Source organism: Phyllopteryx taeniolatus, chromosome 3 (assembly GCF_024500385.1).
Source record: "Phyllopteryx taeniolatus isolate TA_2022b chromosome 3, UOR_Ptae_1.2, whole genome shotgun sequence".
Classification (NCBI taxonomy): Eukaryota; Metazoa; Chordata; class Actinopteri; order Syngnathiformes; family Syngnathidae; genus Phyllopteryx; species Phyllopteryx taeniolatus.
The window spans coordinates 8596094-8859506 of record NC_084504.1 but is presented as its reverse complement, the minus strand read 5'-3'; the positions used below and the strand labels follow the sequence as shown (position 1 = coordinate 8859506).

General features: G+C 41.4%; 1 protein-coding gene across 1 annotated transcript; it reads right to left on the bottom strand.

Annotated features, from left to right (window-relative positions):
- Positions 1–24348: 24348 nt before the first annotated feature.
- Positions 24349–253687, bottom strand: si:dkey-215k6.1 (transmembrane protein 132B). The gene is made up of 16 exons (XM_061766865.1): positions 253125–253687; positions 172809–173224; positions 171044–171612; positions 135031–135174; positions 82555–82741; positions 58902–59045; positions 38573–38799; positions 37430–37493; positions 37222–37353; positions 36326–36403; positions 34678–34740; positions 32840–32968; positions 29912–30040; positions 29216–29512; positions 28338–28606; positions 24349–26483 (listed from the first exon to the last, which is right to left on the bottom strand). Exons 1-16 carry the CDS (start codon positions 253207–253209, stop codon positions 25895–25897), a joined length of 3522 nt encoding a protein of 1173 aa, XP_061622849.1. The 5' UTR covers positions 253210–253687; the 3' UTR covers positions 24349–25894.
- Positions 253688–263413: the final 9726 nt, after the last annotated feature.

The window sequence follows — 263413 nt, the reverse complement described above, 5'->3', positions numbered from 1 at the left end:
GCACTCCGGTTTCCTCCCACATCCCAAAAACATGCATTAATTGAAGACTCTAAATTTCCCGTAGGTGTGACTGTGAGTGCGAATGGTTGTTTGTTTGTTTGTGCCCTGCGATTGCCCAGCACGCCCGCGACCCTTGTGAGGAGAAGCGGCTCAGAAAATGGATGGATGGATGGATAAAAAATATAATTCTCATCAATTTTAGGTGAGATTATAAAAGAGATTAATTAGATCAATTAATTACAGATCATTATTCATGAATGAATAATGAATATCTAATAAGCCATCTTACGAACTAATGAACTAACAAAAATATAAAACCACCAAATAAAAAATGTTTTTACCTAACGAATAAACTAAATGCCTAACATACAAACTGGTTAACTAATGAACAAATTAGCTGATTGACAACCTATGGAGCTAAAGAGCTAAATAAATATATTTCATGTGAACTGAAAATAATTGTCATACTGTCTGTACTTCGCCACAGGTCCAGGGAACTAAAAAAAAAAAGTGTCGCTCATCATTGTTTGTCTTCTTTATACAAACTGCTTTGAGCCTCCATCTTAGTTCAATCAGAGCTCAAATCAAAAGTTTTGGGAGAAAGACAGAAGCAGCCAACTATCTTCCCACTTTTCAGATCCTTCTTTCCACTTGCCTGCCAACTTGTGATCCGTGGACCAGTTCAGAGCCAAGAAAGGATGTGCGGAAATCCAAAAGTACGGTGACACTAAACAAAGACGTTAGGCCATTGTGCCAGAATCAATCGTCATTTGGGGCTGACTTTCCTCCTGACAACAATCTATTTGTTGTCCTCACTTCAACCTCTCGTGTTAATATGGCACACTTCTCATTTATTGAGCAGAACGACATAATGGAAGATGTTCCTCACTACCAGTCAAGCACATAAAGGTCGGACGTACAGTATATACCAGAGGTGGGACCTAGTCATTGTTTTGCAAGGCACATGTAAGTCTCAAGTCTTTGCCCTCAAATCCCGAGTCAAGTCCCAAGTTGCAACGGACAATCAGAAGTGCAAGGAAAATTGTCGGTACCTCCCTACCTACCCTTGAGGACTTGCAGGCTGCCAGAACTAAGACAAGAGCATTCAAAATCCTCTTGGACCCTCCACATCCTGGTCACCACCCCTTCGCCCGCGACCCTAGTGAGGAGAAGCGGCTCAGATAATGGATGGATGGAAGAGAAAATGAGACATTTCATTTAATAATGAACGACCAATTGGTTTCCTCTTTTAGATAAACAATAGTATTTTTCGTAGATGTACTTTGTGCATATAGGAGGAAACTATATTTTCTTGTCTACAAACATTTCTTCGTGAGACAATTTCAAACACAAATATGAGTAGATTTCAATTTAAACTTGGCATTTCTTGTGAGTATCTAAAACACAAGACATTAATCTTTAAAAAAAAGAGGAACACAAGTTTGTCAACCTGTTATAAGGGTACAATTTTATCCAATTGTGGTATCTCTGTCAGAACAATAGGCTCCACAATGTAAAATTATTACATTAAAAAGAAGCAAAGCAACAATTAAAATCCTTATTCTTACATTAAATGTCCTTGTCGTTTCCGTGTCTTTTAACAATGGTTCTTGGAATGTATACTTTATTTAGCTGTCACATTTATTGTTGATTTCAACATCCATCCATCCATTTTCTACCGCTTATCCGAGGTCGAGTTGCGGGGGCAGTAGCTTTAGCACGGATGCCCAGACTTCCCTCTCCCCAGCCACTTCATCCAGCTCTTCCGGGGGGATCCCGAGGCGTTCACAGGCCAGCCGAGAGACGAAGTCTCTCCAGCGTGTCCTGGGTCGTCCCCGGGGTCTCCTCCTGAGCCTTTCGTCTGAGCTCGTTCTTTACCACAACGGACCGATACAAAGTCTGCATCACTGCAGATGCTGCACCGATCCGCCTGTTGATCTCTCGTTCCATTGTTCCCTCACTCGTGAACATGACCCCAAGATTCTTGAACTCATCCACTTGAGTCAGGATCTCATCCCGGACCCGGAGAGAGCACGCCACCCTTTTCCGACTGAGGACCATAGTCTCAGATTTGGAGGTGCTGATTCTTATCCCAGCCGCTTCACACTCGGCTGAAAACCGCTCCAGTAAGAATGGAAGATCACGGCCTGATGAAGCCAACAGAACCACATCATCAGCAAAAAGTAGAGATACAATACTGAGGACACCAAACCGGACCCCCTCTACGCCTCGGCTGCACCTAGAAATTCTGTCCATAAAAGTTAGGAACAGAATTGGTAACAAAGGGAAGCCTTGGCGGAGTCCAACCCTCACCGGAAACGATTCCGACTTACTGCCGGCAATGCGGACCAAACTCTGACACCGGTCGTACAGGGGCCGAAATCAGGGGGTTCGGTACCCCATACTCCTGAAGCACCCCCACAGGAATCCCCGAGGGACACGGTTGAACACCTTCTACAAGTCCACAAAACCCATGTAGACTGGTTGGGCGAACTCCCATGCACCCTCGAGGACCCTGCCGAGGGTATCGAGCTGGTCCACTGTACCACGGCCAGGACGAAAACCACACTACTCCTCCTGAATCTGAGATTCGACTTCCCGACGGACCCTCCTCTCCAGCACCCCTGAATAGACCTTACCAGAGAGGCTGTGGAGTGTGATTCCCCTGGAGTTGGAACACACCCTCCGGTCCCCTTTCTTAAAAAGGGGGACCACCACCCAAGACTGCCAATCAAGATGCACTGTCCCCGATGTCCACGCGATGTTGCAGAGGTGCGTCAACCAGGACAGCCCCACAACATCCAGAGCCTTTAGGAACTCCGGGCGAATCTCATCCACCCCTGGGGCCTTGGCACCGAGGAGCTTTTTAAACACCTCGGTGACCTCAACCCCAGAGATAGGAGAGCCCGCCTCAGAGACCCCAGACTCTGCTTCCTCAAGGGAAGGCGTGTCGGTGGCATTGAGGAGCTCTTCGAAGTATTCTCCCCACCGACGCACAACGTCTCGAGTCGAGGTCAGCAGCACCCCATCCCCACTATACACAGTGTGGATGGTGCACTGCTTCCCCCTCCTGAGATGCCGGATGGTTGACCAGAATTTCCTCGAAGCCATCCGGAAGTCTTTTTCCATGACCTCACCGAACTCCTCCCATGCCCGAGTTTTTACTTCAGTGACCATCAAAGCTGCATTCCACTTGGCCACCCCACCTCCAGGCCTGGCTCCAGAGGGTGGCCCCAGTGACCCGCGTCCAGGCGAGGGAAAATGTCTTCCTGAATTTTTCCTCTTCATAGAGGTTTTTGAAGCTGTGCTTTGTCTGGTCTCTCACCTAGGACCTGTTTGAAATGGGTGACCCTGCCGGGGGCATAAAGCCCCCGACAACTTAGCTCCTAGGATCATTGGGACACACAAACCCCTCCACCATGATAAGGTGACAGCTCAAGGAGGAGTTGTTGATTTATGTTGTACTTTTAAAAAAAAAAATTATTTTGTATTATTTTTAATGAAAATAATTAATTATTAACGAATTAATTACTTTAGGTACTGTGTGATTGACTTCTTGGTCAATTCCATTACCACAGCATACCCAACAGGGTGTTAACTGTTAAAAGATAATAACAACTAACTACACATTAACATTAATGGCATGGGACACTTTGACCTAATAATTAACCATTAAGACCTTCAGTGTTATTCCGTCACTTATCATAAATTCCTGTAGTAAAGCAGTTAAACATGTAGCTATATAAACAGAAAGCTACAAAGTGTTGGTATCTCAATGCTTTGGTCAAAGTTTTTTCAGGTCAATGGGTTCAAGTCCAAGTGAAGTCACGAGTTATTGCTGTTCAATTCCAAGTCGAGCTGCAAGTCATTTAACATATTGTCAAGTCGAGTCGAAAGTCATCAAATGCATGACTCGAGTCTGACTTGAGTCCAAGTCATGTGAATCGAGTCCAAACCTCTGGTATATACAGTATCATGTGATGTTAAAGTCCCCCTCAAGTTATTTTCGTGTTTTGTTTCTAAATACAGTTCATTAAATATGTTTGAAGATAGGTACTGAAAACGTGCAAAGACTGAGAACAATATAGTCATAAATTGTTGAGCTATATCTTAAAACTCTTTTTCACCATCTCAGATGGCCGGATTTTTTGGGTGGAGCACAATAACCACCAAATCACAAACCTAACTCAATAACTGTAACCTATGCCCCATAAACCTAATCCCCTTACTTACACAGTCACTCTATGCCACAACCCTAACCCTATAACCCTAATCTATAAACTTGAACCTAACCCTACAACAGTAACCCCCTAAACCCTTCCCATGAACCTAATCCACAAATTATTTGCCAGGGACATTAACTAGCCTTCCCCAAAGTTATGAGAGCTTCTTCCCAAGTTTTTTGCCCGCTCGCTCACCTTGCATTTGTACATTTTTTCACTCTTCTACGATGCAGATAAAGAACTGATGACATTATCGTTATTCAAGGGGCCGCCTGAATAATTAACATGAACAAAGGAGCCTTTTTTGGGGGGGGCTGTCATCGTCGGAGGCATTATTCACTCTCATTCATCACACCGTCTGCCTCAAACGCTGACGACGCTTCCCTGTCGCTGTCCATGGCCCACCAAAGACAAAGTCGACGTATATTTTATGGAATCGTAGAAACAATTACCATCCATATGTATGATTAGGAGAACTCAGCTATCTAAAAGCTTTCAAGTTTTGCTTCGAAGGAGATTCAACAGAATAGATTGTAGATTTTTTATAGACTTCACAGGCAGCTGATGTGAAAGCACGTTGAAAGTTGAAAAAAAATGCAGCAATCTAACTCATTAAATACAGATATCAAATCTGCATGACGTGTTATGTCATTGTTCTAACTTACTGACAGGTAGACTGAAAATATTCAATGACTTCCCTATTCCCTCATCAGTGGTACCTTGATTTACGCATGCTCCAAATGATAGTTTATCAGGTTACGAGCCATCACTAAGTTTCTTTTTTGCTTTGCGTTCCAAGCCAAAATTTGAGTTATGATCAAGATTCAGATATGCTGCTGCTCGAGTAAGGTCACCAATGCACTTTCAGCCTTTTATTGAACAGGAGAAACAGTTAAACTGTCATGTGTCTGTTTTTAGCCTGTGTTTTGTGTTTCTTTCTTTCTTTTTTGTCCTGTTCAGCTGTTAGGTCAAGCAGAAAGGAGCATCTGTATCCCTTTTATGCCAGAACAGTTTTATTGTGTGACAGTGAACATTTTAAGCTGCCGATGTGGTTTCTTAGTATTTTGATGGATATTTATTGAGAGTCAAAGTTGATCAGTTTTTAGAGGGGAGTGAGAAAAGAAGACAACAAAAGACAGAGCACTAGCTGTAAACAAGATGAGAAAGTAAATCATTATATACCTAGAACAACGACACATTAGATATGATTGTTGTATGGGGCAGTAGTGCTACACCCTGTGAGGGAAGGACAGGACAATAGAACAGGACAAGGTCAGGAGAGGAAGCATGCAGGACAAGGGTCTTGAACCCGGCTGTACAACTGAAGTGTCGTGGGAGTGGCTATGTAAATTATAAACGTATTTAGGACCAGAGTGTGAGTGACCCAAGAAATTCGCATTGTCATAAGTTATTTGTCACAATGAGTGAGTGGCCCAACACCCAGCGAATAAGTCCCAGGGGTGTGTGACTGCTGACACATGCAAGTGAATTGACACCGTTTCGCATGCACAAAAGACCGTCAGAAGTGTCCTGTAATTGCTGTGCCTGCACCGCGGGGACTGATGACCCACCCACCAAATCACACACACCCCCCGCACACACACATCCCCAGGAGCGCAGGAGGCCCCCCACCAACCCGCAGGGCCCACAACGCAGCCAGTCCGTGTTTTGTGTTTCAATGCCTGTGTGAACTTTGGTGGGCGGTAGCTCCTGTGGGGAAGCTGTCATGATTTGACAATCAGCTGCTTCTTAGGAGCAGCTGTGGCAGAGAGGAATGTCGGACTACCAGTTGCTTACATCCTTGCCCTGAGTAGCTGCATGTTTTGTCCCGTTAACTTTCTGTATACTGTATTCTGATCAAGTTAACTTATTTTTGCTCAAACCTTGTTTTACATTAAGGGCATCGCTAGGTCTAGTTTCGAGTAGCTTCAGCCCCCCTAAAATATTCTAAAGCACCCCTCTTTTTGAGGAAAAAACTGGCCCAACAAGTAAAAACATAGCTGAAATAAAATTTAAAAAAAACAATATTGTTATCTTGTCTTGTCGTGTATTCAATTAAATATAGGTGGAACATGATTTGCAAATCATTGTATTCCGTTTTTATTTATGTTTAACACAACGATTCTGATTCTATAATCTGGTGCTATGCCCCTGTGAAAAAACATTCAAAATGCTCTAAAATGGCTGGCAATTGGGAACTCTGCTTTAAGAAGGGCTGGCAGTGAATGATTTAAATGAGCCAACATTTTTTTTATTTTATTTGTTCAACTCACAAAATACAGCATAAAACAATACATGACAGAATATAGTGTAAGGTAAAACCCATTAGTGAGGGTTTCTTTCTTCTATGAATACAATATTTTCTAGGTCAGAGATGGGCATAAAAAATGTATTAAATATTTCTTGCGGTATTGTAGAGCTCGGCAGTGCAGGATGATGTGATTTCAAGGTGACTGCACGGTGATATGGAAACCAACCTTTGTGTGGACCAACCTTCCCTCCTCTGTCCACACGGCTGTGCGTGTGTGTGTGTGTGTGTGTGTGTGTGTGCATGTGTTGGCCTAAAAATAGGTGCCACCATAATCCAATAGAAAAGACACAAACACACCTCTCACTGTGTGTGTGTGAGAAAGAATTAAAGCAACAGCATATTGTATACTGTACGTGGAGGAGGGGGAAAAGTACAAAGACAGTCACAATGCTAACGCTTTACCTTTGTCAAGGTCTCATCCTTGTCTTGACAGAAGAAGAGACGAGGATCGTGCGTTTGCGTGGACAATTGAGTTATTGTGTTTTGATACAACAAACAGCCTTTGTAGGGATTTTCTTTCGGTGTAGGCACGTGCACAGACATTTTTGGCGGCAGCTGTTCAAGCCAAAACAAGGGCATCCATCACTAAAATTATTCATACAATTAAGAAAAACAACGTGTATTTGTTTCTGTTAACACAATGAACAACAGTCAATATTGCAACTCTTATAAAGGAAGTGACTATAACAAACGTCAGGTTTTTGTGATATACAAAATGAGACCAAGATAAATAATTTTAAAACTTTTTTCCACAATTAGTTAACCTATAAGCTGTACAACTCAATTGAATTTGTTTTTAGAGAGGGAAAGAAAAATAAACAACTGAGAGAACATGATTGTACGAGTCCACACACCGTCTGATAAAGGCGGATGTCACTGTGCTCCGAATTAAACAATCACAGCACACACCTGCCATCATATAAAGTGCCTCTGGTTAACCCCAAATAAATTAAGGTGGAAGAATATTTACAGTTCTCCCAAGGACTCAAATAAATGCCCCTCAAGTATCAAAACACCTTGGTTGGAATTGATGACAGAAGGTAATTTTTATCTTTATATATATGGATGAATGAAGGAAAAAAGAGCTGCAGCAGAAAGGCCACTTTTTGTGTACAGAGCAAAAGGGTGAGTTCTGGAGCACCATCTAGTGGCTTTGTGTGCACGTACCTGACAAGCAGAGTAAAGTTATTTAAAGAGGGCATATGATGGTAAAGTCACTTTTCACCTGCGTATATTTGCAGTTCAGCATTTACAAATCCACTTTTTTGGGGGGGGGGAACCTATCCTCCGTTATTCACAAAAAAATGCCTATTTGTGAACTTCAGTAACGTGGCAAAATACTGTTTACAATAATTTAGCATCTCTTTGGTCGAGACAAACGAACACTGGCGGTAACCATGGCAACAACCATCAAACTAGTTCTCCACTCAACCAAACTTTCGCGGCTGAAAACAAAAGGCTGTTGCTTACCCAATCACAAATCTAACACCAGCCATGTTAGATTTGTGATCAACAATCAGCGGAAGAGAATGGCTAGGATAATGGCAATGATTATTTCATCAAACTAGGACTAAACATGGTATCAAAACCAGTGGAATCAGTATCAACATCGCTAAACTTACCTATGAATATCAGTTTGTGTGGTCACTGCGTTGAGCTGACCGATTTGGGCTTGCATGCTCTTGCCTTAGTTCTGACAGTACGCAAGTCCTCAAGGGTGGGTAGGGGGGTACAGACGATTTTTCCACCAGTCCTAATTGTCCGTTGCAGTCGGAGTTTGTCCTTTTTGTGGCAGCACCAAACCAGACTGTGATGGATGAACACAGGACTGATTCAATTACTGCTGTGTAGAACTGCCGCAACAGCTGTTGTGGCAGGCTGTGCTTCTTCCTCAGAAGCCGCAGGAAGGACATCCTCTGCTGGACATCTGTTGACGTTGGTCTCCCACTTCAGGTCCTGAGAGACTGTATTTCCCAGGAACTTGAAGGTCTCAACGGTTGACACATGGCAGTTGGACAGCGTGAGGGGCAGCTGTGGTGAAGGATGTTTCCTTGAAGTCCACGATCATCTCTGAAGTTTTGAGCGTGTTCAGCTCCAGGTTGTGTCGGCCGCATCAAAGCTCCAGCCGTTCCACTTCCTGTCGATATGCCGACCGTCACCGTCTTTGATAAGGCTGATGACTGTGGTGTCGTCTGCAAACCTCGGGAGTTTACGTAAAGTAAACGAACTTGGAAAAAAAGCATCCAGATTCACAACTCATTATTGTTGACGAATTTAATAAAGCTAAACTTAACCACGAACTCCCTAAATAAAAGCAGCATATTGACTCTCCTACCAGGGAAATAACATTCTAGACCACTGCTATACTACGGTAAATGACGCATACCGTGCTAATCAGTCTGTGTTTCGAAGGTCAAGTGGTAGTGAGCTCCAAAGATGGGGGCAGAGCAGATGAAGGCTCCACGGTGGAGAGACAGGCAGAATGGAAGGTGAGGTGGATATAGGACAAAGATCTGAGAGAGCAGGGGGAATGGTAATGTGAAGGAGGTCAGCAAGATATGGGAGGGCGAGGTTCTTGATAGCCTTGAAGGTGCAGTTCAGTATTTTATATTGGATGCGGTATTGCCAGTGGAGCTGTTGCAGGACTGGAGAGATGTGGTGAATGTGTGGGGTGGGGGTCCTTATCATAAAACGGGGTGGCAGAGTTCTGGAGAACGTATAGATTTTGTAGTGACTTGTGTGGGAAACCAAACAGGAGAGAGTTGCTATAATTCAGACGGGAAGTGACGAGGCTAGAACAACGACAACAGCAGTCTGGGGTGTGAGTGATGGACAGAGGCGATGTTTTGTAAGTGAAAGTAGGCAGACCAGGTGATGTAGTTTATGTATGCCTGGAAGGAAAGTGTGCTGTCGAAGATGACATCCAGACACTTAACCTTAGGGTAGGGGGGAAACAGAGGAATTTTCAAGCGTAATGGAAAAACATTTGGTGAGCACGGACTTGGTACCTATGTGTTGGATATGAGTTTTATCACTGTTGAGTTATAGGAAGTTGGATGACAAACAGTGTTTGTGTTCAGAGAAGCAGTCAGAGTAAGGGAGGAAGGAGGGAGAGTGGCGGTGGGTTTGGTGGAGAGGTAGAGCTGGGTGTCATTTGTGTAACTGAAAGTATATGTTGAATTTACAGAAAATATTGCCACGAGGTTGGATGTCGGTGTAAGGAGGAGGGGGCCCAAGACATAGCTGTGAGGGCACCAGAAGAGCTCTGGAGGACACCAGAAGAAACATGGGACGGATGGGATTTGAATGAGTTTATATGAACAAATTGGGTGGCAAAGAACTGAGCCACTGGAGGGTGTTTGTGTGTGTAATGCCAGTGTGATGGAGTCTGTTCACGAGGATGGTGTGGGAAATGGTATCAAAAGCTGCAATCAGATCAAGGAGGTGAAGGATAGTGAGTAGGCCATTTCAGATGATTTCTGAAATGTCCATTGCAGAAGGCAGAGTAAAACTTGAAAATGAGTGGACAAGTTGGACAGAGAGAGGCAGTGAGGATGGACAAAGGCAGAAGGAAGTTGCTGGTGAATTCGTTTGATTTTTGCATCGAAAAATGGCATAAGGGAATTACAGCAAACAGATGAGTACAAGTAAGAGGGAATGCAGTCCATTGGGTGTGAAATATTGCCAAGCAGGGTGAATAGTGCTTTGGTGTTGCCTACGTTTTTAAGGATAGCGTTGTGTCGTAGGTAGATTTGGCCTGAGTTAAACCATCTTTGTAGTGGTTAAGATGATGACTCCACGTCCTTGTTTATAGTGAGTCCGTTTTTCTTATAGAGGCGTTCGATTTGACAACCTTTGGATTTTAATTGTCGCAGTGCAGGGGTGAACCAGGGTGCAGAGGTTGCTACATATCTCTTTTCAAATGGAGCAAGTGTGTTAAGGAGATGATGGAGATTATTATTGTAGTGAATAACCAGTTCTTCGAGTGTGGAGAGAGAATCTGTGCTGGGGAGGCTGTTGTTAAGAATGGAGACAGTGTCTGGGCTAATGTTCTTGATTTGGCCAATAGATGGCACGGGGCAGGTTGATTTTGGAAAAAGTTAGGTTAGTAAAAAAGAAAAGGTAGCATTTGTGTGAAAGGGGGAGTGAGTCGGAATTGAAGTTGCTTGTAATGATACCGGAACAGCATACTAGATGCAGGATATGTCCTTTCTAGTGAGTGGGAAAGTTAATTAATTGCTGAAGACCAAAATTAGTGAGAAAGGATGAGAACTCAGTGGAAAGGGTGTTATTGAAGATGTCCATGTGAATATTAAAATCGGCAAAAAGGATAATGTCAGGAGATATGAAGACAGATGGGACAGATAGGCAGCAAAGTCAGTAAAAAAAATCCATGTTGTGTGTTGTTTAGTTGTCCGGTAAATAACAACAATGATAGTGGGAGTGGGTCCAGAGAGTTGTATGGCTGTTGATTCAAATGAAGAGAAGACGGGAGTCGATAACGGCAAAACTTTCAGAATCAGAATCATCTTTATTTGCCGAGTATGTCAAAAACAGACAAGGAATTTGTCTCCGGGAGCTGGAGCTGCTCTAGTACGACAACAGACAGCCATTTGACAGAAAATACTTTTGAGACATAAAAACACAGTACGGGGAGTCACTGAGCAATGAAAGGTTACCGGTAACGAGGTAATCCACTTCTAATCCACTTCCTGCCATAGATCATCGCAAGACCTCCCCCGCAACGAGAGGCATGAGGTTTGCAAACTTAAACAAACCCTGGCAGGGTTACGTCGTTCAGGTCTGCAAAGTCATTTGTCTGTTGCTACGTTTCTGCTATGGAGACAAACTCCAGCTTACGATCAATGAGGAAATCTAGGATGGGATGTCCCTTGGTTGTGAGTGACCGGAGGTTGAGAAGTCCAACGTTTATGGTGGTGTTGTCCGTTCAGAGTGAATTGTTAGCCGACCTAGATAGACTGGCTAACACGGTGTGGTCGACTCTCATTCAGTTTTAGACCAGAAGGATTTTTTTGTTGTAGCATCGTGAAGGTGGAAGTTTTAAAAGGATACACGGGAGATCTACATTTGTCGGGGCTCATAAGCAATGTCTGGGTGATGGTGGAGCGCCAGTGGCGGCGGCCAGGACAGCTGGAAGTGGAGTCACGGAAACTTAGCAGCAGAGTACTGGAGCAGTATAGTCACTGGAGAGTGGACATGGATGAGGAAGATCAAAAAAAGCAAGCTCCACAATTGCCCTCTGGCAGCCCACATGGTTAAAAAAGAAACAAGGATTCCAAACCTTATTAGAACATTCATTCATTCATCTTCCACACCGCTTATCCTCACTAGGGTCGCTGGCATCCTGGCGCCTACCCCAGCTATCTTCGGGCGAGAGGCGGGGTACACCCTGAACCAGCCAATCGCAGGGCACATATAAACGAACAACCATTTGCAATCACATTCACACGTATGGGCAATTTGAGTCTTCAATTAACCTACCATGCAGCTTTTTTGGATGTGGGAGGAAACCGGAGTGCCCGGAAAAAACCTGCAAACTCCCCACAGGCGAGGCCGAATTTGAACCCACACCCTCAGAACCGCGCCGCTCCCCATTAGAACATTTGTCTTAAAAAAAGTTGTGTTCTTTCTCAAAAAACACATTCTTTTTTTAAATATTATTCTTTTAATAGCTTGTATATAAATAATTGTGTCATCAAATGTGAATTGAAACAACAAAGTATAACTTTTATAACATTTTTTAAGATGTACCACTACACAACTTCATTCTTGTGTGGTACTTGTACAATGTAGTGATGGATAAAAAAGAAAAACACGTGACCCAAACAAGTGCGCTGGTGTGACTGCGTTTCAGGCAAACTAATAGTGGTGTGTCACCGCCATAAATCTCGACGGCGCAGATAAAAAAAAAAAAAAAAAAAAAAAAAATCAAGATAGAGATTACACTGCTATCATTTTCGTGCTGTGTGTGCATGTGTTTCTGTGTGTGCTTGTATGTTTGTGTGAAGCTCACCACAGCAAAGACAAATATTTCTGTGCTGTGTGTGCAAGTGTGACAGAGGAAGAAAATAATGTCCCAAAACACAGGAAGTCTGCCATTTTGCTTTGAAGCTGCCATTTTAGGGTAATTTCCAGAGATTCTACAAAGAACTCCACCAAGAGAGTTTTTATAAATTCAGCCCCTATAACATGTTGCACATAGCAACATGAAATTTGGTAGTCATGTCTATCAAGCGGCACGGTGGCCAACTGGTTCGCACATCCGCCTCACAGTTCAGGGTCGTGGGTTCAAATCTAGGCTCTGGCCTTCCTGAATGGAATTTGTATGTTCTCCCTGGGCAGCACGGTGGTTGATTTAATTTTTTTGAGACACGTTTAGCTTGAGTAGACCCCAAAAAAGTCTCAAAAAGCCACGCCCAGAAAGAGAGTGGAAGTTTATCATTTTGCTATGAAGCAGCCATTTTCATGTTCTATGTTCATATAATCTTGTTTTAGAGGAAGGCTGCCATTTTAGAATCAATTTGGCTATTTCCAGTGACACCTCCTAGAGAGTTTTTGAAACTTCAGCCCCTGAAGCCAGTTTCACTTAGCAACATGAAATTTGGTAGGCGTTTCTATCATGAGTAGACGCACAGAAAAGTATAAGAAACTATGCATTCAAAGTCTGAGAAAGTCTACCATTTTGTCTTGAAGCAGCCATTTTAGCCTCTTTTCAGAGGTTGTACAAAGACGACAAAGACACCTACCAGAGAGTACTTGAAATTTCAGCCCACAACGGCAGTTTCTTTTGGCAACATGAAATTTTGTAGGTATGGCTTTCATGTGTAGATGCACAAAAAAAGTCTCAAGAAGTCATACCCAAAGAGAAACAGGAAGTCTGTCATTTTAGCTCGAAGTGACCATTTTAAGCTATTTTCCAGAGACGAACTACCCTGGGGCGGCACGGTGGCCGACTGGTTAGAGCGTCAGCCTCACAGTTCTGAGGTGCGGGGTTCAATCCCCGTCCCCGCCTGTGTGGAGTTTGCATGTTCTCCCCGTGCCTGCGTGGGTTTTCTCCGGGCACTCCGGTTTCCTCCCACATCCCAAAAAAAACATGCATTAATTGGAGACTCTAAATTGCCCGTAGGCATGACTGTGAGTGCGAATGGTTGTTAGTTTCTATGTGCCCTGCAATTGGCTGGCAACCAGTTCAGGGTGTACCCCGCCTCCTGCCCGATGACAGCTGGGATAGGCTCCAGCACGCCCGCGACCCTAGTGAGGAGAAGCGGCTCAGAAAATGGATGGATGGATGGATGGAACTACCCTGGCAGCATTTGCAAATTCGGCTACCGAAGCGAAGGCCACGAAGCATCATGAAACTTGGCAGGCATGTCTAGCATTAGTAGACACACAAAAAAGTCCCCAGAAGCCATACACGAAAACACACAGGAAGTCTGCCATTTGTGCTCGAAACAGCCATTTTCGGGGGCAATTGGGCCATTTACCAGGGGACCTTCAAAAATAAACTACTAGCTATTTTCCCTTGACTTTTTGTCATTTTCTGTGGGTGTAGTTTAACAATTAACCATAAATCCCAAAACTTTCGTCAGTCACCGCCACAAGGTCAGCTCTTGAGCAAGCCCAACTCCCAACAAATCTGCCAGGTTATAGGTTAGCAACAGGTGACAGCAGACCCAGTTAAAAATTTGCTCCAAAGGCAAGTGAGTGAGGGGAGAGGGTGGGAGGCATTGAAAGGACGATACCAATTGATTACAATAAAAAAGGGGGGACATAAAGGTAACAAATAGAAGAGGACGCACAGAGGATGACTTGCTGTGACAATAAAAACAAGCGACAGGCGCATAAATCAACACACAAAAGCCGTGGCGGCAATCCATCCCATAAACTGCACACACAAGAGTCCAGTTTATTTCCTTACCAGAAAAAAATCTCACCTCCTACTGGAAGACATCTTAAACCAAGACCATGTGTTTTGCATTCTGTTGCGGGAAAAAAAATGAGTTCCTGCCGACTCTCCTTGTTCTTTCTCTGCTGTGTGGTGCAGTGGAGACTTCTACGAGAACGTAATTTATTTGGTCAAGACGCAAAGTCTTAATCTTACAAGAATACAATACAATCTAAAAATATGTTTTGAGAAAAAAGATGCAAATTTACAATCTGACAAGAATGAATACAAATATTTTATAATCTTTTTAAAAAGTCCCAAACATCCTCGAATAACGTCATATTAGACAGAAACCTACAAGAATTAATTAGCATTTTAGCTGTGGCAAAAAGTTGTAACCTTACAATAAATTTTTTTTTTTTAAAGATGCAGTCTTATGACATTAAGTAATTTTTATGTCATGAAGACAATCTTACAATAAAATGTATTTATTTGCTTTTTTAAATCTTCACATTCTTAAGATAACAATAACAGTAGTTAAAAAGTCATAATCTGACAAAAAGGAAGTCATATTTTTTTTATTGTTTTTGCTGTTTTTTTTCTAAGTCACAATCTTACTGGAATTACGTGAAAATCTTACAAGAATTAAAATTAATATTATTTTTAGAAAAAGTCACACTCTACAACAATAAAGTTGTATTTTTTGAGAGTTTTTAAAAGAAAAAAATCACAATCTGAAGAAAATGAAATCATGCTTTTTACATAATTTGTTTACATTTTTTAAAGTAAAAAATTATCTTACAAAATTTAAGTCATATTTTTTTCAAAAATGTTTTTTGTTTAAAAAACACTCAAATTTATGAAAATGAAGTAGATTTTTCACCACGACGAACTCGTTAATTCAAGAATAATATCAATTGTAATAAAATTATTATTTTTGAGAAAAAGTCCCAAACTTCCAATAATAAACTTTTTGAGTCACATTTGTTTTAGATTTCTTGTGCATTTGAAATAAAAAGTGGGCTTTCGAGTTTGTGCATTTTGCAAGCTGAGGTCTGGAGAGTTCATCACGAACGTCAGCGCGTCGCTCGCGTGAGTAATTCGGCTGATGGGTGCGTGTGCGTGCGCAATGTTAGCGCACCCTTGGTGCCGTGGCCCCGATCAATCTGAGAAGGAAGTGTTGGCTTTAGCCCCGCCCACTTGCCAGGGCCAACGGAATTAATATTAATCAAGCATCGATCCCGCACTTAAACACTGACCGCACCTTCTTCACCATCTATTCATCCTTTTACGTGCTCCTCTTCTCCTATTCACCTGTTCTTTTTCTTCCTGTCCTCGTCTTTTCCATCCACCAAGCTCTCGCCTCAATTTTCCCCGTTTTTTTCTTTTAGTGCCATTATCCCATTATCCGTCATCAGCCGCCTCGCTCTTTCTTGTTCTACATTTACCCTCTTTCATTTTGCTCTCACGTTTGTCATCCGTCCCATCGCTCGCTCATCCATTCATCGGCCCTTCTTTACAGCCCACAGAGGGAAAAAAAGATACAGTAGATAGAGAGAATAAAGAGAGGAGGAGGACGAAGAGGAGAAGGGCTCAATGAAACACAATGAGCCATTGTTGTTGTGTCATTCCATTAGTCACCTGGAAGCCAGGATGAAGAGTGCCGGGACTTTGGGGCCCAATGAGAGCAAGAACAAAATAAAAAAAAAGAAAGACAGACACAGACAGACAGAGAGACTAAAGAAAGACACAGAGACAGACAGAAAGAATAAAGTGAGAAATAAAGTGTAAAAAACAGAACGCTAGACAGAGACAGACAGAAAGAAAGAAATAGTGAGAAAAAAAGCAAGAAAAAAGAAAAAGACAGAAAGAAGCAAAGAAAGAAAGAATAAAGAGAGTGTTAAAAGAAAGATAGACAGACAGAAAGAAAGTGAGAAAAGGAAAAAGATGGAAAAGAAGAAGATGACACAGACATGACCGATGTCCGATGACACCACTGTCATCAGACTCATCAGAGATGGTGACGAGTCTGCGTATCGACAGGAAGTGGAGCGGCTGGAGCTGTGGTGCGGCCGACAGAGATGATCGTGGCGTTCGGGAGGCATCCTTCGCCACAGCTGCCCCTCACGCTGTCCAACTGCCCTGTGTCAACCGTCGAGACCTTCAAGTTCCTGGGAATTACAGTCTCTCAGGACCTGAAGTGGGAAATCAACATCAACTCCATCCTCAAAAAGGCCCAGCAGAGGATGTACTTCCTACGGCTTCTGAGGAAGCACGGCCTGCCACAGGAGCTGTTGAGGCAGTTCTACACAGCGGTCATCAAATCAGTTCCTTTGTTCTTCCATCAAAGTCTGGTTTGGTGCTGCTACAAAAAAGGACAAACTCCGACTGCAACGGACAATCAAAACTGCTGAAAAGATTGGCGGTACCCCCCTACCGACCCTTGAGGACTTTCACGCTGCCAGAACTAAGACAAGATCGTGCAAAATTCTCTAGGACCCTCCACATCCCGGTCACCAGCTCTGCCAGCTCCTTCCCTCAGGTAGGCGCTACCGATCAATGCAAACTAGAACTAGCAGACATTCCAACAGCTTCTTCCCTCTTGCCATCAACTTCTTAAACAGCTAACCTACAATTCCATTGCAACATGCTGGCAATTTTTTTGTCTGAGTTTGTTGTCACATTTCTGTTAGGCCAATTATAGATACTCATGCACTCAGTAGTATTCTCGCCACGTTGCACTATTTGCACATCTGTTGTTTACCAATACTGGCCACTCATGCCAGAGTAGCATCTGCCCCACTTGCACACTGACTGAGGAGTATCTGCAACATTTGCACAATCAACATTGTCCCAGATATTCGCGCTACTCGTCACTTTAAACTGCATACACTCCTTGAAGTCACGGCGCCCTTTGCACAATCGTCATTGCACCGGACTATTGCGGGATTAGTCGCTCAAACTGCTCTAAGTGCTCGAGGACTCTGCATCTTTTTGCACAATTGTCAAAAAATAATAATAATTTGAAAAAAATTGTACCAGCATTACCAGATAACTAGCAACCCTTTACTGCTCAGTGACTGTTTTTTTTGTTGTCAATGTCTTTATGTCTCAAAAGTGTTCTCTGTCAATTGACTGTCTGTTGTCGTACGAGAGCGGCTCCAGCTACCGGAGACAAATTCCTTGTGTGTTTTTTGGACATGGCAAATAAAGATGATTCTGATTCTGATTTAAACCTTTTGCTGTACAGGTATTTATTAACTGCCTCATAAAAGTATTGTTTCCATCAAATCAATATTTTTGCATTATGTAATCTTACTTATTTCTAAAATAAAAATATTATAATACTATTTTATCAAAAATAAAATGGTTTTTTTTCTTGAATATTAAATATTAAAATTTTTTCTCAAAAGAATGTAACTTTTTCCATTAAGATTTTAACTATTTTCCCAACAAAACATATTTTTGTTTGACAAAAAAAAACTTTTGGATGAAAAAAATTATTAAAAAAAAAACATTGTCCTAAAAAAAAAGGACTTCATAAACAAACAACAAAGTATTTCTTTTTTGGCATGAAAAAACAACTTTCTTTTCTTAAAAAAATATGACTCTCTTTTGTAAAACTGTGACATTTGTTTTTAAAAAATTCTAATTTTTACTTGAAAACAGTCAAAAACATTTTTGTAAAATAAGAATTTTTTTCCAGAAAACAAATACAACTATTTAACAAATGTCTCCTTTTTAATGTCAAAATTACTGTAAAAGAGTTTTCTCAAAGAAATTGCTTTTTTTCTCGATAATTTGCACATTTATTGTTGTAAGAATAGAATAGAAGAGAAAATGTTTTTTTATCCACAGTGTGAAAGTATTTTTGTGTGTGTTGAAATATGACTTGATGTTCAGATAGATTTTGCTATTCCATGTCAGGTCACTTTGACCCGGGCCGAGCAAGTGCGCGTGTAGAACAACTCCACCTACGCACTTATGCTGCAATTAACTAGAAAAACATTCACAGTTGAAACATGGAGCGTTCAACACAAATGGTGGAGATGGTAGTGGTGGTGTACAAAGTCAAATGATCGTGGCGTGCGGGGGTGGGGGGTCGGTGTGAGGAGAGTTCCATCAGTTCCAGTGCTTGCGTCCGGAAAAGTACTTAGGCTTCTTTGAGACAGACAGTTTTTTTCCGGGGGTCAACAGCGGCACAATGGCAATTACTGGACCATCATTGCGCTGTCAGGCGGGGGTCTAAGGGTCCTCTTAAAGTGCCCCGATGCTACCTTTTTTTTTTTTTTTAACAGGTTCTTTACTGCAATAGGTGTACATTTAACCACTATGTTGCAGAATTTTAAGCATTTTTTTTTTCAATGGGTTTTTATAGTATACAGGACAGGTGTCAAACTCAAGACCACATCCGGCCCGCCACATCAATTTATGTGGCCCGCGAAAGCAAATCAAGTGTGTCGACTTCATGTTTCTTGCTAATATAACAACATTGCAAATCGTCTTCCCTTTTATATAAAGTTGATTGCAAACATTTTTGTTACCAATCCGCATTTCAAAATGAACTGAATTAACAACTTTTTACTGGCTTCTGGTTTCAAATATAGTTATTCATCGATTTTTTTTTGTGCTTATGTAATAACATGAGGCAATTGTACATTTACTGTATATGTGTTCGCGCTCATGATGGCCCTCCGAGGGAAACCATAACTACGATGTGGCCCGCAGCAAAAATGCGTTTGACACCCCTGGTATACAGGGAAGTCCGAATTTAGGGTTGCATGCTTTTAGGGTAGTACCACATTGTGCCACATGCCGGGCAGCAATGAGCTTTACTTGAAGACAAGCAGCGTTATTAAGAGCAAGAAGAAAAGGATGAGCGTGTGTATTGTTGTATGTTTTACTTGTATGTGTTACTGTTCCATTAGTCAAAAACTATTACATGGCACATTGTGGAAATTTATCATTCACATTAATGTTGATGAGCATGTTTAAAAAAAAAAAAAAAGAACATTGGACATTTGTCGTATAAAAAGCTATATTTTTTGCGAAGGTTATATTTATTAATGAAAGAAAGTAATTTTGTTCCACTAAAAAGTTGGATATTTTATTGTTTTATTGTTTTTTATTTTGGGGAAATTGCTACAGTCACTGATGGTGTAGTGGTGTGTTCACCTGGCAGCATGGGATCAGCTCCCACTCAGTGATGGTGTCAATGTGAATGTGAGTCGTTCTCCATGTCTGTATGTGCCCTGCGACTGACTAGTGACCACTTCAGGGTGCCTTTTGCCTGAAGTCAGCTGGGATAGGCTCCAGCACCCCACGACCCTAAACAGGATAAACAGGATTGAGAATGGATGGATGGAAAATTGTTGCTTTTTTTCCATTAAAAGTATACTTTTTTGGGAGGGGGTAGTGTGCGATACTGCATATTTTGGTATTTTGGCTGATGCAACATCAAATTGCTAAATCTAAATAATAAATAAATATAAATAAATAAAAAGTTGTATTTCTTGTTTGGTTGTACGTCTTTCAAAAAAAACAATCAAATATTTTTTGTTTGGAAATTAAGTTGATTTATTTTCTAAAGAAATAAAACTTTTTTTTTTTGTTTGAGGAAAAAAGGTAATACTTCTTGCCAAAACAAATGTTTGAAAGTGAAAAATGTGTTTTTTTGTTAAAAGAATAAAAAAAGAATCCATCCATCCATTTTCTTCCACTTATCCGAGGTTGAGTCGTGGGGGCAGTAGCTTAAGCAGGGAAGCCCAGACTTCCCTCTCCCCTGCCACTTCATCCAGCTCTTCCAAGGGGGACCCGAGGTATTCCCAGGCCAGCCGGGAGACATAGTGTCTCCAGCGTGTCCTGGGTCGTCCCCGGGGTCTCCTCCCGGTCGGTTCCAGAAAAAAAAATCTTTTTGAAAATTCAAAAGTTTGATTTATGTTTAAAAGTGACTTCAAGCATGACCTTTCCATTTCAATTAAGCTTTTACTTCCATTCCCTTGACTTCCTGTGGTGGAAAAAAATAAGTCCAAATGGCAACAAGCGAGATGCTTGTTCCACCATTGATGGTTTAACTCACACTCAAGTGCAATTCTTACTTTTCTCAACCACTCATCCTTCACTCACGCCCACGCTTACAGTACACACTTGTACCCACAGGTAGTACAATTCATCCATCCATCCATCCATCCATGTAAATTGTTTCTACAATGATTCAAAAATATATATACAGTACTAAAATGAAGTCAAACAACACAGAATATTAGGACCATTAGACAGTGATCTAAAGGATCTATGTGCTCTTAATAATGTATTTTTGTAACACGATTAACCTGCCTTTTTGTCACTGATTGTATGTCACTCACCTGTGGCGATTGTGTTTGAATGTTCTGTGTTTTCTGAATGAATCTGAAAGAAAAAAAGTCTCTAGTTTTCTCTTTTTTTTAAATCCTGTCCTTTTTTCCCTCTCGCCCTCCTACATGTTTCTGTATTTTAGATTTAGATTTGGTGTTTACAGCTGTTTTTTTTTTTGTATGGCTAGTCATGTTAGTCTTACAATTATTGAGCCAAATATTTATGTTCACATTGCTATTGTTCACTAAGAAATTTTGTTTAAATATACTGTTCTGTACATTTTTTTTGTTAAACTAAAACAATTATTAAATTATTTTTAAAGTCTCTAGCTTTTGCTGCCGAAAGGATTATATAGAACTATATCTCCTTCCCTTTCGTAAAGTTTGCTCAGGAATAACCTTTGCTAAAGGTGGCTTTAAGGTGGCATCGAAGCACCTCGATTTTTAGAATTCCAACACCCTATCCTCCAAGTACTTCTGGGTCATATCACTCGGATAAGATAGGAAAGTCAAGTTTCAAGGCAAATACAAGAATCGGAAGAGGCCCGAAGTTGAGATAGGCCAGCACGTACCTACGTCGCGGCCATGTTGGGGAGGTCGACATTCCCATAAAAGGCAATGCATGGACATTGAATGAAGGTGTAACTTGCTCACTACTAAAAAAATTAAAAAAAAGCCCATCTAAAAATAAACAAAATTTCGTCAAATATTCTTATTTTGAACAAAACAAAATGAAAAATGTGCCAATGGGGTGAGCAAAATTTCCTTTGCTAGAATTCTTAAGACAAGCTTATAAATCTAGCGCCATTAACACAGTAACAAGTCTTAAAATTAGAAAAATTTGCTTACTACACAAGAATTTAAAGAAATGTTTACTTCAAATAAGTGGTATAGTTTCATTCATTCATTTCAATGCAAAATTACCTATCAAGAAAAACTGAAATATCACAAAGCCATAAGTATTCAGAGCGTTTGCTCAGTATTTAGTAGAAGCACCCTTTTGAGCTAATATTGCCATGAGTCATTTTGGGAATGATGCAACAAGTTTTTCACACCTGGATTTAGGGATCCTCTCCTATTCCTCCTTGTAGATCCTCTCCAGTTCTGTCAGGTTCGATGGTGAACGTTGGTGGGCAGCCATTTTACGGTCTTTCCAGAGATGCTCAATTGGTTTTAAGTCAGGGCTCTGGCTGGGCCATTCAAAAACAGTCACAGAGTTATTCTGAAGCCACTCCTTCGTTATTTTAGCTGTGTGCTTAGGGTCATTGTCTTGTTGGAAGGTGAACCTTCGTCCCAGTCTGAGGTTCTGAGCACTCTGGAGAAGGTTTTCGTCCAGGATATCCCTGTACTTGGCCGCATTCATCTTTTCTTTGATTGCAGCCAGTCTCCCTGTCCCTGCAGCTGAAAAACACCCCCACAGCATAATGCTGCCACCACCATGCTTCACTGTTGGGACTGTATTGGACAGGTGATGAGCAGTGCCTGGTTTTCTCCACACATGCCGCGTAGAATTAAGGCCAAAACGTTCTATCTTGGTCTCATCAGACCAGAGAATCTTATTTCTCACCATCTTGGAGTCCTTGAGTTTTTTTTTTTTTTTTTTAGCAAACTCCATGCTGGCTTTCACGTGTCTTGCACTGAGGTGAGGCTTCCGTCGGGCCACGCTGCCATAAAGCCCCGACCGGTGGAGGGCTGCAGCGATGGTTGACTTTCTAGAACTTTCTCCCAACTCCCGACTAAATCTCTGGAGCTCACTCACAGTGATCTTTGGGTTCTTTTTTTACCTCTCTCACCAAGGCTCTTCTCTCCCGATTGCTCAGTTTGGCGGAGGGCCAGCTCTACGAAGGGTTCTGATCGTCCCAAACGTCTTCAATTTTACCCTACTAGCTTAGCGTCAACATAGGCACGCAGCTCAAAAGGGCCATGTTGTTTTCTACCTATTCATATCTGTGGTGTCAGCCATAAAAGAAAATAACTTAGGAAACCTTATGGGAAATCAAGTGTGTGAGCCCTTTCTGTGTTCCCTTTTAAATAACTATTATTATAGTAATTGTTACTATTATGATGATTATTATCGTAGTGAACACACAAAACACACACATACTCTGTGGGATGGAAGAAAATGGTTTCAGTGGAGCCTTTTTGTCTGATGAAATTTGGACCAATCTTGTTTTTTTTCCACCATCTTATTCTCTTCTTCTTTCTCTCCAGCTTTTCATTGTAAGTCGATAGTCCAATTCAGTCCACAGACTGATACGTGTCAATCAAAAGGTCAGCTGTCGTTGAAATAGTCTATTTCCGTATGAAAAAGATTGTGCTATATGGTGTTTTTTTTTGCAGGTTCTCTCTGTCAAACCAGTTACTGATGGTACAAACTAGGATTTTCCACCATTTTTTCCCCCTGCATAATTGGCCATTTTGTTGTGTCTCTGATTGAAACTGGCTAGTGATTGTTTAAGACAGCATGTTCCATCTTTTCACTGTTCTGTACAAACAGCCATTTTGTGGGATCTCGTTATAAAACTGGCAATTGAATATACAAGCTCACAACCTTTTTTCAGTGTAAAATCTTGCAGGGATCTCTGTGTGAAACAGCCAAATGAATGTGTAAAGTGGTTTTGACACTGTTACAGTAGATACAAACAGTAATTTTGCTTGGTCTCTGTGTTAAAGCAGCTACTGATTTCTTGATTTTTTTCTCCACTGTTCTCTACATTTTGTCAATGCCTCTGTGTGAAAAATACCATTGACTATGAACTGGCATTTGATTTGCACAGCCTCTGTGTGAAACATTTTAGTTTTTCACTGTTTTGTATTTTGGGATATTTTACAGGGTCCCTGCAAGAAACAAGCCTTTCCTTTCATTAACTCACATATTTTGCTGGGTCACTGTGTGAAAAGGGCTACTGATTAATGGAATATATTTCATTTGGTAAATGTTGATCATTTAAGTTGACCCTTTTCACTGTTTTGTATAAAAAGACCTTTTATTGGCATCTCTGCGTGAAAGATGTCTTACTCATATTGTAATTTTGTGTTTTTTTTTAATATGAAACAGGTTGATTAATTGAAATTTTGTGTTTTATGTGGGAATTGTTGATCATTTAAGGTGACCTTTTTCACGGTTGCATATACAACGAGCATTTTGTAGCATCTTTGTGTGGAAGATGCCTGATGTATAAAAGGGTCAACACATTCTATGAAACTTTTGTAGGGTCTCTGTATAAAACAGGCAACCGAATGTAAACATTGTAAATTTTGTTCACTTTTTGTTCCAGTGTTTCATATATAAAAATGCATTTTGCTGTGTCGCTGCGAGAAAACAACCTTAACCAACCCTTGGCAATTTCCTGTCTAGCTGGGTACTGGGTGAAAGGCTCAAATAGAGATATTGCAGTTACGACAGTTTTTGTGGTCTCATTCTGTGAAACAAGCTACTGATCATATAATATACAATACATACACATAAAATACAAATATCTAAGAATATGTATTTTATTGTCACCAACAACTATTTTGCGGCATCTCGGGGTTAAAGAGTCCTGACTCGTGACCTCTTGTTTTGATCATGTTTATTTACTTACAACATTTGATTACATTGCACTCTAACTCACATTTACAAATAATAAATATTGCCGTCCTAACGATGTGGTCGTTGTCTCTGTTTATTGTTATTGTTCTCTGCGTCATCACCTGAGCTTTTAACACAAAACCACAAAGGTGAGGCCCCCCTCATGTGCTACCCCCCAACCCCACCTAGGTGCTTAATTTAAATAAATAATCATAATTCATCTCTAAAATAAAAGTCCAACACATTTGCAAAGAACACAGGGAAAAACTGACTATATTTCAAAATAAAACTAAAAAGAATTCAAATCTACTTTAGATAAGTGGTCCATTGTCTCGCTATAGCTTCACCTACAGGAAGCAGAAAAGTCTTTTCACGTAAAGAGAGGAGGGAGGAGGAGTCGATAGGGAGCAGATTGCGCTGTCAATGGCTGGAAGTTCTTTCATTTGAAACAACAAGAAATGATCTCCCTTCCTGTTGCTAATTGTGCAAGTTTGAGTCCAGGCGCATTCCCCCCCCAACTTCTGATGCCAAAGTCTCATTTTGCAGCCAGGAAATGTATCCATTGATAAATTTTGTAGCCAAGAAATAACACGCACGCACACACACGCCCCCACACAAGCAGAATAGGTTTCCTGGTAATGGTGTCAAAAGTGCCAACTTGATGGTTGCTTTGTACACTAGTCCCGGCCTACAAAGTAAAAGCTCAAAATGACTTTGTCTTATTGTGACTTCCTGTCGCTACTTGTGCAAGTTTGAGTGCCTCTTATATCGCAGTCGCCCACTTTTGGCGCTAAAGTATTTTATTTTGTAGTTAGGAAAGGGCTCCATTGTGCAATTTTGTATAGAGGAAATGGCAAAATAAAACATTTTTTGAGAATATTAAAAATAGATCATAAACCTAAATGGATCATTGCAATGAAAATATATAAAATAAAAAAATAACACTTGTTTTTATGCGAATGGTAACTTATTGTGAAAAGCACAATGGTTTCCTAGTAATGACAACAAAAGCGTCAACTTCATGGTCGCTTTGTACACTCTTCCCGGCACACCCTCCAAATTAAAAGCCTCTAATGTTTTTTTTTTAACGCTCTCATTTTGAATTGTTGTCTTTTATTGCGTTAACTTTATTTGCACTTCCTGTGTGTGTTGCACAACATTCTTGGCCAATCCTTGCCATCCTTCCCTTCACGTCCGTCCTTCCCGTGCTCCCTTGTATCCAAAAGGCCTCACAGGTGAATTGTCATCATGGATTCACCCAGATCCATATGCCCGGTTCCTACTGGGCGCCAGCCCCCTTGAGACCAACCTCCCAACCCCCCTGCTGTTCCATCACATAAAATGTGACAGAATCTCCTGGGTGCCACGCGACTGGTCTCCCTGTTTGCCACTCAGTCCCTCGACAAATTGTATTTTAGCCTTTCCATGTAGCTGCTGATTTCCGACTGGGCCATGTCCACATCGTGGCAGACTCTCCTGGGCGGCCCCCCTCTGTCCCCCGTCCACCACACCGCCCCACCCGCCACATAGTCACAAACTGTCTTGTAGCCTCTCCATGTAGCTCCTCATTTCTGACTGGCTCATGTCCACATCGTGGCAGACCCACTTGATGTCGTCCTCACCGCCCTTCCCGAGCAGGACCGAGGGGTTGGCGTATGGGCTGCTGCCCCGAGCTCCGCCCTGATGGTGGTCGTTGGGCAGCACAGTGGCAAATGACGTGAATTTGACCCGTTTGCGTTTGGCGGACGCCCTGGGGGAGTTGTTGAGATGCTCGGTGTCGTGTCGGGCAGCGGTGATGGTGGAAAGGCACTGGTGGGAGTCCGGGAGGGACCGGGGTAAGGTCTGGCTGTGGGAGACACCGCGGTGCCCCCCGCCGCCCCTGTTGGCAGCCACGGCCAAGGCGGTACCCGCCCCGTTCAGGAGGTACTTGTTCTCCTCGTAGGTGTCCTCGCCACGGTCAATGATGGTGGTGCACTCGTCGGGCAGCGCCCCCGGACACGGGTCCGGATGGTCCGGGTGGTCTGCTAGGAGGTCGGCGTCATTGCCCAGCCACACCCAGTCGTGGGCGTGGTTCATGTTTCCACCTGTCTCCAGGACGGGCACCTGCTTGTGGCGATATCTGAGGGTTACATACCAGAATTGCACATTTAAAAAAACAACTATGGGCCATTTATACATCAACAAAATGTATTTTATTATCTTTGGTACCTTCAACGGGCAAGCTGTTGTTTTTAAGGCAAGACAAATTTAAGACGCATTTCATCCACAAGGTACAGTAACTCAAAGTGCTTTACATGATAAAAAGGATTTAAAGACAAAGTACAAAAAAATAAAAGACAGCTTACTAAAATTAATAAAGAAATGTATAGTGCAAAAATAGTTTTTTAAAAAGATGAAAATGCTCTAAAATGCTCTGTCATAAGCATAAGAAAAAAAAAAGTTTTTACCTGGACTCAAAACATTCATTCTTGGGGCTGACGTCACTTCTGTTGCCAACTTATTCCATTGCTGTGCAGCGTAATAGCTAAATGCTGCTTCACCATGTTTGCTTTGGACTCTGTGCTCCACTATTTGACCTGAGTCTGTAGATCTCAGAGCCATACTGGGTTTAAATTCCATTAGCACTTCTTTAATGTATTCATGACCTAAACCATTTAACGATTTACAGCCCATCAGCAGAAATTGAATGTCTATTGTATAGCTGACTGAGAACCAGTGTAGAGACTTTAGAATTGGAGTAATATGCTTTGATCTCTTTGTTCTGGTCAGAACCTGAGCTGCAGCGTTCTGAATGAGCTGTAGATGTTTAATGCTCTTTTGGAGTAGTATAATCAGAAGACCATTGCAATAGTCAAGTTTACTGGAGATAAAAGCACAGATGAGCTTCTGCCGGTTATGTCGTCCTTGGTACCTAAAAAAATTAGATACGTTTACATTTAACTGTGACTTATGGTGTCTTTGGCATCTTCAACAGCAAGCCTTTGGTACTTTCACAGCTTGTTGTGTAATTTTTGGTACCTTTAACTGTAAATTATGTCGTCTTTGGTACCCTAACACTGAGTTGTGTCATCTTTGGTACCATATTCCTGCGAATGATGCTGTATTTGGTACCTTTAACAGAAAGTTGAGGTGTCTTTGGTACCTTAACAGTGAGTTGTTTTGTTTTTTGTAATTTTAATTGCAAATTCTATTGTCTTTGGTGGCTTCACACTGAATTGTGTCATCTTTGGTACCTTGTAACTGCAATTTATGTTGTCTGTGGTACCTTAAATACAAATTTGCATTGTCTTTGGTACTTTAACAGCTTGTTGCCTCGTCTTTGGTGCCTTTAACCACAACTTAACTCTCTAGTACCTTAACACTGCGTTGTGTCATCTTTGGTACCTTGTTACTGCGAATTCTCCCATCTTTGGTACATGTAACAGCAAGTTGTGGTTTCTTTGGTACCTTACCAGCAAGTCATAGTGTCTTTAATACCTTAATAGTGAATTGTTTTTTTCTTTGGTAACTTTAACTCCAAATGCTGTTCTCTTTAACAGTGAATGTTTTGGTATCTTAACAGCTAATTGTGTAGTCTTTGGTGTAGTCTTTCACTGCAAATTCTGTCATGTTTGCTGTCTTTAAGGGAAAGTTGCGGTGTCTTTAATACCTTAATGGTAAGTTGTTTGGTCTTTGGTAACTTTAATGGTAAATTCTGTCATCTTTGGTACCTAAACAGCGAGTCTTCTTTATCTTTAACAGTTAGTTGTGTCATCTTTGGTAACTTTAACTGCTAATTCTGTCATCTTTGGTTCCTTAACAGTGAGTTGTGTTATCTTTGGTACCTTTAACTGTGAATTTGGTCAATGATGGTAACTTTAATAGCATCGTGTACACTTTGATACTTCAACAGTGAATTGTTTTGTACAAATTAATGTTTAATCAAGTAGTCCAGAAACCTTTGTCCGTAGGGTCTTGTATGAAAATAAGTTACCTGAAGGCAAAGCTGACACAGTTGATGAGGAAGACGAGTATGGCCAGACAGAAGACCCCCAGGAGGGCGTACATGCCGATCTCCAGGTCTGAGAGTCCTCTGGTGGTCTGGGTCAGCTCGCTGTCCAAGGGTCCGGGCACCTCCACTTGTGCCGGGTAACCGGCGTAGTCACCCGTTTGGCTCGTACCCTTGCCGCCAACCCCGCTGCCACTGCCTGCTTTCCCGCTCGACGCCCGATGGGTCACGGTACTCTTGGTCGTTAAGCTGACCTGATGATTGGATGGATAATCGGACACTCAGCATTGATTATTGTTGTTCGCTTTTACTACACTTCCAGCTATCCATCGAATAATTTTCTACAATGCTTATCCCCCCTCGGGTCACGGGCATGCTGGAGCCTATCCTGGCTAACTGCGAGCGAGAGGCGGTGCACACGTGAACTAGTTGCTAGTTTACTTTTTAAGGCCTATATAGCCTACTTAATCCATCCATTTTCTGAGCCGCTTCTCCTCACTAGGGTCGCGGGCGTGCTGGAGCCTATCCCAGCTGTCATCGGGCAGGAGGCAGGGTACACTCTGAACTGGTTGCCAGCCAATCGCAGGGCACATAGAAACAAACAATCATTCACACTCACAATCATGCCTACGGGCAATTTAGAGTCTCCAATTAATGCATGTTTTTGGGATGTGGGAGGAAACCGGAGTGCCCGGAGAAAACCCACGCAGGCACGGGGAGAACATGCAAACTCCACACAGGCGGGGCCGGGGATTGAACCCGGGTCCTCAGAACTGTGAGGCTGACGCTCTAACCAGTCGGCCACCGTGCCGCAGCCTACTTAATGTAACAGTAAAAACAGATTTTTGTTGCTGTTGTCCCACCTTCCTCATAGCGCCTTCCTCAAGGTCCTCGGCCACCACCACACTTCTGGACTTCCACTCTGCTTCCTCTCCAGCTCTCAGCTGCTCAGTGCCGTTGTCCGGCCTGTCTCCTTTTTCAGGAACTCCGCCTCCGTCTCCTCCTCTCCCATCGCCAAACTTGACCGCCACTTTGCCGACGCCCGACGCTAACACACTCTTCCTCTTGGACTTCTGGCATGTCTCCGATATCACCATCTCCACACGCACCAGTGCCCCCTGGCCTTCGCCCTCCGCCACCACCACAGGCCAGTGTTGCTCCTGGTGGAGCAAGGCCACATATAAGAGGGCCAACAGGAAGAAGTGAATTAACTAATTAACTAACTAACTGGCTGGCTGAGTAACAAACTTACTGACTTATTGAATAACACTCACAAACTTACTAACTCACTGGTTGGCTGGTTGAGTGACAAACTTACTAAATGACTGATTAACTGACTGGCGTACTAACTGACTGACCCACTAATTAGCTAACTAAGTGACTAACCTACTGACTGATTAATTAACTAACAGGCTGACTGACTAACTGACAAACTGTCTGAATGAATGGCTAAATAACTAATTGACTAACTAACTAACTCGGCTATCACGATGGGCTCGTGTTGCTCCTGATGAAACAATTTGACCAACAAGATTGTTGGTCCGAATAGAGGCGCCCACCTCATTGGTTATGGAGATGACAGCGTCATCCAATGACACGGCAGACAGCAGGAAGTCTTTGGGGTCATAGATGTCCAGTGGCGTAATGCAGCCATCACTGTAGTGGATCCAGGCACTGATGGCTGCTTCCTGAAGATGGAATCACAACCACTTTAAACACATTCACCTTTTAACCACCGCGCCACCTGCTGGCCATGCCAGTTCACCGCCCCACTTTAACCCAAAGAAAGGAGACCGTAACAGTTCAAAGTGTACCACCATGGCGCCAGTCTGTACAGATGTTGGTCATGTATTTTCACCGTCTGACTAACTACTGGTTGAATTACTAACTTACTAAATGCCCAACTGACTATCTAATGAAGTGGCCCACTGAGTAACCTTTTTCGATTTACCAACTGACTAACTGGCTGGCTGGTAGTGTGATTCGTTCATTCATTCATCCTCAGGCGAGAGGCGGGGTACACCCTGAACTGGTCGCCAGCCAATCGCAGGGCACATATAAACAAACAACCATTCACACTCACATTCACACCAACGGGCAATTTAGAGTCTTCAATTAACCTACCATGCATGTTTTTGAGATGTGGGAGGAAACCGGAGTACCCGGAGAAAACCCACACGGGCACGGGGAGAACATGCAAACTCCACACAGGCGGGACCGGGATTTGAACCCCAGTCCTCAGAACTGTGAGGCAGATGTGCTAACCAGTTGTCCACCGTGCCACCGGTAGTGTGATTAACCTACTTTTTTTTTTTGTCCTGTTCGGCTGTTAAGTCAAGCAGAATGGAAAATCTGTATCCCATTCATGCCAGAAGAGTTTTACTGTGTCACAGGAATTTTTAAGCTTCCGCTGTGGTATTATAATTGAGGTTTATTGAGAATCAGACTTGATCAGTCGAACAGAACAAGGGAGAGGAGAAACAAAGACAAAAGGCAAAGTGCTAAATGTAAACAGGATGAGAGAAGTAAATCATTACATTATCTACAACAATGCGTGTTAAATATGAGTGTTGCATGGGCTGTAGTGCTACAACCTGTGAGGGAAGGACAGGACAAGATAGAACAGGACAATGACAGGAGAAGAAGCATGCAGGACAAGGGTCGTGAACTTGACTGTACAACTGAAGTGTGGTGGCATTAATTATGTGAATTATAAAAGTTTACAGGACGAGAGTATAAGTGAGGGGATACACACGCGATTTGCATATTCATGAATTATTTGTCGCAGTAAGTGCGTGACCCCACACCCATTGGAAGAGTCCTAGGGGTGTGTGCCTGCGGATACATGCAAGTGAATTGATACTGTTTTACATGCACAAAGACACAAAGTGCCCTGTAATTGCTGTGGCCGCACCGCGGCGGCTGAGGACCCCACTCAATCAATCGAGGGGCGGGATCAGGTCCAGGGGTCCACCTGAGAGCAGCCTGGCGGACGGGACACGTCCCCTCACCGAGGAACCCAGGGCGGTGAATTAATCTACTAATTACTTAACATAGTGACTGGCCAAGCCACAAAATAAACACCTGCCTGGCGTGTTTAGCGGCTGGTTGACTGACTGACTGACTGAATGACTGACTGACTAAGTAACTAACTAACATACTAGCTGAGAGACTGATGTATAAATTGACTGTCTGTTCACTGTTAACTATCCGACTGACAGCAGACAAACAGAAAACTGACCGTTTGACTAACAAAGTAACTAACTGCAAAACGGATAACTGACTGACTGACTAAGCAACGGACAACTGACTAACCAACTGACAGAATGACTAACGAAGTGACTGACTAACCAACTGACTTACAAACGGAATAAAAGCTTGATTAACTGACTGACCGACTTACTTGCTAATTAACTGACCAACCAACCAGTCAACTGACTGATTGACAGACAAATTGACAAAGTAACCAAACAACCTACTGACTAATTAACTAACTAATTTACCAACCATGAATAATAATAATGTCAACTTGTTTCATTATCTTTGTTTTGTTATTGTATGAGCTGCTTGCTGTCTCTAATTACGGTAAGCACGTGTAGCCTCAAATCAAAGCACAGGTGGGAACAAGATATGAGCGCAAACTTGGAAGGGCATAATCTCACACAGACACACACACGCACACACACACGTGCATGCACACATACAGAATATACTGTATAAATATATACATACACACACATAGTTAGTGGCTGCAAGTTAGGCATGTGGCTAATTAGAAAGTGATTATCATGTAAGGCTGATAGATAAGGAGCGTGAGATGTTCACAGTGCAGAATTACTCTTTGGATTCGCTGATTACAACCTCGGGGCTTCTCGTTCCACACCAACCTGCTATCTACTGTGTTTGTGTGTGTGTTTGTGTGTGTATGCGTGTATGCGTGCACGCGTGCATGTGTGTGCGTGCATGCGTGTGTGTCTGTTAAGTTTCACTGGGAAGATATGAAGAGCCCTGCAGGAGAGGTCAACTCTCCCATTTCGGGTTTCTCCCCCCGTATGAAATAAGGGAAATGCAAATCATCCAATCATAACAGCTGGTCATTCAAATATTAAACAAAGTTACATTGTTAAAAGCAATATATTACATATCTGCTGGCCACTGGAATTTTATTTTCACATAAATTAATTTGTGATTTTTATTGCATGAAAACAAATACCTTTTTCTCTTATGAATTACAAATTTTTTTTCACAAAAATATCTTTTTTTGGCACAAAAATATTACATTAAAAACATTATCCCTTTTTTTTTTTTTTGCTTTATAGTGTGAGGCACATCGGCAACACAGCTAACCTTCCTGTTTGGCTTTTATCGTTCAAGTACATATTCCTTTTAATGGCGATAAAGTTCTTTTTCCACTTTTATGACAGCTTATTTCTACTGACATTATTTTCTATGGGCTTCCACACATCGTGTAGTTTGTGTGATCCTACCTGTTTGGGGGCATGCATTAGGTCGCTGGCGGTGGCGGTCAGCTGTAGGGCTTGATAATTTCCACCAGCGGCCGCCATGCTGAGCGACAGCGAGGCGACCAACTGGACCCCCATGTCTGCGATGGTGACCTGCGGACAGGAGGACCGACTGCTCATTCAAACCGCCGACATGACGTAGGAAAACACTCTATTTTTATTTTTGTAGGGGCGAAGGTCACGTCGAAAACTCGTCTGACGCCATTTTGACATTTGTGTCCAGTTCACTTCAGGTCCGGATGACAGTTGAGGCTTTTCCACTGTCAACTAATTATAATGGCGGTAGAACGCGAGACAAGAGGTAGCTGAAAGGTGAGGCCGATGTCATACTATAGATTCACCGTACAAATAATAAGACACAATTCACTCCAATTACCTGTATATTACAGTATGATTCATTGCAGTGATTATGATACAATATGCAATACGATTCATCATGATTATGCTACGATTCACTCCATATATGATTTGATTATTGGAGGTTACAATATGTAATGGGATTCATCCCAATAATGATTTACAATGTGCATTATTACATTAGTTATTCCATGTGCAATATGATTCACCCCAATTACAATATGATTGAATCTAGTTATAATATGATTCACTGTAGTTACGATACTATACGCAATATGATTCAACCTCAATACGATACAATTAATTCCAATTAGAATATGACTCATGGTAGTAACGATACAATATGCAATAAAAGTCACACCACAGTTACGATTTACAATATGAATCATGGCAGTTATTTGATGCGCAATAAGATTTTAGTCTGATAATGATACGATTCACTCCAATTATGATGATATGATTTGTGTTTGTTACAATGCAATATACAATTGACATTGTGAATCATGGTAGCTATTCAATGTGCAACGCGATTTACCCTGATTAGAAGATCATTCACTGTAGTTACAATACAATACAATACCCCGATTTACTATATGAGATAAAAGTCACTCCAGTTACATTACGATTCACCATGATTACGATTTTCAATATGTTTCATAGTGGTTCTGATTCGATATGCAATATTATTAACCCCAATTCCAATATAATTCACTCCAGTTACAATATGGTTCATGGTAGTTATTATACACAATAAGATTAACGCTAATTATGATATGATTTAGTCCAATTACAATATGATTCATGGTATTTATGGTTGGATATACAAGATGAGATTTACTCCAATTAAAATGTGAATCATTGTCATTCTGATTTGATATGCATTACCATTAACACCAGTAATGATATGATTCACTCTGGTTACAGTATGATCCATGGTAATTACAATTTTCAATAAGATTAACCCTGATTATGATACTATTAACTCCAATTTCAATGTGATTCAGGGTAGATATGATACAACATGCAATACGATTCAACCCGATTACAACATAATTCATTCCAGTTACAATTAGATTCATGGTAGTAATGATTCTATATTCAATACGATTAATTGTAATTACAATAAAAATTCACTCCAATTCGATAAGATGAGAAATTCCTAATTACAAGATAATTCAGACAATTCACTCTAATTACAATATGATTCATGATAGTTATGGTTATGCTAAATAAAAATTTAAATCCAATTAAAATGTGGTACATTTAAATAACAAATTTGATGCAATACGTAGTTTAAGTGTGTTTAAAATGCATGTGTGTTTGGCGGACTATTGTTTTTTTTTTTAAATTACCATATTGACTCTATATTGCAGATTTTTACCTATCTCGGCTGGGTCGTGAACGTATCTCCTCGTAATTAATTGGGTTCACTGTACTTTTGTTACCTTGTCATCCAACACGGTCACGGTCTTCTCTGCTAGGATGGAGTCGGACAGAGGTGACAACACCTGGGGAACAAAACACAGGACAACCTTTTTTTGTAACAGAAGGGGAGCTTCTCTAATCAGGTAAATTCAATCCCAAACTCGAAAGTTGAAGAATAACAAATATGCTATCTTTATACATCGAGAGAAGAATAACAGAAGAGTGAACATGTGAATGGAAAGATTGTTGGAGCCTACATTGAAATGTCACACTATCAAATATCTACTGGGACAACCACAGAAATGCTGACTAAATTCCTGTGTACAGTAGAAAACAGAAGTTTACTTACACAATATAAAGATATTCTCTTTTTTTCTCTCACTGTCTGACATGAAAGCAGACTAACCATTTCCTTTTTTAGGTCAAGAAAGCCAAAATTACCAGAATAATAAGAGAAGCACGGCACGGTGGACAACTGGTTAGCACATTCGCCTGTTTGCATGTTCTCCCCGTCCGTGCCTGCGTGTATTTTCTCTGAGTACTCCGGTTTCCTCCCACATCCCAAAAACCTGGATGGTAGGTTAATTGAAAACTCTAAACTGTCGGTAGCTGTGAATGTGAGTGCGAATGGTTGTTTGTCTATATGTGCCCTGCGATTGATTCAGGGTGTACCCCGCCTCTTGCCCAGAGTCAGCTGGGATAGGCTATAGCATGCCCACGACCCTAGTGAGGATAAGCAGATAAGCAGAAAGTGGATGGATGGATGTTGAAAATAATAAAATCTTACCGGGGAGGCTGCATTGGATGAATCAAGTCACACGGAGCTAAGAGACTATTAATGTGTCCCACGCATTAGTTCTTGTTTCACTGTGGATAATGATACAGTCTTACTGGCTTCAACCAGCATCTTCACAAGGTCTTTTGCATTTGTTTTGGGGTTAATATGCAGATTTCGGACCAAAGCACATTCATCTCTGGGAAACAGAACCTGTTCTTTTTCCTGAGTGTATGATGGCTGGAGATTCCCACGGTGTTCATACTTGCGTATAATTATTTGAACCGATAGAAATTGCACCCAAGGATGAACCAGACTTATGCAAGCCCAAAATTGTCAACCTTATGTCTTGGCTTTACTTAAGAGTTTCCCATGATGTTACGTAAAGAAGCAGTGTGTTTCAGGTCTGCCTTCAAATGCATCCACAGTTGTCTCTGATTAACTCAATTGTTGTCAATAAACTACTCAGAAGCTTTCAAAGACATGACATCAGCATCTGGGTTTTCCTAAATTGTGTACATACATTGTAATCTAACTGTATGTAAACCTGTGGATTACTTTGGTTGTTCAAAACATCTGGTGAATTTTTCATGTCAATAGCACCTTTGGAAATCCACTACATTGTCAGAAAAATGGTGACGTGTTAAATACTTATTTCAGCCGCTGTATGTGTGTGTGTGTGTCTGTGTGTCAAATAAAACCAAATATAAAATATTTGATTAACTACACACATATCACTTAAAAGTCAAAGTCATTCCAAACAAATTTGATGTTTTAAATTTATATGTATTTGTAAAAATATTTATAAAATTGAATTGATACAATTTGTGTGTGTGTGTGCGTGTGTATGTGCACGAGCGCGCGTGTATGTGCACGCACTGTGTGGCACGTACTTGTATGGTGGTGATGCCCAGGTCTCGTCCAATAAGAACGCGTCTGTCTACCAGCCTGGCGATGCGTTCATCTTCCACCTGTATATAACAACGGCCGATTCATTAGGTACACTTAATACCTAATACCTAATAAAGTGGCTACCGAATAGTTCTACTATTAGCCGATAAATAAATAAAAATTCCGCAGTTTTAAGCTATAATATGAAAATTAAAATTGTAAAATGAAAGCAAATATTACAGGAGTCATTTTTAAATACCAATCAAAAAGAAGGAAATAAAAATAAATCTTTTACCAATTAAAAATAAATATAACAAACCAACTAATACAATGAAACTAAAATGTTTAATATTGTTTCATTAGTGAAAATTTTAAAAATCGTAAATTAAATTAAATTCAAAAATGTATATTTTTTTCTTCTTTTTAATGTGTAGAAGTATGTTGATATAAAAACAATTGCAAAATAAAACTAGATTCACAACTATTTGTATTCAATGAAAAATTAACTTTGTAAAAAATAGAATTGTCAAATAAAAACAAATTTTAAATATTTTATTAATGACACATATCGCTTAAAAATCAAATAGTAATTCAAAACAATTTAGATTTTTTTTATTTTGTAATATTTATTTTAAAAAATATTTATGAACTTTAATTTAGACAATTTGTAAAATTATATACGAATAGAATTGTGAAATAAAACACATTTTAGGTAAGTATAAATAAAACAAAAGCAAAATTGTAAAAAACAAACTTTTTTTCATGTAAATATCTTTTTTTTTAATAAAAAAAAAAATCCAAATGTTCTCAGTTTCAACCCTCAAATTATAAATTAACAATTCTTAAATAATACGAAAATTGTAGTAATGTAGCGTAAACAAATTGGTGCACTACTGACCTTGAGCTGATCCAGGACCAGGTGAGTGATGTCGGCCTGCCAGTCGCCGCCTAGCATGTGGACTACCTCACCTCCCGGGTCGGAGGGCTCTGCCACAAAGTGGGTGAGGACTCTCACCAGGGCGTACTGGTACTGGAGGACAACGGACATGTCTGATCTTAATTTCGTCTTCCACCTAATATCATGAAACACAAAGAAAGTGGACAACCTGCAGGGTGCATCCTTTGCCCTTCCTCTCGTCGTCTTCGTCATCTTCGCTGTCTCGGGTCGGCCTGATGATAGACACGAGAGAAAAAGTCATTACTGATATTGCATCGAATGTTTGGCTTTTTCTTGAGTTTTTTTGTGCGACACTTAAATAGCAAAACAATTTGTTGTTAAAGTTAAGGCTCAGTGGTCAATTGTTTTCACATTTTTTAGTATGATGATTTTTAAAATGCAAAAAAATATGATATTTGTTTTCTAAAATCCATTATTTATTCTCATGATAGATATAAAAGAGATGTATTTTTTTTTACCACAAAAAAAATAATGTATTCATGAAGAACATTTTTTATTATTTTCCATGGAAAGTTATTTTTTTCAAACACTTATGCTAAAATAATTTGTCATTATTTATGGATGAGTGTTTAATTAAACTTTTCTCACAAACATCATTTATTCTCATGAAAAGATCACAATCTTAAATTAAGAATTATGTATAAGGCGGCGACAGGTTAGAGCGTCTGCCTCACAGTTCTGAGGACCGGGGTTCAATCCCTGGCCCCGCCTGTGTGGAGTTTGCATGTTCTCCCCGTGCCTGCGTGGGTTTTCTCCGGGCACTCCGGTTTCCTTCCACATCCCAAAAACATGCATGGTAGGTTGATTGACAACTCTAAATTGCCCGTAGGTGTGAATATGAGTGCGAATGGTTGTTTGTTTGTATGTGCCCTGCGATTGGCTGGCAACCAGTTCAGGGTGTACCCCGCCTCCTGCCTGATGATAGCTGGGATAGGCTCCAGCACTCCCGCGACCCTTGTGAGGATAAGCGGCTCAGAAAATGGACGGATGAAATATGTATCTATATCTATTTTTTGACAAGTCGATTTTTCATGAATTTTGTTTTATGAAAAAGATTTTTATGAAAAAATGTTTCATTCAAGCGTAATTAAACCTGAGATTTATTTTTTTTGCAAAAAAAAATAAATTTTATTTTGTGAACAAATATTAACGAAAGATTATTCCAAAATATATTTTCTTCACGAAAAAGTCATCTTTCTTTCATAAAAAAAGACATTGTCCCAAAAAACAAGAAAACGGTTTCCAAATGGAACTTTTATTGTGTTCAAATATTGAGGATGGAGTACATCACCTCCTGTTGTTGGCATTGGCGGCGGTGTTGGGGGCGATGGGCACGCGCCAGCCCTTGACCTGGCTGAGCTCGGTGTCAGACACATGGATCTGCAGAGGCAGCTTAGGCACCCAAACGGTGAGCGGCAGGCTCGCCGTCAGGTGCATGTAGGCGAAGGCCACCGTCACCCTGTGACGCCCGCGCATCTCCTTGCCATTCACCAGAACCTCATCGCAGTTCGAAGACACCTGAGAGAGGAAAAAAACAAGGCCACTGAAGCGCAGCAGGACTCGAAGGCATCATTCAAGATAAGCCATATGAATATAAAATACTCAATATGAGATAGAGTTTCACAGATTATAAAAAAATATGATTGGATAATTAAGAAAATAAGAGGATTTTTGTGTGTGAGTAATAGAGCTTGAACAATGTTTTACAAATCTGCTAAAAAAAAAAAGAATGATTAACCTAAAACAAATAGTGCAGCAATGATGACACCAGAAAAATATTACCAAAAATGAATTGTAATATAGTAAACAAAATATGCTATAATTAAAATAAACTACCAAGAATACCATATCATAAAATAAAATGAAGACTATTAAATGCAGTAAAACAAAAAAATTATACACAGTATTGTATTAAAAACTATAATGTAATACCAAGCAATGTGTTATGAAATGCTAAAATAAAAATATACTAAAACTAAATATTAATAAACAAAAATCATGACAGTGACAAACACTGTGGAGGATGGAGTACATCACCTCAAACACAAAATATATGTTATAAGAAAATACAGTACAAATGATGATAAACAAAATTACTTTTAGCTGTACTTTTATAGTAAACAGGTTGAGAGTGACTTTTGCTGAGTCAGCACCAAAAATGTGAAAAGAAATAAACTTAAAAACATCCATCCAATAGTATTTTTTTTAAACCACACACATGTGCACACAGACACACACACACATACTGAGTGAACAAGTGTATTGTTTGTCTGTGTGTGTGTTGCTGAGTGTGAGCTTTGAGGACACTGAAGAATGGATTTAATCTGGGTTGCTTTGGCACATCAACCACGACGGGCAAAGCGAGACGAGAGGAATTGAGAGGCAAAAAGCGGCGGCCTCAGCACTTGAACAAGTGTGCAGTGGAAGAAGGGGGGGGGAAAAAACAAGCGCCACAAAAGCAATCGTAGGAAACCTTGCCACAACGTTTTTGAACGCTTCAAAACAACAGTTGTTTGCTTCGTTGTCATTTCTCAAATAAGAGCAACTCACTTTCAGTGAGTTGAAATAGAAATGCCCAATCACGCGTGGGGGTCTATACAATTAGCGGTATATGCTAATTAAGCAGCTAATTATACACATTATAAATTAGGGCTATAGATGCTCACTGGATGGGCGGGCCACTTGATTAGGTACACCTACACTGTATCATATACATGAGCCAAGGACAAGAGATTCTGAATACAAAATGTTTTGAGTACATACAATACATCCTGAGTCCAAAGACTACTGAATACATACATGTGGGTGTAATAAAGGGGTGCACACTAAAATTAAAAAAATTAAGCACACTATAGTGTGTACCTAATGAAATGTCCAGCAACTGCATAATGTCAATAATGAATAATAATAAATATTATATATTTTTTAATTATTTTTTCAAAGATGTGAAATCAACAAATATTAATATCCATCCATCCATTTTCTAAACCGCTTAGATTTAAAAAAAAATGTTTTATATTAATAAAAGAAAACCAATTTGTTGGATTATTTCAATAATAATAATAGGAATAATAATCCATTTTCTGTACTACTTATCCTCACAATGGTCGCGGGTGTGCTGGACCCTATCCCAGCTATCTTGGGCGAGAGGCGGGTTACAGTATCTATCTGTAGAGGGATATATAATAATAATAATAATTATTATTATTATTATTATTGGAGTGGAGTTTGCATGTTCTCCCTGTGCCTGCGTGGGTTTACTCCGGGCACTCCGGTTTCCGCCCACATCCCAAAAACATGCTAGGTAGGTTAATTGAAGATTCTAAATTCCCTGTAGGTGTGAATGTGAGTGTGAATGGTTGTTTGTTTCTATGTGCCCTGCGATTGGCTGGCGACCAGTTCAGGGTGTACCCCGCCTCTCGCCCAAAGATAGCTGGGATAGGTTCCAGCCCGCCCGTGACCCTTGTGAGGATAAACTGTACAGAAAATGGATGGAAGGATAATAATAATAGTATTACAATTAAAAAGATCCAGTAGAAATAAAATCCATCCATCCATCCATTTTCTGAACCGCTTCTCCTCACTAGGGTCGCGGGCGTGCTGGAGCCTATCCCAGCTGTCATCGGGCAGGAGGCGGGGTACACCCTGAACTGGTTGCCAGCCAATCGCAGGGCACGTCGAAACAAACAACCATTCGCACTCACAGTCATGCCTACGGGCAATTTAGAGTCTCCAATGAATGCATGTTTTTGGGATGTGGGAGGAAACCGGAGTGCCCGGAGAAAACCCACGCAGGCACGGGGAGAACATGCAAACTCCACACAGGCGGGGCCGGGGATTGAACCCCGGTCCTCAGAACTGTGAGGCAGATGCTCTAACCAGTCGGGCACCCTGCCAGAAATAAAAATACGATACAAAAAAGAAAAACTCCATCCATCCATTTTCTGTAGCGCTTATACTCACTAGGGTCATATATTTATTTATGGGCGGCATGGTGGGCAATTTAAACTCATGAAAAATAAAATTGCATATATATTTTTATATTTTTGTAGTGAAATAATAATTAATAAGAATAATAAAATAATTTAAATTCTGGATATTTTTAAAAATGTTATAAATTAAAAAAATGTAAAGTAAAACCCAATTTTATCTTATATTAAAGCAATAAAACTTATTGAAAGTACAATTGCAGCAGAAAGCAACATTTAAAACAAATTGTTATTCAATAATAAATAATACAAGTTTACAAATTATATTAATTGATTTTATTTTTTTAAGTTGATTAAAAATAAATAAGAATAAAATTGTCAACTTAATGTCAATATATTTTTTCAAAATTACATAAAAATATATGATTTTGTAAAATTTAATTAATACGTCATTAAAAATAAAATGGTAAAACAAAGTATAAAAATAAACATATATTAAAATAAAAAAACAGTTTAGAATGTAAAATAAAACCAATAATTATTCAGACAACCCGTGTTTCTCAGTTAGTTTTCATGCTAAACTGTTAAGTTTTCAATATACAGTGGTGCCATGACTTATGAATTCGTCCCGTGACCACGCTTGTCAGTCAAAACACTCAAATCTTCTTTCCTGTTGTGAAATGATTGGAAATGTCATTAATATATTCCATCCTGCCCCCCTCCCAAAAAAATGTTTGTAATGTATTTATTTCATTTAAGAAATATAGCACTCCATAATGATGTAATTTATGACAACAGTAGTACTCGTGCTACTAACATAAAAAGAATGTAAAGAATGAAACCATTCTTGGCACATTTTTTGCTTCAAATCAATGGACATTGCGCTGCTCCTTTTGTTGTGCGCGCCTTGGCCACCTGGGGGCACTATAATACATTGAGATTATTAGTCCTTTTTCACAGAGAATAAAGAAAACATGCCTGTGAGTATTGCTATATAATCTGTCTACAAGTGTTGCTTCAATGTTTGTGCTCAAAGGGTTATACGACTGCAACATTGATGCTAGTTTCATTAGCCCATCTATGGCGTTTTGCATTGTGCTCTAGCATTAAGATAGCAGACTTTCCCAAGACAAATCTACTCGATTGTGGTAAATACAGAAAGGGTAATTGTCTTTGTTTTGTTTAGTTTGACAGTAAACTTCGACTGGGAGTTTGATTCAAAACATGTTGACTATAAAAAACTGCGTCCCGTTTCGCCTCAATAAGGGCGGGCTGCGCACTTTGTAAAAAAACTCCACATTTCTTTGACATTCTTCATCCCCCATGAGGCCACACATCCGTCTGCATTTGCACTCATCCATCTCGCTCGCTCGCACGCGCTCGCTCGCTTTACATCTCGCCACATTTGCCGTTGCAGCCCGCTTGCGGGGAAGGCCATCCATCAGACTTTGGGGAGGCTCTCATCCAATCAGGGAGCACCGTTGCTCCGTGGGGGCGGGGCCTGAGGGTGCAGGATAACTAGCCCGCTGATGGGATTACGCCTCCCACCTGTCCGTCACTTGAGAAGGGCCACGCCGATGCCAATCGCCTCTGAGCCACGGTGGCGTATTGAAAAAAGAAGAAGATATGTATCCCACTTCTGACAATAAATAGCTTTACCTTTGAGGCAGACACTATGAAAATGGTTGTGAGTCCCACTTCTCACACCAAATACTTTTCTGATTAATGCTTAAAATAAGATTTTCCCAGAGCAAGACCAAAATGACTTTTCAAAAGGTGTGTGTCCATGCCACTCTTCGCCCCTCTTTTTTTTAAAGGGAAAAATAGGAGTACAGCTTGATTCCTATTTCTGACACCAAAAACCTTTCCCTTTCGGACAATGCATGACTTATCCTCGAACAATGCACATGTCACATTAAAACACCTGTGTGTGGGTTCCAATTCTCACTTCTGACACCAAATACAACCCCAATTCCAATGAAGTTGGGACGTTGTGCTAAACATAAATAAAACAGAATAAAATGATTTGCAAATCATGTTCAACCTATATTTAATTGAATACACTACAAAGACCAGATATTTAATGTTCAAACTGATAAACTTGATTGTTTTTAGCAAATAATCATTAACTTAGAATTTTATGGCTGCAACAGGTTCCAAAAAAGCTGGGACAGGGTCATGTTTACCACTGTGTTACATTTCCTTTTCTTTTAACAACATTCAATAAACGTTTGGGAACTGAGGACACTAATTGTTGAAGCTTAGTAGGTGGAATTATTTCCCATTCTTGCTTGATGTACAGCTTCAGCTGTTCAACAGTCCGGGGTCTCCGTTGTCGTATTTTACGCTTCATAATGCGCCACACATTTTCAATGGGAGACAGGTCTTGACTGCAGGCAGGCCGGTCTAGCACCCGCACTCTTTTACTACGAAGCCATGCTGTTGTAACACGTGCACAATGTGGTTTCGCATTGTCTTGCTGAAATAAGCAGGGGCGTCCATGAAAAAGACGTTGCTGGGATGGCAGCATATGTTTCTCCAAAACCTGTATGTACCTTTCAGCATTAATGGTGCCTTCACAGATGTGTAAGTTACCCATTCCATTTGCACAAACACAGCCCCATACCATCACAGATGCTGGCTTTTGAACGTTGCGTCCATAACAGTCCGGATGGTTATTTTCCTCTTTGGCCCAGAGGACACGACGTCCACAATTTCCAAAAACCATTTGAAATGTGGACTCGTCGGCCCACAGAGCACTTTGCCACTTTGCATCAGTCCATCTTAGATGAGCTCGAGCCCAGAAAAGCCGGCAGAGTTTCTGGGTGTTGTTGCATAGTAGAGTTTCAAGTTGCACTTACGGATGTAGTGCCGAACTGTATTTACTGACTTTGGTTTTCTGAAGTGTTCCTGAGCCCATGTGGTGATATCCTTTACACATTGATGTCGGTTTTTGATGCAGTGCCGCCTGAGGGATCGAAGGTCACGGGCATTCAATGTTGGTTTTCAGCCTTGCCGCTTACATGCAGTGATTTCTCCAGATTCTCTCAACCTTTTGATGATATTATGGACCGTAGATGATGAAATCCCTAAATTCCTTGCAACTGTACATTGAGGAACATTGTCCTTAAACTGTTGGACTATTTTCCCACACACTTGTTCACAAAGAGGTGAACCTCACCACATCTTTATTTGTGAATGACTGAGCAATTCAGGGAAGCTCCTTTTATACCCAATCATAGCACCCCCCTGTTCCCAATCAGCCTGTTCCTAAACTTTCTCAGTCTTTTTTGCCACCTGTCCCAGCTTTTTTGGAACGTGTTGCAGCCATAAAATTCTAAGTTCATGGTTATTTGCTCAAAACAATAAAGTTTATCAGTTTGAACATTAAATATCTTGTCTTTGTAGTGTATTCAATTAAATATAGGTTGAACATGATTTACAAATTATTGTATTCTGTTTTATTTATGTTTAACACAACATCCCAACTTCATTGGAATTGGGGTTGTACATTCATTGTAAATGCTTAAAATCAACCTTTTTAAGGAACAATGAGAAAAAAAGTTATTTGTCCCACGTCTGACAACAAGTATCTTTGCTGTTAATGCCTAAAATTTACTTAATTTCAGAACGAGAAACAAAAAGTTTTCTGTGTCATTTTGTTGTAAAAAGGGTGTAGTGGGTTTGGGTCCCACGTCTGACAACAAATACGTTTGCTATTTATGCTTAAATTCAACTTTTTCTTTACATAAACATGGAATATAGTTTTTCTACGTCTGTCACGTTTAAAAAGAAAAACTGTGTAAGGGTTGTGTCCCACTTCTGGAACCAAATGCATTTACCTCAAATGTTTACATGGACATTTTTTTTTTTTTGTCCAGAATAACGACCAGGGAAAACATGATTTTTCAGTGTGTTTTGCATTAAAAAATAGGTTTCATTCCCCTTTCTGACACCAAATGCCTATCTTTGGGGCTACCACCGTGAATGCTTAAAGGTATCCTTTTTTTTATTTTAAATAAAACAAGTCTTAATTTAATCTGAGTTAAAAAAAACAAATACTCAGATTGAATTCATGAAAAATACAAAATAGATTGAGATATGGAAAATAAATGCGTAAAAAACTAAATAAAAGTTAACAGTTAAAGATTGACAGATTTAAAAAATATTTTTATGTATATGCTGTAACTTCAAACATTGTATTTCTTTGATTCCAGAGGAACAGGAACAAGAAAAATACATTTTAACATGTGAGTGACATTAAAAAATAAAACTGGGCGTGAGGTTTAAATACCATTTATGACACCAGCTAGTTAAGGTGAACATTTTTTAAGTGAAAGTTGTGTCGCCTTGAAGTGGACTTGAATTTCCAAGTGTGGTGTAGTTGGTTGGGGATTCCACTGCTGCACTGTTGCATGCTGGGGAAAAAAATCACTTTCAACTCTCCCTTCCCTTCTCTCCTTTTTCTATTGTGTTGAAGTCTACAAAAATACAATCAACTTCTTCGAATTAACTTCAAACACTTTCTCTTTTTTGGTTCTTTGTCAGGCCGTCTAGTGGACTGAAATAAAAGGTGTGTGTGTGTGTGTGCGTGTGCGAATTAGCATCCTTATTAGCATAGGGATATAAGTCAACGGTGGCCCCAATATGTCTGCTTGCATGGCCTCAGAGTGTGTGTGCGTGTTAAGTTTTAACTTTACACATGTGGCGTGTGTGTGTGTGTTGAATTGTCACGCGGAGTTATTTAAATGAGTCAAAGAGATCAAAGAATACGGAATAGTATTTGGAGTTAAAGCGAGTCAAAGCTGACTTTATAGTCGTGCAAGTTGAAAAAGTTTTAGCGCATTTGCGGGGCCACTGACTTTGTGGAGTAACACTTCCTTCCCTTACAGAAAAAAAAATCATATTTGGGTCTCTAAATAAAATTCTAAAATAAATGATATCCCCTGTGGATAGCAGGGGGTCCATTGGATCTTGAAAGTATGATATACGAATTTATCATGAAATTGTGAATCATCCATTTTCTGAGCCGCTTCTCCTCACTTGGGTTGCTGGCGTCCTGGAGCCTATCCCAGCTATCATCGGGCAGGAGGCGGGGTACACCCTGAACTGGTCGCCAGCCAATCGCAGGGCAGATACCAACAAACAACCATTCGCACTCACAGTCGCAATTTAGTCTCCAATTCATGCATGTTTTTGGGATGTGGGAGGAAACCGGAGTGCCCGGAGAAAATCCACGCAGGCACGGGGAGAACATGCAAACTCCACACAGGCGGGGACGGGGATTGAATGCCGGTCCACAGAACTGTGAGGCAGACGCTCTAACCAGTCGGTCTCCGTGCCGCCTCAAAACAATTTTTGATTGAATTTATTTTTGATTGAATTACAAGCAAATAATATTTCAAAAAACAATGACAAATTCTATTTTAAAATATAAATATACTTAATAATAATAATAATAATACAAATAATAATACAAACAATAATAATAATAATAATAATAATAAAGTCAGACGAATGTGTGGCATGTGCATCTATGAAGGTGTAACTATTTATTATTTGTGTGGCCTTGGCGGAGGTCTGGCTCTGCTCAAAGATATAAGGCTAGTGCGCCCTCCCTTCTTCATCCTCTCGCCATGAGCTGCTATTAATATGTGAAGGTGCGAGCAACCCCGCTTCCCACGGCCCCTTCTCTCCAGGGGGGTTCACCCGGGTGGTCCGTGGCGCCACTTGATGTTGACATCCACTTACCGCTCTCTCCGTGGCCGTTCCGTGTCAAGTGTCAAATGTGAACGAGTTAACATTGTACTACTGGCGCAACCGGCAAATCAAGTCCACTGTCGCAGCTCGTTACGTCCACAACGCTTAAAGTGGGAAACCTTTATCCCCACCTGCCCACCTCTGCCGAAACCCACCCCCACCCCCCCAATATATGATGCCCCCCCCCCCGAGAATTAATATATCAAAACAAATATTCTATTTTGCTCATGACTATAAAGCACTTCTAAGGGGCATCACCATTACGGCTTACTTATTTCATATATAATATACGATGAAGATCAAATAAAATACAAGAAGATATCGGGTGCAGTAAATTCAAATAAAATAAAAAATGATATAAATTAAAATAAAATACAATTCAAAACAGAGTGCAGAAGATACAGTAGATCAAATAACTGGGTGAAGTAAAATAAAAAATGTATTACATCAAAATAATGTAAAAGAAAGTGAAATAAAGTAAAATAAAAATGAAAGAAAATCTAATTAAATGAAAACAAATAAATGCAGTACATCCATTCTCAAGACCACTTATACTGTTCAGGGTCGCGGGGCACTGGAGCCTATCCCAGCTGACTTCGGCGAAAGGCGGACTACAACCTGAACTGGTCACCAGTCAGTCGCAGGGAACACATAGATACGGACAACAATTCGCACTGACATTCACACTGTCATTCAGTGGAAACTGAACCCACGCTGCCTGCGCCAAAGTCCGGTGAGTGTACCATTACACCATCAGTGACAATGCAGGACAAAAAAAAAAAATCTAAAAATAAATAGGATAAATGATTAAAAATGAAAGTAAAAAAAAAAGTACATGTCAAAATGTAAAATAAATAAATAACAGGACTCAATAGATAATATACAGGGTGAAGTAAAAATTAAATAAATACAATTTTAAAATAGATGAAATAAAATACTCTGTGAAGAAGATGTATTATAATTAATTTCAATGTTAAAGTTGATGGAAGAAGTAAAAAATATAAAATGGGGTGCAGTAATAAAATAAAATACTGAGTGAAAAAATAATAAATTAAAGAAAAAATTACCATGGTCTTGCATTGCTTCCACTCTGGTAATATTGTAAGAGGTAATTAGATAAAGTAGCTTGATGGGAAGATAGTTAAGTTTCTAACTTCCATGCCGTATGTGTGGTCTTTAGTGTTTATGACTACTGCTGGCTGTGTATTTTAGTATGCTAATTAGCTGCTAATTAGTTATCGACCCGTGTGGCCATGTTTTATGGAGGCGTGACACGGGTCACACTCTGTGACCACGCCCTACTTCACACACGTGAGCACGCACACGCACGCACGCACGCACACACACACACACACACGTATTTACTTCTTTTGTTTTGTTTTTTTAAAGTCCTACTCAACAGCCAGTGTTGAGAAAACCCACCCCGTATCTGGGTGGGTTTTCTCCGGGCACTCCGGTTTCCTCCCACATCCCCAAAACATGCGTGGTAGCGTGCTTGAAGACTCTAAATTGCCCATAGGTGTGAATATGAGTGTGAATGGTTGTTTGTTTCTATGTGCCCTGCGATTGGCTAGCGACCGGTTCAGGGTGTACCCCGCCTCTCGCCCGAAGATAGCTGGGATAGGCTCCAGCGGGCTGCGGCCCTATTGAGGATACGCGGTGAAGAAAATGGATGGATGTATTTGGTATTTGTTAATCTTAAATTGTTTTTATTTCTTAAATTTTGATTATTATCTGTGGCCAACACTTTGTTTTCAGCTGTGATTGTATTCAAAGTGCTTCATAAACAAAGTTGAGATGAGTTGATTGACTGTTGACAATTGAGTGGGACGTGGTTTCAGCAAATTCAGCGAACATTCCCACAGCATTTGAGAGCGGAGAGAAGGACTTGTTTTTTGTGTGATTTTGAAGCCTCATTTTACATACTTGATTTGTTTTAATGATTTAAATGGGGGGGGGGGGGGGGGGGTTGTTAATTACACTCTTCTCTGTGGTGTGTCAAATTCAGAAGACATGTTCTATGTACCTCTACTGTAACACATTTTCATTCCTCTGTGAAAACTGCGTGCGTGTACACTAAAGTGCGGGACGATTGCGAGTGAAACTTTTGGTTCACGGTGACAGTCGGCGGCCAGTCTGACATTGTGTCCGTCCGCTCGGCGGGCTTAAAAGTGACGTTTGATGTGCATTTTAAAAAGCTGTCAGTGTGCGAGCATGCACAGTGAGGAGTTACGAGTTCATTGCGCTGCTTTGTGCGGCGGGGAGTCAAAACAAAGTCAAAATGTTCAATAGGGTAGCGGACTGGAAAAGTCACACGGGAAGTTTTAGCAGGAGAGGAAGGTGGACCTAAGGGTGTACTCACCTTGCATAATAGATATAATCACAACAACTAGAAATACAGTGAACCTGTGGTATAGTATGGATTTTTAAGAGATCATTTTGAAGGGTTTTTCACAGTATACAGACATGTCCCAATTTAGGATTCAGTGTAGTACCACCTTGTGGCACAGCATGCCAGACAGTACTGAGCTCTCACATGGTCTGTTTTATGTGCTGCTGCTCTGTGTGTCAAAGTGGCAGTTGTTCGAAGGTTTACAATTACCGTGGACAAAAATAAAAGATATATAAATAATAAAATAAATATATGGTTGCTATGTCACAGATTTTTATTTATCACAGAGGGGGGTTTCTGGAAAGTAACCCCCCGTGATAAACAAGGGACGAGAGTATATGTTAACATTAAGCTGTTGTTTAAATATACAGTGGTTAATTTTCTTTTGCTTGATATGTCAGTTTTGGGAGCAACGAATAAACAGCTTGAAACAAGCAAGCGTTGTCTCTCATTTGGAGAACTGTGCGAGCGAAAGTCTTTTCATCGAAGTTATGTACTATGACAGTCTCTTATTTCTTGAAAGCAAGAGAGTGACAACAGAATGCTTTAAAATGTGCCTCTTGATAGGTTTAAGTATCTATTGGTAATTTTAAATGTGCCCCCAGCCTCCCCAAAAATATGATGTTAAATGGTTTTCTCTTGGCATCATGATTTGCCAGTTATTGGCGTTTTTATTGGGCAGTAATTCCCAAATTGCGATACAAGTACCACTTGTCTTCCCATGGGCTCACCACCTGTGGGAGGGGCCATAGGGGTCGGGTGCAGTGCGAGCTGGCAGGGACCTTGGCGATCCGATCCCCGGCTACAAAAGCTGGCTCTAGGGACGTGGAATGTCACCTCTCTGGCAGGGAAGCAGCCCGAGCTGGTGTGTGAGGTCGAGAAGTTCCGACTAGATATAGTCGGACTCGCCTCCACACATAGCTTTGGCTCTAGTACCGGGCCTCTCAAGAGGGGCTAGAGGGCTGGGGACTCCATCGTTCTGCTGGGGGACTTCAATGCTCACGTGGGCAATGACAGTGAGACGTGGAAGGGGGTGAATGGGAGGAACGGCCCCCCCGATCAGAACCCGAGCGGTCTTCTGTTATTGGACTTCTGTGCTTTTTGGCCTGTGGGAGTCCTGAGGCAGCTGATGGGTACCGGCTGGCCAAGCGCAATGCAGCTTTGGTGGTCGCTGAAGCAAAAACTCGGGTATGGGAGGAGTTCGGTGAGGAGGAGACCCCGGGCACGAACCAGGACACGCGAGAGAGTCTACGTCTTTCGGCTGGCCTGGGAACGCCTCGGGATCCCCCCGGAAGAGCTGGATGAAGTGGCTGGGGAGAGGGAAGTCTGGGCGTCGCTGCTAAAGCTACTGCTCCCGCGACCCGACCTCGGATAAGCGGTAGAAAATGGATGGATGGATGCAGTACCACTTGTGGAACGTGGGATCCCTCTAGTGGTAAAACAATCACTGATAATCACTTATATACAAATACAATTCGGAACATTTAAAACGCAAGATACAATCTTGCAGCAATGCAAACAGTCTGTTCAAACTGTTATAAAAAAATCATGCGGAATGATGGGATTGTCATTATTTGTCGTGAACATAGAGAGGAAAAGGTCAAAGCCATACGGTGCAAAATTGCAAAACAAAAAGAAAAGGAGGAGAAACGAGCAAAGGGTTTATTCTGACTGGTTATTTTATGGTGGAAAGGGTGATTCCAACTCGTAAATTGTCAGTTAGCTGGAATGTAATGTTTATTAGCAGTCTTATGACCCCTTGTAACTTTTCTGATAACCTACCACAATAGCAAATTAAATTAAATATATTCAGCAAAAAACAAGAAAAAAGGGGAAGTCATTTGGGATTATGATGAGGCTTCCTTTTCACTTTCACTCCACTTTTTGGGAGGGGCGATATGCATATAAAGTGATTATTACTGTACCAGTCAGCAAAGGTGCACGCACACACACACACACACACACACACAGTGCCCTTGGAAAGTGTGTGTGTCTAGGTGTGTCTGTGTGTGTGTGTGTGTGTGTGTGTGTGTGAGACAGAGGCGTGTCAAAGCGGGCGAGTGCTTTACTAAATGTCGCGCAGATCAATTCTTAATCACCTTTGTGGCCATCCGTGTACAAACAGCTCTCTTAAAACACGCGCACACAAAACTTCATCCAATCGAATTACAGCACGAGTGACGACGTGATAGGAAGTACTAGTGATCAAGTAATTAGCAGAAGGACGCATAAATGTCATGTTTATTGTGTGTCGCTTTTTGTGGTTAAATGCACTATGCCATGTCAGCATACATTTTTACTACTACATAAGCTTGATGTACAAGTGTAAAAAAAGAACAACTTGTTAAGTTCGAAGACAATTTAAAATAATAAACCTAATATCTTTGTAAGCATCAAGGACATTTTTTTGAAAACGTACATATGTGTTTTGTAAACAGCAAAGACATTTTAGAGTCTTCAAAAGACAATTTAAAAAAGGCAATGTTCACACTGCAGGTCAATTCTCATTTTTCACATCCGGACCGTTGATCATGTCAATCCGGCCCGCCAAAGATTGGTACAGAATCCCCCAAATCATATCAAAATCATGACGACATTCATTTGACCTTGTCCTGTAATGCCGAGTGGTTCTACCAGGTTGTACTGTAAGGCCCAGTGGTTCCACCAGGTAACGCATGAGGTACAGTGATACATTGACTTGAATTTGGCTGTTCTGTTTTTACGCTGCTACTGCTCTGAACCCTTCTTCAACCATGAGTGGGTCAAAGAAAAGAAAAGTCGACACTGAGTGCCGAGTGTTTAATATAGAATGGACTACTAAATACTTTTTCACTGAAGTCCGGTCAAAGGCTGTACTGTATGTATACTTTGTTATGAAACCATTGAGGTTTTAGAGGAATATAACATCAGCCGTCACTTTTCTACCAAGCATGCTGATTATGCTAACAGGCAATCAACGCAGGAACTGATGGCTACGGCTCAGCGGTTAAACTCAAGCTTGCAGGCTCAGCAAAACACCTTTATCTGACAAACTGCCATCTGAAGACTCAGTCACACAAGACCCTAAAACAGCGCCACGGGAGCTGCAGATGGAATTGATTGATCTCCAATGTGATACTGTCTTGAAAGAGATGTTCAACTCTCAAACCGGATGAGTTTGATGCTTCATTAAGCGCAGACAAATTTCCAAAAATTCGGAAGATGGCATCGAGGATGCTGGTGGTGTTTTGGCTCTACATGTGTGTGTGAACAGACTTTTAGTGTGATGAACACCAACAAAACATCCTACACATCCCAGCTGAGTGATGAACACCTCAGATGTGTTCTGAGAATTGCCACAACAAAACTAACACCAGACTTTGATGCGCTGGCAAAAAAAAAAAAAAAGGCGATCAACAAAACAACACTGTTCCCATTAAAATTCAATCTAAGTATTAACACTACTACTTATTATTATTTTTGATATGTAAGCATCTGGTCTTGCTTGGTCCGCCTGTCAAAATTTAAAAGTCAATGTGGCCCCTGAGCCAGAAAGTTTGCCCACCCCTGGACTAAACAGATGTGACAATCAGAATCAGAATCATCTTTATTTGCCAAGTATGTTCCATAAACACACAAGGAATTTGTCTCCGGTAATTGGAACCGCTCTAGTACGACAACAGACAGTCAATTGACAGAGAACACTTTTGAGACATAAAGACATTGAGATAAACAGTCACTGAGCAATAAAGGGTTGGTAGTTATCTGGTAATGCTGGTACATTTGATTTTCTTTGACAATTGTGCAAAAAGATGCAGAGTCCTCTAGCACTTAGAGCAGTTCGAGTGACTAATATTACAATAGTCCGGTGCAATGACCATTGTGCAAAGGGCGCCGAGACTTCAAGCGAGTCGTACGATAGTCTGAGGCAATTTTGATTGAGTAAATGTTGCAGATACTCCTCAGTCAGTGTGCAAATGGAGAAGACGCTACTCTGGCATGAGTGGCCAGTATTGGTCAGCAACAGATATGCAAATAGTGCAGCGTGGTGAGAATACTACAGTGAGTGCACGAGTAATATATCATTGGCCCAACAGAAATGTGACAACAAACTCAAAACAAAAAGACGCAAAATTGCCAGGATGTTGCAATGGAATTGTAGGTTAGGTGTTTAAGAAGTTGATTGCAAGAGGGAAGAAGCTGTTGGAATGTCTGCTAGAGCTGGGGACCGGGATGTGGAAGGTCCGAGAGGATTTTGCACGCTCTTGTCTTAGTTCTGGCAGCGTGCAAGTCCTCAAGGGTGGGTAGGGGGGTACGACAATCCTTCCAGCAGTTTTGATTGTCCGTTGCAGTCAGAGTTTGTCCTTTTTTGTAGCAGCACCAAACCAGACTGTGATGAAAGAACACAGGACTGATTTGTTGACCGCTGTGTAGAACTGCCTCAGCAGCTCCCGTGGCAGGCCGTGCTTTCTCAGAAGCCACAGGAAGTACATCCTCTGCTGGGCCTTTTTGAGGACGGAGTTGATGTTGATCACCCACTTCAGGTCCTGAGAGACTGTAATTCCCAGGAACTTGAAGGTCTCGACGGTTGACACAAGGCAGCTGGACAGCGTGAGGGGCAGCTGTGGCCAAGGATGCCTCCTGAAGTCCACTATCATCTCTACAGTCTTGAGCGTGTTCAGCTCCAGGTTGTGTCAACCACACCACAGCTCCAGCCGCTCCACTTACTGTCTATATGCAGACTCATCACCGTCCTTAATGAGGCTGATGGCAGTTGTGTCATCTGCAAACTTCAGGAGTTTGACAGCCGGGTGTGGTGAGGTGCAGTCGTTCGTGTAGAGAGAGAAGAGCAGTGGAGAGAGGACACAACCTTGGGGTGCCCCAGTGCTGATGCTGCGTGTGGATGAGGTGGCCTCCCCCAGCCTCACCTTCTGTGTCCTGCCCGTCAGGAAGCTGTAAATCCACTGGCAGGTGGCAGGTGAGACGCTGAGCTGGAGAAGCTTGGAGGAAAGGAGTTCAGGGATGATGGTGTTGAACGCTGAGCTGAAGTCCATGAACAGGATCCTCGCGTAGGCCCCTGCACTGTCGAGGTGTTCTAGGATGAAGTGCAGTCCCATGTTGACTGCATCATCCGCAGACCTGTTTGCTCGGTAGGCAAACTGCAGGGGGTCCAGCAGGGGGCCTGTGATGCTCTTGATGTGGTCCAGCACGAGATGTTCAAAGGACTTCATGACCGTAGATGTCAAGGCGACAGGCCTGTAGTCATTTAGACCCGAGATTGCAGGTTTCTTGGAGACTGGAATGATGGTGGAGCGTTTGAAACAGGGTGGTACTTCGCACAGTTCCAGAGATCCATTGAAGATCTGAGTGAAGACTGGAGCGAGCTGGTCTGCGCAGATTTTGAGGCAGGATGGGGACACATGGTCTGGGCCTGCTGCTTTGTTAATATTTTGTTGTTTGAAGATGCGTCTCAGGTCTCTGAAGGCCATGACCCCGACGTGATGGCAAAACGGCAATGGCGGACGAAGGAGCAGAAAACAATCAGTGGCGAAAAAAAAGATTTTAGAACTGATAAATATACAAAATTGTTGGCTCCGGTTGCACAAAATTCTTGAAATCTCCACAAATGCGTCATGACGAGACATACGAGAGGGACCATGTTTACTTCCGTAAAAACACAGAGACTCGTGTTTGTGTGCATGCGCAATGTGATGTCTTGTTTTTTTCCGGATGCGTGTGACATTACTGACGTGTTCCGTCCAGAGTAGAACCCGCATTTGTTTTTGTAATGTGAACGACTACATAAAAAGATCGGCTTCAACAAAAAATCTGCATTTGGCATCATGCCCCTCTGTGTGAACGTAGCCTAATAAGCCTAATGTACGTTTTTGTAAATGTCAAAGACATCGTAGAGTCATCTTTTATTTAGTCAGGAAAACCTCATTTAGATTAAAAATCTCTTTTACAAAAGGACAGACAACAAACACATTTTAAAATCAAAATGAAAGATATTTTAGAGTTTTAAGCTAACATACATGTTCTGTAAGTATCAAAGACATTTTCCAGTCTTCAGAAAAACTAGCATACTCACTTTTTATAAATACTGTACGTACCGGTAAGACAATTTAAGGTCAATGAACCTAACATACTGCATGTGGTAATGTTAACATAAAAAAACTGAAAAAAAGAAATGGAAGTCTTTAAAGACTGCAAAGTATGTATTTTTGTCAAGATCAAAGACAATTTAAGTCTTCAATGACCCAAAATTCTGTGTTTTTGTCAGTATCAAAGACTATTTTGAGCAGTTAAAGAACCTAACATTTATTTTGTAAACATCAAAGACATTTTACAGTATTTAAAAAACTGTTTTTGGGAATAATTAAAAGATACGTAACTCTTCAGACCTCAGAATATATGTTTTTTGGAAACATCAAAGACAATCCCCAAGTCTTCAGTGAAACTAAGGTTTGCGTCTTTGTTGCGACCAAAGGCAATTTTGGCCCCACAAACATCCTAATGCATGTGTTATGTAAACACTGAAGTTATTTTTATTTTTTTTCTATTTATTGAAACTAACATAAATGTTTTTTTAAAAACGAAAAAGGGGAAAAAAAAGCAAATTAGATTCTTAAATACACCCAAGACACATTTTGTCAACATTAAATACTATTATAGTCTTGAATGATGAACCAATGAACCAAAAGTGCAGCTTTGAAAAACTCAAATGTGGAGTACATGTATATGTTTGGTAAATATCAATGACAATTTAGTCTTAAACTAACATACATTTTTTAAACATCAAAGACAATTTAAGTCATCATAGATGCTAAATGTTTTTGTCAGGATGAAACATAATTTTCTGAAAAAAACATTTTCATTGTGCATTTATGTAAACATCAAAAACACTATAGCATCTTAAATGCACCTAAGACATGTTTTGTCAACATTAAATCCATCCATCCATTCTTAATACCGCTTATCCTGTTCAGGGTCGCAGGGCACTGGAGCCTATCCCAGCTGACTTTGGACAAAAGGCAGACTACACCCTGAACTGGTCACCAGTCAGTTGCAGGGAACAGAAAACCATTCACACCATCACTGAGTGGGAACTGAACCCATGCTGTCTGCACCAAAGTCAGGCAAATATACTACTACATCAGTGACAACCTTAGCTGCATTTTAGTCTTAAATAAATGTTTTGTAAAAGGCGGCACAGTGGGCGACTGGTTAGCACATTTGCCTCACAGTTCTGAGGACTGGAGTTTAAATGTTCTCCCTGTGCCCGCGTGGGTTTCCTCCCACATCCCCAAAAACAAGCGTGATAGGTTGATTGAAGACTCTAAATTGCCCATAGGTGTGAATGTGAGTGCGAATGGTTGTTTGTTTATATGTGCCCTGGTGTACCGAAGATAGCTGGGATAGGCTCCAGCATGCCCGCGACCCTCGTGAGGATAAGCGGTACGGAAAATGGATGGTTGGAATCGATGTTTTGTAAACAAAGAGTTCTGTATCTTATACTGTATGCATTTATAAACATTAGACATGTTAGTCTTTAAAACCCTTACATACTGTGCACATTTTTGTAAAAATCACATTCTTAAATCGTTAATCAAACTAGTATACGTTTTTGTAAACATCAAAGACAATTTAGTCTTAAATGAACATATCTATCTATCTATCTATCTATCTATCTATCTATCTATCTATCTATCTACATCAGAGGCTATTCGGTCCCTCAAAGAACCTGTTGTACAATATTTTTGTTAACATCAAATGCAATATAGAGTTAGAACGTCACATGAGAAATGTTTTTGTGAGAGTGTTGAAAACGTGCACTAAATCTTGAGCAGCAAACACACCCTCAAAAACACACTCAAAGACCCACACGCTCGCACGCAGCGGGCCACATTGAAATGAGCGCCCTCCATTCCCAGTGTTATTGATCACACTTAAACAGCGTGGCTCCTGTCGGCTCATGAAAAGAAACTGTTTCCATATTGAAAGTGTCACAGTGAGGGTCCGTTTCATTTGTGCTTCCCGAGGACAAAGGCGACGCCACACCAGAGGAATCAATCTATCTTTCACCGCGCGCATTCCTCCGCTTGATTCATTTAGCGTTCCGGCGGCAACGGCGAGTGAGCACGGAGCCTCGCCACCACTTTAAAGTTTTTGCCGCGGGATGTATTTGCCACATTTGTGCTCCATAAACATTACTACTTTATAGCTCGTATAGATTTAACTTTGTTGTGTTTGTCCAAGCTCTAATTCTTCATCAGATTTGTCGTTAAGGGGGGACAACGGGGAGCAACCAATCACAAAAATGAGCTAAAAACAACACAGATAACAATAAAACTGTGGCATAGTTAAATGTGACAACATATCAAAAGAGGCTGCTTCTACTGGTGTCGTAAATAAAATGAGTGAACGTGTTTTTGTAAACGTCAAAGACATTTTAAAGTCTAAGGGCCATCTTTTCTCACGTGTGTAAGGCAGAAAAGGCGTGCAGCTGTGCAGCCTTCTGGCTTCGCGCATTCTTCGAGCAAGTCAAACCTGTCATTTGTGCACCTTCATGCCAGCTACACACTCTGGTTGGAGCAACCCTGAAATGTGGGCGTTGTCTGTCAAATCTGGCCTGGCGCACATTCTTGCGCAGATTTAAGCTTTTCCTCCTCCACCATCTGGAGGCTGTAGTAAGTACAGCGCCCCGTGGAGTTGAAACATCATATGGCACTTCAAGTTTGCAGGCAGTTAACAATATACACCACACTATATAAAATAGACACCTGGAAAGCTATCAAATGTATTAAAAATGCCCCTGTCATGAAGTTTTTTTCTTCTTTTTTTTACCACCAACCTTCACTTGCAGGTTGTTTATTAGAGAAGTCAAATTTGTATGACAACAGGATGACCAAACATGTACCTGTGGGGACGGCAGCACATGTACCCCAAAGGATTGTCGATTGGCATTTCTTAGGGAGGGATGTTCGAAATTTTACATCCTGGAAGGGTGGCGAGTGCTGCGTTAAGGTGAGCAGGAGTGCGCACCACGAGTTGAGCGCATGAGCTCCACCAACCCATTTAGTGACGCACTAAGGCCTGGTACACCCCACACACGCAAATAAAAAAAATTTCATTGTACTGAGTGTGGTGTGCTCCAATAATCTCCACACAGAACACCACACACATCAAGATTCTATTCCACTAATGGTCTTCAAACAACTCTTCCAAGGCAGAAATCTCACATGAGCAACGTGATCTCACAAAAACGAAGACGAGCAGACACTTTCGCATATGCGCCAATGTTTGCAGAGTGTTTCTGAAGGGACCAAAGACAATTTAGTCTTCATTTAAGAAGTCCTCATGTTTTCATAAACATCAAAGACAATTTGGGGTCTTCAAAGAACCTAAGGTACATTTTGCAAACATCAAAGAAAATGTTATCTTGGACGAACCGATTATCTGCATTTTCGTAAACACCAAAGACAATTTTTCCTTTAACAAAACCTAACGTGTATTTTCATAAACATCAAAGACAATTCTGGTATTTGTCCAGCACTTACTTTGAGCACGTCGACGTCGGCTGAGCTGCAGCTGACCGAGTCGTCCACTTCTCTCACTTGGCCGTCCGTCCCCACCGTGACCAGCTTGACGGGCAGAGACACCCGGTGACCAGTCAGGATCGCCGTGTTCAACACCTCTGTGTCCTAATCGACACACACAACACAGTCACGTTACACTTCAGAATAACATATTGCTCCTTGCGAGTGTACTCATTTTCTAAGTGTTTTTGCTCCATTGTTTTTTCACTTCACTTGAGCGGTGAAGTATCTGAAGCTCGCATATTCAAAACTCCAATTTTTCTCACAACACACAATGACTGGCGTGATGATTAGATGGTGTTATGCTTGCAAAAGGGGGGATTTATCCACACGCACACATGCACTAGGGATTATAGTTTATTGTTTGTGGATGGCAGGTTTGTGAGTGTAATTAGGCTAACCAGGCCTATTCAGCCATTATAAATAATCATAAAAATAAGCACTAAATTGACTGTGCTGCTTCCACAAAACATTCCTGCTTACTTTTTTTTTTTACAGGGATAGCGGCATAGCATAGCATAGCATAGCATAGAACTGTTTGTCAAAACACATTTTGGGTCTTCAAAAAAACAGATATCTGTGTTTTGGTAAACATTAAATGCAGTTGTCTTTAAAGACCCTATAGTATGTGTTTTTGTAACATCTAAGACCCTCAAGTATGAGTTTATGTAAACAAAGACAATTTAGTCTGCAAGAATCCTTCAGTAGCTGCATTTATAAACATTCAAAGACCTCATCTGTGTGTTTTTTTTTAAACAAAAACAATGTAAACTCTTCAAGGAACCTAAACTGTGTGTTTTGGTTAACGTCTGAGACAATGTAAGTCTTCTGAGATGCTAAAGTACATGCTTTTTGAAATGTTCAAGAAAATTCAAGCCTTTAAAGGCCCTCATGTTTTTTGTCAACCTTAAATACAATTTAATGCTCAAAGACCATAGAGTATGTTTTTGTGTATGTGAATCACATTTTTATAATCTTCTAAGCACCTGATCAAATATAATTTAGTCTCCATAAAACGTAAACTGTCCTTTTCCGCTTATCTTCAGTAGGGTTGCGGGCATGCTGGCGCCTATCCCGGCTGATTCTGTGTGAGAGACGGGGTACACCCTGAACTGGTCGCCAGCCAATTGCAGGGCACATAGAAACAAACAATCATTTGCACTCACATTCACACCTACGGGCAATTTTGAGTCTTCAATCAATCTACCACGCATATTTTGGGGATGTGAGAGGAAACCGAAGTTCCCGGAGAAAACCAACACAGGCACGGGGAGAACATGCAAACTCCACACAGGCGAGGCCGGATTTGAACTCGGGTCCCCAGAACTGTGAGGGAGATGTGCTAACCAGTCATCTACCGTGCCACTATTATTATTATTATGTATATTGTAAATATCAAAGTCAATGTATGTCTTCAAGGACTAATGTGTTTTTGTGGACATCAAAGATATTAACTGTCATCAATTCTTTGTAAAATGCCTATAATAATTTAAGTATTCAAAGACCCTAAGAACGTCTTTTTGCGAACATTAAAGACAATTTAAGACATCAAAGACCCCCAAAGCATGTGTTCTCGCAAACATCAAAGACATACAAAGCCACCAAAGTAGGAGTCTTCAGCGACCCTAATAATTGTGTTTTTGTACACTTCAAAAACATTTAAAATCTTCAAAGACTAACTGGTGGGTTATTGTAAACATCCGCGACTAATTTAATCATTCAAAGACTCTAAGATTTGTGCTTTTGGGATTAAGAACAATTCAAGTCTTCAAAGACCCAGGAGTATCCATCCATCCATCCATTTTCTTATCTGAGGTCAGCTCAGGGGGGCAGCAGCCCCAGCAGGGAAGCCCAGACTTCCCTCAACCCAGCCATGTCATCCAGCTCTTCCGGGGGGATCCTGAGGCGTTCCTATGCCAGCCGGGAGACATAGTCTCTCCAGCGTGTCCTGGGTTGTCCCCGGGGTCTGCTCCCGGTGGCACATCCCCGGAACACCTCACCAGGGAGGCATCCTAATCAGATACCAGAGCCACCTCATCTGGCTCCTCTCAATGTGGAGGAGCAGCGGCTCTACTCTAAGCTCCTCCCGGATGAGCGAGCTTCTCACCCGATCTCTAAGGGAGAGACCGGACACCCTGCGGAGGAAACTCATTTCGGCCGCTTGTATCCGGGATCTTGTTCTTTCGGTCACGACCCACAGCTCGTGACCATAGGTGAGGGTAGGAACCTAGATCGACCGGTAAATTCAGAGCTTCGCCTTTCTGCTTCGCTCCTTCTTCACCACAACGGATTGATACAAAGTCCGCATCACTGCAGACGCTGCATCGATCCGCCTGTCGATCTCCCGTTCCATTCTTCCCTCACTCGTGAACAAGACCCCAAGATACTTGAACTCCTCAACTTGGGGCAGGATCTCATCCCCGACCTGGAGAGGGCACGCCACCCTTTTCCGACTGAGGACCATGGTCTCAGATTTGGAGGTGCTGATTCTCATCCCAGCCGCTTCACACTCGGCTGCGAACTGCTCCAATGAGAGTTGGAGGTCACGTCTTGATGAAGCCAACAGAACCACATCATCTGCAAAAAGCAGAGATGCAATACTGAGGCCACCAAACCGGACCCCGTCTACGCCTCGGCTGCGCCTAGAAATTCTGTCCATAAAAGTTATGAACAGAATCGGTGACAAAGGGCAGCCTTGGCGGAGTCCAACCCTCACCGGAAACGAGTCCGACTTACTGCCGGATATGCGGACCAAACTCTGACTCCGGTCGTACGGGGACCGAACAGCCCGTATCAGGGGGTTCGGTACCCCATACTCCCGAAGCACCCCCCACAGGACCACCCGAGGGACACGGTCGAACGCCTTCTCCAAGTCCACAAAACACATGTAGACTGGTTGGGCGAACTCCCATACACCCTCGAGGACCCTGCCAAGGGTGTAGAGCTGGTCCACTGTTCCACGGCCAGGACGAAAACCACACTGCTCCTCCTGAATCTGGGATTCAACTTCTGGGATTCGACGGACCCTCCTCTCCAGCACCACTGAATAGACCTTACCAGGGAGGCTGAAGAGTGTGATCCCCCTGTAGTTGTGAAGACCTCAAGATATTTGAACTCCTCCACTTGGACCAGGATCTCATCCCCGACCCGGAGAGGGCACTCCACCCTGTTCTGACTGAGGACTATGGTCTCAGATTTGGAGGTGCTGATCTTCATCCCAGCCGCTTCACACTCGGCTGCGAACCGCTCCAGTGAGAGATGGTGATCACAGCTTGATGAAACCAACACAACCACATCGTCTGCAAAAAGCAGAGATGCAATACTGAGGCCACCAAACAAGACCCCCTCTACGCGTCGGCTGTGCCTAAAGATTTTGTCCATAAAATTCAGTGAATCAGTGACAAAGGGCAGCCTTGGCAACTCTCACTGGAAACAAATCTGACTTACTGCCAGCAATGTGAACCAAACTCTGACCCCGGTCATACAAGGACCGAACAGCCCGTATCAGGGAATTTGATACCCCATACTCCTGAAGCACCCCCACAGGACTCCCCGAGGGACACGGTCGAACACCTTCTCGAAGTCCACAAAACACATGTAGACTGGTTGGACGAACTCCCATACACCCTTGAGGATCCTGCCGAGGGTGTAGAGCTCGTCCACTCTTCCACGGCCAGGACGAAAACCACACTGCTCCTCCTGAATCCGACACAAGAGTATGTGTTTTTGTAAACACCCAAAAACAATTTAAGCTATCAAAGACCATCAAGACAGTGTTTTATAAACCTCAAAGACAATTTATCTCTTCAACAAATCCTATGTGAGTGCTTTGTATGCGTCAAAGACATTTAAAATCTTCAAAGACTGCAATTTGTGTTTTGTAAACAGCAACAACAATTTAAGTCATCAGAGACCCCAAATCATGTTTTGTCAACATCAATTCCAATTTAAGTATTCAAAGACCCTAAATTGTGTTTTCTAAACATCAACGAAAATGTAGGAACTCTAAAACCCCAAACTATGTATTTTTGTAAACATCAAAAACAACTTAAGTAATCAACGACCCCAAAACGTGTTTTGTAAACATCAACAATTTCAATATTCAACATCCCCTAAACTATGGAATTTAATAAACATTAAAAACAATTTTAGTCTTCAAAGACACTAGAGTATGTGTTTTGTGACATTAAGAACAATTCAAAGACCCATAAGTATGTTTTTGTAAACTTCAAAGACAATTTACTATTCAAAGACCCTAAACTACACGTTTCATGACATCAAAGACAGCTGAAGCTCAGAAATGTTTCCTGAATATCCAGTATGTATACGTAAGAAGCAGGCGGAGGGGGAGAAACAGGTAAATCGGAGGAGGAGGCGGCCAGGAAGGAATAAAGAGGATTAAAAGCATGACAAAGACAATAAAAAAAAGCACACAGTGATGAAAGAAGATATCAAGGAAAAGATTCTGCCTGCAGGCCGAGTGGGAAGAGAGATGCTTACTAGCCTTGCGTGTGCGCGGGTGTGTGTTGAAATGCGTAGATAAGATCACATCCACATTGTCGCTATCTTGACTGCAGGCTGCAAGTGGACTGTGATGTCAGGAGTGTCCATTAAAGTCTTGCTGTTGTTTTTGTGTCCACAGCCACACACTGATGCACTAGATTAACAACACACACAAACACACACACACTTGCACCCACACGGAAAACTCCTTGCACAATACTGCACTGTTGCCTGTACAAACAATTGCGACAAAATCCACTTGTCACCAAAGACATCCACATTACACACATACACCGGAAGTTAAAAACTTTTTTTGTCAAAACACCAGTGAGGGGTGATGCATTTAGGACATGGGTCTTCAGTGGGGTCTTCACTTATCTAATCCACCTTTTAATACCACCACTGTCATGTCGCAAAATAATATAGAAAAACGGAAGATAACTATGTGTGGTATTACAGAGAGACAGAGGTACTTTGCATATTTGAGGATGAATACCATTTTACTAAAGAAAGAAACATGATTAAAAGTTAAAATTTTGGACAATAAAGCCATCCTGTAAGAAGCTAAACGGTCTGGTGAACGAGTCAAACAGCAAATGTTACAGTACAATCGAAAAGGTCCAACATGAATGAATAAAGGTCACATAATTAAAGCCATATAAAGAGGCTAGCTACCCTGGCGCTCAAGCTTTAATTGTTCAGACGCAATATTGTGTTAATTTTGGATTAAATGTCTCGGCAAAAAAATTTGTTTACTTTTTATGTCGGACCGACATCGTTGCGACATTTGTGTGGGGTCTGGGTTATCTTCCATTATATCAACTACAAATTTCTACACTGCAGTGTAGCAGGTCACAATCATTATTAATCTAATAACTAGGGGTGGGACTCAATTAAAATCCATCCATTTTATCCTCACTAGGGTCGTGGGTGTGCTGGAGCCTATACCAGCGATCTTCGGGCGAGAGGCGGGGTACACCCTGAACTGGTCGCCAGCCAATTGCAGGGCACATATAAACAAACAACCATTTGCACTCACATTCACGCCGATGGGCAATTTAGAGTCTTCAATTAACCTACCATGAATATTTTTGAGATGTGAGAGGAAACCCGAGTACCCAGAGAAAACCCATACTGGCACGAGGAGAACATGATTATTACAAGATGGCGCCCGTGTGGACGCCTCCGTTACGTGCTCGAAACTTTTTTTCTCATTGTTCCTGAAAAAGGTTGATTTTAAGCATTTACAATTAATGTACAACCCCAATTCCAATGAAGTTGGGACGTTGTGTTAAACATAAATAAAAACAGAACACAATGATTTGCAAATCATGTTCAACCTATATTTAATTGAATACACTACAAAGACAAGATATTTAATGTTCAAACTGATAGACTTTATTGTTTTTAGCAAATAATCATTAACTTGGAATTTTATGGCTGCAACACGTTCCAAAAAAGCTGGGACAGGCGGCAAAAAGACTGAGAAAATTGAGGAATGCTCATCAAACACCTGTTTGGAACATTCCACAGGTGAACAGGCTAATTGGGAACAGGTGGGTGCCATGATTGGGTATAAAAGGAGCTTCCCTGAATTGCTCAGTCATTCACAAGCAAAGATGGGGCGAGGTTCACCTCTTTGTGAACAAGTGTGTGATAAAATAGTCGAACAGTTTAAGGACAATGTTCCTCAACGTACAATTGCAAGGAATTGAGGGATTTCACCATCTACGGTACATATCATCATCAAAAAGTTCAGAGAATCTGGAGAAATCACTGCATGTAAGCGGCAAGGCTGAAAACCAACACTGAATGCCTGTGACCTTCGATCCCTCAGGTGGCACTGCATCAAAAACTGACATTAATGTGTAAAGGATATCACCACATGGGTTCAGGAACACTTCAGAAAACCAATGTCAGTAAATACAGTTCGGCCCTACATCCGTAAGTGCAACTTGAAACTCTACTATGCAAAGCAAAAACCATTTATCAACAACACCCAGAAATGCCACCGGCTTCTCTGGGCCCATCCATCCATCCATTTTCAACACCGCTTATCCTGGTTAGGGTTGCGGGACGCTGGAGCCTATCCCAGCTGACTTCGGGCGAAAGGCGGACTACACCCTGAACTGGTCGCCAGTCAGTCGCAGGGCACATATAGACACGGACAACCATTCGCACTCACATTCACACCGTCACTGAGTGGGAACTGAACCCACGCTGCCTGCACCAAAGTCAGGCGAGTGTACCACTACACCATCAGTAACCTTCTCTGGGCCCAAGCTCATCTAAGATGGACTGATGAAAAGTGGAAAAGTGCTCTGTGGTCCGACGAGTCCACATTTCAAAGTGTTTTTGGAAATTGTGTTCGTCATGTCCTCCGGGCCGTAGGGGAAAAGAACCATTCAGACTGTTATGGACGCAAAGTTCAAAAGCCAGCATGTGTGATGGTATGGGGCTGTGTTAGTGCCAATGGCATGGGTAACTTACACATCTGTGAAGGCACCATTAATGCTGAAAGGTACATACAGGTTTTGGAGAAACATATGCTGCCATCCCAGCAACGTCTTTTTCATGGACGGGTCCCTGCTTATTTCAGCAAGACAATGCCAAAGCACATTCTGCACGTGTTACAACAGCGTGGCTTCGTAGTAAAAGAGTGCGGGTACGAGACTGGCCTGCCTGCAGTCCAGACCTGTCTCCCATTGAAAATGTGTGGTGTATTATGAAGCGTAAAATACCACAAAGGAGACCAACCCCAATTCATTGGAATTGGGGTTGTATTCCGTGTCATACCTCGTGCAGCTCTGGGCTCGTCTGATCACTCCTTAATTCACTTAATACCAACATACAGGCAAGAACTTAAATGCGCGAAGCCTACGGTGAAAACAGTGAAAAAGTGGACCAACTAAAAAAAGATAGAACTTCAAAGCTGTCTGGACTGCACAAACTGGAGTGTCTTTGAAAATTCAGAAGTGCGGATAGGGCCCTGTATAATCGCGCTAGAAACCAGCTGAGGAAAGAAATTAACATTGCAAAGAGAAACTATGCAGTAAATTTAGAAAACCAGTTTACCGCTAACGACTCTAAATCAGTCTGGCATGCATCACAATCGCTAACCAATTACAAGCGACCAACCCCGCAAGCTGAGAACAATAAAAGACTAGCCGACGACTTGAACACCTTGCACTGCAGATTTGAAAAGGACACTTTCACACCCCACACCCACCCAGCTGCACCATCGACCACCATCACACCTCTGACTTCTGCATTGACCATCCACAAACAGGATGTGAGACGCATCTTCAAACAACAAAAGATCAACAAAGCGGCAGGCCCAGACCTTGTCTCCCCATCCTGCCTCAAAGTCTGCGTGGACCAGCTTGCTCCAGTCTTCACACAGATCTTCAATAGATCTCTGGATCTGTGTGCAGTACATCCTGTTTCAAACGCTCCACCATCATCCCAGTCCCCAAGAAACCTACAATCTTGGGTCTGAATGACTACAGGCCTGTCGCCCTGACATCTGTGGTCATGAAGTCCTTTGAACGCCTCGTGCTGGACCACCTCAAGAGCGTCACAGGTCCCCTGCTGGACCCCCTGCAATTTGTCTACCGAGCAAACAGGTCTACGGATGATGCAATTAACATGGGACTGCGCTACGGTGCGGGACCTACGCGAGGATCCTGTTCGTGGACTTCAGCTCCGCGTTCAACACCATAATCCGCGAACACCTCTCCTCCAAGATTCTCCAACTCAGCGTCTCGCCTGCAATCTGCCAGTGGATTTACAGCTTCCTGATGGGCAGGACACAGCAGGTGAGGCTGGGGGACACCACTTCATCTACACGCACCACCAGCACCGGGGCACCCCAAGCTTATGTCCTCTCTCCGCTGCTCTTCTCTCTCTACATGAAAGACTGCACCTCTACGCACTCGGCTGTCAAACTGCTGAAGTTTGCAGTTGACACCAAAGTCATCGGCCTCATCAAAGACGGTGACGAGTCTGCGTATCAACAGGAAGTGGAGCGCCTGGAGCTGTGGTGCTGCTGACACAACCTGGAGCTGAACATGCTCAAGACTGTAGAGATGATCGTGGACTTCAGGAGGCATCCTTCGCCACACCTGCCCCTCACGCTGTCCAACTGCTCTGTGTCAAATTTCGAGACCTTCAAGTTCCTGGGAAATACAGTCTATCAGTGGGAAATCAACATCAACTCCATCCTCCAAAAGGCCCAACAGAGGATGTACTTCCTACGGCTTCTGAGGAAGCACGGCCTGCCACAGGAGCTGTTGAGGCAGTTCTATACAGCGGTCATCGAATCAGTCCTGTGTTCTTCCATCACAGTCTGGTTTGGTGCTGCTACAAAAAAGGACAAACTCCGACTGCAACGGCCAATCAAAACTGCTGAAAATATTGTCGGTACCCCCTACCCACCCTTGAGGACTTGCACGTTGCCAGATCTAAGACAAGAGCATGCAAAATCCTCTTGGACCCTTCACATCCTGGTCACCACCTCTTCCAGCGCCTTCCCTCAGGTAGGCACTACTGATCAATGCAAACTAAAACAAGAAGACATTCCAACAGCTTCTTTCATTGCAACATGCTGCCAATTTTGTCTTGAGTTTGTTGTCACATCTCTGTCAGGCCAATTATACATTACTCGTGCACTCACTGTAATAGTCTCGCCACGCTGCACTATTTGCATATCTGTTGTTGACCAATACTGGCCACTCATGTGCCTGAGTATCATCTGCAACATTTGCAAAATCAACATTGTCCCAGATTACATTGTCACACTACGAGGCACTTTAAATTGCACACATTTCCTGAAGTCTCTCTGCCCTTTGCACAATGGTCATTACACCGGACTTTTGTTCTATAAGTCATTTCAAATTGCTCTAATTGCTAGAGGACTCTGCATCTTTCTGCACATTGTCAAAAAAATATATATATATTTTTTTTTAAAAGGTAACGGCATTACCACATTACTGGTAACCTTTTATTGCTCAGTGACAGTGTTTTTTCTGTCTCAAAAGTATTCTCTGTCAACTGACTGTCTGTTGTCATTCAAGAGCGGTTCCAACTACCGGAGACAAATTCCTTGTTTGTTTTTGACATACTTGGCAACTAAAGATGATTCTGATTCTGATGTAACCCCACACAGGCAGGGCTGGGATTTGAATCCCAGTCCTCAGAACTGTGAGGCAGATGTGCTCACCAGTCGTCCACCATGTCCGCCAACTTAAATAATATAAAATAAAAATAAATAAAATTATACACCATACAATAAATATAAATACAATAATAATAAAAAAAACTCTAACTTGTAGGGACGTGTGCCTAGTGCATAACCTTGGGTATGTGAAGTCAGGTTGTGATGGGATAAAATGTCCTATTGACTGTTTAGTTTACACAAGGACACATTTGTAAAAACAAAAAAAACCTTATTGATTCAACAACCCATCAGCTCAGTGGCCAATTAGGAAGACTGTTTTTGTTTTTAATCAGCAAGTGAACAAAGATCATCCATGAAGACACAAATGTTTTGCTTCAGGGCCTTTTTAAAATATGTACAATGGATATAAAAAGTCCAGACACCCCTTTTCAAATGCCAGGTTTTTGTAGTATAAAAATAGGAGACCAAGATAAATCATTTTTAACCATTAATGTGACCATTACAACCATTAATGTGACCATTACAAGCTGTACAACTCAAATTGGGGGAAAAAATAGGTTTTTTTCTAAAAGGGTAAATAAACAGCAGTGATAATGTGGCTGCAATAAAGCATGTTCAAAATGAATCAATCACATTGAAACACGTTTAATGGATGTCAGTACAACTGCCACCATTTGAAGTGCCTCTGATTTAACACAAATAAAGTTTAGCTGTTGTAGTAGGCTTTTCCAGATTTTTTTCCCCCAATTGCTTTCTAGCAAAAGCCTGAAGGTTTTGTACTAACACTGACTGCTATTTGGAACTGTTCATAATTCCTTCCACCTTGCCTAAGGCCCCAATTCCAGCTCTGAAACTTCTCATAATTAAGTTAGGTTAATTTCTTGACAAAAAATATCTAATAATAAATCTTTTAGAGAGGGAAAGTAAAAATAGACAATGGAAATTTCAAAAATGTGCACACTCTCTTATAACTGGCGATGTGGCTGTGTTTGGAATTAAGACGTTACATTCAAAGTCATGTTAAATGGGAGTCAGCACAGACCTGCAACTATTTAATGTGTCTCTGATTAACCACAAATAAAGTTCAGATATTCTAGGAGACGTTTCCTGACATTTTAATTTTGTGCTCACCCGGACTGCTGTTTGGAACTGTTCAGAATTCACCCACTTCATTTCTCTTTTAATTGAGTTGTACAGATTATAGAGCACATTAATGGTGTAAAATATTTTGAACTGATTCATCTTGCTCGAATGTTTTTTTTCTAATCAATAAAACCCTGGCATTTGAACAGGGGTGAGTGGACTTTTTCTATCCATTAAAATGTATCTGCTTGGGTCACTGATACGCCACATAAAAATCAGCCAATAAATGTTTTATCATATAAGAGTGAGACATTTGCACCCACTGCCCCCCGCCCCGTCTCGCGGCCTTTTATCCTGTTGATTCATTTGCGTGATATACCTTCAATTTGCCGTGCTCACTCGCTCCTCCTCTCTCCTATTCGTCACTCAAACAAATCAAGACGCTCGTAAAAAGACAATAAGAATAAAATCAAAATTGCTTTAATTTGTGTGTGGCCATGCAGAGAGATGTGAAGTCATCTGAACATATGTATGACGACTCACGCCTCCTCTCTCCTTGTGTGTGTGCGCGCGCGTGTGCGTGTGAATGTGTGTGTGTGTGTGTGTGCGTGTGTGAGTGAGCGTGTGCGTGTGTTCATGTGCGCGTGTGTTTACGGTATGACACGGCATTAATAAGCAGTAAAGTCAGTAGAGGTGCACGCATGTGCAAATCTGATGTGCAGCTTGTTAAAGGACCAATTGCTTTTTTTTTTTTTTATGAGCATGGAAATGTCAAGATGGCGGCACGGTGGCCGACTGGTTAGAGCGTCAGCCTCACAGTTCTGAGGACCCGGGTTCAATCCCCGGCCCCGCCTGTGTGGAGTTTGCATGTTCTCCCCGTGCCTGCGTGGGTTTTCTCCGGGCACCCCAGTTTCCTCCCACATCCCAAAAACATGCATTCATTGGAGACTCTAAATTGCCCGTAGGCATGACTGTGAGTGGGAATGGTTGTTTGTTCCTATGTGCCCTGTTCTGGGTGTACCCTGCCTCCTGCCCGATGACAGCTGGGATAGGCTCCAGCACGCCCGCGACCCTAGTGAGGAGAAGCGGCTCAGAAAATGGATGGATGGATGGATGGAAATGTCAAGATGTCAATTGATTCATTGGCACACACACACTCGGGGTACACGAGTACAAGAGCTGTATACGAAATTTTTACAAAGATCCTCATTTTTCATTGGCACTCGTTCGAGAGGTGATCATTAACAATATATTTTATTACAAGTGTACTGTGGCATGTCACTGATGGTGTAGTGGTACACTCGCCTGACTTTGGTGCAGGCAGCGTTGGTTCAGTTCTCAGTCAGTGACGGTGTGAATGTGAGTGCGAATGGTTGTCCGTGTCTGTAGAGACTTTCTCTCTGCAGCCCGTGAGAACATGTGTGTTGTGTGTCAATGGGAATTCTCCTCTTCCCGCTTCGGAGAGAGAAGGCATGAATTTGATGGACAGCTGAAAGTTCCAGGGAGGTGGGATTTTCAGAGCATTTCAGCAACATGCACACAGCATCTGGAAGCTGAAACAGTGTCTCAATTCCATTTTGAAGCCTGATTTCACATACAGTATATTTAAATTTTTTTTATTCATTCAAATGTGTCCAGCTTTTTCGCTGGGCACATATAAAACACACAACCAATCGCACTCACATTCACACCTACGGGTAATTAGAGTATTCACTTAACCTATCCTGCATGTTTTTGGGGATGTGGGAGGAAACCGGAATACCCGGAGAAAACCCACGCAGGCATGGGGAGAACATGCAAACTCCACACAGGCAGAGCCGTGATTTGAACCCCAGTCCTCAGAACTGTGAGGCAGATGTGCTAATCAGTCGCCCACCGTGCCGCCTTGCCCGACAATTTAAAAAAAATATTAATAAATATTACCTTTTGGGAATTTTAGGTATGCTGCAAAAACGAGTCCAGAGTAGTGACTAAACACACCTGGTCACACGGGCGTGAAGTTAAATAACGTTTTATGCGGCGCCGAGTAACCTGGACTCGAGTGTTTATTGCGATGGCGCAGATGCGTTGAGCGTCCACTTCAGCAGTCTATGTTCTTTACCCAAGGAATTACAAAGTATCTGCTCCAGAGTCAACACTCGTGCTGTCATCATCATCATCATTATCATCTGTAGCACAATTGTTTAGCATTCAGTGTGGTTGCCTTGTCACGCTGCACTGCCTCAAACACAGTCATGAGGATCATTAGGGGAGAAAAATCATGACCCACAATTATAACAGTGGTGTCTTATGACCCAACTTCCGAGAGTTTTGAGATAAAGGCCATCGCAGGTAGTGAACAATTCTCCAAAAAGGAGGCTACAAGCTGTTCATTGCCACTTCCAGTTATAGTTTATTGTCAAACTAAACATTAAATAAAGAGACCGCTAGCTGAATGCTAACACATAATGGGAAACATCAAAGACAAGCTAACAGTTAGCATCGGTGTTGCAGTGTTCAAACCTTTTAAGCAACGGGTACATGATGGAGCATCAACAAATGTAGGCCAGATAATATAACAGTACTCACAGGTATATTTCTTTATCTTCTGAGAAAAATGATTAATATTACTGCATCTTATTGAGACGTGACCATCTGCATATATATCTGTATAGCTGTATTATACTGCCCCCAGGCGGCCAATGCATGCCTAACTGTATGAACAATAGTCTTCTATTCTTATATGTGGCTGGGAATAAGTCATTATAAATAGGAATTTTCTCGATCATTTAAGGTGTATAAATATGTTTGGTCCAATGACTTTACCACTGTTATGCTAATACTTCACTGTGCGCATTTGTTTTCAACGAAGTTTCGATTTAATTAATCACTTTGTGGATTGGTGGTGAAATATGCATGTTAAGATGTGTGTGTTTGATCATAGTTTATGGGGCAGGTCTGTGTTACAGTGCCAGAGAAAATAGCTTGTTATATTGTACCGTTGGCTTAGCTTGCACGAAGGAGCTGTGAGCTATCAACAAACTCATTTCTAAACAAAAGATTACTGTCAGCCGTAATCACGCCAAAACAAAAATTAGCTAGTACTCTATTTCCCACGACTGACACCGTGTACGTCTCCCATGTCAACATTTCCTCCCTCTTTCCTTACCTCCACTCTTGAACCAATCACAAATCACATTATGTTACCTTCAGGGCCTCCCAGAAAATTGGAAATGACAGAACTCATGAACCATCTCCTAAACACAACTGCAGGATTGCTACAGTATTTTTTTCTTTTTAATATTTGGGTTGGACTCAGATATTATTAGTTTTGCACTAACAGGACTGCTGATTTTACAGTCTTCTGAATAAAGAAATGTTTGGTCCAAATAACAAGGTAGATCCAAGTCTGTGTGTAAATTGCATTGTTATTACAACTTAACATTCCTTAAAACATTACTAGGTTTTTCAGTTCATCTCGGTCAGTACCACCTAGAAAAATACTTGGCTATCCAAGTACCACCATTATGACCAACATTAAAATACAGAGGTATACTAGTACACTAGCCTAAGTGCTTATCAAAAAAATAGCAGGGGTTGTATTCCTAAAAGTTGTATTTAATACTGGAAAAAACTGTAAGATTATGCCTGGTGTGACCATTAACACTGTGTTTGAATATAGGAAAATAAAATGTACTTAAATGATTTAATTTTGGTATTTTGTATTTCATCAACTAAAACTAGACTAAAACTAAAACAATTTAGATGACAAAATTATGACTAAACCTAAATTATATTTTAGTAAAAATTTGCTGTCAAAATGAACACTGCTAACATGTAATACGAAACGCCACAGACGGACTAATGGAAATTAGCATAGATATCGCGGTAATTCTAAATCTTTAATCAACTGCTACTTTAACACACACGGAGTAGCAACCCATACAAACAGAGCATAAAACACAGAACGTAAAACTTAACTGAAAGTGTGAAACTTTAAATTCGGACTTGCCTGCATACTGTGAACCTTCCCCCCCCCCAAAACTGTCGCTTAAAAAGCCACGAACTTTGGCGCCAACAATAAACCGCTATATAATGAGGATTCACTGTGTCTCATAAACTGCCAAATTCCCATTCCACGCTATTTCTTTCTTGTACCTTTCAAACAGAACAGGGACAAAGAGGGAAAATGCCAGTGTGTGTGTGTGTGTGTGTGTGTGTGTTTGTGATATGTCAGGGATAAATGCATATTATCACGATGACAACGTTCGTTCCAGTCAGATTATTAAGCTTCGGGCTCGTTGAGTTGCCGGCGGTACAGTTCCCAGTGTGTGTGTGTCGGTGTGTGTGTGTGTGTGTGTATGCTGTCATCAAGTGTGTTGTTGGACAGAGTAATTACTTGGAGCAAACAGTGACACGCTGCTTGCTTGTGATCTGTCAGACTACAGATGAATCACTGCCACCAACGCAAACCCTCACTTGGACAAAAGTAATGGGACATGTTGAAGCAGAAACTGGGAAGTGTCCGAGTATATTTGTTCAATTTCAGTGTTACCCGATGGTGTATTGACCAACCTTTTGTTAACAAATGAATTTGATTTCGATCTTCTGCGACTGGTGTGGTGCATTTGAGTCCATTTGTTTGTGAAGTCTGACAAGAAGGAGCACTGAGTGATGACACAGACGGCTACATTAGTTTCCCGAGTCAGTCAGTTGTAAACAAAAGGTAGACTGTTAATGCAAATGTGTGTGTGTGTTTACATTACAGTGTCGTCCTTCCACGCCTAAGTTTTTGCCTCAGCAACCATCAAAGCTGTGTTCCGCTTGGCCAGCTGGTACCCATCAGCTTCCTCCAGAGTCCCCATAGGCTAAAAAGGCACGACAGGACTCCATCAGCTTGACGGCATCCCTTACCGCTGGTGTCCACCTACGGATTTGGGGATTCCCGTCACGACAGGCACAGACCACCTTACGGTCACAGCTCCGGTCGGCCGTCTCAACGACAATGGAGACTCAATGTCCCCCTCCTCCCCCAGGATGAGGCCGAAATTCTGCTGGAGGTGGGAGATGAAACTCCTTCTGACAGGGGAGTCCGCCAGATGTTCCCAAGGAGACCCTCACAATATGTTTGGGTCTGCCAGGTCGGACCGGCATCTTCCCCCAATATGGAAGCCAACACACCACCACCAGGTGATGATCAGTTGACAGCTTCGCCCCTCTCTTCACTCGAGCGTCCAAGACATGAGGCCGCAAGTCAAATGACATGACCACAAAGTCGATCATCGAACTGCGGCAAAGGGTGTCCTGGTGCCAAGTGCAAATGTGGACACCCTTATGTCTGAAAATGGTGTTCATGATGGACAATCCATGACAAGCACAGAAGTCCACTAACAGAAAACCGCTCCGGTTCGATCACGCTCCTCCAGGAACAATTTTTCAAAAGAAAAGTTAAAGAGCAAAGTTAGCTTCTCGCACTCACAGCTGACATTTATTACTTGAAATTGACTAACCTTTTTTGAACAAAGGACCATGATTCAGGTTGTCTACGACCGGAAATGTGCGTTTGAGTCCACCCGGCAGGTCAAACAACAAGTTTTATTTGAAAAATTAATCCAAAGTAGGACAAATGTTTCCTCGATTCATCCTCGGTCATTACTGAACTTCATCTCCCGCGCTAACCCTCCATGCTTCCTCTACTTTAGTATTACACATGAGGACTAATTGGAGGTAGGCATACGATGGCCGTCGCGGGCGTGCTGGAGCCTATCCCAGCTATCATCGGGCAGGAGGCAGGGTACACCCTGAACTGGTTCCCAGCCAATCGCAGGTCAAAAACAATGTAGCATAATGGATTATCATGAACTTTAATGTAATTATAGAATGATGTCAACCACGTATGTAAGGTAAAATGTTTAAACACTCCCTTTTGTTCACAAGTGATTAGCACCTGGCGGCGAGCCAGTCGGCTGCTTGCACAAGAAGTTGATGTACTAGTCTTCATTTTCACTTTGTGCTTCTTTTCAGTCAAACAGGACATCCTAAAATTTCACCCCGAAGCCCAATATCCCGAACATTTTGTGAGTAGAGTATTAAGACAGAAATAGCCTCCAATAGGGCACTTTTGTGTGAACCGTGGCGAAGAAGCGCGAATGAGTAGTAGACGACGTTGAATAAATAATAAAATGGCCAACAAGAACAGCATTTATTCCTCTCAGATGCTGTGGGAGGCTTTTGCTTTTACTTTTAGCAACGGGGAGCAAGCGAGGATGTGTAATGGGAGCTCTTGGAGACATCACAGAACATTATTACTGATCCAATTTATGTGCTGAAACATAAGAACATCCTTTTCTTACCTCCCTTGGCTTTGATGTAGCGCAACTCCCGCTAGCCCCCCACTAACAAGCTAACAAGTGGACTGCTCTTTACCTTGTTTTAGCTGCTTTAGCCTCTGTCACTGAGAGACACATCTTGATCATTCATTATACAGAAGAGATTCACATCTACCATATTTCTATTTGGATATCTATTTTCTATGTGAAAACTGGTTTTAAAATATGAATGAATGACAGCTGACAAGATGAGACTGACTTTCAGACTGTAAGACCAACAGACCAACCAACAGACTGACTGACCAAGTGACAGACTGACCGTGCAACAAACAGAAGAAGACAGACTGACTGACAGGCTGACCGACCGACACACAGCCTAACTGACCGACCGACAGACAACCTGACTTCTAATTTTTTATTTGTATTTATTTGTATTTTTTTTTGGTCCTGTTCGGCTGAACAAGCAGAATGGAAGATCTGTATCCCTTTTATGCCGGAACAGTTTTACTCTGTCACAGTGGAGTTTTTAAGCTTCCGCTGTGGTTTCTTAGTATTATAATTGAAGTTTATTAAGAATCAGAGTCGAACAGAATAAAGTTTCTCGAGGGGAAAGCGAAACGAAGACAAAAGACAGAGCACTAATTGTAAACAGGATGAGAAAAGTAAGTCATTACATTATCTACAACAATGAAACATTAAATATGAGTGTTGGATGGGGCTGTAGTGCTACAACCTGTGAGGGAAGGACAGGACAAGATAGAACAGGACAAGAACAGGAGAAGACGCATGCAGGACAACGATCGTGAACCCGGCTGTACATTGTGTGCCTGCGGACACATGCAAGTGAATTGACACCGTTTTACATCCACAAAAGACTGACAGAAGTGTCCCGTTATTGCTGTGGCCGCACCGCGGCGGCTGAGGACGCCACCCACGCCGGTCCCAACGAGGCGCCCCGACAACTGGCCACCCGGTGGGGGCCGTAGGGACCCAATGCCAAACAGATGACAAACTGACCGACCAACCGACATGCAGATCAATTACCGACCCACTGATTGACCAAACAACCGACTGATAAACCAACCACCAACACACCAATAGATTACAATCAAAGGATGTAGACAGGTGCACAGAAAAAAGGATGAATGTTAAACATTAATTTGTAGAAGGATAGATTGTTTTAACGAAATGATAAAGTAATTAAAAATTATAATGAATGATGAATGGGGATGGTGAAAAGGACAGTTAGACGTCTGGACGGACGTATAGATGGACGGGTGAGTTTCGTGATAAGCATGTATGAACAATACATACTGTCATTTACATTCAAAGTGTTATAACATTTTGTTTTACACAAATAAACACTAACTTTCTAAAAAAAATTAATTAAATTAAAAAACAAAACAAGAAAAAAAAAAAAATATTGCTGATTGTTTTGGAGTGCAGGCTGCAGTCATGTTTTTGTCTGTTTGGTATTTACTGAAGGCAGATGCCCACCACACCAATTTGGCTTTTCTCACCAGGGCTTTACTGTCTGAAGGAGGGGTTATCAGGCCAGATTAGCTTGCCACTAATGGAAGCTGGAGAGCTTTCAAAGGTTTTTGGAGCAGCTGGATGCTCCATTTTTTTTTTTTTTCTAGCTCCCCATTACGATTTTTGCTATGGCCCGATGGGAAAGGCCTGTTTTAATACATGAGAACATAATGATTTATTTATATGATTACAAATGTCACATCTTGCCATTTAGAGAAACAATATTGCCAGATAAGGAGGAAAAATGGGATGAATTAGGTATAGAAGAAAAGGAAGAATGGGTTGGTATAGAATAAATTGAGAACGGTATGGAAGAAGAAGAGGGGGAGCTTGATATGAAAAAGAAACAAACAATCTTGCTAGGAATATAAAAAGAAGAGAATTAACTAGGTATAGAAGACGATGATGAGCTAGGTCTCTAAGAAGAGGAACTAGGTATAGAAGAATATGATAAACTACAAAGTTTGTACATACAGTGGAACCTTGATTTAACGCAGTGGTCCCCAACCACCGGTCCATGGACCGGTACCGGGCCGTGAGGCATTTGTTAACGGGCCGCAGAGAAAGAATGACCAATTTATATAATTTCTGTTGTATTGCAATTCACGTGTCAATGTGTCCTATCATCGCAAAGAGCTCTACATAATGAGAGCACACCATGGCGTGATGCGAGCGGTTTGTTAGATGTCTCTGGAGCCGTACTGGAGTCTGGAACATGCTATTTTTGGTAGAATAATCTTTTGGTACATTCATCTTTGGCAGGGGTCAGCAACCTTTTTGACATGGAGTGACAGTTTAAAATGTTCTTCTCAACGAGTGTAACTTTAACACAAAGTTAAAATATGACACAAAATACAAGAACATTTCCAACATACCTACATACATCAGGCGTCCCTTGGTTTCTAATGCAACGTGCAATGTGATAGCTTGCTTCTCTCCCATGATTTTTAACAGTTATAAAAACTTTGAGGGCGCTAGCTTGTTTAGCATACCGGGACACAGCACGTTCAATTGATTCGGCTTTATCTGCTTGGTCTTTGAAAGTCCTCTCGTGCTTTGTCTAAAAATGCATCTTAAAGGTCCCATATTTTGGCTATTTAGACCGCCATAGAGTGACTCTCTAACATGGACTTAGTATAAAAGTGTCAATTTCATTTAAAAAAAACACCTTGGTTTTGTCATACGAGTGTCCAGAAAAGGCCCCTCTGAGAGCTACTTCTGTTTGACCCAGTTTTTTATCTGCTTTGTCCATATTTGGCTAAGACCGCCCCCTTTCCTCTAATTGGTTGCCCCCATGTAGAAGACCCACTTGTGAGAGAACACGTGTTTATTATGTTGACAGCGCTGGCTCAGGTGCGGAAAGGGAAGGCAGAGATCTTCAGTATTGACGTAGATAATCTCGAGAAATTTGAATGACCTTATTTCAGGCCTCTCAGCTTAAAAACTGGAACTCAGGAATGCGTGGAGGATTTTAATTCATAATTCACGTTTACGGAGGCACCACAGAGAATATTACATCACAAATACTGGAAAAAGTTGGTTTGGTAAAAATATGGCACCTTTAACACTTGACGTTTGGCACACAATATTCTCATATTACAAAATCAAACTCTTGTGTCCATGAAGACTGGAATGCTCTAGTTTTTGCCTTTTTAGCAGCCGGAGCTGCCGTTGTTGACATCTGTAACGCGCGGGTCTTTGGGAATGTGGGCGGGACCACAGCTACAGCACTGCGGGGTTTGTGTCACTCAAGCGCAATAAATAAAGCCACCGATAAAGTGAAGAGTGCCAAAGGTTGCCTACCCCTGATCTATGGCATCTACAGTAATCTTAATGGATTTGGAAATAGGAAGCACATTAATTCCTCACGGCTCATGAAAGCGACCTGCCTCGACTTGCCATGACGACAGTAACTGATTGTCACCACCAAGCACACCAGCGTGGTAAGTTTGGATAAAATGTAAAACTTTTGAAACATTTTCAAGCTTTTTTTTTTTTTTTTTTATAACAACTTTGTACTGTACTGGGTGTTTTAGGCCACACACAAATGTCCAAAACAATAATTTTGTGCTGTACAGTAATATGGGTGCATATTGGACACAAAAAAAGTGTTACAATATAAAGGACAATCGGCTGTAACGTACGACCCCTTGCCCCTATTAGTCTGTTAAATCAAGGTTCCACCATAGAAGTGATTGACTAGGTATAGTCGAGGATGAACTAGGTATAGAAGAAGAGAAGCCAAGTACTGAAGAAGCAGATGAGGTAGGAATAGAAGAAAAGGGTGAGCAAGACATAGAAGAGGTTGAATTAGGTGGTGAAACAAAAGATAAACTAGGTACAAACGAAACAGATGAACTAGGTATAGTACAGTAGATGACCATATGCTAGGTATAGAAGAGGGTGAGCAAAGTATAGAAAAGGATGAACAAAGTATTGAAGAATAACTAGATAAAGAAGAAACAGATGAACTACACATCAGTATAGAAGGGAATGAACTAGGTATGAAGAAGAGCATGAGCTTGGTTTGGTACAAGATGACAATAGAAAAGGAGGATGAACTAAGTATAGAGGAAGACAAGCAGAGTATGAATTATTCCTTCATACATATTCCGTTCCGCTTATCCTCACTAGGGTCGCGGGCGTGCTGGAGCCTATCCCAGTTATCTCCGGGCGAGAGGCGGGGGTACACCCTGAACTGGTGGCCAGGGCACATATAAACACACAACCAATCGCACTCACATTCACACCTACGGGTAATTAGAGTATTCGATTAACCTATCCTGCATGTTTTGGGGATATGGGGGGAAACCAGAGTACTCGGAGAAAACCCACACAGGCACGGGGAGAACATGCAAACTCCACACAGGCAGGGCCGGGAATTGAACCCCGGTCCTCAGAACTGTGAGGCAGATGTGCTAATGAGTTGTCTCACCATGCCGGCAAGTATGAATTAGACAGGGATATAATTTGATGCGTGTCCCACGTCTGAGACGCACAAAAATGATGAGGGACGCATGAAGCAGGGTGAATCTGCATCCACAGATCCACAGCATTGCTTACCTACGTATGTGTGTTGCTGAAGTGCTACAGCGAATCATTATCCACTAAAAGTATGAGTCCTGTCTTTGTGCTAGACAATCAGAGGAAGAGTAGGGCGGGTTATCGTTCCATAAAGACTTATTTTCTGGACTCTATAAATTCATTGTTGTGGTAACCCCACACGCGACGCAGCGAGCCGCTGGCGGAACGGCTTTGGCTCCATAGATGCAAACAACTGGGACATTTTAAAGAAAGTTAACTATTTATTACGATCGCTAGCCCGCAAGCTAACTAGCTAGTGAGCTAAGTAGCTAAATAGCTTTTTGTTTGTACTTCTCAGTGAGGTTCCCACTGAGAGTGCTTATTAAAATTGCGTGTGTTGAAACGCCATTATGAAACAAAACTAAGGCTTTGAAGAAACATAACCTCTAAAATGGTTCAGTAAATATTTGTTAATTTAAAATGTCAAATTTTTTGAGACTTCACTGTTGTGTCAAGATTTAGCATATTGAAGAGAAAAGGGGAAATTCTTTTTTTTTTTCTGAAGTGAAGCGTTTTATTTGAAGATGGATAATTTTGTCTTTATAGCCCTGCGATTGGCTGGCAACCAGTTTCGGGGTGAAATTTTAGGATGTCCTGTTTGACCGAAAAGAAGCACAAAGTGAAAATGTAGACTAGTACATTAACTTCTTGTGTAAGCAGCCGACTGGCTCGCCGCCAGGTGCTAATCGCTTGTGAACAAAAGGGAGTGTTTAAACATTTTACCTTACATCCATGGTTGACATCATTCTATAATTACATTAAAGTTCATGATAATCCATTATGCAACATTGTTTTTGACCTGCGATTGGCTGGGAACCAGTCAGGGTGTACCCCGCCTCCTGCCCGATGATAGCTGGGATAGGCTCCAGCACGCCCGCGACCCGAGTGAGGAGAAGCGGCTCGGAAAATGGATGGATGGATGGATAATTTTCTCTTATAATATTTATTTGCTCTCATTGTGAAATGTAGCCCTTCTTTTATTTAGTAAATGAGAAAACATTACACAGTTGTGCTCATATGATTAAATTACCAGGGCAGAATTTGTGTGTAAAATTCTTTATTATACTCTAATGTCATTATATCAGTGGCACACACACACACACACACACACACAAAAACGTCAATGATACTATCGTTTATCGTGCAAGTTTTTGAGAAAATGTCTCGTGCTAAAAAATTTGCTGTCGTGGCCGGCCTAAAACATATAACATATTGAGAGAGAGCAAGAGGATTGGATAACACAAAAATATTGTACAAACAGAATAAAAGATTGAGTGAAAACTGTAATAAAAATCTGCAATATAACAGGACAGCGAAGCAAGAACAGTGATATAGCGCAGGATTACTGTATCTGTATTGCGCGATGATAAGTTGCAGGGACTCGTTTCTATGACATGTGCATCCCGGGACTCAAATAGTCTCAAGTGGAAAATGATCTATGACTAGGTAGAGAAAAAAAACAGATTAACTACATGTAGGTACAGAAGAAGAAGATGATGATAAACTAGGTATAGAGGAAACAAAGCCAGGTACAAAAGAAGAGGATGAACTAGGTATACTGTAGAACAGGAGGATGAGCTTGGTAGAGAAGGGGTGTTTAAAAACATCCACAGATACACACAAAGTGCTGCACATGATGTCAAAATTAAACATAAAATTACTACATATAAAATACAGTCTACAGTATAACATACAACTACATATAAAAACAATTACGACATACAGTATAACTTATAGAAAAGTAAGTACATATAAAAGAAGATCAACTAGGTATAGAAGAGGATTAACGAGGTACAGGAGAAGAGGTTGAACTAGGTATAGAAGACGGCGATGAACTAGGCATAGATGGAATAGTAATAATAATAAGAGGAGGCTAAGGACTAGGTATAGATGAAGAAGAGCTAGATGGAGAGGAGGAGGTCACCTGTGCGAGAGGTACGATGCCCTGGATGTCCGCGTTGCTCACGTAAAGGTGCGACACTCTTTCAGCGGAAGACGGAGCTCCAGATGCATACTCCACGCTCCAGTGCAAAGTTTGGGTGGGGGCCAAAGTGATCACGTTGTCCACCTCAAAATCCAACTGCATTACCTCGTAAGACGGACTCTCCAACCTAGAGGACGGAAAACGATACAATCTGATTAACAATTACTTGCAACCAGAAGGGAGCCTGCTGCAAATACAAAAAAAGATGCTTAGTGAAATTTATTTTCACTTTTTGTTCTTGACGTAACAATGGACGTGTCCTCCCTGCCGAACAATCAATAATGGTGCGGTCCAATTATGTCATCCCCATGAACCAGGAGGTAGCCTACTAACTAAAATACAAACACAGTTTTTTCGTCAGTACAATTTTGTTGTTGTCGTTTAAATAACAATAGAAGTGTTCCCTGGCCCAGGTATAAAAAAAATGGTACGGTCCAATTACGTCATCCCCATGAACCAGGAAGCAGTGTGCTAACTAAAATATGGACAGGCACAAACACGGCATTCTACGATATTTTTTTTCTACATTTTTTTCCCTTCTTTTTGGTGTTGCAATGGAAGTGTTCCCCTTGCCAGGAACCGAAAATGGTATTTTGCTGTCAGTCTTACGTTATTCTCCTTTAAACAGGATGTAGCCCACTAGCTAATATACAAACATACACGCAGAAATACAGCTCATTTTGTAAGTGGAATTTCTTTTCCCTGTGCAAGAATAAAAAAGGTCCAATGGTATTTGTTGTTTAAGTAAAAATGGAAGCATCGCCTTCCAGAAAAAAAAAGGTACGTTCCATTATTTTCAGTGAACCAGGAAGTAGCCTGCTAGTTTACATACAAACAAACAAATAAAATCACAGCGGCCTGCAACATTTTTGTCTTTTTTGCCATTTCATAAAAAAATAGAAGCGCGTTCCTTGTCGCCCCCCAAAAATAGTACAGTGCCGTTGGTTCCATGAAGCTGGAAGTAGCCTGTTTGGTATAATACAAGCAAACAAAAAAACAAGGCGTTCTACAATTTTACATTCAAACAAACAAAATTACAGTGTTCTACAATATTTTTCCCCCCACTTTTTGTCATTTAAAGCTACAGGATGTAACTTCTGTCGCCCCCCCGAGACTGGATTTCAGTATTAAAACAACGGAGTGCCCTTGTATGTGATGATTCTACAACATTCGGCAACATTTTTATTCTGTTTTGAAGGACAGTCAGTTGGGGGAAAAAGATGCATTCTTTGGAAGAGGCAATTGTTTTATATTCACTATTATTGATGCGTTTTGTGCATGCATTGCTCAGGCGTTACTGAGCTTCGTTTATTTTACGTCAGGCACCTTGTTGGGCCACAAGGGGGTCCTCGGTAAGATGCGTGGATTTTGGTCGTGGCAGACGTACGGCTGTTATTGTTTTCTTTAATCATCAAAGCCTGTCTGCATTTATGATGACGATCCATCCATCCATCCATTTTCTGATCCGCTTCTCCTCACTAGGGTCGCGGGCGTGCTGGAGCCTATCCCAGCTATCATCGGATCGGACATAAATACCTCAGGCAGAACAATGCAGACTGCATGAGTCATTCCTTATTATTGCTCCGTTTGTGCATGCATTGTTCGGCGCATTACGTCAGGCACCTTGTTGGGTAGCTAAAGGGTCCTTGGAACTAGGTTTCGGTGCGCCACCAAGTGGGCCAGCGTGGGAATGTCGGCGGTTAACACGAAATATAAAAGCTGTAAAGAGATTGATAGGCATAATCAACACAGTGTCATCTCCTCTAGTAGTGGCTTGCGAGAAAGTTACTTTTTTTACTTACTTTTTTTTAAACCCAAAAAAGTTACATACTTGAGATTTAAGAGACAATGTCTTTCGAATAATAAAAAATGGCACACTCCTGTTGGTCTTACATCATCCTCCATGAACCAGGAAGTCTCCTGCTAACACATGAAGAGACAAGTGCAATTTTTTCTCCTACTTAACACTTTTGATACATCTTGACTTTCGTGTACTTTTTTTCCCCTTCTTCTTGCATCATTAAATCTAAGGAGAGAAAATACAGAAAATAAACTCTTTCATTGATTTGTTCTTGCAGCTGTGCCTCAGTGCTCAGCCGCCTCAAGTCAAGTCAACTTATTCATAAAGTGACAAGAACATTGATGATAACACAGCTGGATATCCATATAGTGCGTCTGTGTGAGTTTGTGCATGTCTGTGTGTGTGCGTGGCAGGAGTAGGAGTCAAATAACGGCAGATTAAAACAGCGTAATCATGGCCTTTATTGTTACATTGATAGCAAAAAACAAGCGGGACTGAAATGTTCTGCTGTAACTGTCACTTATTATTTGTTAAAATCCATATGTCATGAATAGAAATTACTGCAATATGAGAGACAGTGTTGTCAAGCCAAAATAGTCCATATATATCATTATTACAGGCAGTGATAAAACGTGTTACTCCAAAATGCCACTATTTTGAGTAATGAGCAAAGTAATGCATTAGTTTTCCCAGGAAAGTAATTAGACTGGCAAACTAGCAATAGTTAATTTTGAGTCATCAGTCTCTCACCAAGTACCGTATTTTCACGACCATAAGGTGCACTAAAAGTCTTAAATTTTCTCCAAAATGGGCGGGGCGCCTTAAAATGCGGCGCGCCTTATGTGTGCACCGAGTTCCAAAATCTATAAATGTTGTTGTGTGATTAGCGCTCCGCTTAACTGACTGGGAGCATTTCCTGCCGACACGCTGCTTATATAGAGGAAAAGCTGACGTGGCTATGGACAGCATGCGGCCGTTAAAGGAGGAAGGGTGCGCGTGAAAGAGGACACTAAAGGCACGGCCCCAGTAGGTATATAGCGCCGGTATGTGCATTGTGCAAAACAACATCAGTTTGGCTAAGGACCCCCGAAAATGGCACCTACGAAGAGACACGCTTATGAAGCACAGTTTAAACTGCAAGCTATCAGTTACACGGAGGAACATGGGAATCGAGCAGCCGCGAGAGAATTCAAGATCAACGAATCCATGGTTCGCAAGTGGAGGAAGCAGGAAAACGAGCTTCACCAAGTCAAGAAGACGAAGCTGAGTTTCCCCGGAAACAAGGCGAGGTGGCCCGAGTTGGAAGACCAACTCGAGCAATGGATTAATGAGCAAAGAACAGCCGGGAGAAGCGTCTCTACATTCACCATTCGACTGAGTGCAATAACTCAGAGCTTGCCTTCATTCCGGGAGGCTTGACGAAGAAACTCCAACCGCTGGACATCAGTGTAAACAGGGCGTTCATGTGAAGTTGCGAGGGACGTGGGCGCGATGGATGACAGATGGCGAACACAGCTTTACTAAGACTAGGAGGAAGACTAGGTTGTTCGAGCTTTCATAAAAGCCGGCATCATTTCTGAGGAGCCGCACGGCAACGAGACTGACTCCGACAATGACGAGAGGGAACCTGGCGTGTTTGATGGAGAACTTGCCCAGCCATTTCGGATACAGAACATGAGAACTTTGATGGATTTGTGGATGAGGATTGATCAAAAAATAACGTGAGTACATTGTTAAATACTTCAATAAAGTACAACCGAAGTCAGTTTTGCTCCCGCTGCCTTTTTAAAAACATTGTTTTAGCGTGCATGCATGCTACCGTATGTTTTAAGCTAGCGTATGTTTTACCATGCCTGCGCCCAATAATACGGTGCACCTTATGTATGTGTAAAATACAGAAATAGACCCCGTAACTGATCCTGCGCCTTTTAATACGGTGCGCCTTATGGTCGTGAAAATAAGGTACTGGTTTCTGGCAGGCGATTCAAACAAAACTATGTCCAGCTATTCAATAGCATTTAACCGTTCACACAGACTGCTCATTTCTCAACCATCAGAAGATAGATTAGGAGGTGATTGTTGATTCTACAATGCACCGTGACGGTACAGTACCATCCATAAAAGTGCAAAGAAATGCACGATATCACTATCGCCACACTATTTTTGTTATTTTCCTTAGTAAAAAGTGTATTTGATTGTTGTTTTTTTAAATTTATTTACACAATAAGAATGCAGTTTTACTGGCATGTTAAGCGCGCAATGCATTGTTGGTTAATTATTCATACCGAAGTATCGTATAAATCGTCATACAATAAGGACTGACTCACTGAAGGTCTTACAATACTTATCTTAAATACTATTTACAATGAAAAGTGAGAACTTTCAACTTAGTCTGTAGTCCGGACTGAGAGCTGGTTTAACGCGCTGCACGGCTGACGTCACGTAAGTAAGTGCTTCTCCCCTTGTCAATCACCCACAGCTTTGGATTCAAGCCAGATGAACGCAGCCATCCTGTTAACGCCAACGAGCTGGTTTGTCGAATTTGTGTGACAAAGTGACAAAAGGTATTTTAAACATAATATCCCACCCAATATCTTCAGCTGGGAACAAAAAACATGGTGGGACATTTCCTGTTTCCCGTCATCTTGCAATTATGGAACTCTTTGCCCAACAATCCAAATACAAACGTGACAGCGTATATGCCGCACGTATGCTCACATTGTATACAGTGTACAGTATCACTATTGTAGGAGATGTAGCCATTAAACACGTTGACAGAGCGTTTAAAGAAAGGCTGCAGACTTTTAAAAAATTTGCAGTATATTGCCTGTTAAGGCATTAATGACATGGTAGGTTGATTGAAGACTCTAAATTACCCTTAGGTGTGAATGTGAGTGTGAATGGTTGTTTGTTTCTATGTGCCCCGCGATTGGCTGGCGACCAGTTCAGGGTGTACCCTGCCTCTCACCCGAACCGTGACCCGTGTGAGGAAAAGCGGTACAGAAAATGGATGGATGGATGGATTCTGTGATGAGAAATTTCAGGGACTCGTTGTTCCTGGGTTGGATTCATTGTTTCTATGACATGTGCATCCCGGGACACACATAGTCTCAAGTGTAAAATGATCTATGCATTTATTTAAGAAAAAATAAATATAGTGTAATTTTAAGAAGTATTTTAAATTTTGGCTAGACTGGGAAAAACCTCTACTTAAAGTATATTACACCAATGCATAATTATTATGAATTAAATACATTTTTGAAAAAATATTTAAAATTATCCAAATGCACAAGAAATGTATTAAACAAAAATATTTTTTTGAAAATATCCATCCATCCATCTATCCATTTTCTGAGCCGCTTCTCCTCACTAGGGTCGCGGGCGTGCTGGAGCCTATCCCAGCTATCTTCGGGCAGGAGGCGGGGTACACCCTGAACTGGTTGCCAGCCAATCGCAGGGCACATATTAACAAACAATCATTTGCACTCACATTCACACCTACGGGGAATTTAGATTCTTCAATCAACCAACTACACATGTTTTTGGGATGTGGGAGGAAACCGGAGTGCCTGGAGAAAACCCACGCAGGCACGGGTAGAACATGCAAACTCCACACAGGCGGGGCTGGGGATTGAATCCCGGTCCTCAGAACTGTGACCTGCAACCTGCATCCATTTTGGGTCTACTATAAGGGAAGACACTCTACCGAAAAATAATAAAGAAAATATTACATCAATACAAATTGTTATTAATTCAATTAATGTTACAAAATATATTTTAAAATGATCCAATGAATAATATATTTATTAAATGACAAAAAATATATAAAAAATAACATAGTTATTATAATGTCGCATGCTGTATCCATTTTGGCTCTACCGAAACATAAAGAAAAGTATACTACACCATGATACAATTATTGTGTCTTCAATTAATGACATTTTTTTAAATGATCCAATGAATAACACATTTATTAAACTAAAGAAAATGTAAAAAAAAATAATTTCGTAATATCATTAATAAGTTCCATGCTCCATCCATTTTGGCTCCACTACAAAGGAAAAAGCTCTACTCAAACATTATAAAGAAAATAGGATTACACCAGAACATATTGCTTAATTGCATTCAATTAATCTAGGAAAAAATATTTAAAATAATAAATAAATAGCACACTATTGAAACAAAAATATATATTCAAAATAACAATGATTATCATGTTGCATGCTGCATCCATTTTGGCTCGACTATTAAAGAAAACACTCCACTTAATGTAAACATAATGAAGAAAATTATTTTACCCAGCAACATCATAATTAAATACAATTTAATTTTAATGTTAATAATAAAATAAAACTGTTTAAGTGAATAATTCCTTGATTAAAATAATAGTTAAAAAAGTTTAAATACAATACAAAAAAATGAAAAAGTGTTACTATCTGTCCATGTTATTTCTACGCATAAGCAAACAGAGAACCAGGGTCTTAAATGGCTGTCTGTGGGGGAGGTGTAATCGCTGGAGCTGAAAAAGCAATGTGTCCACACTGACAGCTGAATCCAGGTGTTATCCATGTCAACAAAACATCCATCCGTCCATCCAATTTCTGAACCGCTTATCCTCATTAGAGTCGCTGGTGTGCTGGACCCTAACCCAGCTGACTTCGGGCAAGAGGTGTGGTACACCCTGAACTGGTCGCCAGCTAGTCACAGGGCACATATAGACAAACAACCTTTTGCACTCACATTCACACTTAAGGACAATTTAGAGTATTCAATTAACCTACCATGCATGTTTTTGGGATGTGAGAGGAAACCGGAGTACCCAGAGAAAACCCATGCAGGCACGGGCAAAACATGCAAACGCCACCCAGGGAGGCCGGATTTGAACCTGGGACCTCAGAACTGTGAGGCAGATGTGATAACTAAACGCCCAACGTGGCACGTCTACAAAACAGCACTCGAAAAAAGAAAAAGAAAAAAAAATCCTTCAAGGAACCATTATTAACACACAGTCGTGTACAGTGTTGTTAGCATAGCATTGTTAGCTCTCAGTTGGCCATACAATTATTGGCACAAAGGGGAAGTAATGCTGCATTTCAGAAAAGTGGGAAGTCAGAGTTTTATGACCTACGACGAGGAATAGTACACTGGAACGCCACTCAAACTTTGAGGTCCAAGTCGGGAAGTCAGAGAAAAAATATCTATCCGACTTCACAGAGTTCCTTCCATCTGACGTCACTCGACAATGGCGACCCCCATGGAAACACAGACTGCGAATGGTAAAATATAATTTACTAGATTATAAAAATATATTTATCTATATTTACGGTAGTTATTCAACATAACTTCACGTAACACAACGTAATTTGTACTGACTGCCTGAGGATATGCCGTTCTGCCTGCATGAAGTTATTCAGTGAAATGTATGAAATGCTTATAAGATATTCCTTTAGTTATATATTAAAAGCAAATCAACATTCTATATAAGCATACAGTATATACAAAAACAAATATACATATGTATTTGGCATTTATATTTGGTATTTATAGTTATCGCGATCAGCCGTCTTTGTTGTTTACATTCGCCTGGAACTGTCAGAGTCTGTGTTGATTTGGTTTTGAGTAGATTTAGTGTTTTATGTTTTTGTCAAGTTTTCCTGTGTCACATGTTCATGTCTTGTCTTCTCGTTTTGGTTTACGTCTCCACCTGTTCTCGTCAGGCCTCTAACCTTGTGTCATCCAATTAGCTCCCTCCAGCAGCATGTGCGTCTGTCCAGGTGTGCCTTGTTGTCTCGTCAGCTTGCTTGTATTTCGTTCCTTTCAGTCTTTGTCGGTTGCTGTAAGTCACGTGTCTCGTTTTGTCAGGTTTCCTATTGTGGTGAGTGCTTTGTTTCCAGGTGTTTCTTTATTACTTTGTATCTTGATTTTGGGGACTAGTTATTTTTGTATTTAAATCACCCCCTCCCCCACCATGTGCCTTCTTTGCATTTTATGTTCTGGAAAATATACATATTTTTCATTCATTTTGCCTTGCGTTACTGCTTCCCAACGCTGGGGGTCAACATCACCACAAACCCTGCCAGGAAACGAACACTTTGAGGTCACAACACGTACAATCCGAGCAGGATAAATCCGACTTCCCACTTTTGTGGAATGCAGCACAAATTATCCCTACAAGTCAAGACTGTGTACTATTCTTTGTGTTAACAGTTTACAGTTAACAGCATAATATTGTTTGCTCCTAGTAGAGCATAGCATGCACGCCGAGTACTCAGTGGTTAGCCTAGCATTGTCAGCGACACTACATTTTTCCACGTTTGCTGTTATTCAGGAACAAAAATTATTGGCATTTGTCAGCACGAGTTATGATTATTTGTGATCGACAGCTCAAACGCCGGATGTCAATTTATATTTTAATACTTTTTGATGCCTCCATCTCAAAAAACACAAGCGGCAGAATAGGTTGTTTTTTTAGCACTCAATAACTTCATACTCCAGAGAATAATAACAACAGATTTGCGCCGTTAGTACAAATTCATTTTTTCTTTTTTTTAATGATGATTACAGCTCACATTTATCGAGACAATCTGCCTTGATGATGATTAGGACTTTTCTCCCAGATGATTAGCTGGCAGAAATATTCGTTTTAATGTCAAATATCCTTTTTTTTTTTTTTTTTAATATTATCATCATAATTAGCAAAGGGGCTGATGGCATTTTTTTAAATGTTAATTTTAATAGTTTTTCCAGTGTTTCCATCACTTGTTTAATGACTTGGAAAAGCATGCCGATCATTAAAAACTCACAGATTCCCAGATGATATACATTTGCTACATAGAAAAAACTGAATGCGCTCCCGCCGAACTTATGAGCATGTAATAAGCATAAACATTTAAAGTTACTTTTATAGTTGTGAAAAAAATGAAATCTATACAAAGAAATAAAAATGTAATTAGATTTATGTCATTGTGGAATAAATACTGAAATAAAAAAGGAATACAGAACAAATAAAAAATGTTAATTAAAATATGAATGAATAAAAAAGGAAAAATACACACGTTTGGCATTTGTCAAATAGACGTAAAAACTAATTTGGCAAAAAAATATATGAAAAATAGAAATAAATTGCAAATTAAAATTAAAATAAAAATACACTTACATTTGGCACATTTTCAAAATATAAACGAATATAAAAAATGAAACAAGACATTTACATTTGGCAAATACAGAAAAGTACTAAATTGCCAAATTATCAAATAGATTAAAGTAAATATAAAAAATATGAACAAATTAAAATTTGGCATATGTAATAGATAAAAAATAAAAATTAATTCTTAAACAAAAATAAATATAGAAAGCTAAAACAAAAATGTGGCTAGTAAAAATAGATGAAAAATAAAACAAATGAATTTCAAATATGAACAAATAAAAAAGAAAAATACACATTATACACATACAAAATATAAACAAACAAAAACGAACCAAGAATGTTTCCAGTATTTGGCAAATAGATATGAAGTAAAAAAATAAGTAATTAATAAGTACAAACAAATAGAGACAAAACCGATTCAAAACAAAATAAAACTAGAAATATACTGTATAATTGTCTATGTGAAAAAATACAAAATGAACAAAGAACATAATACAGCTGAAAATAGTTGAAAAAATTTGAACCAGAAAACTCGGAAAAATACAGAAATAAAATAAAGGTAGAGATAGAAATGTGAAACACAGCATCTTTTTTTAATGGCAAATTAAAAGAAAATAGATACTAATAGCTTACAAAATTTACCCAAAAATGAATGGTGGAAAAACAAAAAATTACAACTTGAAATAGAATCTTATTTTAAAAAAACAAAAAACAAAAAAAAACAAAAAAGAAAATCCGATATAGAATATTCGTCATGGAGTGTATGTATCCTTGTGCGTCTCTCTGGTTTTGTGTTTTTTTCCCTTCTTCTTTCTAACATGTACAAGAGGACAGACATGCGGACACGCTCACAAACCCATACCACCTTAGGGGTCTCTAAGTGTCACACACACGTGTGCACCCCACCCCCACCCCCGCCCCAAAGCACACGGGGGCTGTCAGAGGTGTGTAGAAGAAGGTAAAACGACGCCAGAACCACAAGTCGACAACACTGTCACACAACAACACTGTGTGTGTGCGCGCGTGCATATGTAACATACCTGGTCGCAGCCACGCCGGGCCCCCTGTCAGTTTGTGCTAACACAAGCGTGTCAGAGTGAAAGGCCACACGCACACCATGTTGTGTATTTTGTAACACAACAGTGGGGCTGACACCATGTTGTGTTGAGTTACTTGTGTGTGTGTGCGTGCGTATGCATGAGATTGTTACACACACAGTAGGGGTGTCACAGCAGCCGCTTTACATGGAAATGATACTGTACTGTAAAATACAGTACACTGTCTTTGTGTGTTTGTTTCCAAGCTGTCAGTCAGCCTGGCTGAAAGGACAGTGTGGACATTGGGGGAATGATCTTGCAGAAAATGAAGGACACACACACACACACACACACATTAGAGTGTCACTGAGTAGATCACCGACCCCACTGTACAAAAAGTGTCATACTTGTTTCTTAGGCATCAAACTACTTCGTGGTTCATGGCGGATGATATGAACAGGAGAGCAGTACCATTACGATTGTATTAAGTGGGAAACACTTCCATTGATGCCGACTTACCTACCAACAAACTACTAGCCTATGATTGACCTTGTCAAAAACACCCTGATTATCTTTACGCGTGTGTGTGCGTGTATACCAGGCCTAAATGATGCATAGCAAAATAATATACTAAAAAAGGCTGAACCAACTAATCAACCAACAAATCACAATCAAAACAATAAGACAAAAAAAAACCTAGAAAACAGAAAAAAAAACCCTCTCCTTCCACCAAATGGTTTATGTGTAAGTTTTTTGGAGTGTGAGAGGTAAGTGGCATTTTTAATTGATGCCAACAGCCTATATTAATGAACTAACAACAACAAAAAAGACTAACTACTGACATAATTGCACTTTAGAATTGGTAAGGTAAATCCAGTCATGTCTGTGTTGTGTTCAATTATGTCTTTTTGACTATTGGCTCCTCATCTTCTTTTGTTGTTTGTAGGGCATGAGAGGATGAGAGAGTAAATGTAGTAGTGGGAGGTAATGTCCTATTCACTCGGAAAGCACTTATGACTCTTATTGCACATCAGACATTCTATGACACGCGCGCACCCACCCCGCAGAGACCCTGGCACACACATGCGCACACTTAAACACACACCGTTGTCTCCTCGCATCATCAGGCGTCGGTAGAAGCCCCACCCACACCCCCATCGTCGACCTCGCTCATACACGTTAGCAAGTGGGACACACACACTTACACTTATGCACACACAAAGCAGCAGTTTGGTGCCCCCCTGACATGCAACATGTAAATGCTTTTAGGGGGAGGCTACTGCGTGTGTGTGTGTGTCGCGAGTGTGCATGTGCATGCATCAAACATCTCCCATTGCGTTTTCATCCTGTTTTTTTCCCCCCCCCGTTTATTCTTTATTTTCTTCAAATGCAGCCAGAAGAAGCTTTCGGTAACACGACAGGGTGCCAGGATAGGAAAGATGAAAATGTATTTTTTTTTTTTTTTAAAGAAAAAAAACAAAACGGAAGAAAATGGAGAAAGTGTAAAAGTGTGCAGTAATTTACTTATTAGGATTGCAAGCAGAGAAGAAAAGTACGACTTTTTAAGATGATGACGACGCTATTCTGGGAAAAAAAATCTGACTTTTTACAGACTTTATTCTCAACAGAAACTATTTTGATTATTGTGTTTTCATTTTGTGAAATTTGGGACAAACTTTCTAATTGTGATCTCGGAGGCAACATCTTTCAGAAATGTTTTTTTCTTAACACAAATAATTTTTTTTCTTTGGAATATGTTCTTTTTCTGGTCCTTTCTACAAATTATTTTTTTTTTTTCCTGACTTTTTCTCAAAACATTTTCTTCGCACCGTGACAGAATACTCAGGCCATGACGGACCCAGCGACTACGGAAACGTATGGAAGGACTCACCCATCAGGGCGCACACATCGGCAGACAAGACTAAGCCTTCCACGAGATCATGGACTCATTAAATGCCCTTTCACAACAAGTATCCCTCCTATCCTCCCAGAGACTCTTCAGGAATCCTCCCGTGAGTATTCCTCCCGAGCCCGCAGCCTCCGACCAACCCCGCCTCCCGTACAAAGAGCCACGCGTTCATGTGGCCAATTTTTATTAAACTACATTCGACGTCCAACTGCTGAGCTATCCAACCGACAAATCAAAGATCACGTTTGTCATTAACCTCCTGTGCGGAAAAGCTGCCAAATGGGCTACTGCGCTTTGGCATAATTCCTCCCCGGTACTAACATCACTAAGACTGCTTTATGGCAATCACCTCGTTAAGGGTAGCGAAGCCACTCGGTGCCTCCTAGGTCTCACCCAAGGTTCAAGTTCGTGGGGTCTTCCTCAATCGATTTCCGGATACTCGCGAGTGAATGCAGGGTGGGACGACGCAGCGCAAAAGGGAATTTTTTTTCAGGGCTTATCAGAACAACTTAAGGACGAGCTTGCGACCAGGGACGAACCGACCTCCCTCGAGAACCTTATTTCGTTAGCTTCAATGGCAAGCTTGTTTCCCTCTCCCGTATGTATTCACCCCCCTCCAGCCCAACAGAACCAAAACCCATCCTCCCTTGGAAGATTGAACAAGTAGTTAAAGAGGCCCAGAAGACTACCCGGATCCCAAGACCGGACCTCCTAACCGGCTGTTTGTACCCGATTCCGCACGCTCTGACGTCCTTCTGTGGGCCCACAACTCCAACTTCAACTTTCATCCCGGCATCACCCGCACCATCCATTTCACCCAACAGCAATTCTGGTGGCCCAGCCTAGCCAAAGACACCCGGGAGTTTGTCCTAGCCTGCTCCGTCTGTGCCCGAGATAAAGCTTCGCATCAACCCCCAGCTGGTCTGCTTCGCTCCTTACCCATTCCGAGCCGCCCTCGGTCCCACATCACCCTGGACTTCGTCACCGGCCTTCCCCGCTCTGAAGGTAACACCATCATCCTCACCATTATAGACCGGTTCTCCAAGTCCGTTGATTATTTACCTCTTCCCAATTTGCACTCTGCTTTTGAGACTGCTAACCTTCTTGTCCTCCACGTGTTCAGACTTCATGGTATCCCTGTTGACATTGTATCGGACCGGGGTCCTCAGTTCTCTTCCCAGGTCTGGAAATAGTTCTGTAAGGCGGTGGGTGCAGCAGCCAGTTTGTCTTCCGGCTACCACCCCAAAACCAACGGCCAAATCAAAACCTGGAATCCGCTCTTCGCTGCGTCGCTGCTCGCCATCCTGACTCCTGGTGCACCTTCCTCCCGTGGGTGGAATATGCCCACAACTCCCTCACCAGCTCCGCCACAGGTATGACTCCCTTTATGGCATGTTATGGTTTCCAACCTCCTTTGTTTAAGGACCAGTAGCATACAGTGGAAGTTCCCACGGTGAGGGAGCATCTCCGACGGGTCCAGTCTGTGCGGAAGGACGTCAAGATTGCTCTAACTCAGTCTACAGAGAAAAATAAGTGGCTGGCACATCTTCATCGTTCCCCTACTCCGGAATACAAAGTGAGTCAGATGGTTTGGCTCTCCTCCCGTGACCTCCCACTCCAAACGGAATCCTGTAAGCTCGCTCCTCGCTACATTGGTCCATTTCCTATCACCAAACCCATCAATGCCACCTCTGTTCTATTAAAGCCCCCCCCCTCCAATCTCTCAAGATCCATCCAACATTCCACGTGTCTCTGGTTAAACCGGTCTCCACCAATGCCTTTAGCCCTCCGACCGTGCCCCCTTCTACCCCCCTGTGTCATCGATAACTATCCTGCCTTTACGGTGTCGCGCATCCTTGATGTGCGGCCCCGGAGCAGGGGATTTCAGTTCCTAGTAGACTGGGAGGGATATGGCCCTGAGAACGCTCCTGGATTTCACGCAAGCTGATATTGGATGACTCTCTTATGAGGGACTTCTATGCCACTCACGCTGAGCCTGGTAGGACGCCAAGAGGCATCCATTGAAGGGGGGGGGATCACTGTCATGATCTGTGCCCTGCAGTTTCTCCTTTGGAGCTTGGGTGCCAGTTCCGGGAAGCCATCGCCTGAGTATTGACACTTGCTTGTGACTCACCGGCCGACTCTTGAACTTCCAGGCTTTGTGATATGAAAGTAACTGTCCTACAACCTGCATCTGTACTCACCCGATTGTGTTCCTCTCAGTCTCCAGTGTTCCTTCCGTGCACTTCCTCGTCTCGTTGACTACACCAGCCACGCCGCCAAGCTACACCACCTGCTCTCGTTCCCGCTTCCTGCTCGCTACTTCTCCCGACGGGCCACTCCCCCGCCTTGGATATCATTACCCTGTGCCAACCTACAATAAACCATTATAAATCTACTCCCTCTGCCTCAGTCTGCTCTTAGGTCTGATCCAACTCACATGACAGATCTATTTCAAAGAAAATTGGAACTATTAATTAACAGACTATTTTCTCAAATACATTTTGTTCTCACAACCTTCCCCCCCCAAAAAAATATTTTGAAATAAAACAAATCTTGAAAAAGATCAGATTTTCTTGAAAAAAAATGGATTTAAAAAAAATAACTAACCACAGAACTTAAAATAGGTATTATTTTCTGCAAACTGTAAGAAAATTCTCAAAACTTTTTTTGGAAAATAAAACTTCCATCCATCCATTTTCTGAACCGCTTCTCCTCACTAGGGTCGCGGGCGTGCTGGAGCCTATCCCAACTATCATCGGGCAGGAGGCGGGGTACACCCTGAACTGGTTGCCAGCCAATCGCAGGGCACATACAAACAAACAACCATTCGCACTCACAGTCATGCCTACGGGCAATTTAGAGTCTCCAATTAATGAAAATAAAACTTATTTTAGGCGGCACGGTGACCAACTGGTTAGAGCGTCAGCCTCACAGTTCTGAGGACCCGGGTTCAATTCCCGGCCCCGCCTGTGTGGAGTTTGCATGTTTTCCCCGGGCACTCCGGTTTCCTCCCACATCCCAAAAAACATGCATTAATTGGAGACTCTAAATTGCCCGTAGGCATGACTGTGAGTGCGAATGGTGGTTTGTTTCTATGTGCCCTGCGATTGGCTGGCAACCAGTTCAGGGTGTACCCCGCCTCCTGCCCGATGACAGCTGGGATAGGCTCCAGCACGCCTGCAACCCTAGTGAGGAGAAGCGGCTCAGAAAATGGATGGATGGAAAACTTATTTTAAAATTAAAAAAAAAAAAAGATTTTTTTTAAATCTACTTTTCTACTTTTTAAATCAAGAAAATAAAAACTTTTTTCTGTAAATCTAAAAACAATTCCCAGACTTTTTTGTAAAATACAACTTTTTATGAGACTTTTTTTTTTTTTAATAAAAGAAATCCCGACTTCCGGTTCGGGCGAGAGGCGGGATACACCCTGAACTGGTCGTCAGCCAATCGCAGGGCACATAGAAACAAACAACCAATCGCACTCACATTCACACCTACTTAAGAGTCTTCAATTAACCTACCATGCATGTTTTTGGGATGGGGAGAACAAGCAAATTCCAAACAGGCGAGGCCGGATTTGAACCCAGGTCCTCACAAGTGTGAGGCAGATGTGCTAACCAGTCGTCCACCATGCCGCCTGAACCCTTACGAACCCTTATGATTATTAACATAAATGGACATCAGCGTCCCCCGTGCCCCTCTGGAGCCAGGCCTGGAGGTGGGGCTCGAAGGTGGCCAGGCCTGCACGGGGCACACCCCGAAACTGTAATGTGGGTCCCCCTTCCCATGGGCTCACCATCCGTGGAAGGGGCCATAGGGGTCGAGTGCAGTGTTAGCTGGGTGGTGGCCGAAGGCAGGGACCTTGGCGATCCGATCCCCGGCTACAGAAGCTGGCTCGAGGACATTTCTCTGGCAGGGAAAGAGCCCGAGCTGGTGTGTGAGGTCGAGAAGTTCCGACTAGATAGAGTCGCGGTCGCCTCCACACACAGCTTGGGCTCTGGTACCAGTCCTCTTGAGAGGGGTTGGACTCTCTTCCACTCTGCAGTTGCCCACGGTGAGACACGCCGAGCAGGTGTAGGAATACTTATTGCCCCCCGGCTCGGTGCCTGTACATTGGGGTTCACTACAGTAGACCAGAGGGTAGCCTCCCTCAGCCTTCGGGTAGGGGGACGGGATCTGACTGTTGTTTGTGAAAATGCACCAAACTCCAGTTCAGAGTACCCACACTTTTTGGAGTCCTTGGAGGGGGTGCTGGAGAGCGTTCCGGCTGGGGACTCCATCGTTCTACTGGGTAACTTCAATGCTCACGTGGGCAATGACAGTGAGACCTGGAAGGGCGTGATTGGGAGGAATGGCCCCACCGTTCAGAACCCGAGAAGTGTTCTGTTATCGGACTTCTGTGTTCATCCCGGATTGTCCATAATGAACACCATGTTCAAGCATAAGGGTGTCCATACGTGCACTTGGCACCAGGACACCATAGGTAGCAGTTCGATGATCGACTTTTTGGTCGTGTCATCTAACTTGCGGCCACGTCTTGGACACTCGGGTGAAGAAAGGGGCGAAGCTGTCAACTGATCATCACCTGGTGGTGTGTTGCCTCCGATGGTTGGGGAAGATGCAGGTCCGACCTGGCAGGCCCAAACGTATTGTGAAGGTCTGCTGGGAAGGTCTGGCAGGATCCCCTGTCAGAAGGACTTTCAACTCCCACCTCCGGCAGAACTTCACCCACATCCCGGGGGAGGCGGAGAACATTCAGTCAGAGTGGAACATAGCTGAGGCGGCCGACTGGATCTGTGGCCGTAAATTGGCCGGCACCTGTCGTAGCGGCAACCCCCTAACCCATTGGTGGACACCAGCGATAAAGGAATCCGTCAAGCTGAAGAAGGAGTCCTATCGAGCCCTTTTGGCCTGTACGACTACTGAGGCAGCTGATGGGTACCGGCTGGCCATGTGTAATGCAGCTTTGGTGGTCACTTAGGCAAAAACCCGGGCGTGGGAAGAGTTCGGTGAGGTCATGGAGATTGACTTCTGGATGGCTTCAAGGAAATTCTGGTACACCAGGAGGGGGAAGCAGTGCACCATTAGCACAGTGTATAGTGGGGATGGGACGCTGCTTACCTCAACCCGTGATGTTGTGAGTCAGTGGGGAGAATACTTCGAAGACCTCCTCAATTCCACTGACATGCCTTCCCATGAGGAAGCAGAGTCTGGGGTCTCTGAGGCGGGCTCTCCTATCTCTGGGGTTGAGGTCACCAAGGTGGTTATAAAGCTCCTCGGTGGCAAGGCCCCGGGGGTGGCTGAGATTAGCCCGGAGTTCCTAAGGGCTCTGAATATTGTCGGGCTGTCCTGGTTGACACGCCTCTGCAACATCGCATGGACATTGGGGACAGTGCCTCTGGATTGGCAGACTGGGGTGGTGGTCCTCCTTTATAAGAAGGGCAACCGGAGGGTGTGTTCCAACTACAGGGGCATCACACTCCTCAGCCAGAGGAGGGTCCATCGGGAAGTCGAATCTCAGATTCAGGAGGAGCAGTGTGGTTTTCTTCCTGGTTGTGGAACAGTGGAGTAGCTCTACACCCTTGGTAGAGTCCTCGAGAGTGGATGTGAGTTCGCCCAAGCAGTCTACATGTGTTTTGTGGACTTGGAAAAGGCGTTCGACTGTGTCCTTTGGGGAGTCCTGTGGGAGGTGCTTTGGGAGTATGGGGTACTGAACCCCTCGATACGGGTTGTTCGGTCCCCGTATGACCAGTGTCAGAGTTTGGTCCGCATTGCTGCCAGTAAGTCAGATTCGTTTCGAGTGAGGGTTGGACTCCGCCAAGGCTGCCCTTTGTCACCGATTTTTTTTTTTTATGGACAGAATTTCTAGGCACAGCCGAGGTGTAGAGGGGGTCAGGTTCGGTGGCCTGAGTATTGCATCTCCGCTTTCTGCAGATGATGTGGTTCTGTTGGCTTCATCAAGCCGTGATCACCAGCTTCGCAGCAGAGTGTGAAGCAGTTGGTGAAGCATTAGGATGCCTACTGGAGGCCTCCCTGGTAAGGTGTTCTGGCATGTCCCACTGGGAGGAGACCACGGGGATGACCCAGGACATGCTGGAGAGACTACGTTTCCCGGCTGGCCTGGGAACGCCTCGGGATCCCCCCGGAAGAGGTGGAGGAAGTGGCCGGGGAGTGGGAAGACTGGGCTTCCCTGCTAAACCTACTGCCCCTGCGACCCCACCTCTGATAAGCGAAAGAAAATGGATGGATGGATGAAATCCCAACTTGTTTTTGTCTCTAAAAGCAGCAGGGCGCGGACTCGATATGGCACGATAGTGTGGCGGCGCAATGCTCTGCATCCCCATGCACTTCCTCGCTTCGAATAGACAAGCATTTTCTTTCCAAGACAAATGGCCTTTGTTCAAAGAAATTAAAGAACGAAATCCCATTTTTGTCCCAGCCAGAAGCCCATATCACACACTCTGTGTGTGTGCGTGTGTGCGCGCATGTGTGTGTGTGTGTAAGTGCGTGTGTGTAATATCATAAAAGCAGAGAGGCATCAGAGAAGATGGAGGAAAAGCAGAGATGGATGTCACAGCGAGTGGCGCATTAAATCAATATCTGATTACACGCACTGAGACGAGCTGAAAGCATGCATGGCGGCAGTGTGTTGTGTGTGTGTGTGTGCATGTGCGGGTGTGTGCGTCCATGTGTGTGTGTGTGATGCTTATGTGGGTGTTGTGACATATTTGCGCCACCACAGAAGGGTAGCAGTGATGGCAAAGAGGAAAAGTCGAATGAAAGCCAAAGAACCGGAAATGGAGCTTACTGTAGCAGAGGCAAGGTTTTGGCTGGCTTTGTTGTAAAGTACAATGAATCATGTTTGGAGGATGCACCCATATTACTATACAGTACAAAATTATCATTTTGTAGGTTTTTTTTCGTGGCCTAAAACACCCAGTACAGTTCAAAGTTATTGTAAATAGATATTTTTAAAAAGCTTGAAAATATTTGAGAGTTACACATTTAAAATCTGCTTTTATCGAGAATAACTTTTTAAAAATTTATAATTTTTTCGAGAATCTTCTTCTTTTCTTTTCGGCTTGTCCCGTTAGGGGTCGCCACAGCGCGTCATCCTTTTCCATGTATGCCTATCTCCTGCATCCTCCTCTCGAACACCAACTGCCATGTCTTCCCTCACGACATCCATCAACCTTCTCTTTGGTCTTCCTCTAGCTCTCTTGCCTGGCAGCTCCATCCTCATCATCCTTCTACCAATATACTCACTATTTCCCCTCTGGATGTGTCCAAACCATTGAAGTCTGCTCTCTCTAACTTTGTCTCCAAAACATCGAACCTTGGCTGTCCCTCTGATGAGCTCATTTCTAATTTTATCCAACCTGGTCACTCCAAGAGCGAACCTCAACATCTTCATTTCCGCCACCTCCAGCTCTGCTTCCTGTTGTCTCTTCAGTGCCACTGTCTCTAATCCGTACATCATGGCTGGCCTCACCACTGTTTTATAAACTTTGCCCTTCATCCTAGCAGAGACTCTTCTGTCACATAACACACCTGACACCTTCCTCCACCCATTCCAACCTGCTTGGACCTGTTTCTTCACTTCCTGACCATACTCACCATTGCTCTGGACGGTTGACCCCAAGTATTTAAAGTCATCCACCCTTGCTATCTCTTCTCCCTGTAGCCTCATTCTTCCCCCACCACCCCTCTCATTCATGCACATATATTCTGTTTTACTTCGGCTAATCTTCATTCCTCTTCTTTCCAGTGCATGCCTCCATCTTTCTAACTGTTCCTCCAGCTGCTCCCTGCTTTCACTGCAGATCGCAATGTCATCTGCAAACATTATGGTCCACGGGGATTACAGTCTAACCTCATCTGTCAGCCTATCCATCACCACTGCAAAAAGGAAGGGGCTCAGGGCTGATCCCTGATGCAGTCCCACATCCACCTTAAATTCTTCTGTCACACCTACAGCACACCTCACCGCTGTTCTGCTGCCCTCGTACATGTCCTGTATTATTCTAACATACTTCTCTGCCACTCCGGACTTCGGCATGCAGTACCACAGTTCCTCTCTGGGTACTCTGTCATAGACTTTCTCTAGATCTACAAAGACACAATGTAGCTCCTTCTGACCTTCTCTGTACTTTTCCATCAACATCCTCAAGGCAAATAATGCATCTGTGGTACTCTTTCTAGGCATGAAACCATACTGTTGCTCGCAAATACTCACTTCTGTCCTGAGTCTAGCCTCCACTACTCTTTCCCATAACTTCATTGTGTGGCTCATCAACTTTATTCCTCTATAGTTGCCACAGCTCTGCACATCACCTTTGTTCTTAAAAATGGGCACCAGTACACTTTTCCTCCATTCCTCAGGCATCTTCTCACACACTAGAATTCTATTGAACAAGCTGGTCAAAAACTCCACAGCCACCTCTCCTAGATGCTTCCATACCTCCACAGGAATGTCATCAGGACCAACTGCCTTTCCATTTTTCATTCTCTTTAATGCCTTTCTAACTTCCCCTTTACTAATAATTTCCACTTCCTGGTCCACCACACTTGCCTCTTCTACTCTCCCTTCTCTATCATTTTCCTCATTCATCAACTCCTCAAAGTATTCTTTCTATCTAGCTAGCACACTGCTGGCACCAGTCAACATATTTCCATCTCTATCCTTAATCACCCTAACCTGCTGCACATCCTTCCCATCTCTATCCCTCTGTCTGGCCAGCCTGTATAGATCCTTTTCTCCTTCTTTAGTGTCCAACCTGCCATACATGTCATCATATGCCTCTTGTTTTGCCTTTGCCACCTCTACCTTTGCCCTGTGTTGCATCTCAATGTATTCCTTTCGCCTCTCCTCGGTCCTCTCAGTGTCCCACTTCTTCTTAGCTAACCTTTTTCCTTGTATGATTTCCTGTACTGTGAGGTTCGACCACCAAGTCTCCTTCTCTCCTTTCCTGCCAGAAGATACACCAAGTACTCTCCTGCCTGCTTCTCTGATCACCTTGGCTGCAGTGGTCCAGTCTTCTGGAAGCTCCTCCCGTCCACCGAGAGCCTGTATCACCTCTTCCCGAAAAGCTGCACAACACTCGTCCTGTCTCAGCTTCCACCACATGGTTCTCTTCTCTGCCTTTGTCTTCCTAATTTTCCTCCCCACCACCAGAGTCATCTTACACACCACCATCCTATGCTGTCTAGCCACACTCTCCCCTACCACTACCTTACAGTTGGTAACCTCCTTCAGATTACATCGTCTGCACAAGATGTAATCCACCTGTGTGCTTCTACCTCCGCTCTTGTAGGTCACCCTATGTTCGTGCCTCCTCTGGAAAAAAGTGTTCACTACAGCCATTTGCATCCTTGTTGCAAAGTCTACCACCATCTGTCCCTCCAAGTTCCTTTCCTGGATGCCGTACTTACCCATCACTTCTTCATCACCCCTATTACCTTCACCAACATGTCCATTACAATCTGCACCAATTACGACTCTCTTTCTGTCTGGGATGCTCAAAACTACATCATCTAGCTCCTTCCAGAATTTCTCTTTCACCTCAAATTTCTTCGAGAATACTTTCAATATTTCTTTGAAAATGTGTGAGTTTTTTTAAATAATTATTTTCCAAAGAAAAACTCGCATCCCGAATATTGTTTTTATCAAGTCTTATTTACCTGTATATAAAATAAAGTGAGCTTGTGGGGGTATTTTTTAATTCAGTTTTGCAGACAATGAAAATCATATAAACTCACTAAATAATTCCCCAGAGCAGATGCTAACATAAATAGCACATAGCCAAAAGCATAGAGTCATAGTTAGTGGGAAAATTGCCAGAAAAGCTTGCCAAAATAAAACAAAAAACAAAAAAATAACAACAATTGTTATTATGGTTTCCGCCCCAAATACAGTAATTTCGCATTGGAACATTTTTTTCAGAAGAGTTTGCACGACAGGCAACTTCTGTGTTAAAAAGTTGTAAACGTCAAAAAGTTGAGCAGGATGTATTTCCTCTCCATCTCCTTGACTCTCTGTCTTTTCATTTTGTGTTTAAATCTATTTTTGACTGAGCGTCACAGATTTGGAGCTACCGTCTGGGAAACAAACAAAACAACAAGACTTTCCATGGCCTTTTTGACATTTTTTTAAAAACTCATTCTTTCCAAGACCCACAGTCAGCGGCGATGGTGACACCTGCAAGCGGGGAAAAATTACTCATTACTGTGAGATGAGAGCCAGCTTTAACTGCGCTGCTTATTTGCTGAAGATTCTATTTCATTTTTATCATTTTTGTTTGCCTTGCTGCTGGGTTCAAATTTACTCCCCCCTTCCCTATTAATACATATATTTTTATTTTCACCAATGTCCTCCAGCACAAGCACCATCGTGGCTACATTGACTCTTTCTTAGATAGAAGTCGAGTTTGAAGGAAATCAGTGGTAGAGTAAAATCTCTAAGGGGTGTGTCTTTGAGGGACCCCTGGAAATGGACAAACAAATGTCAAAATGTGATTAAAACCAAAATGGCAGGCTTTCTGTGTATTTTCAAGCATGGCTTCTGGAGACTTTTTTTTGCGGGAGTACTCGTCATAGCTATGTCCACCAAATATCACATTGCCAAGTGAAACGGGTTTCAGTGGCTGAAATTTCAAGAACTCTTCGAGAGGAGTTAGTCTTTGTAGGACCTCTGAAAATTACACAAAAATGGCCACTTCAAACCAAAAGGGCAGATTCCCTGCGTCTTTTATGGCCATGGCTTCTTGAGACGCTTGAGGGTATACTCATGATCGACACTACTACTAAATTGCATGTTGGCAAGTGAAATTGGCTTTGGTGGCAGATTTTCAAGAACTGTCTAGGAGGAGTTTGTCTTGGTATGACTGTCTTGAAATGGCCCTAATAATGACAGGCTGCTTCTGTCTAATCACACGGAGATTTGTTAATGTGTCTAGTCATGATAGATATGCCTCCAAATTTTCACATTGGTAAGTGAAACTGGCTTCGGGGGCATAACTTTCAAAAATTCTCTCACGGGAGTTCATCTTTTTAGGACCTCTGGAAACGACCCCAAAAAATCCTGTGTCTTTTCTGGCATGGCTTCTTGAGACTTTTTTGTGGGTCTGCGCATGATAGAAATGTTTACCAAATGTTATGCTTTGAAGTCAAACTGGCTTGCGGGCTGAATTTTCAGACTCTCTCAGAGGAGGTTATCTTTGTGGGACCGCTCTGGAAATGCCCATAAAATGGCTGATTTAAACTAGAATGGCAGGCTTATCTTTTTTGGTATGGTTTCTTAAGATTTTAAGACCAAAATGGCAGACTTCCTGTGTCCTTTCTGGCATAACTTCTCGAGACTCATGTGACAGACATATTGACCAAATATTGTGTTGCGAAGTGAAACCGGCTTCAGGGGCAGAATTTCCAAAACCTTCGAGGAGGAGTTCGACTTTGCACCACCTCTGGAAATGAGCACATAAATGAATGATTTAAACTACAATGGCAGAGTTCCTATGTCTTTTCAGCCATCTCTTCTATTGCTTTTTTTGTGGGTCTCCTCATGATAGACATGCCTATTGAATGTTATGTTGCTAAATCAAACTGGCTTTGGGGGGGTGAATTTTTAAACAATTTGAAGGACCCCTGGAAATGGCCAAAATGATTCTAAAATGGTTGATTTGAACTAAACTGACTGACGTCCTGTAGTTTTCAAGCATGGCTTCTTGAGAATTGTGTGATATGTACCGAATTTCATATTTCCACACAAAATGGGTTTTGGGGGCTGAATTTTCTTTAATTCTGTTGGGAGCTATTGAACCAACAGGCCTACCGAACGTCGATTTTCACCAGGATGAACACCTGGAAAATTATTTATGTCACTATTATACGAAATATGACTTTTCACTTTATTTTTGACACTAGTTTACTATTAGATGCATGGTTTTGAAAAAAAAAAATCATCAATTAAAGTATTTCAGTGATCTTTTTTCTACCCCCCCACCACCACACACACACACAGCGACTCCGAAAGGCGTTTAAAAAAAGTAATAATGAATTATTAATCAGGCAGTCTAATTATGGAGTGTGTGTCTGAGAAAGATATGATCCTGGGGAAATTACATCTAACAGTCATTTATCACAACAAATGGAATGAAAAACAGCAGTTAGCCAAGAAGCAGTTTGCACACAACAGAGTCGATGGCAGCATATTATTAAAATATCATTCAAATATTCCAAAGACGTGAAGATGGCAGTCCACAGGAGACAATTAGGATCTTCTCCAGGGAACTCCTAACCGCTCTTAAGGGACCCTTCAAAGGGTCACTACATAACACTATTATATTATTTTTCTTTATTACAATATATGTATTTTTCCCTTCACGACTTACTTTTTGTGCTTTTGTGAAGGACCTACTTCTTTAAATTTCAATATTTTATTTATCATTTCATTAAGATGTCTTTATTGTATTATGAAAAAAAACATTTGACTGTAAAGTAATTTGCGATATCTATATTTAACTGTTTTATTATATTCAGACTGTTTTGAGAATAACATTTCTTTTTAATAAAAGACAATTTTGTCAAAAAAAGTTGAGGATTTTTTTTTTCAACAATGACCCCATTCCTATTTTTTTTAGAATAATGGTTTGTCTTTAGAAAAAGTACTTTATTTCAGAATAATGTAATATTTCTCAGAGAGAACAATGCCAATATTTAAATTGAGAATAATCTGTCATATTGTGAGAAATCTTTTTTTTTTCATCCATCCATCCATCCATTTTCTGAGCCGCTTCTCCTCATAAGGGTCGCGGGCGTGCTGGAGCCTATCCCAGCTATCATCGGGCAGGAGGCGGGGTACACCCTGAACTGGTTGCCAGCCAATCGCAGGGCACATACAAACAAACAACCATTCGCACTCACATTCACACCTACGGGCAATTTAGAGTTGCCAATCAACCTACCATGCATGTTTTTGGGTTGTGGGAGGAAACCGGAGTGCCCGGAGAAAACCCACGCAGGCACGGGGAGAACATGCAAACTCCACACAGGCGGAGCCGGGGATTGAACCCCGGTCCTCAGAACTGTGAGGTAAGTCAGTAATATTTGATAAATGTTAACGTCTTTGATGTTCACAAAATCATGTGTTAGGTTTGTTGAAGGCACCAAATTGTCTTTGATGTTTACAATAATGTACTTTAAGTTTATTTTAAAGATTAACTAGTTTTTATGTCAACCAGTTCAGGGTGTAACCCGCCTCCTGCCTGAAGATAGCTGGATAGGCTCCGGCACTCCCGCGACCCTTGTGAGGCTAAGCGGCTCGGAAAATGGATGGATAGTTTTTATGTTAACAACAACACGTAGGCCTATGTTAGTTTAACAAGACACAAAAACACATCAGGTGCATTGAAGACTATTACCTCTCTTACAAAAACAAGTACAGTACCTTGACTTACAAGTTAAATTTGTTTTCCTTGACCATGCTTGTAACACAAACAAATCATATCTCAAATGAACTTTCCCTATTGAATTGAAAGGAAATGCAATGAATCAGTTCCAGGCCCTCAGAAATCGCTACATGCAAAACACGCTTACAAAGAGTGGCCACTAGAGGGGGCAATACTTCCAATACGATATCACATTTACAAGAGCGCCACCCATCACTCTTCGACAAATTTAAGCTCACATTAATACATTTCTACAACGCTGTGTTGAAAACCCCGACTGGACCATCCGCCAACATCCCCCGGACTCACGGCTGTGGTGTCCTTGAGCAAGACACTGATACCCCGAAATGCTCCCCGGGCGCTTCAGCTGCCCCCTGCTCCAGTGTGTTCCACTAACATGTGTATGTGTTCACTGTGATGGGTTAAATGCAGAGAACAAATTTCGTGTGCATGCATGCATGTTCATGACAATAAAAGATGATTCTTCTTAAGTTAAGGCACCTTTGTACTTTTACAGAATTGTCATCGTGTATATAACCTTTGAAGCGGTGGGATGTGGCCCGGCGTATATTTAGCCGCTAATAGCGCACAGCGACGCGCTGCACCGGAGTGACTGAATCAGGCCAGGTATCAAGTCCGGCCTGTCAACCGCGCCGACCGCCCGGCCCTTTAAAAGGATAAATAAATCAAGTCAAACTCCCAAAAGGCAGAGAGCACTCGCTGCCTCTCTCGCTTACCAGTTGACAACAGGGAGGGAGGCGGAGTTTGGTACCTATATGCTAATGTGTGGCTAAGGGAGCTTTGGAGGAAACATGGCAAGCTGGGAACATGCCCGCAGATCCCCCATTAACCCCCCCTAGAACCGCTCATGACTGATGGTAAGTGGACCGGTCACAGTGTGACGCACCAGTGACCCCGTCAATCATCGCTATCGGGGGCACGTGGCAAGAGGATTCAGACCAGAAACAAGAAAAAGAAGAAGTATAAGTAAAAAATAAGGGGGTCTGAGGTGGAAACTTGAAAGTCTGGTTTGAGTGCTGCAAGAGATGTCATAGAAGCAGAAAAGAAAAGAAAAAAAAACTAAAATCTATTTTCAGTGTTTACTAATATATGCTGTACGTTAAGTTTGTGAAAAACTCCAAATTGTCTTTGAAGTTTACCGAAACATGTACAGTACCTTAGTTTCACTGAAACACGCTAAATTATATTTCAACATTTCAAATAAAAAACACGCTCACGAAGACTAAATTGTTTTTGATGTTTGTTAAATACCTAATTGTCTACCTTAGGTTCAATGAAAGACTAAATTGCCTTCAACGTTGAGAATAAAAACAGACGATAGCTAAGAGTAAATTGTCTTTGATGTTCATAAAAACGTACGTTGTGTGTGTTGAAAACAAACGGTAAATGGATGGATAAAATAAATTGGTAGCCAGTGTAAAGAAGCCAGCAAATTACAGCATTATTGCCTTAATGATGATAGGAAAAAAACAGTTGTGTACCAAAACACATACGCTACATTTGTTGAAGACAAAAAAAATACTTTAGGTTTGTTGAAAGATTCTAAATGGTCTTTAACAACAAACTCCAATTTGATATTTATGAGACAAATTTTTTTTACGCTGGGGCCATTAAAGACTCTGCAGTAAATTGTCTTTAACGTTTAAAATAAAAACAAATGTCTAACAGTTTTTGGTGAAACCAACTCATGTTCTATTGCTTATTACTAAAGAACAGAAAAAGGTGCAAGAAGAGAGTGTACTCTTTCTTTTGGTAGGTTAGGTGCCCATATTGTCACAGAATGCAATATTCTGCTGGTCTTGAAAGATGAGTCAAACATTTCTATATTGAGTGGCAATATGTGGAACTCTGCTTTGAAAATGGCTGGCAGTGAATAAGTTGAAGACTAAATCGTCATTGATCTTTACAAAAACATGTATATTAGGTTTGTTGAAGACCTGAAAATGTCTACAATCTTTACAAAAATGCAAGGTAGTTTGTTAAAGACTAAATTGTCATTTGTTTTTTTAAAAAAAACCATTTGGTTTGTTGTAAACTTTAAATGACCAGTTCAAGTACAAAAGCCAACAAGTAGCATTTAGACAAAATTAAGAGCCACAGAAGGCTGATTACAACCTAATTTCAATATGATTTTTTTAAAAATTGTTTCCTATGCAACATCCTAATTTCTTCGAGATGGTAAAATGCGGGTTTTCGTTAGCTGTAAGGTAAAATCATCAAAATGATAAAATAAAATCCTAAAATCGCTGAGTTTTTGAATTGAAATTGAAATCTGCAAATAGGTGAATCTGCGGGTGCCAAACCGCAAATATGTGGGGGTCCATTATACTTACAATTTCAGTGTTATTTGATTAATTTGAGATTCAGCAGTTTTTGAAGAAAATTACTTTCTTGGAGTTTCCTGGTTTTGTGATGAAATATTAACTTAGAATACCCTAAATAAAAATGATTAGCTTTAACCAAGAAACCATAAATAAAGCAATTTTTAAAAAAAATTTTTTTTTTTTTTTTTTTACGAAATTCACCAAAAATGGAAACTTCTGCTTTTCCTTTTGAACTCTTCATATGGTCTTTGATGTTTATGAAAACACATACACGTATCGTAAAGACCGCTGAGCACTGTAAATCGTCTTTGATGCGTAAAGCGTGACATTCATCTCAATCCAACACATTGTCACATATTAATTTGAGTAAAGTTGCTCCTTTTTATCGCTTCGTGTCCACTGGCTTGTCTGCTTCTTCCTTTGCTGAGGTCATAAATGTAACGTTCCCCGGGAGAGTTCTCCCGCTCAGGGTCACCCTGCGCCGTAATATCCTGGTATTTGCGCCATCATTGTGGACCCAACGTGTGAGTGTCAACATGACTTGTGTGTGCTTCTCCGGATGAGGTCTTAAAGGTCTCACGCATACCGATCAAGTCGTCCTTCAACAACATCCCATTCTTTTCCTAGTCTTCTTTAAATGCAAAGAATCACCAGGGCTAATGATTGCGAGCTTGCCGCATGTCCATAAAACTTTACTGTACATCCTTTTACGACAGCCAGCCCAGACCGTAAACGGTCTTTTAATACGGCTCGGTGTGGCCCGGCGGGATGTTTTCTACAACAAGACTGGAATTGTGATCTGTGTTCAGGTCACTTGTGTCAAAGCGGCATTCAAGATTAAAGCGGGAAAAAGTGACTGGAATCCAAGATGAGAAACCGCGGGAGCAGGAAGGTGCTGGAAAACAAAGGGACACTGACATTTTTCTCTCAAGTAAAACAATCATTTTTATGGGTTTTTACAGTATACAGGCAGGCCCAAATTTAGAGATGTGCAGTGTCAGTGTAGTAAGAGCGTGTTGTGTTTAGATACGGTGGTGCCTTGAGGTACGAGTTTATTTCATTCCATAACCACAGTCGTAACTCAAAACACTCCCATCTCAAATCATCTTTCCCCATTGAAATGGATAAAAAAATGGCAAAAATAAAGATTTTTGCCTTTTTTTTTTTTTTGCTTCAGTTTAATGGACATTGTGCTGTTTCTTCTGGTGTGCGTGCTTTGTCCACCTGGGGGCAGTATAACATAGAGGCACACACAAAGAAGAACTCCACAACTGACTCAGTAAGCTGCAGTAATATTAGTCATTCTTTGCAGAGGATAAAGAAAATATGCCCGTTTTATCATATTATGTTTCCATGCTCCACCATTTGTGTTCAAATATTAGTTGCTTAAAGGGTTATAAACACTGCAACATCCATAGTATTTGTTGGGCCATTTGTGGTGTTTCCATTATGTATTAGCATTAAGCCATCAGTCTTCTCCAAAAACTCGTTAGTTGGGTTACTCATATCTCAAGGCACCACTTTATGTCTAAAACGAATAGGAGTCATAAAACTATTTAATTAAAAAAATGCTCTCTCTATATCGCGGATTTTCACCGATCACAAGTAGGTCTAGAACGTAACCCCCCCCCCCCCCCCCACACACACACACACACACACCATAAATGAGGGTTCACTGAATACTCATTTGCATTTGATTAACAATTTTTTTGCATTTATTACAACTGGACCACTTATTTTAATAGCACGTTATTTTGCTGAAAAGCGAGGCACAGTCCACTTATTACATATTGTTTGTACATGCTGGCTAGTCTGAAATGTTGTTGCGAATAATCTTGAACAAAAAGGAACACTGACCCAGTAAACATTTTTGACTAAATGATCATGGCTTTGGTAGATTAGACGACTTTTATTTTATTTTTTTCAACACATATTACCAAGAAAATCAACTTGTGTGACGTCTGACTCATCTGACGTTATTAAAAAATGTTATTAGCTGGGAATGAAGGGAAAAGAAACGTACACGCGCGCACACACCCGCGCACACATACACAGACTTATTAGTCAGTGATGAAAAATGTGTGTTGGCAGGAAGCCAAAGTAGGGTTGACGGCAAGAGAAAATCAGCAGAAAAAGAAAATGAGCTGCATAAATTGCAGGGGGTGCACTTGGTGCCCTATAGTTTGGTGCACACCCTAACTGCAGACGCACCCTTAAAAAAAGAAAACAAACAAAGCCAAAGATGAGTTAATAGCCAAGAACTTTCACAAACTAGCACAACTGTGCACCCAATTCAACATCCCGACAGATTTGGCACACACCTTCAAAAAAGTCAAAACAAGCCAAAGTGCCCTCTAGGGGGTGCAGGATACCAGAGTTTAAGAATCCCTTTTCAAGAACCAGTCTCACCCAAAGTTTTTAACCATGCATACTCCATTTAATAACCTTTCCATTTTATGTAAACATAACATGTTTTAAGCTACGCACCCCCTTCACCTTCCCAACAGAGTTGGTGCACCCCCTTTTGTCCACGTACACCCTAAAAAAATTGACTTTTTTTTTTTTAGGCAGACAAGCCTAACTTGAACTTTTTTTCATTTTTACTAAAATCTCACATTGACGTCAACACCCAAAGTGTTTTACTTTGTGAAAAACTAATCGCATTTTAACATCACAACGATAGTTGGCACACACCCTCCCACCTGCATCCAATTTAAATCATTAATTTATCATTTAACATATTAGCAGGGGAAATTTTTTTTTTGTGCGGGGGGGGCGCGATGTCATTTAAGCCATGCACACCTCTTTTCCTCTCTTTATAGCAAATAAAGGGTTCATATTGAGTCATGAAAAGATGCAAATTAACCTGAAACACAGCAAAAGTTTTAGTCACGCACCAGAGGGTGCATCCACCCTTGGTTCAAAAAAAGCACTGGAAGTTTTTTAATGGGTCAACAGCAATTAAGTTTGCATCAACATCAAAGTTTAAGTAAAGGACAAAGAGTGAAGGCAGTGTGCTCGCGTCACGTCAAATGCGAAGGTCACCCTTGGCGTTGCCGCACCCCACCCGTGACCTGGTCCCACTCACTTCCTGTCCAACCTAGGGGTGCGCGCCTCCCTAAAAGCACATTATCAGCCACTTAGCGCGCTTAGCATCGCATTGATTAACGATGAGGCAGCACAAAATGTTGCCAACTGTCCCCACTCGATGGCCTTTTTCTGTTAGCTAATGCTAATGTCTCCAGCCATTTGTCGGAATATGCTAATTTGCTAATCAGAGCGTAAGCAACGTTGAGCCTCGGGGTCTCGCCTTTTGGCCTCGCTCCAGCTAGCTGCCAGCTCGCAATGGTCATACATTTTAATGGACCCTCACACACAATGTCACCGGGGGGGACATCGCGGTGCCATGAATGTACCCTCCGGGGTGTTCCTAAGAGTCAAAATCATTTGGTTTCGTAACAATACTCACCACCAAAGTTGGCCACTACTGGAGACCTCAAATTCCACCAGGGTACACAATTGGCTGTGGAATTTTGGGAAAACTTTGCTCCTGAAGCCAGTGTCACTTAGCAACATGAAATTTGGTAGACATGTCTGTTATGAGTAGACCCATAAAAAAGCCTCATGAAAACATCCCCTAAAATACACAGGAAGTGTGCCATTTTGGTTTGAAATGGCCAATTTAGGTTAGTTTCCAGTGATCTGACAAGCATAAACTTTGTTTTTGAAAATTCAGCCCCCTGAAACCGTTATAGTTAAAAAGAATTTGGTAGAAATCCTTTACGAGTAGGACTACAGAAAGTCTCAAGAAGACATGCCCGAAAAGTCTGCCATTTTGGTTTGAAGTGGCCAATTTAGGGGCATTTCCAGTATTCCTACAGAGACAAACTAAACTAATTCTAAAATACCCGTGTCGCAAGCATAACTGGAGACACGTCAAGTATGTGTGCCCCTAGCCATCCTCAACCACAGGAGGTGTGCATGCATCCACAGAGCTATTCGGTAGAATGAATGAATGAACGGTGCGTTCCTCCGAGCGATGTGTACCATTGAATGAAATCCTTTCTTGTTCAAGTAGCTGAATGCATTGTGTTATGAGACTTCAATTGAAATGTGGGTGAAATCTCTGGCTCTGACTATATGTTTGGGAGACCCTTGTTTAATTTGTAATGTCAGTATGGCAATTAGATGTAAATTGCGGGCAGGGAAATAAATGCAGATTGGTATGATTCGGCTTTGTGTCGATAGTGAAATGCGCATGTCTCCAATCTCCCGCTAAAATTTCCCGATGGCCAAAAGTCCCGCAGGGACGTCAGGAGCTGTATGTACACTCGGATTGCTTTGGTGACACTCTGCTTTATTTGTAGTTTCACTGTTCTACCACAAGGTTTAGGGTGTACGCAGGGTCAGAGCTGTGTGTAAATTTACGCACGTCCACACTCAAACTTTGGAAATCCCATACGTTGCGTGGAAATGTTGGTACGCACGCTTTACACACACTTCTGGGTGTACGCATGTGTGATTAATGAGGGTCCTGGAAAGTATTTGAAAATTTAGCCCCCTAAGTCAGTTTCACTTTAGCAACAGGAAATTTGGCAGGCATGTCGATCATAAGTAGACCCACAAAAAATTCTCAAGAAGCCATGACTAAAAAAATAAAAAAATTAAAAAATGCATAAATCATGCCACTTTGGCTTGAAATAACCATTTTAGGGTTATTTTCAGGGGTCCTACAAAGACAAACTCCTCTGAGAGAGTTTTTGAAAATTCAGCCACAGAATCCTGTTTCATTTAGCAACGTGAAATTTGGTAGGCATATCTAGCATAAGTATCTATCCATTCATCCATCTGCTTCTGCTTGTCTGGGGTCAGGACGCGGGGGCAGCAACTTTAGCAGGGAAGCCCAGACTTTCCTCTCTCCAGCCACTTCGTTCAGCATTTCTGGGGGGGATCTCGAGCCATTCCTAGACCAACTGAGCCGCACTTGCTGGACACAGAGCAGGCTGGACAAACTCTGTGCTGGCCGAGCTTACATTGCTGGGCTGAAGCCGGGCACAGCAGCGAGCCACGGCGGCAGGCTCAGTGGTGATGTCCGCCGCCGGGAGGTCTGCCGCCGCCACAGGGTCAGTGAAGAGATACGCCACCGTCCCAGGGGCAAGGTCTACCCCTGGCTGACTCGGTACCGCTAAGGAGCGGAGGTCCAAGCCCAAGCGGGCACGTGCGTATTCCTCCGCCCGGCCAGAGAAGACGAACACCGGCGTGAGGCCAGCCGGCAGGGACGCTCTGATGGTCCAATCCAGTCAGTTGCGGGGGACAAAAAATTTAAAACCTTCCCAGGCAGTAGCTCCTCCAGCCTGCGGAATAATGCTGCGTTTGCCATAGTGCAAGACAAGGAAATGAATCCCCGCTTTTTGTGCGTTTGTACGTTCACAAATAAATATTTACAATCTACAGTCTGTTTTTTTATGCAAACACATTTACACATACCAAATACTTCACACAGCTGTATTTAAAAACTGTCTAAGAGCTGTCCATGAGGTCATGTATTTTTTATGGAACCTTATCCAGGTAAGGTATTTGCAATGCCAACCTGGCTGCAGACAGCATAGTAAAACATTTAAATATAAGCAAATACATATACATACTGTACAATGTGATCTAGTAACAAGTTAACTATTACATTCTATCACAGCACATGGTAAATAAAAGGCCCATACAAGGCATGTGACCGGATGAGCTCTAAAGCTGGAGAACTGCACAAAGAAAAATGTAATCGCCTGCCTGCCAAGACATTAGAAAAACTTCCACTCATCCAGTCCCAATACCATTTATCCTGTTCAGGGTCGCAGGGTGCTGGAGCCTATCCCAGCTGACTTCAGGCAAAAGGCAGACTACACCCTGAACTGTATATAATAAAACGCCCTACCTCAAAAACTCTCTGCAGCCAGGTTGCCCCTGGATAAAGGGTTAGGTTTTATCCATCCATCCATTTTCCGTACCACTTTATCCTCACAAGGGTCGCGGCGTGCTGGAGCCTATCCCAGCCATCTTCGGGTGAGCGGCAGGGTACACCCCGAACTGGTCGCCAGACAATCGCAGGGCACATAGAAACAAACAACCATTCGCGCACACATTTACACCTAAGGGCAATTTAGGGTCTTCAATCAATCTACCATGGATGTTTTTGGGATGTGGGAGGAAACCGGAGTGCCCGGAGAAAACCCACGCAGGCACGGGGAGAACATGCAAACTCAACACAGGGGGTTCCTCCGAACTGTGAGGCAGATGTTCTAACCAGTCATCCACTGTGCCGCGGTTAGGTTTTAAAGGTATCAAGAATATTTGAAATTTAGATTAAGATATAAAATAAGACAACTTGAAAGTTTGAAATACAAGCATTTTTTTTAGATCCAGTAGGTGTCAATATTGAGCAACATCAGCCTCATTTGCTTAAGCTACCCTGAACTAATAGATGCGATAGAAAGACAAACCACATGGGCCACAGGAACCTTTTGCTACCAGGAACTCAGCTGTTCCTTAGCTGGTTGGTGGAAAAGTCTATAGTCTCTCCAGTGTGTCCTGGGTCATCCCCAGGGCCTCCTCCCAGTGGGACGTGCCTGGAATTAGGGTTGTCCCTATCAGACCTTTGAGATCGGAAATCGGTCCGATGTCAGCAAAAGAAATAAAACAAAAAATCCGGATGAGATCAGACTGGATCTAAAATCGAAGATTTTACCACCCTTGTACAAGCAGTCCATTCCAAGTTCCGCTCCAGCACTTTTTATCCAGCAGCGCCCGGATGGCATGCAGATCCCACGTGATCACATGACTAAGAGTGAATGTTGCTTCCTTAAGTTGTTTATTGACACTAGTTTAAGTTCGCTGTAAAACTAAACTCGCATAACAAAAGTATTACATCTATTGAATGTTGAAATACATCACAGCCTTTGTTTCTTACTTCATTTTTGTTCACAAAAATTGCTAGCTCCAAACTATCACACAATGAATCAAAAATACCAGTGACGAGCTCACGAAAACTAGCATTGAACTCGTGGTATTGATATCTGAATATTGGTACACAATACCACCACGTGTACCACCACATACAAACAGGCAATATAACAGTACTCCCTGCCATATATTCTTCAAACTCTGTGGGAAAAAAACTGTTATAATAACAATATTCGATCATGACTTCTTATTTCTTTGTTACTGCAAGTGTGTATCTCATTGCGTGTGTATCTCAACACACACCGCCCCTCAGACGCCAAGACGTGGACAGCAGGAACAGCGATTGTCAATCAAAGTAAACCCCGGTTGCATCAAGAAATTCAAAAGTGTATTGCTGCACATGTGGCGAAAGCAAATCATGTTTCCACCATTTACTCACAGTAGAAAAAAAAAAACTGAATTTAACTTTGTTTTGCACTTTTAAAGTATAATTTGTATTTATTACTGATTGAGGTTATTTTTCATGATTTTCTAATTGAATTTTTATTTAAGCTAATCAAGTGTAAAATATGCGGCACGGTGACCGACTGGTTAGAGCGTCAGCCTCACAGTTCTGAGGTGCGGGGTTCAATACCCGGCCCCGCCTGTGTGGAGTTTGCATGTTCTCCCCTTGCCTGCGTGGGTTTTCTCCGGGCACTCCGGTTTCCTCCCACATCCCAAAAACATGCATGCATTGGAGACTCTAAATTGCCCGTAGGTGTGAATGTGAGTGCGAATGGTTGTTTGTTTGTATGTGCCCTGCGATTGGCTGGCAACCGGTTCAGGGTGTACCCCGCCTCCTGCCCGATGACAGCTGGGATAGGCTCCAGCACGCCCGCGACCCTAGTGAGGAGAAGCGGCTTAGAAAATGGATGGATGGATGAAGTGTAAAATATTCTTATTTTTAAGTTAAGCGGTGGTTATGTTGCAATTTAAATATATATTTGTGTTATTGGCTTTACTGAATTTATTTTTCAGGATTTCCTAATATAATTTTTTATTTATTTTATTCAATTGCACTACATTCTTATTTTTAAAGTTACTTTATGTAACGTATTGGTTAATAATAAATGGGTCCGTTTTTTTCATACCTGCTGTTGCTGATTATTGTTCTCTGTTTGAGTAATACCACTTCATCAAGCCTTTTAAAACATTCCATACTATAAAATAAGTAAAGTATGTTTGATGATTGCTGATATCGGATCAGACCGACCGATATCAGTATCGGCCAAAATTCAAGGCTCCAATATCGGTATCGGATCGGAAGTGAAAAAGTTGGATCGGGACATCCTCACCATGGAGGCATTCTAAGCAGAATCCTTAGCCACTTCATCTAGGCTCCTCTCGATGCGGAGGAGCAGCGTCTTGAATCTGAGCCCCTCCCGATTGACCGAACTTATCACACTATCTCTAAGGGAGAGCCCGGACACCCTGCGAGGAAAGTAATTTATCTGCCATGAACATGTATGTATGCACACGAAATTTGTTCTCTGCATTTTACCCATCATTTTACCACCTGAAGCGCACGGGAAGCAGTTCGGGGTATCAGTGTCTTGCTCAAGGACACCACAGCCCTGAGTCGGGGGGGGGGTGTTGGCGTATGGTCAGGGTCTTGAACCTACATCCCCCACAGTGGCAGGCGAGGATCTTAACCATTGGGCTACGGCCGCCCGTAGGTATGGGTAGGAACATAATTTGACCGGTAAATCGAGAGCTTTACCTTTCAGCTCAGCCATGAAACATTAAAATCTTAATAATTCAACTCAATAAGGTCAGATCTTGGCCAGACGTCTCGTGTGTGTTGTGACCGTTCGTCTTTGCAAAAGTATTCACGCATATGAACGCATAGACATCTGTGCTCCAGCACACCTCGTTTGTTATGTGCTTCCCCACGCAACAGACACGCACACACGGGATTGTGTTGTGACACGGAAGCGATGTCGACTCCGGAGGGTTAACAATAATTGACCTCGTTAAGATACTTGTGTTGCACATCTGGCAGTTCTCACGTGAACATTTTACATGCAAGCAAAATTAATTGACTGTATGAAGTTTGATGGTTACGTGATCCAAAGAAAGAAGTGGTATCAGGAAATACTTTGTGTTCCCAGTGCACAACGCAAGGGCCATAAAGGCATGCCTGAATGGGTTTGGTGTGGAACAAAACCTTTTAGAGCTACAACTGAATGAAACGGTCTGATGATTTCACATCACGTCGAGAGTGGCAAAAAGTCGGAACAGGAGGTAGCGAGCTCAAAAGAAATAATTTAAAATGTGACCAAAAAAAAATATATATATATATATATATATATAATATATTAGATGGTAAATACCAAAATGTTAGGAAAAAGTACAAAATTATTGTGAAAAATAGAAAAATGGTAGAAATATTACACACAAATAGAAAAATATTTGACATAAATAAAAGATATTAGAAAATAATACAAAGTCTTCGACAAAAAAAATACAGAAATATTAAAGAATATCAGAAAAAATATAATAAACGAGAAGAAAAATACAAAGTTGATATATTTGGTCAAAATAAAAAAATATTAACGTTTAAATAAATAAATAATAATAACAACAAGTATTACAAATACAAAAATACCTAAGTGAAATACTTACCTTAAACCTAATTGGAATATTTACCTTAAAATATTAAGGTAAAAAATGTAAAACTTATGCTAAAAATGGTATAATAATAATAATAATAATAACAACAATAAAATATTGGACAAAAAATACAAAAATATTTGCCGAAGACCACAAGAGAGAATGGCAGATGAGCAACAAGCATGAATAAATCGACTCCTTTTAAACGTGGTTGACATGGGACTTGTTGCTTATTCATGTTACTCACGCTGCTCTTGGCCTCTTTTGTTTGCTCTGACATGAGCAAAACACAACCTCTGTTCCCTCCTCATCTGAATGCGTTGTGCCACCTCTTTCCTACTCCACCACCCTCACCCAACCACTTTACTCTCTGCCACTTTCTCATCCGACGCCATCGCCACAGAGGAAAGACGGCAGACAGATGGCAAAACATAAGAAAAAAACAGAAGGGCGAAGAAAAAAAAGCAGCGCAAATGCTTGTTAGCGCCCTAGCGGCCCAAATAAACGCAAGATGACACACCTGACTGATAATTAGTCTCAGGAGCATTTGTCCCATCAACACACACGTACACGCGCACACACACACACACACACACACACACACACACACACACAGAGTGCCACCTGTGTGTGTGTGTGGAAGCTAATGGGCATCCTGGCACACATAATCACGCCGTTAATCACAGACAGTTTGCACCGCGCACGCTTTCAAAAAGTCAATAGCGGTCCAAAAGGCTAAAATGGAACGCATCAGTCAGCGTGTTTAATGGGCGACCCACATGGGTGGCTAGCCCCCTGACTAGCCTCCAAGCCGCATCCTAGCAAAGACTGAAAAAGCTGGATTTTACGCGTTGTCAGTGAACGTCACATGAAAGCCAGGGCAAGATACTTTTGCCAATTTTTACAAGCGCGTTCCAGATCAATTCGTAAGCTTTTATGAGACCTTAAAACTGCTCAAAGAAAAGATGGTAAAAGGTCCAATTAGCTTTTTTTAAGAGCAAGGAAAATCAAATAAAAAATAAAGCACAAAGTTCACTTCAGGTATTACTTTTTCATAGTTTTTTTTTAAAGGTATTTTTCTTTTAACAGAAAGCATACAGGTGATGGCAAAGAGGAAAATGTGATGACAAAAGATAATAGATAAATAAAGAAATATATAATAATAACAAAGATTTTTAAAAATTACAAATATTGCATGGAAAAAAATAAAGAAATATTAGAATAGATACAAAAATATTAGAGAAACAAAAATATGTCAGGTAATTGGAAATATTCCATTAAAAATATTGAAATAGCCTATAAGCTACGTTTTCTTTTTTTTGGCGGTGGGGGGGGGGGGGGGGGCTGATGTTACCACAGAAGGGTTACCAATTACAAGTATTCGAACAAATAAGAATTTTTTTTTTTTTGTAAATAATGAAAATATTGGGAAAATGTGAAAATATTGCAGTAACAATTCACGTTAGATTAAAAAAAACCTGATAACTGTTTTCTTTTTTTTGGGGGGGGGGGGGGGGGGGCGATGTCACCACAGAAGGGTTATGAGTTAGATATATTGGAAGTAATAGAGAAATATTAAAAAAGTACCCAAATATTAGGAACACACAAAATATTAAAACAAAAACTGAAAATTAAAAAAGAAAAATTAAATATAGGCTATTAGCTAGGTGTTTTGTCACCACAGAAGAGTTACCAGTTACAGGTATTAGAACAAATAACTAAATAGAAAAATACCAAAATAGCTGGAAAACATGCAATGATATTACAATTCCAATTAGCTTGTTAGATTTAAAAAAATGAGAAAGGTAGGTTTACCAGTTACAAATATTAAAAACAAAATAGAACACCACAAAATATTAGGAAAATATACACCAATCTTTAAATAAAATGAACATACAGTGGCGCCTTGAGATACGAGTGGTCCAATTTACAAATTTTCCAAGACAAGAGCTGTTTTTCGGCAGATTTTTTGCTTTGACTCATAAGCAAAAATTTGAGCTGATTGCTCCATGGTGGCCGTGAACTCAACTTAAATCACTTCACAATTTGGCATATAATAAACAACTGATCAAAAAAGAGGTTTCAAGCTGTTTATTGCCACTCCCAGATGAAGTTTACTGGAAAATTGAACATAAAACAAAAAGAGAATTACATATTGTGTATTTAAAACAACCACACAGCTTAGCCTTAAAGTCTGCTAGATGAATATTAACACACGATGGGAAGAAATCATAGCCAAGTTAATGAACACCATCTGTGTCATGGTATTATAACCCTTTAAGCAACGGATATTTGAACACAATCATTAAGACAACAGATGCAGAGAGATATAGCAATACGAACAGGCATACATTCTTTATCCTCTACGAAGAACAACTCGTATTACTACAGCTTACCCAGGAGCTATGGCATCTCCATGTGCTGTATATTAACGACCAGTTCAGTGTGTACCCTGCCTCTCACTAAAGTCAGTTGAGATAGGCGCCAGCACAGCCACAACCGTAGTGAAGATAAGGAGTCAAGAGAATAGATGGATGGATGCATTATACTGCCTCCAGGTGGCCAAGCTGCGCACACCAGAAGGAGCAGCACAATGTTTATTGAATTGAAGTAAAAAAAATTGTCAAAAACTGTTTGTCTTGACATTCTATTAAATTATGTAAGTATTCTACGTTTTACTTGAGTACAATATTATAGAGTCCCATTTCTCATTAAAAAACATAGCAAAGGAATTTTTTTAATTTTTGGGGGGGGAAGGCTGGAACAGATTAATGGCATATCCATTCATTTCGATGGGGAAAGATGATTTAAGATACAAGGGTTTTGACTTACGGGCATGTGTATGGAATGAATTCAACTCATATCAAGGCACCACTGTATGTCCCCTTATTACATTGTCTTGAGACTTCAGCATTTTTCACTTTGTTTTGCATTTTTATGGGTTTTCTTTTTCTTTTTTCATTTGCATAACAATAGATATTAAAACAAACGCAAATCATACAAGGCTACTGATTGCAAACAGTAGATATGTAATGTAGCCTCATCCATCTTTTTTCATGTGTGTTTGTGTGTGTGTGTTTGTGAGGCAATTAGGTAATCAACAGATGCGCCAGACAGACAGGAAGCGGCTTGTTAGGAGAGCGAAGCAGAGATGGAAATGGATAATGAGAGAGACCGCGTATAAACAGCAAAAAATGAATGAGAAATGAAATAGAAATGGAGGGAGGGATGAAGGGGTGAGGTAGAGAGGCGGTGATGAGGAGACAGGACAAGAATGTTACAGGAGCACAGGTGTTTGGGACAGCCCCGAACGCCACATTTTACTGACACCAGCCACCAATAAGTGACAGCTACACGGGGCTGGCTTATGAAATCAAAGATATAAACTGCTTTTGTCAAGAAAGTGCATGAAATGCTGCCACTTAACTCAGGAAAACAACAACAGTAGACCCAAAATGTTGACGAATCTGCTGGAAAATAATGGCAAAATGCCTGTGATTGTGCATGATATGCTGCTGAGTTTACGTTATGTTGCTATGCCTCTAATACTACTGGCACTAGTAGCGCAACAGATTTGATCCAACTGTCACTAAAAATATCAAAAGGAGACCCGAAGGGATGAGCTTTTTAAATCAAGACAGTGTATGACATGCTGCAGTGACAATGTCCTGGCATTAGGTGATAGTGCATGATATACAACCCAATCCTGCTTTAATAGAGCAAATTGTAGTTTGATGCTGCAGATACGATTTTCCATTTAAGAGGACAAAACAACACTAAACCCAAAATATTGACAAATCTACTGATAAATAGATGTAATATGCTGGCATTATGCATGAAATGCTGCTATGCCTCCAATACTACTTTAAGAGACTGGTAGCCAAAGAAAAAAGATCGATCAACAGGGTGTGGGCAGTTGTGCTTTTGTTTTGAAATTATCAAAAATAAGCTACTTCAGACAAGACAGTATATGATATGCTGCTTGCTGCTATGCCTTGCTCAACACAGGAAATAAAAGGGTAAGGAATAAATGAAATAAAGGCACCACAATTTTCAGAATCTGGACTAATTTTTAATCCAAAATCTGTGGTCTATCAGGAGTAAAACACTGGCATCAGCTGATTGTGCATGATACGCTGTGCCCCAAAATCATTTTAAATGAATGACAAGAACAAAAAGACAAAACTGGTTTGACAAAACCGGTGAATGGTGAGGATGAAAGGCATGGTAACTGGCTTTACGTGGCATACTATTATGTTAGTGAAGACTGTGCATGATATACTGCTTGCCACTATGTTTCAATCAACATTAATTAAAGAATACTAATTCTGGGTTAGTTACACACACATTGCCTTTTAGTTCAAAGGTTTGATATCGATACTGGTTGTAAAGAACCCTGAGTCAAATGTTCGTTTTAGTCTATGCTATGCGTTGCTATGAAAATGGATGTTCATAATTTGGACACCCCTTATTTAAACTTTTTTTGACCCAGCCCCCTAAAAAAAAAAAAATCGGAATCGAGAATCGTCTCAATTTACCGGTCGATCTACGTTCCTACCCTCACCTATCGTCTCACGAGCTGTGGGTCGTGACCGAAAGAAGAAGATCCCGGATACAAGCGGCCGAAATGAGTTTCCTCTGCAGGGTGTCCGGGCAATGGATGGATGGATGGAGAATTGTTTGGAACCGGAATCGAAAGAGGAACTGGAATCTCTCAAATTCAAGCGATGCCCAACCCTAGCAATAAAGAACATAACCATCGTAACTGTGGATGGTAAAGCTAAAAACAAATGCTGGTCATACTTTGATGTCGCTGAAATGATCAAGCATTAGGTGGAGGTAGTGCATTATATTCTGATATGCCTCGCTGACGCAGGAAGTCAAAAAAAAAAAAAACAACTTTATTCCCAGATTTGGTAGAAATCTGATGATTTGCACATTTGAAAATGCAAATTCTGGTTATGCGATTGTGTATGTTACGCTATTGTTCCTAATTCTATTACTGCTGTTACCACTACTTTTCCCAGCAACTCAGGCAGACAACAAGCGAAATAAGAGCTCAAATTTTGCACTAATATTATTACAAACGGCAGCAATGTAGACAAAAATGGTTAGCACATCTGCCTCACAGTTCTGAGGACCTTGGTTCAAATCTGGCCTCGCCTGTGTGGAGTTTGCATGTTCTCCCCGTGCCTGCATGAATTTTCTCCGGGTGTCTCCCATGCACATCCCAAAAACATGCATGGGAGGTTACTTGAAAACTCTAAATTGCCCGTAGGTGTTAATGTGAGTGTGAATGGTTGTTTGTTTATATGTGCCCTGGGATTGGCTGGCGACCAGTTCAGAGTCAGTAGGGATAGGCTCCAGGATACCCCGTGAGGAGGAGGAGGAGCGGTACGGAAAATAGATGGATTGATGGATGGATGATTACAAACATGGTTATAATGCATGCTGTTGCTTGTCTTCTATTGGAAAAATTGTCGTGACATCCTCTGGCGCCACTGCCCTCTACTTGCCCTCCAGCTCGGAGCTCTAAGTTTGTTTTTCCGCTCTTTTTAACAATGTTTTCCACTTTTTAGCCTTTTAGTTGGGCCACGTCCCGGGGGAGTCGGGATAGCCCAACTTGTTTGCCGGCCAGCGTTCATGCATGTCGTGGCACTCTCCACTCAAGGACGCCAGAGCTCGGCTTTTTGATTAATGTGATGAAAAGAATCAATTAAACAGCAACCGTGGGACCTCTCCAGCGAATAAGCGCGAGAACACAACAAAAAACAAACAAAACCAAAAAAAAAAAACAGCACACAAGAAAGATGAGATAGAAGTGAACAGGGACACAGAACAGGGAATTGATTTGATGGAGGCGTTTATTGTTATAGTACCACTGCACGCAGGGGTAGAGACTATTTGCATATTATTCTATTCTTGGTTCCGATCAATGAGGTCCAGTTAAAGGGAGAACTAATTACCCCTTTAATTCCTCCCTGTCACATATTGATATTTAAGTGAAGCATTTATTTTAATAGTATAAATCCAGATGAGGGTGGAGACTATTTGCATATCATTTTATTCTTGGTTGCGATAAGTAATCCGGCCCGGTTAAAGGTGAGACTCATCATCCGTTTACTTCCTTGCTGTCATGTTCAGATATTTGAGAAAGGCATTTATTTTTCTAGTATGAATGCCAATGTGAGGGTAGAGATTATTTGCATACCATTTTATTTTCGGTTATTATCAATAATGCACCCCAGTTAAAAACAGAAACAGTATAACCCATTTCATTCCTCGCCATCAGATTTTGATCATTGAAGTGAGGCGCTTATTTTTTAAAGTGGATGGTTATTAATCAAGAAAGGGACTATTTGACTGTATGAGGAAATAGGAAAATGTGTACTAAATTATCAGGCTTACCAGGAGGTATTTATTATTAGTGCATATTCGGGTATTTGGAGAGAGGGTTTTTTTTTTTTTTTTTTTTTTTTTTTTTATCAAGTGGACAATACACCCTGCAATTTACTCAATTGCCAGGCATACCAGGTGTCTGTTTGAATGTGGCTGTCTAATTGAGGCAGGTGATTATTATGCATACAAGTGCATGAAATTAGAACAAGACGAGGATTTAATTTAGTAACTATTAGTATTGCAATGGCTGACACGGTGGTCGACTGTTAGCACGTCTGCCTCACAGTTCTGAGGACTGGGGTTCAAATCCCGGCCTCACCTGTGTGGAGTTTGCATGTTCTCCCTGTGCCTGTGTGGGTTTTCTCCGGGTACTCCGGTTTCCTCCCACATCCCCAAAACATGCATGGTAGGTTAATTGAAGACTCTAAATTGCTCGTAGGTGTGAATGCGAGTGCGAATGTTTGTTTGTTTATATGTGCCCTGCAAGTGTTTATTCCAGATTCAGTGTGTAAGCAAGTTTTAAGTTTGTTGTCATATGATAAACTTTAACGCTACCTTTCTGCAGAAATGGGAAATTTGGCCCGCGATGTTGTCCCAATTTTTATTTTTGGCCCACCGTGAATTTCAGTTTGACACCCCTGAAGTAGACGATTGGAACACGGCTGCTCGTCGTGGAAATTCGATATATCAGAATCTTTAGGAATCTCAAGGGTCTATTTGACTGAAGATGTTTACTTGAGAGAGGCATTTATATTGGTCCACATTTGGGGGGGGGGAGGCGTTTATTAGTTTGGGTTGACGATTGAAACAGCTGATATTTGTGGAAATGTGAAAACATTTAGTGAATAGTTAGAAAATCCAATTGTCTATTATTTACTCATTAGTACATATTTTAACATTTGGAGAGAGGTGTTTATTTGTTCATCTAGATCAGGGGTGTCAAACTCCAATTCAAGGTGGGCCAAAATAAAAAATTGGGACAACATCGCGGGCCAAACTCAATATTACTGAAAAATCATTGCGATGTGCATGTTTTCCTTTTCTGCAGAGATTTAGCGTCAAAGTTTATCATTGACAACAAACTTAAATTTTGCTTAAACACTGAATTTGGAATAAACAAACTTGAATATTATAAACACGAGAAATCAAATTTGCGATAAAAGACATCAGTGGTATTTGTTTGTTGTTTTGTATTTAAATAGATAACATGAATTCTCTCGCCATCTTCTATTTATCTATCGCCAACTACCTTACTTTTTGATGTAAATCTTTTTTCAAAGGCCAACAACAAAACAACCCCAAAAAATAAGAATGTCTTCAATAAAAATCCAAACTATTAACAGTCCCTGCCTAGGAGTTGATAAAGGGCATTCAAAAATCAATTCAATTATGTTATATTCTTTGCTACAGCCACGTTGCTCCACACACGACAAACAGGTCTGTCTTTTATTGTAGTGAACAGATAATCTGCCTCCCACCTGTCTTGGAAGTTAACTGTTTTCCATCGTTTGTTTGGCCATTTTTGGGAAGGGGAAGTGTAAATTTGCTCAAGGAGACTGGTAGCATAGTTGCTAACGACTGCAACAGAAAGGGAAGGGGCGCTCGCCGGTCTAGGCTGATGGGCCAACACACTAGCAAAGCATTCTGGGATTTGTAATATTAGTGGCGCATGTGCTATATACTGGCGGGCCAGCTCTAATACACATTTAATATGGTCTTGCGGGCCAAATATAATTACATTGTGGGCCAAATTTGGCCCCCGGGCCTGAGTTTGACATATATGTTCTAGATGATCGAAACATGGCTGCTATTTGTGAAAATGTGGAAATATTTAAATAATTGTCAGGAAATTCCACGTGTCTATTCTACTTGAGGGAGGCGTTTATTATTAGTCCAAATGCATGTGTAACGGTGGAGCTACACTACTGAGTTTATTTTAGTAAATAATGATATTGACAATAATGCGGCGCAGTTGGACGTGGAACAAAATGCTTGTTTCTTCGTCACCACATTTTGATATTAGGGGAGATATACACACAAATGCATATGTACTGGTGAAACACAAAACGATGACAAGTGAGAAGTGGAATCTTCTTTTTACACCTTGAGCCTGCGTCAGGGGGGGCAGCGAGCGTTAGGTAGCACGCGGTGCGAGAAACCTCGCTCATCCTCCAAGGATGACGGTGGGAACACGGCGGGTCCCGCGTAGGTCACCGTAATTAGCTGCCACATGCTGCGACGCCCTGTTCCCGCGGGGGGTGTTTAACAGTGTGAGGGACTTTGGGAGCGAGGCGTTGAGGAATGGGGTATTAGTGCGATGAGACGGGCTGAAGCGAGGGTTATTTAAAGCATGGGCTACAAAAAAAGTGTATGCTGGGTGGATATTTGTGTAATGACTTTTTCCCCACGTGTGTGATGGAGTGTGCCCAGGTGGTCGAGGGCATTGCACTGAGCGACAGAATGATGCTAAGCTAGCAAACGCCTCGCCTACCGGAGAGTGCTAATTAGCCGACGTGGGTCAGAGCTCGGGTCTACCGGGGGACTGGCTCGTATGGAGAAGGGGGTTGTGACTTGTATGCAATGTATTAATTTGCATAAATATGCACATAATTGAATGGAACGTATTTCTTGTCGAGGGAGGTGTTTATTATTAGTACAAATGCATATGTAAAGCTTGAGAAAGACCATTGAGTATATTTTAGTAAATAATAATATTAGCAATAATATTGCTCAGTTTAAGGCGGAACACATTTCCCACATTTTTTCTCACAGTTATATTTTGATATTTGGTCAGAGGCATTTATTTTTTCATGTGGACGATGCACATGGTGACTAATTGAGACTTGGCCACTATATGGCTCTATGAGGAAATACGGAAACACTCAATTGCCAGGCACACCAGGTGTCAATTTCCATGAAGGTGTCTATTTGAGTGAGGCATTTATTATTACTAGCATGAATGTCTGCGTAAAGATAAAACTAAACTATTGGTTTCATTTTATTGACTATTCATATTTTGGCCCAGTTCATTTTGGAACAAATTGCCCACTTGTTTCCTCATTGTCATATTTTGATATTTTGGGAGAGGTGTTTATTTGTTAAAGTAAACAATGTATATATATTGTTACTAATTGAGACATGGCTGTTATTTGAGAAAATGCAAAAATAGTGGATTTTCAGGAATTCTAGGCTTCCATTTAAATAATGGTGTCTTCTTGAGGGAGACGTTTATCATTAGCACACATTTTGATATTTGAGGAGCGGTATTTAATTATTCAGGTGGACAACACACTGGTGCTGGGCGATATGGCCTAAATTTGATATCACGATTTTTTTTCTACGTAATGTCGATGTTTCATATGACTCAATATTTATTGTATTCAAGTTTATAAATGTATAATTTAACCCTTAGGTGGCAGCAATGCAGTTAAACATGCCCAATCTGCCGGAAATCAAGAAAAACGAGAAGGAGAAGACAATGCGGTAATCTGTAAATAAAGGGAATAAAAAAAGAAATACAAGACAGATTTTTGAGAATGCCACACTGTGCAAACAGTTAGCTCAGACAGCGGCGGCCGACCCACTGTCAAACTATTTGTGTGATCGCTCATGCAACGATGCTAGCTAGTATCTGCTAATCCTAATTTAAACAAATCCCGTGAACACTTTCTATGTCGTCCATGATCGACAAACTACTATCTTGTCACCTTCCCGTCCCACAAAAACACAATCGGCTCAACTGTCACCACGATCGCTACGTGCTCTGCGGCGTTGTTTTGTTTACATTACAGGAGCGGCGCAGAGTCACCGATCTCTTTAACGTGATACATGCATCACACTCAATAACGTGCTACGTGCATGTCCTTGATTTTACAAGGCTATGCCCGTCTTTGTCGTTACATCTTTTATACACGTTTTGCAGACTACGGTTGTTTTTGAGACCATTTATGGCTCGCTAGTCTCTAGCATCTTCTCCATGTTGATGGAAGTCTCACGGAGTACAGAAAAGTATAGGAAATAAAATCTATGATCCCCTTTTTCCATGTCGAGCATTAATAAAATATAATTCCAATATTGATCTATGACACACTAATCAACTAATTAAGACACAGACATGATTTGAGTAAATACAGAAATATTTACTGGGTTGCCATGTGTAACACTATGAGGAAGGCTTTTATCATTAGTAGAAAGAATGCATGCATAAAGATAGAACTAAAATATCGGGTTTATTTTATTACGTATCAATAATGTGGTGCAGTTAACGGAGGATCAAATTAGTTGCTTGTTTCCTTGCCATTAGATATAGATATTTGGGAAGAGGTGTTTAGTTGTTCAATTGGATGGTTAAGGTCACTAATTAAGACTCTACAACTATTTTAATTAGGAAACACTGAAATAGTTACTTGATATATAGTCTTAGGCATAATATAATAAATTAGGGCGTTTATTTGAGGGAAGTGCGTATTATTAGTACAAATGTATATGAGAGGGTTGAGACTATTTGTGTATCTGTTTATTCTTACCCTCTTATCAACAATGCAGCCAAAGGCAGAACTAATTACCCATTTGTTTCTTTAGCGACACATTTTTATCCATGGAGAGAGGCGTTTATTTGTTCAAGTGGATGATGACTCATGGAAACAAGATAGGTATTTTGCTCTGTAAGTCATCAGGAGTCTACTTGAATGAAGGTGTCTGTTTAAATGAGACGTGTTACTACTACACATTTTGATACTGGGGGAGAGGGGTTTATTTGTTCAAGGTGACAATGTAGCCTCTGACTACTTCAGCCACTATTTCAGAAAAAAATATTTACTCAGTTGCCTGTTGTAGCAGATCTCTATTTCAATAAAGGCATCTATATGAGGGATCTGTTTATTATTAGCACAGCTGCATGTGTAACAGTAGAGCAAGACTAACATATTTATTTGAGTAATTATCCATAATAATCTGGCAAAGTCAGTCAGATATTGATATTTAGCCGTCGGGTGCATAGCGGTGTGGTGCTATTGTGGCGCTATGCACCTGAGGATTAAGGAAAGGCCTTTCTTTGGTCAAGTTGACAATGCAACCTGTCTAATATAGCCACGGTTGCTATTAGAGAAAAAAACTGAACTATTTACTCAGTTTCCAGTTCTACTGGGAACATATTTGAATAAAAGTGTTTATTTGTGGGAGGCATTTATTATTAGTAAGAATGCATGTGTAACAGTAGAGCAAGAGACTTGGGGTTTCAGTGACTATCAGTGAGGCGGCGCAGTTAGAGGTGGAACTATTTACCCACATTCCTTACTGTTGTATTTTGATATTTGGGGAGAGGCATTTTTTTCCCCTTCAAGTAGGTGAGGAATCGAGATATGGCGGAATGAGGAAATACGGAACAATGTCCTCAATCGCTAACTAATCCACCCTCATTTCTCTGCCGCCACGTTTTTCAGAGAGGCCTCGGGTAATCTATTGTGGCACGAGGCGTTCATTGCATTTCCAAAATAAAGACGGCGACGCAGTCAGTCTGGCGAGCTGAAGTGTGACCGTGAACTCTGAGACAAGGTGCAGGATGTCACGTAAAATGACAGAAGTTGAAGGCAACACGTCCCTGACGGTCCCTTAAGAGGAACGCAGCCAGCATCAGCTGGAAGTGCAAAAAGACACCCAAGAGGCAAACACTGTGGGTTTGGTTTATGTACATGTGCGTATATGGGCATTTTAGAGGTACTATTTATGTATATGTGAATGGAATCAACATTTTTGTGGCAAAAATAGACCAAATTGTCAAATAAGTCAAAGTTCAAACCGCATTACGGCTGGCACCTTTGATTAAATTAGGATTTCAAGCCTTAGTTGGCGATTAAAGCAAGTGTTGGGGTTTCCAATTAGGTTTTCAAGCCAGGAATACAGTTTCAAGCAAATGTCTCAAATTAGGGTTTCATGCCAGGGTGAGGGTTGCAAGCCAGTGTTAGGGTTTCAAACAAGTTTCAAGGTTTCGAATTTGGGTTTCAAGCAAATGTCCAAGTTTCAAATGACTGTTTTACACTTGGTTTAGTGTTTCAAAACAAGCGTTAAGGTTTTAGATTAGGGTTTGAAGCAAATGTCAAGGTTTCAAATTAGGGTTTCAAGCCAGGTTTAAAGTTTCAAACAAGTGTTAAGGTTGCAAATAAGGGGCGTCAATCAATGTCAAGATTTCAATTTAGGTTTTTACATACAGTGTTTCAAAACAAGTGTTAAGATTTCAGATTAGGGTTTCAAGCCAGGGTGATGGATTCAAGGAAATGGTAAGGTTTCAAATTAGGGTTTCAAGCCAGGATGAGCGTTTCAAATTAGGGTTTCAAACCAGGGTTGGGGTTTTCAAAGTAGGATCTGAAGCCAGGATTATGGTATCCAATGTCAGAGTTTCATAGTGTTAGGATTTCAAATGCTTCGAGCACCAGATTCCATTTTGTACTCCCAGATTCCCGTCCAATGGTATTAAGCAATACAACATTAAAAATCTCATTCATGTATGTATGAATATACTTGGATATACTGTATCTATGTGTGTGTGTGTGTGTATATATCAGTAATTAGCGTATGGTGGCTCCATTCTGCCTAAACACAAGTCGCTGTGTAGCAAAGGATTTGTTCTGAGCGGGAGTAGAAGGATGTGATGAATTCCCACGCTCATTCATAAAAAAAAATGTGCTAATATCTCATTAGAGATTAATACCCATCACATCCTTTTAATTAGCCAGCCAGCCCACACGATTGCACTCACTGTGTGTGTGTTTGTGTGTGTGTGTGTGTGTGTGTGTGAGTGCATGTGCTTCACTCCCACCTTCAGTCGTCAAGCTCAGAATAATTAAGAATCTGTAACTGTTCTGTTGCTTTTGTGAGTGCATGCATGTGAATGTTTTCGATTGTCAGGACGGAATCCTGCACGAAAATGGATCGGATCAAGTATCTGGATCCAAGATGTGGATCTAATCTAGATCCGCATTCACACTTTAGATCAACAGCCTAGCTCTACATCCTAGATTCGCATTATTCATCTGTATCTTAGATTCATGTTTTCGATCTACATTTTCAATCCACATTCTAAATCTACATCATCAATTTGCATCCTTGGTCCTCATCTGGGACTCATATCTTTGATCTACATCCTAGATTCCAATCTGAGATCAAAATCCAAGATGGGAAACAAATCGTGAGATTTACATTCTACATTTGTATCCAATATCCCTATTTCTAAGTATCATCTAGAGTGGCTTCCAATAGCCACATCCTAGATCCACATCTTTGATCTAAATCCTAGATTGAAATCCCAGATCCACATCCGAGACACGCATCCTAGAGCTACATTCTAGAGCTACATCCTAGTTCCACATCCATCTCTGCATTCTAGACCTTCAAGATCTGCATTTTAGATCCACTGCCTTGAACTATACTGGGATTCAGATTCCAGATCTGCATCCTAGATAGAGAATAAACATTTCTGATCCACATTCAAGAGCTGCATCCTAGATGCAAATTCTTGAGCCATATTTTCGATCAATATTCTAGATCTTAATCCAAAATCTACATCCTCAATACACATTCTTAATCTGCATCCTAGATCCACATTCTTGATTGACAAATTTTGATCCACATCCTTGATCAAGATCCTAGATCTGCATCCTAAATCCACATTGTTGACCAGCATCCTAGATGCGCTCTTAGACTTGGATTACATCCTAAATTAACATATGAGCTCGGCATCCTAAATACTCAGTCTAGATCCACTTTCTAGATCTACGTCCTCGATTCACGTCCAATATCTACAGTATATGCATGAGCTACAGAAACAAACATCCTTGGTGTAATTTCTAGATATCGATCCTAGATCTGCATTCTACGAAGGGCAGTCAAAATGCAATGAGTCCGATTTTCCTCTAGCTTTGTTTATTGCAATAGAAAGACAATGTATGCATAGAAATGAAGCAGAAAAAGGGGGCATTTCATTGTTATATTCTCCCTTTTTCTCAACACTAATTGTCCATTAATGAACAACATGGCATGTATGCCAGCCTTGTAAAATTCAGTAGGCTGTGCTTTTAATCAGATTTTTCTACATCTTGCCTAACTTGTTCGTCATCAGAAAGGTGCTGACCCCTAACACCTTTTAAAGCACCAAAAGGTGATAATCAGATGGCGCCCAATCAAATGAGTATGGGGGATGGGTTATTGTTTTCCAGCCAAAAGAACTGATGACCTCACAAGTTCTTTTGCTCGTCATGGAGGTCACTAAAAGCAGGCTCTTGTTCTTCACCTTTGATCCAGGACACCTACTTTTTGACTGTGCTGTAGCCTATTGCAGTTTCCCCATACACATTTTAAAACCTTTTAAAAATGTTTAGTGAGTAGCGGTTCCCCTTCCAAAGACAGAAATTCAATAGCAGCTCTCTGCATCTGATGGGCATCCAACAATAATGCCATTTCCAAAATGACTGACGAGAAGAGGACAGGCTGAAACAAAACTTTTTGTTTTGGAGCACTGGTGTCACAGCTGACTTCAGGCGAAAGGCGGACTACACCCTGAACTGGTCGGCAGTCAGTCGCAGGGCACATATGGACACGGACAACCATTCCCACTCTCATTCACACCGTCACTGAGTCAGGCGAATGTACCACTACATCATCAGTGACCCCAAGCAGCACATTTCCGACAATAAACCACACAACGGTAAAAAAATAATCCATCAAGAATCCTACCTGGCGGTGGCGGTAGACAACATCTTCCTCTGGCACATGACGGCCAACGATCCTCCACTAGGCGCCATTTCCTGTTTGATCTCCCAGGGCACCAGGTCGCTGGGCTTCACCGCTACGAAGCTGATTCCCGACTGGAACCACACCCTGCGCATACCCACAAAACACAGGCTAGTCAATGCTAATGCTAATGCAAATTCGACAACAGTGTTTTAAATTAGCATTTCAAGACAGGGTTAGAGTTGAAAATTAAACTTTAAAGACAGGGTTACAATTTCAAATTAGTGTTTCAGGTTAGGATTTCAAATTAAAGTATAAAAACAGGGTAAATGTTTCTAATTTGGGTTTAAAACCAAGATTAAGGTTTTAAACCTGGGTTAGGGTTTTACAGTAAGGTTTCAAGAAGGGATTTGGGTTTCTAATTAGGGTTTCAAACAAAGATTAGCTTTCTAAATTTTGGTTTCAAGGCAGGTTTAGGGTTTCAAGATTGGTTAGTGTTTCAGATTATGAAGTCAGGGTTGGGGTTTCGAGCCAAGCTAAGAGTTTTAAATTAAGTTTTGAAACCAGGGTCAGGGTTTCCAACAAGGGTTAGGGTTTGAAATTAAAGTTTACAGACAGGAGTTTCCAATTTGGGTTTCCAAAGATTATGGTTTCAAACCTCGGGTAGGGTTTCAAAGTAAGGTTTCAAGAAGGGGCTGGGGTGTCAAACTAGGGATTCAAGCAATGATTAGGGTTGCAAATTATGGTTTCAAGACAGGGTTGGGGCTTCAATCCAAGCTAAGGATTTCAATCTTGGTTAGGGTTTCAAGCAACAATTACAGTTTTAAAATTGGGTTTTAAATCCAGGCTATAATTTCAAGACAACGTTAGGTTTTCAAAGTAAGGTTTTAAAACAAGATTTGTGTTTCCGATTAACGTGTCAAGCAAATATTTGGGTTTTCTGCCAAGATTAGGGTTTCTAATTAAGGTTTCAAGACATGATTAGGATTTAAAGCCCATGTTACTGTTTTGAGTAAGTGTTAAGGTTTCAAAGTAAGGTTTAAAGCCAATATTCAGGTTTCCAATTAGGATTCCTAGCCAACATTAGGTTTTCAAGCCTGGGTTCTGCTTTCAAGCAAGGTTTGGGGCATCAAAGTAAGACTCCTAAATAGGTTTTGGGGTTTCTAATTAGAGTTTCAAGTGAAGAGATATTCAAATGAGGCTTTCAAGACAAGATTACGCTTTTAAGGTGAGGTTTTAACATAGGATTAACGTTTCAAATTAAGGGGTGCAGAACAAGATTTGGGTCCATTTTACTACCCATCTGCTTCAAACATTTCTACTTGGCCGTGCATGCGTGTGTGTGTGTGTGTGTGTGTGTGTGTGCAAACACTTAATGCCTCCACAGACTCTTGAGTTTATTTGGACTGAAGACACAAGAAGAAGCAAAATAATGTCATTATTGTTCTAATTCTTGTTGTTATTTTTATACGTGTTGATTCAAGTCTTGCCAAGTACATCATGCGCAAACCACCCTCCTCCTACTTGTACAACCCCAATTCCAATGAAGTTGGGACGTTGTGTTAAACATAAATAAAAAACAAATACAATGATTTGCACATCATGTTCAACCTATATTTAATTGAATACACTAGAAAGACAAGATATTTAATGTTCAAACTGATAAACTTTATTGTTTTTAGCAAATAATCATTAACTTAGAATTTTATGGCTGCAACACATTCCAAAAAAGCTGGGACAGGTGGCATAAAAGACTGCGAAAGTTGAGGAATGCTCATCAAACACCTGTTTGGAACATCCCACAGGTGAACAGGCTAATTGGGAACAGGTGGGTGCCATGATTGGGTATACAAACAGCTTCCCTGAATTGCTCAGTCATTCACAAGCAAAGATGGGGCGAGGTTCACCTCTTTGTGAACAAGTGCGGGAGAAAATAGTCGAACAGTTTAAGGACAATGTTCCTCAACGTACAATTGCAAGGAATTTAGGGATTTCATCATCTACGGTCCATAATATCATCAAAAGGTTCAGAGAATCTGGAGAAATCACTGCACGTAAGCGGCAAGGCCGAAAAACAACATTAATTGCCCGTGACCTTCGATGCTTCAGGCGGCACTGCATCAAAAACAGACATCAATGTGTAAAGGATATCACCACATGGGCTCAGAAACACTTCAGAAAACTAATGTCAGTAAATACAGTTCGGCGCTACATCCGTAAGTGCAACTTGAAACTATGCAAAGCAAAAGCCATTTATCAACAACACCCAGAAACGCTGCCGGCTTCTCTGGGCCTGAACTAATCTAAGATGGACTGATGAAAAGTGGAAAAGTGTTCTATGGTCCGACGACTCCACATCTGAAATTGTTTTTGGAAATTGTGGACGTCGTGTCCTCCGGGCCAAAGAGGAAAAGAACCATCCGGACTGTTATGGACGCAAAGTTCAAAAGCCAACATCTGAGATGGTATGAGAATGTGTTAGTGCCAATGGCATGGGTAACTTACACATCTGTGAAGGCACCATTAATGCTGAAAGGTACATACAGGTTTTGGAGAAACATATGCTGCCATCCAAGCAACGTCATTTTCATGGACGCCCCTGCTTGTTTCAGCAAGACAATACCAAAGCACATTCTGCACTTGTTACAACAGCGTGGCTTCGTAGTAAAGAGTGCGGGTACGAGACTGGCCTGCCTGCAGTCCAGGCCTGTCTCCCATTGAAAATGTGTGGCGCATTATGAAGCGTAAAATACAACAACGGCGACCCCGGACTGTTGAACAGCTGAAGCTGTACATCAAGCAAGAATGGGAAAGAATTCCACCTACAAAGCTTCAACAATTAGTGTCCTCAGTTCCCAAACGTTTATAGAATGTTGTCAAAAGAAAAGGTGACGTAAGACAGTGGTAAGCATGACCCTGTCCCAGCTTTTTTGGAACGTGTTGCAGCCATAAAATTCTAAATTCATGATTATTTTCTAAAAACAATCAAGTTTATCAGTTGGAACATTAAATATCTGGTCTTTGTAGTGTATTCAATTAAATATAGGTTGAACACGATTTGCAAATTATTGTATTCTGTTTTTATTTATGTTTAACACAAGGTCCCAACTTCATTGCAATCAGGGTTGTATTTCCTTTTTTTCCTATAGGGGAAATATAGATAATCCATCCATCCATCCATTTTCTGAGCCGCTTATCCTCACAAGGTTCGCGGGCATGCTGGAGCCTATCCCAGCTATTATCAGGCAGGAGGCGGGGTACACCCTGAACTGGTTGCCAGCCAATCGCAGGGCACATATAAACAAACAACCATTCGCACGCACATTCACACCTATGGGCAATTTCGAGTCAATTAACCTACCACGCATGTTTTTGGGATGTGGGAGGAAACCGGAGTGCCCGGAGAAAACCCACGCAGGCACGGGGAGAACATGCAAACTCCATACAGGCGTGGCCGGGGATTGAACCCTGGTCCTCAGAACTGTGAGGGAGACGCTCTAACCAGTCATCCACCGTGCCGCGAAATATAGATAATACAATTCAAAATTAACTCTGGTTCTTACGGTAACATTGTGAATTAATACTTTTTCAGAAGTGACTCATTAAAGGGAGAAAAAAAAACATTTACTTTGACAGACAATTGAGGGAAAAGTTGTTCTTTAAGCGCTTAATCAACTTCCTGCAGCTTACGGCACACATGCACACACACACCGAACACACACACAGATAGATCCTGTAATATTTCCTATAAAAGGAATATACAGTAACAGGCTGTTTTCCCCACTTTAAAGGCCTTCAGTGTAAAAAAGTAAAGTCCTCGTAAGCATTCTTATCCGAACAAAAGAATTTATGTTTTCTGTCTAGTCGCTGTCGGGCGGAAACATTTTAAATCCAAATATGGTCAGGTTCATATTTTGTCACAAATTGATACTATTGGTCAATCCCCATGTCTTGTTATTTTTCAACATTATTAACTAATTGAAAGTGTTGAAAATAGCTTGACGGGGTCCGACATTAAGCCTTTTTAGATGGTCGCCCGACAGCCAAGTTGTGGTGGCCCTGTCGGAACCTCTACTGGCCCCCGTACATTCATGACACCATACATTAAGTTTTAGTGATTATTTTGTTATTAGAGTCTTTATACTATATTATTTAACCCCCTTTAAGAAATTATTAGTACAATTGTATTGATGGCTATGACTGACTAACCTCCCAAAAATCAAGGCATTGCAATACTGCGGCAAAGAATAAAACAATTACAAAATTATTAAAATATTGTGCTTTGATGTTGTGTGTACAGTATATTATGTATTAATATACCTGTATATGTACATGCATATTATGAAATACTGGCTGGTTGGTGAGAGGCTCAGCTTAGGGGAGCAGTGCATGCTTGTGTGTATGATTAGTACTTGTATTATGATTTTGATTTACCTTTAATAATTATTTTGTATATTAGTGATTCTATGTATTTATGTATTATATGTATTTATTGAAAATTAGATGATGCATCCCAAGGGGCTATCCTTGAATTAAATACTTTCATAGAACAAATGCACAATATGAAATATATAAGTTCAGCGTTTCCCAAACGTTTTAGCACCTTTGACCGTCATGCGAACACCTATGATTTACACACGCCGGCCATATGCCGCATTAAGTGTTAGTAGCCACCAAATAAGGTTGAAATACTAATTGCATAGATTAACTCTGATGTGTGAGGCAATGCAAAAGCTGGGAATGAATTTCTCATTCCACTGGTTTTAAAACCACAAGTAATTCAAGGATGAAATGCACTACTACAGGCGTGGCCTTTCTTCCCGCTCTTTGTCCCTGGTACTGCCTTTTTCTCCTTGGTACAAAAGGCCGGTGGCTTTGTTCTCGGTGCTTTTTGTTCTCCTACTGGCCGAACCAGCCAGAAAGCCGACCTCTCCCCACGAGGTGCGGAGCGCCTCCCCCAATGGGCTAGACCCGAACCATGCCGACGACTCCTTGACCGCAGAGTTACTCTGCCCGCTCCCTAAGACTACACTTTTGTGTGTGGGTGAAGCACCACTGAAGGACAAGCCGGTAGTAAGGGTTTGCGGTGCAAGTTTTCTCTGAGCATGTGACGAACAACGTCACCCAAACGCTTGGGCCACCCTACCCTTGCTTTTTCTCAGTTTTTCCTCCTTTTTCCTCAAATCCACCTGTTCGGCACCCCTTCCCGTCCATCGGGAAGATCGACCAGCCTGCCTAAATTGTGTTCTACGCAACGTGAGTACAACGTGCTGTTTCCTAAGTACAAATTGGTGCAGAAGTGGGTTATACTAACAGTCACAGAAATTCGCAGCTCCCCGCACATTCTCATTTCACGCTTACATCACATGTTCAGCCTGCTTTACGAATGTTTATCTGTACCCTTCGTAGTAAAGCGCCTCTGCATTGTTTTCCCTGTAATTTTCCCTTGTAGATTTAATTACATTTTCAATAAAATTCCACTTCCTGTTTTGTCCTTTGTTTCTTTGAGGGAAATAGTAAACACCGCTGTAATCGAGAACTATTCATTTTTATTAATGTAGCAAGCCTGAGTACTGAGATTGATCGAGGGTTTTATTCACTTCTCCTAAATTTTACGAACATAAAAAGAGACATGGTGCCCTATACGAGATAAAGATAGTTTGAGTGTAACGTTAAACTTTTGTCGAACTAAACCGGAAGTAAACGCAGGCATTCGCTTTCTAGCGTATTCTTTTCCAAAATTAATTACACTTTTATTCCCAAACCAATATACGCTCAACTGTTTGGATGACATAATGCACACCACGTTTGGAGGATAAATAACATTGTACAACCCCAATTCCAATAAACTTGGGATGTTGTGTTAAACATAAATAAAAACAGAATACAATGATTTGCAAATCATGTGCAACCTATATTTAATTGAATACACTACAAAGACAAGATATTTAACGTTCAAACTGATAAACTTTGTTTTTAGCAAATAATCATTAACTTGGAATTTTATGGCTGGAACACGTTCCAAAAAAGCTGGGACAGGGTCATGTTTACCACTGTGTTACATCACCTTTTATTTTAACAACATTCAATAATTGATGTACAGCTTCAGCTGTTCAACAGTCCGGGGTCTCCGTTGTCGTATTTTACGCTTCATAATGCGCCACACATTTTCAATGGGAGACAGGTCTGGATTGCAGGCAAGCCAGTCTAGTACCCGCACTCCTTTACTACAAAGCCACGCTGTTGTAACACGTGCAGAATGTGGTTTGGCATTGTCTTACTGAAATAAGCAGGGGCGTCCCAAAAATGACGTTGCTTGGATGGCAGCATATGTTTCTCCAAAACCTGTATGTACCTTACAGCATTAATGGTGCCTTCACAGATGTGTAAGTTACCAATGTCATTGGCACGAACACAGCCCCATACCATCACAGATGCTGGCTTTTGAACTTTGCGTCCATAACAGTCCGGATGGTTCTCTTCCTCTTTGGCCCAGAGGACACGACGTCCACAATTTCCAAAAACAATTTGAAATGTGGACTTGTCGGACCACAGAACTCTTTTCCACTTTGCATCAGTCCATCTTAGAAGAGCTCGGGTCCAGAGAAGCCGGCAGCGTTTCTGGGTGTTGTTGTTAAATGGCTTTTGCTTTCCATAGTAGAGTTTCAAGTTGCAGTTATGGATGTAGTGCGAACTGTATTTACTGACATTGGTTTTCGGAAGTGTTCCTGAAGTGTCAATTTCCGGGCATCCCTTGAAAGCTTGAAAAACCTCCTACAGATTTTGTGTCCTGCCTACCAAATTTTAACCCTGTGTACTAGACAGATCTACAACACTAAATTGCCAAGATTTAGTATTTTCGCCATTCTGTGTGGGCATTGCAACAAAGTTTACTGAAAATCGCCTGCCTGTCCTCAGTTTTGCTTGATATGATCAGAGAGGTATGTATTTAACAAAATGTTCAGTACTGTGGTTGTAGTTTATTCTCTGGTATCATACCAAGAGCTTTCTCTAATTCTTAAAGAAGGCAAAAGCATGTATCATTCTGAGTTGCTCGGTATGTTAATGCTGTGCCGCTAATCTAAAGCGCAGCTCAAAGGTTAAAACAGTCTCCTGCTGCGAGAAAAGATGCGGCACATTGGGGTTCCATTACTGTCATTTAAAATAAAAAAAAAGCTCAGAACACTCTTATTCGGTGGCTATTCTTCAACAACACTTTAAATTTGTTTATGCGCTCGCACACGTCGCCTGGCAGCTGGCGACAATTGTGCTCTTCACATGCACACAATCACGACACACACACACACACAACACGTGCATAAGTGCTGCACTTTAAAGGCAGGAAGACCTATATATTTAAAATGACATCCACTTTTCCATGCAAAGACAAAGGTGTCAGAACAACTGAAAACATCACCATAACGCCAGTGAAAAGATCATAACATAACATAGCAGTACCCAGATACCATGAAATGCACATGGATGGAATTAGTGATCTGATCAGACACTGATGTCCGTTTTCCACTGCATAACGTGGTCGGATTGTTTAATTAATAAAATAGCACCTCAAAAATTGTGAAAAACGTGTCAAATGTCAAAAGTCAAAACAACAAGAAATAAAAATCGAAGAAAATGAAGGTCTCATGATTTTTATCCAAGTTGAGACTGGGGGCGGTAAGACAAGAAAACACCTCATAAAAAGTGGAGACTGTGGAGTATAATACTGCAGCCAACAGGGTAAGCAAACTTTAGCATGCATCAGTGTAAGATGCACTCTACCAGTAACAAAAGCAAGACCTTTGGCGTACAAGGGTCTCTTAGATTTATCCAAAAAGAGATTAAGGGTATCAAGGAAATGGAGCACTGCAGCAAAGCAGACACTCTGTACAATACTCCAGCTAGAGGTGTAGGCTAATGCAAGCATAGGTCAGAAAGAGACACACCAACAAAAAAAAAACGTCAGTTAGCGAGAAAGAGCTCATCCTTAAAGAGACTGAGGGAAGCAAGACAAGGGAGTGCTGCAGCAATGCAGAGACTGTGGAGTATATTACTGCAACTAATGTGTACACGTGTCAGGGCGAGACATGGAATTGTAAGCAATTACTAAAGGGCAGCAAGTCAACAGAGCTCTGCAGCAAAGTGGAGAATATGAAGTAAAACAGAGCAGCTAATGTGAACATATGTTAGAACAAGATATGCTAACAACATTTAACAATGGAGAAGAATGAGGGTCCCCTGAGATTTATCGGAGAGGTCACGTCGCAGAAAAAAAATTGAGACTCTGAGGCATAATACTGCAGTTAATGTAAGCAAGTGTCGGAACAAATCATGCTAACAAAAAACAACAACGGAGGGGAACAAGACAATGGAGTGCTGCAGCGAAGTGGAGACTGTGGAGTATAACACTGCAGCTAACATTAGCATGCGTTGAAATGAAACACGTCTGGAATAAATGCCATTGGATGTGCCCACATTGTGGTCGCTGAGCATTTTGTGAAGACGTGCGAGTCAAAAAGAAGCCATCTTGAGTGAAGGTGCAAAGAGGGCGGCGAGTGACAGCGAGACGAATGGAGACAGAAGAAAAAAATGACAGCATGATGGCAGCGACCTTTCCCAGACGCACAAGTGGCGGCTAAACAAATAGACTCGCCACTTTCTCTCTGCACACCAGCGATTGTGCTTGACGGAGGTGCCGGTCCCGCCTTCTGCCGTCTATCTATCCATCCGTCTCCCATCCAGGTGTTGTGCCATGATAACAGACTTGCTGTTTCCATGCTAACCATCCCTGATCTGACCAGAAAGACAGAACACTAGATGCCCAAAAATCTACCCAAATAGACATCCTCCGTCTGTTTACATATCACCGATATCGGGCGGAAACATCACATCTCTAAAACCATCACTTTTCAGGAAACCAAAGAAATGGCATATTTCTTGAGTCAATAACATTGCATCGTCAAAGAGAGCTAGCCATTTTCAACACTTTAGACTGGTTAATTATTTGTAAAAAAAATAAAATAACAGACCCATGTGGGGAATGACCAATAGTATCGATTTGTGAAAAAATATGTAATTCACCAAATCTAGAGATCGGGGGTTTCCACCCAACGCCAGCGGTATGTTGTGTATATGGGTGGTAATTTGGTAATACATGTTAAATGGTTAAAGGGTGGTCTTATTAGAGTCATCATTTGTTGTTCAAATAGAGCGCGTAAACCATAACCCAGTGGTCTGCAACGTGCGGCTCCAGAGCCACATGTGGCTCTTTCATCCTCCTGCTGTGGCTCTCTGTGACTTTGGAAAATAATTGGGTATTTAATTTAAATTAGTTTTTTATTTTAGTTCATTTGTTTTTCAAATGTAATTCTAAATTTTAAGATTATGGTGCCCTTGTAACATTCAAACTTTTTTGGGGGGGGGACTTGTCACTCAAAATATCAGTCACAACCACCGATGTGCGACACCTAGCACCAAGATTTGTTGAGCTAATCGACCCCCGGTAAGCAAACCATGGCTAATTCCAAGACAAGGGTTAGGGGTTATGAAGAAAACAATGTTTAATGCTATGGGCTAAATGAACTAATAGAAAGAAAATGCTCACACCTCAGATGACATCTTACAATCGTGTGTGAAAATGAAGGAGACATCTACTGCCCTGATGTACTACATCTTAACCCTTAACCCTAAATCTTAACCCTAAACCCAACCATAACCGTAACACCTAACCCAAATTCTAACCCTAAGGCTTAATTCTAATTAAAACCCAAATCCATAACTTTAACCCTAATCTCACTCTAACCCTCAGCCAAACTCTATCCCTCACCCAAAACCCTAACTCTAAACCGGGGCGCCAACAATTATTTTAATAATCGATTAATCTATTGAGTATTTTTCGATTCATCGATGAACCGGATTTAAAAAAAACAAAAACACTTGATTCAAAAATAGAAAATTTGTTTTCAAATTGACAGTGCTGAAAAATGCAAAAACAAAATTATGATTTAGTCCGTAACATGTCAGAAAATGTGCAAAAATACTGAGCATTTTCCAAAGTAAAAGCAGATGCTTGCAAATGTCTTACTTTGATTAAACAAAACTAATCAGTCTGCCTTCATGGAGGACTACAGAAATCTAAGAATATTTACGAGGGATGTCACAATATTCACAATATCATGGAAATCAAATTGCCTCGATATTGTCATGGTCGTTTCAGTATAACATAATGAGGCATTGTGCTTAAAATTTTGGTTTGGGTCGGCTATACTTACGTAGGCACATTATTTAGCTGTTCTGCTACAGTGCTCCACTTCCTTATTACAGTATACTGTATTCTCATCCGATTGGATGTATAACCCATGTGAAAATGTGAGCATGTCACAAGAAATACACTGATGATTAGCTGCTATGAAAGGCTTAGCTCGTTCTCATTTATGTGAATGTATCCACCGCGTTAAGTACAATGTACAATTTGGCCATAAGTTTCACCATTTCATCCACAGGTACATACGAAATTATAAATATCGCTAAGTATTGTTGTAAAGTACAATATACAGCGACTGAAATAAATATTTAACACGTCACAATTTTTCTCCCTAAATATATTTCAAAAGGTGCTATTGACATGAAATTTTCACCAGATGTTGGGAACAACCCAAGTAATCCATACATAAAAAGTGATGCGGACTTTGTATCGGTCCGTTGTGGTAAAGAAGAACCTAAGCCGAAAGGTGAAGCTCTCAAATTACCCGTTGATCTATGTTCCTACCCTCACCTATGGTCACGAGCTGTGGGTCGTGACCGCAAGAACAAGATCCCGGATACAAGCGGCTGAAATTAGTTTCCTCTGCAGGGTGTCCAGGCTCTCCCTTAGAGAAGTGGCTAGGGAGAGGGAAGTCTGGGCATCCCTGGGCATCCCTGCTAAAGCTACTGCCCCCGTGACCCGACCTCGGATAAGTGGAAGAAAATGGATGGATGGATGGATGGATGGATGACCGTATACTTCAATTTTTTTTTTTAAGTTATGCAGTGTTTATTTTTTCATTGTACAACTCTTGACCCTAACTCCTAAACCTAAATAACTTACTCTAAACCTTAAACGCCATTAGAGTGATTTAGAGCCTTTGATTAATTTGTCTTTGACATTTGTACATGGCTCAAATCTGTTGGAATTAGTTGGACATGTTTCATTATGCGTTATGACCACCATCCTGCTCATTTGTTGCATGTCAAATTCAAGATATCAATGAAAATACTGTGCACTTGAGGCAAACTGTTCCGTCTCTAGGCTTTGGAGCCGTCTCCTCCTGGAAGGTGGACTTGATGTCCTCTCACCGCTCCCCCGGAATCCTTTCAACATACACCTACTCGCTGCTCTCATCCCGCTCACACCTCCTTTCTTCCTTCCTTCCCTCGGAGTCCCTCTCATCTTCATCTTCTCCCCCTGTAACTCTTTGCTTCCTCCCGCTGCGCCGCTCTTACGTAAGCGTCACAAAAATGCTCCCTGATCCTGACGCCGTTCACTCTGACAGGCTGACAATAAAATTACTTTCCTGATGCTGTTTTTCTGGAAGCATCCGGATACCCCATTTCGCACTGAGCTGGTACCAGGTCTTCCCTCTGGACCAGGAAGAAATTTTGACACTCGTCTTAACTTACAAAAAAAAAAAAATAAATAAATAAAAATAAAAAAATCGAGGAAACGGTGCTAATCTTAGCATGTGTCAGAACGAGACATGCCCGGAAAACAGCAACAATCGACGAGCAGGAGGATCTCCTGAGTTTTATAAGAGAGGAGCCTAAGGGCAGCACGGGACACAGCACCAGGGTAAAGATTGTGGAGTATAACACTGCAGCTAACATGGTAAAATTACCATTAGCATGTGCCGGAATAAGAAATTCTAACAAAACTACAATGGAAGAGAATGAGAGTCTTCTGAGTTTCCCCAAAAGGGGACTGAGGGCAGGAAGACGAGAGTACTGCAGCAGAGTGGAGAATGTGTAGTATAATACTACATTGTAAGCTAACATTAGCATGTGTCAGAAGTAGAAGTGCTAACAAAAACAAACTATGAAGGTGAATGAAGGTCTCCTGAGATTTACCCAAAAGTAGACTGAGGGGAGGAAGGAAATGGTACACTGCAACAAAGTGGAGACTGTGGAGTATAATAATATGGCAGCTAACAGGGTAAGCTCAAAAAAAAAAAAAGAGAAATTGAGGGAAACCAGCCTTCTGAGTTTTACCCAAGAAGCGATTGAAGGCAGCAAGACAACAAAGTACTGCAGCAAAGTGGAGATTGTGGAGTAGAACACTAAATCTCTTAGCTAACATTATCATGTGTCAGAACTAAACATGCTAACAAAAAAAACAATGGAGGAGACTTAGGGTCTCCTCAATTTTGTGGAGACTATGGAGCACAATAACTAACATTAGTATATGTATTTCAGAACAAGACATCAACGGCGGAGAGCCTCCCGAGTTTTACCCATGAGGAGACTGAGAGCAGGAAGGAAACAGGGCACTACAGCAAAGTGGAGAGTCTGGAGTATAAAACTGAAACCGTAAAGTAAACTAACAACCACTATTGCCCTCATGCATGTGCATTTAAGACACAATATCCTCTCCTGTGGCTTGTGATCCAATCTTCCCGTTTACCGCATGTGATGTAGTCCAGTTGTGTGGTGTGGTGTTCCGCCAGGCTCGATGGCTCATGAATGCTGCCTGCCTCTTATCACTCTCCACTGGAGGACTCATTACCACCTTCTTCTTCTTCTTCCGCGCTAATCTCTGACTAATAGCACACATACACATTCTCACACACACACAGACACACACACTCTTTAACACACAGTTTTACAGCAAGATCAAACCTCTGCTTTGTCGTCTTAGTGGCCAAAGGTGACTATTTTGTGAACACTGATTAACGGCGACGACAGCATGACAATTCACCTGCTGAGTTGGAAGGAAAAGGAAGACGAGGAGGAGGAGGAAGAGGGGCGGGGAGGAGGAGGAGGAGGAGGGGGGGGGGAGGAGGAGGAGGAAGAGGAGGAGGAGGTGAAGGAGAAGGAGGACAAGGAGGACAAGGAGAAGGAGAGGGAGAGGGAGAAGGAAAAGGAGAAGGAGAAGGAGGAGGAGGAGATGGAGAAGTCGAACAAGGACAAGGACAAGAAGATGGCAGGAAATAACTTTGTCCTGTTTGGAGTGTTGTGAGGCAAAAAAAGTTGCTGGAAGATTGCAAAACAAAAAAAGCAAAAAAACCATCTTGAACAATAGAAATAGACACGAAATAATCCACAGTGTGCGTGTGTGCGTGTATGTGTGTGTATGTATGTGTGCATATATGTTTATTTTGTGTGTGTGTGTATGTTTGTGTGTTTGATAGTGTATGTTGTGTGTTTTTTGTGTGTACATTGTGGGTATGTATGGTGTTGTGCGCATGCGTTTGTGCATGTATGTGTGTTGTGCATGTATGTGTGCGCATATACACGTATGTTGTGTAGAAATGTGTGAATGTGTTTATGTCTGTGAATGTTGTGTGAGTGTGTGTGTTGTGTGCATACGTGCGTGTGTGTATATGTGTTTGTATGTGTGTGTGTGAAAGTGTATATGTGTGCCTGTGTTTCTGTGTGTAAGGGTACGTGAACGTGTATATGTAGGTGTTTGTACTTGTGTTTGTGCGTGTGTATGTGTGCATCCGTTTGTATGTGTGTCTGTAAATAAGCCTGTGTTATGTGTGTTGTGTGTACGTGTGTGTATGGTATCATTCCAGATCATGTTCCGTGGGGATGAGTCCTTCCTACTAATCACAAAATGACTACAGTACAGTACTTCCTTTAATGAATTAGCTGCATCCCTAATAAACACTAATCAGGCTAATTGGAGAGGGGGGAGTTGAGGGGGCGAACCACAGAGGCAAAGAATGCAGGATAACAGGACGAGCAAAATAAAGACGGGATAAATGAGCTTAGTGGCGCATATAGACATGGACAATAGCCACCAGCCATGTTCTTTCAACACAAAGGACGACAAAGACGTCGTGAAAGGACTTGACGCGTGAATCTAAGATTAGCACGGTGGAAGTAGGCGCTAGAGTTTCACGCCTGTAAAAACGTGTTCACCGCAACAAAAGCCGTAGCATCGGAGCATCAAACGCGGAGCTGTCATCATCTCCCGCGAACACGATCGTCACATTCTTTCATGTTGCCTTAATGTTACCATGCCGCCCTTTTATGCGCTACCTTAGGTACACTTACAAAGCCTTCCGATTGCGACGTATGTAGATCTTGCTAAAAATGTACAGTACAATAACGTAATCGTAAAATCGAGGGAAAGATCAGGAGAATCACATTTTAAATATTCGATTTGAGCAAACAGCAAATTAGCCTAGCCTTGCCTACCACAATTATTCTGTAGATTATTATTATTTCTACCCGTTCTGTTGATTTCTGTTGTTTACATTTGGCGGCTGACATCCAATAAAAAAACTGAAAACTAAGGCAGGCGGATGAAACACAAAGTGTAAGAATTATTTTTTTTTCCATCCAGGTCCATTAGTCAGTCATAACAGCTGAGCTAATGTACTTGCCGACCCTAATGGACAGATTAGTACAGCTAATTAGCTTCAACTAACCGGCCAGCGGGATTCGTGGTGATCGGTCAGTAGCTCAGTCACGGAGGCGAGACGACCGGCTGTTTCAAATGAGCTTCCAGTTCAAGATCAATGGTTTTACGCCCCTCTTGGCGAAGGCAATAAAGACCGTAATGAGAATAAATGGAAACACGAGCAGAACTTTGCACACTGCAATATCAGGGAAAAGAAGCAGAAGCCCACGGTGTCCCTCAGGTGTCATTACCGGGTACTCCAAAGGGTTGATTGTAAGGTGACTTTGGGTTTTCCAGCCATAAAAGGTCTACATACAAAATGTTAAAAATAGTGGGACAAGGGGATTCCTCTGGTGTCCCACAGGGTTCCTTACTCACTTAATTTGACTTTTTAGATTTAATTTTCCTAACAAAAAAGTTGGATTTGGTGTTTCAGACTCTGAGGTTTTGTTCAAGTTTGGAAACTTATTTTCACAAAAATGGCGCATATTTCCTCAAAATATGTTTTGACCACAACGATTTGTGTGGCTTTACACCCTTATTTATTTGAAAATGTTTTCCTAATGCAGCAGGTCCAACTCTGAGGTTATGTGAGACTTTAGAGGGATATTATTCCAAAAATCTGGACTGTTTTCCAAAATAAATAAGGGCGGATTGAGCAATTTGAATTCCAAAGTTTTGTAGCTTGACTTTTAGAGATATATTTTCTCAAAAATGTTGGCCTAATTGATTAGCTCGAACACTGAGGTTTCTGAGGCTCCTCCCCAAAACGTGTTTGTGATCATGAGGCAGCTCTGTTTTTAGTAGAAGGTATGTAGTTTTAAATATTCAGTTCAAAGTTCGCATCCCCACTATATTAAAGATTTTAATGCGTTTTTACAGTACACAGCCAAGTCTAAATTTAACAGGTGTAGTACCACATTGTGCCACAACCAGTCAGGCAGCACTGAGCTCTACTGGAAGAGATGCAGCATGAATACAGACACAGAGAGATTTTATGCCTGTGAGTATTGTTGTATCCTCAGTTTGTATGTGTTGCTGCTCCGTGTGTGCTAAAGCAGCCATTGTTTAATTTTCAGGGCATTGAATGGATCGCAACTGGATTGTTCTGGTTGTCAAGAGAGGACATTTCGCCTCTCATCTAACCAGGCTTCATCAGTTTATGCAACAAGGCTTCGTTAGGACAGACTAACCTGAGTTGGTGTTGGGAAACTCAACTATTTATGTTCCAAGTGGAGGCACTCCCCAAACCACGAATGGTTTTGGAATGCAAAACGACAGTCGTTAGGATGCCTGGCAGCGAAGCCACTGTCCACCAACAAGAGTTGTTTGGTGGAAGCTCCCTCATTAATATTCCATTCAGTTGTAAAATGGTTGTAGCGCTGTCTCTGGCCAAAGGAGGCTGTGTTTTTTTGTTGTTTGTTGAAGGCAGAATTACATTCACTTTATGCAATAATACTAATTATTATTATTATAAATCATCCATCCATCCATCCATCCATTTTCTGAGCCGCTTCTCCTGACGAGGGTCGCGGGCGTGCTGGAGCCTATCCCAGCTATCGTCGGGCAGGAGGCAGGGTACACCCTGAACTGGTTGCCAGCCAATCGCAGGGCAGATAGAAACAACCAACCATTCGCACTCACACCTACGGGCAATTAAGAAACAACCAACCATTCGCACTCACATTCACACCTACGGGCAATTTAGAGTCGTCAATTAACGTACCATGCATGTTTTTTGGGATGTGTATATATTTGTGTGTGTGTGTATGTATATATATATATATATATATATATATATGTATATGTATATGTATATATATATGTATATGTATATGTATATATATATATATATATATATATTATTTTTTTGTCGCTAACAAAATTTGTCTTTGTTATTAATAAGCTATTTGATATGTTTAATTCTCTTGTGTCAGTTTACAGTAAAATAATATAAATATATATATATATATATATATATATATATATAATTTTTTTGTCGCTAACAAAATTCGTCTTTGTTATTAATAAGCTATTTGATACATATATATATATATATAAGAAATGTTATCTGTATATCCTAACATTTAGCTAGCAGACTGGTCGGACGAAATTTTGGTGTTTAAATATACAATGTTTAATTCTCTTATGTGTCAGTTTACAGTAAATTTCAACTGGAAGTGACAAATAAACAGCTTGAAGCTTTTCAATGTGACCTCTCATTCTTGAGGGGGATAAAGTGGAAAGACAAGTTGAGGAAATATTGTCTCAACAGTAGTGCAAGAGTTAAAGAAAGCAAGCAAGAACAGCAAAACAATGATAATCAACACCCCTTGACACGCTCTTAAAACACGCTCTCAACAGACACTCTTCACACCCACTCTTCACACCCTGCAGGCACTTCCAACCTTGTCTTCAATCCACTAATTAACATCAGTAAAATTTGACTCTGATCTGCAGAGACGATGTCGCTGACAAGCGGAATTTAATGGATGACGAGCAGCATGCAAGTTCTCGTGACGGAACATCCCAGAGACTTTAAAACAATCACGCAGGACAAAAACACAGAAAAGTAAAGTCCCATTGTCAAATGTGACCAGAGAAAAGGTTTAAAGGGCCAACAGAGTGCGTCTAATCTGGATCGTGTCGGGAATGTTGGATGGCAGATCGAGTTAACTCTTGGAAATCACAGCCTGTGAAATACTTTTGTGTTTCTGTGGAGGAGATATCGATTTTCTTCCACCTTCGTCCCTCGGGAAGGGGAATTAGTTTTCCTTTTATATATTTTAATTATTTTATCATTTTATATATATATATATATATATATATATATATATATATATATATATATATATATACATACATACATACATACACACACACACACAGAGGATATGGAAAGTTTTCAGACCTCTTAAACTTTTCACTCTTTGTTATGTTGCAGCCATTTGTTAAAATCATTTGTGTATATATATATATATATATATATATAAATATATATATATAAATATAAATATATATATATATATATAAATATATATATATTAGTAGTAAGGGGGGAAGTTAGAAAGGCAATAAAGAGGATGAAAAATGTAAAGGCTGTTGGTCCTGATGAAATCCCTGATGAGGTATGGAAGCATCTACGAGAGGTGGGTGTGGAGTTTTTGACCAGCTTGTTCAATACAATTTTAGCGTGTGAAAAGATGCCTGAGGAATGGAGGAAAGGTGTGCTGGTGCCCATTTTTAAGAACAAGGGTGATGTGCAGAGCTGTGGGAACTCTAGAGGAATAAAGTTGATGAGCCACACAATGAAGTTATGGGAAAGAGTAGTGGAAGCTAGACTCAGGACAGAAGTGAGTATTTGCGAGCAACAGTATGGTTTCATGCCTACAAAGAGTACCACAGATGCATTATTTGCCTTGAGGATGTTGATGGAAAAGTACAGAGAAGGTCAGAAGGAGGTACATTGTGTCTTTGTAGATCTAGAGAAAGCCTATGACAGAGTACCCAGAGAGGAACTGTGGTACTACATGCGGAAATCTGGAGTGGCAGAGAAGTATGTTAGAATAATACAGGACATGTAGGAGGGCAGCAGAACAGTGGTGAGGTGTGCTGTAGGTGTGACAGACAAATTTAAGGTGGAGGTAGGACTGCATCAGGGATCAGCCCTGAGCCCCTTCCTGTTTGCAGTGGTAATGGATAGGCTGACAGATGAGGTTACACTGGAATCCCCATGGACCATGATGTTTGCAGATGACATTGTGATCTGCAGTGAAAGCAGGGAGCAGGTGGAGGAACAGTTAGAAAGATGGAGGCATGCACTGGAAAGCGGAGGAATGAAGATTACCTGAAGTAAGACAGAATATATGTGCATGAATGAGAGGGGTGGAGGGGGAAGAGTGAGGCTACAGGGAGAAGAGATAACAAGGGTGGAGGACTTTAAATACTTGGGGTCAACCGTCCAGAGCAATGGTGACTGTGGTCAGGAAGTGCAGAAACGGGTCCAAGCAGGTTGGAACGGGTGGAGGAAGGTGTCAGGTGTGTTATGTGACAGAAGAGTCTCTGATGGGATGAAGGGCAAAGTTTATAAGACAGTGGTGAGGCCAGCCATGATGTACGGATAAGAGACAGTGGCACTGAAGAGGCAACCGGAAGCAGAGCTGGAGGTGGCGGAAGTGAAGATGTTGAGGTTCGCTTTCGGAGTGACTAGGTTGGATAAAATTAGAAATGAGCTCATCAGAGGCACAGCCAAGGTTCGATGTTTTGGAGACAAAGTTAGCGAGAGCAGACTTCGATGGTTTGGACACGTCCAGAGGAGAGAGAGTGAGTATATTGGTAGAAGGATGATGAGGATGGAGCTGCCAGGCAAGAGAGCAAGAGGAAGACCAAAGAGAAGGTTGATGGATGTCGTGAGGGAAGACATGAGGTCAGTTGGTGTTTGAGAGAAGGGTGCAGGAGATAGGTTTACATGGAAAAGGATGACGCGCTGTGGCGACCACTAAAGGGACAAGCCGAAAGGAAAAGAAGAAGACAGTGGTGCCTTGACTTAGGAGTTTTATTCGTTGGAATTTATCCATTCCAGCCCCCATTAAACACCAACAAAATTCTTTGTAACATGTTTTTAATAAGCAAATTAACACTATAGGGTATTTTACTTCATAAAAGCATACAGCAATAACATAAGAATGTAAAGTATTCAGCTGTTGTGCATCAGGATTTCATGCACACATTGTGCAGCTGCATCTGCTGTGCGCCTTGGCCCTAAAGGGGACAGTATAATCCATGCATACATATATATATACACACGAAAAAGATTCACAACTGTTCAGTAGCTGCATTAATATTAGTAATTTCTGGCATAGGATAAAGAATATATGACTATTAGTGTTGTTATATTGTCTGTTTTGCTCAAATATCAGTTAACACATTCACTGCCATTGACGACTTTAGAAGTCAAATATCCATGTTAACTAGGAAGGCTGGCAGTGAATGAGTTAAAGGGTGATAACACTGTCACATCAAAGCTAGTTTGTTAGCCCGTCTATGACATTTTACTTTTTGTGTTAGCATTAAGCTAGCAGACGTTCATCTCACAAAGCTAAGGTACGTACAGCATGTGGTTTGGTTAAATGCACAAGGTGCAATTTTCTTTATTAAGTTTTCCTGTAAACTTGAACTAAGAGTGGCAACAAACAGCTTGCAGTCGATTGGCCATGCCACTGCACAGGGTTGTGCACATTGTCTCCTCACACGCGCATGGTGACTGGTGGCTGCTTTGCTTTTTTGAGAGCGCTTGTGCTTATTTGGGGTGCGCTTGATATGCAAATGCATTGCCGCTTTTGATTGTGTGGGTGCCTGGTTGCTTGTTGCATTTCACAGGAGCGCTCCATTTAGACACAGGCGCTCCTCGTGCTCCCGTCGTCCTTTTTGCGGAAGATACGCTGCGGCTCCTTGATGCCATGCCACACTTTTTACGTGTGTGTGTGTGCTTTTATTGCCCACTTACCTCCTAAGTTACCCCAGGAGCTAAGAAACAGAGTTTGGGGATTTGTATTTTTTTTTAGGTTAACTTTAAATTATCCAACATAATTTAAATTATCCAACATAATTTAAAGTTAGAAGATATTTAGAAAAATCAGTGATGATTTGTATTATTTTAAAAGCATTGTTAATAAATACTTATGTACGATGTTTCAAAATGTTTTAAAATAATTAACATACTTTTTTCACTTAAAAAACACATTTCCAAATAATGTTTTTTACCAGTCTTTCATTTTTTATTATATGTATAGAAAAACTGATAAGAATATTCAGGAATTATTTAATGTATGCTATATGTTAAATAATATTCAAAAATATTTTCTAAAATATTTTTTCAATCATTTTTGGAAGAATTCTTTCAAAAATACATAGAATTATTTCTCAAAACATTATTTGTATTATTTTAAAAACAGGTCACTGATGGTGTAGTGGTACACTCGCCTGAATTTGGTTCAGTTGCCACTCAGTGACGGCGTGAATATGAGTGCTGGCCACTGTACTGGCTTTTTAAATAATATAATTTATAATATTTTTAAATAATTAACCTTTGCTCGTTTGTGTGCGTGCGGGGAAGCATGCGTGTGTGCTTATTCCACACTTAGCTCTCAGGCTTGGTACACACAGAAGGATTTTTAAAATGTTGAAAGACTTTTTATCTGCTACTGACCTCACACAGGAAGACAAAAAAAAAAAGAAAAAAAAGCCCTATGAAGAATACATTAAAATGGATCAAGGTTTCCCTTGCCCGGACGCGGGTCACCGGGGCCCCCCTTTGGAGCCAGGTCTGGTGGTGGGGCTTGAAGGAGAGCGCTTGGTGGCCGGCCTGCGCCCATGGGGCCCGGCTGGGAACAGCCCGAAAGGATATCGTGGGTCCCATGAGTTCACCACCTGTGGTAGGGGCCATAGGGGTCAGGTGCAGTGTGAGCTGGGCGGTGGCCAAAGGCGGGGACCTTGGCGAAACTGGCTCTAGGGACGTGGAATGTCACCTCTCTGGCAGGGAAGGAGCCCAAGCTGGTGTGTGAGGTTGAGAAGTTCAGACTAGATATAGTCGGGCTTGCCTCCACGCACAGCTTGGGCTCTGGTACCAGTCCTCTTGAGAGGGGTTCGACTCTTTTCCACTCTGGAGTTGCCCATGGTGAGAGGCGCCAAGCAGGTGTGGGTATACTTATTGCCCCCCGGCTCCACTCCTGTACTTTGGGGTTTATCCCAGTGGACGAGAGGGTAGCCTCCCTCCACCATCGGGTGGAGGGACGGGTCCTGACTGTTGTTTGTGCCTATGCACAAAACAGCAGTTCAGAGTACCCACCCTTTTTGGAGTCCTTAGAGGGGGCGCTGGAGAGCGCTCCCGCTGGGGACTCCATCGTTCTGCTGGGGGACTTCAATGCTCACGTGGGCAATGACAGTGAGACCTGGAGGGGCGTGATTGGGAGGAACGGCCCCCCCGATCAGAACCCGATTGGTGTTCTGTTTATTAGACTTCTGTGCTAACCATGGTTTGTCCATAACGAACACCATGTTCAAGCATAACAGTGTCCACACGTGCACTTGGCACAAGGACACCCTAGGTCGCCGTTCGATGATCGACTTTGGGGTCGTGTCATCGGACCTGCGGCCGCATGTCTTGGATACTCAGGTGAAGAGAGGAGCGGAGCTGTCAACTGATCACCACCTGGAGGTGAGTTGGCTCCGATGGTGGGGGAAGGCAGGGTCTGCTGGGAACATCTGGCAGAATCCCCTGTCAGAAGGAGTTTCAACTCCCACCTCCAGCTGATGGGTACCGTCGGGCCAAGCGGAATGCGGCTTTGGTGGTCGCTGAGGCAAAAACCCTGGCGTGGGAGGAGTTTGGTGAGGCCATGGAGAACGCCTTCCAAGCGGCTTCGAGGAAATTCTGGTCCAACATCAAGCATCTCAGGAGGGGGAAGAAGTGCACCATCAACACTGTGTATAGTGGGGATGGGGCGCTGCTGACCTCAACTCGGGACGTTGTGAATTGGTAGGGAGAATACTTCGAAGATGTCCTCAATTCCACCGACAAGCCTTCCCATGAGGAAGCAGAGTCTGGGTTCTCTGAGGCGGGCTCTCCTATCTCTGGGGTTGAGGTCACCAAGGTGGTTAAAAAGCTCCTCGGTGGCAAGGATGAGATTCGCCCAGAGTTCCTAATGGCTCTGGATGTTGTGGGGCTGTGGGGGTGCTTCGGGAGTATGGGGTACCGAACCACCTGATACGGGCTGTTCGGTCCTTGTACGACCGCAGTCAGAGTTTGGTCCGCATTGTTGGCAGTAAGTCAGACTCATTTCCAGTGAGGGTTGGACTCCGCTGAGGCTGCCCTTTGTCACCAATTTTGTTCATAACTTTTATGGACAGAATTTCTAGACGCAGCCGAGGCGTAGAGGGGGTCCGGTTTGGTGGCCTCAGTACTGCATCTCTGCTTTTTGCAGATGATGTGGTTCTGTTGGCTTCATCAGGACGTGATCTCCAATTCTCACTGGAGTGTGAACTCGCAGCCGAGTGTGAACCGGCTGGGATGAGAATCAGCACCTCCAAATCTGAGACCATGGTTTTCAGTCAGAAAAGGGTATGAGATCCTGCCCCAAGTGGAGGAGTTCAAGTATCTTGGGGTCTTGTTCACGAGTGAGGGAAGAATGGAACGGGAGATCGACAGGCGGATTGGTGCAGCGTCTGCAGTGATGCAGACTTTGTATCATTCCGTTGTGGTAAAGAAGGAGCTAAGCCGAAAGGCGAAGCCCTCGATTTACCGGTCGGTCTACGTTCCTACCCTTACCTATGGTCACGACCTGTGGTCAAGATCCCGGATACAAGCGGCCGAAATGAGTTTCCTCCACAGGGTGTTTGGGCTCTCCCTTAGAGATAGGGTGAGAAGCTCGGTCATCCGGGAGGAGCCGCTGCTCCTCGCATTGAGAGGAGCCAGATGAGGTGGCTCGGGCATCTGTTTAGGATGCCTCCCTGGTGAGGTGTTCCGGAACGCCTCGGGATCCCCTCAAAAGAGCTAGAGGAAGTGGCTGGGGAGAGGGAAGTCTGGGCTTCCCTGCTGAGTCTGCTGCCCCCACGACCCGACCTCGGATAAGCGGAAGACAATGGATGGATGGATGGTTGTATTGTGTGTGGTGAGCTTTGATAATCTAAACACGCAACAAGATTCTGGTTCAACACCAATCCCGAAATCTCCCGTGATCACGTGAGCTCACATAGATGCCGGAGCCCCTAAAAACGACTTGCTTTGGAAAATATTAATTGCTGTCTGGGGGGAAAAGACTGACATCAGATAAGACGTGTTTGTTTTTATTTACGGTCTTTTCCTTTTGCTGAGTCAGGGTGCATCCTGATTGGCTATATTCTGTTCCATGTCACAATTCTCGGTGTCGTGACTCGGGAGTTGTAGGCTTTCCCCACGCGCATGAAGAATTTTGGTTGTAATTATTGAACACATTCATTATTTAAGATATTCAGCCCCGACATTTATCAGACCCTCAAATCCACTCTTAACAAACATCAGACCTAAGTACAATCTTATAGGATAATCCTATAAAAATAATATTGTCTGGCATTTGACATCCTTGGTGGGGAAGGGGCACAAAAACAGGCCCATTGTCTTTGTGTGTGTACCGGGCCTCAGTTAACCGAGGCGCTCGGAAAAGAGTTTGTGGATCCTATTTTTTTTTAATGCTTTTGACAGGCGGCACAGGTGTAGATGGCTGACGGTGGTCAACAAAAGCTGTTCATCTCCTTCCTTCCTGCAACATTTTTGCACCTTGATTTCCATTGTGTCATGCAAACATATTGTCCTTTTTTTTTTTTTTTTTGGAGTTGGATTCGGCCTAACGAAATATCCCGCCATTGTCCGAATCTCAATTAAATGCTGACTGGCTCTGTTGGTGTCACGTGGGTACCTCGGTTTTGCCCTTTTTTTCTGTGTGTGTAAAAAAGAGAGCCGCGAGTCTAGCGGGGTGATGCAAGCTGTTTGGACCTCGGCTTGCCTTTAATTCCCCCGGCGATTAAAGTCCTCTTTAAAGCACCACAAAGGCCCAAAGCGGCTGAATGGAAGTTTGTTTAAAGCCATGCTGCAATCTCTAAATGTTTATTTTTTATTTCTTTTTATTTTTTTAACGTCAGTGCCTTTGCTCTGGCTCTTTTGCTCCGGCAGCCAGTAATAAGCAAACTGAAATAACCTCACTATGACACATATACAGTACAGCACACCCTGAAGAGGTTGTACAGTTACTCGGAATTTTAAATCACCTTTGATGAGCCACATGCTGCTTCACCATGTCTAGAAGGGATGGAAATTGAGAGAGAATTTAGAATTACCGATTCCATTATCAATACTGCTTAATCGATCAAAGTCCTCATGGATTCTTTTGTCACTTTCCATTGGATGAGGGAGTAAAATAATACAAATGATACTGTGTATGATATCACTGAGGTCATTATCATTATACCAGGGCATCAAACTCCTCTTCATTGTGGGCCACATTTTAGTTACGGTTTACCTCACAGGGCCGTTATCACTGAAACCATATAATTGTTTAATCGCCTCATCATGTTATTACTTATACACAACAAATTGATGGATAATGAGTTTTGAAATCATAAATCAAGGATTATTATTCTTCTTTTCCTTTCGGCTTGTCCCGTTAGGGGTCGCCACAGCACGTCATCCTTTTCCATGTAAGCCTATCTCCTGCATCCTCCTCTCGAACACCAACTGCCATCATGTCTTCCCTCACGACATCCATCAACCTTCTCTTTGGTCTTCCTCTAGCTCTCTTGCCAGGCAGCTCCATCCTCATCATCCTTCTACCAATATACTCACTATTTCTCCTCTGGATGTGTCCAAACCATTGAAGTCTGCTCTCTCTAACTTTGTCTCCAAAACATCGAACCTTGGCTGTCCCTCTGATGAGCTCATTTCTAATTTTATCCAACCTGGTCACTCCAAGAGCGAACCTCAACATCTTCATTTCCGCCACCTCCAGCTCTGCTTCCTGTTGTCTCTTCAGTGCCACTGACTCTAATCCATACATCATGGCTGGCCTCACCACTGTTTTATAAACTTTGCCCTTCATCCTAGCAGAGACTCTTCTGTCACATAACACACCTGACACCTTCCTCCACCCATTCCAACCTGCTTGGACCCGTTTCTTCACTTCCTGACCACACTCACCATTGCTCTGGACGGTTGACCCCAAGTATTTAAAGTCCTCTACCCTTGCTATCTCTTCTCCCTGTAGCCTCATTCTTCCCCCACCACCCCTCTCATTCATGCACATATATTCTGTTTTACTTTGGCTAATCTTCATTCCTCTTCTTTCCAGTGCATGCCTCCATCTTTCTAACTGTTCCTCCAGCTGCTCCCTGCTTTCACTGCAGATCGCAATGTCATCTGCAAACATTATGGTCCACGGGGATTCCAGTCTAACCTCATCTGTCAGCCTATCCATCACCACTGCAAAAAGGAAGGGGCTCAGGGCTGATCCCTGATGCAGTCCCACGTCCACCTTAAATTCTTCTGTCACACCTACAGCACACCTCACCGCTGTTCTGCTGCCCTCGTACATGTCCTGTATTATTCTAACATACTTCTCTGCCACTCCAGACTTCCGCATGCAGTACCACAGTTCCTCTCTGGGTACTCTGTCATAGGCTTTCTCTAGATCTACAAAGACACAATGTAGCTCCTTCTGACCTTCTCTGTACTTTTCCATCAACATCCTCAAGGCAAATAATGCATCTGTGGTACTCTTTCTAGGCATGAAACCATACTGTTGCTCGACATTACTCTCTTCTGTCCTGAGTCTAGCTTCCACTACTCTTTCCCATAACTTCATTGTGTGGCTCATCAACTTTATTCCTCTATAGTTGCCACAGCTCTGCACATCACCTTTGTTCTTAAAAATGGGCACCAGTACACTTTTCCTCCATTCCTCAGGCATCTTCTCACGCACTAGAATTCTATTGAACAAGCTGGTCAAAAACTCCACAGCCACCTCTCCTAGATGCTTCCATACCTCCACAGGAATGTCATCAGGACCAACTGCCTTTCCATTTTTCATTCTCTTTAATGCCTTTCTAACTTCCCCCTTTCTAATCATTGCCACTTCCTGGTCCACCACACTTGCCTCTTCTACTCTCCCTTCTCTATCATTTTCCTCATTCATCAACTCCTCGAAGTATTCTTTCCATCTAGCTAGCACACTGCTGGCACCAGTCAACATATTTCCATCTCTATCCTTAATCACCCTAACCTGCTGCACATCCTTCCCATCTCTATCCCTCTCTCTGGCCAGCCTGTATAGATCCTTTTCTCCTTCTTTAGTGTCCAACCTGCCATACATGTCATCATATGCCTCTTGTTTTGCCTTTGCCACCTCTACCTTTGCCCTGTGTCGCATCTCAATGTATTCCTTTCGCTTCTCCTCGGTCCTCTCAGTGTCCCACTTCTTCTTAGCTAACCTTTTTCCTTGTATGATTTCCTGTACTGTGAGGTTCCACCACCAAGTCTCCTTCTCTCCTTTCCTGCCAGAAGATACACCAAGTACTCTCCTGCCTGCTTCTCTGATCACCTTGGCTGCAATGGTCCAGTCTTCTGGAAGCTCCTCCCGTCCACCGAGAGCCTGTATCACCTCTTCCCGAAAAGCTGCACAACACTCGTCCTGTCTCAGCTTCCACCACATGGTTCTCTTCTCTGCCTTTGTCTTCCTAATTTTCCTCCCCACCACCAGAGTCATCTTACACACCACCATCCTATGCTGTCTAGCCACACTCTCCCCTACCACTACCTTACAGTTGGTAACCTCCTTCAGATTACATCGTCTGCACAAGATGTAATCCACCTGTGTGCTTCTACCTCCGCTCTTGTAGGTCACCCTATGTTCGTGCCTCTTCTGGAAAAAAGTGTTCACTACAGCCATTGGAATCCTTGTTGCAAAGTCTACCACCATCTGTCCCTCCAAGTTCCTTTCCTGGATTCCGTACTTACCCATCACTTCTTCATCACCCCTATTACCTTCACCAACATGTCCATTACAATCTGCACCAATTACGACTCTCTCTCTGTCTGGGATGCTCAGAACTACATCATCTAGCTCCTTCCAGAATTTCTCTTTCACCTCTAGGTCACATCCTACCTGTGGGGCATAGCCACTAATCACATTACACATAACACCCTCAATTTCAAATTTCAGCCTCATCACTCGATCTGATACTGTTTTCACCTCCAAGACATTCTTAGCCAACTCTTCTTTTAAAATCACCCCGACTCCATTTCTCTTCCCATCTACACCATGGTAAAATAATTTAAACCCTGCCCCTAAACTTCTAGCCTTACTGCCTTTCCACGTGGTCTCCTGGACACACAATATATCAACCTTTCTCCTAATCATCATGTCAACCAACTCCCGAGATTTTCCTGTCATAGTCCCAACATTCAAAGTCCCCACATTCAGTTCTAGGCTCTGCGTTTTCCTCTTCTCTTTCTGCCGAAGAACCCGCTTTCCACCTCTTCTTCTTAAGTCAAGGATATTAGTTTATAATAGTAACAGTCACTATTGTTCAAGTTCCTGTAAAAAGTGTTTTGATAACAAAACTGCTTAAAGGTCCCATATTTTGGCTATTTAGACCTCCGTAGAGTGATTCTCTAACATGGACTTCGTATGAAAGTGTCAATCTCATTTCAAAAAACAACAAGTACAACATAAATCAGCAATAAATGTGACAGTTAAGGTATACATTCCAAGTACCACTCTTCACACGACAATTAACGCAACAATAAGGACCTTAATTATTGAAAAAAATAATAATAATAATCCACGTTACATTGTAAGAATCGCCCGGCCTGATGTCACCTATGCTTGTTTTTGTTAGCATAAGCAGCTAGCTTTGTGAACGCTCACGCAAATTGTTCCAAGGCGGGCCAGTCCTGCGCCGTCTTCCTGTTCCTTACGGTCTGGTTTACTCAGTGAAGTGTTCTCACAAATCAGTCTTGTATTTCTTTTTTTATTCACTTTATTTATCGATCGATCAGCACACATCTTGCATCTATTAGACATGAAACTACATTTTTGATTCTTCTTCGTGTCCTTTTCTTCTTCACCTCTTTTGGATGTAATATTTTGTAGTGCCCCTAGTGTTACAACTGAGATACCACAGTTGGATAAAATTGTGCCTTTATAACAAGATGACAAACGTGTATTGCTCTTTTTTTAAATTGCCTTATGTTTTTGATACTCACAACAAATGCATATTTATATTTGTGTTTGAAATATCCTCACAAGAAAATGCAGGTTGCTGCTACTGTATATGCACGATGTGAATTTAAGAGAAATACTGTTGATTATCTAAAAGAGGAAACCAATTGGTCGTTCATTATTAAGTAAATGTCTCATTTTCTCGTGTTTTCATAATTGCTCTTTAACCAAGCAAAAATATATTTTATCCTTATACTTGATTATTCCGATAGAATTTTCAGCACGATACTCAACTACTGATTACAGCGCTACTGGATGCAAATTCTTATTTGTAACAGGTCTGTTTAATGTCACTTCAGAAACGAAGTGATAAAAAGTAAAGGCTTCTTTATACTCGCGCGGGCGGCAACCGCGCTGACGTCACTGCGGCTTTCCCGCGCGTAGTTTGCCTTTATACTTGAGCGCAACCCACGCGCGCAGTTTTGAAAATGTACTGCAGTTCACCTCCAAGTCGGGGATGTCGCTACGGCTGGTATTGGCGAGGACACCACGGGCAATTTAGAGTCGTCAATTAACTTACCATGCATGTTTTTGGGATGTGGGAGGAAACCGGATTACCCGGAGAAAACCCACACAGGCACGGGGGGAACATGCAAACTTTACATTACATTTACTGTATTTGATGGTTGAATTGAGCCCATGCACAAAGCATCTCCTTCAGGATATAAAAAAAAGCGCTTGAGGCTCTTGCTCATCTCCATCAGCCACGTTTCTATAAGTAGAGCCTTTATCTGCTCACAGGCTTCCACATGTTTTTTGCTCCTTTCTTTCCGTTCCATTTCCTCACAATGGCTTTCTTTCCGCTTTAATTCACGGCACAGAGAAAAAAATAAAACGCAATTCGCCAGATCATTTTCTCTTTTTGTGCATCTCGCCGTTCACTCGGCACGACGGGGAGCCCCCCGACACACAATTCAAGACCTCCTTTCACCCTCTGTTTAGGATCCACTTCAGCCATCTTACACTATGTATACATTCACAGCATTTGTAATAAAATGGATGCAATATAAACCTGCTCTGTATCAAAATTAGACAGATTTTTTTTGTCCAATTGGCACCACATTTCAACCACGTTCACCAGAAGGGTGGTGCTAGATCACAAAGAATTGAGTTTTCATCATTGCGTGTGGGCGGAGCATGGTGGCGAAGTTTGACAACTCTCCCTCAAATACCCAACTTTAATAATTCAACAGCAAGAGTTGGAAAATTCAGCCCCTGCAGCCACCTTGGCTTAGAAACACGATATTGAATAGTCATGTCTATCATGATTCGACTCAAGAAAAAAAGTCTTTTGACCCTAGCTTGCAAAAGACACAGGAAGTCAGCCATTTTGATTCAGCATGGCAATTTTAGGCTAATTTCCAGAGGTCCTATCCTAGATAGTTTTGGAAAATTCAGCCCCCTATGTCCGTTTCATGTATAAACATGGAATTTGGCAGACATGTCTATCATGAGTAGTTGCACACAAAAAAGTCTTCAGAAGCCATGGACAAATCAAGTCTGCCATTTTGGATTGAAGCAGCCATTTTAGATTCATTTCAAGGTGTTCTGCAAAGACAAGCTGCTCCATGAGTTTTAAAAATGTCAACCCTTTGAAGCCCGCTTCATGTAGCAACATGAAATTTGGTAGACAATTCTATCACAAGGAGACCCACAAGAAAGTCAAAAAGCAAAGCCTGAAAAGACATGCGAAGTCAGCCAAGTTTTTATTGAAGCTGTTAACACATCCATGGAAATCTGAGTTCTTTTTCAGAGCCGAAGAAAAACAAAATAATCAATATATCAGCCCCACCACAAAATGTTTTCATTTCTCTTCTTGAGAGGTTTTGAAAATTCAGCCCCAGAAGCCTGTTTCATGAAGAATCATGAAATTTGGTAGACATGTCTTTAATGGGCAGTCCCATAAAAAGTCTTAAGAAGCCATGGACGAAAAGACACAGAAGGTCATCCCTTTTGGATTTAAGTAGCCCTTTTAATTGCATTTCCAGAGGTCCTACAAAGACGAGCTCCTCTTCAGAGTTTTGGAAAATTCAGCCCATGAAACCCTTTTCACTTAACAATATGAAATTGGGTCGATGTCTAGCATAGGTTGACCCAGAAAAAGCAATTTCCAAAAAGACACAGGAAGTATTCGATTTTGGTTTGAATCTGCCATTTGAGGGTAATTTCCTTGGCTCCGACAAAAGCAATCCGCCTAGGGAATTTTTTAAAATTCAGCTCCCAAAGCCCTGTTCATGTAGAAACATAATTTGGTAGGCAGGCCAACCATGGGCAGACCCACAAAAAAGTCTCAAAAAGCCATGCCTTAAAAGACACAGGTTGACGGCAATTTGGGTTTGAATTGGCCATTTTAGGGTAATGTTTGCAAATTCCAGGTGTCCTTTAATAGAGAAAACAGCTTAACAAGATTAAGTCCAATTGCTAGCAAATTTGAATCTCGGACACTGGACAGATGGATAATGAGAAATTGCAAAACCTTTTACTTTTTTTTTTTCATTGCGTGTGGGTGGAGCAAAAGAGTGAAATTTGATGACTCACCATGAAGCACAAAACGTCACACGATCAGAGCTTGACTGACAAATGATGTAACATTTTCCAAATAAAATCTTAAATGTACAGTAATTAATAACATTCTGCGGCAGTTTCAGGATTTAGTGTTGTTTTTTAAGAATAATTAATTTCGAAAGACTATTCAGCAGACACCCTGCTTTTGCTTCGATTTAACCCTCTTTTTTGGTCATATTTGTCATATATAGAATAACAATTCCCAGAAGATTGCTGGTTAGCTTTCCCATCATCAATCAAAGTGGACTTATTTGTCCAAACACCGCATTTAAAAATAATTACCTTCAAGAACAACAAGTCACTGCTCTAGCAGGCGTATTAATTACAACTCATATCAGAAGAGACAGTGGGAATGCTCCGTCTTTACAGCCCGCCGGCCACTCTTTTTGCTTTTTTTGCTCCCTTTTCTCCACCTCCGAAGAAAATAGCAGCATCATGAATATTCACCCATTGACAAGTAACGTAACTGAAGAGCAGGATTACGTTGGTGAACAAAGACGGGATTTCAGGCATCTCCTGGGGTCCTTAATAAAGCATATACAGTATGCTTAACAAGCAAGAAGTTACTTTTATTTAGTCTCGTACATCCTGTACTGTATCCTGTGCTCACCAAACCTCCTTCTAAATTGCGTTTTTTTTTTTTTTTCACGGGATTTACAGTATATAGGCATATCTGAATTTAGATTAAGAGAATAGCCTCTTATTTGGAGAACTGCGATTTTCATCGATTGCAGGTGGGTCTGAAACATGTACCCCGTAGTAAATGGGTGTTCACTCACTGAAAATATATATTCTCTCACAGAGAAGTACACAATTAGTACATGCTGTGTACACTGGGTTGAAGAGAAAAGTGAGTATTGATGCGAGGCAAATCAATGGCGGGGGGCTTTGGAGGTATAAACGCCAGGAGCCGACAGTGGCCACCAGAGGACTCCGCCGCTTCCTCCCAAGTTCATCTCGTCTCTGATCCTGAAAAAAAAATCGACTAAGCTCTACATCTCCCAGTGCACGCACACGCACGCATACACACACATGCACACAGGGAATGCAAAGGTAAAGCAAGTGAGGCTGAACTAGACCTGCATCAAAATGTTTGACTTTGTATATTATTTATATGTTCTGTGTTTATTTTTCAGTATTTTCTATCGTTTGTATATTTTTTCCATTTATTTTCTGTCTGTATTTAATTTGTCAGTATGTATTTTTCTATTTTCCCTTTGCCTATCTTTCCTGTATGTTCTTTATTTTCGCCCGCATAGTCGCAGTTCGGCACCCGCGGATTAATTTATGTGCAGATTTTTTGTGTGTGCATTTTTTCAAATTTTTTTGTTTTTTCTTTTTGGGGAGGGAACCAACTGCGGAAATTCTTATTGGTGTTATATCCCCACTTATTCAAGAATGTTTGGGGTTTAATTATTTATTTATCTATTTATTTACTTATTTATTTTTCAATGCAATCATAATGGCTGTCAATTATCAGCGGATTTTCGCTGTTCACGGCCCAGATATTCCAATGTACCTGTAATTAATAGAAATTATTTAAACAAAAATTTGAATATATTAATTACGTTTTTTTTAATTGATTTTTTTTTTCTCTAACATATTAACATCAGGCGGCACGGTGAACGACTGGTTAGAGCGTCTGCCTCACAGTTCTGAGGACCGGGTTCAATCCCCGGCCCCGCCTGTGTGGAGTTTGCATGTTCTCCCCGTGCCTGCATGGGTTTTCTCCGGGCACTCCGGTTTCCTCCTACATCCCAAAAACATGCATGGTAGGTTGATTGAAGACTCTAAATTGGCCGTAGGTGTGAATGTGAGTGCAAATGGTTGTTTGTTTATGTGTGCCCTGCATTTGGCTGGCAACCAGTTCAAGGTGTACCCCGCCTTCTGCCCGATGATAGCTGGGATAGGCTCCAGCACTCCCGTGACCCTTGTGAGGATAAGCGGCTCAGAAAATGGATGGATGGATGGATATTAACATTAAAAAACATTTGGTACCTGGGTTGGATTTTTAACAATATTACAGTACTTTTTGGAGTGCAATTTACAAAATCAAAAGTTTACGTTAGACCTTGAGTGTGTGTCTTAAAAAGCGACAAAAGCAACAATTTGAGGGTGTGTCTTTAATGGCCCTGCATAGCCACCGTCCACACGTGGTGCGTGCTCCTCCATCTCCTCCGCAGTTTAGCATAATCAAATCCACATCGCTGTGATGGAGCACACTTAGGCCTGATTAAGGGGAACACACACACATACTCAGATCCACTTAAGCCTTATTACATGTCTGACTGTGTTTCTAGCATGTCAGATTATCCACTTCTGGACCTGAAGCGAAGCCTAAGCATAATACTGTGGAAAACACGCCACATTGAACGCATCAGTGGGAAAGCCATGAGATAAGCCAGACAACGAGGGTCTCTTGCATTTCCATTATGTTAAGGAGTGTTATTTGTATCCATAAGGAACCTGCGGCATAGAGGAACCTGCAGAGTAGCACAGGCTAAGCTAAGGGTAGCATGTGTGTTTATTTTTGATTCAAACGTCATATCAAGGCGGCAAATGGATTTGAGATGAGAATGAGGGCAAAGTCCAGCTAAATAGAGACTGTGGAGTATCGAGGATAGAAAAGATGCATTTATGTTTCATTTATGTCGTATTTTGTTGGTGTTTTCTGTATTTTTCTTTATATTTGTTCTCTTGCATTTTCTTCTGGATTTGATTCCTCTTTTTTCTGGATTATTTTTCCTGTAATTTTTTTTCAATATTTTATGTTCTGCATTTATTTTTCTACACAGACCTTTCAGTATTTTCTATATTTTATTTGATATTTTCTATATCTTCTGTATTTCTTTTCTGGATTCCATTTCTCTATTTTTCAGATTCACCTTTCCGGATTTTTTTCCCCTAGATCTTTTATATTTATTGTCTTCTGTATTTTTAACTGTATTTCCCGGATTTGTAACTGAATTTTAAGTTTTTTTTTTAACTGTATATTCTGGATTTGTATTTTTCTGTCATCGTCAGTCTTTTTTAAATGTTCTATTCTATTGCTGTATTTATTTATTGGAGCATTTTCTATATTTACTGTGTTTACGTTTCCTGTCTTTTCTATACTTTGTGTATTCATTATTTTGGTATTTTTTATATTACCTATATTGTTTTTTTTCCTGGGTATTATGTATTTTTTCAGTATTTTGTTTTATATTTGCTGTATTAATTATTTCTGTATTTTGGATATTATTTCATTGTATTCATTTTATTATTCATTTTTCTGTATTGTTTCTACATGTCTGTATTTGCCTTCCTATATTTGTTGTATATATTTGTTAACAGTATTTTCGCTGTTCTGTAGGTTAAAATTTTTTCCATTTATTTTTTTTCCTGTAAGTTTTCTTGTATTTTTTATATTTGCTGTATTTTTCCATACTTTCATTACATACTTTCATTTCCTCGACTCAATTTTTTTATATATTTGAAATGAAACTAGTGACGATTGTTTAGTTTTGCAACAACTGAGCAAGCAAATGTCGTTAGACCTCAAACTTCTCTTTAGCCTAACCCGTCAAAAAGTACTAAAAAGAAACCGATTCCACTCAGAAAATTATGTTCACCTCCAGGTCCTGTGACCATATCAAACCTTTTTGATGGGGAAACTAAAATTATGAAAGAAAAAAAGCCTCCAGCATCAGTTGATTGTTATGTAAATGATCTTCAGTTCTTTGTTTGCACACGTATCATTTGACATGCCGAGAGCAGCCGATTCGACGATGAGGCAGACATTAAGAAGCCGTCTAGAGTGGATTATTTTCAACAGGTTAAGCGAGAATATACGTATTTGTTCTCGGGATAATGGCTTCCAAAAAGCATGGAGGCTACCCCTTGAAAGCACACTTAAGAACCACTTTAAGGTACCCTCCATTCTTTCCCCACCAAATTGCAATCTGTCCTATTTGAGATGCGCTTTAAAATGTTTGTATTGTCCATTCTTATCGTAAATGCTCCTCAGTCTCCCTCGCCTACATCTCATTTTCTGTTTTCCCACTCTCCTGGCATGCTCCATGTATATTCATGAGTGTGTTATTTGCATTGCTGGCTCCTGAAAAGAGGCTGAGTACACAAAGGTGACAGCCATCAAGCTCGGGAGGCGGCGGCGGCTTTGAGCGATGACAGAAAAAAGGTGGATGGGGAGTTGAGGAAAGAAGTCAAAACAATGAAAAAATGAAGCCATCGGAGATGAAGGATTTGCATTCCTGCCTCAGGTTTAACTGCATTTTCACTTTAGAAGGACCCTTGGAAATGGTTAAAATGGCCTTAAAGTGAATACGCTGCTTCAAACCAAAATAGTAGGCTTCCTGTATCTTTTCGGGCATAGCTTCCAGTGACTTTTTTGTGGGTCTACTCCTGATAGACATGGCTTCTACATTTCATGTTGCTAAGTGAAATATGCTTTGAGGGCTATTTTTTTAAACAATTTGAAGGAACCCTGAAAACAGCCAAATTGATCCTAACTTCAAACCAAAATGGCAGACTTCCTGTGTTTTTCCCGCATGCCTTCTTGAGACTTTTTTTGTGGGTCTACACATGATAGATATGCTGACAGAATTCAATGTTGCTAATTAAAACAAGATTTGGGGGCTGAATTTTCAAAAGATTTGAAGGACCTGTGAAAATGTCCAAAATGATCTTAAACTGGCTGCTGCGAACTGAAATGGCAGACTGCCTGTATCTCTTCGGGCATAGCTTTTTGAGACTTTTTTGTGGGTCTACTCATGATAGACATGCATACCAAATTTCATGATTCTGCAGGAAACGGGCTGTAGAGGATGAATTTTTAAACAATTTGAAGGACCCTGAGAACAGCCAAAATGATCCTAAAACTGCTGTTTCAAAGCAAAATGCCTGACTTCCAGTTTCCTTTCAGGCATGACCTGAGAGTTTTTTGTGGATTTATTCATGATATAAATGAATACCAAATTCCATGTTGCTAAGGGAAGAAGTCAAAACAACAAACAAAAAACAAATGGAGGTGGAGGATTTGCAATCTTACCTCAGGATGAATTGCTCAGCGTGCGACGTTGTCTTCATGTAGACTGTGAACGCCACCGTCTTGCCCAGCCGGACTGGGCTGGGGGGCACCAGGACATCCAAGTTGTGGTCTAGAGTCAGTACCTCCCCTTTGGGTGCCACCGGGCCCACGCTCATGGCCACCAAGCCGGCTTTCTGCATGTCCTGAAGTCCTCCTTCTATCAGGGGGCTCCACGGGTTTATGCCCAGACCACCAAGAGGGCCACTGTTCACATTCAAACTTTTCCACGGCTCATTCACAATAGAAGGACACTCTAGTCCGGCTCCTTCCACAGGTATAATGGAGTAGTACACATCCAGGGAGGGCAGTGCCCCCTCGGCCGGTCGTCTTTTGGCCTGCAGGGGTACAAACCAGGCGGGGGGAATTTCCAAGCGGACCACGCAGATGCCGGATGGTCCAACCAGTCGGCAGCCAGCCGAAGGAGCCGCCTCGCTGGGGTCTCGTACCGCCAAGGCTCGGACACACGGGAGGAGGTGCGGAGGAGGTGGATCGGACTCGTCCCAACGGCGGCCAATCAGGTAAAAGAGAACCTGAAAGTCAAATGGAGAAACATAATGGAACAAATTGACCTCAACCAAGGCTGTAACATGATCTGAGAGGTGACAAAGATGATTCATAATTTAGCGTTAGCCATGTGTTTTCTTTACATGGTTCAAGTTTGGCAGCAATCAGACAACGTTTGCGTTTGATGGACCCCTGGAAATGGGCAGAATGACACCAAAATGGTAAGACTGCCTGTGTCTTTGCTGACATGGCATCTTGAAATGTAATCGGACAATATCTCTGTGACAATTTTGTCTTCAAAGGACCCATAGAAGTGGCTAAAATGGCCACATAGCGCCAAAATAGCTTACTTCCTGTGTTTTCAGTCATGGGTTCTCGTGACTTTTTTGTGTGTCTACTTGTGCTTTATCTACCTGATAAAATTCATGTTACGAGCTTTGGGAGGCAAATTTTCAAACAGTCTCGATGAGGGTTTCGCCTTTGAAGAACCCCTGGAAATTAATCTGTAATTGTTTATTTAAACCAAGATGTCAGACATCCTGTCTGTTTTCAGACATGGCTTTTCAAGACTTTTCTATGGGTCTACTCGTGTGAGACATGCCTACCAAATTTCACGTTGCCAAGTGGAACAAGCTGAATTTTAGAAACTTCTCTAGGAGGAGTTTGCTATTGAAGGACCCCTGGAAATGACCAAAATGACCCTGAAATGGGCGCTTCAAATAAAAAAAAAATACTTCCTGTCTTTTCAGGCATGGCTTCTTAAGACTTTTTTTGTGGGTCTCCTCATGATAGACATCACTAGCAAATGTCATGATCCCATGTAAAGGGGGTTTAGGAAGCTGAATTTTCCAAAGATCTCTTGGAAGGATTCATCTTTGCAGGACAACAAAAAAATGCTGCTTTAAAAACAAAATGTATGACTTCCTATTTCTTTTCAGGCTTTTACAAGCTTTTTGTGGGTCCACTCATGATAGACATTACTACTAAATTGCTTGTTGCTAAGTGAAATGGGCTTCAGGGCCTGAATCTTCCAAAACTCTCTTGGTAGAATTCATCTTTTTAGGACCCTTGGAAATGATCCTAAAATGGCTGCTTTAAAGCAAAGTGGCAGACTCCTTTTTTAAGACAGCTTCTTAAGACTTTTTTGTGGGACTGCTCATGAGGAGGCTGAATATTTGAGGAAGGAAAAGCCCTCAAAATGTCTGTTCATAAAATGCAATACCTGTATCCAGGGCTGCGTGGCCCCCACTTTGGGCACCACCACATGGCCCTTCACCTTCCACTTGAGGGTGACGTGACTGGCGGTGGGCTGCAGACTGGGCGGCGGCCCCTGCAGCAACTCCACGGGGATCTGCCGCTCAGTGCTCAAATTGCCGTAGCTGCACACCACGGCGGGCAAGGTCTGTGGCGCAGCCACACCTGACTCCAGGTGGTGCAGGACGAAATGCTCGGTGCGTGATGCCAGGCTCCCGTTGCGGATCCCGTCCTGGTTGGTATCGCGCAGGAAGAAGGCAGAGTCAGCGCCACTTAGTTGGCACTGCACCGGAAGGTAGGTGGGCAGGGAGGTGGCGAACCGGGGCTGGGTCAAGTCTGGTGCCACCTGGCCGGGACTGGATGATCCGGCGTGACCGACGCATACTGAAAAATGAAGAAAACAATGTCAGAGATATGGTTGGAAGCAACAGCATATTACAAAACTCTTATACAGTATCTCATCTCCACAATGACAAATCTCGACTCAATATTTCACTTAGTGTAGCTACATCAAATTTGGTAGGCTTGTCTATCATGAGTCTCAAAGTCTCAATAAGCCATGCCTGGGAAGACACAGGAAGTCTTTCATGTTGGTTTGACGCAGCCATTTTAGGATCATTTTGGCCATTTTCAGGGGTTGTTTGAATTGTTTGAAATATCAGCCCCGAAGCTCGTTTCACTTAACGCCATGAAATTTGGTAGCGATGTCTACCATGAGTAGACCCACACAAAGTCTCATGAAGCCATGCCTGAGAATACGCATGAAGGCAGCCATTTTTGGTTCCGGGTGGCCCTTTTTGGATAATTTTCCAAGTGTCCTACAAAAACAAACTTGTCCTAGATATTTTGTAGAATTGCTACCAAATTCTAATTGTGTTCAGCCTACTGGACATATGGACGAGGCCAAGTTGTAAAAAATTTGAGTTTTCGTCTTTTTGTGTGGGCATATTATGTCGGCAAAATTTGAGGAGTCCCCATAAAACACTAGCATCTAATAACTCCACAAGGTCAGATAATGACCCAATGTTTAACAAAGCAACATGCACTTCAGAAACACCAAACATTTGTGCACAGAGGCAGCAAGGAGAGGTGCATTAGGGTTAGCGCATTAGCACTCATCTTGAAATGACACGCGAAATTAAAAAAATCCTCATTGACAGTAAGACGACACATTAAGCCAGTTTAATAAGCTACACGGGCTCAGAATCAGGAGGACATTTAATTTAAGTGTACCGTATTTTCACGATCATAAGGCGTACTTAAAAGTCTTAAAATTTCTCCAAAATGGACGGGGCGCCTTATAATGCGGCGCGCCTTATGTGTGCACTGAGTTCCAAAATCTGTAAATGTTGTTGTGTGACTTCGATGAGCGCTCCGCTTGACTGACTGGGAGCATTTCCTGCCGACACGCTGCTTATATAGAGGAAAGGCGGACGTGACTGAGGACAGCATGTGGACGTAATGTGAAGGAAGCAGGAAAAGGAGCTTCGCCAAGTCAAGAAGACGAAGCTGAGTTTCCCCGGAAACAAGGCGAGGTGGCCCGAGTTGGAAGACCAACTCGAGCAATGGATTAATGAGCAAAGAACAGCCGGGAGAAGCGTCTCTACAGTCACCATTCGACTGAGGGCAATAATGCTTGCAGAAGAAATGAAAATCGTTTTCAAGGAGGTCCGTCGTGGTGCTCTCGTTTTATGAAACTGCGCCATCTATCCATCCAGGCAAGGACTACCGTGGAGCAGCAATTTACGGCGGATTGCAAGGAAAAGCTGGCCATCTTCCGCTCCTACTGCAGTAAAAAGATTGCCGACAAACGCATCCAGCCGAACCAGACATCCCAGTGAACCACACTGTAGAGAAGAAGGGGACCAGCACAACGGGCACGAGAAGTCGGCTTTTACTGTTATGCTTGGTTGCCATGGTAATGGACAGAAACTGCCACCTACGGTGATTTTTAAGAGGAAGACGCCGTCCCAAGAAATGTTTCCAGCCGAAGTCATCGTTGAGGCCAATCAAAAGGGCTGGATGGACGAGGAGAAAATGAGAAAGTGGCTGAATGAGGTGTACGTAAAGAGACCGGATGGTTTTTTCCACGCGTCACCATCCCTGTTGATCTGTGACTCCCTGCGCGCCCATCTCACAGCCGCTGTGAAAAACCGAGTGCAACTAAGACTGGGAGGCAACGCCGGGCGAGTTACGCCACCATGTGTGAATGGATTGTGGATGCTTGGGGTAAGGTATCTGCTTTGATTTTTGCCAGAGCTTTCGTAAAAGCCGGCATCATTTCTGAGGAGCCGCACGGCAACAAGACTGACTCCGACAATGACGAGAGGGAACCCGGCATGTTTGATTGAGAACTTGCCCAGGTGTTCATTTCGGATACAGAAGATGAGGACTTTGATGGATTTGTGGATGAGGATTGACCAAAAAATAACGTGAGTACGTTGTTAAATACTTCAATAAAGTACAAGCGAACTCAGTTTTGCTCCCGCTGCCTTTTTAATAACAGCGTGCATGCATGCTACCGTATGTTTGAAGCTAGCGTATGTTTTACCATGCCAGCGCCCAATAATACTTTATGTATGTGTTAAATACAGAAATAGACTCCCTAACTGAGACTGTGCCTTTTAATACAGTGGGCCCTATGGTCGTGAAAATACAGTATTTAAATGAAAGACATACAAAATCAAATTAAGAACCTAAGGCATGAAATACACAAGTTATCTGCCGTTTTGGTTTGATTTTGTTTTGCGTTTTGCTTTGGGCCATTTCCAGATGACTGGCCTGTAAAACTCTAAATTCAAATTAGCAAAGTCTACAGGGACAGGTGTTGACAAAACATTTCATTCAGCATGAAATATCATAGGAATGTCTATCATGAGTAGACCCACAAAAAAAGTCTCCAAATTCCATGCTTGAAAACACGCAGGAAGCAAGACCACCCATTTTAGAGTAATTTCCAGAGATCCTACCAAGACTAACTCCTACAGATTTGGGAGGAATTCAGCCCCTAAAACCTGTTTCACTGAGCAACATGAAAGTTTAGGTACGTCTATCATAATTGAACACAAAAACGTTTCAAGACACCATCCCAGAAAAGACACAGGAAGTCTGCCATTTTTCTTTGAAGCTGCCATTTTAGGGTTATGTCCAGATGTTCTATGAAGACGAACTCCTACTTGAAGATTTGTTTTAAATCCAGCCCGTGTAGTCCATTCCACTTAGCAACATGAAATTTGGTCTATCATGAATAGACCCATTAAAAAGTCTCAAGAAGCCATGCCCGAAAACACACAGTAGGTCTGCCATTTTTCTTTGAATCTGCCATCTTAGGGTAATGTAAATCCAAACTCCTCCAAGAAGGTTTTTGAAAAGCAAGCCCCTAAAGCCAGTTTAATTAGGTAAAACGAATTTGGTGGACTTGGCTACCATGACTGTACCCACAAAAAAGTGTAAGGGAGCTGTGCATGAAAAGATACAGGAAGTCCGCCATTTTTGTTTAAAACTAAGTGAAACTAAATTCCCCATTTGTCTAAAGGGGTTAATCATACCGGCTAATTTGAGCATTCTGGAATTAGCCACGTTGGGGATGCTATGTCTTTGCCCCTGTTTGGTTGTAAGCAGGATGACGCAAAAAATGTCTTGACCGATTTCGAAGAACTTTACCATTGGTGTTGAGTGGGGAGCAAAGACAAAAACCATAACATTTTAATGCAGATCCAACACTCAGTAAAATTGTCACGTTGCAATTTTTAGTACTATAAATTCTTCTCAGCGAATAATGCATGAATCTACACATATTTTGCGTCCTTTAGCCATGTCACGGCACGTTACGGGGAATTGTTCAAATTTGGACACTAGCGCATCAGCTCTTTGCATCACATGGGGATCTAACTCTGATGCGTGGCTTTTTCCATCCCCAATTCCAAAAGGATTTACAGCGGCGTGCAGCCAAAATGACACACAGTGCTTCCGCACAATATATTCCCATGCACTTTATTATCCAATTCCACCAGTATTTACGATACAATTCAGGGAGGTTGCGAGGGAGGATTACTGCGGCTTTTTCTGGCCTATTTCTTATCAAAAGAAGACAAGGTGACAGCATTCCACCAGGAGAGCAACTTTGAATCTTTTCTCGAGTATTATTCATAAAACAAACATATGCGTTCCATGCTGTTACAAAATTTGCAGAAGCTGCGCTTAATGATGAGTTGATGACATTGGATTATTTTATGAAACACACTTTGTTTCTTTATACTGTATTTGTTGGTTAAGGAAGAGTTGATGGGGTTATTTGAGGTCTCACACATGGATAAATACACTTTGTCTCTTAAAAATATCAAATAAAATATCAAATAAAATAAAGCTCATTTACAAATCGGGCTCCGTTAAATTGACGTTTCACTGTATAGGATTTGTATCCTATTTCTTAATATGCCTTTTCCATTAAACCTACACACTTTTTTTTTTGTTCTATTACAAATGTTCCTTCTTTGTGTTCACTCAAGCTGACTTTACAGTTTAGGCCACTGCGGAGACTGTCATTATGTTGTTGCAAGACACCAGAGTGCCAGGATGAGGCAGTCATTTAGCATTCACACAATAGCAGACAGCAAAATAAATTGTGTTACTTCTGAGATATGAATATGTATGAATTTGTGAACCTGCCAGAACTATTGCATGTCTTTACCATCATTACGACTGTATAAAGACAAGTGTAATGAGTTTAATGGGTAGTTAGGATCAATTATGCATTTGTATCCGCAGTTTGATGAGCAACACGTGTAAATTGTGCGACTCACACGATTTTTATGAAGCTGTTTATGTCTTCACCGCTATGCACTTCTGTCTTTACCATTATAAAAATAAGTGTATTTCAATGGGCAACTACCATTTGCTGTCCATAAGGATCCCCTTTACTGTGAATGCTTGAAATTTTAAATCATCATTAACCTTTTGAAAATTGGACTTTAAGTGTGGCTGTTTCAGCATTGGAGACAATTACCCATATAAAACCAAGGCGGTATAAAAAATTGCTAAATGAGAATTGTATTTAATTTTACGTCTTTACTGTTATTGATCAAATATGAAAATGACCCATATATCCTGTGTAAAAATGTATGACTTCCCAAACTTACTCAGTATAGAGTTGATGTTCTCCGAAAAGTCGGAGAAGAAAAGAAATCAACCGCTAAGGCTATTTTCACGGATCAAAACGAAATGGGGTGGACAAGTCAATCATAAGAGGACACATGAAAAAGTCCCAAAGAACCAGACCTGAAATTGAACAGCAAGTCGGCCATTTTGGCTTGAAGCAGAAGGTGAATTGCAGGGCTCGAACACTTATTTGGGAATTTGTGCAAATGAGCCCAGAATCATTTATTATGTAATTGAGTTAGCGCGTCCATTAATTATCGATGAATAAATCCATTCACATGTATTATTGGTAGTAAACGCTGTATTAGCAGTGGCCCATTCAACTCATACGTTGTACATGCATGTATCAGCGAGTCATTGCTCGAGCTGTTCTGGTGCCAATGACAGCAGTTGATGTCAGCTTTAATGGCGGCCAATCACGGTGCTCGCTTGCCAAGCTGTGACATCAGGTGTAGCGCCACCTACTGAGGTGACACCAATCTGCTCCTCCATGCACTGAAAAGCATGATAATGTACCAAGAAATAAGTTCATATTTATGTATGTCATCAAATGTCAATGCTAGTAAAAATATTCACTTTTCGTTGCTAGTTTGCGTTAATCAAGCAGCGCTAATGCTTCCATCCAAGGATCACAGTGAAGCCAGTGTGTGTGTGTGTGTGTGTGTGTGTGTGTGTGTGTGTGTGCGTGTACGTGTGTATGTGGGTGTGATAATGTGTCGGTATGGTTCGCCCCAGACAGCGCCGCACTGTCCCACCCTCATTATATTTTCACACTCGGCTACACTGGCACATTGTGAGGGATGCACACACGCACACACGCACACACACACATACACTCACACAAATAATAATAATATGGCAGTGATACCTCAGAGCAACTTGAATACGCAAGGCAGGTGCACGGTCTATGAGGTTGAGTAGTATTGGCAGCGAGAAAATGTATGATGAGAAACAAGCCAGAAGTTTCAGATGTTTTTTCATGACATCCAGCATTGCTGAATACAAATGACGCTGAAGGAGTCTGTCAAGTAGGCGTGGTTTAAATTTTGGTAGCAACCAGACAAAATCTCTAAGACAACTTTGGTTTTGAAGGAGCCCTGGAAATGGACAAAATGACCCTACGATGGCCCGTTTAGACCAAAATGGCAGACTTCCCGTTTCTTTTTAAGCATAGCTTCTTGAGACTTTGTTGTGGGTCTACTCATGATAGACATGTCTACCAAATTTGATGATGCTAAATGAAAAAGGTCTCCGGGACGAGAGTATCAAAAACTCTCTCGGTTTGGTTTGTCCTTAACAGAACCCTGTGACCCTAAAATGTCGATTTCAAATAGAAATGGGCAACCTTTTTTGCGGGTCTACTCATGATGGACATGCCTCCCACATTTCATGTTGCTAAGTGAAACGTCCTTCGGCGGCTGAACTTTCAAAAACTTTCAGAGTTTTGAGGGACCCTGGAAATGGCCAAAATGAGCCCAAGATGAATAATTTCAAAACAAAATGGCTGACTTCCTTTGACTTTTCAGGCATGGCTTCATGAGACTTTTTTGTAGGTCTACTCATTGATAGACACGCCTACGAAAATTTAAGTGACACTGGCTTTGGGGGCCGGATTTTCAAAAACTCTCCGGGTGGAGTTTGTCTTTGTAGGATTTCTAGAAAATGACACAAAAATAGTCATTTCAAACCATAATGGCAGACTTCTTATCCATGTACATTTTCGGTCATGGCTTCTTGAGACTTTTTTGTGGGTCTACTCATGGTAGACATAGCTACCAAATTTCATGTTGTTAAGTGAAACTGGCTCCTGGGGCTAAACTTTCAATCCCGGTGGTTTAGTTTTAAGGAGTGTTGTGTTCTGTGGTGAGACCTAACACTTCACCACCATGGTTCACCCACATGCGTAACAAATACTCAAACCTTCCCATCATCCATCTGTCTACAACAGCAAATTTGGTAGCCATCGTAAAAGGAGGAGGCAGTCTTGAAGGGTCCCTGGAAACATCCAAAATGATCCGAAAATGGCTGTTTTAAACCAAAACCTTGGAAGTGTAACTTTGCATGGGTGTGTGTGTGTGTGTGTGTGTGTGTGTGTGAATGCATGCGTCTGTCGGTGGGTATCCCATGAAGCATATGTCATATTCCCATACAGGGAATGAGAGGAGCGCTCACACACACACACGCACACACACACACACACACACACACACACACACAGATGTTGGTGTTTGTGTGTTAGTGGTTTGAATCCACCAGTGTGGAAATTTGTCTTTTTTTTTTTTTTGGTGGCATTTTGAAGCAAGTCGCTGTTCACATTTTCCAAATTGTTCCTTCTTGGTGGGCTCTGTGGGGGGGATGACATTCGACACTTCTACTTTAATTAACACACACTCACCGGACGGAATATTAGCCACATTGAATGCGATAATCTCATATAATCCCTTTTTTTGGGCCGCATAGCTCGCAAGATTTTAGGAAGTCTTAGGAAATTTCAGTTCAGTGGGCATGGGTTGGATTAGCTACAATAATACTTTTAACTTCCCCTTGGATTTTTCTGTTTTTCTTTCATCTTTTTTAGTTTGTTTTTTAAAACCTTTTATTTGTTTGTTTTTTTATCTTGTTTTCCTGATGCTCCAGCAATGGCAGCAAAAGGAAAGCATTGGAAAACCGATGACTTTGGCTCTTTTTTCTTTGACCTGTTTTGATTACATTTTTTCCTTTGATCTTCTTTAATTTCTTTGTTTTAAATCAGTTTACTTTTTTACATGGTAAGTATTCAATCTTTTTTAATCTTACTTTGACCTTTTCTTTTTTATTTTTTGTTGATTTTTTTGTTTTTTAATCTTTTAGTTTTATCTGACCTTATTTAAATGTTCTTTTCTTAGATTTTTTTTAACCTCATTCACTGCCAGTTGTTTTCAAAGAAGAGTTCCCCATGTTGCCAGCCATTTTACAGGGTTTTGACTTGATCTTGCAAGAACCACATATATAGTGTTCCATGACAATATAAGCACCAAACCCATCAAAAGAAAGACTCTCTTTGAAAAAGAATAAGCTTCTTTCACCAGAAAAAAAGTTTGATCCTAGCGTTTTCTGTTGGTTAGTAATCAGCAGTAGAAAGTAGTTGGTGTCCAAAAAAAAAGACGTTTTCTGACCAAAAGCAGAGAGAAAATGATCATTTTGTGAAAACAAACATGTCAAGCAGAACAGTGGCTTTAACGCTTTTTTTATTTTTTGCTTTTGTGACACAATATAAAACATTGAAACAACACTGAGTCTAAATAATTTATTTACAGATATACAACTAAGAAACGCATTCTGAGCGAGGCGGATTCACCGCATGCATTGTTTTTTTTTTTTACGTCATTCACCATTCCATGAACTGCATCATCTTTTCTCACCATTGCGACACACATTTTCTACTACCTACCACGCCACATATTTTGTTTATACCATACATATTCATACAGTGGAACCTCGATATAACTGACTAATAGGGGCGGGGGGTCGTCCGTTATAACTGATTGTCTGTTACATTGAAGGAAGTTTTTTTTTGTGGCCATATGCACCCATATTACTGTACAATACAAAATTATTGTTTTATAGTTATTTCCCGTGGCCTAAAACACCCAGTACAGTACAAAACTGTTGTAAATAACTATAAAAAAGTTTGAAAATGTTAGAAAAGTTTTCAATGTTATCCACACTTAACGCGCCGGTGTGCTTAGTCATGGTGGCATTGTTGATGTACAATACCCATCATTGGTGATTGGCTGTCATGAAATGCAAGGAATTAGTGTGCTTCCTAGTTCCAACGCCGTTGCCAAAGGCCAATGGCTTGACAAAAAATAACTGTTACTTTACCAAAAATAGCATGTTCCAGACTCCTGAGACTTGTGTTTTGTATTCCTCAGAGTAACACCGCCGTCATGCTGCGCTCTCTCTCTCTCTCTCTCTCTCTCTCTCTCTCTCTCTCTCTCTCTCTCTCTCTGCATAGCACTTTATACACAATAGACAAGAATGAATATAACCATCATCACATGGCGGCCACATCAATGTGCCACATTCAAAATGGCCGCCACATAGGAACTGGATCTTGTCATATTGTATAACAGTGAGCCGGAAATAGGTCAGTCGCATTCTCTGCCTGCATTTCGCCGCAGCGCCAGGAAAAAACAGCAGACATTTTTGGAACTAAAAGAACTAACTAATGAACGTCAGTTTAACTGACAAAAGGAAACTATTTTTGGACACATTGTTCGGTACTGACGGGCCGTTTTATTCGATATCCGTTATATCGGGGTCCGTTATATTGTGGTTCCAGTGTACTCTGTTGGAGTGTCAGGTGCCAAAAGGTTTCTCTTCTTCATAATTGATGTGACAAGCCACGTTTCACTGCCTAATCTTTATCTTCCACTGAAAAGCTATGCTGATCTCAAATCCAAAGCGATGCAACACTGCCATCTACAGGGATCTGTTAGTCATTACAGTGGTTAACAAACCTGAATTTTCCAGACAAGCCGGGCGAGACCCTCTTCTACGCTTACCCTTTGAAAAACATACTTGACCTTTCTCAGTGGCGGTAAACAGTCGGACTCCAGTTGACGAATTAGTTCATTGTCCTGCAGGGATAGATCAAGTTTTCTGAATCTGAATCCAAGTATAACAACCGTCCTTAGCGTCCATTCACAATGGCGGATGATTAGTTTGGACGTGCAAGATGGCGTGTGCTGTATCGGGCATAGTTTCCCGACAAAAAAAAAAAAAAAAAAAAAAAAAAAAAAAGTGGGAAAAACGGAGCGCGAGGATGCCAACAGATGGCGGCTGTTGATTGTTGACGTGCGGAGAAAAAATAAATAAATAAAAAAATCAATGAATATAACATTCCTTCTGGTTCTACTGCCACTAGTATATTATTATTAGTGTGTATATGTGTGTGTAAAAATCAGACATACCTCCCTCAAGGCTTCTTTGTGTTTGCATGTAATCTAATGTAAAAGAAGACCGCGTCAATATTTAACCAACACGGCATTGAGTATCACTTTGTGCTTCCTCTCGCTACCAGCTGCCTTTGTGTATGTACTCGTGTGCTTGTGTGTGTGTGTGTGTGTGCGCGTGCATGGGTGTGAGTGTGTGTGTGTGTGTGCGCGTGCATGGGTGTGAGTGTGTGTGCGTATCCTAGAAAAATGGAACAGAATTGGCATTTATGTGTGTCGGAGGGGGTGTGCGTTGAAGAATGGCAGATGGGCCTAGTCGTATCTGTACATCTGGCTGTGTTCCTGTCCAATTTTATGCGCGCGCGCACACACACACACACACACACACACACACACATTAGCCATGCTCGCATTATCTAGCTAATGAGATCCATTTAACAACATGTTTATGAGTCTTTGATCTACATCAACTTCTATTCCGATGTTTGGTTGGGATATGGTGCCGGATTCAGGTAAACTGGGAAGCCTGAGATTTCATGTGTTGTCATGAAAAAGTAGGGATAAACTTAAAAAATGTAAAATGGTATATCAGATAAATGTGTATTTATTTCCATGTTTGGTTGGAATCTCATTTCGATTTCAGGGTAACTGGAACGCCTGAGAATTCATGTGTGAAAGTGTGAGGAAAAAAACACACCATAAAAACCCTAAAATGTTTAACTCAAAATTGTATATTAAATGAATTCATATGTATTTCCACATTTGGTTGGGAAATCGTGCCGGATTCATGACAACTGGTAAGTCTAACATTTCACAAAAATCAAGAAAGACTGTAAAAATATAATTTAGAATTGGGCATAAAGTCCCATGTACTTCCACAGTTGGTTGGGATCTCATGCCGGATTCATGAAAATTTGGAAGTCAAGTTTTGGGTAAAAAAAATAAAATGCATAAACACTAAATTGCATATCACAAATATTTGTTTTATTTCCACGATTGGTTCAGATCTCGCGCCACGGTGACCGACTGGTTAGCGCGTCTGCCTCACAGTTGTGCTGTGCCATGTTTGTTTGTGATCTCGATCAGGAAAATTAGGAAGTCTGAGATTCGTAGGTGTAAAGTTGTACAAATAAAATTGTATATCACATGAATTTTTATTTATTTCCATATTTGGTTGGGAACTTTTGCCGGATTCAGTAAAAGTGTGATGTCTAAGAGTTCTCAAATGCCAAAATTGCTATATTATTTGGGAAAAAAATGGGCCCAGACAGCCCCTTTTGCTGGCTGCACGCGCCTGCGAGATTACGACAACCCGGTTTAACCCGCTCCCTCGCAGAATTACCCCACGCGCCATGGCGGATTGGCGTCAGTCAGGAAAATAGAGTCCTTAAGCCTATCTTACGTTTGTTCGGTCAGGATACTGTGCCAGATTCAGGAAAACCTGAAAGTTAGATATTTCATAGGTGTGTTCGGGGTGGCAAAATGCAAATAAATTATTTCACGTTTACTTCTATTTTGAAGTTTGTTCTGCTTCTGGTGCTGAATATGAGGAAATGAACAATCAAAAATTGAAAGTTGATTATTTTTCTCCAATCGATCAGCTGTATTTTATGTTTACTACTGTTTTCGATGTTTGGTTAGGATCCTGTGCTGGATTCAAGAAAAAGCATAACATTTAACAGGTGTTGTTGTGGGCAAAATCAAGGAAAATCGCATATTAATCCATAATCATATTGGGGGGAAAAACACAATTACGTATTTTTCTCAAATCGCTAAGTTTACTTCTTTTCAAATGTTTGGTCAGGACCTTGTGGCAGATTTAAGAAAACAAACAAGTTGCAATATTAGGTGGACAGAAAAAAGGAAATTTCTCGATCCGCTCAAATTACTTAAATTACGATCCTACTACAAATTAGGATCTCCTGCCAGATTGAGAAAAGCAGCTAAATTGTAGAGGAAATGTAAATAAATGTCTGCCCTTTTTTGGGGTAAAATGTAGCCTAATAGACCGAGAAGACAGACACACACCAGCGAAAACATCACCTCGGCCGAGGAAAGAAAAGTTTGTGCTGCGCTGCGAACGGCGAATGAAAAGATCCATCACAGGCCGGTGTTCCTTGAAAGAATGAACTCCATTGATCACGCAGATGGCGTGCTGTCTGCGAAACATCTAACCACGGAGGAGGCAAAGGCGGCAACGCCGTTCCACGTGAGAGGAAGGGAGAAAAGATAATAGAGCGATGGAGAGAAGGATGGACTTTCTATTTCGGAGCCCGGCATTTATCAGGGGGTTTATTTTGGCCGTCTCCCGTCTCCTTTGTCCTCTTCTTCCTCTCTTTACGCTCTCACTCACGTGAAAGATGACAAAACGTCAAAGAGGAAGCTAAATGTTAGCCTGTGGAAAGGGCTGCCAGGCTTCTGTGGTTTAAAGGGCAGAAATAAGACCTCACATTGATGGAGAAAACATTGAGTAGATGGACGTAGATGAAATTAATTCAGATTTGTTTCTCAATACATTATACATGTACATTACATGTATACATTTCATCTCCACCTGTTCTCGTCAGCCCTGCTCCTTGTGTCAACCAATCAGCTCCCTCCTGCCACTCGTGTCTTGTCCAGGTGTGCCCCGTTGTTTCGTCAGTTTGCTTGTATTTAGTTCCCAGGTCCCCCCTTCATCAAAGAGTGCATAGAACACGTTCTAAATTCATTCATTCATCGGAATTTAGAATGTGTACATACTAAAAAAAAATCCATATTTATCAAACGTGCGTGCACCTGTCACACACACACCAGTAAGTAATGTGTGTTGATCAATCCCATCAGTTCTAAACTGCACCGCTCGCACACGTTGAGCCTCATTTGCATTGAGATTATATTATTATACTGTATATGCAGCCATCCATCCTCAACTACAGCCTCCCATAGAGGCGCGCATGCATCCACGGCGCTATTCTGTACAAGGAATGAATGAATCAGGCGTTCCCTCTGTCCAAGAGATGTGATAATAATTAACTGAATTTTATGGCTGCAACATGTTCCAAAAAAGGGACAGGGTCATGTTTACCACTGTGTTACATCCCCTTTTCTTTTAACAACATTCAATAAACGTTTGGGAACTGAGCACACTAATTGTTGAAGCTTTGTAGGTGGAATTCTTCCCATTCCTGCTTGATGTACAGCTTCAGCTGTTCAACAGTCCGGGGTCTCCGTTGCCGTATTTTACGCTTCATAATGCGCCACACATTTTCAATGGGGGACAGGTCTGGACTGCAAGCAGGCCAGTCTCGTACCCGCACTCTTTCACTACAAAGCCACGCTGTTGTAACACGTGCAGAATGTGGTTTGGCATTGTCTTGCTGAAATAAGCAGGGGCGTCCATGAAAAAGACGTTGCTTGGATGGCAGCATATGTTTCTCCAAAACCTGTATGTACCATTCAGCATTAATGTTGCCTTCACAGATGTCTAAGTTACCAATGCCATTGGCACTAACACAGCTTCATACCATCACAGAGGCTGGCTTTTGAACTTTGCGTCCATAACAGTCCGGATGGCTCTTTTCGTCTTTGGCCCAGAGGACACGAAGTCCACAATTTCCAAAAACAATTTGAAATGTGGACTCGTCGGACCACAGAACACTTTTCCCCTTTGCATCAGTCCATCTTAGATGAGCTCGAGCCCAGAAAAGCCGGCGGCGTTTCTGGGTGTTCTTGATAAATGGCTTTTGCTTTGCATAGTAGAGTTTCAAGTAGCACTTACGGATGTAGCGCCGAACTGTATTTACTGACATTGGTTTTCTGAAGTGTTCCTGAGCCCATGTGGTGATATCCTTTACACATTGATGTCTGTTTTTGATGCAGTGCCGCCTGACGGATCGAAGGTCACGGGCATTCAATGTTGGTTTTCGGCCTTGCCGCTTTCATGCAAGATTTCTCCAGATTCTCTGAACCTTTTGATGATATTATGGACCGTAGATGATGAAATCCCTAAATTCCTTGCAATTGTACGTTGAGGAACATTGTCCTTAAACTGTTCGACTATTTTCTCACACACCTGTTCACAAAGAGGTGAACCTCGCCCCATCGTTGCTTGTGAATGACTGAGCAATTCAGGGAAGCTCCTTTTATACCCAATCATGGTACCCACCTGTTCCCAATTAGCCTGTTCACCTGTGTGATGTTCCAAACAGGTGTTTGATGAGCATTCCTCAACTTTCTGTCTTTTTTTGCCACCTCTCCCAGCTTTTTTGGAACGTGTTGCAGCCATAAAATTCGAAGTTAATGATTATTTTCTAAAAACAATAAAGTTTATCAGTTTGAACATTAAATATCTTGTCTTTGTAGTGTATTCAATTAAATATAGGTTGAACATGAGTTGCATATCATTGTATTCTGTTTCTATTTATTTTTAACACAACGTCCCAACTTTATTTGGAATTGGGGTTGTAAGTAAAGTAAAGTTGCTAGGCTTGGTAAACGGGCTTTCACTTGTTTAGCGGTTTTTGACCTTCAAGTTACTCAAAGCTGTTTTTGTTATTCAGCTACTGATGACGGAGCATCGGGAGCAACTTGGGGTTCAGTATCTTGCTCAAGGACACTTCGGCATGGTGTCAAGGGCTGAGGGTCGAACCAGCAACTTTTGGGTTGGGAGACGACAACTCTACCACCTGAGCCATCTCGGCCTCATGCCTGCGGGGGTGTGCAACATGTCAACATTTAGAATTCAGCGCAAGCGTCCGACCCAAGTCGTTTATGTTTATCTACCTACTGCGGGAGCCGGCCCGTACACACTACATTTGTTGATCGATGCGCCTGTCACTGGGTCAGTGCAGTCACATTTCCCCAGACGCGGTCCGGCTGCCTCCCAACACACACGCACAACACACACACGCACTCCCTGCTTTCCAGTGTGCCCCGGGAGCACCTTTACATGGGTGCGCTTTAATGTGGGTGCGGGCGGGGGCCGAGGTGTCATCACTCATCACGCGAGCCATCGCTTAAGTGTCATGTTGGCGACTCGCTCAACATCCAAGAGCGAGATGGAACTCGGCTGAAGGTCGAGAAAACACGTGTCAACGTCTCGGAAAATTCCCCTGAAATTGGAGTCAAATCACACTGTTTATTAAACTCGTGTTCACTGGATACACAATATCGTCATTACTTTGTTTTAATCACCCAAGTGATTAAACCACCCTTGGATAATATACTGTCAATAGTCACATATAAACAAGAGATGTTGATTTAAATGTTTTGCATTGAGTTTTTAGGAATTCTTCACTCTGTTCATATTCTTCTCAAGCTCGACAAGTCTGTCATTGACTTTGTTTTAATAAATCAAGTGGCCACAACCTTGGATCATGAACTCTCAACATACATGCCACTCTAAACGAGTAACAAAGACTCAATATTAATGTACTGCATTGCATGTGTCTTCTCTGTTTAATTTGTTCACAGGATTGTCATTACTTTGTTTTAATAACCCAAATGCTGAACACTTTAGACAAAGTACTGCCAAGATACAGTATGTGCATCAAAAAGACCATCAAAGACAAGTGTAAAAGTATTACGTTGCAATTTGGGACATTCTTTAAAAAAAAAAATCAAAAAGCTCAACAAGATTACTTTGTTTTAACAACCCAATTGCTGCTAATTTTGGGCATTGTACTCTCAAAATGTCCCCTAAGGATCAGTGAAGACAGACGGTAAATTAATTCCTGTATGTTTTGGTCTGTTGTCTTAATTTTGTTCAGACTGATGTTACTTTGTTTTAACAAACCATGGGCCAACAACCTTATACAGTGTGTTCGTACTGTCAACATACACATGTCTGAAAGAGCAGTGACAAACAAATGAAATTATAATATTGTGTTTTGGGTCATTCTGTTCATTTTATTCATGAGATTGGCATTACTTTGCTATAATAAACCAAGTCCCGACAGCGTTGAGTAATGTACTGTCAACATTTGTGTATCCTAAGTAACACTGAAACCAAATTTAAGAAAGTCATTATTTTAATAAACCAAGTGTCGACAGCCTTAGGTAATGTATTATCAACATACACTACGCTCACCCGAATGACACATGCAGGCCAAATGTAAATGTAAGATGCTATTGTCAGTTCTGTTCATTTCGTTCACAAGATGGTCCTTACTTTATTTTAATAAACCAAGCGCTGACAAGCTTACCCCGAGTGTCAACAACTGGCCTAAAATGGCTTACCTTCAAACCAAAACTTCAGACTTCCTGTCTTTCCGGGCATGGCTTCTTAGCCTTCTTTGTGGGTCTACACATGACAGACAGGTTCACCAAATGTCATGTTGCCACATTAGACATGCTTCGGGGGCAAAATTTTGGAAACATACTCACTGAGACGCTTTGGCGTCTTTCTGTTGGGGGGGTCGGGAGAGAAAGCGTAATAAATCGAGCCAACAGAGTCTCAGGCTCAATCAACACGATAGCCGACGCAATGCATCAAGACAGAACCTCTCAAGCTGAGCAGAGTGGGTCAGGCCCGGTATCACCTGGCTGGCTGTGAATCACATGGACGTGAGAGGAAATAAATGGGGGGAAAAAACACCCAGTTCATCTCCACTAGAGAGAGCCAACTTGTAAAAATTGCTTGTATTTAAAAAAAAAAAAAAAAAAAAAAAAAGAAAGAAAAAAAAAAGGGGGGGGGGGGGGGGGGGGCTGAAGGACTTGCAGCCTGGACCAACTTAATGGACCAACATGAAGTGAGCCAGGCAGAGGAGGAAGTGATGGTGACCACCAAGACTTTGAAAGAGGACATTCTACTGTATTATTGCCAGCATTATGCCAAGTAAACCGGTAATCCCTCCCTTATTTTATTCCAACCTAATCTACTCAGAATAATCCAGTTAATGTTCTCTAGGTTATTACCACAATCTCAATTGGATAGATGTTAGCGCGATAAAATCACTGATAAAGGTCGAAAAACAAAAAAATGTTTAGTAATTTATCGTTGGCCATCTGTCCTGTATATGTGGTTTGAATTTAGTAGCAGTCAGACATAAATCTGTTTTTCTTTGAAGCACCCCTAGAAGAGGCCCAAAATGGCCCGAAAATTGCCAGTTCAAAGCAAGCAGACTTTCTGGATCTTTTGGGACATGATTTCTTGAAACTTTTTTTTTTTTAATGTACCCAAGATAGACATTCATTCATCTTCGGTTCCGCTTATCCTCACTAGGGTCGTGGGCGTGCTGGAGCCTATCCCAGCAATCTTCGGGCGACAGGCAGGGTACACCCTGAACTGGTCGCCGGCCAATCGCAGGGCACAGAGAAACAAACAACCATTCACACTCACATTCACACCTATGGGCAATTTAGAGTCTTCAATCAACCTACCGTGCATGTTTTTGGGATGTGGGAGAACATGCAAACTCCACACAGGCAGGGCCGGGATTTGAACCCCGGTCCTCAGAACTGTGAGGCAGATGTGCTAACCAGTCGGTCACCGTGCCGCCCAAGATAGACATCTCCACCAAATTTCATTTTGTCAAGTTAAACAGGCTCGGGGAGGCTGAATAATCAAAGAAAATCCATGGGATGCTCCCGGACCACTGGAAATAACTCCGAAAGGACTGCTTTGAACCAAAATTTCAGATTTCCTGTGTCTTCAGAAAATGGCTTCCTCAGACAGTTTTGGTAGGTCTACTTATAATCAACATGTCTGGCAAATTTAATGAATGTTACGAAGTTAAACTGGCTTTGGGGGCTGGATTTTTGAAGAAAATCCATGGAACGCTACCAAGCAAATTTCTGTTCCACTCCTATCCCGCCGGTCCTGGTACTGCGCGTCTAAGTAAAACATCATCTTACCGTCTGCTTAGCGAAACACGTCCGTTTGATTGACAATTCATAACATTCTGCTCCACTCTTATATTACTGGTGGCAGTAACGCACATTTAACGCAGCCCATCGAAGCAACACTTAAAATATCATCTTCGCATCTACTTAGCAAAACATGTCCATTAGATTGACAAATCATGGCGTACATTAGCAGGTCATCCGCATTAAACACAGCCCGTCTAAGCACGTATGTCGCTTAAAATGTCAAATTTTCATCTTTATTGCAAGTCAGTTTGCTTTGATTGATGAACAAAACCATGCAGCAGCAGGCGATACTGTTTCACTCCTCTCCCGCAGGTAGCAGTGATGTGCAGCCCGTAGGCTGTCTAAGTGGGTACATCACTTAAAATGTCAGCTTAGCGTCTTCTTAGGAAAACACGTCCATTTGATTGACAAATCATGGCGTGGAAGGCAATACTGTTCCATTACAGTCTTGCAGGTAGCAATAACTTAGATTAAATGCAGCCAGCCCGTCTGAACGGGTATGTCATTTAAAATATCATCTTTGCTAAACATGTCCATTTGACTTGTTTGAGTGACAAATCATGACATAGCAGGCGATACTATACCATTCCAGTTCTGCAGGTGGCAGTATGATGCATTACATGCAGCCCGGCTTAGCAGGTACATCACTTCAATTGTCATCTTAGCGTCTGCTTATCAAAACACGTCAGTCTGTTTGACTAATCATTATGATGTGTCAGGCAATAGTGTTCCGTTCCAGTCTTGCAGGTAGCGTTCAATCGGACTAAACACACCCCGTCTAAGCGGGTAACTTACTTACAGTAAATTGTCAGGTTAGCTCAACACATCTGTTTGACTTATTTGATTGACAAATCATAATGTAGCAGGCGATACAGTTCCATTCCAGTCCTGCAGGTGGGTGGAAAACGCATTAAAACACAGCCCATCTAAGCAGGTGAGTCAATTTGTCTCACAAGTGCTGATCTCGTCCTTTTTGACAGCATATTTGCAAACGCACACAGAGGATCTTGCATTGACTTGCACAAATTGGCATTTGTTCCGACGACACCATTCATACCCGATCAATCCTAACCTTTACCTCGCCACCCCGCCCCTGACAAAAACCTGCAGCATTGATTTAAAGATTTTACATTTAGCCTGCAAAAAAATAAAAAATAAAAATAAAATTTACGAAGACATGAGTGACCCAAGGCTAATCTTTACACTTTATCTTGAGGTGTGAGCTAACACCAACATTAGTCACGGTGGGTTTTGATTTGTTTGCCTCCCTTCAAGCGTTGCGGCGACTAAACAGACATGACAGGACGCGCTTATAATTAGTTCGCTGACTGACAGCGTGAAAAAAAAAAAACATGGTACATGTGTGATGTAGTTCAACTCTATATACTTAGATGAAATGATACTCTGTATTAAGTATAAAATGCACATCAATGCAGACCAACAGAATTATTGAATTGTTGCTAGGTAGTAAATCACGCAGAAAACAGAAAAATATAGATGTTTAGACATATTTTAGACATCAAGTCCGCATTTCAATCACGACTCTGTATTAAATAAAAATTATGCATGAACATCAACCAACAGAACTGCTAAAATTCTGATCAGTCACTTGTTGCTGGGCAGAAATCATAAGGACATTACTCCCTCAAAAATATAATTCAGATGATTAGACAAGTTTTAGACACCGTGTCAAGATTTGAATAACTACTTTGTATTAAATGAATTATGCATCAACACAGAGCAATAGAAGTTAACAATTTTCAGTTACTTGCTGAAAGGCAGAAATCTGACTAAGCAAATGATTAAAATGAGACAGAATTGTTGAATCCTTGTTGCTAAGCAGAAAAATCAAGGCAATAACTCCATCCATCCATCCATCCATTTTCTGAGCCGCTTCTCCTCACTAGGGTCGCGGGCGTGCTGGAGCCTATCCCAGCTGTCATCGGGCAGGAGGCGGGGTACACCCTGAACTGGTTGCCAGCCAATCGCAGGGCACATCGAAACAAACAACCATTCAACCAGTCATGCCTACGGGCAATTTAGAGTCTCCAATTAATGCATGTTTTTGGGATGTGGGAGGAAACCGGAGTGCCCGGAGAAAACCCACGCAGGCACGGGGAGAACATGCAAACTCCACACAGGCGGGGACGGGGATTGAACCCCGCACCTCAGAACTGTGAGGCTGACGCTCTAACCAGTCGGCCACCGTGCCGCGCAATAACTCCAAAAAAAGCAAAATAAAGATGATTTGACAAGTTTTTAATGTTAAATGTACAGCTTAATCCCTACTCTGCGGTGGCCTGGAAGTGCAAAACAACATAACAAATTGCGAAACACTAACATTACAGAAAACAAATTAACAAAAGCAGAGACACTTTTACAAAAGACGAAACAAATTGCAATTGAGACAACCCGGAAAGGAAACGTCCCATTTCACAAACATTCTTAGAAATCCCACAGCCTTTCTCGACAAGACCCGCCCCGCTTCAACATGATTGGCTCCTGCATCCCGGAAAGGGTAGGCTACGCACATGTAACGAGATGTCCATCCCAAATATAATTAAAAAAACAAAGATGTTTATTATGGTTAGGATTCTGACTCTGGTTGGGGTTAAGGCAGTTTAGTATGAGTTAAGGTTAGGATTATGGTGGTTAAGGCTGGCTCACACCGAGCACCGCCGCCGAACCCGACTGAACTATGGCGCAGTGTGCGTGGTTTGGCAACTGTTTCCTTGAGCGGCCGATCGGTCGGGCCGCTGGTTTTGACGCGATTCAAAATTATAATCTCCGTTGCGCCGCGTCTTCACCTCCCAGTTTACATTCAATCAAAATCCACAGACGCTTTCCCCTACGGTGAAAATCCATTTCCAGATTTGCGAGCCGTGCCGCCGCCTTGCCTCGGCTCAAGCCATATAAATAGTACGTAAAGCATCAAATGTTGTTTTACATGAATACTAACCTATATTCCTAATGTATAATGTGCATGTGCATGAAACAGCGAAGTTTGTGACCAGAATGTACGTTCCAATGAATGGAGCCGGCAGCTTCCTTTCAAATAGCCATCATTTCAATTGTCGCTAGCATCCTCTCTCTTTAACAACCTGCTTCTTCCTAAACTATTAATCTATCTTTTTATGGTTTAAGAAATGTGATCAAGTACAGTATATAGTATATACAGCATCAAACGCCTATACAGGCTCGCTGTTCAGGGCGTCCATATATAATACAATCAATGTGCGGAGGGGGTGTCGGCAACTCTTATTTTTATGCGATGGTTCGGTCCAGTCGGATTCGACAACGTTGCACAGTGTTCGACGGGCTTTAGGGTTAATGGCAATTATATTAACGCCGCCACACTTAATAAGTCAGATACTTCTTTTACCGTCTGGAAGCAGTGGAACGTGTTCTACCGGGATACAGCAGCTAAGCATTGTGCAGCGGCGCGTGTCCTGGAGCCAGTAAGATCGGAGCAGGGTGTGGCCTTCCAGGATTCCTAATAATGTTGGACGTTCCCTTTCCGGGTTGTCTCAATTGTAATTTGTTTCGTCTTTTGTAAAAGTGTTTCTGCTTGTGTTAATGTGTTTTCTGAAATGTAAAAGTGTTTCAGCTTTTGTTCATTTGTTTTCTGAAATGTAAAAGTTTTTGGCTTTTGTTAATTTATTTTCTGAAATGTAAAAGTGTTTCACAATTTGTTATATTGTTTTGCACTTCCAGGCCTCTGTACTACTCTGTATTCAGTATAAAACATGGACAGTATTAACCCACATCCAAAGAACAGAATTATTTTGAAGGTCACTTGTTTCTAAATCATACTAACCCTAACCCAGAAAAGGGCAATTCAGATGATTAGACAAGAACTAGATATGAAGTCCAGATGTGGAAGCACGGTGCACGACTGGTTAGCACATCTGCCTCACAGTTCTGAGGACCGGGGTTCAATCCCCGGCCCCGCCTGTGTGGAGTTTGCATGTTCTCCCCGTGCCTGCGTGGGTTTCCTCCGGGCACTCCGGTTTCCTCCCACATCCCAAAAACATGAATGGTGGGTTAATAGAAGCCTCTAAATTGGTCATAGGTGTAAATGTGAGTGTGAATGGTCGTTTGTTTATATGTGCCCTGCGATTGGCTGGCGACCGGTTCGGGGTGTACCCCGCCTCTCGCCCAAAGGTAGCTGAGATGAGCTCCAGCACGCCCCCGCGACCCTAGTGAGTATAAGCGGTACGGGAGATGAATGAAGTCCACATGTGAATCACTAATCTGTACTAAACATAAAATATGCATTGTATGGCAGTCAAGTTATTTTGGTTAAGGACAACATGTGTTTCTTATGTAGCAGCAGAGTTTATGTTTTGCATTCCACACAGCAATGTTAATGCACAGCTATGACTTCTATGTAAGCGCACGTGTGTGTGCGTGTGAGTGCGTGTGTGTGTGCATGCAATTAATCCCTCAAAAATGGCCGAAACATGACAACAAGCATCGCCGATGTTGATGGATGCTTTCAACCGCGACAGGAGCGTTAATTAGCGTCAGAGTCAGTGAGTCCCTAACGAGATGCCATGATGTGACGATATATTTCTTCTCTGATAGCAAAAAAAAAAAAAAATGTTAAAAATCAGCATGCATGCAAGCACTCTGTTGTTGTTGTGGTTTAAACTAAAGGCTCACACGAGGGCACAATGAAAATTCAGACACCAAAGCCTGTTTACGTACTGTAGCTGCATGAAATTTGGTAGGCATGTCTCTCATGAATAGACCCACGCAGTGGCGTAAGTTTGGTTTGAAGGGTGTAGGGGACATCCAGAAAAGATTTGTCGATGGGGGGTTGGGAGGGGGTGGGTCTTTGAAGATGAGGAATATGTGCAATAATTAGTGTACTATGAGGGTCACATAGACAACAATTATGTATAAAACAACAGCATAGAGCAGTGGTTCTAGAAGCTTATTATGGTGCAGGCTCCCTCAATTGGTACCTGAAAGAATCCAAACTAAAGGTTCAAACTGAATGTTTTTACAGCGGGTTCAATTTTTTCATTATTTAGTTTTTTGAAATACAGTTTATTACTTTTGTTAAATACAATTCTGTCATCTTTAACTTTTAAGTATATTACCAATGTATTTAATCATTTTGAATTGTTTTTTCAAATACTTATTTAGGTAAAATTTTTATTTAACTTCATGTGCAATACGTTTGATTTGAATCACTAAGTACAGTTTTTTATTTGCATATATTTAAGCACAGTGGTAATATTCCAACTGTACATAATGTTAAATACACTTTTTAGGAATAAAACCTGCGCTGCATTTTTGATGAGCACATCTAATCTTGGACCATGAGTAAAGTATCTTCAGATGACTTCATGAGCATTTTGACCAAGAGGGGCATTTTGGTTTCAAGTGACCATTTTGGGGTTACTTCCAGCGGTCCTACAAATAAGAACTTTTCTGAGAATTCTTTTGAAAATTCAGCGCCCAAAGCCAGTTTCTCTTAGAAATTTGGTGAACATGTCTAACATGGCGGCAGGGTGGAAACTGGTTAGCACATCTACCTCACAGTTCTGAGGAGGGGGGTTCAATCCCCAGCCCCGCCTGTGTGGAGTTTGCATGTTCTCCCCATGCTTGTGTTGGTTTTCACCAGGTACTCTGGTTTCCTCCCACGTTCCAAAATCTTGCATGGTAGGTTGATTGACAACTCTAAACTGCTCGTGGTGTGAATGTGAGTGTGAATGGTTGTTTGTTTATATCTGCCCTGTGATTGGCTGGCGACCAGTTCAGGGTATACCACTCTTCTCGCCCGAAGATAGCTGGGATAGGCTGCAGCGCGCCCGTGACCCGCGTGACGATAAGCGTTATGGAAAATGAATGAATGAATGTCTAGCATGAATAGACACGCAAAAAAGTCTGTCTGAAGCCATGCCTGACAATAAGTCAGCCATTTTGGTTTGAAGTGGCCTTTTTAGGGGTCCAACAAAGACGAACTCCTACGTGAGTTTTTGAAAATCAAGCACACAATGCCTGTTTATCTTTGCAGAATGAAAATTTGGTAGGCATGACGATCATGAGTAGACCCACAAATAAGTCTCAAGAAGCCATGCCAGAGATAAACAGGAACAACAGCAAATAAACAGGAAGTCTCTCATTTTGGTTTGAAGTCGACATTTCATGCTCATTTTGGCCATTTTCAGGGGGTCCTTCAAAGACAAAGTTGTCCTAATTGTTTATTTATTTATTTTTTTAATTCAGCCTAAACATCAAATTTGGTAGACAAGTATCACGTGTCCAACCACAAAAAAAGTCTCAAAGAGCCATGCCTGAAAAGACACAGCAAGTGACCTTGTAAAGGTTATTTCAAGAGGTCCTGCAAAGATTAACTCCTTTTAGAGAGTTTTGGAAAATTCAGTCCCCGAAGCCTATATGCTTAAGCTGTGTGAAATTTGGCAGCCATGCCTCTCATAAGTATACCAACAAAAAAGTCTCAAGAAGCCAGGCTCTAAAAGACACAGCAAGTCTACCATTTTGCTTTGAAGCCCCTTTTTCTGGATCATTTTGGGGATTCCCATGGTCCTTTAAAGACAAACTCCTCGAGATTTTGTTTTTTACTACAAAATTCAAACACATATAGTAGATAGGTGGCGGACGCCAAATTATGAAAAACTGGAGTTTTGGTCATTGTATGTTATCAGATCATAGGGGCAAAAAAATTATTATTCACCATAAAGCATGAAACTCTAAAAAGTCATATTTCCACATATACCAACATTCTTGAATATAGCATAGATAGAGAGATCCTCACCAATTTTTCAGGCAAGTTACAGGGTAAATCATTGTTGTGTCTTTGCTATACTGGGTTGTAAGTAATAGCAGCTTGTAAGTAGAAGGCAGGTGAGCATCCTCACTTTTTTTTTTTTTTTTTTTTTTTTTTTTTTTTTTTTTAAGTGCATAGGTCCGGCATTGAGCTCATTAAACTTCATTAGCGGGACAGTTGGTGCTTACGCAGAAGTGTGCATGTGTGTCCGGGTGTGTGTGTAGGATGCGGGTTGGTGTGAAAGATGGGGTGCCACTTGGACTTTACTGTAGTCAGCACAAGAGCTCACATAAAGGGTGTTAAAAATACACGCGTGTGCCTTTAAAGGGGGCAGGATGGTGTCTAGATGCAAGGTTGCCATGGTAACAAAGCGTCCCACCTCTTACATTCAGTACATGTAAAAAAAAAAAAAAAAAAATCATTCCTGCCAAACCCAATTTCTTGTTTTTTAATATTTAGATATTTTGTGGGTGCTTTAGGCATCAAATGTATGAAATATGATGTTTTACAGTCAATCAATAGAAAGGGGGGTGAAACAGCAACTCTCATGACATTTTTGGAAATATTTTCTTTGTATTTTTTTCCCCTGTTCTTGTCAAGATTGAAGGATTTCTGGTTTGTTTTAATGACATCCAAACATGATGATGGCTGAGGGACAGTCTTCCATTTAAGTTCACTTTTTACGTTTAATTTAGATTTTTGTTGGTTCTTTAAGTAATTCACTGCGGTGGATGGATATAAATTTTGGCAACTGGAATCCAAGCGTTTCCTGCGACCAACGTACATACAGTATATTTGTCGTTTTTCAGTGGGCCGCTTAGTCTGTGACTTATCGTTTGTAAACTGCTGTAATGACTAACAATTGCCTGTAGATGGCAACATTGGATTTGAGATCAGCACAGCTTTTTGGTAGAAGATAAAGATTAGGTGATGAATCTCTTGTCACGTCTATAATGAGGGAGAGAAATGCCAACATGGTGGAAGTTGGACAAGTTCAAGTACCTGACACTCCAACAGAGTATGTATACATATGGTATATAAGTGTTGGAGTTGTTGGTAGAAAGTGTGTGTCACGATGGTGAGAAAAGATGATGCAGGTCATGGAGCAAATGACAAACACCAAGTAAAAAAGCTAGTTTTCTCCAGTTTTGGTCAGAAACCAGTGGCTTTGTTTACATCAACCCATGTTCTACTGCTGATTACTAGAGAAGAGAAAAAAGCTAAAAATAAATAAATAAAATGAAAATTCTGATGAAAGAAGAGAGTCTACTCTTTTCCTAGGTTCAGTGCTTACATTTTCATAGAAAACAATATACTGTGGGTCTTGAAATATCAATAAAAATGCTTTAAAATGGCTGGCAAAATGGGAACTGCTTTGAAAACATCAATGAGTTAAGCATCATATTTAAATTTAAATTTAATACAGTGGAGTGAGTTGATGTCAAAAACGAATGATTATGTCCTCTTTTTCTGCTTCTGGACTCATTTTAAAAAATTCCATTATAAGGGGGGGGGGGGGGGAATTGTATTCCAAATCCAAACACAATTTGCACTCCAATTTAGTGACATGTTGCTCTTTTTGTTTTTTTTCAAAATCTCACCTTTGCCAGAGTGCAACAGAGGCTGAGATCACGCTCACTTCTCACGTCTGTGTGTCACCTACAGGTGTGCAGTGTGTGAATGTGTGTGTGTGCACGCGCGCTTAAGTGCGTATGTGCATATGCGCGCGTGTGTGTGTCTGGACTGCATTGAATCACACAATGAAACACTGATGCTGTTAAATTCAGTGTTCGGGAAATGCTAATGTCATAGTTTCCATGGTCACAGTAACAACACAAACTAGAAGGTGACAGTATCCTCACGTTCTACACTAATGTGTTATTTATTTCAAAAACGTGAATTGGGCTTGTAAGCAAGCAAGATGCATTTTGATTGTCTCTGTCTCTTAAATGGGTGAAAACAGGAGAACGTTCACATCAAAATGTAACGTTGTCTTTTGTTGGACTGTGAACCTATTTCATAAAGTATGGAAAACCAACGAAAAACCAACAAACTTTTCTAACTGACCAACCAATTCAGTCACTAACTGACAAACTAGCCAACCTACCAAACAATATACCAACCAATGAGATAACTAAATGAACATTTGAAGGTTAAAAGCGGAGAATGGCTCAAAACGTCATTATTATATAGGTTGTGACTTTTTATCCATACAACTGTAAAAACTATCAATCTTCATGACAATTGTGACTGTTTAATGTTTTATTGGTTGTAATAGCTTGAGTTACTGTGGAATGCCCTACAACTGGAAAATGACATACAAATCAAATGCAAGTTGTTGAATGACATTGAGCAGACTGTGTGTGTGTCTGTCTGTCTGTGTGTGTGCGCGCGCCTGCATGCGTGCATGTATTAGGATAGTAACGGGGCGACCCGCGGCGCACCTTAAGCGCCTGGCTCTGCATTCGTGTCACTTTGCAGCCAAATATAAACAAACATTAATAAGAAGCTGCAGGCTGCCTTATTTTCATAATGACATTCTTTGCAGGGAACCTTTAGTCTGCGGCAAGACTGCAAACGGCCCGCGGACGTCCCGCGAATGCACACTTGTCACGAACCATTAGTTTACCATGTAAATAACCAACCAACCACCCAACCAACTAGTTAACCAACTGGATAATTAACCAACTTGCATACCAACTAACCAACCAATTATCTAGGTAACCCTAATCGACCATGAACAAGGCATCAGTCCAGACTTCACAGTCAAAGCTCCAAAGTCAAACATCTAACCTCAGTTCAGTGAGCATCACATTTTTTTTTTGTCTTTTTTCCCAACATGGACATTTATTTCTATCTTGTAATGTTGAAATTGTGGGAATAAATACCTTACCAATTAATCAATGAAAGCCAACCATCAAACTGGCTAACTAACCAACCAACAAGCTAAGTAACAACCATCTAACCAACCAATCAACTAGTCAACTCGCTAAATTCCAACCCACTAACTAAATAAACCAACCAACTGGAAAGCTATCCGCCCATACAACCAACCATTGAACGATCTAACTCTTCATTATGCTAATTATCCAACCATGTAAGCAACTAATTAACTAACCAACCATGTAACGAACCAATCAACCAACTAGCTAGCTATCCAACCAGCCATGTAACTCACCAACCAAAAAGCAATCAACAAACCATCTAATTAACCAACCTAACATCTAATTAACCAACCCACCAACTAGAGATCCATCCAAAAACCTCTTTAGCCTCTTGGCTTACAATGGTTGTGCTGGGATAGAAGTAAAAGTAAAACTAACTTCTCAACAAACCAATAAACCACTCAATTAGTTAACTGACCAAACAACCAGATACGTAACCAACCAACCAACTATTAAAATAGCTAACTATCCAACCAACAATGTGACCAACCAACCCACCAACCCAGAAGAGATCCGTACAAAACATCTGCTGCATAACCTCTTGGCTTACAATGATTGTACTGGGATAGAAGTTAAAACTATTTCACTAACCAAGCAACTAGCTAATGAACCAACCACCTAACTAACGAAACAACCAGAAAAATAACCAAACAACTATCAAACAAACCAACCAAACTAACTATCCAACCAACCATCTAAGTAACCAACCAACCTAACAGCTGGTGATCCATACGACACCTCCTTATTGCTCTTGGGTTATGATAACTGGACTAGAAAAGTAAAATTAACTAACCAAGAAACCAATTAACTAGCTACTGAACAAACCATCTAACCAACAAACCAATCAACTGAACAAATAAGCAACCAACTATTCACATATCTGCTATTGACTACTACTACCCAAGCAACCATGTAACTAACCAACCAAATCAACCAATTAAGCAACCAATCAACTAACTAACAACCAACTGGAGATCCACATAAAATCCCCTACTTTGATCATGTCTGATAATAAACTTGCATAAAAGTTAATACTAACTTACTAGGTAACCAACCAACCATAAAGTAGCCTGCCTGTTTCCAAGTGTGTTTTTGACTGTAATTAACACCAAAGTGTAATTAGCCTGAATGCTTTCGGAAACGAGGGTTTCCGCTCTTCAAGATCCGCCTCTTCGTTGCTTCTGTCCTGAATGCGGCTCGGATGTCCTCTGTCAACCTCATGTCGTCCTTTCACTCGCACCTCACGTATCCGCTTCCTGTGTGTGTTTGTGTGTGTGTGTGTGTGTGTGTGTGTGTATATCGCTTGTGTCACACCTCCCGCCTCTTTCCTTCCTTCCTTCCCGTGTCTCTCCCCTCGCGTAATCCAAACCTATCTCGCAACAACAAACTGGTAATCCTACTTTACCTTTACACACAAACACACACACACACACAATATCTTTGTGCAAACAAAAGCACATAGTGGCATGCTACGGCATACAAAAAAACATGTCCAACAATAGAAAAAGGAGCAAAAGCAGGCTCCTATTGAAGTGGATTGTCGATATTTTTAGGGTTTTAATGAGCTCTTAAAATGATGTAACATGATGAATAAAGGCTGATGTCATTTGGAGAGGATCGCAGATAAACACACAAATACTCTATATCCAGCCTCCAGTCCACAGCGTCATTTGAGTTGCTGTGAACTAGAGTGTGTTAACTCCATTTATGACTTTTTTTTTTTTTTTTTTATAAGTTAAGTGCAGCAAAGACTCGAGAAAAAGGCTTATCTTTCAGAGGAATACAGGTCGATATTATGGTTTAAATTGGAGTACTTTTCCTGATTCATTAACTGGCTAAAATCCCAGAAAGTGAGGTTCCATGAATGACAGAACACTCAGAAAGTACTGTAAGTAGTTCTTTAGCATGGTTGTTTCATGTAAAATTGATAGATTTGACAGATGTTGACCACTATTGCACAGCCGTGCTTTAGCTTGGGTGCCAGTGCATATGCATGTTAGTATACTCTAAGCAAATTGCCCGTAGGTGTGAATGTGAGTGCGAATGGTTTTTTGTTTATATGTGCCCTGCGATTGGCTGGCAACCAGTTCAGGGTGTAACCCGCCTCTCGCCCGAAGATAGCTGTGGAAGGCTCCAGCACGCCCGCAACCCTACTGAGGAAAAGCGCTACAGAAAAAGGATGGAGACCACGCATGTTTTTGGGATGTGTCAGGAAACTAGAGTACCCAGAGAAAACCCACGCAGGCTCGGGGAACATGCAAACTTCACACAGGCGAGGCTGGGATTTGAGCACCAATCCTCAGAACTGTGAGCCAGATGTGCTAACAAGTCGTTCACGTGCCACATATATATATATATACATATATATATATATATATATATATATATATATATATATATAGCCCGCGACCCTTGTGAGGATAAACGGCTCAGAAAATGGATGGATGGATATATATATATGAAAATGATTCAATAGCAATAGCATATTTCTCTTTCTTGATGTAAATCAAAAGCACTTTTTAAAAAGTACAGCTCTCTGAGAAAGAAAACAATCGCTCACACACCAAACTGACTCTGGATCAGCGTGCTGTTTTTTTTTCCGGGTTGGCCTCCCGCAACGTTGATATTGGCCGTCCTCTACGCCGCTAACCTCGCACTTATGCGCACACACACACACACGAGTACATGCACGCACATACAAACACACACAGACTCACGCACACTGTTGCTGACCTGGCAGACGAGAGTTGGCAGGACAAGCAAGTCATAGCATGTAAAAGTTTGCGGATTAAATTCGGCTCTGACGAGCGCGAGTCCGACTGCGAGGTCGTCCGAGGTTTTGCCAAAGTAAAGTTTATTTCCACACTAAATTATTCCCACTTGTGATGGTGAGCAGATTGAATCTGATAAATTAGATGAGAATTATATCAACAATTACATTTTACAAACCTCATACTCATATGAGCAAGTTTTAGGGGATATTTGATATTTTTTATAAAACATTAAATTATTTAAAATATATATATTAATATTAAAATAATAATTATATTTGTTTCTCTTTATTAGCATATTTTTTAGCCTGGGGTGTTTAGAAATAGTTATTAAAAATATTCAAATGTATATATATTTATTTTTCATAAGAAAACTTGATGTATTTATTCATAGCCCAAGGTGGAGACAATATATTTTTAAGATTTCCTTTTTTTTTTTACCAGGGTGGTGCAAAATCTATTTTTAAAAATGTTATTTTTATTTTTATGATGACATTATTTTTATATAAAAATTTTTGGGTGGCAAAATAATTATCCATCCATCCATTTTCAACACCGCTTATCCTGGTTAGGGTCGTGGGGCGCCGGAGCCTATCCCAGCTGACTTTGGGCGAAAGGCAGACTGCACCCTGAACTGGTCGCCAGTCAGTCGCAGGCAAAATAATTATCAAAATGCATATTTTTTCCCACTGTGTATTTATTATTAATATTATTATTATGAGGCGTATGTTGTTAACTGAATATCTGAATATATTTTAGTTATATTTTTAATTCTATGATATTATTTTTAATTTCATTTATGAGCAATTTTTCAGCCCAGGGTGGTGACAAATATCTATTAAAAGATATATTTTCTCTCACTACAATCATTTTTTAAATACTATATTTTTTATTCATTTTTAGCCCAGATTGGCAACAACATATTTATTAAAACTTATTTTCTCTCTGACCATTTTTTTTAAAAATATTTTTTCAGCACAAATTGATGAATAAATACTTAATGTATTTTTTTTTAAAAAAGAAGAAAAACAGCAAAGTACAGGCGTGTCAAATAAAACGTATATGTTTATCAAAAAAAAATAAAAATTCCAGAAGTCAATCTCATTATATAGAGCTCTTATTCTAGCCCAGGGTGGTGCTATAATATATTTGTTATTATTATTATTTATTTTTGGCTTAATTTTTGTATTTCTTAAATACTTTAGCCCAGGTTGGTGATAAAATACCAATTTGTTGTCTCTTTCTATGACCCATTTTTTTGGTTTGTTTTTATATTTTATACCCAAGTGTGGTGACAAATATTTATTAAAAACTATATTTATTTGCTCTTTCCTTGCGCATGGGGGGGGGGGGGGGGGGGGGGGGGTGTAATGACTTGTGTGCGGGTGTCACCTTATTAATTCATCAGCTTCTTTTCACCCTGAGGCGAAGTGCATTGCATCGCATCTTTCCGTCCAAGTTATGTCTTTCTACACACACGCACACATACAAAGATAGTGTCTGGCACAGGAAAAGCTTTTACTGGAGGATCTCCAATGAAAAAGTCCACTCACAAATTCTGTTTTTTTTTGTTGTTGTTGTTTTTGTGCTGCTGGTTAATATATCACACCCATCCCAGATAAAGTAATCCGAATGGACGCGGAAGACTTTGACTTCTATGTCGTGATATTATGACATCATCACTTGAGTGTTTTTTTTTTTTTGCTATTTCTTTGACTTTCTCTGTTTTGTTGTTTGTTTGTTTGTTTGTTTTGTAGAGTGCTGGAAATCTTTTTACGATTTATTCCAGGACACAGTTTCACTCAGGAACAGATTATTTCCTCTTGGGAAAAAAAACGATTTGAAAATCAGAGCAATCTGATTTGATGCTTAGGAAGTGTTGACCTTTTTGTGTGCGTGCATGTACTTGTGTTTGCGTACGTAAACTGCATTTACTGTTAAGTGAACATGAAGAACAAAGAGCTGTTTATGGGAGAAAAGCAAACCATTTTGAAGCTGTAAAATGAGGGAAAGTCGATCAGAGCTATTCCACAAACATTAGGCATAGCCAATACAGAAATTTGGCATGTCCTGAAAAAGAAAGAAACTACTGGTGTACTGAGCAACAGACATCGAACAGGTCGGCCAAGGGTATCAACAGCAGTTGATGACAGAAACATTGTGAGAACTGTGAAGAAACACCCAAAGAGGACAGTCAGTGACATCAGTGCCAACCTCCACAGGCAGGGGTGAAGGTATGACAATCCACTGCGAAAAGAAGACTGCAAGAGAAATATTCAGGCCATACCACAAGATGCAAACCATTCATCAGCAAAAAAAAATTGGAAGGCCAGATTGGATTTTGCAAAGAAGTACAGAGATGAGCCACAAAGGTTTTGGAACAAAGTTTTATGGACTGATGAGACTAAGATTAACCTCTACCAAAGTGATGGAGAAAGAAAAGATCTGCTTATGATCCAGCACACACAAGGTCATCTGTGTAGGATGGTGGCGGTAATGTCACGGTTTGGGCTTGCATGGCTACTTCTGGAACAAGCTCACTCGTCTTTATTGAGGATATAACTCATGATGGTGGCAGCAGAAAGAATTCTGAAGTCTACTAATCTAGTTTGTCTGGCAATTTACAGAAAAATGCATCTAAAGCAATCAGGAGAAGCTTCATCATGCAACAAGACAATGACCCAAAACACACTGCCAACACAACAAAGGACTTCATCATGGGGAAAAAGTGGACGGTCATAGGGTGGCCAAGTCAATCACCGGACCTTAACCCAATAGAGCATGTATTTTACCTCCTGAAGAGGAGACTGAAGGGAGAAACCCCCAGGAACAAACAAGAACTGAAAGAGGCTGCAGTAAAGGCCTGAAAAACCCTTTCAAATGAAGAATGCAAGAATCTGGTGAAGTCAATGGGTCACAGGCTTGGTGAAGTTATTGCAAGTAGGGGTTATGCCACCAAATATAAAATGTTATTCACTTTAAGCGAATTTAATAATTTAATAGTCTGTTCCAATACTTTTGTTCACTTGAAAAGTGGGTGACAAAAAAAGGTGCTCTTTCCTGAATTGTTTTACACATCTAGATGTAAATACCATGAAATAAAAGCTGGAATTCTGAAAATTCGTCTCACAGTCATCTTTTGATCTGAAACCCAAATGTCTTCAGTATACAACAAAAACAAAGGAATTAACCTTGACGTTCCAATACTTTTGGAGGGGACGGTATGTGTGTGTACATTTCTATTTGTATTATATGGTTTGGCAGCCATTGTTTGAAGGTTTAGAAGCACTGTAACTGTCAATGCTAATTTCTTCTACCCTATCTATGTCGTTTCACATTATATGTTAGCATTAAGATCGAGGACCTTCTTGATTATATGGTGTGCTTGAACATTCTGTGTTTTGTGTTTACAAACATATGATTGTGTGTGTGTGCGTGTAGATGTGTGTGTCTGTGTGTGTGCGCGTGCATATGTGTGTCACACATCACATCAGGCTTAATTACAAGCGTGAAGCAAATGTGACAGGCAGTGACCTAATCCTTCATTCAAGCACCACATTTTTTACAACTCCAAATAAACGTGTGTGTGTGTGCGTGTACGTGTTTGTGTATGTCTGTGTGTGTAGAGGTGTGTGTGCGTATGAGATGGCTTCTTGAAATTGTATAGTCAGTGTGCTGCGTTAATTGTGCAGAGTGACACATCTATTACGCTGGCGTTATTATCAACATCAAGCAGCCTTTCACACACACACGCACACACATTGTGATTAAAATTGTGCATGTGTGCACGTGCGGTGATCAGGGAGTATTAAAGCTGCCACTCTGCTTTCAAGACGCTCACTAATATGCCTTTTAAAAGACTCCCCAGTACTGACTACACACACACGCGTCTACACGCACATAAGGCCAGTGACTCTGTTGCTAGCCACACTTCCCCTTGTTAGCATCACTTAACTGCTCAGCTGAATCTATTTATAGACACACACACACACAAATTATGCACAGATAGGACATGCTGAGATATAAAGATATGGCCATGCTGAGATGCCAGGGCGCAAAGATGCTGAGATACAGAGATGCAAAGCTGGTGTGATGCACACGTGCAAAGGCACAACGCTGCTGAGATACCAGGATGCTGTAATAAAAAGATGTAGAGATGCTGCGATACAAACATGCTAAGGTGCGCAGGTATAAAGATGCATATGTGCTAGGATACTGAGAGACAAATCTGTATAGGTGCTGAGATTCAAAGATGCTGTGATATGAATGTGTTGTGATGCTGAGATACTGTATGAACTTGCTAAGATAGAAAGACATAAAAAAGCCACGATACAAAAGTGCTAGAGAAACAATTGCGTGAAGATGCTAAGTTACAAATGTGCTAAGATTCTGAGATATAAATATGTACTGTATATCTGCCAAGAAACAAATGCGCAGAGATGCTGACATACAAACACGTATGAGATACAAAGACAGAAGCCGTCCGGAAGTCATTCTCCATGGCCTCACCGAACTCCTCCCACGCCTGAGTTTTTGCCTCAGCGACCACCAAAGATGCATTCCTCTTGCCCATCCGGTACCCATCAGCTGCCTCAGGAGTCCCACAGGCCAAAAAGGCCCAGTAGGACCCATCCTTCAGCTTGACAGCATACCTCGCCACTGGTGTCCACCAACGGGTTCCGGGGTTGCCGCCGCGACAGGTACCTTACGGCCACAGCTCCAGTCGGCCTCCTCACCTGAGGAGGTACGGAACACGGCGCACTCGGACTAAATGTCCCCCACCTCCCTCGCCACGTTGTCAAAGTTCTGTCGGAGGTAGGAGTTGAAACTCCTTCTGACAGGGGCTTCTCCCAGACGTTCCCAACAGACCCTCACATATACTGCCACCATTGAGTGCTCGTAACGCCAATTTACGCACAAAGTAAATTGATAAGGAACTGTAAGCAGACCGCCACTGGCAGATGATGTAAAGTTGGCTCGGGAAGAGATCACAGATCTGCGCTGTGGAGTGGGTACTTGGAAAGAGCGTGCTTTTACTACTAAATACAGCGGACTTACGAGTGACCCAATTCACGAATTTTTCCAAATATGAGAAGTTGCTCCCAATTTTTTTGCCTTGAGTTGCGAGCAAAAATTGGGGTTTCGAGCACCAAATTGTGTATTTAAAACAACCCCCGTCTTTGCCTTAAGAAAGGTGATTTAGCTTAATGCTAACATACAGTGGAAAATGCCACCAATGAGGTAATGAAACTAGAATTAATGTTGCATATTCATCTTTGATTTAATAAAGTTTATGATTTACTGATGATTGTAAAAAAGACATTCTTCATTTTTGTCTGAAAAAAATCAGCGTGAAAAAAAGTTGTTTTTTTCCCATGAATTAAATACATTAACATTATTGCATATTAAAAAATAAAACTGGATTTACGAGGACTCAATGGTGGCAGCGAACTTCATGATAAGCAGCAGTTTGGCATATAGTGAATAATTCAGAAAAAAACAAGCTTCAAACTGTTTATTGCCACTATCGTTTGAAGTTTAAACATAAAACAAAAAGAAGTAAACGTTGTGTATATTAAAACAAGCTTTGCCCTAAGAAAGTCCTTTTAGCTTAATGCTAACACACAAAGTAAAACGCCACAGAGGGGCTAATGAACCAAGCATTGATGTTGCAGTGTTATAACCCTTTAACCGGAGCAACACATGTAGAGGGATAATATAACGATACATACTCCAAAATTAGGCGAATAGGCCAATATTCTTTATCCTCTGTGAAGAACGACTATTATTACTGTGTCTTACTGAGCAATGGTGACCGTCTCCTTCATGTTAGATATGACTTATGAGTTTAATTCATTCCTTGACTGTACTCGTAACTCAAAACACTTGTATCGCAACATCTTTCCCCATTGAAATGAATCCAGCCTCCCAAAAGAAACCAACAAAAAATGTGTTATGTCTTTTTAATAAGGAAAGTAGTATTATTATAACAACATTATAAAACACACACTGAAATGACAAATGCAATTAAAATGAATTCAACCATTTTTGCCACATTTTTTGCTTGAATTCAATGGACAATGTGTTGTTTCTTCTGGTGTATGTGTCTTGGCCCCTGGGTGCAGTTTAATACAGACATACAGATCTACATGAAGATGGTCACAATTACATGCTAAGCTGCAGTAATACTACTGATTCTTCACAGAGGATAAAGAAAATATGCCGGTGAGTGTTGTTATATTGTCTGTTTGCATGCCTTGCTCCAACAGTTTTGCTCAAATACCCGCAACATTGATGCTACTTTTGTTAGCCCATCTGTGGCTTTTTTTATTGTCTATTAGCATTATGCTAAACAGTCTTTCCCATGGCAAAGCTAAGTAGTTGTTTTAATTACGTAATGTGAAATTGTCATTGTTTTATGTTTAGTTTGATAGTAGCCTTCAACTGGCTCGTGTCTAGAGGAAACGGGAAGTCACTCTTATCTCCAGGCACCGCTGCACATCCCACAATGCTGCACGAAAACCAAAGCTCATCTAAGGATTTTTGCCTTTACATCGTTATTTCCGGGAGAAGTTTCTCTCTCGCCCATTGAGGAAACCCTGATGCGGCACCACTTGACTTTTCCGCGGATTGAAGCGCTCAACTGAGCACATGCACAAAGCGTGCGAGGAGCCATTGATCAGCAATCAAAGACGGGATTGGAGGAAGGCAATCGATCAAAGGGGTTCGTCCTTTAAAAAAAAAAAAAAAAAAAAAAAAAAACAAGACGAAGAAGCTTTTTATCAAACCTGACAGCCACACACACGCAGTGATTGAAGCAAAACAAACACGCACACACACACACAGCAGGGCTTTGACAGGATGGTGCCCACGCAGCCAAAACACAGACATGCCGACACACAAGCTGCAAAGGGAGGCGGAGGTGGCAAAACCAGGACGGAAGGAAAAAGGAAAACAAAAAAAGCGAGGAACCAAGAAAGTGGAGAGCGGAGAAAAAAAAAATTATTCTTAAACGACCTCATCGAAGGTTTGATTGACAGCCACGCATTTCAGCATGGCTGCTGAGGAAGGAAGTCAATCCATCCTTGTCACTTCTTGTTTAGTGGCAACACTTGTCTTGGTGGCTGCATGTTGTTAGCTATTTAGAGGTCCCGTGCCATCAAAATCCATTTTTTTCCCCCTGTTTTCTGCATAACATTGGTCAAAATGAGCCTGTGACCTGGTTTAAGTTTGACATCTATGCAGTTTGTGGATTGTATGCAATAGCCTTTCAACACACGCTTGCAAAACCAGTGGATTTGAATTGTGCGTCGATGTGATGGGAATTTGCTAATCATTATTCAAGGACCTGCCCACTCAACTCAAATTCGCTTGACGCTGTGTCACGAAGGCTAGTCGGCATCGAGAATATGCTACGTCACTCACGATGTCCTCACATTCATCCATCCATTTTCTTCCTCTTATCTGAGGTCGGGTCGTGGGGGCAGTAGCTTTAGCAGGGACACCCAGACTTCCCTCTCCCCAGCCACTTCGTCCAGTTCTTCCAGGGGGACCCCGAGGCGTTCCCAGGCCAGCCAGGAGACATAGTCTCTCCAGCGTGTCATGGGTCGTCCCTGGGCCTCCTCCCGGTGAGACGTACCCGGAACACCTCACCAGGGAGGTGTCCGGCAGGCATCCTAAGCAGATGCTCGAGCCCCCTCATCTGGCTCCTCTCAATGCCTCAAACAATGGCGGATGAAATGATCATTGGGATTTGTGGGCACCCGCAACCTTTTAATACATCCTGGTGAATGGTTGATGGAGGTAAATGGCGTATCTGGGACTGTCGGTTGGAGAAACAAGCGGTGTGTACACTACTGCTGCGGTCATACGCCATATTCTTTAATAACGAGAAAAGTGAAAAAGAGTTTTTAATGATTCAATTTAAAAAAAGAATATTTGATGACAACATTTTGGATTTTTTTACAAAAAAATATTTGACAAACGTTTACAAAAGAAAGTGCACATTTAAATATGTATGAGTTTAAAAAAAAGTTATGTTTTTTTTTTCGTATACAAGATATTTTAGAAAATAATGGGTTTTCTTTTTGTCCAAAACGCTTTCTTATTTTAACTGTACATTTTACTTATTTCAATAAAAACTGCTGAATTAAAAAAATAAAACATAAATGCTCATTTGAACACATTTCTTACACCAAAAAATATTTTAATTACATTTTTTACCAAAGGAAATAAAATGTTTGAATAAATTTAGATTTGCCAAACAAGAACAAGAAATAAATACAATTAAATTAATGCCTAAACAGAATATAGTAAAAAAAAAAGTTTACTTAATATGTGATTGTTTTTCAAAATAGACACTTTAGACATTTCAACAAAAAAAAAAAAAAAAAGAAGAGAGAATTTAATAAAAATTAGTTTTCAGAGATTTTAATTTTGTAAAAAGAAAAAAATAAATAAATAAATTACATTTGACCATGTATTTTTTTCCCCAAAATGTTACATTTGATTAATAACGCTCTTTGAAAGATACCATTTATAAAAAGTCGAGTAAAGTTATTATATTTTTGGTACAAAACTGGACTCTCTTTTTTTATTTGGCTCTCTTAATTTTTTTAAATGCAACTGAGCATTGAGATGACCTCATTTTCTGTTTTGAATCCAAAACAGAAAGACACGCTAGGAAATCAGGTTACAAAATCCAATCAGCGAATACACAAAGTTCTCCTTTCAGACAACAAAATATAGGGAGAAATAGAACAAGGACGAGAAGACAACAAATTTCTCGTTATTGTAAAAAAATAAAAAAAGAATTTAAAAAAAATACGGCTGCTTCTGGGGCGCGGTACCACTAACAAGGATGAGTCGCCTTCTCTGCTTTCAAACCATTTCCTGTGAACTCGTCGTAGTCTTATTTTTATCACATCTGACGCCGGCAACTTTTGCCGACACTTTCTAGCAGGAAAGTTCAACGGGAGTTGAGGCGGCGGATCCAAATTAACAACTCAAAATGTCATTAAATCAAATGAGACCTTTTAACGTTTTATTGTTACTACGAAAACAAGGACGCTTTTAAAAACTGTTCTTGTCAGGCCCGGCCCACTCCACTCTCGGAGTTAGTGTGCGCATGCGCATGCATGTGTGTTGCCTCCCTCGGGCCAGGGGTACCAGATGCACTGGGCTTGGTCGCCCTGGCTAAAAATATCCCTGTGCACACGCATGCATGTGGAACTAAGATAACGCACACACAATAACAGTCGTGTAGTGTAAACACGGCAAAAAATAATAATAATAATTCTATAATGTGTTTTTTATTTAAAAACTGTAGTGTAAAAATAAAATCTGAGAAATATTGTCGTCTAATTTTATTTGAAGAAAATTCTGAGATTTTTTTCCCCAAAAAATCACCGATTTCACTTATTTTCTCCTGTAGGAGGAAATAAATTGACCACATTTTTTATTTTTATTTTATTTATTGATTGATTCTGTTTTTGATTTTACCAAAAATATATTTCATGATTTTTTTTTTTTAATCCGGCACGGTGAAGGACTGGTTAGCAAATCTGCCTCACAGTTCTGGCGACCCGGGTTCAAATCCTGCCACCCGTGTGTGGAGTTTGCATGTTTTCCCGGTGTCTGCATGGGTTTTCGCCAGGTACTCCGGTTTCCTCCCACATCCCAAAACATGCCTGGTCGGTTGACTGAAGACTCTAAATTGCTCGTACGTGTGAATGTGAGGGCGAATGGTCGTTTGTCTATATCTGCCCTGCAAATTGGCTGTTCAGGGTGTACCCCCGCCTCACGCCCGAAGATAGCTGGCATAGGCTCCAGCACGAAAATGGATGGATGGATTTTTTTAAGAACTGGTATTTGACCAAAGAAATTCAGAATTTGAACTTTGCCATTTCTTTTTGGGGAAATAAAATTGTAATTTCTACTGACTATTTTTGATTTGATTTGATTAGATTTTTTTAATTATAAAAATTTAGATTTATTGTTATTTTTCAAAAAATATACAGTATATTTGATTTTCTTTTTACAAAAAAATCGACTTGACAGTATTTCTCGATTTTCAATAATTATTTTTTTCATTATTTCCTTTAGTCAGGAATGGATATTTTGGACCATATTTTTTGTTTTTGACATTAGAAAAAGGAATATTTAATTACATTTCTGTGATTTGTTGTTGCTGCTGCTGTTGTTTTTTTTGGACAAGGACCTGGTATTTGACAAAATGTGTTTTTTTAAGTAAAATCTGACATTCCACAAAATAGTTTTGGGATTTTATTTCACAAAAACTATATTTATTTATTTATTAATGAGATTTGAAAGCATTTCTTAGATTTTTTTTTTTTTTTTTAAAACAGAAATTTTACTAGATTTGTTACGTGTACGTTTTTTTTATCCTATTTGACATTTGACAAAACATTGTTGAATTACTATACAAAAATATTTTGTCATTTGACAACATTTGAAGAAAATGGCAAGTACTTGTATCAATTTAGCATAAAATGTTTTTACAATTTTCTTTCTACAAAAATTTACATTTGACAAAACAAATATGGGGAAAATTGTATACATGCGTATATTTTTTGTGCAAACTGGAAGAGTCTTCCTTTGAATCTTCAATAGCAGACGTCACATCGCTTCTTTTAGACGGCAAATTCTCTTTTTGCCGGACTAGCATGGCACACGTGCCGCCGGCTAACGAGCTAGCATTTGGCTTAGTGACGGAGCAGACGCGGCGTCAGATGTTGTTTTTCAGGAGCATCCTCCACCTTCTTTGTTCCCTTTTGGCGCGAGGAAGCAAAAGAACTGGGCCCCGTCGCCACCGCCTCCGTTGTCAGCACAATAACACGAGGAAATGAGAGTCAATGAAAGAGAGCAAGCCAAGCGAGGGAAGGAAATGAGGAAGAAATGGGAGGATGAAATGAAGAGACCCAGGAGCTTTGATAAGGGACAAGGGGGCCCAGTAGGTGGAAAACGTGCACTGCCCCTCTTTTCTTTCATCTTCCTCTTCATCGTCCTCGCCCACTCGCAACAAAAACGGCATTTTAACAACAGCAAACATTGCCCTCAACCCGCAATTTGTTCCACGGCAGCAAGAGGTGACGTTATACTTGCAAGAAAAAGGAGAAATTGTTACCCGACACACGGCATGCAGTAAATAAGGCCTTCTGGCTATTATACTGCACTTGGACTTTAACATTGAGCCGGCTGAGGATCACAAACATATAATGGTGTAGTCAGAAACAGGGTGCTCAAAAATAACAGTGGGTATTGAAGAAAAAAATAAATTTACATTTCTCTAAATTTATTTCTTTTAAGTGACTACTTACCACAGTATATTCATCATTGGAAAGCATTTTTAATTTTAATTTGCCCTTTTATAAAATGTGTACAGCTCGAAACAAAGCCGTGTGACTTTCATTCAGGTTTGTGCTGGAGAGTCACATATGCTGCTTAAAATAAATGACATTTTTATTACCCTATTTATGGCATTCTGTCTTATTTCGTTAGACTAAATAAAACGGCTAGGTTGAACATTTTGGCGTTAAAACAGTGGTACCTCAAATTACGAGTTACCCAACTTACGAATTTTTTGACATACGAGCTGCGGCTCGGCCAATTTTACAAGAACTAGATGGTGGCAGGGAACTTCGCAACAATCCAAGTTGAGGTTGAAACATAAAACAGACAACTGCACATTGTGTATTTAATCAAACTACATAAATTGGGAAAGTCTGCTGGCTTAATGCTAACAGACAATGCAAAACGTCATACACGGGCTAATGAAACTAGCATCAATGTTGCATTAGTTATAACCCTTGAAGCAATGGATATTTGAACACACACTGCAGCAACAGATAAAAGAAAAAATATCAATACTGTACTCACATGCATATATTCGTTATCCTCAGTAAAATAACTAATAATATTACTGCATCTTACTATACAATTGTAACCGACTTCTTTGTGTAATGTTTTGTCTGTTTCCTGGTTGCCAAGGTGCACACACTAGAAGAAGAACAATGTGGGGCTAGAACGGATTGATGGCATTTCCATTCATTTCAATGGGGAATTGTGACTTGAGATATGAGCGTTTTGAGTTAAGAGTATGGACACGGAACAAATTAAACTCACAAATTAAACTGGAAAGGACAGGAATGAAGATTAGCTGAAGTGAGATAGGATATCCTGTATGTGCATGGATGGAGGGGGGAAGAGAGAGGCTACAGGGAGAAGAGATTGGAAGTGTGGAGGACTTTAAATACTTGGGGTTAACAATCCAGAGCAATGGTGAATGTGGTCAGGAAGGGAAGAAACGGCTCCAAGCAGGTTGGAACGGGTAGAGGAAGGTGTCAGGTGTATTATGTGACAGAAGAGTCTCTGCTGGGATGAAGGGCAAAGTTTATAAAACAGTGGTGAGGCCAGCCATGATGTACGGATTAGAGACAGTGGCACTGAAGGGGCAACCGGAAGCAGAGCTGGAGGTGGCGGAAATGAAGATGTTGAGGTTCGCTCTTGGAGTGACCAGGTTGGATCAAATTAGAAATGAGCTCATCAGAGGCACAGCGAAGATTCGATGTTTTGGAGACAAACTTAGCGAGAGCAGACTTCGATGGTTTGGACACGTCCAGAGGAGAGAGAGTGAGTATATTGGTAGAAGGATGATGAGGATGGAGCTGCCTGGCAAGAGAGCTAGAGGAAGACCAAAGAGAAGGTTGATGGATGTCGTGAGGGAAGACATGAGGGCAGTTGGTGTTCGAGAAGAGGATGCAGGAGATAGGCTTACATGGAAAAGGATGACGCGCTGTGGCGACCCCTAACAGGACAAGCCGAAAGGAAAAGGAGAAGATTATTGCTTTTAACCTGTCCTGTTCAGCTGCATGGCCATGCAGAATGGTGGATATGTTTGCCTTTTGTCCTGGAACAGTTTTGCTGTGCAGCAGGGGAGTTTGAAATACTCCCTCTGTTTATTTATATACAATGTTTAAATCTCTTTTGTTTCATGATTCAGTTTTACAGGAAGGTCACATGGAGGTCACACGAGGTGCAAGGAAAGCAAGATGGCCACCAAGGCGCCCTTGTCACCCCACTTTTTCTTTTTCTTCTCGTGACTTTGACCTCTAACATGTTGCCTCTGCACACTCACCAGGGTGTCGGGAAGGAAGTGCATGTGTGCGCGTCTGTGTGTGTGTGTGTTGCACAGCTGTTGAGGGAGGGGCTGGGGAGTAATGATGGCAATGTATCATTGTGTGTGTGTGTGTGTGTGTGTGTGTGTGCGTGCATGCATGTGTATGTCCCGTCTGTCAGAGAAGTTCCCTAATTGTGGATAAAAGATGACAGTGCACAGTTGGCTAACTCATCACTTAAAAAATGCACACACACATACACATTCCCACAACTCTTTCAAAGTGCCTCAAGGTGTATAAACACACACACACACACAAAGTCATCTCTTTAAATGTTGCATTTTAAACACATTTTTAAACCAATATTGTGACATAGTGTGGAGAAATAATAATAATAAACATAAATCGATGAAAATAAACATTTTGGACCGTAAATTTCCAAACAAAGTGAAAAACAAAAACAGTATGTCAGCCCGTTAGTTAAGCAATTGATGGTGCACTTTCCAAAAAAGAAAATATTTAAGCTTAGTTACATCTCAATATACAGTGGGTACGGAACGTTTTCAGACCCCCTTAAATTTTTCACTCTTTGTTATATTGATGTCATTTGTTAAAATCATTTAAGTTCTTTTTTTGTACACACAGCACCCCACATTGACAGGGAAAAAAACGGAATCGTTGCCATTTTTGCAGATTTATTAAAAAAGAAAAACTGTAATATCACACAGCCATAAGTATTCAGACCCTTTGCTGTGACGCTCATATATTTAACTCGGGTGCTGTCCATTTCTTCTGATCATCGTCAAGATGGTTCTAGACCTTCATTGGAGTCCAGCTGTGTTGGATTATACTGATTGGACTTAATTAGGAAAGCCACACACCTGACCTTACAGCTCACAGTGCATGTCAGAGCAAATGAGAATCGTGAGGGCAAAGGAACTGCCTGAAGAGCTCAGAGGCAGAATTGTGGCAAGGCACAGATCTGGCCAAGGTTACAAAAAAAAAAAATCTGCCGCACTTAAGGTTCCTAAGAGCACAGTGGCCTCCATAAACCTTAAATGGAAGATGTTTGGGACGACCAGACCCCTTCCTAGAGCTGGCCGTCCGGCCAAACTGAGCAATTGGGGGAGAAGAGCATTGGTGAGTGAGGTAAAGAAGAACGCAAAGAGGCTGTGGCTGAGGTCCAGAGATGCAGTCAGGAGATGGGAGAAAGTTCTAGAAAGTCAACCATCACTGCAGCCCTCCACCAGTCGGCAGAGTGGCCCAACGGAAGCCTCTCCTCAGTGTAAGACACATGAAAGCCCGCATGGAGTTTGCTAAAAAAAAATAAAAAATAAAATAAAAAAAACACCTGACGGACTCCAAGATAGTGAGAAATAAGATTCTCTGGTCTGATGAGACCAAGATAGAAATTGTTGGCCTTAATTCTAAGTGGCATATGTGGAGAAAACTAGGCACTGCTCATCACCTGTCCAATACAGTCCCAACAGTGAAGCATGGTGGTGGCAGCATCATGCTGTGGGTGTGTTTTTCAGCTGCAGGGACAGGACGACTGGTTGCAATCGAAGGAAAGATGAATGCGGCCAAGTGCAGGGATACCCTGGACAAAAACCTTCTCCAGAGTCCTCAAAACCTCAGACACAGCTAAAATACCAAAGGAGTGGCTTCAGAACAACTCTGTGACTGTTCTTGAATGGCCCAGCCAGAGCCCTGACTTAAACCCAATTGAGCATCTCTGGAGAGACCTGAAAATGGCTGCCCACCAACATTCACCATCCAACCTGACAGAACTGGAGAGGATCTGAGAGGAGGAATGGCAGATGATCCCCAAATCCAGGTGTGAAAAACTTGTTGCATCATTCCCAAAAAGACTAGCTCAAAAGGGTGCGTCCACTAAATACTGAGCAAAGGGTCTTAATACTTATGGCTGTGCAATATTTCAGTTTTTGTTTTTAATAAATCTGCAAAAATTTCAACAATTCCGTTTTTTTTCTGTTAATATTGGGTGCTGTGTGTACATCGATGTGGGGAAAAAAAAAAAAATGATTTTAGCAAATGGTTGGAATATAAAAAAAAGTGAAAGTTTTAAGGGGTCTGAATACTTTCCATACCCACTGTAAATCTTCGCTTTCGGGCAAAAACCCTGTATGTCCAATTATGATTAATTGGTCTGTCCACACGACGTCTATTATTTTTACGCATTATTTACCAATTGAAAGTCTTTCAGCTAGTGAACAAATCTATGAACGCTCTGTAATGCTCAACTGTTTGAGAAGTGTTGTAAAATGCCGCCTCTTCTCTCACTCCGTGGAGCTGTGCGGCATTGTCGCCTCAAGATTGAAAGTCTGAGTGTATTTATGGACAGTATGCATTTTCTATTTTATTGCAAGCATTCTTTTTATTTTCCAATGTTCATTTTACACCAAAGAGAAGCTCTTCTTTGTTTTTGCATTTTGCTTCCTTACTGTAACCAATGTAACATCTTTCACACGGCATCATGCTGTTAACAAGGTAAAGGATGCTGTGTGTGTGTGCGTGTGTGTGTGTGTGTGCGTGTGTCTAGTTCGCTTGACAGTTCAAAACTAAATCTGCTGGCGAACTCTGTTGTGTGTGTGCGAGCATGTGAGAGACAGGCAGCGCTGTAGGGCATCACCTTGGCAGAGGTATTAAATCTTTTTCATCCTCTCCCCGGGCTGTCGGCAGAAGCGGGAAGACAGATTTACTTTCTATCTCTCTCGGACTTCCACACACACACACACACACACACACACACACACACACACACTCACACGCATGCACTCACGCGCACACGCATACACACGGTGTGTATCTCAACATGTTCCGAGTAAAGTGTCAGTGGCTGACACCAGGCAGAGCAATTCAGCCTGGCTGGTGCTGAATGTGCACAAAAAAAAAAAAAAACGACTTCAAATGTGGTACAAACGAAAAGTAGTGGCACACTTTCCAAGCAGAAAAGATTGGGAGGTGTCCAAATACTTTTGTCTGCAGTGCGTCAGCTTCAGAATACTTGGAGATGATATCTTGTGAGCAGATTTTTGTGAACAAAAGACTATGGTTTATATTTTCTGTGACTGGTGTGTTGCATTTGAGTCCCTCTGTTTGTGAGATTCAACAAGATGAAGAGAGTTACGTTAGCTTCTAATGCTACCCAACAATATGCTCATCAGTTGTTAACAAAAAGTAGAGTAATTGCGTGTGTGTTTACATTAGTAAAATATTACATAGGGGTGGAATGGGTTGTGTGACGATGATCAACGGCGTTTGTTTGTTACCCAGTATTGCCAAACATTTGAGAACAAAACACAAAAAAAGTTACAAAGTTGTCTGTTTGCAACATTTGACTTGCTAAGAAAAGTTTGAGCGTTTTAAATGTGTGTGTTTACATTACATAAGCCGCTAATGATTAGCGGTTAACTTGATTGTGTGACAATGTTAATCACCGACGCAATGTTTACTACCCTGTTTTCGACCAACTTTTTGTGGACAAAGAAGTTCACAAAAGGTTGTTCAATTTGGATCTGGTGTGGTCTGTTTCAGTCAATCGGTTTGCGACATTTAACAAGGAGAAGCACCGAATGGTTACATTAGCGTATTATACCAGCCAATAATATGCTTGTCAGTTGTTAACAAAAGTAGTGTTTTTGGATGTTTACATTAGTACAATCATATACAGCGATTGACTTCATTGTGTGACAATGTTAATGACTCTGACAACATTTTTTACCTGGTATTGACGAACCTTTTGTGGGCAAAAGAGTTTACTAAAGTTATTTAATTTGAATCTGGTGTGGTGCATTTGAGTGAAGTTTGACAAGAAGGAGCACTGAGTTGAGATGTAGACGGTAACATTAGCTTCGAATGTTAGCCCAAAATATGCTTGTCACTTGTTAACAAAAAGCATAATGTGTCATGTGTGTTTTTACAATAAATTAGTGATTGACTTAATTGTGTGACAATGTTAAACAGCAAGTCAATGCTTATTACCCTGGTATCGAGCTACTTATTGTGAACAACAAATCTCACAAAAAAGTTGTCTGTTTGTAATGTTTGACAAGCACATTAGCTTTTTGCTCTAGCTATCAACTGGCTAGCTGCCATGTGCTTGTCTGTTGTGAACGAAAGTGGCTGATTTTATTCAGCATTTAGCAACACAATGGTTATTACCTAGTATTGATCAATGTTTTGTAAACAAATGACTGATGATTTTTCTCCTGTACCTGGTGTGGTCCATCTGTTTGTGATGCTTGACAAAAAGGGGCACTGAGTTGAGATGTAGAGTGCTAACGTAGCTTCTCGTGCTGCTGCCATGTGCTTGTCATTTGTAAACAAAAGGTAAAAACATTTTAAATGTGTGTGTGTGTGTGTGTGTGTGTGTGTGTGTGTGCGCGCGCTTATTTTACATTAATGGGTGGTTTGATTGTGTGATAATGTTAATTAGCGAGTCAACGTTTATTACCCAGGTACTGAGCAACTTTTTCTGAAAAATTTGACAAATAGTTTGTTTGACAAATACATTAGCTTCGTGCTCTAGCTACAACTGGCGAACTGTCATATGTTTGTCAATTGTAAACGAAAAGTAGGATTACGCGCGTTATGCTTTGTGCTTGCTTACATGGCATAAATGGTTGATTTCATTGTATAATGAGCAACACTACATTTTTGTGATCTTTTTTGTTCACAAAAAGTTGGTTTGATGTCACACACACGATTGTGATCTTTCTACTAGTTGCAACTGTCAACAGTTTTCCTCACAGTGATGTTATGTGACACACTTTGATGGTTGTATCAAACTCAATGTCGCGTCCAAAGCTTTTTCTTTGTAAAATTTGTTTATGCATTTGTGTGTGTGTGTGTGTGTGTGTGAAGGTTTTAGAAGTAATTTCAAGGAGCACTTTAAAAAAGCGCCACGCTGCATTAGCGGTCTGACGGATGCTAAAAGGATTATGGCGGCCGCAAAAAGCCGCCGACTGTCCTCTTGAAATTTGGTCAAATGAAGAATTCATGACGCGTCAAAAACGGGTCATCTGGCCTGCGTGTTCGCTAGCGAGCCTGAAGACTCGTGCCAGACGTTTCCTGTCTAAACATACACATGCTCTTACATGCACACTCGGTGGCTTAACGTGACGGTGTGTGTTCATGTGCTCCTGTGACCCTTCATGCTAAGTTTGCAAACGCTCAGTGGTGGCCGCTTGACCAAATGTACTTTCTCCTTCTACTCACCCACAAAGATATCTTTTTTTCCTCCTGCTCAGAGTAGGGGATAAAAAGATTCAAGCCCTCAAAACTGGATTTGGAGATTTGGAGGTGCTGATTCTCATTCCGGCCGCTTCACACTCAGCTACGAACTGCTCCAGTGAGAGATCATGGCTTTGTGAAGCCAACAGAACCACATCATCTGCAAAAAGCAGAGATGCAATACTGAGGCCACCAAACCGGACCCCCAAGCCTCACCGGAAGAGAGTCCGACTGACTCCGGTCGTACAGGGACCGAACAGCCCGTATCAGGGGGTTCGGTACCCCATACTCCCGAAGCACCCCCCACAGGACCCCCTGAGGGACACAGTCGAAGGCCTTCTCCAAGTCCACAAAACGCATGTAGACTGGTTGGGCGAACTCCCATGCACCCTCGAGGACCCTGCCGAGGGTGAAGAGCTGGTCCACTGCTCCTCCTGAATCTGAGATTCACCACCCCAGTCTGCCAATCCAGAGGCACTGTCCCCGATGTCCACGCGATGTTGCAGAGGCGTGTTAAGGACAGCCATACATATTCTATTTAATTATGTTATTACTGTTTTTTTTTCTTAAAGTGCAATACTGTCGAGTGCTATTTGTCTTACTAAAAAAAAAAACATGTTATCCATTTTGGAATGGATTACTGGCATTTCCATTCATTGTAAGGAAGAAAGATGATTTGAGATACCAGCATGTTTACAGAACGAATTAAACTCATAAATCAAGGCACCATCGTGGTTTTAATTGTGGAATTCACGAGCTTGTGTACCTAGTCAAGTGTCCAGTGAGTGTAAATTCAAACTTACACGGTGCTTTTGGTAAATAGATACAATAACTCTTGACAAATGAGTAAAATACAGTAGCATGAAACCAAAAGTCAGTTTCTCTGTTTGTGGCTTGTATTACACCAGCATTAGATGATGAAGTTTCCAATTGGGTTAAGCTGCCACTTTGTCTTACACACACTGAATGCTAATCAACAGATGTCATCACATGCACACTAAGAGACAGAGAAGAAGGATTAACTAGCGCAGGTGCTTTTTAAAGGTTAACGCTAACAAAATGAGTGGATACAAGCACAGAGGAAGACAAAATAAAAAAGACGAGCGGTGGCGGTGCAGCCTGCCCGCCTGCCAAGGCGGCAACAGAAGTGCGGATAGAAAAAAAAAGGGAAAAGAAAAAGTGCTTGTCCTCGCGCTCACCCCGGCTAATATCACTGGAGCCATTCTTCTTGTTAGCCATTTAATTTCTCCAATCTGCACACTGAGAGCTCCCTGACAACAACAGGCACCTAACTGCTCATCTTGCCTTTGTGGGATACTAATGCAAAAAAAACAACAACAAAAAAACATGCCGCAGTGAACTCATCACATACGTGAACAGCAACGAAGAATGAGGGTCTGCTGTATACATGGTAAAGCGGTAAAGCTGAGTCAAGAGGAGACTGAGAGCAGCACTGCAGTAAGGTTCCTGTCCATCATTTACAATCCTCAGCATCCACTGCACAGCACCAACCCAGGTTCTACTGCTGATTACTTCAGAACAAAAAAAGCTAGAGACAAACTTTTTTTACGGTGAAAGAAGCGGGTGTACTTTTCTTTTGGTAGGTTCGGTGTTTGTATTGTCACAGAACACTATATTCTATGGGTCTTAAAAGATCATACAAAATGCACTACAACGACTGGCAATATGGGGAACAGCTGGCAGTCATAACCCTTAACCCTTTTGTCAATGGAAAAGTTTCAAACAAAACCCCGAAGTTTACCACTAACCCTTTTGCCAAAAGAAACGGTAGAATCCAAATTCCTAAACATTACCCCTAAGTTTGAACCTACTCTAACTAGTGCAGTATAAAAGGCTCTCAGGATATCAAGCAATTGGCTGGTCCAAAAGACAAAAAAAAAAACGTTTTAGGCTCAGGAAATAGCCCATTTAGAACAGTAATTTATTTAAAATAAAACTACACCTCGGCGGCACGGTGGCCGACTGATTAGAGCGTCAGCCTCACAGTTCTGAGGTGCGGGGTTCAATCCCCGGCCCCGCCTGTGTGGAGTTTGCATGTTCTCCCCGTGCCTGCGTGGGTTTTCTCCGGGCACTCCGGTTTCCTCCCACATCCCAAAAACATGCATTAATTGGAGACTCTAAATTGCCCGTAGGTGTGACTGTGAGTGGGAATGGTTGTTTGTTTCTATGTGCCCTGCGATTGGCTGGCAACCAGTTCAGGGTGTACCCCGCCTCCTGCCCGATGACAGCTGGGATAGGCTCCAGCATGCCCGCGACCCTAGTGAGGAGAAGCGGCTCAGAAAATGGATGGATGGAAAACTACACCTCTGATAGTTTTATTTTGAGTTGCAAAACACTAAAGTGATTCATGGTCACTGACCAAGGTTCTGAATGCAACACTTCAAACTACTACAGAGCTGTCCATGGTTCTGAATCAAAGACTCCCAGGGACAATTTTGAGCTGACCACATTCATTCATTCATCTTCCGTTCTGCTTATCCTCACTAGGGTCACGGGCGTGCAGGAGCCTATCCCAGCTATCTTCACATTGCTTATTCAGTCTCATGTCATCAGCACACAGAATAAAAACAAATGTATTCCTTAGGTACTAGAGATCGACCGATATAGTTTTTTCAGGACCGATACCGATTATTAGTAGTTAAGAAGGCCGATAACCGATATTTGGAGCTGATATTTATTTTCAGTAAAAGTGCAAAAATGGCCGTAAAAACACTTAACTTCGTTTAAATGCCTTAAGCATGTTTATTTAACCAAACAAAATACAAATATCTTGCTATTGTTGCGCCCCGGCTGACTTCTTCATTGCATGTTTTGCACACAGCCTTCCCTGGTGTTGAAATACTGCCAGACTGTGCTTTTAGACTTAGGTCCATTCATCTGCAACAAGGGTTTTGAAAAAAAAAAGAGAAAGTGTTAAAGGTGGGCCACATGCTGACATATGCTCAACTCACTGCGCTTAATTTATTACAGCATGTGAGTAGCCTAAAGTTGATTTCATTATTACGTTTTATATTTTACTATGCAATAGCAGGGACCCTGTCATTTAAAACTAGGCTGCTACATTATTAATGATTAATATGACAAAAGCTACATAAAAAGCATAATAGTTGCTATGAGTGCAATAAAACTCCTGACAGAACACAAACAGCCTTTAGGGCTTTAATGAGCTCACACAGTATTTAAAATGTTCCACCATTTTGTTCAGCTCAATCACTGAATTTTACTCTCTCCCACATATACTTCTTACTACTGTCACTATTTCTACAGCAATATTATCTGGGGCCTTTTTACAAGAGATTAAACCAACTGTTAAACACTAAATAGCGCATAGAATCTCATCTTCACTTTAATTTTCAGATCATAGGATCAGAAAGCTCAACGCAACGTTAGTGGTCTTGAGTTGTAGAGTTCTTAATGTCTTTCACACAAACACATACTATTCTCAAAATAACACACATTCTCCCATTGAGCCTGCTCAGCATTTAGAGCAGGCCCAGCGAGCTATAAACTAGTCAGCCTTCATCTCAGCGTACTTCCCTGCAACAAAACAAGACTCAATTGAATTTCTTACTCTCTCACAATCACACACACAAGCTTCTACAATCACTGACTATTTCCACATCGATGTCATCAACAGCAATGTTTCATGTGATTCACAGACATGTCGGATGTACTCCGAGCGAGCAGACCTGCCGCTTGTGTTTACTCCACCCCTAACGTTACCTTATTGTGGTAGTCGTGAGCTGTAGAGTTTTTCATGTGACTTTCATGTAAACACACTATTCTCCCCGTTGCTAATACATCGTCTGCTGAGCGTTTAGAGCCAGAACGGCGAACTAAAAGCAAATCAGCTTCCGCCTTAGCTTGCTTCCCTCCAATAAAACAAGTGACTTAAGTGTTTTGCGCACCTTCTCTCAATCACACACACATGCTTACGCTATCACTGATTGTTTCCATATCGATATCATCAGCAGCCTTCTTTCAAGTAATTCTCAGTCATGTCGGGAGATACTCCGAGCTAGCAGAGCTGCCGCTAATGTTTACTCCGCTCTTACGTTACTCTGCTACTCACTGTAACGTAACGTTAGTAGTGGTTGTGAGATGTAGAGCGCTGGGATGTTTATTACAATTTTGGGAGAGTTTTCTGCCATTACCTTCCACACATGACTTTTGCTCTCCGAAGCTTCTCCACACGAGAAAACCTTTTCTCTCTCGGGTGTGTGTTTGTGAGGAGAGCTTCCGCTTCAGATGGGCTTTGCCCCTTACTCGTGCTGTGGCTGCTTAACCAATCAGATGGCGCTGTGTGTGGAACAATGTTGGGGACAGAAATGGCAGGAGAGACAGAGACGCGTGGCTGCATCTGAGCTGAAATAACCCAGTGGTAAATTCATTTCTTGATATCGGCACGTCAGATTTAAAAAAATACAGATGCCGATATATGTAAAAATCAGGCTGATCGATAATCGGTCAATCTCTATTAGGTACACTGTAAAAAACGATAATGGAGAGTGGTAAATATAATCCATGAAAGTCATCTAAAATTTACATTATTATTTTAGATAGGTAAGGTAAGGGTAAATTTTACTTAAACGACTTATTTGACAACAGTAAAAAAATTGAAAAATTGAGTAAAATGTACCCAAAAGGCATTGGTACTACAATATGCATCACGTGACACGTGCATGCCGCACTGATTGGCTGATGTGTCATCGGCAGATTCAATATGCAAAATGGCGTCGACAATTGATCACTGATTTGTTGTTAGCTAGCGAATCAGCACAAAAGCAGACAAACGACAAAGAAAAAGGCACTATATGGTAAAACAAGCTTAGCTAAATGTTGATGATTACTTAGATGTGTTCCTGCTTGTATTATGAGTGTCCCGGGTAAGGTTAGCAGGCTTTATGTGCATTTCATTTCATAAAACCGTGTCTGTGGATTATATGGAAAACAATAATTTTTCAGAAGCTAAAGAAGTCAAGCTAATGAAAATACATGACAAATGATGACAGAACACTGTGTGTGGGTGTGTTATAACATAATCTCCTGAAATGAACTGTTAACCCAATAAAATACTGACATTTCAGCAAAGTTTAGACAAGCGCTGTTAGAAAAAAAAAAAAAAAAAAAAAAAGAGGAACGTTAGCGCCGATGCTAACACTAACACAAGAGGTTGCCTTTGCTTTTTGGCTCTTTTTTTGCTTTCTCATCTCGACATAACAAACAGCAGCAGCAGCAGGAGGAGAACAGATGAAAAGACAATTTCTCACACACAAACACGCCTGTGATGGATGAGGCCTTGTGCGGGCGTGGCTGGACCACAACTAATGACAACAACAACCGTGGCGGAAAGACAGCATACAATCTAGTCATGTGATCAAAACCTGTGAGATTCTTGAAAAGCTACGAAACATCATAGTCATTAACCTTACCATGGAAAAAGGAAAACCAGAATAATAGAAACACACACACACACACACACACGCACACAGAGTGCACGTGAGTAAGGCTTTAATTACCTCTCCTAGGAACATCAGATGGCAAACAGCTCTTAAACAGCCAGCTGGGAGGAAGAGAAGTATGAGGAGGAAGAGGATAGAAGAGGATGGAGAGAAGCTGGAAGGAACAAGAGAAAATGAAAGAAAGGAACAAAATGGAGGAATTTGGAGAAAGGGATAGAGATAAGACAGGAGGGTGTAGACTCCTTGTACCCTCTGCAGTTAAATAGAGGCGTATCCCTGAGCGGTACATTTACGAGTAGCAATGAATAAAACAAACGTGTATAGGGCAGGGCGGTGGACGACTGGTTAGCACATCAGCCTCACAGTTTTGCGGACCCGGGTTCAATCCCCGGCCCCGCCTGTGTGGAGTTTGCGTGTTCTTCCCGTGCCAGCGTAGGTTTTCTCCGGGCACTCCGGTTTCCTCCCACATCCCAAAACATGCATGGTAGGTTTGATTGAAGAGTCTAAATTGCCCGTAGGTGTGAATGTGAGCAACCCAGCACACCTGCGACCCTAGTGAGGATAAGCCGTACGGAAAATGGATGGATAATAATTAATAATTATTTCGATTAACAATCCAAAACACTTAAATAAAATATTACAATTATCCAACATACAATATACATTTGATCTTTTATTTCAATCAAATGTAAGTACATATTAATAAAAAACTATAAAGACTAAATGAAAATACAAAATGTTATTAAAGATAGAAATGCAACAAGGTGAAGCTTGAGGAGCAAATGGCGGCTGGAGGACGACGAGGAAGAGGAGGAAGAGAAGGAAGAGTGAGGGTAGAACAGAGGTGTGGTGAAGAGGTGGCGGTTGGAGTCCTTATCAGAAAAAAGCAGACACCTTTATCTACCTGCCCTCCAAACACACACACACACACCTATACACACACACACACACACACAACACATGCACAAACTCATCACTGTGACACACACACATATATATATATATATTCCCTTAGCATTTATATTCATATTTCCTTTATTGGTGGGGTGAAAAAAACTAATACAATTGTTCAAAGGTAAATATTGTTTTAAATACCAATTTAGAAAACAAAGACATTTTGTTAAATATTTAGTTGTCTTTAAAAAATATATAAATATAGTTTAATTAAGTCATCATTTATTTATAAATACAGATTCTAATTTCCTTTATGTATATGGAAACAGAAAATGAAGATCATTTTTAAATGTCACATTTTTGACAGTTAAACAATAATGTTTTAAAATTTAATTTACAAAAATACGAGAACTTGAGACAGATTTCCATTACGGAGGCGGTTGAAAAAAAGCTAATACATCTCATGTAGGTCATGTATATTTCTTGTAAATACAAATACAATATCAAAAAAAAATTCTCAAATTTTTGGAAACAAAAAGAAAATTCCTAATTTTGGATTTTTTGAAAAAAAAAAAAGAAAAGGTTATAATTTTTTTTTTATAAAAAACAAAATTGCAAATAAAAAGCTAGCATATTTTTTATTTCCATTTGTACATAAAAATAGCGACAAAAATTTTGCCACATGTCACGGGTAAGTCCGGACTGTACTCCAGACGCCTGTGTCGTCATCAAAATAGAAAACAAACGCACATTCGGTCCCCCGCGCAGGTGAGCGACAGGTGCCGTTTTGAGGCCATGAATAAGCATTAGCATCCAACAAAATGTCAGAAGGGAGGAGTCAGAAGGGAGGAGGGGCACTGCGCAAACACACACACACACACAGACAGACACACGCAACTGAAAATGTCAGAGGCCCATGTCCAGTAATGCTTCTGATGGAGAGAAGAGGCAAATGTCAGCTGTTCCTCAAAATGGCAGCCGGTGGCGTGAACCTACGTCTGTGGCTGATATGACTCAAGCACACACACAGTTACACACATTGACTCTGCACCTTGTTTTTTTTCTTTGGCATTTTTGGGGGGCTTTTACATGGAAGTAAACACACGCTTGCGTTCAAAGCGGCTGGATTCTGGCTGGATTTTCCTTTTGCTGTTAACACTGGTAAACTTCGTTTTATACACAAAAACACATTTTAATGGAAAGGTTTAGTTTTTTTCCCATGGACAGAAATAGGCTGCAGAGTGGTGGTCTGCTTGAAACCCACCCGCCTGGCCCCTCTCAGCTGTGAACCACTGGCAGCGCCCTGCCCAAGGTCCACACAGTCAATATGCGCATGCGTGTGTGTGAATGCCGTGCACGTGCGTGTGCGAGTGTCTGTGCATGAGAATTTGGGCTACTCAAATGCTCTCATTGCTACCCCACTGCTCTCTTTGATACTACTCAAATGCTCTCATTTTCACTACTCAAATGCTCTCATTTAGACAACTCAAATGCTCTCATTTACACTAGTTAAATGTTCTCATTAACACTACTCAAATGCTCTCATAAGCACGCCTCTTGCTTTCATCAACACTACTCAAATGCTCTCATACACACGCGTCTTGCTCTCATCAACACTACTCAAATGCGTTCACGCGAGCACATCAATAACATTCTCGCACACATCACTGGCATTCACGAGTTCATGTCCATCAAGCTCACACGTGAATAGTGTAAATCTTTTATTAGGTAGTTCAATTAAAAAAGTTAAATTATAGAGATGAAATGCACACTGCACACACTCAGAGTGTGCAGCTCTTTCTGAGCTGCTTATCCTCACAAGGGTTGCGGGAGTGCTGGAGCCTATCCCGGCTATCATTGGGCAGGAGGCGGGGTACACCCTAAACTGGTTGCCAGCCAATCGCAGGGCACACAAACAAAAAACCATTCACACTCACATTCACATCCATCCATCCATCCATCCATCCATTTTCTGAGCCGCTTCTCCTCACTAGGGTCACGGGGGTGCTGGAGCCTATCCCAGCTGTCATCGGGCAGGAGGCGGGGTACACCCTGAACTGGTTGCCAGCCAATCGCAGGGCACGTAGAAACAAACAACCATTCGCACTCACAGTCATGCCTACGGGCAATTTAGAGTCTCCAATTAATGCATGTTTTTGGGATGTGGGAGGAAACTGGCGTGCCCGGAGAAAACCCACGCAGGCACGGGGAGAACATGCAAACTCCACACAGGCGGGGCCGGGGATTGAACCCTGGTCCTCAGAACTGTGAGGCTGACGCTCTAACCAGTCGGCCACCGTGCCGCCACTCACATTCACACCTAGGGGTAATTTAGAGACTTCGTATTTCATATTTAAAATGTATTATTTTGATGATTGTAGCACGTAGCAAATTAAAAAACTTCCCCATATTGAGAAACTAAAATATAACATCAAAGGAAATAGTCAATTAATTCAAGAAATAAAGCGATTTTTAATGTAGAAATTAGGCTGGAATTTGACCTCTGAAAAGTACTTCAGTGTTTAATCACTCTATGAGTACTGAAGAAAAACTTTTCAACTACATTCTAATTTATTGAGATGTACCTATATTAAAAAAAGTAATAAAATATTTGACTCTGACTGTGTGTAGTCTGGAGTGCATATCTATGACACCAGTTTCACTACGACAATTAAATTCCTTCATTCCCTTTGGAGACCCCATTAGCTACACCGGCACATGGGAGCTTAAACCGTATACGTTTCAGATTGTAACGCAGTGGGGTTGAAACTCTTGAGTCCAGGAGTAAACGCACGTCCACTGCGCTTTATTCGGCAGCATCCGCAACAGAATAATGGCATCTCGCTCTTGATAGACGAGCCGGCGTCGCCCTACGTCATACACGACACGGCTTCTGATTGGCCGTCCATTACGTCATATCCTACACCACTTACACATTAAAAGCAGCCATTTTAAATCAATGAGGAAAAGCGTTATTGTAACACAATAATTAACAAGTATACGACATATATACATTAAAAATATATGTATGAACTATACAGTATAATGCGATGTAACGCTACTGCTTAAGTTGGGTTTACTGTTGTAATTTATGGCTGTTGGTCAATGCCATATTTTATTTTGAAACCACTTCCTTTTCAACTCATAAATTCACGCTCACATACATGCCTCAAATGTTTGCACACATACACGTCAAACAAACTCACATGAACATGTCAGATCTATTCACATACCATCCTCAAATCCATTCATAAACTATACTCAAATCCTTTCACATTTCCATCTCAAATGCTCACATACATACTTGGGTGATTTATTTTAAGATAGATAGTTTATCGATCGATAGATAGTTTATCTATAGTTAAAAGTCTAAAACTATTTGTCAAAATGTGTCTATCTAGCCATCTTAAAATATATCAGAAATAAATATGAAATACTTCACTTTGAGTGTGTGCAGTGTGCATTTCATCTCTATAATTTCCCTTTTTTAATTGAACTACCGAATAAAAGATTTACACTATTTATGTGTGAGCATGATTGACATGAACTCGTGAATGCCAGTGATGTGTGCGAGAATGTGATTGACTTGCTCGCGTGAACGCATTTGAGTAGTGTTTATGAGAGCAAGACGCGTGCGTGAGAGCATTTAAGTTCTGTAAATGAGAGCGTTTGACTAGTGTAAATGAGAGCATTTGAGTAGTGTCAATGAGAGCATTTGAGGTGTAAATGAGAGCATTTGATTAGTGTTAATGAGAGCAATACTCGTGCCTATGAGAGTGTTTGAGTAGTCCTTATGAGAGCCTTTCAGTAGTTTGTGTGTGTGAAAGCATTTGAATAGTAATTGTGAGAGCTAATCCTGAATAATGTCCCTAACGGCTCCCCATACAAGTTCGCAACATTCATCCCTATTTGCCTGCAGATTCTCTCTTCCTCCCAACATGTTGGAGAATGAATCTCTGTAACCAAAGTGTAAACTACTTTGCTACATAAATAGCTATGTACAATATATATGAATGTGCGTGTGTGCTTGCGTGCGTGTGTCTGTGTTCAAAAAAATGGGGAAGAAAAACGCTGCTGACTGTGCCGCAACTCAGCAGGCTGTTGTTTAAAGACAGTAAATAATCACCTGACAACCAGCACACTAATGACTCAAACACACACACACACACACACACACGCACGCACGCACGCACACACAGAGAGAGAGGGCCAAAAGTCGATACGGTCTCACCCTTTGCACAATTTTCCCTACTTTGCTATCTTTCATATTATCCTTGTTTTCTTCCTTTCATCCTTCCCTTCCTTCCTTCCATCAATCTTTCTATATATCCTTGTTTCCTTCCTTCCATCCTTCCCCCCTTACTTCATTCCACCTTTCCTTTCATACCATCCTTGCATCATTCCTTGTATTGTTTCATAACACTTGTTTCTTTCCTTCTCTCCTTCTATACCATTGTCTGCTTCCTTACTTCTTTTCATACATACTTTTTCCATCCTTCCTCCCTCCCTCCCTCCTTGTCTTCCATTTTTCTTACTTTCATCCTTCCTTTCATACATCGTTTTCTTCCTTCCTTTCACACCACCCTTGTTTCCTCCCTTACTTTCATACTTTCTTGTTTACTTCCTTCCATCGTTCCTCCCTGCCTTGCTCCCTCTCTCCCTTCCTTTCCTCGTTTTATCCATCCTTTTCCCTCTCTGCCTTCTTTCCATCCTTCATCCTGCCTTCCTGTTACTTCATTTCCTTCCATCCATCCTGCTCATGCCCTCCTTTTCTACTGTCTTAGTTCCTTCCTTCCACCCTTCCTTAAATCCCTCCTTCCTCCCACCCGGGTTTCCTTTCCTCCTTCAGTCCATGGATCACTGTTCTTCCCTTCCAGCCTTCCTTCATATTCCCTTCCTTCTTTGCTTCCTCGCTTCCTGCGTTCCTTCCTTTCACCCTTCCTTCCTTCCATCGGTTATTTCTCCCTCTCTTCCTTTCCTTATCTTAATCCCATCCTATCCTTTTTTTCTTCCTTCCCTCCATCAATGCATCATAGTTCCTGCCTTCCTTTAGATTTAGGGGGGGCGCCCTGTACAGCATGGTGTCAAACGCATAGGTCTGATGTGTGTGCATGAGTGATTAGGTGAGTGAGTGAGTGCGTGCATGTGCGTGGTGAAGAGCGGGGCGGTGCAGCAGGAGCCCCGTTGCCACGCCGAGGTCAAAACCATCAACCCTGGGCAGTGCTGCCAGGACTGCACGCGCACAGACACACACACACACACACAAAAAGTCAAACACTTGAGCCCAGAAGCAGTCACACACTCGCACTTAGACACACACACACACACACACACACTTTGACACGCGCACACAGAAGTCCCAAACACACTTGACAAGGGACCTCCGGACGACCCGCGAAAGTCCACTTTGTTTATTTTTAGCGCAGCGTGCTAAACGGTCCGCTTAGCCGTTGAACTTGCCGCAGTCTCAGTTAAAGCCGCCAGCATTTTACATAACAAGCTCCTTCCCCTATTTGCATAACGAGCTCCCCTATTTGTGCATCTAATTGGGAGGCCGCCGCCGTGCCCTCGGGCTTCATTAGTGCGCCTTGGTTAAGGAGGACGCGCGGTTAGCGGGAGGCTAATCACTTCCGCGCTTCCTGAACAAACTAGCACAGGACAACCGGCGCGAAGGAGAACAGGCCCAAATGTCCTCTGGCTACACATTTCTATTGTGCAAGCTGCTGTGATCGGCAACTGTGTAATCATTTCTATTGTGCAAGGTGGCAGTTGCCATTAATAACTAAGTACACATTTCTGTTGTGTAAGATGGTGGTTAACAGCTGCGGATGCATTTTGTTGTTCAAGTTGGCAGTTATAATTAATAACTAATCATTTTCTATTGTGAAACATGATGATTATCGTGAGCAACTCGGTAATAATTTCGATTGTGTAAGGTGGCAGTTATCATCAGTAAATGGATATTTCTATGATGCAAGATGGTGGTTATTATTAACACCTGGGTATGCATTTCTATTGTGCATGGTGGCATAACTCAACACTGCAATCGTGAAACTTTCCAGACTTTGTGGCTTATTTTCTTTCTTCACATTCCTACAGTATCTGTGTGTGTGAGTGTGTGAGTGTGTGTGTGTGTGTGTGTGTGTGTGTCCACGTGTCGTTGTCCGGAAGGTTCTTCTAAAAACGAGCATGTGTACTTTCGGAAATGGAGGCGATGATGTGTGTTTAAACACGAGGCCTGCAGGCTGCTGCTCTCATTCCTTTGTTTTTACACATCAGTCTTCCCTCCTCCTCCTCGCTTCTCATTCATTCCTCCTCCTCAATCTTTTTTTTTTGGGTGGGGGGCGGGGGGGGGCCTCATCTCCACTGCCCGAATTCTCATTTCACACCACAACATCATCTCCCTTCATCCCATTTTTTCTTCTCTCTCTCTCTCTCTCTCTCACACTCTGTGGCATCCAGCTCGTTGGCCTCGTCTGGCCTTTTAATGTTTCCGCACACTCTTCCTCTTCTTCTTCTTCCTCCGCACTGTGGGAATGTAGCGAATGCTGTCAAGTGTTGTCCTCCATCCCCCCGGCAACAGCCCACCCCCCGCTCAAATCCAAAGAGCTGAATGACATCACACACACACACACACAAGTGCACTCACACAGTGTGGACACTTCCCAAATGGGATTAGATTGTGTTTGCCTTCCGCGTTTGCACATTTGCAGGATGTGTTGAGCTGACGTGCTGACCCCGGCGAGGGAGGAGGCCGGTGCATGTTCGTCAAGGATTGCCAGTTGGGTAGGACCAAGGCTAATTTGGGGAAGTGACTTCGTGGTAGGGTGTGGAAACTGGGTTGGTTGTTATGGTTACATTTGATGATCAGTAAGGACTTTTTATCTAATATTTGTGTATTTTTTATCTAATATTTGTGTATTTTTTGTCAATATTTGTGTATTTTTGTCAATATTATATGTTATAATTAGGGCCCAACCGATATGGATTTTATTAGGCCGATTCCAATATTTGGCAGAGTAAAATTTCGATAATCGATTAATTGGCCAATTAATTTAAAAAAATACATAAAATATATAAGAATGCTGAATCTTACCAAAAACTTGGAATTATTGTTTGTGTGACTGTGATTATCTTTGTCTTATGGTGTAATGTGTTAATTTGGGGGAGGGGGAATAAAACAAAAAAAAACATTGTGTTTTAATTTAATATTTAGACTTTCTTAAAGATCCTGTAAAGCGACCAAAACAACTTTAAATTTCCCACATCACAGAGTATTGTTAACAAGTCTGTCAAATTTGAATGAGTAAGGTTCTAAATTCATGAAAAATAGAGCCCACCTTCCAGCTGTAGATGGTGTGATGGTGCTGAATGAGGTGGGAAAATGCAAAAACGGGAAAAAGTTCACCAGTAAATCAAATACGTTCGTTCGTACAGTATTTGCTCAAGTGTCTGTAATCAGCTACTGGCTGAATAACGTGTTCCCCTTAATTGTTTCTGTTACGTGGGGACCGACACACAACAACACAGAGCGGCACACTGACGTATTTGATGCCCGCCGCCGGTCTACCTTGCTCGTTAGCTCAGAGGTTAGCAACTAATAAACAGTTAACTTTCCCTTAAGTGTGTTTGATGTGTGACTCTATATGGGGCGGACTTAGCAAGACTGAGGAGTATTGGACAGACCCAACGCCTGTCCTCGGGCCAATTTGCTGCTTGTAGCCGTGGTATAACGCTTCAGGGAAGATGAATTGTTTTGGGGGGGGGGGTCATAGGCATAGCTTGATGACTAACTGTCCTTGTGGTGTTAGAAATGGACCAAGGTTTTATTCCTAAATGGCAATTGCGCCAAATAACCACTGAGGAAATGACAGTGCTCAGTACTTACAGTTTATAGTGGTGGAGCACCGACTCATGCCAAAAAGTATGCGCCCCAGCCCCCATGCATCACTGGGCTAGTTTTTCGTCCCGCCCAAAAAATATGGACTACTGAGAAGGTAAAAAAAACACTAACATTATATCTCAACAATTCAGTGTTAAATTTTTCCCAGTCTTTATCACTCTTTAAACATATTTTATTTATTTATAATTACAAAAATTAAAAATAAATTTAAAAAACAAAACAAACAAAAAACAAAAAAACAAAACAAAACAAAAAAAAAGAAAATCACAAAAATAACTTTACAGGATCTTAGTAGCATTAGTGTTTTTTATTTTTGTATTTTTCTATATTTGTATTTTTGGATAATACTTTTTGTCCTTAATATTTTTGCATTATTTTGTCTAAACGTTTATATATATTTTTTTTTTAAATTTATTTCTTATAATTTATTTTAATTTAACAATTTGTGTTTTTGCCACACATTCTCTATTTTCTTACTATTTGGATTATTTTCAAAGTGTGGCTAATGTTTTTCATTTTAATCTAATGTTTAAAATTTATGTCTAATGTTTTCATAATATTTTTGTACTTATCTTTATCTGTATTTTGGACCAATATGTTTGTCATATTTTTGTACAGTGTCTATAATTTTCTCTAATTTTGGACTATTATGTCTAGTATTCTTTTTATTTCTTGTAATATCTTTTACCCATATGTTAATGATTCTTCTATTTTTTTATTTTGTATATATATTTCTGTATTTTTACCCCATTGTTTTGTTTTATTTTCTGATATTTTTATCTATGATTTTTGATTAGTTTAAAATATTTTTACTGACTATTTTTTTCATTTTAACATAATCATATCTCTGCATTTTTCCATCATTTTCATTTTTATTATTTTATTGTGTAATATTTTGCCTAACACTTTTGTATTTCTGTACTTATATTTTAGTATTCCCAAAATATTTTAATTTGTTTTATAATTATTTTATCAAATATTGTAATATGATTTTGTTCTAGGTTTTTGTATTCTCGTGTAAGATTTAGAATTTCTGTTTAATATTTTTGTCATTTAGATTTTATATTTTTCTATATTTGTTATTGGTGTGTAATATTTTTTTCCATGTTTTTATATTGTCAATAATTGTCTAAAATGAAAAATAAAAATATATATTTTAGTATTATAGTTTTTTGTCTATTTTATCTAATACTTTCAAATATTTTTGTCGTGTTTTTATCTACTTATTCCTATTTTGTAATATTTTTCTACTTCTTTGTCTAAATATTTCGCAATTATTTTATTTTTTACTTTATGCTACAATTTTTTTATATTATACCATTATTTTGGCGGCACGGTGGCCAACTGGTTAGAGCGTCAGCCTCACAGTTCTGAGGAGTGGGGTTCAATCCCCAGTCCTGCCTGTGTGGAGTTTGCATGTTCTCCCCGTGCCTGTGTGGGTTTTCTCCGGGCACTCCGGTTTCCTCCCACATCCCAAAAACATGCATAAATTGGAGACTCTAAATTGCCCGTAGGTGTGACTGTGAGTGCGAATGGTTGTTTGTTTCTATGTGCCCTGCGATTGGCTGGCAACCAGTTCAGGGTGTACCCCGCCTCCTGCCCGATGACAGCTGGGATAGGCTCCAGCACGCCCGCGACCCTAGTGAGGAGAAGCGGCTCAGAAAATGGATGGATGGATGCATACCATTATTACCAATAATAAGTTATTTTAGTCCTGTATTCCTTCTCATATTTTTGTTGAATGTTTTGTATTATTTTCTAATATTTCCATTGTACCATTTTAGTATTGATTTTTTATGTTTTTTATATATTTTGATCTTTTTCAGTTTTGATAAAAAGAGACATTTTATTTTACAATAAATTCAATTAAATGCAATAATTTGGTTTTCTGTCCAAAAATGTATCTAATAATTTCTAACATTTGTGTTTAGCTTATCATCTACAGTACTTACTTTTATTTTGTAATATTTTTATATTTTTTGTCGAAATGTTTTGCAATTATTTTCCAATATTTTAATTTTTGTCCAATGTATTTGTCATATTGTTTTGGTATTTGTTCGGTTTGTATTTTCTTTTCTTAAATACGATATAGTTTCTTTTTTTTCTAATTTTGCCTTGTATTTTGGGGGTATTTTTACATGATATTTTTGCATTTTTTGTCTAATATTTTGTACAGTTTACGTTTTCCGACCCTCACATTAGGTTACCTTTATTTTATTAGTGCATGATGTGCCTCTTCTTTGCCTGTTTGTTTTTTGATGCCACCACTGCAATGTAAATGAGAGTGAAAAAAACATCCAGGAGCAGATTGCTTTGCACCTTTTAGATCCTTTGATGTTAACTTTGTGGATGAGTTTGTTGAGGAAAAGGTTAATCATTCTCATCTTCTTCTTTTGGCCATTCCGCCTTTTATCTTCTTGAGTTTCTCATCAGAAGAAAAAAAAAAAGCCTTCATCCCCCTTCTTCTCCTTCATCCATTTTGTGTCTGCCTCCTCTCCCCACCCACCTCTCGCAGACATTCTTCCACCTGCTCCTCTTCTTCCTCCTCCTCCTCTTCATCATCCCTCTCGCAGAACATTCCGCCGAGAGGGTGTGCGTGAGATCTAAATGATTTTCTATTAGCGTCTGCGCCTGTTAACAGCGCTCCATTTGATCACGCTAATCAAATTGAAAACCTTCATCTCGCCAACTCTGAAAGCACCACTTTTTTGAATGTGCGTGTTTGTGTGTGTGCACGTTTGTGTGTGCGCGCGTAGAAATCGATATTCTGGTTAGGTGGTCGTCGTAAACAAGTGCCCAATCTGAGGCTCACTGATTTCTTCCCATTGCAGATAATGGAAATAGAAATAAGTGTCATGTGCCAGTATTATTTTCGAATATTTTTGCTGCAGTGCTTTTTTTTTTTTTTTTTTGTCTTCTTATTTTGGGGCTAATATTTTATTTTATTTTTGGGTGTGTTTAAATATAATACTAACATTTTTTGAGTTACAGGCATAATGTAAAAGTGGAAAATATGTAACAAAAATTAAAATTTGTCGTCAACTCACTTGACAAGAAGCGGTTTTGCAAATAATGACCAATTCTTCAAAAACGAGGCTTCAGTCTATTTAATTACTCTCCCAGTTGAAGTTTACTGTCAAACTAAACATCAAACAAAGAGAATTACATGGTGTATTAAAAAAAATAAAAATAAAAATAAATAAAATTAAAAAAAAAAGAATTTAAGTCCACTAGATTAATGCTAACACATTATGGGAAAAGCCATAGATGGCCAACAAATGCCATCTGTGTCATGATGTTATAACCCTTTAAGCAACTGTTTGAACACAAAAGATGGAGCCACACGTAGACAGACAATATAACAATACTCATCATATACAGTAATAGCTTGAGATATGAGTGTAATTTTCTCTCAAATCCTCTTTTCCCATTGAAATACAGTGGGTACGGAAAGTATTCAGACCCCCTTAAAATTTTGTTACAGTATATTGCACCCATTTGCTAAAATCATTTAAGTTCTTTTTTTTTTTTTTTTTTACAGATTAATGTACACACAGCTCCCCATATTAACAGAAAAAAACGGAATTGTTGACATCCATTCATGTTCTACCGCTTATCCGAGGTCGAGCTGGGGGTCGTGACCGAAAGAACAAGATCCCGGATACAAGCAGCCGAAATGAGTTTCTTCCGCAGGGTGTACGGGTTCTCCCTTAGAGATAGGGTGAGAATCATCGCGGGCCCCACGGGTTGTGGGGGGTGTCTGGCTCTCCGACACAGGACACGCTGGAGAGACTAAGTCTCTCAGTTGGCCTGGGAGCGCCTCGCGATCCCCCCGGAAGAGCTGGATGAAGTGACTAGGGAGAGGGTAGTCTGGGCGTCACTGCTAAAGCTACTGCCCCCGCGACCCACACAGCCTTAAGTAGTCAGACACTCATATTTAAGTCGGGTGCTGTCCATTTCTTCTGATCATCCTTGAGATGGCTCTATACCGTCATTGGATTCCAGCTCTGTTTAATTATTCTGATTGGACTTCATTAGGAAAGCCACACGCCTGTCGATATAAGACCTTACAGCTCACAGTGCATATCAGAGCAAATGAGAATCATGAGGTCCAAGGAACTGCCTGAAGAGCTCAGATGCAGAATTGTGGCAAGGCACAGATCTGGCCAAGGTTACAAAAAAAACTATGCCGCACTTAAGGTTCCTAAGAGCACAGTGGCCTCCAAAATCCTGACATGGAAGACTTTTGGGACGATCAGAACCCTTCCTTGAGCTGGCCGTCCGGCCGAACTGAGCCTTGTTGAGAGAGGTAAAGAAGAACCCAAAGATCACTGTGGCTGAGTTTCAGAGATGCAGTCGGGAGATGGTTGAAAGTCAACCATCCATCCATCCATCCATTTTCTGAGCCGCTTCTCCTCACTAGGGTCGCAGGCGTGCTGGAGCCTATCCCAGCTATCATCGGGCAGGAGGCGGGGTACACCCTGAACTGGTTGCCAGCCAATCGCAGGGCACATACAAACAAACAACCATTCGCACGCACAGTCACACCTACGGGCAATTTAAAGTCTTCAATTAATGCATGTTTTTGGGATCCATCCATCCATCCATTTTCTGAGCCGCTTCTCCTCACTAGGGTCGCGGGCGTGCTGGAGCCAATCCCAGCTGTCATCGGGCAGGAGGCGGGGTACACCCTGAACTGGTTGCCAGCCAATCGCAGGGCACATAGAAACAAACAACCATTCGCACTCACAGTCATGCCTACGGGCAATTTAGAGTCTCCAATTAATGCATGTTTTTGGGATGTGGGAGGAAACCGGAGTGCCCGGAGAAAACCCACGCAGGCACGGGGAGAACATGCAAACTCCACACAGGCGGGGCCGGGGATGAACCCGGGTCCTCAGAACTGTGAGGCTGACGCTCTAACCAGTCGTCCACCGTGCCGCCTGAAAGTCAACCATCACTGAAATTAATAATAATAAAAAACCTTAAATGGAAGACGTTTGGGACGACCAAAACCAGCCATAAGTATTCAGACCCTTTGCTCAGTATTTCGAAGAAACACCCTTTTGAGATAATACACCCATGAGTCTTTTTCAGAATGATGCAACAAGTTTTTCGCATCTGGATTTGGGGATCCTTTGCCATTCCTCCTTGCAGATCCTCTCCAGTTCTGTCAGATTGAATGGTGAACGTTGGTGGGCAGCCATTTTCAGGTCTCTGCAAAGATGCTCAACTGGGTTTAAGTCAGGGCTCTGGGCTGGGCCATTCAAGAACTGTCACGGAGTTGTTCTGAAGCCACTCCTTGGTTATTTTAGCTGTGCGCTTAGGATCATTGTCTTGTTGGAAGGTGAACTTTCGGCCCAGTCTGAGGTCCTGAGCACTCTGGAGAAGGTTTTCGTCCAGGATATCCCTGTACTTGGCCGTGTTCATCTTTCCTTCGATTGCAACAAGTCGTCCTGTCCCTGCAGCTGGAAAACACCCCTACAGCATGATGCTGCCACCACCATGCTTCACTGTTGGGACTGTATTGGACAGGTGATGAGCAGTGCCTGGTTTTCTCCACACATACCGCTTAGAATTAAGGCCAAAACGTTCTCTCTCTTCATGTGTCTTGCACTGAGAAGAGGCTTCCGTCGAGCTACTCTGCCATCAAGCCCCGACTGGTGGAGGGATGCATTGATGGTTGACTTTCTAGAACTTTCTCTCTCCAGACTAAATCTCTGGAGCTCAGCCACAGTGATCTTTGGGTTCTTCTTTACCAAGGCTCTTCTCCCCTGATTGCTCAGTTTGGCCGGACGGCCAGCTCGAGGAAGGGTTCTGGTCGTCCTAAACGTCTTCCATTTCAGGATTATGGAGGCCACCGTGCTCTTAGGAACCTTAAGTGCAGCAGAAATATTTTTGTAACTTTGGCCAGATCTGTACCTTACCACAATTCTGCCTCTGAGCTCTTCAGGCAGTTCCTTTGACCTCATGATTCTCATTTGCTCTGACATGCACTGTGAGCTGTAAGGTCTTATATCGACAGGGGTGTGGCTTTCCTGATCAAGTCCAATCAGTATAATCAAACACAGCTAGACTCCAATGAAGGTGTAGAACCATTTTAAGGATGATCAGAAGAAATGGACAGCACCCGACTTAAATATATGAGCGTCACAGCAAAAGGTCTGAATACTTATGGCTGTGTGATATTACAGTTTTTCTTATTTAATAAATTTGCAAAAATTTCAACCATTCCGTTTTTTTCTGTCAATATGGGGTGCTGTGTGTACATTAATGAAGAAAAAAACTTAAATTATTTTAGCAAATGGCTACAATATAATAAAGAGTGAAAAATTTAAGGGGCTCTGAATACTTTCCGTACCCAATGTACATGAAAATGCCATTACTCCATTCCAGCCTTCCCCCGAAAAACAACAAATTGTTATAATGTGTATCTTAATGAGGAAAAATAGCATTCCATAATATTGTACTTCATGAACACATGCAGCAGTGACAATTAAATAGAATTAAACAGTTTTGGTCACGTTGCATAAATTGAATGCCGCTCCTTGAATCCCACTGAGTTCTAGGCAGGACATGACCAGCTGCAATAGGACTGGCTGCTGCATACAGTCCTGCCAAGAGGGATTCACAACGATACCGCTATTGCGCTCAGTACGGCACTAATATTAGTCTTTCTAGGCAAAGGATGAAGGCTATATGAACGTGAGCACAGTTAAATTGTCAGTGTACATGTTGCTCCACCGTCTGTTTTAACACCATTGCTTAAAGAGTTAAATCACCAAAACATAGATGCTAATGAGTATTATCACTAAGTTTAAGGTTTTAATGTTTCTTTAATGTTAATGTTTAGTTCTGGGAGTGGCATTAAACAGCTTTGAAGTCTCGTTTTTGAAGAATTGTTCACTAGTTGCTAAACTGCTGCTTATTGTGAAATAAGTGGAGTTGAGTTCATTGCTGCCATACAGCGTTTGTACCACAAGTATGAACTCGCAAGTCAAAGCAAAAAACACACGTCTGAATGTCAGCTCTCCTCTTGAAAAACCCTTAAATCGGGTCACGTGTATCTCAAGGAAACACTGTATTATTTATCCTCGACTAAAAACAACTAATATTACTGCAGATTACTGAGGGGTTGTCACCGTGTCTTTCATGTATATTTTAGTGCTCCCAGGGGGCCAAGGCACACACACCAGAAGGAGCACCACAATGATTGTATTGATGAAAAAAAAATGTGGCAAAAATTGTTTAACTCTTTCCATTCTATTTCATTGTCATTACTGTATGGTCCTGCTCACCATTATTGGCACCCCTTCATTTTATGCATTACTTGTATAATATCTTCAGAAAAATATAGAAATGTACCAAACTTATAACATCAGGATCTTTTAATTGGAGCTCCAAAGTAATTTAACACAGCCCTCCTTAATATTTGGTCGCACACCCTTTGGCAGTGATAACAGTCTCCAAATGTTTCTTGTATCAATCTATAAGATTTGTGTACTTGCTATTTGTTCAAGCTTTTGTACATTTGTTGGGTTCTTTTTCCCAGTGGCAGATTTAGGTCCCCCTGAAAGACTTTCAATTAGATTGAGATGAAGACACAATGTTGGCCCTTTTAAAAGTCCTTTTTTTTTTTTATTGGAAAAATATCACAAAATATCAAAATGTATTACTGCAAAAATAGTACACCAAAAAAAATATTCAAAGAAATACAAAAATATTATAAAAGTAATGCAAAATATCACAGGGAAAAAAAATGTTAGAAAACATTTTTTAGACATTCCCCCCCCCCCGCCCCAATTACATACACACCATGGAAGTGCAATATGTTCAAGTATAAATAAGTACAACAACAACATCTTGCATACATGACATGTTTATACTTCCCATATCTTCAAGATTCTATGTTTAATATTTTAATGGTTTTCATTCATTCCCTTGGGAATAAATCTCTCTCTAAATCTGGTTGCAGTTGGGTATAAATGAAAGCAACATTAGTGCACATCCCTTTACGCTGATATACTCTACTTGTTCATGTTATTGTTGTTAGCACCTCACAAACAAACATTCAAGTTGAGAGGTTGTCCGGCCAATGGCGTTTAATCAACATAGTTGCGCCTTTAAATCCGTTACACACACGCACACACATGCACACACGCACGCGCACACGCACGCACACACACGTAGTCATTACTCGCACACACTGATAAATGACGTTGGATTAAAATTCAATGTTAATCCATTACGAGCCCCATCTGAGTCATCTTGTCATGATAATGAGCCACCGTTCGCACACGCGCACACACATGCGCGCACACACATGCGCGCACACACATGCGCGCAAAGTCAGCCAAATGAAACAAATGTAAAGGGAAATGTGTTGCTGATTAACACAACCTTAAACCCCGCAGACATGACAAACTATACGCTACACACACACACAAACACATACACACTAAACACACATGCACAAGCACATCAACACAAACAGGAATTGACCCTCCATGCTAATCAGAGCATTGAAGCGGCGGCATGAGATTTTATGTACAGTGTAGCCCACCTGCTAGTAACAGTGGTAAACTTTACTGTAGACTTTAATGCAGTTGTTCAAATGTAACTTTAAAGTTTTGTCATGGCCACAATTTAACGCAGGAACAGATGAACACTCCAATTATCTCGAATGGCATCACCCACGTCTTCCGTACCGTACCGCTTATTCTCACTTCCTCACTAGGGTCGCGGGCGTGCTGGAGCCTATCCCAGCTATCTTCGGGCGAGAGGCGGGGTACACCGTGGACTGGTCGCCAGCCAATCGCAGGGCACGTATGAACAAACAACCATTCACACTCTTATTCATACCTACGGGCAATTTAGAGTCTTCAGTTAACCTACATTGCATGTTTTTGGGATGTAGGAAGAAACCAGAGTACCCGGAGAAAACCCACGCAGGGACGGGGAGAACATGCAAACTCCACAGGTGAGGCCGGATTTGGACCCGGGTCCTCAGAACTGTGAGGCAGGTGTGCTAACCAGCCGCCCAATTCATTATCGTTTTAGCCAAAAATGTATCCAGTGTGACTTTGAAATAAATACCTGGATATTGGACAGTGCAGTTGAAATTTCTTAGATTCTTGTTGTTTCTTGTAACGGAATCAGGAAAAAAATAATTATGGTAATAAGATTTTCCTGATCTACTTTCCTTGTATGCATCTTATTGTGTACTGTACCGTCTGTGTTTTCTAATGGACTATGAGTCTGCTTAATAAAATTTGACTGATTGTATTGTTTTGCAAAGAAACTAAGGAGGAAATAGCAACTTTTTGTTATTATTTCAGCTATTATTTTATTGGTGGGACATTTTTTCCACTGGAAAATGTTTGTAATATGTTAGAATTATGAGGGGGGTCCTTGGAAAAAAAATTCTACTGTATGGTTTCCCAAGCTCGACCCATACTTTGAGAATCCCTGTTCTGAAAAGTTAAATTGTAATGGCTAGAAACAAAACACTGAAATTTTCATGAGGAAAATCTTATAGGAATAGTGTTAATTATACATAGAGAGGTAAATATTGTAGATAAACAAACCTGCTCCTTGGAGCACAAACATGAGCCTGAAACAGGGTCCAGTAGTTGACATTGTCGCTGGTTCTCCTCTTGTTCACCCGCGTTTCCCCTCAAGGCTACTCTTCTATCGTTGTTAGCAAGGCTAACAAGCCAAGCTAAGCTAAGCTGCTTAAAAGGCTTCAAAGTGCATGGTGATTTGCCGCAAGTCACACACGCGCATCCTTAATGATCATTTCTCGCTAGCCTCCTCCTTATCAGCTATCCACCAGACAGACGGACATCTTCAATTCATAAAAAACACACACATACTGTGGCGTCTCATCCAACCACTAAGGGCACTACAAAAAGTTCTGACTAGATATGGGGCCTAAAAAATAAAGTGAAGAAGAAAAGAGACCACGATGACAAATAAGACCGTAGCCGTGACAGTGCTAACGGCCAGGTAAAAGGAATAACGATCGTTTTCCTTGGAAATACAGCACATACAAACCTCCACATAAAGCCTGTCGTACTTAAATCCCATGTGTTATTTTCTAGTATCCATACAATAGAGTTAGATTACCTTTTAAAACAATTTCAAATCGATATATTTATGTCCGGAGGGTTAGCTTGCTGAGCGCAGATTGATCCAGTTAGAGCGTAGTAAGATAAATCGATACATCAATATAATGAAAAAATCGTTACACCACTACTAAAAATATATATTAGGATGAAGATAAAATAATACCAAACATTAGATAAATGGGAAAATACTAAGACTAAAATAATTAAAACTTAACTATTAGACTGAAATACAAAAATATTTGAAAATAATCCAAAACAGAATTAAATACTAAATTCTTATAACAAAAATGCCAGAGAACAATACAAAATACTGGTGTTGGATTGAAAACACTAAAATATTACTAAATAATACAATTTTAGACCCCTCCTTGAGCCGTCACCTTGTCGTGGTGGAGGGGTTTGTGTGTCCCAGTGATCCTAGGAGCTAAGTTGTCTGGGGCTTTATGCCCCTGGCAGGGTCACCCATGACAAACAGGTCCTAGGTGAGGGACCAGACAAAGCACGGCTCAAAGACCCCTAATGATGACGACAAACAATGGACTTCGTTTTCCCTTGCCCGGACGCGGGCCACCGGGGCCCCCCACTGGAGCCAGGCCTGGTGGTGGGGCTCGAAGGCGAGCGCCTGGTGGCCGGGCCTGCACCCATGGGGCCCGGCCGGGCAAAGCCCGAAAGGGTAACGTGGGTCCCCCTTCCCATGGGCTCACCACCTGTGGGAGGGGCCATAGGGGTCGGGTGCAGTGTGAGCTGGGCGGTGGCCGAAGGCGGGAACCTTGGCGATCCGATCCCCGGCTACAGAAGCTGGCTCTAGGGACGTGGAATGTCACCTCTCTGGCAGGGAAGGAGCCCGAGCTGGTGTGTGAGGTCGAGAAGTTCCGACTCGATATAGTCGGACTCGCCTCCACACACACCTGGGGCTCTGGTACCAGTCCTCTCGAGAGGGGTTGGACTCTCTTCCACTCTGGAGTTGCCCATGGTGAGAGGCGCCGAGCAGGTGTGGGTATACTTATTGCCCCCCGGCTCGGCGCCTGTACGTTGGGGTTCACCCCGGTGGACGAGAGGGTAGCCTCCCTCCGCCTTCGGGTGGGGGGACGGGTCCTGACTGTTGTTTGTGCCTATGCACCAAACAGCAGTTCAGAGTACCCACCCTTTTTAGAGTCCTTGGAGGGGGTGCTGGAGAGCGCTCCCGCTGGGGACTCCATTGTTCTGTTGGGGGACTTCAATGCTCACGTGGGCAATGACAGTGAGACCTGGAAGGGCGCGATTGGGAGGAACGGCCCCCCCGATCAGAACCCAAGCGGTGTTCTGTTATTGGACTTCTGTGCTCGTCACGGATTGTCCATAACGAACACCATGTTCAAGCATAAGGGTGTCCACACGTGCACTTGGCACCAGGACACCCTAGGTCGCAGATCGATGATCGACTTTGTGGTCGTGTCATCGGACTTGCGGCCGCATGTCTTGGACACTCGGGTGAAGAGAGGGGCGGAGCTGTCAACTAATCACCACCTGGTGGTGAGTTGGCTCCGATGGTGGGGGAAGATGCCGGTCCGACGTGGCAGGCCCAAACGTATTGTGAGTGTCTGCTGGGAACGTCTGGCAGAATCCCCTGTCAGAAGGAGTTTCAACTCCCACCTCCGACAGAACTTTGCTCATGTTCCGGGGAAGGCGGGGGACATCGAGTCCGAGTGGACCATGTTCCGCGCCTCCATTGCTGAGGAGGCCGACCGGAGCTGTGGCCGTAAGGTGGTCGGTGCCTGTCGTGGCGGCAATCCCCGAACCCGTTGGTGGACACCAACGGTGAGGGATGCCGTCAAGCTGAAGGAGGAGTCCTATCGGGCCTTTTTGGCCTGTGGGACTCCTGAGGCAGCTGATGGGTACCGGCTGGCCAAGCGGAATGCAGCTCTGGTGGTCGCTGAAGCAAAAACCCGGGCATGGGAGGAGTTCGGTGAGGCCATGGAGAAAGACTTCCGGACGGCTTCGAGGAAATTCTGGTCCACCATCCGACGTCTCAGGAGAGGAAAGCAGTGCACCACCAACACTGTGTATAGTGGGGATGGGGCGCTGCTGACCTCGACTCGGGACGTTGTGAGTCGGTGGGGAGAATACTTCGAAGACCTCCTCAATTCCACCGACACGCCTTCCCATGGGGAAGCAGAGTGTGGGTTCTCTGAGGCGGGCTCTCCTATCTCTGGGTTTGAGGTCACCGAGGTAGTTAAAAAGCTCCTCGGTGGCAGGGCCCCGGGGGTGGATGAGATTCGCCCGGAGTTCCTAAAGGCTCTGGATGTTGTGGGGCTGTCCTGGTTGACACGCCTCTGCAACATCGCGTGGACATCGGGGACAGTGCCTCTGGATTGGCAGACTGGGGTGGTGGTCCCCCTTTTTAAGAAGGGGGACCGGAGGGTGTGTTCCAACTAAAGGGGGATCACACTGCTCAGCCTCCCTGGTAAGGTCTATTCAGGGGTGCTGGAGAGGAGGGTCCGTCGGGAAGTCGAATCTCAGATTCAGGAGGAGCAGTGTGGTTTTCGTCCTGGCCGTGGAACAGTGGACCAGCTCTACACCCTCGGCAGGGTCCTCGAGGGTGCATGGGAGTTCGCCCAACCAGTCTACATGTGTTTTGTGGACTTGGAGAAGGCGTTCGACCGTGTCCCTCGGGGAGTCCTGTGGAGAGTGCTTCGGGAGTATGGGGTACCGAACCCCCTGATACGGGCTGTTCGGTCCCTGTACGACCGGAGTCAGAGTTTGGTCCGCATATCCGGCAGTAAGTCGGACTCGTTCCCGGTGAGGGTTGGACTCCGCCAAGGCTGCCCTTTGTCGCCGATTCTGTTCATAACTTTTATGGACAGAATTTCTAGGCGCAGCCGAGGCGTAGAGGGGGTCCGGTTTGGTGGCCTCAGTATTGCATCTCTGCTTTTTGCAGATGATGTGGTTCTGTTGGCTTCATCAAGCCGTGACCTCCAACTCTCATTGGAGCAGTTCGCAGCCGAGTGTGAAGCGGCTGGGATGAGAATCAGCACCTCCAAATCTGAGACCATGGTCCTCAGTCGGGAAAGGGTGGCATGCCATCTCCAGGTCGGGGATGAGATCCTGCCCCAAGTGGAGGAATTCAAGTATCTTGGGGTCTTGTTCACGAGTGAGGGAAGAATGGAACGGGAGATCGACAGGCGGATCGGTGCAGCGTCTGCAGTGATGCGGACTTTGTATCGGTAAAGAAAGAGCTAAGCCGAAAGGCGAAGCTCTCAATTTACCGGTCGATCTTCGTTCCTACCCTCACCTATGGTCATGAGCTGTGGGTCGTGACCGAAAGAACAAGATCCCGGATACAAGCGGCCGAAATGAGTTTCCTCCGCAGGGTGTCCGGGCTCTCCCTTAGAGATAGGGTGAGAAGCTCGGTCATCCGGGAGGATCTCAGAGTAGAGCCGCTACTCCTCCGCATTGAGAGGAGCCAGATGAGGTGGCTGGGGCATCTGATTCGGATGCCTCCCGGACGCCTCCCTGGTGAGGTGTTCCGGGCATGTCCCACCGGGAGGAGACCCCGGGGACGACCCAGGACGCGCTGGAGAGACTACATCCTTCGGCTGGCCTGGGAACGCCTCGGGATCCCCCCGGAAGAGCTGGATGAAGTGGCTGGGGAGAGGGTAGTCTGGGCGTCCCTGCTGAAGCTACTGCCCCCGCGACCCGACCCGGATAAGCGGTAGAGAATGGATGGACAATTTTAGATCAAATGACAAAAATACTACAACAAATATAATTTAAAAAATGAAATATTACTCTAAGAAATGTATAAAAATATTTAAAATAATCCAAAATGTAAACTTTTACTATACCAGAAATATCTCGTCGCTAATTTGGTGCTACATAAATACTAGAAATGAATGAAATTCGACCTAGAATAGAGGTTTGTGACCATTCTAAATTGGCTGTCGTGTTTACACTGCTATCAAAGGCGCAATCTGGATCGAAACCTTATTAAAGTTCCTTGGACATTGCAGTACTTAAGATTGGGCAGATATTACCTTATAAACCACTAAGAAAGAATGTTATCATTTAAAAAAAATAAATAAATAAAATAAAAAAAAGCTGTAAACAGCAAGTCGCACACATCAAACCAACAATGCAAAAGCAAACGGGTTAAATTAGAGGAAGACAAATTTGCCAATTCAAACAAGCACCAAAGCCAAAATGGACCTCACATGTTCTTGATTTTATATTTTGTGACTGAGCTTTTTTTTTTCTTTTTTGGTGCCAACTTAGCCCCAGCTGTTGTGTTTTATTTTTCTCCCCTCGTAATCGCTGCACTCTTTTCCGGTCTCGAGCCAGTGCATATCAGCACGTCCCGTTAGATCTCTACCCGACCGTGAGCCGCTAGACCGGGGTTTGATTAACACATGCACACGCACGCACGCACGCGCACACACACACAGGTGACAAAAGTCCTCACACTGTACTAAAGTAAAAGTACATATACTTATGTTAAAAAAAGACTGGAAAAAGGAGAGGTACTAATGCAACTCGTTTACTTACCTGAAATTAACAAGTACAGACCTTGAAATGTACTTCAGTACAAAGGTAAAACTGAATTTTCTGTTTCAATTACAGAGGTAGCAAATGTACTCTTAATCTGTACTTCAGATACCAGAGTAAAAAAAATAAAATAAATAAAAGACTGGTAAAAGTATATGTACTGATTCAACTCTTGTAGTTAAATACAAGTTTTAAAAACAGACTGAAATGTACATAAGTAAAACAGATTATTTTTAATTTTTCACCGTGAGTGATAGGGTTGGCAAAAGTACTACATAAGTAGGAAGACAGATACTTGTGCAAAAAAAAAAGAATATTAATGATTCAACTACTTAAGTAAAAGTTAAGGGAAAAGGCACAGATTGAAATGTACTTAAGCATAAAAGGGCGGCACGGTGGACGACTGGTTAGAGCGTCAGCCTCACAGTTCTGAGGACCCGGGTTCAATCCCCGGCCCCGCCTGTGTGGAGTTTGCATGTTCTGCCCGTGCCTGCGTGCCTCCTGTCTTTGAGTCACATAGATGGTATTGTTATTAGTTTGTCGACATTTCGCAGGCACCTTAATTGAACCGGTAAGGTAAACGTGTATGGGCAGGTTGAATGGATGCGAGCAGTAATCCGCCATTAGTGAGTCCGCAAAGAGTCACTTGCAGTTCGCAGGTTCTCGCGTGAGTTTGATGTGTCCCGATAACTCAGAAAAAAATTAGTCAGAAAAACAGGTGGAAATAAATTAGTCAGAAAAACAGAAAAAAATAGTCAGAAAAACAGGTGGGAAAAAAATTAGTCAGAAAAACAGGAAAAAAATAGTCAGAAAAACAAAGCCCTCAAAAAATTACTCAGAGTTTTTTTTTATCCAAGTAAATGCAATACGCTTCTGTAGAAATGTACCTGACGGCCAGCCATTTTCAAAGCAGTTTCCCATATTGCCGGCCATTTTACAGCATTTTGACTGATCTTTCAAGAGCCACAAAATGTTGTGTTCTGTGACAAAAGAAGGAGTAGACTCTTTTTTCACTAGAAAAAAATATCATTGTTTTGAGCCTTTTGCATTCTCTAGTAATCAGCAGTAGAACGTGGGTTGGTTTCACCAAAAAAACCTGTTTCTGGACAGAAAGCAGAGAAAACTGGTTTTGTGCTGAAAAGAAATTATGTCGAGCAGAACAGATTTTGACGCTAAGATTTTTTGCTTTTGTCACACCTCAAACTATAAAACAACAACAAAAAGACTGCGAAAGGGCTTCTGATGGCAAAAGAATCATTTATCCATGCAACTAAGAAAAGCGCCGTGAGCGACAACGACTCACCGCATGGCTCCAGTTGAACGTCATTGGCTTTTTTTACATCCTGTTCGCCATTCACTCCATGAACTGCATCATCTTTTCACAATTGTGACACACACTTTTTACTACCTACTGCAACACATACTCTGTTTATACCAGTGATAGACTGTCCATACTGTGTTGGAGTGTCAGGTGCCTACTTGTCTGACTTCTGATACGCTGGCATTTCTTTCCCTCCTAATCGACATAACAAGCTGAGATTCACCCCCTAATCTTTATCTTCTTCTCAAAAGCTGTGCTGAGCTCAAATCCAAAGTGATGCAGCGTCGCCATCTGCAGGGTTCTGTTAGTACAGTGGTTGAAAAACCCAAATTTCACACAAAAGCTGGGTGGAAAACTCTCCCACGCCTACACATTTAAAAAAATTTCTTAAACCCCTATGAGACGCGTTTTTTTTTTTTTGCATTTTTAACATATCACCACAAATCATTCTTGGAGCTGTCAGTGTCAAACAAATCTCAAATAAAGCCACAGATGGGGAATATCTTACTTTTCTGAATTTGCTGTCATAGTCCGTTAACAAAGTATTGATACTTTGTTACTTCCCACCGCTGACGCACACACACACACACACACAGTGGAGCTGAACCCCTCACCCAACAAACAGCACGCGCAAAATCTGCTAACAATCCTTTAATGTTGCCGGCTTGCTATGGTGCAAAGTGGCGCACGCACAATTACGCACACACCGCTCGCATGCACGCATTAAGGTTGCATATCGGACTACTATGCATTTGCACGAGTCATTTTAGGCTAAAAAAAAACAAAACAAATTCAAAATAAAATGCAATTAAATGCCTGCGTAATGACGCAGTCTTGCATTTAATTACCAATTACGGGCATTTAAATTTCATAATTAAAGCAATGCAGGCATTTTCGCGCTTAATATTTGGACACTAAAGGTTCAACTAAAGCTTTGAAATACTTTAGTTAGCAGACGAATGTTGTTGTTGTTTATTCTCTTTTATAATTATGTTAGCCAAATGCTCACGTGACGGCGTAAGGTACCGTTCAGGTGCACGAGTGACTTGCTGAAGCCAGAAAGTGGCACATGTTGCACTTTGAGGCTTAAAGGAAATGCAATGACACGCTAACATGCACCTGAGCTTGCCGTTAAAACTCATAATCAGCTTAACTAGCAATAGTAAACTTTTCCTACCTTCCCACAAGACGAGCAGCAGCGTGCTCCAGTACCGCGCTCGTCCTCCGGGTCCTCGCACTCCTCTCGCCCGGGTAGGCTCCATCCTTCCTCGGGCGGCAAAGCTCCGCGCGCGCGGTCGGGTGAAGGCACTCGATTCCCAGCGGTGAAGGCGCTCGATTCCGGGGCGAGGAGAGTGGGTCTCCTCGGTAGCTGAGCGAAGAAGATAGTGCGCCTACGGCGAACTGAGCGACCTCATGGTGGAGTCAAGCGGAAGTGTTTCCAATCCGAATTCAAGTCTGCACAACCGGAATATACGTGTGGCCTGGCGGACTGGACCGGAACCGGATCCAACGGGGAAGATACGCGAACCTCCTTCTTTTTCTTACAATCCGAAGTTTTAACACCTGTGAGCAAGTTTAGAAGAAATAAAACAATAATAATAAGTCCAGTCTTCAACTCCCGTACAAAAACAAAAAGTGAGTCACGTGATTTGAATAACTCCAAATGGGTTTCAGTAATGAAGATGATGACGGTGATGATGAAGATGATGCGCTCCTCCTCGTCACCGAACAGCCACTGCGCTCCTCCAGCGCGGGGCTCTGCCTATAACGCTGCGCGTGCGGGTGTGCGAGTGTGTGCGCGCGTGTGCGTGAGAAAGAGAGAGAGAGAGAGACTGAGAGAGTGTAAGCGTGTGCGTGTGCGTGTGTGTGTGTGTGTGTGGTGGGGGGCGGGGAGCGGGGGGTTATCAAGTTGAAAGAATGGATCCGACGCGGGATAAAAGAAGGAGGAAGAGGAGGGTGCAGATGGTGATGAGTGGGGTGGGATTTGGCAATTTGACTGACATTTAAGACGGGGGGACACTATACATTTAGCTTCACGACACATGCAGCAACATGTATCAATTTACTTCCTTCCTTCCATTATTTCATTTTCCATCCATCCATCATCCATCCATCCATTTTCAACAGGCGGCACGGTGGACGACTGGTTAGAGCGTCAGCCTCACAGTTCTGAGGTGCGGGGTTCAATCCCCGTCCCCGCTTGTGTGGAGTTTGCATGTTCTGCCCGTGCCTGCGTGGGTTTTCTCCGGGCTCCGGTTTCCTCCCACATCCCAAAAACATGCATTAATTGGAGACTCTAAATTGCCCGTAGGCATGACTGTGAGTGCGAATGGTTGTTTGTTTGTATGTGCCCTGCGATTGGCTGGCAACCAGTTCAGGGTGTACCCTGCCCGATGACAGCTGGGATAGGCTCCAGCACGCCCGTGACCCGAGTGAGGAGAAGCAGCTCAGAAAATGGATGGATGGATGGATCCATTTTCAACACCTGGTTCAGGGTCGCGGGACGCTGGAGCCTATCCCAGCGGACATCGGGCAAAAGGTGGACTACAGCCTGAAGTGGTCGCCAGTCAGTCGCAGGGCACACAGACATGGACAACCATTCGCACGCACAGTCACACCTACGGGCAATTTAAAGTCTTCAATTAATGCATGTTTTTGGGATGTGGGAGGAAACCGGAGTGCCCGGAGAAAACCCACGCAGGCACGGGGAGAACATGCAAACTCCACACAGGCGGGGACGGGGATTGAACCCCGCACCTCAGAACTGTGAGGCTGACGCTCTAACCAGTCGTCCACCGTGCCGCCGACTCTATTTCATTTTCCGTTTATTTCTTTTTTTAATGAATGCCATATTTCATATACACTAGTGTAAATTGTCATAGTTTTAAAGCATTTTCATTGTTATTATTATTAAAAATGTATGTAATGTGATTGTTTTAGTTTAAAGTAATGTATATTTTATATACAGTATAGTATGTGTTGATACTATATTATATTTAATTGTTTTTATTATAGATTACATTATAAAATTAATTATTAAATATATAATTAATTTGATGTAGGTATTCATTATCATCTTTTATTTTATTATTATCCTCAGTATACTCATTATATCTATGTAATGGGTCCTAATGGTAATGGTCCTCTCATTTACATTTCTGTGTACTATTTTTAAAATGTGTATGTGTTTTATATTTTTGTATTTTTATTGTTACTATATTTTACTGTAATTAATTATATATTGTACTATATATACAGGTGTTTTTTTAAGAATAACTATTGTTAGATTCTTTTATTGTATTTTTATTGTAATCTCATTTATTTGTAATTATTTTAGATTTTAGTTAATGTACGTATTTCATATCTTTTATTTTTTATTATACTTATTATAGTACTGTATGTATTGGGTCCTATATTTTACATTTATATTATTTGGATATGGTTTATTTTTTTATTTTATTATCGCTTTAATTAAATGTATTCAAAACATTCTTAGAAATACACGTCTTTAATTTTATATATTTTAATTACTTGTATTTTATTGTCAATATTCTAATTAATAGTTTAATATAATTATTTTAATGCATATATTCTATATCATTTATTTTATTATACACATTGTAGTCATATGTATGTATTGTGGCCCATATTTCATCTTTCTATACATTTTAAAATGTAAAATATGTATTTAATTTTTTATTTTTTACTTTATTTTATTTAAATGTAATCAAGATGTCATTATAAATAAAGCTATTAAATTTTTTTATATTAGTACTTATTTATTATGTTTTAAAATGTATTTACTATAAGTATTTAGTGTATGCCTAGGTGTTATATTTATATTATTTCAAAATGTATTATTTTAATTATTTTAAAATATTTATTCCATATTTTTATTATTCATACACATATATATATATGGTACGGCTATGTATCTTATTTCATATTATTACAATTGTTGAAATTATTTGACGAATTACATGTAATCTATGACGTAATTTTAATTATCTATTTTAATCATTTTTTAAAATTGCTTTTAATAGTCCAAAAACGCCTCTGTCACATGCCCATGAAGATGAACGCGTGCGTGCGCGTGCACAAGTGGCGTGCGTGCCCTCTCTGTATTATTCATCCACTGACACGCGCGACACCTGTTCTCCGTGTAATCGATAGACTCTACGGGCGCGCGCGTACGCACGCACACACACACACCACAGGAACGCGGCTGGGAACCACTTTGCAATAAAACTCATCCACTTTCTATTGACTCTCACTCGCGCGTCTTTGTGCGTGTGTGTATGTGTGTGCGTGTGAGAGCAAGAGAGAGAGAGAGAGAGAGAGACACTCTGGGGAGTCTTTTTGAGAGGAGCGTGCGCACCCCCTGGTGGCTATCAAGTGTGCATGCATCCTTAATCTTGTCCTTAATTAGTCAGAAAAGGAAGGAAAAGATTCTTCGTTTGTTTTTTGTTGGCTTTTTAAAGTAACGAGTGTTTATAAACTGCAATTAAAACTGCTGAAAAGATTGTCGGTACCCCTCTACCCACCTTTGAGGACTAGAACTAAGACAAGAGCGTGCAAAATCCTCTCTGACCCTCACCAGCTCTTCCAGCTCCTTCCCTCAGGTAGGCGCTACCGATCAATGCAAACTAGAACTAGCAGACATTCCAACAGCTTCTTCCCTCTTGCAATCAACTTCTTAAACAGCTAACCTACCATTCCATTGCAACATGATGCCATTTTTTTTGTCTTGAGTTTGTTGTCACATTTCTGTGGGGCCAATTACACATTACTCGTGCACTCACTGGTAGTCTCGTCGCGCTGCACTATTTGCATATCTGTTGTTGACCAATACTGGCCACTCATGCAAGGGGAGCATCTTCTCCATTTGCACACTGACTGAGGAGTATCTGCAACATTTGCACAATCAACATTGTCCCAGATTATCGCACTACTCGTCCATTTAAACCGCATACACTCCTTGAAGTCTCGGCACCCTTTGCACAAATATTGCTATATTGGTCATTCTAACTGCTCTAAGTGCTAGAGGACTCTGCAACTTTTGGCACAATTGTCCCAAAAAAATAATAATAATACATGGTACCGGCATTACCAGATAACTAGCAACCCTTTACTGCTCAGTGACTGTTTTTTTTTTGTCAATGTCTTTATGTCTCCAAAGTGTTCTCTGTCAATTGACTGTCTGTTGTCGTACTAGAGCGGCTCCAACTACCGGAGACAAATTCCTTGTGTTTTTTTTGGACATACTTGGCAAATAAAGATTATTCTGATTCTGATTCTGATGTCTTGACAGCGAGAGAGTGGAAACAGGCGCTATGGAATACGTCTGCAAAGGAGAGCAAAAATACATTTAAAACCTTGTCAAATGTGTCATCAATTTCAACAAAAAGTGTCAGACAACTGTGTCGAAGACTATTTTGTGCTGTGATTGGTCAGTCGATATTACAGGGTGCGTGGCTTAGCATTTGATATCATAACTTAGTGCATAGGCTGCCTCAAATCGAACACTTCAGTTCTGCAATTTTCCCATTTTGCTCCCTGATATTTGGCTACTTTGTGTGACTTGAAAAGGTCTGTTGTGTGGCATTAATGCTTACTTGTAGCCCCCTCGCCTTGTAAGAGGCAAGGGTGGTAACAGTAGGGTTGTTCAAAAACTATAATTATTCGCATCCATCAAGCGTATGTGGTTCAAATTCGATAGCGATTGGACAGAATCTCCAGAACGAGTCCACCTATGAACGAAGCCTGGAAATGGCTGACATCACACATTTTTTTAAAAACCTTGATTTAACTAGGATTGTTTTACGGAGATTAAAAACCTATTTTCAAGAGAGACCTGGGCAAGACAGGCAGCAGCAAAAACACAAAGTTACAGACATACAAAGAAATACAATGTACAATTTATAAAGCACAACATTTTGGATATAACCATCTATGAGTCGTATCGAGGAATCACTTATTCAAGCAGCTAAGCTAAAACATTGACAATCTATAGAAATTGCTTCCATTTGTTTCATTTTAGAGTTAAAAACATTTAACAACAGCAGTTCCTTGAGCTTGAAGTCATTCTGTAACAGATTCCAGGCTGGGGGTGCAGAGTACCCAAAAGGCCTTGTCCCAAGAATTGCCTTATAAATAAAGATGGTGAGCATGTGGGTCGACAATGCAGGCCATCCAACCCGAGAGTACAACTCACAATGGTGAGACCAAGCTTTACAACTGGTAATGAACCTCAAAGTTCCATGGTAAGAAGTATGAACCAGATGCAGACACTGTGCAGAGGCATGGATGTAGAAAAGAGGTAAAAATAATAATAATAATAAAATAGAAGGTTGTAGCAACAAGACGCTTTTTTACATTAAAAGAAAAACAACAGTTTTAGCCTCTGTGTTTTCACAAGACACAGTATATAGGATTTAAAATTAAGTGAATCATCAACAGTATGCTCAGTTAAATGACTGATTTAAAGCAAAATGGGCGACTTCTTGTGCCTTTTCAGGCATGGCTACTTGAAGCTTTTTTTGTTGCTAAGTGAAATTAGTTTCAAAAACTCTGCGTTTGTCTTTGAACGAGCACTTGAAATGGTTAAATGGCCACTTCAAACCAAAATGGCTGACTTCCTGTGTCTTTTCAAGTGGTGATCTAAATAATTCTTTGTAGGTCTACTCGTGACAGAAGTCTATCCAATTTTGTGATGCTAAGTGAAATGGGCTTCAGGTTCCTGAATTTTCAAAACTAGATCCTTGTAGAATCCCTGGAAAGGACTGTAAAACCGCCACTTCAAGCAAAAATGACTAACCTGCTGTGTGTTTACAGGCATGGTCTCTGAGACCTTTTGATGATAGACATGCCGACCCACTTTCCTTTTGATAAGTGCAAGAGCTTTAGGGGGCTACATTTTCAAAACTCTAGGACTTTGTGTGGGAGCCCAGGAAATGACCAAAATGAGCCTAAAATTGCCCCTGCAAACCAAAATGGCTGACTCCCTGTGTATTTTCAGATGTGGGTTCTTGAGACTTTTTTGTGGGTCTACACATGATCAATGCACCTACCAAGTTTCATTTTTATAAGTGAAACATTTGGTCAAGAGCAGGTGGAATTGACAATTTCATAAATGTTCTATGGAATAAGTTTATTCTAAATTTCTTTACAGACTGGATCTAAGTCAGTATTTTCACTCCTATAGAGTCACCATTTGTGGAGTATCTGGTCATTGCTACGATATGCTTTTCATTTCTTTGTTTGACATATGGGCTCTGGCACTGTATTCTTTTTTTTTTTTTTTTTAATCTGTTACCACGGCAACCTGAACCTCTCCAAATGACTTGCAGTACCGAGATGGAGCATCTGTCGTTCAAATAAAACCTTGGACCTTGGCGGAGGTTTCTGCCGGCCTTTTCATTTCAATTTGTGCTTGATATGGTCGACCTTAGACAGTAGCGCCTAATTGGACAGTAAAAAGGAAAACAACCATTTCAAGTGGGCCAGACACAGAGTTTGGGTTTTAGATTTCTTTAAAAGTGCGTCGTCATCTCTTATTACAAATCTATGCCAGGTTATGATTCATGACAGTGATGGATGGTTTCTTTCTCCGATGTGTAATGAATGAGCATTATGGGATGCAGGCTTCCTCTGATAGCAATGAACATATGACTGCATATGTACAGTTGTGCTCTTAAGTTTACATACCCTGGCAGAATTTGTGAAGTATTGTTTTTTTTGTTTTGTTTTTTTAATACGACTGATGACAGAACAACAACCATCATTAATTTCTGTATGGTTATGTTTTGTTTGATGACAAAGCTTTTCTGAAATGCTTGATAGTTTAATTTGAATCCTATTAAAATAAAATTAAATGTGTTTCGCCTGGCCCTTCATGTTTTCTTTAAAGAATTGTACCCATCTTACAAATTAGGCCCGGGTAATCAAACATAGGAGCACAACTGTCTGTTTTCTCATTTACTAAATAAAAGTAGGGCTGTGAATTTCAAAATAAGAGCAAGTAAATAAAAAGAAAGTATTACGTGTTCAAATAAAGTGCTTAACTTCAGAATAATTCTTTGAAAAAACTAACAAAATACAGATAATACTTCATGTTTTGATCATATGGGTAGAAGCAAAATCATGCATTGTAAAAATGCATTATACATAGGTAGAAGGATTTTCCAGAATTTTTAGGTCAACTTTGGGGGTGCGTATTATACATGGGTGCGCATTATACATGAGAAATTACGGTACATATCCATCCATTCATTTTCCATACCGCTTATTCTCAGTAGAGTCACAGGCGTGCTGGAGCCTCTCCCAGCTGACTCTGGGCGAGAGGCGGGGTACACCCTGAACCGGTCGCCAGCCAATCGCAGGGCACATAGAAACAAACAACTATTCGCACTCACATTCACACCTATGGGCAATTTAGAGTCCTCAATCAACCTACCATGCATGTTTTTGGGATGTGGGAAGAAACCGGAGAAAACTTACACAGGCATGGGGAGAACTTGCAAACTCCACACAGGCGGGGCCGGGATTTGAACCCAGGTCCTCAGAACTGTGAGGCAGCTCTGCTAACCAGTCATCCACAAAATATATGTTGAAATAATAAAAACTATCATTATCAAAATATTTTCTGGTACTAAATATTTTAATAAATTCAATAATTGTAATAAAATGCATTAATTTGAGCAACATGGCTACTGTTTAATTGCTGGACACAGTAAATGTAATGTTACATTCTTCAGACTTTTTTGTGGCTCTACTCATGATAAACCTGCCTACCAAATTTCATGTTTCTATATGAAACAGGCTTTAGGGGCTCAATTTTCCAAAACTCTTTAGGAGGGGTATGTCTTTGTAGAACCCCTGTAGAAACCCGAAAATGGCCGCTTCTAACCAAAATTGCTTTTTGTTACATGTTTTTATAGGTCTACTCGTGATAGATATGCATACCAAGTTTCATGCAGCGAAGTGAAACTGGCTTTGGGCCTGAATTTTCAAAATTAATTGTTGAGTTGTTAGAGTGTCGTGTTTGATGGCAAGTCATCAAACTTAGCCACTATGCTCTGCCAACTCACAATGACGAAAATTGCACTTCTTCACAATTTGGCGTGTTCCATCTGTAGTATCAAGGATCAAATTTTGTGGCAATCGAACAAAATCTGTAAGAGGAGTTTATTTTTGAAGGAACCCTGGAACTGGAATCAAATAGCAGACTTCCCCTAGCAGGATTCGTACCGTATGTTCCAACCACATTTATAATAAAGCGTAGTTTCAGGCTGAAGAGAGAGAAGATGCACATTGACTGGAGGTTGAAAGGTGGCACTGACACCCGGGGGCCAGCAGCGAGGAGAGAATGTGAGCTCGGAGACGTCACGGCCGCCGTCACCTCAGGGTGCAGCAGCAGGGTGACGCTGATGTGACAGAGGTCTGATCAACAAAGAGAACACTTGCTTTAATCACGTCTCCTCATTCGCACTCGATGTCATGTGTGGAACAGTGGCTATCTGTATATTATGGGGTGACTGTGGCTCAGTTGGTAGAGTGGGTTGTTCACTGACTGAAGGGCTGGAGTGGACTGTCTGCTGTCAAAATGTCCTTGGGCAAGACACTGAACCCTAAATTGCTTTGAGGTCCTCATTGTAAATGAGAAAACATTCTCAATTTCCTTAGTTGTTTCAACAAAGAAGAGAAGCTTTGGGGAAAACAACAAATGCCTTCAATTCATGTGTTACTAACCCCCCACGGCCCCCATAATGACTTCAACCTTTGCTGTGTTGTGACTGACAACCAACAAATCTAATTTTGTGTATCTGAGATTAAAATTTCTGAAAAGAGGTTTTGATTCAACATTTAATTAGCGATATTATACTTTAACTACTCTTTGTGCCATGAGCAACACGGGTAAACTAGCTTCACGCTTGTATTAAATTTTTAAATACACACAAGGATTGATTGATTTATTTTTTTTTAAGTTTGAAAAAATTCTTATCATTGGAGATTTTTGCATGTTCCACATTGAAAGAGTTGGCTGTCAAATATATTGAAAAGAATTTTAACTGTTCAAACTTGTCATGGTTTTTAAAATAGATTTTTATGGTCTTGGTCTTGTCTCGGTCTCGGCTTGTCTCAGTGTTGGTCTCGAGTCCCAATAGTCTTGGTCTTGTCTAAGTCTCGGTGAGTTCTGGTCTCTTCAAGTCTTGGTCTTGGTTTGTGTGGACTTGAGCACAACAATAGTTTTAGTAAACATCATTTTAGTAAACGTCAAAGATGATTGACCATCTTGAACAGTCCAAGTCAGTCACATACAAGGCTATTTCAGTTGTTTATTTTTACCTCCCCTCTCAAAAAGATAAAATAAAGAATTAAATAAATCAATTCAGTTGTGCAAATTCTAGGTCACATTAATAGTGGAAAAAGTTATAAAATTACTTATTTTGGTCTAAATTCTTTACATAAAACACCTGGCATTTGAACAGGGGTGTGTAGACTTTTTATATCCTATCCACTGGAGCCTTGTTCCTGTTTTTGTAATCTATGCCTGGTGAGCCTATCGTGCAGTTTAACAAGTGGAAACAAAAGTGTACGACCATTTCTTGGAGCTAAATTTACTTTAATTTGTTATTTTACAGGCGGCACGGTGGACGAGTGGTTAGAGCGTCAGCCTCACAGTTCTGAGGACCCGGGTTCAATCCCCGGCCCCGCCTGTGTGGAGTTTGCATGTTCTCCCCGTACCTGCGTGGGTTTTCTCCGGGCACTCCGGTTTCCTCCCACATCCCAAAAAACATGCATTAATTGGAGACTCTAAATTGCCCGTAGGTGTGAATGTGAGTGCGGATGGTTGTTTGTTTCTATGTGCTCTGCGATTGGCTGGCAACCAGTTCAGGGTGTACCCCGCCTCCTGCCCGATGACAGCTGGGATAGGCTCCAGCACGCCCGCGACCCTAGTGAGGAGAAGCGGCTCAGAAAATGGATGGATGGATGTTATTTTACAAAGATTTTATTCGTCATTTGCTAATTTTAAAAATAATTTATTTATTATGCTCAGCAATATCTGTATTTGCACGCTCATATTTTATTTTTTTATTTAGTTCTTTTTATTTAATTATTTTTATTTTATTTGACGGTCACGCTCTGATTTAACTTACGCAACAGTTACTCAGTACTTGAGTACTTTTTTGACTGAGTACTGAGTACTCATATTATTCCAAAGTAACAGTACTCTTTCTTGAGTACAAGATTTGGCTACTCTACCCACCTCTGGTTATTAGTAAGCAAAGACAATTAATTTTTCCAGTGAACCTAACATAAATGTTCTTGAAAACATTGAAGGAAATCTAGAAGAGTCCTCACTTGACCCAACATACACGCTGTAAGTGTTTTGTTAAAGACCAAAGACGACTTGGAGTCCGAAACAAATCTGACATACATGTTTTTGCAAACAATAACCATTTA

What these genes read in the sequence shown, in the direction of transcription:
- si:dkey-215k6.1 (XM_061766865.1), bottom strand. Translation starts at nt 253,209, where the DNA reads ATGGAGCCTACCCGGGCGAGAGGAGTGCGAGGACCCGGAGGACGAGCG. An exon ending in GCATCGTACCTCTCGCACAG is followed by an intron (nt 59,046 to 82,554) that starts GTGACCTCCTCC and finishes TGTGTCGATTAG; the next exon opens with GACACAGAGGTGTTGAACAC. An exon ending in TGTGTCAGCTTTGCCTTCAG is followed by an intron (nt 26,484 to 28,337) that starts GTAACTTATTTT and finishes TGTAACCCTCAG; the next exon opens with ATATCGCCACAAGCAGGTGC.